At 41.8% G+C, this 241,405-nt stretch overlaps 2 protein-coding genes across 2 annotated transcripts; both read left to right on the forward strand.

Moving 5' to 3' along the window:
- The first annotated feature begins 21,565 nt into the window (after window positions 1-21,565).
- On the forward strand, window positions 21,566-39,983 carry LOC115603949 (probable phospholipid-transporting ATPase VA). The gene is made up of 4 exons (XM_030476464.1): window positions 21,566-22,157; window positions 29,407-29,410; window positions 35,386-35,393; window positions 39,887-39,983. The coding sequence occupies exons 1-4, from the start codon at window positions 21,715-21,717 to the stop codon at window positions 39,981-39,983; spliced, it is 552 nt and encodes a 183-aa protein (XP_030332324.1). The 5' UTR covers window positions 21,566-21,714.
- Window positions 39,984-40,586: 603 nt separating this feature from the next.
- Window positions 40,587-130,550, forward strand: ATP10A (ATPase phospholipid transporting 10A (putative)). The gene is made up of 21 exons (XM_030476465.1): window positions 40,587-40,636; window positions 60,560-60,764; window positions 77,245-77,330; window positions 85,131-85,237; window positions 85,343-85,474; window positions 87,871-88,004; window positions 89,661-89,913; window positions 100,299-100,516; window positions 103,366-103,560; window positions 104,957-105,518; window positions 111,279-111,382; window positions 111,554-111,680; window positions 113,833-114,017; window positions 115,315-115,636; window positions 117,624-117,700; window positions 121,507-121,632; window positions 125,490-125,690; window positions 127,772-127,852; window positions 127,943-128,047; window positions 128,382-128,569; window positions 129,242-130,550. The coding sequence occupies exons 1-21, from the start codon at window positions 40,587-40,589 to the stop codon at window positions 129,945-129,947; spliced, it is 4,164 nt and encodes a 1,387-aa protein (XP_030332325.1). The 3' UTR covers window positions 129,948-130,550.
- Window positions 130,551-241,405: the final 110,855 nt, after the last annotated feature.

Consider the following 241,405-nt stretch of genomic DNA (forward strand, 5'->3'; position numbering starts at 1 on the left):
AGAATCTATGTGGCAAGTCTCGCCAAAACAAAAGAAAAAAATTCACACATTAATTCGGAAAGGGTTTGCTGTTTCGGTACTTTTTAAGGTAAGGAAAACAGTGTGAACTGAAAGCTGGGGCTCAACACGATTGAAAACACTCCAACCATGTTGGGCAGCTCAGTAATCCCCCTCCAGGCCCCTGTGAAATGACACTGGCTATTTTACTCAGTGGCTGACACTTGAATCCTTGTGGGGATCTCAGAGACTATGCTGTTGCCTTCAATTGCATGTTTTTGTCACTCAAGTTTGCATGTGGGACACAGATGAGCCCTGTGATAATGCTCCCAAACTTTGGGACTAGCAAAGAACTCAGAATTATTTATCTAGCATTAAAAAAAAGTGACTGAAACAGTAACAAAGTATTTTCTACAGTTTGGCTTCCCACCACAGACCAACTCAACAGCAACATTTGTTTCTCATTAAGTTTCTGTGTTTTATTTTTTTTAGCTCAATGGATAACCAGGCAGAGGAGGGTGCAAGATGGAGCTATGGTCTCTGAATGAACCACTGTCTCATATATTAAATTGTTCTCCTGTACTAAGCTTTCCTGCTACCTAGACCTCTGCTGTAACAAACTGAAGCCATAGTTTTCAATCTGCGATCCTCCACAGTCGTTCCTATGAAGGTGCAATCCCCTTTAGAAATTTCCCAGATGGACTCCTGTAGAGCTGATGTGTTCATTTATTTTTCTTTGTAACCAGACCCCTCAGCAGTAAATCCACAAACAACAAGGACTGAGGTTTCCAAGCCATGAACCAGGGGCAGGTGCTTCTGTGGCAGTCAGATGAAGGGGGCAGTTGGCTCTTCCATCACCAAAGAAGGTGACAAGGCCTTTTTTTAGTGTCCGTAAAAGACAACTTCTGGGGTTGATAAGCACAGAGGATGAACAGGCTGAAGAGAAAAATATTCTCTTAGACGGTGCTTATTTTCAACACCGTTATTGCTTCACTATACTACCCATGGAAAGCCTCTTAAACCAACGGGTATTTCCACTCACCCTATTTCCAGAGGTTTTCTACATGAAATTTCCATACACTTACCGAGACATTAAAAGTTCTCTTCTGTTATTATCCAATATGGCCAACTGCATGGATCTACAGATCTTGCCTTTGGCAGTTTATTGCCAAATGCATTTGAATCTGCTTGGCCCCAGCTAGCTTGATCTAGACTTTACTTCTGATCTACTTCAGTGCCAGTTTGGTTATCAGTATCAGAAACCACTCTAAGTTATGGAGACATGCCTTAAAGAAAGGCACAAACACAGTATTATGTCACCCAGCCAATAATGAACTACCAACTTGGTAAAGCTCAGAAAGCAGAAGATCAGAGTTGAAAATTGTATTCTTTCAGGCCCTGTTCTGGCTAAAATGACACTGTATTAAAGCACTTAACATTCCCTTCCACACTGAAGGGAACCACCCTGTTCACTGCCTCCCTGTGTGGCTGCACTTCATGCTATACAAATTTGCTCTTCCTTGTTTGCTTTGGAAACTCATTGGCAGGAAGCCATCTCCAACTGTACATGGCATCTGGAGCTCAGGCTTTGATTCAGTGTGTTTGTCTCACACTACCCTGGATGAAAAGGGCAGATCAGTCAAGCAGGTATTTTTTTCTTAAGTTTCCAATACCATGACAGCAGCCTCCTTCTTTTATTCAAAACATCTCCTTAAAAGATGAACTTTCTGATTTCTGTGAGGATCCCAAAGGGGAAGACAATTAAACTCAGCTTCTTTATCAAACTCCAGAACAAACAACTTGAAGCAAAACACTCAAATTTGATGACACGCAGCAGCTGCACTTTTTTTAGGCAGTACTCTTTATTTTTCATTCAACCTCTAGTGACTGAATTAAAATGAAAGAAAAAAATTGCCAAGAATCTACATATAACATTCTTTCAGATCTTTTTCTTATCTTTTTTTTTTTTTTTTTCTTTTCCCCAGGCTGGTTTATAAAGGACATGGACTTCTGCAATATTGTTGTATCTGAGTGTTTGGTCCAGTGTATCCCCTTGCTTGTTACCGCTACTCCCTTTCCCTCCTAATTCTTCAACCACTTAGTTAATTTCAATAAAATTTGATATGAAGATCAAAACCACAGTGATACTAAGACCTTACCAGTTTTATGGGAATAGGCTACCAAGTAAAGGGAGAGATCATGGAAAACATACCCATGGAGGGGAGGCCCATAGCATTAGCTCAACCTATCAATCACAAGAAATCACTCATGAAAGAGGGACTTTATGAATAGACCACCTGAGAGAAAAAAAAACCAGATCACTGCTTCTACTTTACACTTGAGAATTAGACACCTGAGAATCCAGCCACGAGACACAAGTCCCTAGGCAAAGCTTGTTTCACTGCTAGAGCTACTCTGTTGAAAACAAGTGTTAAGAAAATTTCTCATTCCTTTCAACCGCATGACTCCTTTGACCTCACTGGATTCCAGCATCTGCATCTATTCTTCACTCTTTCAGGCTCATTTCTTTACCTGATGCCAGCTGATAATGGTTAGGCGGGTAGCAAACCAGATAAGGCTCATTTCTTTCCCCAGTGCTTATTGCTTAATGAGGGGCAAAGCAGACTAAAAATGTACAACATAACCTGCATTCACAAATTCTGCACTGGGATATCCTATGGAAATAAAAGGTGTGGCATGTTTATTAAGGGTAGGTGGAACCTTTCCCATTTAATTTCATTTTGCAGGATTTTTCCAAAACAGCAACCCTTTTTGAGGGTTCCTAAGGACCAACTGTTTTGTCCTACAAATGCATTTTAATGCCACCTTTTCCAGTGGCATTAGACACTATTGAACATGAGAGGAGAAATTGCCCCAGAATCTCTGAGGAGTGTTTCTTTAATTTCAATGCATCAGTGCTTATAACTAACCCAACTGCACCATCAGCATTTTTTCTCTGCTCATTTAACTTGTTTGCCGTACATGAGGGTGAGTTTGCTACTGCCTGAGCCCATTTTGTGACTAAACTGCTGTCCATGTTCAAGTTCATTAATAAGAGTCAGATTTGAGATTAATCCAGCTGAATGGGATCCAGTCAGGCTGGGAGGGTTAAAGCTACATTGTCTCCAGGGGAATAAAATACAGAAAGCAAAATACTAGAGAAAGTTTTCAAAATTGAGGTTAGCTCTGCAATTTGGGAATGTAAAAATGGCACCCTTGTTCTATGTATCAAATTGACTGACTCCACACAAGGTTGGACTGGGTTCTTTTTTCTGCTTGATCCCACATCAACTTGGATCACCACATGCGTGGTGAGTTACACAAAATAATTAAACATGGACTGCCAGAAGAACAAGCTGTGATACCATACACTACCTTTCTGTTTCACTTGTGATCCATTCAAACCTAAATTCTCTTGGCTTCACCTGTTGGACTACAGTGGTACCTAACTGAACAAAACCAATCTCAGTAACCTCCCTCAGTATTCTTGGGTTTGTTTTGTTTTTAATTTGTCAGTGTTGTGATATTTCTGTGTAATGATATTAATGATGTTACAAGCCTGAAGACAAGATATGAAAATACATCAGTATTCTTCATTGCTACAACACAGAAAAACAACAAACTCCTAAAAGCACTTAGTGTGGTTCCTTCTCTGAGTTTTATTCTGGTTTTGATGGAACGAGAGTCTGTAAATAACAATTCAGCAAATCAAATTAATGACAGCAAAAGGAATTACAGAGGCATCTGGGTTACACATTCATCTAACCGTATATGAGTTCCTCTTAAATGGCACTTTATGTTTTTGCAAATTGAATTAGACACAATCTCATCGTGTACATTAGCAGGAATTAAATACTGAACTAGTTCCAGAGAAGCTACATCTCCAACATGCCCCCAAACCCATTTTATTGATGAGCATGAAACAGTTTATGTAGGCTCAACAATAGTCCATGCATCTTTATTGAGGTGAGTGAATTTTACATGAGAAATAAATCACAATTATAGCAAACATGGATGCCCATCATTCTCTGACCTGGTCAGCCTGACCTCCCCAGGGGCCCATGAGATTAGTTCTGGGCTGCCACTGAGATTCATATAATGTAAAAATCAGGCAGGAAAGAGATTTTTTTTTTCCTGGCTTCAATCTTAACAGCATACAGTTATGGTCTATGAGCCAGGGAAACAGCTGCAGGACAGAAACACTACCACAGGTCCTCCCTGAAGCTGTGCCGGCTCACTGTGGGCCTTATTACAGTTTGGCACAGAGTTGCTGTAATTAGCTTGCACTGACTTGGAGAAGTTACTTTCTGTTGTGGCTTCTTTTGTTTGGTTGCTCTTGGGGTGGATTTTCCTTTTTTTCTTTTTTCGGAAACAATCCATGTAGTTTATGTTTACAACCCTTAACATCATCCACCAGCCAAGGAGCATGGAAGGGCAAGAACACACCAGCAGGCCTCCCCTCCTTCTTTCCCCTCCTGTACTTAGGTGTCAGGGTCACTATCACCATGCTCCAAAGTTTATAAAAATACAACTCAGTTTGATAAGACTGTGAATAAACTGAAGCGAGCACCTGCATCCCAGCAGTTAATGGCCACTAAGAGAAGAGAAGTGAGTTTTTCTGTTCAGAAAGCCCTCTGGATAAAACTATCAGCCCCTTATACAGAAGTCTTCATTATGGTTTATTTGTTTTGCATTGGTCTGGATTACAAACAGACAACCACTGCAAGGAAATACTAGAGCTGGGAAAATAAAGGGCATAAGGAAAAACGTGCTTCAGTCAAGATATGTTAGTCAAGGTGTTAACTGAAGTGAACTGGAACTGAAAGGTAACAAGAAGTAGCTGGCATTTAATGTAGCCATAACGATTTTGTAATTAAAGGAAAATAGCTACTATGCTGTAAATATCAAAGCACTCTGGCCTACTTATCGTTCTAAATCGCAGAGTATTTCCAAGCTGGCAAAGCTATATGGACTTTAATGATAATAAAAGAGCTTGTGTCAGCATTCACTGACTTTGGTAGAAATGTCTGACAGCAGCAAAAGTGTGTTGCAGCACAGCTTCTGTACCTTGGCCAGGAGGAGTTGCAGGAACAGTAGAAAAAAAGACAAACACTGATTTCTTTGCTCTAGCCATGCCCTGTAAGAATATGTGAGCTTGAGGGCTTCCTAAGTGCAAGGGTTTGTTCCTTGAATAGCACTTTTTCCTTCTAGTGTTTCAGGTGTGGACATAAAGTACTTGAAGGAAGGGGGAATTCTAATAATGTCCTGTCAGACCTATTTTAAAACCAATGTGGTCAATATTCTGCTGTTTATACCAATCTAAATAAATTCAAATCAACATAAGGTTATAAGTAGTTATTAGCTGTCTGACAGCGTTTCCTCCCAAACCTCATTATGGGAATCTGCTCCAAATGAGGCCATTCATGCTACACTGCCTCTTACATAGACAGCCTTGAATTTTAAATGTTTCATTCTCCTTTGTATGCCTCCACATCGCAGCCAACATCTTGCACAAAAATGGCTATATTCCTGCATTATCAAAGCAGATTCTGGGTGTATTGGTGGAATCGTTAGCTCTGCCCACTCTTGTTAGTGGGTTAGATTCATGCATACCTGTCTGCGGTGGCATTTCTCTACAAAAGTAGCTTTCTGAATGTTTTTTCCCTATTTCCGTTTGGACCACGACTGCTGTACATTTCCCTATTCTCACTTTTGTTCTCTAAATAACCACATCATTACTAATACTACTTTGAAGCCAGTGCTCCATGTGCATGCAAGAGGTGTAGAAGGGGAAAAAAAGCAGAATCTTTTTGTCTGAAGTATTCGTGGTGGTTTCTCTGGACCACTGTGTGAGTTGTGATTCTCTGTAGATGTCTGCTGGGTGCTCAGCTGGCTTCTGAGCTCTCCTGTCTTCTCCTTTTCTTTCCAGGTGACAAACCACCAGTTTGCATGCACCAGGAACTGATCTGCTGTTGTAGCCACCTGAAGCTCTGAAGCTCTGCTGCTTCACATGCTGCCTCCAGACTACATGTGGTACAAATACAGCTGAAAACTATTTCACAGGGCATAGGTACCGGGTCATGCAGAAGCTAGACGTAGCTACCTGAGGTGTCCCCACCCCACCTTGTCTCTAATGCCTGTCACCACTCCTTTGCTGAGGCTGGTTAGCAGAATAAAGCACCAAGGCTCCCCGATGTATCAAGACAAAGGTGGCAGCTGGGTGGGGGCTTCATACATGACCAGGCTTCACACTGATGATCACACGTACTGCTCAGCCATCTCTGCTTTGGGGCAGGTGACCTACAGCAAATAAACAGGGTCAAGAGTCTGGGGGAGGAAGGAGCAGCACAAATGTCACAGGTGAGTGCCATATATGAGTATGAACACCTACGTACTCTAGCGGTAGCTGTTTTTGTATTAATCTTTCAGGTTGGTGTAACATGGTACTGAAATACAAACTATCAGTATCAAAGAAAATTAAGGACCATTTATGCAACATGCTGCTATACTCACCCACAGCGAGAATTGGTCCCCATGCCAGGCAACACCTAAGGAGTCAATTAAGAAATGAGATAAAGTGGAGAACTGGGTGGAGCAGGGAGACAGGCCTGGATAGACCCTGTCAGTAGTGACAGAGCAAGGACATACACCCTTGGAGTGATCCATGGTGAAAACAAGGAACGACACTCCAGTAAATTGTCTACAAACCTCATCCACTGCGGTGTGTGTGTGGGGTTAGGTTCACAGCCTGACAAGCACAGTCACCATCTGACCTACAGAGCTGGCACAGGTTAAAAGCACACTTACTGGAAACTTTCTTGACTGGAATTATTCAACCATGACCCACAAGACACCCCTTCTTGGTGAAGGCCATGCTATATCCTGCTGTCCTTGAGACAGGCAGGTAGCTTGCAAAGCTTGTTCTCGTAAGCGAGGCAGCCTATAAATTGAGCGAGGATTTAATTTTATTTTAGTTCTGTGTGCATATAACTCACCTGGTCACTAAAATGATTTTTACAAATCATCTGTATTTCTTCTAGCTAAGGAAATGTTGGAAAAGACATGTCAGAAAAATGAGGCATTTTTATTATAAGATCTGCCACACTGGATGCTAGAAGGATAAGCAAGCTGCACTTTCACTTCTTGGTCTAATGTCATTTGCTAATTCTATTACAAACTCTATTTATATTCACTTTTAGCCTTTGACTGAAAACTGGAGCGAAACTTTAAATATCCACTATAAATTATTATTCTCTACATTATTAGTTTTCCAGATAACATGTATTTGTAGGGATTTATTTGTAGCAGCAAATTCAACTATAACTTAACAAATATGTGTAAGCAGTCTTTCTTTCTATTGTACTAAAATAAGCACACAGTATGCAAGAGCTAATTCTCAAAAACCTATCAAAAATATGTTGAATTGTCCAAACATGCGAACAATAGCGTATTAGTAGAAATGGAAACATTTTTTATTACTGAAATCTTTAAAAAGAACAGCCTGCCACAACAGACAACAGGCAATGAGGACAAATGAACTGTGTGGCTGGACAGAGTGCTCATCTTTTATTCTGGATAGTTATTTAAATGGAAAACAGACAATTTAGACTAATTTTGTCCCTGGTATAAATCTATTAGCATTAATGGTGTTGTGACTACTTGTACCAAACTCACATTTGCCCATATCTCTTAAAGACAGAACCATTTAACTGTGTTTTTAAAGCTGTTAGCTGAACTAGCTGCTTTAGAAGATGTGCATAGGTACAAGCTGTTAGGGCCTTTTTCTTCAGGGAGGGAAACAAAGTGAATTCACGGAGTTCCAGGGGAACAGGGACCATGAGAGAGAAAAGGAGGCCAGACCCTTGAGACCTTCAGGCAGAAGCAAACTGCCTCATGCTTTGGGTTGGATTGATGAGAATGAGTGAAGTGATTGTGGTAGATGGTAAAACAAGGGAGCTGGAAGGAAGAAATGGAAGAGAAAAAAAAGACTGCTTGGGGAAAGCCAAATATGTTCAGAGCTAGCGGCCATGCCTGCAGTCCTTGGGGGCCACAATACCAGTGCAGTGGAGCTGAATACCTAGGGAACAGGGAAAGGCCCTTCCGTTTTGGATCAAAGCCAAGCAGCTTTTAGACTGTGCTGGCTGAAATACAAAAATGGGTCTGCGCCTCAGTATATCCATGGAAAATTCTCTGTTAAACACAATAGGGAGAAAAAAAGTAAATTTAATACAAGCTCTTACTTCTCCAAGAAGAGGAAAAGAAAAATCAACCCAAAGCCAGACAACCAGTTTCTGAATCTGAAATTTCCTAGGGCTGCAGAATTGGTGCGCTTATGGGGCTCATACCTAATTTCCTAAAAGCATAGGAGAGTGAGAAGGGAGGACTCTCAGAAAGAGGAATGACAGTTTTGAATAAGTATCTTTCAGCTTGATGAAAGGTCTTTCAAATTGTCATATTGTAGCTGTCTGGTTTGGACATCAATGATTCAGACATTTCTAGTACTTTCTCCTAAGGTTTCAGGAGCTTTGTCCAGCCTGTCACAAAATTAAGAATTTGGGTATGTAGCAAAAATCTGTTAGTGTGGATTAATGTTTCATATTGATAATGGCAGACCTTCCGTTAACAGCCCTTCAGGAACAGCTCTGTAATGGCCCCCTCAGCCACATGGTTGTTAGTGAGCAGTATTTCCTTCCTAGCAAAAGATTACAAGGTTCTGCAGCAGTTCACTGGAGGCAAGTATAAACTCTGAAGTTTCTCTTCAATATTATGTGACCATAATTCTGACAAATTTTCACAATTAACCAAAACCATTCCAGCGAAGCCAGTGTTAAAGTCTAATTTAGATAGCAGCAATACCAGATTTCTTGCATTTGCACATTTTTCCAGTCTTCTGAGGAAATGATGCCTGCAATATGATAAGTGTGTTACCCATCATGCTGCTTACATGTTTTTCCTATGCCTTTTCCTATGTATGGCTTCTGTCATAGGTAGCATGACCAGCAATAAAAGACATTTATAGCACAGTGCATTTCCAAGGTAGCTTTTGGCTGCAGTTTTGCTTCCAGCTGTACTGTCCGCATTCGGACACCTTGCACTGTGTGGAAGCAGACAAAGTGGTTTGAGGCTATGGGACTGGTAAATGGCAGTAGACAGGTCTAAAGCGTATTGTTCTTAAGCAGCTCACTGCTCAGAATGAAAAATGACACCGGGTATTCAAGTGTGAGCCAAAATAAATCCATTTTTAAATGGTGATGTCTCTCACTAAATAAAAATTGAAAGGCCATACTCTGACAATGGAGTACAGCCACCTACTTATGGCATGTCAGGATAGCAATAAGTGAGTCACCCGCCCACCTACGCTCCAAGGACACCAGGACCTGATGTCTCTATCATGAAGTTGTCACAACACTGAATTTAGACAAACAGTTTTTCCTACTGCCCACAGTCTGCACAGTGCTCATTACTTGTTCACTTTTCCAGGTCATCAACCCCCAAAATATCTCAAGGTGAAAATGAGCGGGAGTGACATTAAACAAACACTTCTTTTTATTAGTAAGCTTGTACTAATATTTGCTTTAAAATCTGTTTGTTGATGAATGCTAATTAAACACTAACTCAAAGCTTTATTTTGGCCCTCTCTTGGGGTCTTTTGAACTCCTTAATTTTCAGGGCAATCTGCAGATCCCACCTAATGTTTTCTGTAAGGTGATTATAACCACAACTAGAGGGGGAAAAAAGAAGAGGATTTTATGTAACGGAGAGAAAGTGGAGAGGAGCATCTGGAGCGAGAGGTTATGAGAGTTCCCAACTGTGCAATCAATTTGTCGATGATGTGAAAATGAAGCACGGCAGTGACTTTTTCACGTGATGGTCAATGAGCTGCAGAGAATATTCCATCTGCAAAGAGATTCAAGAACTGGTTTGTCCAACAAGACATCAGTCAGTTCTTCCAGAGCTTGAGGAAGAGGTATCTGCCAGGGGCCAGCGCACTACCTTATTTTGTTGTGTGTTGCATGGACATGGGAATTAGGGTGAATGTTGTCTGCAGATCAAAAAAATTACTTTCTTGGTTACTGTGGAGAGAAAGCAATCTAGTCAGGTGGAGAAGAGATTATAAAGAGAAGAGACAAAAATCATGGGTTAAACGGAAATGTGAAAGGACAAAATTTCAGCCTTGGAAACTGCTTGTATAAATCAAATGGGCCAGGACCTGATCTCTGCAGGCTATTAGAACAGTACTGTTCATATTTGAAGAGCTAAGCTATCTCCTTCACAATCCCCTCCCAAATACCTGGTACATATTATGCTCCAAACCATTGGCCAGACATTGCCTGAAAGACTGGTAGGTGGCACAGATCAAAGCAGTATTGGGGACCAAAAACTGAGCTAAAAATTAAGCATTCCAGGTGATTATATGCTGGTGCTGTGCCCAAGGTTTATTTCTGCTTTGCTTTTCAGCTTGGAGGAGTCAAAGAAGACAGAGTTCTGCCCCGGGGATTGCATGTGACCCTTTCCCACAGAGAACCTTAAGGTGGGGGGGGGAACAATTTGAGTGAACTCTGTACTATTTGCACAGTTGCTCCATCTGTTTTATGAAGTCAAATTGAGTAAATCGATACTTCAATAACATATTCTCACATAAGTTCCCAGTCTTCCAGAAGAACCCGAAGGCTTCCAAACCTAACAATTCTGTGATTGTATTATTCTGTGAATCATGCACACTTGCTAAAAGGTAGGATCTCAGCCCCTGCAATCAGTGACCACTGCACCTTCGCAAGGGCTGAACCCCCTTCATGAAGCATCCTTTACTTTCAGGGTTCTTAGATATTTTCTCAGGATTCCTCAGTACACTAGCAGAACTGTAACCCCACAGGGTCATTCTGCATGTACAGCAGAACCAGAAGCTCCTCTGTCCCTTTGACAGGGTGAGACATCTTTCCCTTCCCAAATTAGCAGCCCTGTGGTGAATGAAGTCTTAGTACTGAACTTGAAGGGTAACTAGTAAGATCTGATCATTTTGGTATGAACAGCTACCATCAATGGAACTGCAACTCAGGTCTGGGTGTTTGTTCTTGCACCTTCTCCCCTCCTCGCATAGCCTGAACTTGGGGAGGGGTTAGGTGGTTTTCAGTGGGTTTAGGCAGAGAACAAAGAAGTATTGTAGAATTTGAACCAGTTTGTTCAGCAAAAGGCAGGTGATGAAAAATAATAATAATCCTTAAACCCCTAGATACTCAGATTGGGTTATTAATTGAGAATCTCAATTTTCATATAAAAACTAAAGCAGGAATTTAGTCCTGATTGCCTGAAAATAAGTCCCAACACTCCAAATACCAGGTGGAAAATAAAAAAGGCCCAAATGTACTATTTTTTCTTTTATACATTAGAAGCGCTTTGGGGAAAAAAATATTCATTTTTATGTGCCTTGCTTTAGCAGACTGATGCAAAAATGCTCATATCTAGGTAATAGGAAGATAATTTTCGAAGGGCAGGCATGAGGCAGTAGAAAGTGTGTGGAGAATGTGACAGCATAGATCAGACTACACAGAATAAATAGTGGTGAGGTGAAATACATGATCTGGATATGTTTGAGAGGAATGATACAGAGCAAAGCAAGAGGATGAGTAAGAAAGTGGGCAAAGAGAAAGCCAAGGACATGGTATGAGTTTAGGTGACATTCTTATTACCATTGACCTCTGGAGTGCAGAAAGGCAAATTTATGCTATGAGTGCTGCATGAGGTCACTTGGTATTGATAGGCTACACTGGCAAAATGGTCATACTCCAGTTGCACATTAGACTGGGAAAACTCCACTTCTGCTGATAGAGCTTGTTTCAGCCCTCTTGAGGAAGAAAAAACCCCCAACCAGTTATCCTGTGAAAGAGTACTTTTGCTGATACATCTTAATCCCTACTAGGGGTTTCTGCTGGCACAGCTATGCTGGTTGCAGATCACACTTCAGCACTCCCCTGATTGATGTGCATACCTTGCAAAGGTTTGCATACTGTTCTGGCCAGGGTCTGTGCTAGGAGAGAGGGAGGCAGAGGACCAGGCAAGGAGGGTCAGAGAGCAGAAGAGTAGAGAGGTTTTCATGTGGCAACCAAGCGGAAAGTGAGTAATAGTGGAAAGAAAATCAACATATTAAGAATAAACAGTACTCACCACAGTTTATTGGCTGGACTTCTAATTCCAGCCATATAAACTTGGAGATTTTTTTGTTTAAAAAAGAAGTCTCTGGTTTTCATTGCTGTGTTAGCTGTCTGGTGTTTTGTTGAAAGAGAATTATAAGATATATTGTTTCTTAATATGAAGATATATTAGCTTGTAAACTTGAAAGGCTGCCTGAAAGGTTGTTGAATGCATGGGTCTTTAAAAATCATGGGCTAGTGCTTCATTACTTGTAAAAATTGCTCTATTTTGATCAAAACATTGTGTTGCCATTGCAGTTCTCCTCCACCCTTTAAATTTATTATGCTGGCTGCTCTTCAGATTTCTTCTACTGTGGATGCACCACCCTTTCACTGGCATTCCTTCTGGTTTCCCACATATTATTTATTTAAAACATTAGTTATCTCAGGTCCAGTGCTTTTTTTGCAAGGCATACAGGAGCTTGAGTTACAGTGTGAAATTATTGCTGTGGCTTAGTGAATGTCATTGATTTAATAGAGGCAAGCAATGCCCTACCGAAATCTCTCAGATTACAGTATCATTACTCCACACTGTACTACATCTCTATATACCATGTAGAGATAGATCCAGTGTGTATATGCACAGACTATGTGTATAAATACGAGTGCATGTATGTGTGTTTATATTGTCTACATGTGGTGGGTGCTGTATAACATACATAGCCTATTTATGGCCACTCTCAAACATGCAGGGCTTAGTAGTGTTACCTGATGATATAAAAACACAGACAATAAAAACCTGTTTAAATTAAGGCAAGAAGGGAAGACTGGAGTAAGGAAAGAAGCATGGATTACTGACACTGCTGACAAAGCAGAAGTAGAAATTTCCGGAGCCAATAAGCCAGCACAGCACCATGGCAGTACTGTTCATGGGGAACTGGTTGGAAATTTCAGTTTTCTGGACAACAGCAGGGGAAGAAATAACTATTTTTTCCATCACTGAAAGTTACTTCCAGATCAGAAGAATGCCAGCACTCATTTTCTATTTTTCCAAATATGGGAAAATCTAGTAAATTATAAACACTGAATTAGAAATTGTCTTTCAGCTGTTTCTGTGACATACATTCCTTACTGGTACCTGGCTGTGTCTGATGCTTATATACACTCCACTGCAATACAACCTTGACTGGCTATAGCTTACTACACAATATAGGTGTCTGTAGAACAGCAAGATGTATTGCTACAGCTAAAGAATACCAATTTCACTAGTACACAAAAAAAAAACCCAAATAAACAAACAAAACCCAACAAACCAAACCAAAAGCCAACAAAACAAAACAAATAATGAGTGTCTCTGAAATTTTATAGGATTTTAAATTCTAGGGAATTCATGAGACCTCTTGAACCGACTTCAATAGGAACCAGATAAAGTCTATTTAGCATTCAGGAAACACTTGGTTAAATACTGTCATTAAAAGCAGGTCTCCACTAAAATTAATTAGCTTTAATAGGCCAAAAGTATGACTTATTTCTTATGGTCAGTGGTATATAATATAAACAGGCACAATAAGTTTGACATGTATTACAGTGTTCTCAAATTCGTGGTCTTCTAGTAGTCTGTGCTTAGAATTTTTAAGTGGGTAGCAAATGACTGTGTGGTTGGATCTTGGCATTCAGCACTGAATTTGGACATAGGTATTAAAAGCAGAAGTAGGAATTTTCTACTTTTTGTTATATTATTTTATAGATACTCTGAATTAGTCCCAAACCACTCCTTTACTTAAAGTATTTTTCAGGATGCAAGTTACTGTAATACTGAATTTGACAGTTTCTTTGCTAATAGAAACAGACACTTTAAGAAGCCTGCAAGTTGCCTGAGCAGCTGGAAGGGTCTCAGCTGCCAGGGGCCAGTGATTCGGAGTCAGGGATCCCAGACCTTAGGGCACCCCTTGCCGCTGGAGCAAGTGGCAGAGCAGACTGGGCAAACCTCCCCACAAGCAGTATCACGAGTCCCTTGACAAACCCAGCAGGTACGACAGAGAATGCTGCCTTAATTTCAGCAAAAGCTCTTCAGGCTACTAGGGTTCAAACAAAGCAGTCGAGCTCAAGGAACCAGAATTTTTTCCGATCAGTTCTACTTACAGATGAGTTCCCCAAAGGCGGGAAAGTCACCCTTTTGCTCTCATGCTGTTTAGGGTTTTTTCTTCCTTTTCCTTTCAAATCTTGTTTTTCACAGCCCATTTACACCGCTTTGTACTAAGCCTGGCTGTTCTGAGTCAGCACTAGGCAGGAGACAATCAATCACCATTGCCCTAGACCTGCAGCAGGCTGAAAGTGGAAGTTGCCTTCCCAGGAGGAAGAGCCTGCAACTGCCTCTTTTCTCTGCACACCCAGCATCTGATCTGAATGGGAGGCTTGTTTTCACTCTGCAGAGTCACAAAATCCAAAGACTAATCTGACCATAGTGACTAGCCAGCATATAAACCATGTGGTAATGGTGGTTTGCACAACTTTCTCTTCAAGCAATCCTGACTAACGACCAAATAGCACAAGAGCCCTCACTTCCCTTTGTTAGTTCTCCAGTGAAGGCATAGGTCCCCTCAGACAAATCGTTGTAAAAACTCATTCAAGCAGCTCTAATTAGCCTTTTTAGGAGAAGTTTTTTAAAAACCTAGATATAGCAGAATATAAGTGTGATGGGTCATTAAATACCTCTTACTTTGAAGAGACTCTCAATTTGGCATTCAGGAACAATATCTGGAGACAGTATTTTCTTTTTAGAGATGTGAAACTCTGTAAAAAGGGTTTGACTCCATGCATACACGAAGTCCTACAGCAGCTTCTATACATGAAGAATCATTGCCAAGTGCTTGGTGCTAAAAAATTACCAGGATTAAAAAACCTCACAGAATTGCTTTAAGAATTACAGTGTTTTCAAAAACATAAACTTATGTGTTTTTATATTCTCCTATTTATTTTCTGCTTCTGAGGTTCCCACTGTCAAGCTTTTCCAATCACGGTTTCTTGCGTTAGTGAGCTGAGATTGTTGAAAGATCCCATTATACAAGGATATGCAGTTTTAAGAACAGCAACAAATACTGCGAGACTCACCATAAAATACCAAGAGTTGGCAGCGCTGTAGAAAGGATATTAACTTTTGTGTCCTCCCAAACTGCAGTTTCTATAAATAGCGCCTGTCTGCTTTTACTCCTGCAGTTAATTACATAGATTTTCCTGCATTTCCTTTTCTGCAGTGTCCCTGTGAATCAGTATATTAGCTGATGGACTGAAGCAATGCTTGTGGATGTTCCTCAGTAAACACCTTCGACATTAAGCATTAATACAATGCAAGTGGGGAGTTTAAGTGGGTAAGGAGCTGTCTCTGCTTTCCCACTGCAGAATGGGGCAACTTTAATATTTTTATATATATATGTGTATATACACATGTATACCTAAAATTATACTTTTGGGAGGTGTGCCAGGCACAGCTGAGTATCCACAGTATCATGACATGGCTGGGGTTTCTCCTGCATGCACCTCTTATTGTTTGTGCCCCATGCAGTTTAACCTTGTCTTTCAAAGTTGAGAAGTGGTTGTTCTGTGCTCTGGACTGGTGTGGGCAAGACATTAAGGGGGAAATTTACCTCACCCAGCTTTGAATACCACTAGGGAAACACCTTCCTCTGCACTGTTACTTAGGAATCCTTCTACAGTCAGTGGAAAGTGGTAAGTGCTTTTGAGCTTTTTTTACCTACTGACCCACTTTAGGATGTTCTTGGTGCCCTAGAAGTGACAGACTCTCTCCACCAACTGTGATGGCACTTTTTCAGTTATTTGAGATCATTAAAGTTCCAGATTTGAAAGCTAAAACAGTGTGGAATACATACCTTTGATCTGTGTCTTTTGTGGAAAGAAGCCTGCTGTAGCCTCCTTCCCATTCGAGACACAGTCTCTCCGTGAATCCCAGATCAGACTGAGCAGCTGGGTCAGGTTCATGGTGTGGTGGGGCAGGAGATCCTGCAACATGCTGGCAGGATGAGAGATGCAGGTGCCCTCGGGGCACAGTAGATAGGTAAAACATTTCAGTGAAATGCATATAGAATGTGAGGTCCCTGTTACATTGCTCTCACTTCCAAAGGACAGAAGCTGTTCCTCAATAGTGTCTTACCATTGCATTGAAAAGGTCAAGCAGGGCTGCTCAGGCCCTGCAAAATATCCACTTCCCTTAATGCTGCAGCATGGAGTATCCTTCTTTGTCTTTCACAAGTGGCTTCTGCTCATCTTGGGACCCAAGTCTCCCCCTCTGGCTGTGGAGAAGCTAAAGAACTGGATGTGGAGGCTGCTTGTGGTATATATGACTATGTGTGCATGTGTGTGCCTGTGTATACCTGTGTATCTTCTGCAGAATGGAAAGAAATGAGGAATTATGCCATTCTGACTGTTGTCTCGCCTCATCCAATTCTGGCATTTTTAGCAGGCTGTTCACACTCAGAGCCTCTTGCCTTCTTTCTGCTAGTTCAAAACAACCTGTCCCCTTTACGGAGAGCCAGATGGGATATGTCTCATCTGCAAAGGGCAGAACAGATTTTGTCTGATGTGTGGTACCATGTCTTTATAGCTATTTTTATAGTTCTTAAAGCCCCAGATTCTGACTGAGGCCTCTGGCTGGTTCCGTAATATTAAGCAATTAATATTAAAATAAGTCCTTTGGAACAAAGGTGGTTCTTTATGAGTATTGAGCGTAATTTAATAGATGTTTCTGGCAATATGCAACATGACAAATCTTTATTTTAGGGTCATATAAATATTACAAAAGTGGCCTCGTAAATTAGACAACACATTAAAATTAGATTTGCTTCACCTTCTGATGACAGGAAGAAGTTAATTGTTAAAACAGAATAATGATAACTCCAAGTGTTCAAAAACCATTACAAGTCAAATCATTAGTTGTTATATTGGTACCATATTTGGGATCCTTTCTCCTTGCCTATGGTTCAGGTGGAGGCCATTTTCAAACTGTTCCATGCAACCATCAGGCCAAAGGCACTTTTTGTTCAATGTTATGATTCTCACATACCCACAAAACCCCAAACCATAGAAAACACTTCAAATATAATCAGAGCTGATAACTCTGGGAAGAGGAAAAAAGTGGATATCTCATCTTTAAGCAAGCAGCCTGCTCACATAATAAGAACTCAATAATTACTTCAAGCTGTAGGGCGTGTGCCATCTAAAAGGCCAAGTTAACAAAGTGTCTTGGGCCGGACAATTCCACAGTTCCCTCTAGCCTAAAAGCAGTGTCATACCTAACAACTCAGCTTTTAAGGGCCTAGGCTATCAAAGATGAGCTCATTAGACATATTATCAGCATAATGAATGCTTAGATCTACTACTCTTCAACTTTAGTCCTTGATCTGAAGAAAATCTGTGCAGTTGAAGGAAAGAGTCAGGCACTGGGAAATGTTCGGGTAAGAGCCTGAAATTCAAGAGCTACTGGGCTTCAGAGCCTAGATTCAGGTTAACGGCAGGAGAAATCAGAGAAGAGATACCCAGAAAAATGCAGAGCGTTTTGACCAGTGAAATGGAGGACAATGAGAAGCAGTAATGTGACAAAAAAAGAAGAGCTCTGCACAGGAAGGAGACATCAATGGATGGCAGGGATTGCATTGGAGCACAGAGTAATCCTCAGACATTCCCCAGTTTTAGTGCTTTGCTCTAATGACCCTGGAAAATAGTAAAGGGCCCATATTTTATTTCAGGTTATCCAGTAAATCTAATCCTTGGTTCTTGGCTCCTGAGGCTTTTCCAGTTAGCTCACGTTTCTTGAGGGTGATATCTCTTAGGGACCACGCGTCATTGGGACTGATTTAAAGCCAGTCTCTTTCCACCCTCTTTTCTCCAGAAGACCCCATAAAAAGGACATGCAGGTGTACTGCAGTTAGCAATAAAAGCAACATACTTGTCATTTAGCAATCCAAAAGCTAGGACCAGACTTGTGCATGTGTAATTTTACCAGTTGAAAGTTTAATTCGCTGCCTGCCTCTTATTTGCAGCCTCACATACTTGGACTGTGTGGGCAGGGAGAGCTCAGATATGAGTTCAGACACAAACATTTACGCTTTCTCAAATCTTACATGCACAGTTTTACTTAGAAAGGGAAAGACTAAATTCTTGGGAGTGTCTACATTGCTGAAATCTTTGGCTAGCAAAGCCTGGCAGACACTAGATTTTATAGGTTTTTTAAAATAAGGCCAACTCTTGTTTTTATTTATCATGGATTACATGTCCTCAGGTTTAATATAAATACCCAGGACTTTGGATTCCTCATGTGACTGAGAGGTTGTTACAGACAATGGAAAAATTTTCACTGCCTTCAGATACTTGAGCTTGCCTATATTAATAAAAAAAGCAGTTTACTAGCAACAGAGGAAGTCCCTGTCGATGATATGAGAACAAGAGTTTTTCTGCTCTTGACCAGTGGGATGTTTCATACTTTCTGCTCTTTTTTTATAGTGAAGTTTTGCAAGTCTGGCCCTTGACTCTGGCATGCTCAAATACAAAGGCTTTAAACTGTTTTGAAATTAAGGATTTAGCAAACAAACACAGGAATCTTCAGAGGCTCACACCCAACTGTTTGTTATCTTTCTGCTGCTGTACGTATTTGTAAAACTCAGCTATGTGAGCTGGGCATTACACAAGAACTTTCAGCTTCTGTTTGGTGTCTTTAAACTAAAGTTCTCTCCTCTTACCCCTTTGAGGAAAAATGTGCTTGTTAATGTGAACCCTGAGCACTCCAAAACAGAATGCAAATAAAAGAGGTTTAAAAATATAGCTCACTGACTTACAGACCATTTCTCATAGTTGTGGGTTGTAACTGATAATTTTGGGATACCTCATGTCACAGGTTCAGCCAATATCACTAAGTGTAAGTACAATTCATCCCAGGTTAGGCTCTCCAAACATGCCAATACACAGGTGTTTTCCTTGAACAAGTAACTTAAGGGTTGCATGAGCCTTTGTCTTTTCTTACCTTTCCTTGAGCACCGTGATTGAAAGTTTAGTGTTATTGCATACCAATCCTTACTTCACTGTCATTTACTGTTTGCTCAATATGCAGTGCAAAACCTGAACTACTCACCATTTCTTAAATGGCATCATTGTGGAGAACTCACCTGTTTCTCAGCGGCTCAGTAACTGGCTTGCTTCCCCTCCTAGCACAGGCTCACACTACCCCGCAGCACTGGTGTCTGCATCATCTTTCTGCTCAGACATGCCACACTCAAGGTGCCATTCATGAGTAACCTGGCACTGATAAAGATACGAATGGTTTGCTGTGAGAGGTGATGTGCTTTGACATCAGAAAAGAGCAAAGGTTACTGTTGCTTCTCCTCTAACTACTAACCATTGCATAAATAAGCTAGAGGGTCAACCAGAGAAAAGATGAAGCCTGAACAGTGCTTGAGCTCCTGGGGGCCAGGAGTGAACCAAAAGCCCTTCAAAACTGTGGGTCACAGAGGCCAGCAGGAAAGTGGCAAAAAGTCCAGCAATCTGCTTTCTGCTGCCTGCAAGGAGCCCTCAGGTGGGTGAAGCTTGGTTTCTGGGAACACTGCAGCATGATACTATGTCCTCCTTATCACATTTCAGCATTTCTGAAGCAGAGGAAATGGATTTTTGTTCATTCCAGCTTACCCTTCAAGTTAACCCCAAGTGTAAGAAAGTCAGGAACTGGTTAACGAAGGCAAAAAACAAACACACACAAAAAATTAAATTGAGAGTCTTTTTTTGTCTCCCTTTTCTGTATGGTATAACATTTTTGTACTTTTTCCCTTATCAACAAAGTAGCAGACTTAACAAAGAAAGTCAGGCCAATCCTCACTTTTTCCCTTGCACAAAGTAAAACCATATTCCAAGAGCTGGGAAACCCAGGAAACCCCTGTGAAGTCTGCAGTAGCATCGGAGCTGACAGAAGGATTGGTAAAGGGTTTGTGGCTTCACACAGTGCCAATATTAGGCCATGTGTCCGGGCCTGAAAGGGGTTCATGGTTATCTACACACATTTACAAGCAAACATACAGTAAATAGGGGAAGGCCGGATTAAGACGCAGCACTGTGTTACAACTACAGGTTGTGAGACTCAGAGGTAATGGCTTTCACTTCTTGGTTTTCAGGAATTTTGTCCTGGCAGCATCTGAACCGTGGGCTGCAGGTACTCTTCACAGAAGATGCCCCAGTCCTGTCCTGACCTCATATCAAGACTAGATATGTACACTTTATGCCTGTTTGATAAGAAGAAATGCGCTGGCACGTATCAGGGGCTTGCTATTGTACTCAATATGATCCCAGCTTGGGATATCACAGCATGAGCACCAAGGGTCACATCACAAAATACATCTCTGCTACGGTTTAGACACAGCCTGGAAGGACTTGTGGCAGCCTTTTATGCTGTCTGCGGAATCCCAGATTCAAAGGATCTGCTCTTAAATCCCAACCTAAAGGAATGCCACAAAGACTCATGTCATGCTTGGTATCAATAAACTTTGTACTATTTGTTCTTTAAACATCTGTATACATTTATTTGCTTGTGACTTTGGACTAAGTCTTCCAATCTGGATCATTCTCTCCTGTATTTCAGGTCTATCTTTCTATATTTCCTGTCTTTACCCACAACTGTGTTATCTCCAGAAAGTGAGGAGCGCACGCTCCAGAGCGAGACGTAGGCATTTGCCATCCGTGGTTGGAAAGACCTACCACAAGGGAACAGAAAATTCCACATAACCCCAAACACACGTTACAGCACACCACAGCCTGGGCGTGTGTGGGGCTGGCAGTGCCAACACCTCCCACCAGAAACCTCACCACTTTCGGTTGCCACCTTCGGGGTTGTCCCAAGCACCGACTGCGTTGGCATACCAGAGAGCTTGGGGGTCAGAAGACCTTGCACTGCACTGCCTGTGCCAAGTGCAGAGACAGCCGCACTCGTGGCACACACTTTCAGTCAGAAAGTGGAGAATTTTGACATGAGCCAGCCCAAAAAAACTCCCGCCGGCCGCTGTTCCCCGGGGTCCTTGGGTAAAGGCTGTGCAGAGCTGGATCGCTTCAGTGGAATGTTTTAGTTCCTGCACCCAAGCCTCCTCATGCTCCTCGTCCCCATGTGTAAAACCGACAGTCAAGGCAGCCTCTAACGTGTCACCCAGGGGCTGTCGGAGGGGTGGAGGCGCCGCGCCCCGTTTCCCTACCGCGGCCTCCGTCGCCCCCCGCCCCGCCATGTCGCCCGGGACGGCGGCCGCCGCAGCCCCGTCGCCCTGGGCCGGCCCGCCAGCGCGACGGGGCGAGGCCCGCGGGAGGAGGGCTCGGCTCGCCGCCGGCCCACGTCCGCTCCCCGGCCGGGGAGGAGGAGAAAGCGAGAGAGGTCCCGGCAGAGCGGTTGGGAGAGGGTTTGAGAGAGCCCTCCTCCCCCTTCTCCCACCCCGGAGGGGAAGAGGAAAGGAGAGCCGTGGCGGGCGGCAGAGGATGATGATAACTTAGGGCCGTGCCTGGTGCTGGAAGCTGCCCGCGCTGCCCGGGCGAGGCGGCTGGGAGGGCGACAGCGATGTCCCAGGGCACGGCAGGGGGAGAGGGAGCACCCCAGGTGCTGCCGGAGGGGAAGGAGAGACAGAGGAAGAGGAGGCGGAGGAAGAAGAAGGAGAGTAAGACGCGGCTGGTACGCTCCAACGTGCTGTTACCTGAGGCTGAGGTGGAAAAGTCCAGGAGCACAGTCCTGGCCTGCAACCGTCTCAAGACCACCAAATACACAGCTCTCTCCTTCCTGCCTAAGAACCTCTTTGAGCAGTTCCATCGCCTGGCCAACGTCTACTTTGTGTTCATCGCGCTCCTCAACTTCGTGCCGGCTGTCAACGCCTTCCAACCGGAGCTGGCCTTGGCCCCCGTGCTCTTCATCTTGGCGGTCACTGCCATCAAGGACCTGTGGGAGGATTACAGCCGCTACCGCTCCGACAAGGAGATCAACCACATGGAGTGCCTGGTGTACAGCAGGTGAGACGGGGCAGGTGCGTGCCGGGGTGGCAGCCGGTGGTGGAGCTCTGCTGGGCATGAGGATTTGGGTAAGCAGAAGTGGTCAGCAGGTCTGTTGTGGAGGGTTTTCGTTTCCACTCCATGTGCAAAGAAACTTAGAGTTGCCCCTGGAGCTGGTGTCTCCCATCTCTTTACTGGGAACTGCAGGAGTTCCTACAGTGCTGTACGTTGTGGTGAAAGCGAATCTGCTCTGTTTGGTGGTGTCCCACAGTAAATCACTGATTTATGAGTAAGCAATGTTTTTTTATAGGTGTACACATGTGCTCCAGGCTTCTTAGTGTTTTACACTTTAAAGGAAAGACAGTGCATGGCAAAGTGAGTGTAAGCATCACTCAAGCAGTATTTGATTTGCAAGCCTTTATGTGATCGCTTCCCAGTGTGAGCGGTCAGTTACACCAGTGAATAGTTTCAGTCATTAATTTGGTTATAGCAATATGAGACCTCACTCAAGTAATCTGCTATTAAATCTTCACTGAGTGAAAGAAGGATAAAGGCCAGAGGCTTCTGAATTTGAGCTAGGTCTGTGAGGTTTCCTGACATGTGAATTAGTGAGCTTAAGCTGTGTTTGCTTTTCTACAGAATAAGGCAGCCTTTTCTTTGAACATTCACTTTTAAGCAAACACTTTTTATTTATCATCCCAAGTATTATTATTCCCTGCGACTTCGCTATTTCCCAGTGCTCATGGATAAAGCGTTAGGTCATTTATCTCCTTCAGATTTACTTTTTTTTTCCTAAATGATCCATGCTATACATTCAGAGCACAGCCTTGGTATCCATAAATCAGACTGAAATAACTTTTGCACCAACATTTATGTCCTCAGAATCCAGCTTTACTGAATTTTTGGTTTGCTTTTCTCTCAGTGACAGATAGTCATCTCATAGTAGCTAAGGCTATGGTTTTCTGGGGACTGAGAGAAGAATGTATGTTTCGAGAGAGCAGGTTTTAGTTTTGTTTCTGAGGCTTCTAAGTTTAACAGAAACGAAACACGTGCCAAGAAGCTTACACTCTGATTCCACAGCCTGCCTGGGAGGGGTCCTCTGGGCTGTCGTAAGCTCCGAGGCAGAGCGCAACTCTCCTATTGCAAGAAAGGCATGTGGGAAGAAAACCCCAAAAGCTAAAAAGGACTCAGAATAGGCTGCATTTTCAACATCAGCAGTCTCAGCTTGTTATTTCACAAAGTCGTATCACCCAAGAAATCTCACCCTGGGATATTCCCCCCCCAGTAGATATGCATGCATGGGAACACAAGTAAAATGGCTTATTTCTGTAAACTAAACCAAAAATAACCTAGCCAAATCACACACGTAGGCATCACTAACCTAAGGCTGTAGTTAGCGCCTTGCTTGTCTGTAGTTGTCCTTAACTGTGAACACTTTTGGTGTTGAGAGAGATGGGTGGCAGGAGGGCTAATAAGGGTCTACTCTTGCAGTAAAGTATAATAGTACTGATGAGGATGGTTAATCTAGCCTTTACCGAGTGAAATCAGTTTGGAAATAAGCTCTTGTGTCTCCTAGGCTGAAAAGAAAGAAGTACCTGTTGCGGAAGCTATTCGAAATATTAATGAATACCAGTACTGGGATATCAATTCTAGAATGTTTCTTCCCCCTGCAATTTTCCGTATCTTTCTCTGCTGCCAAAAAATTAGACATGACTGTGAGAAAAGGTGTACCTTTGGTGTTAAAATCACTTGTGCTCTCTTGGGCATGCCAGCTGAGTGCATTGCCCTTTGTAATGCCTGTGCTGTTCCAGAGTAAAAGTTAGAATTGTTCCTTTTACTGCAGAGTTTAGATTACTGCTAAGTGACACACAGATTGATTTGGGAGTAGTTTGCCTTCGCATTTGCATCAGCCTAATCTCTGTGGGGCAGCAAACATGTAAGTTTAGGAACTCTGTTAGCTCTTCAGGCACAGCTTTCTGTCTGGAAGCAGAGATGAATGGTGTGTCCATACAGCCTGTTGCAGGAGCCTGGTTTCTGGTAGCAGCTCACCTATTTCCACCTTCCAGCAATCCCTAGGAAAAGCTTCCCTCCCACAATTGAAAAACAAAAACAAAACAGAAGATTAAAATAATTTGCTTATATGTTTTTAAGCTGACCCCTTTTTTTATTTTTTAGCCTTTTTTAAACTTCACCAAGCCACCTTTTTGAACATCCTCCAGCTCCAGTGAGTGAGGTGGGACTAGAAACTTGCTATTTTGGGAGATAAAAGCTAAGATTCTCACTAACTCAAGTGACAGGGAACCAAGATTGAGAGATTTGTATCAAGGTCATGAAAGTTGCTGGGTGTGAGTTCAGAAAAGCTGTTTTCTCAGAAAGGTATCATGCCAGGAGAAACACAAGGGATTGGACGTGACTTTTTGTTTCTTCATTTTGTTTCTGGAAAAATGTTGAAGTATAGATGTCACATAAGGAAGCAATAAATGACAGCTTTCCTCCCCACATCCGTTTTATCTTGATCACTTTATCAGTTTTAACACCTTTTGGCCAAGCCAGACTCTCTCTCGCCCCTGCCCCCCTGCTCTACCACTTCCTTTTGGTGTGGTGGAGGCAGACTTGATGCAAATGCTGTCCTCGATAGAGATGCTTCTGTAGGTAGGGCAGGTTAATGAACATAGCTGTAGTCGTGTGCTCCCCTATGGGCTGTCAGAGAGCAATGGCTCTTCTCTTGCTGGTCAGTGCTTCGTAGCTTTGAAAGAGGTCTTCTGCACTGTGATGGGCTCTCTTTCCTGCCAGCCTCCCATGCAGCTGCAAGAGTGCCACCTGAAACGTGGACCACAGCATTCAAACACAGACTACAGCAAATGACAGCCAATTGTAACAGTCGGCAACTTGAGACAGGGACTTTTGCTTCACAGTAGCAGAGAAAAACCCTCTATCTCATGTTATATACTGTTTAGTGATCAAGTAAAGGCTTGAGTCGTGTTCTGTGTGTTCTGTCATATATCCTCCATGTGCTGCTTTCCGGGCAGCTGAAGTACATGTTCCTGTTAGATACAAGCAGCAATTGATGCAAGATCTACAGGACAGGGAGAAAGCATAGGGATGGGCAGAGCCTACTGGTACTCATTAGGAGGAGGTTCAACAGCATGTAACTGGTGTCCACTGTGAGATCCTCCAGAACACCCCATGCAGGCAGATCATGTCAGTAGTCTGATCTGGGGGAAAATACTGTTGTCCTGCTATTCTGACTGCTTGACAGCTGGTGTGCAGACTAGGCGTTCTTCCTCCCGCTTGCGCAGTGGTGTGGACTCAGATGACCCATTCTCATACAGCTACTGCTGAATCAATGACTCAGTGGCTCATAGTTGGCAACACTTACCATACGATAGAACAGCAAAGCATGATGCAACCTAAAGTAAAAAGCTGAAGAGAAATGCAGCTTGTTTTCGCAGAAAGAAGACTGCTTTCATTTAGAAATTCTGAATGTTTTGGAGAGTCCTTCAAAAGATACTGCTTTCTAGAGTCAGATGGTGGAAAGGGAAAAGACCTGGTTCTTTGAATAATTTGAAAGAAGCTGTTGAGTTTGAATTGGCAACATATGTCACAGAATGAAGCATGCTGGAGAACTGCAGACTTCTGCTGCTCTGTGATGGGGTTTGCAGGTCTGCCTGTAAAAGTAGTCAGGGTCTTGACAGCCAAAGAGGGAAAGTTTCTTAGACAAGAGAAGTTAATAGGACCTCTCTGGAGGCCTTCAAGGATACCTCTCCCATTTGGCAATACAGAGGAAATTAGGCACTTATTTAGGAGGACAGTTTTACAGGTCACCTAGAATTTAGATTCCATGCAGGTGCTTAAGTTAGGAATGCTAGATCACGGCCAAAACTCTTTCTTAGTTTAAATGGAGGAAAGTTACAAGGGCATTAGAACCCAGCCTGCAGAAAATTGCTTTGTGTACATAACCTCTGCCAACCAGTGATGATCTTAGCCTCCTCTCTTTGTTCCTTTCCCTCATTTCCATCACCCAGGGATGGATGTGGAAGACTGGAGAGTACAAGTTCACAATCATAGCAGTGTAATCTTGTTTGGCTAGTTACATTTCTGCATTATTATCTTGGACTCGGACAATGGGAGGGTGATTTTTTTCTTTGCAGTTACTGTCCTCCAGCACTCACCAGCTTTGGGTGGAGTTGTGGATCGCACATGTAAATGTTCGCTCCAGATAATTCCAGGATGCACACATTGCTGCCATTGTTAAATATTTGATAGAACTAAATTTGCTACTGGAGCAGAAGTGTTAAAATTCTTCTAAGCAGGGGCTTTGTTTTCAGTGTGCTGTTACAAAGTATGGTATACATTTACATGGTATGTAAATAGAAGATGAAAAGTGATAACTACAATCACAACAAATAATGGCACTCATCCAGCAGGGAATTACGTTTTGTTACTGACTCAGTGCTGTGTTGGTGAAATAATCTCTGCTATCGTTTTTCTAGGAGCCTCATGATCAAAACCAAAGGGCTTTGCTTTTTAAATCTACTCTCTAACTCTTGCTGTGTCCATTGAAGATTATTGCTAAAGAGTGTAATGGTCTCTGCATACTGATCAGAGTGTTAACTACTTCTGTCAACCTGTGACTTAAAAAATCCATGACAAATTGGAATTTATGACTGGATATTTGTCTCCCCTGAGGTGTGGAAAATGTTTAATGGGGCACTCAGGCAGCTATCAAAGCAGGTTGTTTTACATTAAATGTTAATTTCTTCCTGTAAAACTCAGGAGGAGGAGAGAAGAGAGTTTGATGTGGGCAATGTGTTTCATACAATTTCCAAAATACGCTCCCTTCTTCTTCCCCTCTGTCAGCCTGCCAGTGAGAGCAATTCCAGCCTTGGAGAAAAAAGATGCAGCAGTTTCCAAATCCTCACAAAGGCACAGCAGAGCCCACTCATGGCCTCTAAAATAGCCGCATGATGACTTGCCGTGCAACCACTTCACTTCTAGGTGCCTTACTTTGCTGGCAGCACCAGTCTCTGAGGAGTTGGATTGTGATTATCTCCCACTACTCCCTGAATAGACCAGAGTAGCTTCTTGTCCCAAGACGTGCTGGCAGGATAAGACATTTCTCACCAAAAGAAATAAGCTTGTCTCATCTGTTCCAGAACACAAGTGTCAATCTAAATGTGATTCAAAAGTAAACTACCTGGGATTACTCAGTTTCCTCTGTGAGTGAGCTTAGTGCACAGAAAGCTGAAAGCAGAAAGTAGTGATCTGAATCTGTTGGTGAAGTCAGTGTTGCCTCCTTGAGTTTCAGAGAGGTGCGGCTTTGTGCATCTTACCGTGTCTTTATCCTTTGCTTCAGTTTGGGCTGGGCTGTCAGTGAAAAAACTTACTGGGAGATGTAGTAGAGGCTTTTCTGTTCGACTGATGGGGAGCAGTTCATTCTGCAGTAGAGTTTATCCTAGTATCAAGGAGTGTCTGTGTTAATCTACTGAGGTGTAGCCAGCTGCAATGCACAGGAGAACCCATCTGTCTGTCCAGCTATGTGCATGCTGTTTATTTGCTATTCAGTGTAGGGCGAATTTTGTAAGTGCCTGAGCTCGGAAAGAAAAATGTTTGCCTCTTATTACTGAGCTGTTTCACTTGTATAGGATGTCATGAGAGCAGTTGTAGGCTGTTTCACATGCCTCTGGCTAACTGCCAAAGAAGGTGCTGTTAATCTCTACTGAAAGACCTAGTGATGTCCCCAGATTAATTTCTGCAGATACATGCTGCACTCTGGAGAGACGCCAAAGCTTGTGCTAAGCAGACCACAGCCCAGAAGCATAGGTGGCCACCTTGTGCACAGATCTACTTGCTCTCATGTGTCAGTATTATCATGAGACCACAATTATTGCTAGAGGTGGCTGAAAGAATAACAGAATCTGAAAGAATTTGCTTGATTCTGTCAGAGTACATTTCCAAAGAAACTATATAAGAGGAAATTGCATGTATTGTTCAACTCTGCCGATACTGTGATTCCATATTCCACCTTCCACGTCATCTAGTCAGCAGAACTGAAAATCAGAATTGAAACCCCTGATAACCATGCTATAGATCAGGGTTTTATAGAACTGTTTATTAGCTAGCATGGCATAATTTATCTAGGGCATTGCTCCTGCTAGCAGACCAGTCCTCAAAAAATACTTACTGGAGTGATGCTCCCAAACTCTGCCTGGGAGGCCCTAATTTTACTATGGGAGTGTTGGAGGACTCCAGGGAATGAAGAAGACTTAAATGGCTTGCTGTGGTTTTCCCTCCTTCTTCTGACTATTGTTGGCTGATAAGGAAAATGAAAATAAGAGAAAAAAGGAGAGTTCCTGCCACTGGGCAGGACTTACATGGACACCTCATCTAGGCTTCCACAAGCCTTATGGATGGACATACCTTGATAGAGCAGCAGAAGTCAGAGTGCTGAATCTCCCTTTGCTGTGTAATCCAGCATGCTTCCCCTTTGCAGGATAGTTGCTCTGCCCAAGAGCAGTCAAAGACATGCCTGTCTTCTCTGCCTGCACCACTAGGTTTTTGGCCTTTTGGATATGTGGAGCTTTTGTGTATATACACAGTATGGGCAGTGCGGCTAGCAAGCCAAAAACATGGCTTCAGGGTTATGCCCAATTTGCAGGATTTTTGCTGTGCAGGCTTGGTTTTAGCAACCACATATACTGAGAGCAATTAAGTTCATGAAAAGCAGAACAAGTTGTTTCACTTCACGTAATTGAGGAGGCAAACCAGTTTCTAGAGCTTACCTTCAGCCTCAGTGTTTCCACTTTGGAGTTGGCACTAATGCAGCTGTGTTAGTGGTCAGTCATGTTTGTACCCAGAAGAGACTTGCAGCAGAAACATGATGCAAACTTTGCTGCTATCCTGCAGCAACACATTCTGCCTCACCTTGTCTCACCAGGATGTGGAAGCAAGACAGTTGAACGCACACTGGGCCAGGAGAGTGCATTTCACTGAACAGCGTAATCATAAAGTGAGGAGCAGATGCAATGCTAAAAGCCAGGACACTGAGCTGCGTAGTTCTGGGCAGCAGCTTCCTCTGATGTATATCAAGCACAAAAGTTGGTGCACACCCAAATTACAGCCACAGCGCAAACATGTGAAAGATGCTAGCTTATAGCTTTTCCTAGGTAGGTGCTTGTGCTGGTGTGGAGGGGAGAGGAGGTGCAAAGGGCATGTCAGTGACATCCTGTCCCAAGAGCTTGAGTGGCTCTAATATTGAGCTCAACTGAAGAAATGTACATATACAAATGTATTTTTGATTCTGAAAGATTTGATAAAACAACGCTCAGATTTAGTTTGAGGAAGATGGCATGCATGTTTCTGAATGAATTGGTTTGTTCTTTGCTGTGTGCCCAAAAGGTGGGAATGAGGGGAGTTCAAACTAAGATCTTACAGTGCCTGCAAGATGTGAGCTGAGAGGAACAACTTTCTCCCTTTTACTATTTCTAAGATATAGCTACACAGCCTGTCCATAGACACCTGCTAGCCACCCAGCTAACAGGGTGTTCTGTCCAGTGGACTGCTGAGGATATCTAACCCTTATGAGCTGGCAAACTACCACCTAGTTTTTTGCTCCAACAGGAGCGGTGGCTTATTCTGTTTCGAGACTGTTGCAGGTGAAGATCTCTGTCACGGTCAGACTACATCCTTAAGGCCATGTTGGTCAAAGGACAATCTTGAACTGGCAAGGCACTCATTTTAGGGGTGGGAAACATCTACCATCTCCTCTGCAATTTTATTACAATTTTATTCTTGTCTGATCACAATTTCTCTAGAGTAACAAATAGGCCAGTCTCTCCAGTGCAGTGGCCAACATTTGCATCATGCCCAGTCATTTCATAAACCCAGACTGTGCTGGAGATTTGTTATAATGGGCATGGAGGTCACTTGTTTTGTTTTTATGTTCTGGTTGCCTGGAAATACTGACCTACTTCAAGGAAGAGTTTAAATGTTTGACTGACAGCTGCACTCCAGTTCTTATGTATCTATGTTGCTATTGTAGTAACACTGATGATGTGAATGCTATTGCAGAATATTTGGTATTAATGTAGTTTTGATGGAGGTTTTAGTCTTTACCTTCTGGAGAGAAAGTCCATTGTGAAATGATAGCATTTGAAACCATAGTTTTTTTACCTTTGGATGTTATCTTATGTTTGCTAGGCTTTTTCTTGGTTGCACAGCCACATACCTATATGCTTGCCCCTTGTCCTACTACCTTTCTGCCTTCCAGTAATAACCTGAACATGCCTGGTTTGGCTATGTTTGCTGATCTTGTTCACTAACAAGTCATTGGCCAAGTTGTGATATCTCCCAAAATTTTGAGGCCAGTACATGAAGTGCTGAACAGCAGTCATCTAATCACAACTTGTGAGCGTGTTCAGGATCTCAGAATCCAGACATGGAATAAGATGCCTCAGAAGAGATGCCAGCGGACAAATTTTAGCAGGCAGATATAGCAGACAAATCCTTAAAGATACAGGAAGTTCATTAAGTGAATTAGAAACATATAACCTGTTTTGGCCAAAAGTAGATTGTAGGAAATCAAATCTAATTCACCTAAGTCTGATCTGGCAGTTGTAGTGCATTGTTTTTTTGTGGCTGCACACTTACGTTTGGGGGTTCAGATGCTTTCTATATTGTATTTTTCTTCCTTTTTAGAATTTCCATGTTCTCTTTGTCAGCTTCCCCTTACTATGCTTCCCTCTGCTGTACACCTGCAAAGCTGTGAAGCAAAAACTTGATCTTATACAGTTTACTGGAATAAAGACATATATTGGTTTTATCTGAACACTTGAGAGCTTTTTGATCTTTCTTCCTTCACTATCAGGCTCATATTTTATCAGAGATGCTTGGATAGTTGTGTCTGTCTCCTGATAGATAGGTTGATTTGCATCTTAACTCTTCTGCATATGCCATTATTTATCTTCCCTGTAAACAGTAGTGAGCCTCTGATTGTAGCTGGCTGGCAGGAGCCCCTCTCAGGTGCGAATTAGGTTGTCTCTGACCTGACAATGATATTTCCTGGGACATGAGGTGAGATTTATTTCATGCTTCTTTTAGCTAAAAGGTATATGTCCAGTCATATGACCAAGTCATCTACACTTGTGCAACAGTCAGTGGAGAGCATTGAACAGTTCGGGGTGGGTGGGAGGGAAATTCTTCCAGTTTATTTGAGACACTTGCCCCAGGTTAGTTTGAATCGGAAGGTCCTTACCTCTCTTCGGTGATCATACAGGTGAAGATGAACTAGAGGACTTGCTTATACAGCAAACTTTAGGTAAGGTGAATCCTGTTAGTAAACTCAGAGGGGATAGATTTTAATTCCTGCTAATGACCCGTCTGATTTTTGGACTGTAGGAGATTATCTTGTCCTGCTCAATATATTTAGTGATTGATTTATTTAAGAACTACACTTTGAGAATCACAGTTGCAAGTGTATTACCCTGTCAGGTGAAGGGGATAACCCAGTATCAACTGTTTCATCTCCTGCCACATTCTGCCTTCGGCATTAGCCCTTAACATATTGCTCATACTTGTGAAAAGTATTTATAACATTTATCTCAGTTCTGGGAAACAATGTAAGAGATGAGTTGTTATCAATAAATAATTTTCCTCTTTGAGTAACTGTTTACATTTGCATTTCTGTGGAGATTTTCAGGCTGCTCACGTAATCTTGGTATTTTGGGATGTTATTTGCTCTTTAACCTCAGATGCAGCTTTTGAAGAGGAGTGTTGAAACATAAGGTAGGAGGTTCCTAATTCTGCTGATTTCTATTTGTCTGGACGTACCTAAATATTAGGTCAGCTAAAATCACTTTGCAACCTGTGTCTCTTAAAATGCAGAGGGCAGTTGTGTGTTTCACATTGTCATGGCTGTTACAAGAGTGAAAGTGGGTCTCCACTGTCAGGCATCTCACAAATATCACATAGGGCTATTTGGCTTATGTTTTATGTCCAGTAGGATCTGATGTTAAAAACTGCACATGGTATTGCTGGGTGATCAGGGATCGAATCAGAGGAATCTTTGAATATCACTGATGTACCCCTTGGATGCCAGTTTTTATGCTGGAATTTTAATGCCTGTCCATATGGGAGCATAGGCACATGCAAACTTACCATATAGCCGTATAAGAGGTGCAGCACCATAAGATGTCATGCCACTGTTCGCTATCTTGAAAGTCCTAAGTTCTGTTCATCTCATTGCAGCATTTAACACTCTGCTCTTCCTGATTGTTTGGGCTTAAATGTACTGTCTCCTATTGGGTTCTTTTACGTATGTGTCTTATTTATTTTCAGTGCAGTTCCCTGTATCTGTCTGCTTTTCGTGACAGGATCATGTCTGTGTGTGGGAGCTCCTGTTTCTGTCAGATCCTGTGGGAGCTTTCCAAAATGCAAGTTCAACAGAAAAGCTCTACCACAGCTGAGCCAACCATCAGTGTAGTAGTGCTAATGTTTAATCTACTGCACCCATTTTCCAGGAGTCCAATTTAAAGTCTGACATAGCTATTGTCTTGGCCTGAACAATCCATGATATCACTTCAATTTGAGGAATACCACAGTAGAATCCTACTTTTAAGTCCTACCATGTTATATAATAAACTTGACTTATTAGCAGTGAAATAGCTTTTCTTCCTGAAGTGGGGCATCTGCCAGCTCATGCCAGAAAATGTGTGTAAGAAAGACCAGTAAGATGCATTTGCCAAAGAATAATGAAGCGTAGGATCTCCAGCCTGACAGTGTATCGCTATACATGCAGCTAACAAAGCTAGTACTGAAATGTAGTCTAGGATGAAAAGTCAACAGCCAGTGGATTTTGTGTATTTGCCAAGTGTTTGGTTGTTCAAGTTCATGTTTGTTGTTTTGTCTTTTTGTGTGTATGTGTTTGTTTTTTCTTACAGTTAATACACCAGGTAGAATTTATCAGCTATTACCTCAGTTTCACAACTGTTAAAGAACCGGTCTGATGATAGAATCATAGAATCACAGAATGGTTTGGGTTGGAAAGGACCTTAAAGCTCATCTAGTTCAAACCCCTCTGCCATGGGCAGGGACACCTTCCACTAGACCAGGTTGCTCAAAGCCTCGTCCAGCCTGGCCTTGAACACTGCCAGGGATGGGGCAGCCACAGCTTCTCTGGGCAACCTGTGCCAGCGTCTCACCACCCTCTCAGTAAAAACTTCTTACTAATACCTAATCTAATATCTGTCTTATCATTACCAATCTCACTAAAGATAAAACTCATAGGAAAACTGAAGTCCAAAACACTTATTCCATTTTAAAACAGAAATACTGGAGAAGAATATAGCACGATAAAGACAGAAATAGTGTCTTTGAAGCACATATAGTGTCTCTGCCTTTTAAAGCCTTTGTTCAACATTTTAGTGTAAGATTTCTCTAAAATTCCCCATGGTTATTCTAAATTCAGTCCTCCTTGGAATGCAGGGAGCAGAAGAGAAGGAGGGGAGAGTTCCTGAGTTTATTTTCAATGGCATTTCGTTTGGCTTGGAGGATTTTTATAAGACTACTTTGGTCTTTGCATATTAATTCAAATTCTTCCTCTGCTGCTCCTAAATTGGAAACTTTCCATTTTACATCTGGCAATCTTGTCCTTAGTTGTTTAACCTTTATGCTTTATCACTAGAAATAGCTGTTTTGTATAGTGAATCCAGCCTCTTAGGCATAATAACATTCCCTTCAGCTGTCCTATCTGGCAACTTCTAGAAAAGTCTTTGGGATTGTTTTTGTTTTGTTTTTTAACCACTATCCACATTTACAGAAAGCACGCCTGAGTTCATGGTGCTGTACTCTACAAAAAAATTTTAAGCAAGAAAAATATGTGTTCTTTACTCTTTACGACTGGAAGAAAGTTTATAAACAACCACATCTGCAGAAGTGGTTCAGACGAATACTGCATTGCCCCAGCTAATCAAGCAGTGTTCAAACTAGATGCAGACCTGATTGCTCATCATTTGGGAACAGAGTTCTTAACATTTCCACTTACATCGGAGTATACATCCAGATGCCCAACACTTCTGTGGGATGTCTCCTCATCCATGTCCAACTCTTCTCTGACCTGCTTTTGTAAGTCATTAGTTCCAGTTAGATTCCACAGCAGTTTGTTCTACAGAGGTCATATACAGTATGAAAATATTGTCTGCAAAGGAAGGGTTCCCAGTCAGTGTTCCTGTTACTGTGCTACACATCTGTACACATTTAGTGGGAGCTCTAAGGGTAGTATACAGTAGTACACAGTGAGAAACTAGGCACTGTGTAGTTAGAAAGCTTAGTCTGTTCATAGTTTTGCCTGAGTACAACTCAAATAAGAGGCAAAACCCAGAAAAAGAGATACTTCTTTCAAGTGTGACTTCCTATGCAGCTGGTTACGTGAATGCCAGTCCTTAGAACTCTCCACTCTAAGAAGTGTGGTTATACAGCGCACATTCAACATGAAGCAGTACTGTCCCAGCTGGTGTATCTAAACACCTTCAGAGTGCCATGCAGAGGTGCTTGCTGCTCCGGAAGCAATGTGTGCTGTGCTGTCTCTTGGCAGGGCTTGTGGCCAAGTTCTCGTGACTAACAGTTTTCTGTTTGTGGATGGGGCACAGCTGGTGGGAGTTTGAGACCCTGCCCTAATGTATTGTCCTTAGACTGAAAAAGCCAGTAAGAATGTTCAGTAAATGCAATGCAAATTGTATGACTACGCTTAATTTTGGGGGTTGTTTCAGTTTAACTGTGAGCAAATGGTAAACCATGATTCTCAGTACTGGTTGTTAATGCAGCAGTGTTTCCTGAGTAACTTTGGATGAAGAAGTAAATTGTAAAAAATAGAACCCTGTCAAAACACTTTTTTTTTTTTTTTTTGAGACATGTATATAATAGGTGTGATTTACCACATCAGCACAGATGAAATTACCAGAAGACTCATGATTCAGGATTGAAAAACAAATTAACAATCTGGATATAGGCTTAAGATACTTAAGTGAAGCAGATGTAAACAAGTGCTACTGCAAGTTGTTACCATTCTACTGTATTTCTGCCATCTGAATCCATTTTTACTGAGAAATGAAATGAAAAAGCTGCTTTTCAGTTCTGGGGGAGGGAGCACAACAGCCTTAGGAGTCCTCTGAAGCTTCAAAAAAGTAACCTGTCAGTGCCAAAGCAGTGCAGGCAGTTCATGTCCCAGAGTAATGTTTACCCTGCTTGAATTCAGCAGAAGAAGTCTCTCTGAGCCATGAGTTTTCCCCTGGCTTTCTAAAATAAGACCCTTTTTGCAAGTCAGACCTTCCTTTGGTTAATCTGACGCCCTCGTATGATGTACGGGATCACCTCCCATGGCCTTAAACTTCCCTGCCTTTCATACTTCATGTCTGTCTGCCTCTGTCCCTGTCATAAGGGCAATCCCTGGTGATTTGTGTAGGGAACACAAAGGCACATTTATGCCACCCCGCAAGGAGGTCTGTATTGGCAGACTGCGACGGGCTGGTGTGTTGGTCTGGGCAGAGCCCAACACAGCATTACTCAGATGAGTGTGTCCAAGCTGCTTGGCAAGGCTCATTAGCTAGTCTGTGTTGGGCACGTAACGCTTCATTATGGTCCTACTGCTTTGAGAGGAAAGCTGGCTGTAAGTTGGTTCAAATGTCTCCAGCTTGAACTTCCAATTTTATTTTGCACCCTGGAGCACTCTCTGAGCCTGGTTTACATGCAGGTTCTAATCAAGAAGAAATACTGAGGTTAAAAAGTTTACAGCTGTAGTACCATCATGTAGTACCATCAAATGTTCAATCCTTGGTCTGGGAAAGTATTTAAATAATAGACAGCAAACAGCCGGGGAATGTGTAGACATTACAAAAGCAGAGATAGATCTTTTTGCACAAGCCTCTGAAGAGTCCAGAAACTGATGGCCAAAATAACCATAGTGTTTTCACGGTACTGAAAGCAGGCGATGTAAAATAGCCAAGAAAGAGAAAATCCAGTCTTCTCACCATGACCTAGAATTATGCTTTGGCCAAACTCTGGGTCCTGGTTTTACATTTCCAGGAGAGGTACTTTACTTCCGAAGTTGTGCTTTGAACTCTCCTGGTGCAGAGAGGGCTGTTGGTTGACAAAGAGATCAGGCTGCAAGGGTGGTGCAAGCAGTCCTTTACTCAGCCTGCTAGGAGAGGGGAGGGCAGAGACAGACTTCATGCATCAGTGGCACTGGTTCTGTCTCCTGTTTCAAGTTATTAAAATAAAACTTCAGTGTTTTTTTAACAGGCATTTTCCTAAATGCTCTCTAATGCCCATAACAATTTTAGATGCTGGGAAGTAAATATTTTTCTTCTACCAGTGTGTTTTGGTTTTGTTTGTTTGGTTGGTTTTTTTTCTTCTCCACTTGGCAAACACTGGTATTTGGGGGTTTTGTGTTTTGTTTTGGTTATTCTTCTACAACATTTAGGATGAAGTAGAAATTAGCTTTGCTACCAACACCTTGCAGATATACACAAACAAAATACTTGAACTTGACAAAACAAGTTATTTTTTGCGTCAGTATTCTTATTTTCTGCTTGCATGTTTTCAGAAAAAGAATGCTTCTTACCATCTGCCATGGACAAAACATTGTGTCTGCAAGATCAACAAACTGATGGCTGCTTAGTACTGTAGTGGTCAGCTATGGGAGAGACGGAGAAAAATAGTCAAAATCTGATTATTAGAAGGGCACTTACGATAAGACCAGTGTTAATATAAGTTTAAAAAATAAGGCAAAAGACAAATGTGGTTCTGACCTCTAATGTCAGAAAAAATGAACTGTTAGTGCTTATAACTGGGCCTTGAAATGAGCCCTGGGAGTAGACTCAAGCTCTGTGATGGTTTTAATTTACATCCAGCCCTCGATTTCCTTTTTTTTTTTTTTTGATGGACAGTTTTCTATGCTTTACAAGCACATGAACTTTCACTGCAGCAAGATGGGAACATCACCTGTAAGAGAAAGTCAGCAGTCCCAAGGCAAGCTATATCCTTCTGAAGTCAGGGCTCTTAAGGGCGTTGGTGAATGATGTGCTTACTGTATCCTTCCTGTTCATCCAGAGCTCTCTAAATGTCTCATCTGTGTTAGAGTCGCTTTCCCTCCTGCCCCTTTTTTTCTTTTCTTGTTTGGTCTAGTGTCTCTTTGAATTGGTGAAAGGCCTTAAAGCATTTGGGGAGAGAGGACAGCATTGAATCTTAAACATTCATGGGGAGTCAGCACATCTCCACTAGGGTCTTCAGTGGGATCTTGAACAAGTTGAATAACCCTTTCTGTGCATAAAAGTCATAGTCTACAAAATGGGAACAGCATGTTTTATTTCACAGGGTTTTTGAGCTTTGAACTTTTAAAAAAGGTCTTTGTTGTGATGTGATTGCCCTTAAAACTGATTGGGGGTTCAATGTCTTGATTTTCTCATCTCAGGGATTTTCAAAGGAGCTATGTTATGTGGAGAAGCTTGATTGTTATTTTTTTTTCCCTTGGATTTTTGGGTTATTAGTGATCTGATTTCAAAATCTCTTTAAATGGAGTAACAAACAGGTTGTAGAAAAACTAGAGTCCCTGTTATAAAGAAATCTGTATCTACCATCTGTAAGGACCTGATTAGTCCCAATTCTACTGTGGTAGATAGATTAGAAGTACTCTACTTCTCCCACAATTCTCAAGAAAACTCTGAAATAAAAAAGATTTTAAAGGGGCATTGTCAAGCACACCAGAAAAAAGGTAGGCATTTAGTTAAGACAGAGCAAAACGTTTGGAGGTGCCATGTGAAGAAGTAACTACTTTCAGAAATTCCTCTTTACTGAAAAAATGTAACTGCATAATAACAGTTGCCAGCTGGTAGAGGTGGAAGAATTTAGAAGGAATGGAACAATGCAGAGTAAAAATGTACATACAGTAACAAATTATGGGCAGAAGGAGAGAATGTTTCAAGCTCTCCATCATGTTCCTTAGCTACAAATAATCCTGTGAAACATTTGTTCCAAAGGTCAAATAAAAAAAGACTTCAAAGCAAAAAAGGGTAATCCTGAAACTGTCTCTAGCAAGTTTATTCTGAAAGTATTTCAGAAGGTGAGAAACTTTTCTCATGAAACAGTCTCACAAGTTTGTACTGCAGGTAATGAGGAGTTCTGCAAACACCTAAACATGAGGATCACTTATGTCAACAGACTAAAAATGGGGTGTGTGTTTTTGGAAAACGTGCTTGGAGAAAGTGCTGATAGGTAAGGGAAACATTAAGCCCAATTCTGTGTTCACTTAACTTCCCTTAGACTGGACGGTTTTAAACTCAAAGGTTTAGATTGCACATTAAGAAGAAATTCTTCACTATGAGGGTGGTGAGGTACTGTAGCAGGTTGCCCAGGGGAGCTCTGGCTGCCTCATTGCTGTCAGTGTTCAAGGCCAGGCTTGGACTAGATAATCTTTGGAAGTGTCTTCCAGCCTAAACTGTTCTATGATTCTGTGATTCTATGCAGAAAAATAAAGGAATTCCACACCAATATCTGATCAGAGGGAAAGCTGGGTGACAGTAAGGCATTAGTTACCCTCTGTATCCACCAGCTAAACTTCGTTTAAAGTGCTGAAGTTGCTCGATGTTCTCTGAAACCACCTAGGGCAGCATGAGAGTTGTCTTCCTTGGCTTCAGTTACTTGGATATTAGCCATTCAGTCCTACCAAACTCTTAGACCTCCTCACTAGCCTGGGCAGAAAGACAGGCATGTCCAGACAGCTGGTGGTCCCATCCATCTTGTGCAGGGAAGAATCACCCACTAGAAGTGCCCTTGCCCTGTTTGCCACCTGCTGTGGAGACATCTAGGCAAGTAGAGCAGATGAGGTCTCTCATATTTGGACAACTGAAGTAAGGTCAAATGAAAACTTTGCCTCACCAGGAGAGTGGATGTAGATGTGCATAAAGGTGGTCTTAACATGGAAGTATTCTACCTTTATACTGATGATGAGAAAACTGAATCATACTAACAGACCTGTCACCTGCTTGTTTGACCTTTTTGTAAATATCAAACTTTGTTATGAATTTTAGCCTAAATGTTATCAAGTTTTAGGCCTAACTAGTGCTGTTCTATTGTTTTCTACAAGCCAGGGATGTGCTCTCTCAGAAGCAACTCTCCTCATTGTGCTGCATGTATCACTAAGCTGCTCATCAGCACCAAATCCCATGCTCCATTATAGGCCGAATTTTGTCAAAACTCCTGTAATTTTGTTAGCGCACCTGCTGTTTTTCTAACAATTGTCATGCTTCATTTCTCACTGGAGAGAGTTTGCTTTGCCTGTTGAGTGTGATTGAAGCTAGCAAACACAGCAGCAAACCAGAAGTTTAGACCCAGGCTGACAATAGTGCTGCGCCAGAATGGTGCCAGGGGAGCCCTCTAATGTCAAACTCATGTTGCCAGTGTATGGAGCCTTTCTGCGCTCGTACCTCTACCACCATCCTCACCCAAGAAACACAGGCTTTCAAAAGCTGTGGGCATATCTGAGTCCACTGCCAAAAGAAAAATGTTAGGCTAACCCTTTATGGTATCTTTTTAAAAAATTACGTTTCCTGAATAGTACTTAGGTTTTCTTATATAAACTGGGATACCAAAATGCTGTTTATGGTCATCCATAATTAATAAGTGGAAATCTATAAATAGTCAGTGCTAAAGTCTTTCTGGCAAAGACTTTGATGATGGTACAGGAAGCATTTCTCTGCCAGATATATAGGCATTTTCAATGCTTTTCCATTTTTCAATAGCATTTACTGGTGTCCTCCAAAAAAAGGATTAGTGTTCAAAAGTGTCACATACTTCTAGGAATCTGCCCATTGCTCCTGCTGTCTTCTGTTCCTCTATAATAATTCTGTAAACATTAGGCCATTTTCAGTACAAATGTTCTGCTTTATGTAGAAGGGAAAGAGAGGCTGCTAAAGAGCTGATAGTGAAGAAATACAGAAATGGAAAATTTACATCCAGTGTGGGTTTCTCTAGATTCTTTTGCTCATAGTGGCACATCATTTTGCCTCTTTCCAAGCTTTCAGTTTTCTCCTGGTTTGCTCTTCAGGGAAGTGGCGGCGGGGGGGGAAGAGGGAAGGGGGAGGAGGAGGAAGAAGAAGGTAAATAAGATTTGAAAAGAAGGAGCAATTTCATTTTTCAGAATGGAATATGAATGTTACTCGCTGACCCAAAAAAATGAGCCACATGTACAAGATTTAAACTTTAAAAATGAAGGACATATTTTGTACCGGGCCTACAGAAGAGCTTTAGACTACAGCAATTAAGGTATATGAGTGAATGCTGGGACTCAGCTGTGTTGGAGTCTATACCCTTCCCTAGCTCTGACAGTCTGCCTGTGCTCTTGGACATTTTCTCCTGAAATGCACCCAGCAGTAGTTTTCCACCTGCATCTACAAATGCGAAATGCCTCCTGGAGGAGATGCGGGAGGCGTTACACGTAGGTTCTGTGGAAGGTAAAAACAAGCTTATTGTCAGTAGCCTTAAAATGCTGGATCTATACTTCACTAAAAAAATGCTTGCACCTAAAAAATAAGACAGACCTCAAAACCCTCTGCTATCACTTTTGCATAGTGAAATGGTAAATTTTCTGATGTCTAGTGTTTGGGACTGAAGCCTGCTTCAAACTGCAAGGACTTCGAGACAGTCTGCTTATTTATCCAGTTCAGCTGTTTTAATCCACCTCAGCTGCGTTGTTGCCCCTTTTTGCTCAATTTTGGAACATTACAAACATAGCAAATGGACAAAATCTAATTTAGTGCACTCTACTGAAAGAAAAAATATACTCATTCTGTTGTCACACTTACTGCTGTCACCCCGTTGTTTATTTCCAGACCATGCAATATGAACAAAAGAAGTTTTTGGTGTCTCTTCAGGGTGAAAAGCTGTAAGTTTATTCTATAAATACAACCCAAGCAGGCTTGTAGGAAGGGGCTGAGGGAGGGCTGTGCATCATGCCTCAAATAGATCCTTACTCAACAGGTAAGGATGATGAGTAAAGCCTCTTTCCTCCAAAGAGTACTTGATTTTTGGGGGGGAAGGGGGGAAGGGGAAGGGAGGAGGGAAGATGCCAAACAAACAAACAGAAAATGCAAGTGTTCCAACTATTTGTAAAAGTTTTGTTTCCACAGTGTGCTTCAATCTCATTACAGCTTTTGAGGAATAACAATGATAGTCTGACATTCCTCACATAGGAAGTGATTAGGGTGTGAATTGCTGTAGAAAAGCAGTATTTTCAATAACAACATGGCAGGTGTTTTGAAAGAAAGCTGCTCTAACCTTTCAGATTGCAGAGGCATCCCAGTAATTCTAAGAATCGCAGTCTACAAATGCCCAATTTCACTATTGCTTTCCTAATTAAGAGGGGAAAAAAGGTGTGAAAAAGCTGAATTTTAAAAGCCATTATAGAAATTAGCAGCTTATATTTCTGATCTGTCACTAGAAATATGAAAGTCATTTACATGTAGTTTCAGGACCTCCATACCAGAGCATAGTGTTGCTAGCATTGATGGACACTCCCAAGTACAAAAACTTATGCTGTGATGAAAGCCTAAAAAATTTAAAGGCATTGCACCATGGAAAATAGATTACAGTCCATGATACTAAGTCAGTCGTTGTCTGATAATTAGGTTCATGGCACGGGATGCAACTTCTTTAAAAGATTTCTGCATCATACTGCTGTTCGATGCACAAAATCTCATCTTAATTTTTTAATCTGACTGCAAGTCTACCACATTCCTGTTGAAATCATCCTGAGGGTATAATGAAAATCTTGTACATAATTTTCCATCTCAACTTTGGTTAGATTTAGTTCTTAGCCAGTGAATCTTGTTCTTTCCTTGCCTGATCACCTCTCTCAGACAGCTTTGCCCTGTGTAGCTGTTAACAAATTTTGATCAGGTCACTTCTCATCCTTCTCTTAATTATATTGAATTGACCCATGGTATAGAAACGCCGTATTATTTCTGTCATTCATGTAGTACCACAAGCTCAATATTTGGTTAGCTTTTCCTTTTACATAGTTGTACATTATCTAGTCAGTTTACAATGCAAAGTTCTTCATTTCAATGTTAATCCATTCTGGACAACCCAAATTATGAACAGCATCAAAAGAATTGAGGGTCTTCTCCTACTTGGATTAAATAGCACAAGTCCCATTATTTCTGATGGATGCAAAATTAATTCCCTCATTTTGCACTGTAAAAGTGAAAGAATCAGAAGTAATATGTACAGTTAGAATAAATAAAATATATCTATTTGTCATATTTTCAGAGCATAGTTACATGTTGTTCTATTACTTTGGCACAGTATTCTGTTTTTCACTACTCGCTGAGGAGTACATTTTGCCTTTAGCTTTCATGCAAATCAGCTATTAATACAGGGAGACATTTTCAGTATCAAACATTATGCAAGATATTCTGAGCACAGTGAGAATCAAACCCATTCCCACCCATTCTAGCTTAGGAGTGTAGGAGTTCAGAGCCTTTTGCTTGGCAGAAATCTGAATGCACCAGAGCCCTGTTCCAGAGCACACGGAAATCGCCACAAAAAAACTCAATGACTTCAGTGAATTTAGGATAAAGCACACAGACTTTCCTGAAAGGAAGAAAAAGGCAAATATTTCTAATTGTAAGTAATTTTAAGCCAGACTGCTTTGTTCTCTAAAATCACTTTCAAGGAGCTGCTAGAGACCAAACACATGTATAATTTGATTAGTTTCATGTCTAGGATATTTTTTTCCTGCTTACGTTTTTTAGCTGATGGAAAAAAAAAGGTATTTTCTTACAAGCTTACCCCAGATTGATCACAGATAAATTAAAGAGCTTTGATGTGGCCAGCAAAGCATACTTACTGATTTAACAACAAATACAAGTGTTCTTGGAAAAAAACTCTCGGGCGTATACTGAAATTTCATGTTTGTTTTTCTCCCCTTTTTTGAATAATAAAAAAATGAAAGCCTTTTTTTCTTTTTCCTGATTTTTTTTTTTTTTTTTGACATGTTTCCTCAAGCTGATTGTTCTGCTTCAACTAAACACATACTCTATGGCAGAAGGGTAAACAAGTACAGCTTTGTACCTGGTCCAGAACAAGAGACCCTACGTTCAAAATTCTCATCATATTCTCATCATCTCAAAAGCCCCTGAGAACTTAACCTGCGTTATGTTACTGTTGCTTGGCTTCTGTTGCCTGTAAGACCTACTGGTACCAGGCCTATTTGCTCTTACAGTTCCCAATATTAGGAAAGATTATATACAGATTAGAAATTCTCTTATATGTCCTAAAATTCAAGGGTAAAAGATAAAATTCCCATTGGTTGGTAGCCTTTCTTCTTCAGATGGAAGAGCTGTGAATTACAGCAGTGCCTGGTGATAAGCTCCTATGTACTCTTCTAGCTGACTGTATGATGGTGTGCTTTCAAATTGCTGGTGCTCAGCGTATTGAAAATAAGGACACTTGCTTAGGCACTGGAAAGACATAGGTGTCAATGCCTTATTAACCTCAGTGGGGACAGAAACTTGCCTCCCTGCCTAGAAGCACAGGGCAGCGGAGGGTTCACCGTGGTGATAGGGTGTTCAGTGTCAGAAACTTGTGTTACTGCGTGGCTCAGGTGGAGCTGGCTTATGATGCTCTGTCCCTGCTACCTGTGGAATAGCCTCCTTCATGTGTATATCACACTCTGCCTTTAAGTGCCTGGGTTGCTTGCCCAGACTACTGCTATGAGAAGGGTGCCCTACTGTGCCTTCCTCTGGTCCTTAGAAATCCCATTCTTTTCCAGACTTAGTTTTTCATGGACAGTTTTATACTTACTTGGTCTTGTCCAAGGATTTCACTCATGGTTAAATAGCCATTCTTTTCCTCTCATGTTTGCTCTCATGGAAGCATTCAAGCCACTTTCACAGCTTTGTTTTATATGCCAAGAAAACCAAGCAGATGTAGGTGAAAAGGAATGTTTCTTTGATTTACCTCTAGATCATATTAAAAGCTCAAAATGAAACCAAAAGCTTTCTGATGGACACAGAGTGATCTTTTTTTCCTACAGTTTGATCACTGAAAACATTGAAGGTGTTTTTCATTCTGGATTAAATTCTTTAAATTCTAAAATCATTAGGGAAAACAGTTCCCCATTGTTGTAAACCAGAGAAACATCAAACTTCTGAAAATGGCAATCCATCTGCCATCAGGCATCTTTAAGATTTAGTGCTTGCTGTGGAATAGCCCTCCCTTTAATTTTTCCTTCCAAGTTAATCCCTGCTGCCCTTCTCTAGTAGTCTGACACATATTCTCTGGACTGTCTGTCCTGAGCCCAGGTGACAATGCTATATGCAGGGCCTTGTGCCCTGGAAATAGTGCTTTTCTCCCTGCCTTTGACACACAAGCCTTTTGCAGCCCTGAGCTTTGGAAAGATAAGGCCTCTCTAATACTCAATTTCTAATAAATTATCAGTTGCTTTTGAAAATGCAAACTCCTGTCTTCCAGTGATTAAGTTCCATTTAGAGATTCTTGGTTTTAGTTTGTTCCAATGTTTTTGTTGGGGAAATAACTTACCTTAAAATGTGTGCTGTGCCTGGATGCTGAGTTAACAGAGGCTGGTTCTACTGGTAACTAAAAGCCCAAGGGGTTTTTTTTTGTTCTGTTGGTGTTTCTTTTTTTTTAATCTCCTAAATCTATCTAGTAGATTTCTGTCATGGCTGTCTCCAGAACTCCTAATGAAAACCAGAATAGAACAAAGCTGTTGGGAGACAAATAAACCTAATATTAGTTTGGAAGGAGTAAATATTTATCCAGGGAGAAGGAGATGACTTATTTAAGGACTGACCTAATTTATTATTTAGGAAAACCACCTTTCAGTATCCACCCTACAGCCAAGAATTGTCCTTCTTTTTCCTAGGGAATATTATAGTTTAAGAAATGAACCACACAACCGAGAATATACAGACAAGGGCAGTCTCCCAGAATGGAACTACTCATTAAACTCATTTATCCTCCTAACAGACCATTCTGAAGGTATCACAGTGCATTAGGGCCAAAGCTGGGCTGCTGAAAGGTCATGGCTCTCAGAGACAGTAGCTATAGTGGGAGGCACTCCAGTCAGGTTTGGGTTTGTACTAGCAGTTTCACAGGATGCTTGTCTGTGGCAGACATCTTCACTCAGCAGTTCTGTTCAATACCTCATTTTTTAAGCTACGTGCCAAGTAAACCCACAGAAAAACAAAGTCTTGGAGAGTAGGAAGGGGCCAGGGAGGTTGTTTTTGTTTTCCTCATTTTGTACTTGTTGAAAGTTCAAAATACTGGATGAAGCAGGGGATCATAAACATGGTAGAGTTTCTTACTTGAGATTGATTGATTTTTTTTTTGTTTTTTTTTTCTTAATCCTGTGCAGATTAGTAACAGTGAGGAACACTTCTTATTTGCTGATGATGGCTGAAGCATCAGATAGTTTGTGGTCCTAGCTTAGTGGGCAGTGGACAGGCCACCTCAATTATTGGCAACTGTGATGCTTTTTCAGCCAAGAGGGCTTGAAAGGGCTTGGAAAGAACTGCTTTTCTCCATCAGAAACATTCTCTCTGACATAGAGCAGGGGACAGCAGTGTGGTTACACATCCTGTTCTAGCTGCAGCTGAGCCCTGCAGATGTGGACCAGGACCTTCTTCTACCCCCTCAGCTGCTCAGCTTCACTGCTTTTAAGGTCTCTTCCTAGTGCAATTCAACCAAAATGATCCAGATGAGCTCTAGCACTTCTAATAGTAAGGTTTTTGGAGTTTTTTAACTGACCTGATCTAAGAAGCAGCCACAGGAACAGTTGTGACAGGAATTGGAGAGATCAGTCACCTGTTACAGGAAAGCAGTGGTGAGCAGTCTGTGGTGAGCTGCAAAAGGTAATCATTTAACTTGGCACAGCTGTACTCAGAATAGGCAAAGCCATTGCAGTGTCTTCCTAGAGCAGTGCAGGGAAAACATGAAGTACCACTGCCTCTGCTGTGCTAGTGCTCAGGATGAGCCATCGGGCTATCCAGCTTTTTCCTTCCTCAAGTGTGAATAAAACACAAGGTTTCTACCAGCAAGTGAGGATGTTGTGCTCCTTGGGCATGCTTTCCCTCTTTCACATAACAGCTCTCAGTTTTTGTGAAGTTATCACACCTCTGCAGATGATTTGAATGCTCTGTACAACATGGTTATTTTTGTATTTCCTCATAAAGCTCTTTCCATGTTTGTGTTCTCTGAACTCTGCCCAGATTCTCATCCCTTTCATTCCACTGTTGAGGTTGCTGGCAATATTTCAAACTGCAGAACAGTCAGAGTAGAAATCCCTGCTAGAAGTGATCATCTCTGTGTTTAGCTGCAAATTGTGCTGACCTTCAACTGTTGTGTTTCAACATAGCATTGCCATCCACACCCTCCATCTAGCCTGAGTAGGACTCGTGCTTCAGTATGTTCTCGCGTCCTAATCTCTGTGTCATCTAGACCTGTGACTTGACCAGAGGATATCACAGCCCCCTTCCACCCACACTTTACAAGCCCATGCTTATGTATTATATTTAGTAGCTCACTTCTTCTCTTCTTCATACACATAATTTCTGGCTGCTTACTTACCTGAGTATCTTGCATCTTTCTGCAAGCACTGAATTAGGAATCTCTCTCTGAAATGAGGAGCTGTCTTAAAAACTGACTGAGACTGAATACAGCCTAGTGCTAATAAAACCATCAGTTTAATTTAATATGGCTATGCCTGTGTAATAAAGCAGATAGGAGATAACTTACCTCAGTAGGTTCTGTACTCTATGTGTTTGACGTGTCTAGTTTACCATGGTGCGTACCACTGCCTACAGATCACAGATCATTAGTTTTGATGGTGACTGGAACTGGAGTTAATCAAGCGCTCCTCTGATTCTCTCTTGCTACTCCATATGCTGTCGTTTATTATTAACCTATGTCAACAGCCCTTCCAGTAATTTATAAGCCATATTACACTGCTCTTTACACCTGATACTATTAAAAGTAACATTTCCAGAAAGCTTTTGTGAAACACTATATTGATGGCAGCACTTACAGTCAGACTTTTATGTGCTCTCTTTTCTTCTTGTACTTTTAAGCTTTTGGAAATGCAGTCACATTTAGAATTACGTCCTTGTAGGTGTTTTTCAGCAGCTGTTTATTGCCAGAGACGCCAGCCAAAAATCTGCAGTTGTCATCAGTGAGAATTTTGACACATAACTCTCTGAGAGGTCTGTGATTCTTTTGTTATTGTTATTCATTCTGGCACTTAATGTAGTTCTTCATGTATTATACCATCATCCTAAGAATGTGATTTCAAGTTCTGAAACTCTTAGTACCCAATTCTTTTTTAAAGTAAAAAAAAAATCAAAAACCAAACCCTGAGGATTTTGAGTATATCTGTATAGTCCTCTGATACGGTCATGACAAAATCCAGACTCATGTCTGTAATCATAGCAGAGGGATTGGAACTAGATGATCTTTAAGGTCCATTCCAACCCAAAACATTCTATGATTCTGTGATCATGTCACTTTTAAGAAACCACTGTAATAGTCCACATCTTTTCATAAACTCCAGAGTCTCTCACAGACTGCAACAGAATAATTTTTTTTTTTTAGTTAAAAATTGGCTAAATACTATTAAATTATAATCAGTACAGTGCAATCAGTAGTTTTATTTACAGAGAGTTATTCCTCCATACAAAGACATATACAGTGATCCGCTTTAGGCATAGAGTTGAATGAGGTACTTTAGCAGTTAAAATAGTCACAGTCCCCAGACAGTTATATCTTTCCTAATTTTTCCAGTAAGCTATTTTAAAAAAATATAAAAGCATATGATTCTGCTTGAAGAAGGGAGTGCATGTCTTTGGATAAAAAGGAGCTATAGGTTTTTACTGTAAAGGAATTGGAGAATTCACCTTCCTAGATTGGACACATTATTATTGGACTGTGGCTAATTTCTTAGATTTTCTCAAAGTAATTGAATAACCTTAGGGAAGCAACTTTTTGAATTTTCTGATCTATATGCAATAGTTTTTCTTAGACCAGGAATAACAGATTTAGTGATACTCAGAGATGGTATTCCATCTTCTATTGAAATATAGGCATTCCGTCTATCCTGAGGCCTTAAGACAAGTTTTCATTGAAAGCAAAATCGCAGCAACATTATTAAAATGTCTCAGCTTTTGAGATAGGGAGGTCTGACACTTGGGGAGAACATGCAAACCAACTACCACTTCTGTGGCTTTCTTAAAAGTGAGATTACATGATTTTAAAATACTTTATTTCAGTGTTTTATGATCTGGAAACTTTGATTTTCTACTACTTTGTAATTTTTTCCTTTTAGAAAACAAGGAGTTAACTTTATTTTTCCTGGATTTCCGATGACCTCATGCCAAACACAACTTGCCTTGGTTTAGGCTGATTGGTCAGTTCTAACCAGCAGTGTTTCACTAGTTTTACACTTAGCATTTGTGTAAATTTGTAGCTGGTAGATGCTGAAATTTGACTAAGGCTCTCAATTTCAGTGCCTTGCTGGACAGATTCACAGCCTGGTAAACTTATGATTGCCTGACTCCCACACCCATATTTAAAACCTTTCATTTTGAAGCTCTGATGTGCATGCTAGCTCAAATAAATAATCACTTGATGTAAACATGTTTTGAAGTTCAATCTGGGCTTTTGTGCCTTGAAATGTCTTGTAATGTTTTGCTGCGGAAATACTGTGACCAGCCTGAGCCCCAAGCACCTGAGTCCAGCTAAATACTGGAAAAGTTTTAGTGATAGCTGCCAGCAGATAGAGCTCTGCTGAGCTCAGTGTTGAAGTTTAAGCTAATTAAACTGAATGCAGAATATTCAGTTCACTGCAAGATTAAATAATTTGAGGCTTTCTGACTCGAAGATGACTATCAGTATGTGCATGTGAAAAGATAAAATATTTTCACTGAAAATTTAGATCCTGCTGGATTCGTACTTTCCTATCTGCTGCCATGCTTCTCTTACCCCTCTGCTAAGGGTTGAAGGAGACACAAAACTACTGTGTCTGGGTTTGGATTATACAGTTCTGCTCTTTAGTTTTCAGTTGCTGGATTTCTTTACATAAAATTGACTCTAATAAGAAATAGACAGAATTTATTGATAAACCATACAGTTCATCAAATCCCAATCTGTTGATGATATCATTTCACCTTTATCCTTTTGGAAGACTTTTCAGTCTCTCCATCCTCAGTTTCCAGATAGATTAAAAAAAAAAAAAAGAATTTTTTTAAATGAATTCTAAATCAAAGCATCAGAAATGGATCTATACAGTTTCTGTAATGTTTCCCAAGTGAACTGATGTGGAAGCAAAGTGTGATTGGTAACAAAATGTAATAGGATGTATTGTACATATCGTACATACAAAAATATTACAGGTTTCTTTAGTTTTATATGTCGTTAAATGAGCAGAACTCAAGATGCTTTAGCAAGGAAAATGTTTTCCCTCCCTAGGTTTCTCAGGAGAAACTGAGCAAGTCTCACTGCTCTGAGGCAGATCTTTGCAACACTGACAATAAAATACAACATTTTGTTGTAGCCTCCCTCTGAAAACTAGTATGCCCTGTATGTGAAACTGAATGTGAAGAGTCCATTGACATTCTGTTTAATGTCTCCTGTCTGCTTTGCTGAAAGTCACTTCAAGAGTGCAGCCCTCAACATATGTTTAGCATGTGAATTTATTTTGCAGCCTATGTCTCCAAGGACCATTATGGCCCACAAACCGGTAGGGTCTCAAAACTAATGTGGCAGGTCCAGAAGACAAGAGCTGCACAGTACTGCCCTGTTGTGCAGTCTTGGCAATAAACCTTAGGAGTCCCCAGCAAAAGTAGACTCACAGGAGCAACAACCTTTTATTACCAGCCAATCTTAGTTTCTCCCCATTTTCATCTTGCAGACTGAATTTTTCCAAAACCAGAACTTATGCACTGTTGCTTAAGGTGAAGGAAGTTTTCCTTAGTAGCCCTTGCTTTATGTTTTAAAATGGTCATAAGTTCTCTTTCTCGGGTTTAATCTTCTTCACAGGCTTTCCTCCATGTAAACCTCGCACTTTCCTATTCTATAGGAGAGCTCAGATTAAAGTTTATTTTTAAAACTGATGTTTCTGCCTTTCTAAGCTAGCTTCTGCCTAGAGGTTGTGACACAAATGTTTTGGTCTCAGTATATGCCAGGCTGCCGAGTGCTGCTTTTTCTGCCCACGACCAGGGTGACCTGCCACCTGCTGAGGTGTTTCAGATCTCACAAGCTCTTTTAGGGTGTTTGTTCCCGCTCCATGATTCAAATCCTTTCAATAAATAGTTTCTTTGAAATTGCTTGCTCTAAGCCCAGTTTCTGGGCGTTTCAAAAGCAGAGTTGTTTGCAGCCAGTCGCTTTCTTCTTTTGGCTGCAGTAAAGACCTTGGAATTTATTTTTTTTCTAGGGTATTGAATTTCAATGTTTTATCATTTTTCCCCCAAGGAAGATATGTATGTGAAATAGAGAAGTTTTCTTTCTGGAGTTTGGCAAGAAAGAGTGCTTTTCCACCTGAGTTTAGATGGAATATATTCAGGTACCTTGCTGAATTTGGGCCAAGATTTGTAACTTGGTTTTGGAGTTAAGTGAACAATAAGTTAAAAACATTCATTAACATTTTTTTCTAATTGTGACAATAATATTTGCAAATAACTTATTTAGTAATTACCAAGAAATACTGTGGGTGATGAGGTAACCCTTTCATGTGAAACGAATCAAAGCACAATATCCATTCCTATTACTTGGCCCACTTTTAGATTTTAAATTCTTCGATGTGAATTCAAAAAGAGTTTATATGAAACAGCGTTCACAAGTTACAGTATTTCTTTATAATAGGGCAATAGCAAACAAGAGTTTATATTTGTGAGTGTGCATGTTTTTGTTTAAATATATATGTCCAGAACTGGACACAGTACTCCAAGTGAGGCCTCACGAGGGCAAAGTAGAGGGGGAGGATAATGCTCTTGCTAATGCAGCCCAAGATACCACTGGCTGTGGCCACAAGGGCATATTGCTGGCTCGTGAACAGCTTGGTGTCCACCAGGACCCCCAGGTTTCTCTCCACAGAGCTACTTTCCAGCAGGTCAGCCCCCAGCCTGTAGCAGTGCATGAGGTTATTCCTCCCCAGGTGCAGGACCCTGCACTTCCCTTTGTTGGACTTCATTAGGTTCCTCTGCCCACCTCTCCAGCCTATCTAGATCTTTCTGAATGACAGCACAGCACTGTGGGGTATCAGCCACTCCTCCCAGTTTCAGACTTGCTGAGGAGGGACTCTATCCTTTCATCTAGGTCACTGATGAATAAGTTAAACAATACTGGACCCAGTATTGACCCTTGGGGGACACTGCTAGTTACAGGTCTCCAACTAGACTCTGTGCCACCCATCACAACCCTCTGAGCTCTGTCATTCAGTCAGTTTTCAATTCACCTCACCATCCACTCATCCAGCCTGCATTTCCTGAGCTTTCCTATGAGGATGTCATGGGAGACAGTGTCGAAAGCCTTGCTGAAGTCAAAGTAGACAGCATCCACTGCTCTTCCCTCATCTATCCTGCCAGTTGTCTCATTGTAGAAGGCTATTGGGTTGGTTAAGCATGATTTCCCTTTGGTGAATCCCTGTGACTACCCCTGATCACAGTCAGCGTTAGCTGATCAGGGTGTCACCAGAGACCCTCATAGCATTGGCTGACTATATCTCGTAATTCCATTGAGCTGACTATAATGCATAGTCATTTTGATTGTAAATCAGTGGGAAAGAAAGGGAGTGCATTTATCTCTGAAAACAAAAGTATTACTCTAGCTTAGTATTTCATATTCAACTACACTCATTGACTGGCTCCACTAAGTTTGGAATATTAATGAGATGAAGATCAACATCTTTAATTCAGGGAAAGCAACAGGTAGTATATAAGCAAGGGCTCTCAGAATAGTCAAATTGACACTGAAAGCATTAAAAGAATTCTTATCCTGATTTTTTTATATGTAGGTACCAACAGTAGTGAAGTTGTTGAATCTGAACTACTCAAATGTTACTAACGACATCCTACATTTCCTTTAAATAGTAGAATTTTGCATTTTGTGGTTCTCACTTCTTCAATATGGATCTCTATTTGCTTTCACCACAAATTTTGAATATAAAATTTTCATCTGTAGACATTCTTGTTCTGACTCAAGCCTTCAAAGATTCATATCACTGCATATGATTTGCATGGAGTTTGGTCTTCTAATTCTTCTCTGATGGAGGTGAGGAATATTTTTATATTCCGTGAATGCCTACAAAAACAGGCTTATATAAGGCTGAATTCGAACTGCATCAGGACCTACAGCATAGCAAATTGAGGCTTATGCACATCTTGGTTTCAGTCTAATGCAGGATCCAACCCAGTGCGTGTATTCAGTCGTCATGAATATTCGGAAGTGCTCCCAGGTCCCAGTTTACATGTGGCCTTATCAATCATCATTAAGAAAGCATTCTTAGGAAATACCTTGTTACTATTTTATACCAGAATTTTAGAGGTTTTCATATTTTTATATTTAGACTGGTTAGAGAACGCTATGGTAAACATCTCTTGGTACTAAGGTATAACCTGAGGCTGTTTGCTCTTCCTCCTGTTAGTATTCTTGTCTTGTTGGGGCAAGCAGTGATCCAGACACCTAAAGACAGATTAAATAACCTGTAAGAGCAGCTAAATATAGAGAAATTGGCTACATACAGCCTAAGATAAGTTCCTATGTTTAAAACTTCAGTTGTGCTTTTCATATCAGCCACTGATTCTCCCAAACTGAGTATCAGTGAACAACTCCATCAGGGCTGTGAATGTAATTAGCAGTAAATACATTTCCTGATAAAAATTCTTTCAACTGTTACGTATTTAGCTAAAAAAAACTGGAATGATTTTTCAAATAAGAGCCGTTGCACTTAGGAAGCACCTTCCTTTAGTAGTTCTTTACAAATGGCTTTTGTGTGTACATAGTGAATATACTGATGCATTTTTATGGCCTGGGTCAGGTAGTCCTGAAATTAAATGCAGCAGGTGTGTAAAATCAGAGGAATGAGAAGGAAAAAAAATCCATTAAAATGTCTGAATCTGTTAAAGAATGGGATTTTCCCCATTTCCTCATGCCAAATTTACCTTTTAAGATGTACCATTAAGATATGAAAAACCCCCTTGGAATGGTCACCTGATTGTACCGGCTTAAATGCAGTGGGACAGCACTGAATGGAGGAATTTTAGTCCACTGGATATATGCATCTAATTCACACCTGAGTTTTAGGCACTCAGGCAGTTTTCATAAGTGCCCTCATGCCATTGATTATTGGTTTAGAGGACAAGGATCCTGGAAGGCTTTTATGTAGAGCTAATGTCTTACCAAAATTTAGCACCTAAGATCTCCCTTGGAAGAGTTCCTTTTTCTTTATCTGTTTAGGAAGCAGGTACAGATACAGGTGATTCGTGTCATTATGTATCTATTATTTGAGTGGGTTCCCTTCAGGCAAGGGATTGTTTCTCCTTCTCCTTCCATGCTTGCAGACCACCAAGCTCAGCTGAATCTTTTTGCAGTGGCTTTGAGCAGCACTGTAATGTAAATACTTGATCCTTATATCTCTGATGGCTCTGGAAGTCAGGATGAGAACCTTACCTGGCTGTGGGCTCTCTGCTGAGATAGCCATCTCCTTTGCATTGTGTGTTTGTTTTTTGCTCTAGGTACCAGTAAGCAGTGTTGTCAAGCGCAAGGGCTGTGTTCGGTGATGCTCAGAGGAAGACATCTAAAGATGAGCATTTCTTGTATTACTTTGTTCAGAAGATAAGTTCTCATATCTCAAGCTATCAAAAGCTTTGTGGCTTTAGTGTGGAGGTGACTGACTCATGGGTTTTAATGTTTATAGGACTGGATGCAAATTACATCCAGGCTGTTCCTCCACTTCCTCCACCTCCTTGTTTGATACCCATTTAGGAAGCCTCAATACTAACCATTACCTATTCATCCTGCTAAGTAAAAGCAATTGATACTCTTCTCTCCCAATATATCGGTTTACTGGAAGAGTGATTGGATTTTGCTAGTATTTTTGGCAGTAAACGTAAGAGAATCATACTACTTTAAAAAAAAAACATTAATACGAAACATCTCTCTAAACAGTCTTAGAGTTTTAAAATCAAGTTCTGGAACACAGCTTTTTCTTTCTTCAGTTTGTGTGAAGTTTCATTACTTGTTCTGCTTTTATGTTTCATGTTGTTATTAAAAGTTCCTTGGCTGAAAAATCATTTATTCCGGGTATCAAATGTTTCATTTTAGTGAACAATAGTGAGGTTTCTTTCAACATGAGGTATAATGGAGATAACGTTGCCAAGAGAAGTTAAATTATTACTTCCACATTATAAATCTGGATCACGGAGGTTTCCTGGGTACTATTTTTTCATAGCAAGTTTGACTTGCAACAGAAAAATTAGCAGTTTTCAGGAAGAATGAATCTAATAAAAGGCACCTTTATGACTCGTCATTGCTATACACACACATTTGCTTCTAGCAACTGTAACATACATTTGCACTCGCTAATCTTCCAAAAAAGAAACACAGAATATTCTAAGTCCATGAAAACAAGAAAACTTTTAAGTGCCCTTAAAATAATGTGAATATTACAGGATCTATTCAGAAACTTCAGTCATGGAGAGATTTTGTTCTCTTCAATGTTTCTCAAGAGCACGCTCTGTTAATCTGTTTTGTCTGATTAATATCAGATTCAGAGCCTCTTCATGATTTATTTTCATAGAAACAGATGTTATCATTTGTGGTGAAATGGAGACATATTCTGGGTATTATGTAACCTCCCTTGGCATTGACTTACGTTACATGTTTTTCCTTCATTTTGCCACTACATTGTAATTGTACCCAAATGGTTCTCAACGCGTTTCCGTAGATACTTAGCATGTTCAGACTTTGTGTAGTATATGCCTTGGTCTCATAGATAGCTCTTGTTTTTAAACTCTGAGATCAGCTACACCTGTAGTTTTCAAATCATAATTAGTACTGGTACAGCAGTTTTGTGCCCATATTTCAGTGCTACCCACCAGCTCTGCTTTTGTAGCCTGTGGTGAGTTAGGCAAAATCTCTGCTTGCTACGAAAGTGTTGATAGAGTGCTGTGGGCTCAGTCAGTGTGAACCCCCTTCACATTTTTTTTGGAGGGGGTTTGTTGGAGTGTTGGGAAGAGAGGTGAAGGATTGGAGGTGAGGCTTCAGCCCAGGCAAGAGAAATAACAGACAATTTGGGGAAACTCTATGACCATGAAGGACCTGTTGAGAAACAGCTAGATGCTGGAGCCTCCCTAAAGGTAGTCTGGCCTGATGTGACACTCCTATGCTTGTGTTATGGTTTGAGGTTCTCCTTCAGGAGTTGCTGCTCTGCTTGGGCCCTGCCAATTAACCTCAAGGTCTTTTAGTTAGCTTGGTCCTAAACAAGAGACTTGTCACAGTGCTTGTAGCCAAGTGATTTGAACGTTTTAAGTCACTGGGAGCAGGTACATTCTTTTGTGCTACCCCACTCTATTTCTGCCTCTTGAGATGGAAAAGAAGGACCTTGCTGACACCAAGAAGAGCTCTGCCTTGTACATACACAACAACTCTTTGACCTGTCTTTTGTGGAGGGCTTTTCCTCTTCTACAGACTTAATTGCTTGCTGTGTTTCTTGTAAAGCCTACTGGTTCAATGACCAACCTCAGCTGGCAGGGAGGGCAAAGGAATCTGATTTCTTTTGAAGTGAAGACGATTGTTACTTCAAAAGCAGGTCAGCGGATGGGCCTGGACTGGGAAACAACATTTCGTTTGGATGTCTTGAGAGGCTTAAAAACCTCTGGGTCACAGCCACAACCTTTGTAGGAAGTGGTATGCTGTGTAAGACAGACTGAACAGACTGAACACCCCAAAAGGTACAAGAGAACATCCTCTTTTGCCAAATGTATTTTACAAGCCCTGCTGAGATTAATATGGGAGCCTTTGTAGAGACTAAGCTAGGGCAGTGTTACATAGAAGCATGGGTGCCCCAGCCACTCACTGGAACTGGAGGAGCAAATCTGTGTCAGCCATTCCCACTCATTAGTATATTTTTTGGCAGTGGAGAGGTACAGGAAGTGAGAAATGATTACCTAGTAGTCCCATCTTCTTGATTTAACATATAAAATAACTACTATGCAGGCCATCCACAAGTGGAACAGATTATAGCTGCATGATAGTTGCTTGTGATATTTTGCCCAGACTTTAAAAAAAAAAAAAAGAGAGAAGAGGAAAGATTCCTCTAAATGATATGTGTAGGTTTTTTATCTCACTTTAAGAAATTTGGAATAATTCCTTATTATACCAAAACAGTTCAAAGGTATTCAAAAGAAAGAAACAATTATTTTTGTAATGTTTAAGCAGAGACTGTTTGAAATCTTCTGCTTTTTGTAGACATAAACCGGTGTCTACATGGCCAGAAGAGCAAAATTATGGGCGTGATCTTTATCACCTCATCCTGCAAAGTAGAACAGAAGAAGGAAAAGCGTGGTTAATAAGAAAAGAAAATGTAATTTCTGAGTTTCTGTATTTCTAAATTTAAAACTAATATTTAAGGAAATGAAGTCATCAATATTTTTCATTTTGCTTAGGTTTTGCTGTTAACCAAAGCCAACCTCAAATTTGGCACAAACCTGCAGGCTGTTCTGCTTCAGAACAGAGCACAGGCCAAATATATGCTGTAGGTAGACTAATACAAATTTTTAATAGCAATTAAAGTAGTTTTCTGTATATTCATACCCTTGAAAGGATGCTGCAGACTTTCCCTTGTAAGTTTGAAGATGGATATGCTGAGATAATTGCATTTCATTGTTGCAAAAGAACATTAACCTCTAGAGGGGTTTGACTCCTGCCAGGGCCACATTTGCTGTTGGCTAACAACAGTGTTGATGTCAATGCAGCTGCTCCATCTGACTTTTTCGCCATCCATCTTTAGATTTCAGTCAATGTCTACCTGTAAAGATTTGCTCAGAAAAGTAAAAGCACTGGCAAGTTCTGCTTCTGATTGTGGCAGAGAGGAGCACGAAGATTTACTTGACTGTGGGTTTAAACCACAGCTGACAGATACATTCTTTGCATGCAAATTTGTTGATAAAAACTAGGTTGTATGCAGAAGGATAGACATTTTTAATATGTGAGCCCAACACAACACGTTACAGTATCCGGGCTTAGCTGTCTGAAACTAGTACTTCATGGTGGTGATTTCACTTAGAGTAACAACAGTATCTATTCCCTTCACAGAATAGCAGTAGTTCATGACAGCATACTGATTTGGAAGACTTCCATCTAACTTTGAAGTGTAAGAAGGTTTTGAAATATAAGAATTAGTATCTCTGACTTCTTTGTGTTTTTCATCATGGTTTGCAGCTTTAGTTTCTTGCAGCATAAGCCTGAAGTTTATTATAGGTACTAAAATCTATCTTCAGGCTTGTGGTAAGTGAGGGCAGCTAGAACTGTGGGGTGTTAGCTTCTGGGCTAAATATCCATGTCAGGGTATTCTGTGACTGTGGGAAGGGGCTGGACCCACTAACTGAGACGGCATCTCCCACTTCCTGTGTTCCTGACAGAATTCTTTGAGCCTTCAACAAAATTGTCCAGGAGGTCAGATGATCTTTAGTTAAACTTGACAAAAGCTTTTGTTGATGAGTCCATTGCAAGCAGTGTCTGAAGCACTGTGCAGAAACTGCAGGGGACTGTCATCAACGACACAGTAGCAATGGAGTCAGGACAAAGCAAGAATAAATGGCAAGATCTAAGAGAAATCTGTGTTTGAAATATGAATTTCTCAGCTGGGTAATTATGAAAGGAAAGACAGCATAATTTGCAGATGATTTTAGGACATTAAGGGCCAGAGACAGGAGGGCTTTTCAGAAGCACCTACAAGGTAAATGGACAGACAGGACCATGCCAGGAAAGATCTTGCTGACTGTTGGATAAGTATCATAGGATGGTTTGCATTGGAAGGGACCTTTGAAAGTCATCTAGTCCAAGCCCCTGGCAGTGAGCAGGGACATCTTCAACAAGATCAGGTTGCCCAAAGCCCCATGCAACCTGGCCTTGAACACTTCCAGGGATGGGGCATCTACCACCTCTCTGGGCAACCTGCGCCAGTGTCTCACCACTGTCACAGTGAAGAACTTCCTTATATCTGATCTAAATCTACCCTCTTTCAGTTTAAAGCCATTCCCCCTTGTCCTGTTGCTACAGGCCCTTGTAAAACATCTCTCTCTTTTTTATAAGCCTCCTCTAGGTACTGAAAAGTTGCAGTAAGGTCTCCCTGCAGCCTTCTCTTCTTCACGCTGAACAAATTAATTTATCCCAGCACAACCATTTCTCCTTGTGTTGCTCGATATCTGCCCTTCCTGCCATAGTGTATATAGTTGTGGCAGTTGCTGTGCATGTGAGAGATGAGGAAATGCTAAAATAGCAATGCTTCCCAAACAATAGAAGTTAAATGAAAAATTGTAGTGCTTATAGCATAGTATGGGACTACTTGGTATTTTTAGCCTGATCCTACTTCTGTAACGCTACTCATTGTACACGCATTTGAACATCACCCAGTTCACAGTTAAACTAAAAAGGATGAAGAGCAATGGCCATACGTGAAGGGATGTGGAGTTACAGATTGCATGGCTAGCGAACCCTCCAGATCTGTGGTGCGGTGATTGTACTACGCTATGGTACACTGGGTTTCAAAGCAATTCATACTCGTTAGCAGGAAGAGTTAAATGTTGATTTCAGCCTGGGTGTGAAGGGAATGAGTAATTTCAGTATGTATATTACCTGCCTTTGTTAGACTATCATGTTTTACACTTGGCTCTTTTTAATTCTTTTCAGGCTTTATCAAAATAGAAATCACAGCCATAATTTACATTCCTTCCTTTATTAACTGGATGTTAGGAAAAGACAATGAAGAAATTCTGGGAAGTAAAACCTGATTTGATACATCCTTGTCATGCTACCTGACACATTATTGTTCAGGATATAAGCAAAATACATGAATAAAAGACAATTAAGTTACTAACTCCTGTAACACCAGTGAAGGTATGACAAGGATGAGTTAGGCATGGCATGACTAACAGTAACTCCAAAGTAATAACACTGGCAGGAGTTGCATGTTTTCACTTACTTACAAATCTATTCACATTACTACTGAAAGTGATGTATTTTAAAACAATATACATTAAAGAACATAAAAAAGCCACCACCACTCCTCACTCCCTGTCAGAATCTCATTCTGCCAGTTAAAGTGCTGTCACAAGAGACCATCTCTGGTGACAGTGACAGTGACAGTGACAGTGCTGACAGCCATCTTGGTGCTCGCATGGCAAATGGCCTTCTGACAGCTTAGAAAAAATGTCAGAGTAGCAGCTTCCCATTTTCAGGAGGTGTTTTACCAAGTTAATATTGTTGCTGTTTTGAAATTAATTTCTTTCCAAAACGCAGAAGAAGTAAGTCATTTACACAAATGCCAAGAAAGCACGAGTCTGTGCGTCATGAATTAATTAAGCAATCACCTGCTCCTTTTTCTTCTTGCTCTCAAGAAAATGTTAAAAAATAGCAAACTAGCACGACCTTTAAAACTAGAGAGGTTCAGTAGTCATATCTAAATGAACATATACATCACTTTCAGGTGGGTTAGTCTTTGAATTGACAAAGAAATTAGACTCCAAAATAAAAGGTTCAGCGTAACTAAGCAGAAATCAGCTATGTAACACACAGTGCTGTGGCTAGAATGGAAGTACTGCAGTAATATTTAGAAGTGGCAGTGTCCTTTCCCAGTAGAGCAGCTGGGACCATGTTTTTCCACATGACATGTCATTGTAATTTTAGGTTTAGTGATGAATAGTGGAAATTCCTTTCAGTTAGGGATTTTTGGCTTCTTCATCCAAATATGACATGCAGCACTATACAAACCTTGTCCCTGTTGAAAAAAGGAAACAAGGGGAAGCTGTGAGGGTGCATCAGAGGATGGTACATGATGGAGGAAGTTCAGGAGCTGTGCAATGCAGCTGACCTGCACCCAAGCCTGAATTCAGTTCCCCTCTTGCCCTGAAAGAGACTCCTTTTCATCCAGTATGGACAGCAGCCCCCCTTCCCTTCATGGGGTCGAACAGATGGCTCAGAGCACAGAGTGAGGGAAAAGAGTGTGCAAAGCTGCTTAACCTGCTTAGCCAGGTCTAACATTAACATGTTTTCCCCTAGTCAAACCACATCTTATGAGAAGGACCCCATTCTGTGCATTTGTTTTTTTTTAATATGTCCTGTAAATGTCTTTTTTTTTCTTTTCCTAGAAATGAGAAGAAATATATAAGCAGATATTGGAAAGAAGTGAAAGTTGGAGACTTTGTGCAGCTTCGCTGTAATGAAATTATACCTGCTGACATATTGCTGCTCTCCTCAAGTGATCCTGATGGGCTGTGCCACATAGAAACAGCTAACCTGGATGGTGAAACTAACTTAAAACAAAGGCAGGTGGTGAGGAGGTTCTTAGAGCTGGTAAGTCGCCATTCTTAACTCTCACTTAAGATAAGAATTTGTTTCAGATAAGTAAACTGTTCACCAGTCCACTCCACACCAGCTAAATCTGCTTGTTCTAGTAATGCTAATGAATTATTGTTATGGTTGTCATTGAAATACTAGCACTTGCCAACAGCTGACCTCATCATAGTATCAGAAGTTTTACCATAATTTTTCCCTGAATTTGAATAGGAATTATCTGGGGCAATTGTGTGCGGTTGGAAAATGTTGGGGGTTTTTAATGGCTTCTATTGTAGCTTGATTTTTGAAAACACATTTTAAGTCCCCAGTGAGATGATATTTAAATATAAACAACTACTTTTCCTGCCTGCAAACCAGATCAGTTTCAATTAGGAATTTTGCCTGAAACTCTGTGTTGCAGAATACCCCTCCAGCACTTGGAGCATTAAAGGTTGTAAGATTTAAAGGGACAGCATGCATGCATTCTGGAGGTGTCTGTGCTGAAAAACTGTTGTACTGCTCTCTCACGGTGCTTATCTCTCCGCAACAGCACTATTTTGAAACAAAACAAAATCCAGATCAGTTACTTTCAGCAGAATTAGAGGAAATTACCTGAAGTTTTACTTGCTTTAATAATCTTACTGAAATAGTATTTCTTTGTATGCCCTCCTCTCCCTTACCTCTTGCTAGCTAACCTCAGTTTCCTGTATTTTGTTAGGAAAAAAATTAAACTCTTTTCTAGATTTCAGCTAAATCTTTTTTTCCTAGTAGCTCTCCTTATTTGATAGATTTTGTAAACAATGGAGCTGCTGCCCTTACCATGGCCATCAAACGTAACTACAGAAGCCTATAGTTGTACTGAGGTAATCACCTTAATGAAGTTGCAATCCTTTGAACAGGATAAAAATCAATGTGCCTTCCAAATAATTCTTTGTGGCAGATAAAGCCTTTATCTGAACAGCTTGTGAAAACATGAGATAAAGACTTGTTTAATAATCAGTGATTTCCACATAGAATTTAGACATGACACAGTAGCTACTGCCACGGCAAGAAGCCTAATCAGCTACAGGCCAAATGTTTCAAAAACTCTGATTGTTTCAAAGAAGCTGATTGAATTGCTTCTCAATCATTCCATCTTGTTCCCACTGAATTTTTTCCCAGTGGGTAGAACTCCAGGGTGGTACTCAGATGATGTATCCCACTTCTCTGCCAGCATAGACTTCCTACATGACCTCAGGCAAATTATGTAGGACAAAAACTATAGATTGCATATACACTACTGAATACAGGGATGCTTTCATGTTTGTGGTTACAGTTATAAGCTAAGGGCACGTCCCAGATCTGTCTCAAAGGAAGACCTGGGAATGTACCAGTTCCTCTGCTCATCCGCAGCAAATGGTTGGATATCTGTGATCCGAGACCATCTGACACACAGCAGGAGGTGTTCGTAAACACGGTGAAAGGAATTGATGTGACTAAGTACAGATCATCACAAGTCTGGCTTTCAAGAACCTTGCTGCCCTGAGGAGTCCCTTGTATTACATCAGGATCCCCAGTTTCCTGGCGGCAGAGTCATGATTCAGCACTAGGAGTGTGATTCTTGGAAGCTGGCGGGCTGAGAGGGGACCTGCTGACCCTAAAGCTGTGAAGCCTAGATGCATGCCCAAGCAATCACTTGTGGAGTCACTCTTCTGTCTTCAACCAGTAAACTCATGTATGCATTAATACAGCAGGAAAACAGGCAGCTAAAGACTTCAAGTCTGGATTTTCTACAGTTTGGCAACACCTGTAACCTTTAGACTGTTGTGTGGAAGTGAGTGGCAGTGCCATTTCCACCTCGAAAAGTTAAAGGTTATTGGAGACTGCACTGGACCTGGTTAGGCAAGAAGGCTGAGGAAACAGTGCCTACCTAGGGAAGCAAAGCTAGGTTCATGTGCCAAGCAGCTTAGCACATCAGAGTATATGTGGCATGACTTGCTCAGTATACCCGGCTTTACTGAAGAAGTCAGATATCATACAGATGCTTAGAGTCAGCTTTGTAGATACCTACTGCACTTCGTGTTTTCAGTTCATCCTTCTTCCAAATCTTAGTTCTCTGTATTATGATTATAGAACTTTTCTATCTCAGAAGTGTGCTCCAAGATATGTGGATAAATAATTTTTAGAAACAAATTTTATATCACAAGATGCCTAGCTGCAGTGGCAGTGAGGTCCATAATAAATTGTCAGGGATTAAACAGGGGCCAATGACAGAAAGCTCATTCATTCCAATGAAAATAGGACTGGGCCCCAAGAACTGAAGTATTGAAAGAGAGCTTGTAAGAAAACCACATGTGACTACCTCCCTTCTCTTAAAATAGCTGAGAAGCAGGAAATACCCAAGCCTGGGTTTCTGCATCAACTAAGTTGTAGGGAAAGTGCATGCTTGCAAGTACCAAGTCCTCAGTTCTCAGCAGCTGCAGCATCACAGACCCTCTTTGTAACAGCATCCTGCAAGTTATCCAGCAGAATACTTGCCATCCTCGCTTAAGTCCTGGCCAACACCTGTCTGACCACACTGTTAATTCATGCAGCAGCATTAGCTTCCTCATTCCATGCTAGTAGGGATAGGATCTTACTTGTTCTTGAAGGTGTTGCGCTGCTGAGACACACTCAGCAGTGGGATAGAGGGAGCTGCTTTGGAAATGCTGGATGAACAGTAGGCCCACAGCCAAATACCATGGAATAAGCAAGGTGATGCCCATTTTTTTGAGTGAAGTTCAGTTCCTATCTGGGTATCTCTTAAGCGGCAACAACTAGTGAGAGCTTATTGTTAGATTTCATAAAATACTTTGGAAGACCAAAATTCTCTTGCACCAAATGCTGACCATCCTTTTACCAAATCTCGGGAAAGTTCATTCACAAATCTTATAGGACCTGCATCCCACTTGTTCATGCACTGGACAAGAGCACCTTTCTGTTCTTATATTACCATTACACTCAGCAGAAAACTCTCAGTTATGGTCGTAGCCGTTTGGTTCTGTGTCATTCTGCAGCCCTGTTGTTCAAGCAGGAAAACAAACAAATAGATTATGTAGACCTAACTGTCTTTTTCCCACACTGCTAAACTCTCCCCCCATCTCCCTTACAGGATGACGTGACTGGTCATGTGGCTTATCATAGGAAAAGAAACACAGATTTTTTTGGAAGCTTCTTTTTAAAATATCAGCTGTCAACAGCTGTCTTTGAATAATGTCTCTGTAGCAGTGTCACAAGTATTAAAAGAAGCTGTGTTACAAAGCTTGGCCTTTCTGTGTTTCTTATATGAACTAACTGATAACTTTTGAGCACGTGCCTGTGAAGCAGGTCAGTGAAGGATAGCTATTCATATACCCCTCACTCTGCTGGGCATGGGAAAGGAGCAGGGATCGAGCTAGGAACAATTGTTTTGTGCCACTTTTATGCTTTTTTTATTTTGTCCCTGCCCTGTGCCTATCTATGCAATTTACAGCCCCACAGGTCTATGCTGAGCTGCTTGCTCTAGAGAGCCTGGCTGCCCATTTGGAGTCACTGAAGCGGGGTGCGCTGGTTAGTCCTCTTGCAACCGCAGCGCTCTCTCCAAAAGCGCTCTCCAGAGGCCAGCAAGCCCAGTTCTGTTACGTTGGGTACAGCTGTCCTCTAGAAGGGCAGCTGTTCTGCCAGCATGTTCTGAAAGATCTTTGTGTGTCCCTCTTCAGCATTAACAGCATGTAAAATCTATAGTCTCAGAGAGTAAAATGTCTTACAGTTTACCCCTTCCAAAACTTCATTCAGAAAAGTACTATTCTGATCTCTTTTTAGCTTGCCTCTTGAAGCAGCAATAAGCAATTATAGAAGCTGTTTTGTATCCTTGTCTCCAGTGCTTTGCAGGCATCGTTTTACTCTTAAACATATGCTCAGAAGATCCAAGATTAGCATTTGTGGGCTTGGGTTGGACCTCTCCACTTGTGAATTCCAATAAACTCTTTTCCTTTATAGTGCAAGTGACCAGAAATTTTGTTTATTTTAGTGCTGCTTTGATTTGTCTGAGTGATTTATAGTAGACTGAGAACATACTGCTTTTTAGCTTTGTGTGTTTGTTAATGAATATGATCTGTCTAACACAAGCCTGTACTTTCTATATGTGATTCTACACCCTATCAATACATAAGCTGTGAGAAGGGTCACTGTTATATTTGTCTGTGGCTTGTATGTCTGAAGATACTAGTTTGAATGTATACCTTGTTGTTGTACACTCAAAATCATCAAGAAAAAAGAAAATCACTCAGTAAATAGGTAGAAAAAATGAGACACGGGAGTCTTCAAAGGCCTTGACATCTTTTCCTACGAGACTTTAAATACTGTGGTCTTGTTATCCAGCTACTACAGTGACAGGGGGTGATAGAAATGTTTAAAGCAGTCAGAAAAGTAATTCTGCATGCTCTGTCTTTAAAGCCAAAAGCATAGTGGATTGTCTTCACACTGAAGCATGAATCAGATCCATGTGTGCAGCATGACACTCTGGACAGTACAGCTAGGAGAAAGCACTGTGCTAAATCCCACTGTGAGTGATCTAACAGTGTTAGTAGTGACCACTAAGCATCTCTTGGAAAAAACGAGCGTTTCTTAGTATTCCATCAGTTTCCTTCTAATTTCTAACACATCCTCACTGCTGCCGAGTCACAGCAGCCATTTCTGGTATGCTGGATCTAACAGGAGACACAGTAGGCAGGAGGAATCAATGTGTTTTCTGTGCTACGCTGTAGGCTGCTGTGCCACCACACCCTTCACAGTTGCTTATGGAATGTTTTCCATCCATCTGAGACGTTGTGTCAACCGCTTTTCAGAGAGTGGATAAGCAGATACAGCTTGGGCTGCCAGAGCTCAAAACTCCCTTTCAGGTTTCGTAAACTTGATTTAGGATATTTTGATAGTATGAATCTAGACTCATGAAAAACATTTACATTTCCTTGCTCCACTGTTTTTACTCAGTATGCCTTTTAACAAAATCCACAAAGACTCACTGTGGATTCTGGAGCAGCTTATGGTTTATTAACCACTGGCCATGTCCTGGATGTTTATGTGGAAAGCCTCAGTTCAGCTGAAAGCTAAGCTAAACGCAGCAGCTGCCATCCCCTGTGAGAAGGTGCATGTATCCCTCTGAGAGCTAGTGGGCTTAAGGGATGCATTTTTTTATTTTTCCTCTCATTTTCTCCTAAGAGCAGACTTTTGTTCAAAACGAGCTTGTAACAGTATGATTACGCAGATTTAGATAAGCCTTGCAAATGACTTTGTGGCTGCTTATTTACTTTGTCTAAGAAGCACATCTGAATTTGGTGTCTGCCTGTTTGGGAGGGTTCATTTGCATGCAGACTAGTACCAAAATAACTCATCAGTCTGATTTCCTCTACAGTCAGTATGTGAACCCTTCTGGAATATGTATAAACTTAGAGCATGCAAGCACATTTGCTCATCTGTCCCTGCCTGGAAGCCAGGCTGCATTGGCAGATCCAGCTTTCATTCCAGCCCACTGTTCATTCCACTTCCACTGTTCTTGCACAGTGCTGACAGCATACTGGGTACAGCTGGACTTAGAGGAACAGTCCCACAGCTCCCTGTTCCAAGCATTAAGCCATTTACACCATCTTTTTCTTTCCCTGTGCATCGTGGGCAGAAACTAGTCCAGAAGAGAAGACTGCTTTCTAGAAGGGCTGCACTGTAAGCTTGACTGCCGGTGACTGCAGGCAGCTCTATATATGAGGTACTTTATGAAGGACAACTCAGTCCGAATTGCATGAGAACAACTCACAGCAGGGCAGCCTCGATATCTCAATGTAGATGTTTCTTTTGCATTCAGTTTTTCTCCCTCAAAAAATAATAATATTTAAAAAAAAAAGGAAAGAAAGCGATTTTCAATTTTTGATTTAGCCTAAACTCAGCTAAGATTTCTTATGCAGCCATCTGCATTGGTTAAACTAGCCCAGTTTGAGACAACTGCTGAAGTTAAACCAGCACAACCCTCAGGCAAACTAGTTTTCAACTCACCTGCTGATACGAGCTTCTTATCTCGAAGAGTCTGATTGAGTCTTCTAAAGCAACACAAAAATGGGCATAGCTGTACTCTCCCTGGGGCTCCTTATCTCACTAATATAGCCCTCAGGCTATCACCCATCTGAAATGAGTGGGAATAGTACACTATTATAGAATCATAGAATAGTTAGGGTTGGAAAGGACCTTAAGATTATAAACAAGTAGATGTGAACTCATCAGCATACTCACTGTTGTTTAGACTGTAAGTGCTTTAACAGGGTAGAATCAGGCCACAAGAACAGTGAATGTCTCTGTAGCGTCTTTCGGGGGTCATCCCTTGTGTCTTTCTTTTTTGAAGTATTTTGAGAAAGTTCACAAGGCTAGGAAAAATGGCTCGAAAATTCCAGATACGCACATGTTAAAACAGCAGATTAGTGCTCCATCCCACACATGTTGCCAAAATTAGATTTCCCCAAGGGAAAAGAGAGTTAAAAAAAATAACCAAACAAGCAAAAGAAAACACAGTTTTTTCCTTATGCACTCCCGCAATATTAAATTAAAGCTATCTTTTTTATTTTTACAGTTTAGCTGAAGATCTTAGGGAAACAAGTCTTGTAAGAAGATGTGTTTGTCAGTGCAAAATGCAAGCATGTCACACCCTGTGAAGACCTTTGAGTTCACACACTGAATGTTCAATACATTTCTTTGATGAGGTTTGAGTCACTATGAAGAGCTCTACACCTATATTGTATCTTTTTTTGGATAGTACAGTGTTCAGAAATGACTTGTGTGGAAACTGTGGACGTGTCTAGTTAAAGAGGAAGCAACAACTGTCTCTCTAACAGAGAATCAAATGCCTGGTGCAGAATGGTCTGGTGCAGAGCAGGGCCCAAGCCACTGTTGTGGCAAACTCTTGTGCGAGCTAAAACTCCTTAAAGGAAGGCTCAGAACAATTTTTCACTCTACTGTTTTACCATGGCATTTAGTTAGCAGTCTCACATCAGGATGTATGGGGAAAAAAAACCTCAAGAATGATGGTTCACTTCCTCCTTGGTCAACTTTGAGCAAGGTTGCCGTCTCTTTCTAGTTTCCATTGTGCAGGTGTTCAGACCACAAGTTTGACTGTTGAGAAAGCTTCATTAGAGGGACAAAAAATTTGAACATCTGTAAGAGAAAATTTTGGATATCTTAATCCAAGCAATGGGGCGGTGGGGAACGACAAACAAAAAGTCCATTTCTGAAAAGTGCTGAATACTTGACTTTTACCATTGGCATTGGCTGTTTGGTTTTGTGTTTTAATATAGGTTAAAGGGGCTAAATTGATGAATCTAAGTTTGAATGTCTAGGTCGTGAAGGACCTCCCATGCCTAGGGTAATCCTTCCAGCACCAGTGGAACAGTGGTAGATCCATGTAAGAAAACGTATTATGCCAGTGCTTGTGCTGCATCTGCCCTCTAGAGAGGCAGGACATTTCATTCTTTATATTGATAGTTGAGCATCTCTCCGTTCTGCTGTTTCTATGAAAAAGCGTTAGAAAACAAGAGAGCATTCCAGGTCCATAGAGAAAATAAAATGCTATACTGCTTTCTAGTGACAGAAAAGTAAACATTTACATTTAAAACAGGAAGAGAATTTCCAATTTTTTTTTTTTTTTTTTACTTTTCTCATCTCCTAGCCTAATTCAGTTTTACTGAACAAAAGTTTATTTCTGGAACTGTTTATTCCTTAGGCATACATCGGCCTGCCTGTCATCTGGGAACAGGAAATATCTGGAATATCTGTTTTTAGAAATTAGATTTTGTAATATAACATTGAGAACTCTTGATTTTAGGGCCAGGATTTTTGAGCTGGAAATACATCATGCTGCACTTGTCTCTCATACCACAACCCCAGTTGGCAGTATCAGTGGTTTGGAAAGGATGGAAAGGCCTTCTTTTCCAGAGCAGGAGGGTACACAGTATTAAGCCATGTGTAACCCCAGCTGTGATGGTTTGGTCTCACTTTCTTCTGGAAGCACTGAGGTAGAGAAGGGGTCTGCTGTTCTGCCAATAAAGGCAGAGCAGCAAAATGAGGAACTCCTGTATTTGTCTCAACATCAGGGATGTGAACCCTCATCCCACTTCTGTTTTCTCCACCTGCTACCCTCCAAGTCTTCTACACATTTTAGTACTAATAAGGACATGAAGGACAGTAGAAATTTGCATTAAAACATTCTTACATGGGAAGTGGCTGGCCTTATCTATGTCTCAAAATTGTTATTTCAGTAAACGCATGAAAATTTCCATTAATGCGGTTATATTCAGGTTCATACGTCTGATGGTCAGACACTTTACATATGTGTATGTGCCTGTGAGAGAGAAAGCTATGATTGTCCTGTAGGTACGAGACTGGAGAAGAAACTGTTCTCCACACGGAGCCATAGTGCTTGTACTTCCATTTGGGTTTGAATTAAAAACATCAGTAGTACATGGAGATTTATAGACAGTAGTTCTAATACACTAATTCAGCTTTCTTAATGATACAGCAATGGACTGGTTTACATCAAAGCAGGGAACACAGCCTTTTGGCTTCTAAGAGAAAGAGAATTAGATGTTTAACATACAGCATGGTTAGAAAGTGCGTATAAGTTGTCATAAGCATTTACTAGCCCCTCCCTAACTTTTCCAAGCCTGTTTTCTTATTATATTTTTGGCCTGACTTGATTAAATACCAGATTCAAGCCATACCTCAGATGGCTGAGGATATGTATATACCTGTACAGCAATGTGGCCTGTATGGCTGAGATCACAGGGATCTGACTTACAGGCAGATCCTGCTGCAGTGTAACAGGAAGGAATAAACAAAAAAGCAACAAACAAAGAAACAAAAGGCAATGGAGTATCTCCTGGTGCTGCCCTGGAAGCTGTGTTGGTGATCTTTGATTCAGGTAGGTAACTGATAATGGCATGGAAGAGACCTCAATCCCTACACAGCAATACGTGTTCATCCTCCTCTGCTCATTTCCCAGCTCTGCTGCCCAGTTTTAGAGCTGGCAATGCCATTTTGAATTTCTTTTCACAAGATCTATACAATCAGCTGATGTCTGGAAAAAATCACCCTGGAATTCCTTGAGTTTTTGAAAAGGTGTTTTTCACTTTGCTACTGGAGTCTTTAGCATGTTGATTGAAATTTAACTTGTTCAGTTACTCAGTAAATTAGGTAGTAGATAAGAATAGACAGACTGGAAAGTGAAGCTCTTAGCCAAAGTGTTCAGCAGCCATCCCAAAATCCCCCATGTGCCATGCATGGCAACCACAACCATGCCACCCTTAGACTGACTCTTAATCTTCACATCTGCCTTTCCACCCTCTCCACAGGGCTACGAGGGGAAATACAGAAACATCTGGGGTTAAGCATAGAAAGTGCACTCTGAGAGCTGTGTTTGCCTCAGGAGCATTATTAAGGCAGGCAGGTGATGGTGAATGTTGATACAAGATACAATTCCAAGCAAAGATGGCATGCCAGTGTCCAGCTTGGGGAATTTTTACTTGGTCATATAGCCTTCTCACACTGGCAATGCTTATGGAAAGGCTGACAGATCTATGGTATTGCTTATACGAATGCTTCCCTGTAATATCTGGGATAAAAAGTGTCTTTTCATTAGGACTGCTTCTTTCCTACTGTGGCAGGGGCTGGAGTTTCTTGGGTGGTTGCTGTATGTAACAGGTTTCCCTCACATCCTAGAAACATTTCTTAAGCATAATGCCTTGCAAGGTAAAGCTGCTTTTATCCAGATTCTCTGTCTTCGGGTTGAGATGTGCTCACCAAGCTTTGGTGTGTTTAACTGCGTCCTGACATTACAGCTGCTACTGTTAGGTTTTACCATTCATAAGGAAACCCCTTCATTACCAGCCACTCTCTCTTCTGTCAGGACTCTTATGTTCTGGTTTTCATTTGTGGAATGATGCAAGAGTGGTGCTTGGCATTTCCCTCTTCTGGTTGAAATGTCTTAGTCCTTCCCATTCCCATTTCTTCTGGCAGAACTTCATCCCACAGGAAGGCAGACTGGCCAGCAGCCCAGGCTAGAGCAGGAGTAGGCCAAGGTATATTCAGAAGCTGACCTGAGCTATTGTGCTACTGAATCAAAATGACTGTGCAATGTTTTTGCCACTAATCAAGTGAAGTTTTCTTCCAGCAGTTATGAAATGAAGCAGAAATATTGCTGGAAATCTCTCCAGAAAAGGGAAAGTACTGGAAAGCGGAGACAGTTCCATCCCACCAAGTGTATGTGAACACGAAGTGAAGAGCCTGGAGAGGAGCAGTGCGGGTTGCACACAGAGTTTTGCAAGCCCTTGAGAGACTTGGGTTTGCAGTGTAGTTGAAGCCTTGAGCTGATGCTGAGGTTGGTTATTACAGACTATGAACCCACTCATTTGTTTCAGTGGCTGGCTTTTGAAACAGGCAGATACTACTTTCTTAATTGTCAAGGTCTGGGTCCATATTTCGACCTTGACATATTCTGTTCCCTTGCCATTCTTCAATGCTGCTATAGTCCATGAATAAATTCATTCACACCACTGTAATTTTCAGTGCATTGCTAAGGATGGCCATAATTCCTAGGGGGTACAATAGAACTTGCATGTGTATATTTTCAGCTTTGTTGACTTTTTTTGGGTTTTTGTACTTTTGTTATTGACTAACAGCAGTTTCTTCAGCTGGTTGTCATAGAATTACTGAGGTCTTCCTAGGCCTTGCAAGCAACACATTTTTCCTGCAGTCTGGATATTGCGTTCTTCCCTCATATTATTTTCTACGAAGGGGAAAACTTTTACGTAGGTCAGCCAGAGGAGGATCAGCCCCCTAACATGTATTTGGCTTGCTCAGCTCTTCCAGTGTTTCTGAATGCTGAATATCTCTGTTCCATTTAAACAAACAGTACTGGAAAAAAAATCCAATTACAGTAGTAGTCGTCAGTGTAGAAAACAAAGCTATTAAATTCTGATGCACGGCTGAATCTCTTTAGTTCCTAAATAGCATAGATCAAACTGTTTCTTCCTTTTTTGTGAATTAGTGGCACAGAGAAATTCTGGCAAAGAGACTAATGCATTTTAGGCATTCAAACATTTCCCTCTTAGTATATGAACAGTCTGCATGCTTTGGATACATAAAATCAGTATGTAATTCCAATTGCACATTAATAAAAGGTCATATTAATTTTATATGGTAAATGCAGAGTACTGCTACATAAAGCAATGACAGGATGGACTGATGCATTAGGAGGATGCATTCTTAGTGCACTTAAATGCTTTTATACTCGAGAGCTATTCTTCTAGCTGAGGCAGATTTTGCCTATTAAATATTTCCTTCAAGTTGTCCCCATGATTCCATTTCTCCCTTTTTGTTTCCTCCAGCCATACATGCCAAAACAAATCCCAGAACCCTCATCCAGCAATTGTACTGCAGGGAGAACTCTGGATAAGATCCCCAGTATAGCCAGTAAACACAGTGTGATAAGTGGGTAACTGTCATTGCCACCCAAGGGCATCGTGGAGTACTCATGCTGTCCTATTGGAAGGAAGGACTGAACTCAGGTTTCTGCAGCACTAAAGTAGGGCACATGAGTAAAGGAAAACATTTTAATAACTGCATTATTTATGTCACTAGCAGGCCATTAAATCTCCCATACAAAATGCATTTAATGAAGGGAAATATGTTGTTTGAACACTATGTAATTGTCAGACTAACTCATCTGGCAGAGCAGCATGCTTTGCTTCTTGAGCTATGACAGTTTCATGAAGTTGCCAGCAGAGTCAGAAAGGTTGGCATTTCACTATAGACATTCAGAATGATCTTACAGCTGAAGCTCCAAAGTTGTATTGGAGAGAGCTAAATTCAGTCTCCCGTTTTTTTTTTGTGACAGCTCCTTCATCCGTCTACCTGTTGGTTTCACACTCTGCAGGCGCATTGTAACCCTTTTTTTCCCCTCAACACTTTGCGTCAGCTTACATCCTAAAGGTATAAGTTTTTCAGAGGGTGATAAAAAAATCTTTCCATTATGCTTTTTTCTCCTGTGTACATTTGTGCTTCCCCCAGAAACACAGCCCATTTATTGCAGTCCTAAGTTATTGTTTTAAATGAAACTCTTCATCACGTTTAATACATGGAGCATTGTTAAAGCCTAGTCACAAAACCCTTTACATCTGCAATTTAACTTTAATTTGAAGGAATCAATATTTAGCAGGGTTTTGCAATCTGACTGGATCTGCTTACATAAGGAAAACAAGCCTTTCCATTGCTGTATTTAGAGTAACAATGAATTTCCCTAAGTTTTAAGAAATTGGAATAAATAGAATTTATGGATAGGATGCTAAACATTTTCCTAGCAAGAAGACTCCTGAAGAAATGAAGTATGTTCTGTGGCATCCCTGAGTACACAAAATGCCTAATTTAAGTATTACTGTGTGCCCTTTTGGCAAGTTTCAATCTTTCAGAAATACCTATGAGTTCCTAAAAAGTCAGCAGTTTTTTTCAGAGGAAGGCAGTGAACTAAGGCTATTTTGGCAAAATCAAAATGTGAAGTCAGGTATTTGAGGAAAGTCAGTTTCTTACTGAATGAAATCCCATCCTTTTTTTCCTCTTCTTTTTTTCCTTTTTTTTTTTTTGATATGACGTGATATGACAGAAGAAGAGTGAAGCAAGAAGTGGTCTTCACTCCTCTGATGTATTTTGTGCATCATTTCATGCATGCAGGAAGACCTGTTTTTAAAATTATATCGGTAAGAAAGAATTCTTACCACTAGAGTGAAGAGGGTAATATTTAGTCACTGAAGGCTTCTGAATGCTGGCTACGAGCAACCCCCATGTGGGGGCATACCTGAATGTTTCTATGCATGTATTTCTTTATATTGATATTTCTGAAATTCTCAAACCGTATGGGAAGAAATGGCTCAAACCTCTGTTTCACATCTTTCAAGACCTTGTTATGACTTACTCACAGAAAATTGTGTGCTGTGGTGATCCTGGTGTCTTGCTGGGCCATGCAGCACTGGGCAAAGCATGCCACCAGTTTTACTTTCTCATTCCCTGTGTGCAGGCCTGTTCTCTAAGTAGGAAGTAAGACACTGAAAATCAGGCACATCAGGTAACTGCTGCACAAAGGTTTTTTTCATCTTTTTTTCTGTGTTTTCACAGTGATGAAGAAATTCACTGTGAGAGAAGAATTAAAGATAGTGGTGGAGAATTTTTTATTTTCATGGACTTTTATCCAGAAAACAGCACAAATCATGATTTGTGCCCTGTAACACTTTTGGCTTTAACTTCTGTCTAGCTGCAGCTTCTCTTATCTGTTAATACATGAGAACATCATCACGGTTTATGTTTCATTTGCTGCTAAAGTGTGGGCATCAGCATAAAAAGGAACAAAACTTTAATCATTGTGAAATGTTATGTTACCTTTGTGCTTCTTTGTAACCACTGAAAGCAGTTGCACCAGGGTGTTTAACTTACTTGTTCATTCATTTACCAAAAGGCATTTTCACAGCAAAACAGTCATCAGCTGTAACATACAGTGTATATCTACCCTTCCATTTCATAGGGAAGAGATGGAGCTATTTGATTTATTAATAAAACAAAGAGCTTTTGCCATAAATCAGAATTCAGCAGATAGGCTTTGTTTCCTTACGTAAACTACTATTTTAATTGGATTTTCTCTCCTCCCAGTTATTATCTGGTTAAAGATCTTAATCACGTATTTCAAGTTAATTGTAACAGAACACAAATACACAGGCAGTTAGATTTAATGATAAAGGACTTTTAGTTCCAAAACTGAGTCATAAATGAAAAGAATCCAAAAAAGGAGGGAGAAAGACTATGTTGCATGATAGCGATGGGAAAGTCAGGTAGGTTCAGTCCTCTCTGATCTTGACAAGATCTTTCTTTTCTGTGAAGACTTTAGTTCTAGATTCTCAGTAGTTTTTTTCTTCTTATTTGTAAAGTTGCTGGCTTTACTGGCAGGCTTTCTTAGCAGAAAGGGAATTCAGTCTGCAAACTTCCAATTACTCTGGAAGTTAATATGTCTGTACAGCACTGAAACCATGCTCTCTCTGCTGAGTTCAGCAGCCGCAGAAAGCCCGTATTTGATTACGTTGGGTTTTATTATTAGGTGTCTCCAGGATTCCCTCAGGGGTATTCATCAAAGATGTTCAGATTTCTTCCTTTTCTTTTTTAAGACCACTGAATGAAAATTTGTACTAAATAAACTGTTTTATATATAGTATAATAGAAAGACAAGAAATGTTTCCCTTTCCAGTCTTTTCCCTTCAATTTACAAATGCAATTTAAGCTACAGTGGTGACTGTTCTGTAACACAAGCCTTAGGCAGACAGACAGTATCTTATTGAAACACCTTGAACAATGTAGATTATTTTTCCTGTACTCTTTTTTCCTTTTTTCCTGCCAAGGAACATACCAGGGCAAGGAAGGAAAACATGATGTTCTGGGGCAGCAGATCAGGTGTTACATAGGCAGCACAGGCTCTCCCAGCACAAGAAGATTTGGAGTGACTTGGGAGAACTTCACCTTCTCCAACAAGCTCCAAGCCAGCTGCCAGGTAGCACTGGATGCTAGTGTAGTGTCTCTGTAACGTGAGCCTCCGACTGCTGGAGGCAAGGATGCAGGCAGAGTGTGTACAGTTTAGGAGCTGTAGTAGCAGATTTCACATGTCAAGGCCTGAAAGCTTCATGATGTCTGTTCTAGTCAGTGATTCTTTCCTTGTCACTGCTGATGTCTGTGCTTGTCTGAAGTGAGCAGCTGAAGAATGAGGGTCAAAGAGAGTAAACGTGTGGCTTTACAGTATCTGCCCCATTCTACAGCATAATGATGTTTTAGGGCCCTCTGTATAACTAGGTACTTCCGAGCATTCTCAGCATCAAATTTCAGACACATGGAGAATTTTTAGGTTGACCATGAGAAATATCTAATGACCTTAATTACCAACAGTATTTGGTGCTGTGAAGACCATGTGAATTTCTTGCTAAGTCTCAGGTATTTGACTGCCAACTTTGACATAATTTAGGATCCTGATTCTCAGCATAGCAATCTTCTTTGTCAGAGATGTCCTTTGTTTTCACTCTTCCCCCTCCCTGCCTTGTTTACAAGCTGAATTCTGCATGTAAATGTGATTCTTTCCTCCAGTGGGCTGTAGCAGTCTGTAAGTGACAGCCTATCTTCACAGTTCTCTTTATCATCTCTTGTTTCTTGAAAATACAGGAAAGATTTCCAAAAGTGTCAGGCATGGGTTGTTTGAATTGTCTCCTGTATACTGTAAGTCTATCTATCTTCCGGGTGTAACTGGTAGAAAAATGACAGAGGGCACTGATGATGATGCTGACATATCCTCTAGTTTGTTTTATTTAGAAACTAGTTGCTTTCAGATCTTCTGAATAGAGTCAATATCAAAAAAAGACACACCTGTTTCAGAGGAGCTGGCAATAAGATTGTGTCTGTCCTTTGGTTACTGATTCTCCATTAGCTGTTCCCATAGTGTGTTCTAAAAAGTAGTGGTTGGGGTCTACAACTGCTCAGCAAAACCATTATAAAATGTAACATTTGCAGTGTTATCATTGTGGAAAGCTTATATTATGGTAATTCATAATTGGTTCTTTCAAGTGGTGTGCAAAGCAATTTTCTAAAGGTGGTCCTCACTGGTGGAGGCAAACAGTCTTCTCAGCAGCACCAGGACTGACTATCTCTGATTTCATCGTGTAGTTTGTTTGGTCTGGCAAAGAAGGGAGAACCTTGATTTTTATTTGACAAAATCAAGTAATTATGCTGTGTGAGGATGTTTTTCCTCAGACACAACAACGTTCTAACTACAGGTAAACTTAAATAGTCAGCAGAAATACCAAATTCAGACTAATGAGCTAGAGAATCAAAAGGTTTTTAAGTGTTAATTAGGAAAAAGTTATTCTGCTATATGTGTGTAATTTGCTGTAGTAAATTAATTCATCTTTGTTAGCATAAAGCAATTAAGAAGACTTCTAATATTTCAAAAGCTCACATTAGCTTTTTTATAATTGGCAGTATATTGACTTACATTGTCCTAGATTTCCAGTAGCTTCACTGAACATGGAGTATGTCAATACTATTGAATAGTTTGAGCCTTTCAAAATAAATTTCATTTTTCCACTCCAGACCAAAACTATGTGACTTCTGGGCTTGGCATCTTGAATCTAACACTTTTAGAAACTCACATTCTTCCACATGCAAATCAAAAAAGTCATACTTGTAAGGGAGATTTTGGAAGACATCTAAGGAATTTTGGCACCCAGGTCCCTTTGATTTTCAGTGCCAGTGATCAGTGTCATTCATTTGATTGCCTTTGGAAAAAAAAAAAAAAAGGACTTTAATATATTATGAAAGCTAGAAAATAAAGTGATTTTGGCTATAATTTGCAAGTCTTTGCCCTAAGTAATTAACACTTCTATTATTCCAGGACTCAGAATTTGACCCCTTGAAGTTCACCAGTGTCATTGAATGCGAGAAGCCAAACAATGACTTAAGTAGGTTTCGAGGTTACATGTGAGTATTTCATATAATATCATTCAGTATACACTCCTTTTCTCTAATATAGAATAAAATAAATGCTGGTTTGTTTTGGGCTGTGTTCTGCAAGTTGCGTCATCATCACATCTAAATAGGGCTGCATATTTAAGGCTTTTTTAGAGGATCCTCACTTGAGAATAGAGCCTCACGTTTGCATTCCTTAGGATGGATTTAGTTGTCAGCTTTGATGAGTTTACACTCCAGAAATTAATGCATGAAGCAGTGTAGTTACAGACATGCTTCCCCTTTTCTTCCCTCCATGGATCAAAAAAAGCCCATCTGGAAATGGGAGGAAATAGAAAACCGGTCTAAGAGAGCCAGCAAACAAACACAATCTTTTGCACAATGCTTTTATGAAGATGGGTCTGTTTGTTTGATGTTTCTTTTAATATGTGTCATTGAGGAAAATCAGAAAGTAAAACTGGTATTTCTGCAGCTATGGCAGAATTCCTTTCCTCTCATACAGACAAAGCAAAACAGTTGGCTCTCAAAGTGGGTTGCTTGTAGAATCACCTATGGCCACTCGACTTAATTCTAAACAAACAGAACTGCATTAACAGGGTGCTCATCTCTGTCCAATCAATCAGTCCTGCTCAGAAGCAAATGTTTTAGTATGTGCAAAGCACTTTGCTTCTAGCATAGCCAGGACTGCAGTGTGTATGAATGCTGATAGTGGTGACTTAGGAGATGCACTTTTGCATGGCAGTTTTCTAAAGTGTGTAACTATGGAGAGTGAAAGCCTAGGGTATTTAACTTTTGTCTAAATTTTAATTGAGTTAAACAGACACTAATTCTGTTTAGAATACAGTGATTTATCACCTATATTGATTAGGAGTGATAAGCAGTGTTGAATTGCGTAAATGGTACAAGGTAAATTGCTGGACATTGGGGAGTTTTTTATAGTGATGCTATTTACCACCTCAGTTACTACTCTCAGATGTCACAGATTGTGTAGGATGTACTGTCAACTGGGTAAATCAGGACAGGTTTTTTGAAACTACATCAAGTTGTAGTGTGGGAAAATGTGTTCCTTTATTTAGCAGCACAAAGCCCTACAGTTCATGTAAAGATAAAAGTTTAGTATTAGACATTACTGCATGAGGGTGTGTAACTGTCTACATTAATAGAGAGCCTACCCTACTGCAGAAATGACATTTCCAGATATGGAAATGGAAAGTTTGGCAGCTTTTCTAGCAAACTTCATGTGTGTGAATCTTAGTTTCCAAAATATTGAGCAGAGGTTGAATACTGTAGAAGATATGCATAAATTTGTCTTTTATTATATATTTACTTATGTACTGGAGGGAAGGGATGCCATCTGGAATGACCTTGACAGGCTCAACAGGTGGGACAGTACTAACCTCATGAAGTTCAACATGGCCAAGTGCAAGGTGCTGCTCCTGGGTCAGCGCATTCCCAAGCACAACAGGCTAGGTGGAGAATGGATTGAGAGCAGCCCTGAGGAGAAGGACTTGGGGGTGTTGGCTGACAAGAAGCTCAGCATGAGCCAGCAGTGTGCGCTTGCAGCCCAGAAAGCCAACCATATCCTGGGATGCATAAGAAGCAGCGTGACCAGAAGGTTGAGGGAGGGGAATTCTGCCCCTCTACTCTGCTGCTCTCAAGAGACCCCACCTGCAGTACTGTGTTCAGCTCTGGGGCCACCAACACAAGAGGGACATGGACCTGTTGGAGCGGGTCCAGAAGAGGGCCACAAAAATGGTCAGAGGGCTGGAGCACCTCTCCTATGATGACAGGCTGGGAGAGTTGGGCTTTTTCAGCCTGGAAAAGACAAGGCTCAGGGGAGGCCTTGTAGCAGCGTTCCAATACCTAAAGGGGGCCTACAAGAAAGCTGGAGAGGAACTTTTTAGAAGGGCATGTAGTCACAGGATGAGGGGGAGTGGCTTTAAACTGAAAGAGGGGAGATTTAGATTCAATATTCACTGTGAGAGTGGTGAGACACTGGCACAGGCTGCACAGAGAAGCTGTGGTTGCCCCATCCCTGGCAGTGTTCAAGACCAGGTCGAATGGGGCTTTGAGCAACCTGGTCTAGGGGAAGGTTGGAACTAGATGATCTTTAAGGTCCCTTCCAACTCAAACCATTCTGTGATGCTATGATTCTGATAGTCCATGTAGGAAACTACTGTAGCTTATAAGTTGCAGAACCATTTGAATTATGTAGCAGAAAATGTGGTAACATCTTTTCGAAAACTGTTGTTCAATATTGATTCTATTTAGCCTTTGTTATATTTTAATGTTTCACAAATTATAAGAATGTATTTTGACACAGCAAAAAGCCAAGACATCGTTTTTGAATCTGGCAGAAAGCATCAGGTGATTTCCAGGTCTCATCAGTTATGCTGCAAGAGATCTACAACGAAAGGATCACAGGGCATTTGAAGTAGAATGCGGACCAACCCCTCAACAAAAAACCTCTCAGTTTCCTAATTTATCATGGGAGAAGGCTTTTTCTTCCCCTCTTTTTAGATTTCCTTGATTAGTATCATGAAATCATGGGTCTATTTCAAATCATACATTAGTAAGATGAATAGTAATTAGCACATCTGAATTGAAACATGTCATTACTGCGTCAAACTCAGATCTTAACTCTTGTTCAAAAATCTTACCAGTACTCACTGCTTGAAAGAAAGGTTCAGATAGCTCCCAGCCAATAACAGCTCAACTGAAATGTTCCTGAGATACTTTAATAGGATGCTATGAAATAATAAACTTTCAAGAAATTCATATGTAAAAGGTATGCTGAGACACTAATTTTGAAGTTTGCTTGAAGTTCTGACCACATTTTAGGTTTCCAGATTTGATTAAAACTTTTTTTTTTTTCATTTGCAATATTTTTATGATTTTTTTATTATCATGTCTCCTTTTACCCTGGCCTGCCTGTGCTACATTGGTTACCTACTTCAGACTAACTTTGGAGAACAGAATTTTTACGTGTTTACCACACCACACACACACAAATATTTCTATTCCCTGAAAATTTGTCAGCACAGCCATTAGAACCAAAGGAGCTCTTTATATTTCAAAATGCACTGAGATGAGCCTGGCCCTAACCTATGTCTGCAAGAGTGTAGAATGCACATTACTACATATGAATGACTTCTTCAGTTATATTGGCACAATCTGTATTGAACACACTCTGGGTGTGCAGAGGGACAGGCAAACTACCAGTTCTATTCAGGTGCTTGCTTTAATACCATTTTGCAATTTCTGCAACCTCAGATATCCTCTTTTTTATTTCCCCTCTAAGAAGTCTTCTGTGTAAAAAGAATAGAATAAAAGCTAACATGCCCCCTGCCTATATGGGTCTAGCCAAATTATGTACAGTATGCATGGCATACTTTCAAAAATCCCATGCCAGGTTCCAAAAATAACAAAATCAGTTTTAAAAACCTGTTTCTTGCTTTTTGTGTGTATATGGGCAACGGAAAAGGAGGAGGAGGAGTTGACATTCTGGATTTTCAGCTTTTCTCTGAAAGTAAAGATTTTCTTATTAGACAAGAACACAAAACCTTATCTGATCATACCAAAATAAGTATAGTGAGGAACTGTTATAATAATAATACGAATACATGTGTGTATTTAGATTTCAAAGCTTGTCATAAGATAGCAAACCCAAATTAGTATAAAATCATGTTACAACTCTTTAAGGGAAAAAATGCATAAATCTATACAGTGATGTCTCTTTAATGTGTTATAGTGATACCACCTCTGCTGAGGAAAAAAAAAAAGGCAACACAAAAAAACCCCCAAAAAATAAAAAAACCAAACCCCCAACTAGATTAAGCTTCATCAGAATAGAGAGTCAGAAAGATTCTGACTGATGAAGTGCACTGTCGCTATGTTTAAGATTGTTGAATATTTTCTGTGGGAGTGTCAAGCCTTGGAAAGTAATGCTAGCTCTACCATTTGCTTTGTAAGACACTTGAGAAACCAGAGACTGAAAGAAAATGCTCTCTTTTGAATACAGTTTTGATATGTTACTTGGTTATTTAATGCTGGTAAACACGTAACAAGTAAAAATACAAAAGAAGGTAGAAGTGAGCTACCATTGGACTTATTTCTGCGTTGCTGTATTAAATTAGGAGGCTTATTTCTACACAAACACTTTCAGAGAGCTGTAGTGAAGTAGTATCTAACTGCATCTGGTCTGCCCATTTCTCCCGATTCATGGTGCAGTGTATTTTAGATGTTTAGATACTGCATATTTGCAGTGTCATCCATGTGAGAAATGTCATCCGTGTGAGAAATCGCAGAGAAAAAGCATTGCACAGTGCATTTGCTCACGGACTAGCCTTCATGTTCAGGCATCTGAGTCACTTCAGCTGGCCGCTTTTTAAATCCTGACAGTGAAAACTTTCCTTCTTTGCCTCCAAAGTTATATTGACCTGAATCCCGAAAGGGGAAAACCAGGCTGTTCAGCCTCTGCAATAAGCTCAAGGTTTTTAACTCTGCAAGGCTACTGTTGGGATCTTAGTAATCTCTGAACCGGGCATAAAGTTATAGCCTGGGCAGGTTTGTTATAAAAAAGAGCAGTTTTATCTAACTCATAATGACTAGTCGTCATTATTTTTTAATCCAGATCTTTATGTCTGTAATTTTTTCTTTTGTCATCAGTGTCCAGTTGCCTTATATGTATGTTCTGTTAGTGAGTCACTGGGAGTGAGTATAGACAAGAAGGAAACAGTGATTTTCCTCCAGTACCCTTGACAGCTTCTATCTCCCAGATCTTGCTTCCATCCATGTTTTCTAAAGGTCTGGTGAGCAACAGATGAGTTGACCGACTTCATTTGGATATGGAATAGTAAAATCCCGTACTAAACATAAGTAAGGATGAGTTGTGGTGAGAAGGCTCAGCCTGTGGGTGAAGGCAGTAGATTGGGGTCTTAACTTCAGGTGCTGCACCATTGCTTTTGAGCAGTTGTATAAGCTAAGATTATAGGCATGCTTAAATTACTGTGCACATACTTGTCCTGGTTTCACCTGGGACAGAGTTATTTTTCTTCCTAGTAGCTGGTACAGTGCTGTGTTTTGGCTTTAATCTGAGAATAATGTTGATAACACACCAATGTTCCAGATATTGCTCAGTAGCACTTACTCTGATCAAGGACTTTTCAATCTCTCGTGCTCTGCCAGTGAGGAGGGGCACAAGAAGCCAGGAGGAAGCAGAGACAGGACACCTGACCCAAACTAGTCAAAGGGATATTCCATACCACAGCTCATCATGACCACTATATAAACTGAGGGAGTCACCTGGAAGGGACCAATCGCAGCTCAGGTTGGGCTGGGCGTTGGTCAGTGGGTGGTGAGAAATTACTGTAGACATACTTACATGACTATACACATAGATATAGTGTATAAGCTAAGATTACTAGAAAAAATATATAATTGTATAGAACAAATACACAAGTAATTGTATATAAAGATTGCCGTGTGCAATATACCTGTCACAGTCCAGTGTTACTGTGAAGTGTAAAAAATTGATGAAGGCTATAAAATCATAAGCCAGAGCAATTGCTTCTTAAGTAGGTTTATCTTTAAAAAGTCCCATTTGTTAACAGGAATCATAATTATCAATTAGAGACTTTATTGGAAATTCACACTGACATCCTCATGATTTATGAGAAAGGCTAATGTAGAATTCAGCCTTAAAAAGCATAGGAATGGCAGAATCTTGGTAGTAGTGTAATTTCTACAATATGGAATCATTAAGAAATTATTTCCCATAGTTTAAACCCAGCCAAATGTGGGTAATTCTCCAGCTGGCAATCAGTGCTTACACCTGTTGACACACTGCAAAGAGGGCTGTTAGGCAGCCCCCAGTATTTGAAGCTCCTTTGGAAAAAGGTGAGGCAGTGGGTTGCAAAGGTTTGGTGTAGAGAACAGGAGCAAAACCTCTGCTCTTGTATCTGAGGCTAGCAGGGAGGGATGGGCTGAGCAGGAGAAGTTCTCTCCTGGTGAAAAAAAGCCTTCATTTTTGTATAAGAATGTCAAGCTTGATGTTATCTACTTCCTTCCTTCTCCATTTATTTCTGGTCTCTAGTCAGATGTTATCACTGCTGCAGCTACTTCAGCTGTCAAACCCACCGCTTTTTCTTCATCCTTGTAGTGAAAAGCTGAGCATACCTGTTGAAACACCAGTGCTTTTAATCATATTTTTGAAAAGGGAGTGGGTATAATACATTATCATGAGCTATAAAGGACTGTTTATATGTGCCTGTATATATACAGTATATATGAATGTGTATATGTATTATTCATAGGTCTATTCTACTCACTAAGAGCATTGACTAGAGGCTACATAGCATAACCAGCATAACAGCATAATCTGCAAGTAGTCCTACTAGACTAGTACAAAGAATTCATCAATGTGAACCTTTTCTTCTTGTAGATATCATGATATTTGATGTAGTTCTTCAGGCCTGAGATCTTAGAAGCATGTGCTAAAGGTAAAATTTTGGTGCTCATGTAGAAAAAGAAAAGATTCTACCAACCAGAGAAAAACATGAAGATGCATTCCAGGTGTGAAGGCTTAAAAAATAGAAAGCAAATAGAAAGAATTCCACCTTATAAAAGACACAATTTTAAGCCAGTTAGCACATTTTGAGAGACACAGGATTTTAAGTGCTCGAATCCAGGTAGCCACAGAATTCAACGCTGTAACAGCACACTGTTAATTTCAGTATAGCACATGTGCTTTTCCAGGATTTCTCTTAAAATCTCAGCTTCACTATTTTTATTGCAGTCCATTTTTTAGACTTTGGAGGTGTGATGGTTTTGATCCTCTGAAAATGAAGGCAGAACATTTAAACATTTCAGACTTTGCTTTAGTCTTCTCTGAAGCACTGAGATGCTGCAGTTGATTAAATTTTACTCATTTAGAAGAAGTCTGAAATTATTATTTGGTTTGAGTTTTTTACCTAATAAAATATTCTAATGCTATTTTTAATTGTTGTTGTTACTGTTTAGCATTTCCTTGGTGACTGTTATTTTCTGTATTTCTCTGTCAGCTGCATTTGAGTCAGTCCATACACAGCAGACAGTACACTGTAATGGAAAGATCACTTTGTTCTATTTTTCTGCTGTGTTTTGGAACTGGTCAACAGGAATCATCAGGGCGCAGGTCATTTCATCTTTCTTACAGAGTCAGAGAGACACTTCTGAAAGGATTTTCTCTTGTTCTCGTTGATGAACGCATGGAGGTTTTTTTCCTTTCTCTTTGACTGAACTGGCACATATTATCCCTGGCATATGTTCCTTGGTATCACTGCTTCTGAAGCAGAGCCCTTTCCTGGTTTCACCATATTTCTTTCTAGGGTTTCTTTGATAAGAACATGCGAATAGTGGGTTAATCATGTACACTACTCAGCTGCTCTTAGGTGGACTGTGCTTGCACAGTCTATTTACACACGCACAGAAAGTCCAATGCATTTTCAAAGCATTAGATAGACTGCCCACATGCTGTAGATTTGGTGTGCATATTCCTAGTGAGCATTTGTCCAGTACATTTGTATATCCAGCAGCAACTGGTACTGCTCCAGCTGGACTACTGCATGTCTGGGATCCTTCGATGGATTATTCTCAGTTTTCAAAATCTGCCAGAGAATCTTCCCAGGAGGAAGATCTAAGGAAATATTTCACCGTCAGGTTGACAAAACGTTGATGATGTTTCCTGGGCTTGTTATATTACAGAGTAGTATGATTTAACAAGCTTAATGTTTTGACATGCTGTGCTTTGTTCTGTTTTTAAATTTTCTGTAGTGTACATAGGAGTGGAAAAAAGGATGGACTATTCAAAGAAAATCTTTTGTTACGTGGATGTACCATTAGAAATACAGAAGAGGTTGCAGGAATAGTAATCTATGCAGGTAAAAGCTGTTTTTCTGTCTGACGAGACGTACCACCTTTTTATAGTTTCCTTAAAATAATAACAAAAATCCATATGACATCATCTGATGTAATTGCTTCTGCAGGGCATGAGACCAAAGCTTTGTTAAACAATAATGGACCCCGTTACAAACGCAGTAAGCTTGAAAGACAGATGAATGCCGATGTCCTTTGGTGTGTCCTCATACTTTTCATCATGTGTCTGTTTTCTGCCATTGGTAAGTGCTCTTTAAAGGTAGAAACTTAGGTATCAGGCTCTCTTGGGATTCATGTACTTTGCTTCATCAAAACATATGTATCTGCAAAAATATGAAATTCATAAAGCTGCCTCCATATTGTCTTAATTTTTGTTGTGTTTTCTTCTCTGAAATCAGAATGTCTTGATATATAATCTCATCTAAGTAGCTTCTTAGTGTCAATCAAAATACATGCTATTAGTACCAGAGACCTGAAAGCTTAGATTCTACAGTACTCGATAGCATCCAAAAGAAGCCACTTTCTATGTAGTCCCCTAAAAATTACAGGTGGAAGAGTATAACATGCCATTAATCAGCCAACAAAGTAATTTATGAGCAGAGAATAAACATAATTAGTACAGTGCGATTCCACAGTACTATTTAGTAAATCAAGGGCACAGTGCACAACATTGAAATACTGTACCTAAACTGCAGCTGAAACATAGAAGAACTAAATAAAAGTCTAAACCTGCATAAATCCAAGTAGAAGACTGTCTAGACTTCATAGAGTGTTTAAGGAAAACTGAGGTTCAGGTTAATATTCTTCAAGCCTTTTTTCTATTCATTCATGAGAAAGAATTTTTACCTTTGGCACCTAAAATTATTCTTTATATATGGCATATGAATTCCATATCCTTAATGTTTGTGTGTTCTGAAATGTTCGTGTGTGAGTCATATGGCATAAACACCAGAATGTTTCCTAACAACCATGGTGTAGTTTAATAACAATATTATGGCATTTTAATACATTTCTGTGTGCCTTTTTCCAGGTATTGTTAAATGCTGCTTAAAGATGAGTATTTCCAGCTGTGAATCAGCCAGCCTATTTGTTTCCACTGAGTTCATGACAGTCTTTTGTAGTGTCTCAGTATTGGGGGAGCCCAGTCCTCAGGGCTGAAGTGCCATGGTAGGTTAATGGCAGGGAGTCACTGCCTGCAGCTGTCCCTTCTGCACTCGAGGTGTTGCCCCCAGAGCAGTGGCAGCAGGGTGCATGCTGCAGTGGCTTTGGTTTAGCTGAAACTCCTGAGATGCATGAATGTGAATGGGATACAGTGGCACTCAGTAGGTGACGCAAACACCTTCCCTTCTGTCACTTCTGCTACAAGGCTAGAAACCTCCGGCAGAGGGCCAGAGCAAACTGCTGGAGGTGCTAACAACCAAAAACAGCTGGAAAGAAATGTGCTCTTTGAAACCAGAGGTGCTTAGTGCTTCAAGATGTGCAAAGCTATGTCCTGTAAGAGTCAGGCACTTCATGTACCTTCTGTCAAGAAAGTGCAAGTGGAGGTGTGACGCTTAACTAATTCATTTGAAAAATTGAGTCAGGATATTTATACAGCAGGTCTCAGTGTAGGTCCTTGTCAGTGTGGGGTTTCCAGTAGTTGCTCGCAAGAATAAAAATATGAACATCAATAAAGGCACCAGTATGGCCATATTGGTAGTACAGGGGCAAAATAAGTTGCTTACAAGGCTTATGTATTGTTTTTATTTTTCAAGAGTTCAGTGCTGGGTTTATGTATCAAGATGTAAAAGACCTTGTCAGGTGTGACTTACAAAAGATTAAAGTAGACCTTCATCCTTTTTGTCAATTTTTAACATGCAGTGAAGATAGTTTGAATGCTTCTTATCGTGTGGGGATTTTTCTATGTTTTTAACTTTAAAAACATCAGGCATACCATTTTAGGTCTTTTAGGACTGCAAATCCTAGCACTGTACTTAAAAAGGCAACTTTCTGTCTCTTTAACAAGAATGTCATTTTCCCAGAATAATGGTAATAAGAATAACCTTATCTTTATTTGGTTATCGGCACAATCAATAAAAAACAAAGTTTTGAGCAAGGCTTAGAATTTCTTCTGTTTTTAGTTCCTCAGCTTCCATGCTGTTGAGTCTGCTGATACTGCTATTTCATTAGTTCTGTAAACATGGTAAGATTCACACAGTAAGATAAAAGTCTGTCCTGACTTTACCCATCTGAAACTAGTTTAGTGATAATTGGCTGGTGTTATACCTAGTGCAGGCAATTGAATTCTTTCATTTTAACAAATAGAATATCACTGAAATGAATCACCTTCTGAAGAAGTTTAGTTTTCTCCACTGATTAGAGCAAGAGTCTAAGCTACTAATTTAGACTAGCCAACTTACTTTATTTGGATAAACTTACATGAAATGGCTCTTGCATTCTGTCCGTAAGGCCAGGCAAACCTCTTTCTTAAACTCAGAATCCCAAGGCAGAAAAAAACTATGAGTTTGGGGCCTTTTTCAAAAGTCATGCAGAGTAGTTGAAAACAAATACCATTTACCCACATACTCTAAGAACAAATTCATACCATAAGCATTTTTATCTGGAGCTAATTTTCCTTTTTTTTTCAACTCTTCTGCAGGTCATGGCTTATGGGTATGGCAATATGGTGAAAAGAAGAAACCAATTTTTGATGTTCCAGGGCCTGATGGCAAATACCTGTCTCCTGTTTTAGCTTCAGTATATTTATTTCTGACAGTGATCATAGTTTTCCAGGTAATCAAGTTGTACGTGCTGTCACCTCTGTTCATAGTTTGCTGTAATAAAGCTATAAATGTGCATTATGTGTAGTAACTTTTCTACCACTCAGGCGTGTAATCTAAGGCACTAAGCTAATCAAGCACTAAAAATAAGTACATTTAGCCACTTTAAAATTATATTTTAACTATAGGGAATGTGATAATAAATAACCAGAAAGCTAAATTAAATAACAGTAGTAGTCTGCCCAGGGGTAAAATGATAACTTCTCTGAAGAATAAACAAACTGATGCTCAGTGAGCTGTCAGAGCTCTCTTGGCATTTGAGAAGATAATTGTCTGAGAACCTTCCCCAAAAGATTGAGGTATTTTGTTTTATTTTAAACAAGTAGGAGGAGATAGAATGCCATGGGCCCTGTTTGGAGAATACAGGCATTATGCTTCATACCCACCCACTGTGGAACAGCAACTCAAAGACTGTGGGTGCCACTTTGTGTACTGTGTGCTGGTATGAACATAGGTTGTATACATTTTTAACCACTTTCCAAAGATACGGCTCTTAACTCTGTAGCTCAGCTAGACAGCAAATCCTGTTAGAAGTTTTTAGGTTCTGGATAGAAATGTATTGAATTGTGAAGGCTGCAGTAAGCTAAGAGAAGTGACAGAGACTCATGTCACTGGGACATGTGGACATATGCCCAGTGGGACACTAGAGGAGGTTGCATTACTCAGGGGAGCAACTCCTTTATGAAAAGGAATGAAAAAGGATGTTAAATTACTTCTTACTCTAAGGTCCAATAATATTATGATACTGGTTAAAAAAAATCACCACAGAATTCTTTAAACACCAACCTTTAACTGTAGGTTTTGTTTAAATAACCACATTTCTCGCTTACGCTTACACACATGCTATAATTTATCCCTCATATCTAATTCAGCAAGCTAAATAATGTATGCAGTCAGGAATTTCTGTCCTGAAGAACATCTGCAGAGAAAAACTCAGGTACAAATGAGGTATTTCATGGAGTTTTGGCAGAGAAAAACTCAGGTACAAATGAGGTATTTCATGGAGTTTTGACAACCCTCAAGAAGCAGTTGAAAATCTTTTCTGGTGAAACTTCTTCTCACATCTCATTCTTCAGCAATTGCAGAATGTGTTCTTCAGTCAAATAATTTGCCATGCAAAAGCCAAGGCCAAAAAACATTGTTCCTGTGGAGAGATTAACACTTCTCATTTTGTTTCTTGTATTCCTGCAAGGTTAATTTGTAAACAGTCTATTACTTATGCAGAATAAATTTATCCAATTCTTTCACATTTATAGAATTCTGACTGTAGTATCTGTTTTGGGTTGGGTTTTTTTTTTTCTTTTTCCTTTCCCAGCTCGTTTCAAGCTAGCCTTATTACCGCTAAAAAGGATTTGCTTCTGTCCAAGTTTTGATAATTACCCTTCTAGACATAATAATGCATTTCGGCTCTGCAATTCCCTATAGGTTTTCCTCATCTAACACAGTAAATAAACTCTTCTCAAACATGATAATAACTTTACAATAGATGCTTAATGTACCTAGCCTCTTTATGTTCTAGTCTAGTACCAAGTTAACTAGATTTTACTAATTCATTGTATCCTTGCTTCTTTTTTTTCCTCCTAATTCTCTTTCCTTTTGTGTATTCTAGGTTATGATTCCAATTTCTTTGTATGTATCCATTGAAATAGTTAAAATCTGCCAAGTATACTTCATTCATCAAGATAAAGATTTATATGATGAAGAAACAGACTCTCAGCTGCAGTGCCGAGCTTTAAATATCACAGAAGACTTAGGTCAGGTGCAGTTTATCTTTTCAGACAAGACCGGGACACTTACTGAAAACAAGATGGTTTTCCGAAGATGCACTGTTTCTGGAACAGAGTATTCCCATGATGATAACGGTGAGCTCATGATCTTGCTTTCTATCTAATAGTTAAACTTTCGGTAATCTGACGTAGATAAAAAATTCAGTGTAATCTTGAATCAAAAGAGAAACAAAAGAAATTGCATGTATCCACTCAGCAAACTAGCTGTTTTCAGATTAGTGTAATTTGGTGGCTGTGTTCAGCTAGCAATGACAATCATCAAGAGTTCTGTAACTTCTACAGTATGTTGTCAAGGCAGTTAAAGCTTCTGTCTTTAGCTCCTGGTCTACTGAAGTACTTGTGCACATGGCTAATTTTGCAATTTGCATGGTACTGCTGGTACCACAGTCGTTTGGGGTGTTTGAAGTATACTATGTAAAATACCAGTTTTAAGCATATGGTCATATTAGTGTATTCTTGAATACCTGGAATGAGAATATCCTTTTGTTCTGAGAGGTAAATGTAAACTAATCTGTTTGTTTTCATATTAACAAGAAACATAATCTGATGTAATAGCATGTTTTATGTTACCTTGTCAGATTCTTTTCAGTGTCAGATTCTTTGTCAGTTTCTTTTCAGACACCTTAACATAGGTGTCTATGTTAAGGTACCTTCACTGCTGTATGAACACTGCAGTTGAGAGAATGTCCTCAAGTATCAAGTTCTTGAAACACTAAAAAGTTACTTTTTGTCACAAGGGAATGCGAGGCTTTTCATCCCTGTGTCATCTCATCACCCTTTTAAATTTGTGAAGTTATTTCCTGTTTTGCGATTTGTTTATAATTTGTGTGATTTTCCTCTAACATTTTGTTGTTACCATTTTTGACATAACAGATCTTAACTCTTAAAATCATACTCTGCATGCAGGAAAATATTGATAGATACATCATTGCATTCCTATTTACAAAAAATAAGTTTCCTAATCTACATAAAGCATAAAGATCACTGATTAAAAAGTTTTCTCAAAGACCGTTGCAGAAGTTCAGCTTACAAATAAGATACAGAATAAGAGAAATAATCAAAGAAGACCAGAAAACCTAAAACATGTTTTAGAGAGTTCTTAAGATTGTGGATAGGAAAAAGATGTTTTGAAGTTTTGGATAATGCAAATATTGTTCTTTTCTCCTGCTTTAAAGTAGTACTGAGACCTTACATTTAAGGCACTCTTTTTCAGGAAACTAGATGTTTGGGTTAGTGTTATTATTACAGAGTTACAGAAGGAACTTAAACAGGAACAAACTTTTATTTCCTACCTCTGTTCTGTAGGTAAGAAAGAGAGAAGAATTAGAATTAATGGTATGTTTCTGGACTCTTAATTCTGCTTGTGACACTCTGATTATTTATTCTTTTTGTCCTTTTTCCTTGCCACTGATCATTTGCTTGTTTATACTAATTTCAGAGTGTACTCTGTTCCTTGCAGGAATGATGATGGTACTGCCAACTAAAACAGTGCAGAAAGGGTATTTTTATGAGCTCAGTATCATTAGCTAATATGTAGGCTGAACTCAGGCTCCTGAATTTGAGTATTGAGTTTCAGATCTTTTTTTCTTCAACAGAAATCTAAGTTTGTGTGTGCTTTCTTCTTATGAATTCAGATTACAATATAAATGTTAATGAAAGAAGAGTGAATTTTATTAGAAACCAAAGTGTCAAATAAATACGTAAAATAAACAGATTATTTTTTTGGTCATTCTTCTCTTGTATGGCTGTGTTTGGGCTTTCTTGTAACTTCAGTCAGTGTAAAATTTCTGACAAATACAGTTTTTAAATTGATACAGAATATATACACAATATTTTATACACAGTATTTTATTGTTTATTGTCCTCTATAGAAAATACGTATTTCTCTGTCATTCTATATATAAATGACGATAATTTCTATTGATTTTATTCCCTATAATCAGGATTAATAACGCAGTAAAAACTATTCTTCATTCAAGTCTTTTGTTAGCTCTATTCTCCAGTCTGGTTTTCTAACCATCTCTTATCTTTTCTGCTGATGAAACTTTCTTGTTTAGGTGTGATAAAATGTCTGTCACAGCTCTTTCTAGTTTTAGGGAGTGCATGAACAACATTTCATGGCTGTGTGCTTACTTGGAAATGATTTGTCAGCTACTTTTCTATATCTTTTACTTCAGTATCTGAATTTCCCTCAGGTTTTGGGGCATATGTCATAACTGATGCCATCCTGGTCTCAGGTTTTGCTGAAGATTGCATATATTAAAAAATTCTAAAATCTTTCATTTGGCAAGTGATCTGAGGCTTCCATGTATGCAAGAAAACCGAGTAAAATGCATCTGTCTTTTCTTTTATAAGATCATCTTTTCTAAGATAATCTTTCTTCACTTATCTGAGCAATTTTTTCTGGCATAGTGGTTTGTTACTTGGAATCAAACTCTGAGTAGCACTTTAGATGAAGAAATGAGTTTAAAATTGTTGTACATGGGTCAAGATTCAAAAGCTAAAGATAACAGGTCATTTTCTACTGTAAAACCAGATAGCTCAGGGTGGAAACATCCTTGTTCTGAGCAATTTGGCCTAAGTTTGTTACTCTACTGTCGCTGGGTAGCAGTGCCTGTTGTTCCAGTTGCTTGACCCTTCTCATTATAAGATCCTGTTTTCAGTTATGGATAATTTTAAACCCTTTAAATATTTGGTTCATGTTTTCCATGCCAGATGTTTGCCTCAGGCATGAATTCTGGGGGAGAAATTTCAGTCAGAACATCTCCATTCACCCGTATCCAAGAACAAGGCTAAGATGTAACACGCTTTTTTTCCCATGCTAAGAAGTTCTGGCAGATTTTCCTCTGAAGTCATCTAGAGGCCCTATATTCTGGGGCTCAGCCATGCACACATACAGAGGGGGAAAGTTACGCCTACAATGGCAGATTGAGGTCTGAAATTTCCTCACTTTGGAACTTTAATTTTCTGTTGAACCATTGTTTTCTGCATAGTGTAGGACTGCTGCGTATCTGTTAATTAATCAACAGATTGTGCATAGCCTTCACAAATTTTCCCTATGCTGCATTACAAGCTTTTCTCCCTAAAATTTGTTCACATGTATGAGCAGGTAACCTGTTCTTTTCAATTCTGCAGGCATTGTTATACTGCATTTGTCACCATCATATCTGAGTTCCGTCCACTAGTGCATTAAGCAATGCGTGTGACTTTTTGCTTATGTGTAGTTTGATCTTTCCCCTTCTTTCTCTGGCTGTGCAGAGCACAATTTGTTTCGGATTGGGAGCTACTCGAAAGGCATACATGATGCTGTGTTAGGTTTGGCATATTTGAGGCAGCATGTCTTTTCCTTGAGTGGTGGGAGTGTTCTTATTTTCTGTGGAAATTTGTTCCATAAAGCCATGTGAATTCCCCATGTGAAAGGTGAGCTTTATGATTATGAGGTAGAGTTCTGTTTTGCATCAGACATGGACATGTTAATCATGGTTTTCATCACAGAGGTTTATGTGGACCTTATGCAGGGTTGAAACAATTAAATGCTTGTAAAACAAAAACTGAAACCCTGAACAAGACTTAGTACTTTTTCTTTTACTTTTTTTTTTTTTTTCCTTTTTTTTTTTTTCAGGTGATATAGAGAACAGGGGGCAGTTTTCGTGAATTTGCTGGAGGAAACATTTTCCTCCAGAATTCTCTGTTAGTTCTCAGTTTCTTATGAGGCTAATGGCACTATGCCCAGGAGTATTACATTGTTTTAGTCTAGACAAGAGGTGACAAAAACATGAGTAATAGAGGCCAATAAATTGCACCAGCATGGGACAGAAGCATTTGGCCAACTGGAGGTAGTACAAAATATTACTCATGGGTACTGCTATGTGATTGCTTAGCACCAAAGAGGAATCCAGGAATAATTGTGAAGGCCGTGAGGAAAAGTGTAAGTGTACTGAGCAACAGTTCCATGATACAGTCTATCAAATATTCATCATTGTTGAGGTCACCTATAATATTTTGGTGATGGATTATACACTAGGTGAGATCAAACTATGGGAATTCACACTGCCTTTTTACATTCTGTGGAGACTATGTTGATAGGAGTATTGTGTACAGTTCTGGTGTCCTCAACATAAAAAGGACATAGAGCTGTTGGAGCAAGTCCAGAGGAGGCCCATGAGGATGATAACAGGGCTGGAGCACCTCCCGTATGAAGACAGGCCGAGAAAGTTGGGGCTGTTCAGCCTGGAGAAGAGAAGGCTGCGTGGAGACCTCATAGCAGCCTTCCAATATCTGAAGGGGGTCTACAAGGATGCTGGGGAGGGACTCTTCATTAGGGACTGTAGTGGTAGGACAAGGGGTAATGGGTTCAAACTTAAACAGGGGAAGTTTAGATTAGATATAAGGAAGAAGTTCTTTACAGTGGGGGTGGTGAGGCACTGGAATGGGTTGCCCAAGGAAGTTGTGAATGCTCCATCCCTGGCAGTGTTCAAGGCCAGGTTGGACAGAGCCTTGGGCGACATAGTTTAGTGCGAGGTGTCCCTGCCCATGGCAGGGGGGTTGGAACTAGATGATCTTAAGGTCCTTTCCAACCCTAACTATTCTATGATTCTGTGATAGGGATGCGATTCTTATTAAGTGATGGTAGATATTTGTATGGAATATAGTTATCTTGTGACTTTACAGTTACTGGAGAAAATGAAGCATTTGTGGGATGTAATTCATCAGAACTGTTTTAGACATCTACATTTGTTGTCAAATATGTGCCTATTTCTCTGTAGTTTAGAATTCTAACTACAGGTGAAAAGATTCCCACCTCACATCTGCATGGACAGCGTTCTTAAATCTGTTTTTTTGTCTTCTTAAAAGGTTCTTCTTGATTTGCAAAGTGTTAATTCAGGAGCAGGGTATATCATGGGCCACTCCAAGTGGAAGTGGCTTATCCCATTCATAAATGTCCTGGACAATTATGAGATACCCATTGGCACTATACAGTGGTTAAATCCTAGAAGTATTCTTCCAATCAGTATTTTCTCCTAGCCCAAAAGAATGTAAGCATCCGAAAAAAAAAAAAAATCATTTCCCTATATGCATGTCAGACCCAGGACAATGTACAATTAAGTTGCGTTACCACAGCTCTTCGCTGGCTAGTAGCCAGCTTCTAACAGTTCTTGGAACTGGCCATGTCCTAAGCTTGTCTGCTGAAACAAGAAATAGTAGGTGCCCAAAAGCTGACTGTGCTACTGAAAGTCATTGTATGATGTACAGATAACCAAATGCTCTTGGCCTGACATCTGTCCTAGTTGTTTTCCAAATGCTGAATTAATTGCACTCTTGCCTATGGGGTGTGATATCTGTTTTTCTAGTTTTAGCCACCCATTTTATGGAACTCTTGACAAAACACTAGCTGAATCTCCAGGAATGCAACCACACAAATCTGAAAAATCTGAATTTTGGATTCTTTGCATTCCTTCCCCTTCCTTCCAGTGACTGAAAAAAATTCCAGACAACATAAGAATAAGAGAAATTTATGGAGGTGAAGGCAGATGATGAAAACCTCAGTGATTTTCTCTTCGCTAGCAAAGTTTCTTAATCATTTGATCTGAGAAAGAAGGAGTTTCTTTCTGCTTTCTATTGTTTCTTGCAGAAGATTGGCTAGCAACTACTTGTCATAGGAAAGTGCATTATAGTAAAAAAATCTACTTCTTAGTTTGAGGAGCTGTTTTGTAGTGGAACTTTCATTCTTCTTTTGTATGTATTCAAGAGAATATAGACTGCACATTCCAGCCATGTTGGAGAATTGGATTTAATTAAAAAATAAATAAATAAAACCTTTTCCATAAATGCGGCTGTTGATTCCATAAGGTCTTCTCATCTACCACCTTTACAATTTGGCAATCTTCAGAAACCAGGATAGTCCACTTAGACCTTCCCCAGAAAGATTAAAACATTTAGCAGAACTGGGTGCTTCAGCCACTCTTTAGCTTGTTTGTGGTTTCTCTTTACATTTGTTACTGCTTTTTGGAAAAAATTTAATTGGTAAGTTTAGGGAAAGAACCGGTGCCAGAAGAGGTAGGACTCAGTGCATTGGGATAGACCCATTTTAAGTCCTATAAAAGACGAACTCATGTTTAGAGACAGGTAATACTTTTTCTAAACATACACCTACACTTACAGTTGCTCTGGAAAATCTCCAGAACAGTAGGAAAGTGAGTGAAGAGTTCTTAATGAAGGACTTAAAGTTATTTATTGTAAGCCCCTGAGGATGCCAAGACGGGAGAGAAAGGAAAACCTTGGGGTTTTTCTAATCTCAAGACTTGTCCTTATGGGGAAGTTCTTGCAAAGTAGATGAAGTTAAAATTATGTTAGCACACTTGTACAAATTTATAGCATGCTAGCTGCTCGACTGATTCTTTCTGTAGATGCTAGAGTGCACCTCAAAGTGAAACAAGCTTGCACTCATAAAATAATAAGGAAATAAGGTGATGTGAGTAAGTACTGCACATCTAGATTTACTTCATGACAGTTCAGTAACAGCCTTATTCAGTGGTTTGGGGCAAAATGGAATTATTCCATGGTGAAATCAGGGCCCTACACACTGGTTGCTGAATTATTCTGCTTTAGGGCGTCTGCAGCTTTATTATGCTTGAAGGGAAGTTTATTAGAGTTTTATGATTCCACTTTTCTAGTTGGTGGAACATCTGGCTGGGTGGCAACAGTGTCTCCATCAGCCTGCAAAATGGATGCCTCATCATAGAACATGGAAGGTAAAACAAAAGCAAAAACAAAATAATGAAAATAAAAGGGCTTTTAAAATAAAAGAATGTGTATTCAAATACTTAGCAGCTACTACAGCATTTTTATTTATAGCTTACTGTTGCCTTCTGAAACATAGAAGTGAGTTCATGGAATAAGTATTAATTATTGTTTCTTCTTTGCGCTGTAAATACAAAATGAAATACAGAATAGTGAAATTTGACTTTCATGAATTGCATTGCTGTGTTTCTCAAAGTTGTTTGTGTCTTTGCCCTTAATAAAAAACTGTCTATCAGACAAAAGATCAAAGCCATCAATTATCAGTCCTGAAACTGAAAAGCATCCCACAACAATGACTTTCAGGTTATAATGTTCACAGGAAAAGGTTCTGAATCCGAGAGGGCTGAGTGGGTGGAGAGAACAGCGTGTTCCCAAAGAAGCACGCTTTGCACAGCTGAAGCATTATGAACCTTAGCCATAACATAATGATTGAACCGGTTTTCATTATTTCTTCATACTTCTTAATTCTTGCTGCATAATGTGAAAGGTGCTAAGGCCTGTTTTTTATTGTCAAGCTTACCTTGGTATAAACTGAAATAACACCATTTGTATCAAAAGACTTTCATTTGACTTGGTTAAATGAGATTCTAGTCTCTTATCTGCTTTCCCTATTTCTCCTTTTTCTTAGTGGCAGGAACAATTAAATGAATGTGCTACAATGAAAACCTGTAAAGAGAGCAAGAGAGAGCTAACATTACATAGGCTAGAAGAGAATTGGAATAATGCTAGTAAATAAGCTAAGTGTTGCATTAAGAAACAGTTTTTGCTATGTTGAATAAACAAAATATTTTTAAAAGTAATGTAAGGAAGAAGAAAGAGCAATGAAGAATACAGAGTTATGGGATGCAAGCATAATTGTGTTGTGCATTAGATGTATTCTCTGCTTAACCATAGAGTTTTTATACATGGAATAAAATGATAATCAGTTCAGGGTCTTTGGATTCAAGATGTATTTCAAGATGTATTTCAAGATGTATTTTCAGAGCAGAAGCTTAGATTAGGTATGATTATTAAGGAAAATGTGTCTTTTTTAAAAAAACTGTGCTTGGAAGGGGGTTGGACCAACTGGGTACCGCATTTTGCAAAGCCAGAAAGAATAACTGGACCCTGTCCTTTCCATGTCAAGGAGAGGTGTACCTTGCGAGAGGTACAGCGTTCTGTCAGTCTGCCATTCAAATGTCAGACTCACACAGCATCCACTGTGAGGAAGATTATCCCTATGGCAAATCCAAGCTTTTTTTTATGGTTTTCCTAGGAGAGGCTGAGCAGCTACATGTCGCACTGGGATGCTGTGGGGGGAACGGTGAGCATCTTGATCAAGGACCTGAATCGGTGCTTTTAACATGCTGCAGATCACTTTGGGCCCTCAGTGTAGACTCCTTCTGATATGGACACACCTATTATGACTTGAATTAAATTCACAGTATAGGGATCTGTACTTCCGCTGGGAAGATGCACAGCAACTTACAGTGGGAATTAGTGGGCAAGAGTGATGGGGCAGGTTAGAACTGCTCTGTCCCAAAGCATGTGCAACAAGTTGCAGGAAGGAGCCTGTGCAGGTGAAGTGAACTTTCTTTCCTTGCAACTCATTACCATGCAACATAAGGGCCAAGGAGACCAGTGACCTCCCTAATTTATGAGCTCTCCTCTATGTTCTGTCATATGAATAAAAGACAAGGTAGGCACTGAAAGGAGAAGGCAGCAGTGCTTTGCTCTTCTATTTGCAGCTCTGTGGCTCAAGGAGCAGCTGCTCTCACAGTGCTGAACGTGCCATTGCTCAACCTCTTTCCCACCACAAAGCATGAGTCACATCAAATAATGCTAATGAAGGAAACTCCTCAGTCATCTGCAGTTAGTCTACATTAGCCTCAGGGCTGAGGCTGCAGGGCTGGTTTTGAGCTATGGGGCAGAAGTGATCTGCAGTGTGCCCTGCATTTTCTTCTCTGTGTTTCCACATGCACTATGTCCCTTTCTACCTCCATGGCCTGAATCTTCTTCCAGCAGGAGCCAGAGTGCAGCGCAGGATGTTGCATACCTGGGCATGCAGTTAGAGCAACAACCAGGTGTGCATTCACAGCAGGACTAGGAAGCTCTCCCAGGTCCCACACTTCAGACAGAGCCTATACATGTTCCAAATGGAGTTGAAAAAACCTCTGATGTGTGATACTGTACTGATAGAGCTATCACCATGTACTGTGTGTGGTCTGATTTCAACTGCTCCAACTGCTTTATGACAGCTAAAACATGTTTGAAAATTGCAGCGGATGGCAAGGATGGGTTTTTCTTTGATCATAAAGCTAGCTACGTTAGAAGTGATCCCATGCCAAACTCACTATATGTAATGCAAGATTTTTTTTCAGGAAGTATTTCGGAAGATTTTTTTGTTGGTGTTTATTAAATGCCTGAATAATTAACTCACATAATTAACTTACAATGATTTGTCATTTGACGTTAGGAAAATCTTAATTTGTTATGCTAGAGAACCAAAACAAGGCTGAGCCACAAGTATGTTACTTGTGCTGTGTATGTGGATAGTGTGGATTATTTTGAGGGTATAGTGAAAAGCAATGAATACCTAATGAAGAAATAAATAGATACCTGTTAGAATGGCATGTGTCTGCCTAATGCACAACCCAGATTATTAAATGCCCATGGTCTTTAGGAATGGGAAAAATGTGTTCTACATCAGTTAGACCTAAGCAGAGCCTGTCATTAGAGGGGCTGGTTTCCACGGCAGTTTCACACCTCTTCTTTCTGTTTCCTTTTTGATGTCTATATATCAAACTGCCAAGATTGTTTTCTAACATTAATTGTTGTAATTGAATTCTTGACTGGGGAACCATTCATTTCAAATATATCATTTGGAAAACACTTTCATTCTGTGTAAACTAGGTATTGCTCACTGCAGCAAATAGCGATAGAAAAAGTGTTGCAGCAGCTGAGAGTACCCTGGTTTTCATACTGCATGCTGCATTGTCCTGCCTATCATGCGGTCCAGAGAGGAGGGCACAGACTCCAGGGTGGTTTTAGCATTAGGCTAGGAGTCAAGAATCAGGGTTCGTGTCGTCACTCTGCAGCAGATGGCCCTGACCTCGAGCGAGGCTTTTACGCTGTCTGCCTCATCTCTGTATGTAGAATAAGGTCAATTGTGCTCTGGAGGTGTGTTGTTCTGAGGACATTTCAGATGTCAGTTAACTGATATTGGGTAGATGCGACATTTTTGCTGGTAAATACTTTCTGTGAATCTACATATTATGTTGGAAAAGACATGAAAATTTTCTCAATTGTTTCCTTCTTAGACTGCAAGTGAAGACCAAATTATTTGGTTGATTTCATCAGGCAGAGCTGTGGAATAGTCCTCAGGAATGCAGTGAGTTATTGCAGAGTATAACTGCCTTTCAGAGAGGGTGCGATGATGAGGGAGACAAGTGTATTGCTTTACATTTCTAATTATGTTATCTGCATCCTCTGTTAGATACTACCATTCAATTAAAACTAGACTTTGTTATCTCTTGATAATGAAATCATTCATTATTACTGTGAAAGCACAGTATAATATTAAAAACAGATCACTTGAACAAAGTCACCATGCACTGCTCCCTCTTTCTCAGCCATGTTTAACATATACAACATTTCTCTTTCTGTATTTTTACTGATAGCCAAACGCTTAGCGATGTACCAAGAACCTGACTCTGAGGAAGATGAGGCAGCCCCAAAAGGAGGAACTCTATCCCAGCGTGATAGTATCTGCAGCCATCAGAGCATTAAAGTAATACACAGAAGCCAGAGCACCAAAACCCACCGGCGCACAGGTAGCAGAGCTGAAGCAAAAAGAGCAAGCATACTCTCAAAGCACACTGCGTTCAGTAGCCCAATGGTAAGTCATGAGAACCAAAAGCACAGTGTCCTGTATCTTTTGATAGAACAATGTCCTGAAAAGGGAAAGGTAAAGACATCTGTAGCACATTGTGTACTTCTTACAGACTTCATCTTGGCATTTTTTATTCTGTAGTCACAGCTGTTTCTACAAAAACAGTCAAGTGTTGACATAGATCTTACCTAAATACCTCTTCTGTGGGAACGAGCTAAAGATAAAGATGATCTGAAACCTTTGTTTGAGTTATACCGTGATTTTGAAAAGAAAATGTGTGCCTTCCCTTTATCTACAGAAGCTGAGAGCAGCATAAGAGGTTAAGGATTCTAATTGACCTGCACATGCCTTTTCTCTTTTGTCAGAGGATTTTAAAACTAACAAGTGCTGGGCTGGACACTGTGTATTCCAATTCTTAGACACTGTTGACCATAGCATAATTTTTAGTGTGATTCAAGGTTATCAGTGGATTGCACGTGTTGTACTGTAAAAGGTAAAAACCTTTACATTTCAAAATGTTGATGAATTTATGTCCTTACAAGTTTGCGTTGTTAAATTTCTTTTATACTATTGTTATTCTGTGGAAGTTTTAAATGAGCTGAGTGATCGTAAGACTAGAGGAGCCGCGTCGTTTCTGTCTAGGAATTTTGCATTGTTCCACTGCTGACACAAATTCACCCTTAAAACAAATTAGAAATACAGACACAGAATGATGCTGTTTGCAGTGGTGGAACTCCTTCAGTTCAGTCAAGAGTAAGCTCTTTTGGCACAATTCCAAGCTTTAATTTTTACACACAGGGTTCTGTGGTTGCTCAGATTCATCAGCTCCTGAGCATCAGCGGGTAAAATTCTGTTGAAGAAAGAGCCATACATTAGTTTTTCTTTTAATCTTTTTTATCCTTGCATCCTTCTATCTTAAGAAATACTGGAGTTTGCTCTGACAAGAAATAGATTGAATAAGTGGAAAGTACTCATGAAATAGAGTGGAAAGTGCTCTGTGTTTCAGTGTAAAAAAACACATGAATTACCTTCAAATGTGTGGATGGTGGTGGTTCTTTAACAAACAAACAAACAAATGAATCCAAGATGGTTTCATTTTATTATGGTGATGTAAGGCCAAGCTTTGAATGTCATTGCTGTCTTATTTTTTCACCCTTTTGGTCTCTGTAGTGTACTACCCTTCAATAATAGATAAAAAATGTCTTGAATTAGACAGGAGAGAGGGAGGTATATTAGTATGTAGCTCTTCTCCTATCTACTACCCCCAAAGTAGATGAATATTGCTGCTATAATTATCTGTAGTGAAAAAGTTGGTAACACAGTTACTCACATTTCCATTTCTATCAGTAGGCTCGTGATTAACTGCTTATTGTCTAGAATGGATGTCTTACAGTCCTCTCCAGCTCCACTCTGTGGTGTAAGGCCACCATAACACTCTTGATATTGATACTGCTTTGGATGCCTTGATTGCTTGTTGCTGCTTTGGAAATTTGTAAAATCATAGAATCATAGAATAGTAAGGGTTGGAAAGGACCTTAAGATCATCTAGTTCCAACCCCCTGCCATGGGCAGGGACACCTCGCACTAAACCACGTCGCCCAAGGCTCTGTCCAACCTGGCCTTGAACACCGCCAGGGATGGAGCGTCCACAACTTCCTTGGGCAACTCATTCCAGGGGTTCACCACCCTCACTGTAAAGAACTTCTTCCTTATATCCAACCTAAACTTCCCCTGTTTAAGTTTGAAGCCATTACCCCTTGTCCTACCACTACAGTCCCTAATGAAGAGTCCCTCCCCAGCATCCTTATAGACCCCCTTCAAATACTGGAAGGCTGCTATGAGGTCTCCACGCAGCCTTCTCTTCTCCAGGCTGAACAGCCCCAACTCTCTCAGCCTGTCTTCATACGGGAGGTGCTCCAGCCCTGTTATCATCCTCATGGGCCTCCTCTGGACTTGCTCCAACAGCTCTATGTCCTTTTTATGTTGAGGACACCAGAACTGTACGCAGTACTCCAAGTGAGGTCTCACAAGAGCAGAGTAGAGGGGCAGGATCACCTCCTTCAACCTGCTGGTCATGCTCCTTTTGATGCAGCCCAGGATACAGTTGGCTTTCTGGGCTGCAAGCACACACTGCTGGCTCATGTTAAGCTTCTCGTCAACCAACACCCCCAATCCTTCTCCACAGGGCTGCTCTGAATCTCTTCTCCACCCAACCTGTAGCAGTGTCTGGGATTGCCCCAACACAGGTGTAGGACCTTACACTTGGCTTGGTTAAACTTCATAAGGTTGGCATCAGCCCACCTCTCAAGCATGTCAAGGTCCCTCTGGATGACATCCCCTCCCTCCAGCGTATCAACCGAACCACACGGCTTGGTGTCGTCAGCAAACTTGCTGAGGGCACATCAGTCCCACTGTCCATGTTGCCGACAAAGATGTTGAACAGGACCGGTCCCAACACCGATCCCTGAGGGACACCACTTGTTACTGGTCTCCAACTGGACATCGAGCCATTTACCACAACTCTTTGCACGTGGCCATCGAGCCAGCTCTTTATCCACTGAGTGGTCCATCTATCAAATTGATGTCTCTCCAATTTAGAGACAAGGATGTCATGCGGGACAGTGTCAAACACTTTGCACAAGTCCAGGTAGATGACGTCAACTGCTCTGCCGCTGTCCATCAGTTCCGTGGCTCCATCATAGAAGGCCACCAAATTGGTCAGGCAGGATTTCCCCTTAGTGAAGCCATGTCACCAACCACCTGTTGTTTTCCATGTGCCTTAGCATGCTTTCCAGGAGAAACTGCTCCAAGAATTTGCAGAATCACAGATATTAATCACTGTTATTTATTACTAGGAGAAGGACATTACACCTGACCCGAGATTGTTAGAAAAAGTGAATGAATGTGCAAAGCATCTGGAGGTCATGAGAAGCCATGAACAGCCATTATCTCATCTGAGTCCAGAACTGTGTGACATTTTTGACTTCTTCATCGCTTTGACTATATGTAATACAGTCGTGGTTACTGCACCAAATCAGCCCCGACAGAAGGTGGGTTTAAAAAAGCAACAGAAGAAAGTTTAAGCTTCTTTTGCATTGATACTAATTTATCTTGTAAATTGGGGAAATTAAAACCTCTTGTTCTAGTGAGAAACAACTATGACTAGTAGTGGGACAACTCCTAGAACCACGATGTGATTGAGTTGGTTTAGTTAAACATTCATTAAATGGAATATTTCACTTACCTTCAAGGTAAGATATGCTTTTATTCCCAATTTCAAGATACTTCTGAAACTTTCCCAGTTTATTGTGCTGTAACTTATTAATTTAGTCAATGTAAGTATGTGTGTAAATGTGTGTAAGCTAATGTCTAAATGTGAAAGACTTCCCAGAAAAGAACATAAGCTGTCTGAATATTTTGTGTGCATGGACTGAATTAAGAAAAGGATAAGACATTTTGAAAAATATTAGAAAGAGAATATACTTGAAAAACATTGCTTAAAACTTTCAAATTATGTAAAAGATTCATCTTAAGCTCATTATGAGAAATAATGATCATTACGGCTTAAATCAGCCTAAACCAGTGCCATTGATGAATGAGAGTTTCAAAAATGCAATCCCAAAATTATCTGTAAGACAAAAATATAATGAAATATAGTATTAAAGATAGCCAGCAGCTGGAATTTCCATTCTGGAGAAAATCCTGTGATTTGTTTCTGTTGCAGATTGGAATAAAAAGTGAACTAGTCTGCAAAATGACATGGTTTTGTGCCAGGGACAACATTTGGAGATTGCTCAGTTCTGCTGTTTCAGGAATGCTACACTGTGCAATAATTTAATATATATTACTATGAATATGCTATTACTATTAATAACATTGTATCTGTAGAAATAATTTATATAAACTGACATGAGTGGTAAAACTGAAGCAAAATGCTTTGATGCTGAAAGAGAAGACGGTGGAAATTATTTATTTCAACATCAACATGTTCCTATTGAGAATGCTGGCATTGACATATTCCCATAAAACTTTTCTGATACCACACTTCTCAATTGCATTAACTTTTTTTTACTACTTTCACTGAGTATGCACAAATGCCAATGTTTCCTACTAATGGCAGCTTTTAGTATGCGCTACTGATGGTAGTGCAACATTGATTGTTTATCCATTAGTCATATCTGAAGAGATGAAAGGAGAAAAAACAGTTTTTAATACAAACATAACATGCTTTCACACACAGGTACAATTCTGAAGTTCTAGTAAGTTTTTTTTGCTGTTGAGTCGGTTTTGTCTGTTTACTTTCCTTTCTCAAAATACAAATACCATTACATTTTGCTCTCAAAGAAATTCTCTTTAGTTGGAGCTGCTTAGACTGAGTATCAGTGTCAGAATTATTGTACAGATTTTCTATGGGTTTTGTTCACTGGTTTATTTTCACTTCTAAAGGTTAGAGATCGATTTGAACTAAAATCTCCAGTAAAAACTATAGAAGACTTCATACGAAGATTCACTCCAAGTCGCTTGACCTCTGGATCTACCAGCAGCAGTTCATCTAGTCTAGCTACAAGCAAATCAATGCACAGATTCGGCTTAAGTCTGCTTTCATCTACATCTACGGATAGCACTTTATTAAAACTGGAAGAGAAGCTGGCATACTCTGCGCAGATGAATAACAATGGCTACAGCTCCCAGCAAGGCAGGACAGCTGTGGGCGGTGGACCTGAGGAAGGAGAACTCCGATATGAAGCAGAGAGTCCAGATGAAGCTGCTCTCGTCTATGCAGCAAGGGCATATAACTGTTCTCTGGTTGGAAGGCTGTCCGACCAGGTATCAGTGGAGCTACCTCACCTGGGAACATTAAGCTTTGAAGTATTACATACATTGGGCTTTGATTCCGTCAGAAAGAGGATGTCAGTAGTGGTCAGACATCCTCTCACAGATGAAATAAATGTTTACACTAAAGGAGCAGATTCAGTTGTTATGGATCTTCTTCTACCCTGCTCTTCAGGTACACCTCTTTCTTACCTTTGCGGGAGTGGGGAGGTGGGGGGAGGCGATTCTGCTTAAGTGCTGAAAACCTCATTGTATCTTAATGCCTGCTTCAGCAAGTAGGCCTCCCTGCTTTTTTGGTGAAGATGGGGAATAGTAGAGTGACAGCTGTTTCTCTTCTTTTATAATACTTTGCTGTTATTTATTGTGAGGGTGGTGAGACACTGGAACAAGTTGCCTGGAGGAGTTGTGGCTGCCCTATCCCTGGCAGTGTTCAAGGCCAGGTTGAATGGGGCTTTGAACAACCTGGTCTAGTGCAAGGTGTCCCAGCCCATGGCAGAGGGATTGGAACTGGATGAGCTTTAAGGTCCCTTCCAATCCAAACCATTCTGTGATTCTGTGATTATAGCAAGTCTTCTGTAACAAATTACTGGTTCTGTACCATACAAGAACGAGTGAAATTAATTTCTGTTCAAGATCTTATAACTAACAACCTTTATTTTGAAGGAACTTCTTGAAACTCTGCCAAAGCAATTTACGTTTCTTAAGGAGAAACTGCTGGCCAGTGCTTGACTATTTGAATGTTTTGTATGAAATCCAAACACTTCATGTTGCAGCTTCCCTCTTGTGTTTCATTTGTGAATCTTTACATCCGTTTGCTGCAATATGTTTGCATAAACCAACACATTTATGCTGGTTTGACTATGACGCTAAAGGGCACTGAATCAATCAGCCACCAAAACAGGAAGGTTGCGGCAAAAGAAGGAGAGGTGCTATTCAGATGAGAAATCTTGTCTTCAAATACATAGTTAGCTATGTATCTAGTCGTACATAGACTAGCAGGGAACAGATATGTAGCTGTGAACATGTAGCTGTGAACATGGAACTTCCCTAAAGCATGGCATCTTCTCCAGCACCCAGCTGTCACATGAAACAGAAACAACTTTAAGTAGCTGCTAATTGTAATCAAGTGGATTCAAGAAGAACCTTGTAAGCTTTCAGAAGTTAGAGGATACACACGGGTTTTAGTTTGCATGAGTCATTTTGCATCTAATTTACTATATTTTCAACACTGAATTTAATCCAGTGTTTAAAGGTTACCCCGGTATGAATGGACAGAGCCCAAAAGTACTAGAGGTTCTTCCCCATCTTTCACTAATGCATTGACTTTGTGGTTACTTTGACATTAGTTGGAGTAAACAATTGTGAAAGGCTTATACTGTGCAATTTTAGTTTAATGAAATACAGAAAAATGTTGGCACTAGGTTTCTGTTTACAGCCATATAAATCAAAGCTGAGCCAAAAAAAAAAAAAAAAATTAAGAACAACTTGTTCTTATGAATACAACAAAGTATTCATGAATAATTTTCTAGTGAAGATCTGATATCACAGAAGGTACATAGAGCATCTGTGGAAACTTGTTTCCCTCCAACGTACTAACAGAGAATTTGTAGTACTGAGAATTTCTAATAATGTACCTAGAAAATAATGTTTGGAAATGAGTTGTCAGAATGACAACCAAGCATTAATAAGGAAAGATTAATTTATGCCAAGTCTTAAATATTTTGTCACCATGTAACACACTACTTTGGAAGCTGCTGTGTCTGTTCACAGTAGACTCAATGGATCAAGGAATTTTCAGGCAAATGTCGGGCAGATCTAGAACCCACCTAGGTAAAAACAACAAGGCCAATACTACCAAAGGTGGTGCATGTCAGAGAAGAGGAAGCAGAGGTCCTGAAGATGGGTGTTGGCAGTGGCAGATTCTGTATCATCTGGGCAAGTACAGCGATTCCACCATCTTTACAGGCAGCTGAATTGAAGGTGGCTTCGAAATTGTGCCCTTTTTAAAATTTTTTTAGCACAAATTGAACTCTGAGTTTGAATATATTTTGCGTTTGCAAGCAATGTAAAGTGCAGCCACTAGAACATCATAAGCAGTTTCCTTTGTTTTCTAGCCCTCTAAGCCACTGCTAGCTTCAGTAATTCTGTATGTTTCAGCAGATCTGTCTGGAAAACGTGTGACATTTCTCTTGAGCAGCTTCACTCCTGGAGCTGAACTCAAACTCACAGTCTGTGCCTGCAGTATCGTAATGTCAGGGGATATGTTGTTAATTCCCAAGGGAATGGCATCTTTTTCCCATGGCAGAGAGATATTTCCCAGTTAGAGGAAGCCTCGGGAGATTCATGCTATAGGTATTATCTATATTGTGGGAGCTGTCAGTGGTTTTATCCTGTTCTCTGGTGATGGCAGAACGTTGAGTGTGAGAGGAGATGTAATGCTAGGAGAATTCAGGCATTTATCATTTCAAGGAATTGACCAATAAGTGAATAGACATGGCAGCTAATCACAGTGCTTGTTTTTTGCTGTCTTCGTGCCTCAGGGTCATGTAAATTGTATACCAGTGAGGCATGCATCTCGAGTCTTTGTAGAACTTGTGCCCTTACACTGAAGGACCAAGGCAACACTGTGTCTATAATCTCCCAGCTCGAACATCACATGGCATAACTGAGTCCTATCAGACACAAAGGTCCCTGTTTGGGAGGAAGAGTATTTTGAAATATGACATGAGGAACAGGCCAAAATCAGAAGCAAAAGTCTTACAGAAAATCAGAATTCGCCATAAGCTTCAAAACTTTAAAAGTTTCTGAATTGACTCCATTTGCTCTGCCTGTATATCTAGTTGAGACTGTGAAACCTGATGCTTTCTGAGTGCATACAGATATTTCCAAAAGCCTTGAAATGATCCCCAAGAGTGTATTGTTTTTACTTTATCTCAATCACGATGTTCATAAATAAGAAAATTACAGTTTGAGTCAATACCCAACTCACACAGGAACTGGGAACATAAGTCATTGAGAAAATAATGACTTGTCTGGCTTTCTGCAGCTTGTGATTATGGAAGGAAATGAAGCAAGCAGAACACCACTAGCTCCCTGTCATTCTTCTAGAGACTTACTTGCTGTTTGTCACTGACATGGTACATGTGGTCTCACTTCTCAGCATAGAGACTTGCATCCCAGCTAAAAAGAATCTCCACAACTGGGTTTTTTCTGCAAGAAATTCCTTCCCCCCTTCTAACTTCTGAGGAGACAGTGAATCTCAGGGTAGGACTGATGAGGAACATAAAGAGCTAGAAGGGGGGTTAGCTGTCATTGGTATGCTGGTGGAGGAGGGAGATGCAGTCTTCCATGCTGGAATTGAGAATTCACACAGAAAATGGTGTGCACATCTCTACTTGTATAGAATTACCGTCTTTGTTCCTTGAAGGTGGTATTAGCATTTGACATTATGATCACTGCATCAGAGCCCATGGTATTCAGACAGATCTTCAGTGATTAACACCACTTAACCTTAAAAGGGTAGAAACAACTTTTGATGTGTTTAAGCACCTATTCAAGTTTGCACCATTTGAAATCAGTGAGTGACTGAAATAGCCACTCCCCTAAGACAATTTAATGTGGCTTATGCAAAAAATATGGCATTTCTCTCTAGAATAGTAATGTATCACAATAAATTAGAAAGAATGCCTGCCTACTTTATTCTTCTGAAGTTAGAAGAGCTGACTCACTAATACAAAAAGCCTCCAAGAAGGTTTGCTGTATTACTTCTCCCAGAAAAAAAGAAAAAATCTTATGTTACACAGCCAAGTCACATGTGCCAAAAAGATTATAATTCACAAGTAGAAAAGAAGCTAAATGAGGCTGAGTTAGGCTGCCAGTTCAGTATAGCATATTTCCGCTTTCTGTTGCAGCTGAATCTGACTGTAAGCTGTTTTAATGGCTTCTGAAGGAACCTGGTAGTGTTTGTGTCAGAGCCACAAACTATAGTGTAAGAAAGGGCTTTCCAATTGCAAATAGTATTTGTGGGAATATTCTTCCAGAATAATACATCTGTATTGTCCCTTTGAGAAAATCAATAGTGATAGCATAGTTAGCTTTATAGAGATAACATAGGTAGCTTTAATAGATAAATGGACAGGCGCACCAGAATATTCCTACCAGTATTCACCTCATGACCTTAACCAGAAATGGAACTGAAATGAAGGTATACGTGAAATACCACAATCTTCTTGGAGTCCCTTAGGAACAGCTGGGTATGTACACTCCCAGCTTTACAGACCTAGAGATTAGGACAGTCTTTAAACATGAGAAAATAGCTATACCGTTTGTAAAATGTGCTGATACATGGTTGAGGTAACAGAAATAATCAGAATATTGGGATTCCAAGCTCCCAGCTTCTTGCTTCCTACATCAATACTTGTATGTGTTTGTGCTGGAGCCTCTGGACATCCGGTTAGACACTGTGCTGCTGTATAAATGTGAAAGTGCTGAGTGCTATGTAAGTTTGTAGTCAGATAGATGTGTATATGTATATACATATACATGGTGTCACATAGCAAGATCAAATTGGGTATGAATGCACACTGGGAAAACAGCACCAAAATCTATGAACAGTAGGATATTCATGTCATCTAATTTAGATACCCATATTAAGTGCATAATATAAGGGTATGGTGCCTTTAGGTTCTCAGTACGGTCAGTTGGGAGAAGTGAGCACATCCAGTGGTGAACTGAGGTCATATGTAGTAGGTCTCTTCAGTTGCTCAAACTTCTAGTGATGAGTGGCATTTATCTGACTCTGTGACTGTTTTTTGTGCAAGTACCAGTGACATAAATATTGCATTAAGGAACAGCTCCACTTACAACATTATAACCCTGAAATGATTCTGCACCCCGAAAACCATGCAGACTCTAGGGGAAAAAAAAAAAAAAAAAACAAAACATCAGGGTATAGGAAAATGTGCTGTAAGTTACAGACCATTCTCACGCAATGGTTCCAATCTAAAAACTTACCAGCTTGTACTAACCCTGCAGTTCATATTATTTAAGATTACGTAAACCTGTCTTGATGGTAGATGGTATAAAAGATGCAAACCACCTGTTTTTAACTTCTGAAGACATCATATTAGGTAACGAGATGGAACAAATTGTGTTACTGTGATATTCATTACTCTTTTTGATCATTGTGTGAGCACATTGAACCAGTCCCAGCTATGCAGAGAAAAGGATCAGCTGCTCAGTCCTGATTTTGATTTCTTACACATGGCTTCAAGTGAAGAATAAAGCTAAGTGGAAGTTGTGCTGCTTCATTCAAGGTAGAAGCTAGCTGTGAGGTCTGCATAAGTGTAAAAGCTCTTCTAAATGAAATCACACTCATACCTAGAACTTCTTGCATTGGCTGAGGCTGATAGGTACTATCAGTACAGCAGTAACAGAATTACCTTTATACACCTAGATATACAAAATGAAGCACTGTTTCTGCTTCTTTAGAGATAGTAACCTTGGTGGAAAACTAAATGCTATTTTTAAGTGTCATTTTTCTGCACATGATGAGATGTAAGGAAGCATTTGCTAGTAGTGTATTTGAAATTACACTTCTCTTCCTGACATTATGGTTTGCTATGAAGATTATAATGATTTCTTAACGTATTCAGGCCAAACAAATACTTAAGGAGTAAGATAATAAAGGTCTTTCTAGCATATATTCACAATGACTTTTGAAGAGAGAAGACAGAAAAGATATAACAAAAAGAAAAGATGTTTTTTTCTAAATGGAATGTTTTGCTTGAGTTTCCCAGGAGACATCAGCAGCTCCTTAAAAGTATCAGTCATAAAGTGCTGTTACAGTGAGTACTGTAGACAAGTTTTTATTCTCTGAGTCCATTCAACTGCTGTTATTTTTCAATCACTGATTTCTTTTTTTATTCTTATGTAGATGACCCTCGGGGCAAACATCAAAAAAAAATCCAAAGCAAAACCCAGAATTACCTTAATCTGTATGCTGTAGATGGGCTGCGGACCCTCTGTATTGCAAAAAGAGTAAGTAAATGAAGACTCTTAGTTTGCTCTTAAGGAGAGTCTTGACAAAGATTACTGAAGGCATTTATTAATTTATTGTTCTTGATTCATAACGTCTTTTTCATTTTATTCAGTAAAGTATGAATGCGTCTGCATCACATTGACTGTGCCCTCACATACTCTTTTTAATAGGTTCTTAGCAAGGAAGAGTATGCCTGTTGGTTAAAAAGTCATTTAGAAGCAGAATCCTCTATTGAAAATCGTGAAGAACGTCTGTTTCAGTCAGCACTGCGGATAGAAAAGAATCTGCATCTGCTAGGTAATGAAATGAGAGCTGGACATGAAATTAAAATGTGTTAAAAAAATCTGAAAGCTTGGCTATGAAATCCATTCTTTCCCTTAAATGGTTTCTGACAGTACAGAAATTGGCTTCTTTTGGGCTTTGTCATGGCTGTCATGTGGAGCACCACAAAGGAAGGGATATAATTAACATAACAGACACCCTGTTTTCCTTGCTCCTGACATCATTTTGTCACTAGTGAAATGAGTGGAGTAATACCAGGGATGAATTAGACTCAATATCAGAAATGGGAACTGCTGCTCGAAACAGGAGGAGGACTTGGCCCAAACTGACTACAGAATTTTGTTATCTTGTGACACTTCAGCATGTCGGAGACTTACACGACTTCAGGGGCACCAGAGACATTCATAAAGTAGTGCTCATAAACTGCATTTGTGAGAACTCTCACACATTAGGTTCAGCACATGCGCTCAGGGCCTATGTATTATGTGGAAGGGGATTGCAATACTTCCTAGTGATGCAGTTGAAATCAGTGTATATAAAATGTATTCCAAGAACTAAGTCATACTCTTGCTCTGCTGTGTTGAGATGTTCAATGCGCTGAGATTCTAAAATGGATATATATTCACTATTACTCCAAGCATCCAACTGCTGTCTCTGGCAAAGAAACTGGGACAGCCATAACACTGTTGGAGATAACAGTCTTCACTAATTGCCAACATGCCTGTCTCCGGGAGATGAGATCCACCTCACCCAGCTTCTGATGTATCTACTACAGATCTCTAAGGCTCCTCACATAACCAGGGGAGAGACAAAAAAAGAAAGTGGAGTTCAATTGGTCTGTCTTAGATTCCTACCTTAGGATTAAATGAATCATGCCCTTGAAGTGTCTGTTTCTCTCCTCTGACTTGAAGGGCAGCATGAGGTGACTAATTTGGACCACAGCGATCAGGAAGATCCCACCATGGTTGTGCCTGTTGGCTCTGGCTGCACTCTGGGGGATGAGGGAGGAGGAAGTGAAATTGAACTGCCAGACAAATAAGTAAGCTCTAGCCAGAAATAAACTACCCATTCAGTCATTCCCCAAGAACCTTATACTGTATCTTGCAATGATTAGTTATGATTAGGTTGTGGGAATGAAAGAGTGAGTCTGGAAAAGGAATGTCTTCTCCTTTGTTTGGATAATAATAGCTTTCCTAACATTGCCCTAAGAATGTGTTTCTGCCTACATGACTGGTGGTCAGACTTCAGGTGGACTTCTACCACTAAAGTGTTTTTTTCAAGGAATAACCATAGGAATAATAAATAGCTGAGAAAAATTTATTTTGCTTTTCCTGTTGTCCCAGGTAACTTGCATGTCTGTCACCTCCTCATTCCCTAATAGTGAGGACTTACATTTTCTCGCATCCAAACCTCTCAGAAACTCAGTGGAGCACTGATGATGCTGAACTTGGTCCTGAGCAGCTTTTGCTACAGTATTTGAAAATCTCGTTTCTGTCAATTGATTTATGAAAGCATAGGAAAGATACTTACAAACACGTATAAAGATACATTGAAAGCACGAAAAAGCCACATTTTACTTTCACATCATGGCCAACAGATTTATGATTTATTCTCTGCTATATCTCATTTGGCAACCAGTATCTTTCTGCAAGAGCAAAAAGCAGCAACAAGGCTGTCTGCAGCCTAATGTTCTGTTGCCAAGCTGCAGTCCTGCCATCATTTGCCTTCTAAAGGGAGAAATCTGTAGTGACCGAGCCTTTTCTGGTTGAGGAAAGGCAGTTAAGACCCTTAAGAACTGAAATCTCCTAGAAGCAACAGTATCTTCTCTAGCAACATTCAGAAGAAATGGTGAAGGTACAGAGCAGAGAGAGAATAAGCAAAGATACAACAGCTTTGTGAACCTCTGAGACTAGAAGTGGTGTCAGATTGCTTCTGAATTTTTGAATTCTGGATTTGGTGTTGACTGTTGGTGCAGACGTTTACCCCAGCTACTTTCCACTTCTCTTTCTCAATACCCCAAAAAACTGCCCGAATCTTGCAACCATTGGTAGTTCAGCTGTTTCCAATAAAAGTGATTGCTGGGGCTTTGAAAAATCCAAACTTAAAATTCAGATGAACCCTAAGTGTTCATTTAATGTGGAGTATTTTGCTTTTTCTATGTGCTTAGGTGCAACTGGCATTGAAGACCGTTTACAGGATGGTGTTCCAGAAACCATTGCAAACTTGCGCAAAGCTGGGTTGCAGATTTGGGTTCTTACTGGAGACAAGCAAGAAACAGCTGTTAATATTGCATATGCCTGCAAGCTACTAGATCACGATGAAGAAATCATCACTTTGAATGCTGAATCACCAGTAAGCAGATCCAATACACAAGTTTACTTGTGAACTAGCTTTGCTGTATTTTCAACTTGTACAATTAAAAGTTTGATGGCTTTTTTTTCCTTTCCTCTTTTTTTTTCCCTTCTTTTCCTGCTTCATCTATAATTTTCAGGTAGGACATGTCTTTGAATACTTTTCAGTGAATCATGCTTCTAAGTCAGAGTGTCATGTATCATAAACTTACTGAAGACATGTAACTGTGTGTAGTGGGCTCCATCACGATGGAAAATATGCCATAGCAGCATGAATGCTTTTCTTCGGTATGCATTCTCAAAATATCCCTAGTTTTGCTTATTGGCACTAATGGGTCTCCAAAAGCAACCTGTTGAGAATTTGTGCTTTATTTTACACTCCTGAAATGTAGTCTTTAGATAACTCGGTCATTCATGTTTTCTCAGGTGGCTTTTTCTCTGGAGATAGAAGCAATATTTAAATTTCGATGCTAACACTGAGAGTCAGCAAGCCATATCTACAGTAACGCCTTGCTTTCTGACAGACCTTTTCTAATTCTTCTGAATTCCTGATCTTTCCTGTGCTCAACTTTGCAAGCAGGCAGTCACAAAGAGTTTACTGATATGGTCTAACATACAAGGAACCAGACTGATAGTGCTGTCGTCCCTTAATGGGGTGATAAAATTGGACTTCAGATCAGCAGAGGAGAGGTAGGCCAGCAGTATCCAGCTCCACATTCTTTTGAAAAGGAAGAAAAGATAACAGCATTTTCTGTTCTTGAATGTATCAACTGAACTGGTAAATTGATTTTTCATGATGTTTATTTTTTGTCACACTTTGCTGTAAGACCAATAGCATTTCATTTCAAATGTTCATATATTCTCAATAACATCTTCTAGTTGAGTATGGCTAGGTGAGAGAATTCAGCTTAAATAACCCTTAATTGGCCTTTAACAATGCATGACTATTTGATCTGAGTCGTAGGCGTATGCATGGTGTTCATCACCATACTTAACTTGGTACTGATACTGATTATATCATTTCCTAGCACTGTTATTCTGAGAAGGAGCTAAAAGAATTTAGTTTAGCATACAATACTGCATGCTAAAAAGGAATTAGGTTTTAAGTCTTTCAAGTCCTCATTGCTGCAAGAATTGCGTGTTTAGAGCAAATAGAAAATTATTAGAAATTAAACCTTTAACAGTGCAGCGACTATAACACATTTCCCATATTTCTTATGCCTAAATATACAGCAAACAAAAACATTTGAATACACGTTCTTTTCTCTCAAGCATATTTATTTTGAATTTTTTTTCAGGAGACATGTGCTGTCTTGCTGGAACAGTGTCTGCAATGCGTAGAGTCTAAATTTTCAAACAACACTATAGACGAAGCTACTGGAAACATGACTGTTGGGTTCACCCCTCTCTATGCACCCTCTTCCTCTGTGCTTTCCAGCTTGGGCCTAGTGATCGATGGAAGGACTCTAGCTTATGCCCTGGAACCTACACTAGAAGATAAATTTCTCGCACTAGCAAAGCGATGCCGTTCAGTACTGTGTTGTCGCTCTACCCCACTCCAAAAGAGCATGGTAGTGAAGCTAGTCAGAGACAAACTCAAAGCAATGACCTTGGCAATAGGTAAATATCTCAGTTTAAACTTTACTGCCTTGATGTATACTGTGCCTTGAGAACTTTGATTTTTCAACTTGCAGTAGGACCCTTTCAGCTGCCTCACAACTCAGATAGCCTTCCAGTTTTGTCTGAAAACGTGTCCAACAACTCTTTAACATATTTATTGAAAACCAAGATAGAACTCTGGAGTAGTATTTGGGATTTCTTCCTACAGAAGTTAGGTAATCAGGACCCAGGTATGCTATGAGATTTTGGCATGTCCAAGCCCAGCTGTGAAGAATTGGGTTAGTTGGTGCCATGCACAACCCCATTTTGCAGTTGCTGCATTGCACAAAACAAAATTGTGCTCAGTGTTGTTTCATCTAATCATATTTAAACTCAAAGTTCTGTGTTTTTAATCACAAGTCAGCCATACAGCTCAGGATGAGTTAGCCTTGTCAGCATAAAGAATGGATTTACAACTGATGCCATTCCAGCACTTACACTTCTTGCCAGCTAATAGCTCAATTGGTGGAGGGGAGATTTTGTCAGTCACCATGTCTTAAATCTGGCAGCATCTTCCATGTTTCTGTGATTTTTGCTCAAGAAAAGTCAACCAGCTCTTCTTGCCCTATCTCAAATTTAGGCTTGTGCTGCATTAGAAGATATGATTGCAGCATATATTGTCACAAACGCACTAGCTTTCATCTACCTGTCTTGGTTAATCATAGCAGGAACACGTGGGTTGGACCCCATGAGAAGCCTTACGTACATATAATAATTGCCAGACTCCTGTGACATCCACATCACCAAATATATACTGATGATAATACTACTCATGCTCACTATATTATATGTAGCTCAAGTATGCCCCCCTCATACTGAATTTATATTTTTGGCTGACTAGCTGTGCACATAATTGCATATGTTGTCAGAAATGTCTGAGCGTCAATCTTTCTGAGCCTTTTCAGGGCCAGGTTGGACAGAGCCTTGAGCAATATAGTCTAGGGTGAGGCATCCCTGCCCATGGCAGGAGGGTTGGAACTAGGTTATTTCCAGCCCTAACCATTCTGTGATTCTATGATCTTGAGCCTGTGAATTGAACTCCTGTTCTGGTTTAAAAGCCTAGCTGTATACATCCTTCCTTTTAACCAACAAGAGCTAACTCAGGGTTATGTCACACAGTCACGAAGACATCAGCTTTGTCAGGTGAGCAAATACCACTCTTATATGTGCCAACAGCAGAGAAACTGGAGTGAGATGTGAATGTATACCTCAGCCACTGAAGTTTAAAACCAAGTGTCTTCTCATCAGCTAATACAGTTTCATTTTCGACTAGCACACTGGCTGAAAATTTACGAGGTTAAGAAGTAGATATATGTCCCATTCTGTTGGGTTTTTTATGGCACATGTCACTTGTGGTACCATGATTGGAAGCAGAGCCAGGGATGGTGACTGTGCAACCACTGCAGTTAAATCTACCTGTGATAGGTGTATTAAAGATCTCCGACTGGTCAACCCAAGTCAATAATTCATCTGCTTTTTAGCTTTATTGTATTTTTACTGTGTAGACATTATTTGCTTTAGGCCTCCTTGCACATTTCATTCGTAGTCACACCTGATTGCAGGCAGAGAGTTAATCAGGAAGCAGAAGTATTGGGAAGCTCATTCTTAGCCTTCCAGTGTTTTAATTTTTCTACAGTTCAGGCTTGATATTTGAATTGTAGGTCTTACTAAAAACAGAGGGATTTGCTCTATTTTTTACTTTTCCACGATTAAAAAACAAAAAAGTTTACAAAGATCAGAATGTCTTGGCAGCTTTGCCAAACTTTCAACCTTATATTCCAAAGATGGATCTTTTCCTACCCCACATCTCCCTTACTATACCCACCCAACACTTAGTACTTCAGATACTCAGTCAACACTCAGTAACAACTGGTATTCCTTTGCTTGACTGCTGCTAGCTGATCCTGGTCTACTAGTGACAACAAAACTGTTATCTTGTCATGTTTAGGTGATGGTGCTAATGATGTCAGCATGATACAAGTGGCAGATGTTGGTGTGGGGATCTCTGGTCAAGAAGGCATGCAGGTAATGTTGCTCGTTTACTAAAATGCACTCCCATGAAAGGGAGAAACAGGCACTCCCCATATGTCAGCTTGACCAAGCTGCCTTTGGGTAGCTAGCACAAATAAAGGAGAAGCAGCAAGTTGTGCTCAGGAGTGCCAGTTGCACGTTGTAAGGATGCTTGCAGCTTCAGTTGAGCTTGTGTAGGTTCTCAGATCTGTTGTAAGTTTAAACATGCTACCTTCTCAAAAAATTCAACTTACCATATCCCTTTAAGCAATATGTTTTAAGAAATCATTTATGAACTACTGGCTTAGAGGAGGAAAAAAACTTGGCTGGGCATTATTCAGGAAATAAAGGTTCACTTTATTCTGGCTTTTATTTTCCTCTCTCCTGTATTGCTTTGGTATACTTCTCCTGTGGAGTAGCTGCACAAGGCCATCAAGCTGATACAGCTTGTTTGCATGGTGTGGTGGTGACCCTTAGCCCAGTCACCCACAAAACTCCCTCAGCCTATTCAGACAGCAGAACAGTGAAGAAAGAGAAGATTGCAGCCCTTTGCAGAACCACTGCTCCCAACACACTGTTCCAAGCCTTGGTTTTCTCCCCATTTCCTGCCACAGGGAACAGCAAGATAGAGGGACTTGCCCTGTAGTCTTTTGAATGTGTTCAGCCTGTGATTAATGTATTTACCACTGTATAAGAAGCACTTCACTCATCCCCAGAAGAAAGAATGCGTATATGTAGGATGTATTACCTACTGCGTTACCCATTTCCTGTGTCTCCTCTACTGCTAGTGCAGTTCACTTGCAGTGTTAGCACCAGACATGGCAGTAAGACACAGAGAATGAAGAAGATATCTCATTTCCACAACCTGCCTTGTATTTGGGCTGGTTGCAGGCTGATTACATGAGAAAATAAAGTAGCTGAGTATATGTCAAAGAGTTCTTGAGAGAAGGTGGGAAGTGTTTCCATCCTCAGGACCTGAGCAGATGAGCATGCTCCTTAACTTAGTTACCGGTGGGTGGTTCTCTGACCCACATTGCATTTTTTGCAACACTGGCTGGATGTTTTGCTCAAAAGGGAAGAAGGGCCTCCTTCACACAGTGCACAAGTTGGCTGTAGAATTTTATTTCATGGGATTTCATGAATGCTGTAATTTATTTGGGTCAATACACAAATTCATGAAACAGAAACTTAACTGAGCTATGAACTTGGATGTCAACTTTGTGCATTTCTGACATGCACATCACCAGAAGCTAGGACAGTACTCTGGAGAAAAGTCAGTAGCTTTTATTTATTCATATACTCTTCCAAAGGCATCCTCTCTTGGCCATTGTTGGAGAATGGATAGTAGGGAAGATGGGCTTCAGCCTGACCCAGCAGAGCTATTACACTTGTTCTTCTTCTTGTAATCACCCAATGGGTTCAAAGTAATCTCCAGGGCAAATGGATGTCCAACAGTGCTCTTCAGACAGACAGATTTCAGGCTGCAATCCATTAAAAATGCTTCTCTAAACATGTTAGCAGCTGTAAATTAGACTGGAAAGAAGTTACCACAAAAATATTCAGATACTCATTGTGAGGATGACATCCCAGCCACAGACCTTATGAGTCTGACTTTAATGGTGGAAGAGTCCAGAAGAAAAGGAAATCTTGGATTAAGCTGATACCAAGTGTATTTGTTGTTACATAGCCTTTACCAGGCTCCAAGCACTTTGCTTAACTTCTGCAGTATCATTCCGCAGGCAGTCCAGGCACTGAGAGCCCAGAGGAGATCGGTTTTGTGGGGTCCCCTCCAAGCCTGTCAATTCAAAAAAAAGCCTGCCCCAAAATCCTTGGGTCTTGTCATCTCTCATGAACTTACCAGCTCCTATCATCTACGTATTAATTCAGATCACTTTTTTTCCCTAATGCAGATATATAGTGCTTGTAGCATTTTTTTTACTTCTCTTGCCATTATGCCACTTTCAGTTATATGCTTACAATAATCAATCAGCCTTCAAATGCCCCTGGCTTTTGCGGTGTATTTAAATCTGAAAGTTATTTGCTCATTAACCCATTAAACTACCTTTTTTTTTCTAAATGAAGTTTAAACAGAGTGGAAGATGTTTATAGATCATTTCCCTTACTGCAAAGTCCTAAGGAACCATGCAGGCCTCCTTAGTATAAACAACTGTCAGAATCTTACACATGCAGGTACTCAGAAGGCGTTGAGCATTTAAATGTCTGAAACAGCAATACTCCCTGATTTATTTTCTTTCCACAATCTATAGAAGCATGTGGAGCATGAATCACTTTTTCCTGTGAAAAAGCTGGAAGAAAAAATAAAAATGTGAAAATCAACGGGGTATTTTGAGAGGAAATAAACATGCAAATGTAATTGGATAACACTATCTTCCTCACTGTGTTCCTCACTGTAATAAAAATGGAATAAAAAAGAAAAAAACCCTGACACTTTTCACAGTATGTTGTGAAGTACTATGTTAGAAGCACAAATGAAAAGAAGCTAACAGTTTTGTTTTGGCATGGGAATAGGCTGAGATGGGGTGGAGGACAAGGAAGCAGACATAGCACAGCTCTCTTCTCCTCAAACTACAAGATAGCTGTATGTCTGCAAGACAAATCAGACCGTTCTGTGCAGAGAGGTTATAATAAGTGTATCTCAGTACCTGAGAAATCCCGGGATGTGTCTGCATATTAAAAAATGTCTCAGCGCTTAGATACATCTACTGCTTAAATTACAATGCATTATTACACCTTCTCTTGCATACTGTTTTAGAGTTTGTTTTCATAGTGTATGCAAGCACTTACATGGGAAAGCTGAGCCCTTTTGATGATTTACCAAGAAAGAGAATTAAGAAAAATTAAAAGGAAAGATGTCTCTCATTTGAAAATACAACCAAGATATACCCTGCAGAGTGTGAGGAAGTCATTGACCCTTTGGAGCTTTTTCACATTTCCTCATGGTTTTGCTGAACTGTGAGAAGAAAGGTGATACCAAAACATACAATGAAATGTAAAATAATGTTCAAATGAAACCTTAGTGTGATCCTAGGGATAAGCAAAATCGTGAAACAGTTGTGATAATACCATAATTTACAAGAACATCTCATCTAGATGTACAGTTCCCTGAATTTTAGTCAGAAGTAGAGAGAAACTGGATGATTCATTTTGTCAATGTGATTTGGCAGTCTGCACAGTCCCAGAGGAGTCTCATCCAGTGTGATTTTTCATAGACAGTTTTAGAAAACATGTGATTTGAGGGATTAAAATCCCTCAAAATACTGACATCTCAGGAAAGCTGAGTAAATTTTATAAGCCAAGGTTGCAAATGTAATTAAAACTAATTGTTTTGTCTTTTAAAGTCCAGTAATTACGTTGCAACCACTTAATCGTGCTTTTCTTATTTTATTCTCTGGAAATTCATTTTGCCCTGTAAGTACCTTGTAGTTTTTACAGAGAAAGATGTTACAGCCACCAAGACATTCACACACAGGCCCTCAGCCTTCATGCTCATGCAGCTGCATTTGCCACCCACTCTCCCACCTCTCCTTTTTTGCTGCTGCTTGTCACCATCTGGAACATAGATTGTAATCTCCTTTGGACGAGGACCGAGTTGCATTGCGTGTTCTGCCAGGCTGATGGATTTGCTCACGGGTATTCCAAATCAATGCAGCAATAGCTGCATTTCAGATGCACTATAATGGATTTCATTCTTCATCAGTACAATTTCCATTGATTGTATGAGTTAAGAAGATTACTAGATTCACTGTTGGTGTTGAAAGCAATGCTTTACAACAATGATTCCAACTTTCCTTTCATTAAAGGCGGTGATGGCAAGTGACTTTGCAATCCCAAGGTTCCGGCATTTGGAGAAGCTCTTGCTTGTTCATGGCCACTGGTGTTATTCCCGACTCGCCAACATGGTGCTGTATTTCTTCTACAAAAATGCAGTAAGTGTTTGACTTGGCAGCTTTATGCCACCACATGTTTCCAGGGTTTATTTTGTGCTAAGTGAGCATTAGGTCAGCTTTCAAATGGTTTGTAAATAAGCTGCAAAGAAATTTGGAGAGTTGAAAGACAGCTGGCTGCCATTTGCAGAAGTACAGGACTCACTCCATAACAGCTACAGTGTGCTGCTGAATGTGCAAATTAGGTAACAGAAATAACAAACGCTGCTTAAGAAAAGTTTCTTTATAGAGCAGTTTTGCAGAATTCAGCTGGCTAGACACAGGAGTCTTTAATGCCAAAGCCATCGAGCATTGCTCCAAAGTAGCAGCGCAGTGTGTTTTTTCTTCCTGACCCTGTCTTCTTGTTGCTTGTGAATCACTGTACATATTCCTAAGTGACTTGAGATCAGTTGAGTCCTCTTTGTGTCTCAGATACAGATTGGGAAGGGTTTTTCTTGATGTATCTCACTCCTAACTAACCAAAAGAGTTCATTAGAAAGGAAGCACACTATGGTAAAGAACAGACTACAGGTCTGCGTTTCCTCCCTGGTGTATGAAACAGGAGTTAGTCCAGTACTGGGCACTGAGCCAATAGTAGCTTGACTCCTTGGCCCTAACAAAGGCCCTTTGCATTGATCTTGGAGTACAAAGATGATTGATTGAAAACTGCCTAACAAGACAAGTGAGAATTCCATAAGCTGGGTAGGAATCACTGGCAGGCACACAGGTATGCTCACTTGCAACACCTACAAGTCACCTTGGAAGCAGTGGATATGAAGAAGCAAAAAACAGGTAAGCCAAAGCTCTCAGACTTCTGTTTTCTTCAGAGGGCAATGTGTGAACTGTGAGTGGGAGACTGGATTTTGTCCTCAATATCAGAAAAAAAGTAGCTCTCAATTTTGTAAAAGTTGCTTTTCAAATTTAATCTAATTCCCTTTTTTTTTTTTTTAATCAGTGGCAACTTTTTAATGCAAATTCCTCTTGGTCTGACTAATTCCCATTTGATCTCAGCCTGAAGTTTCATATTTTATCAGGAGAAGACCATCACTTGCTCAAAATTTTGAACATCATAGGAATACCTAAGGAAGCTAAAGAATTAATAAAGTGTCTTTATGTTAACACAAGCATGTTAAAATACCTTCTGTAGCCTGATAAGAAACGGCATGCAAGCACCCTTCCAGACACAAAAGAAAGAAGGGACTTGGACGTCTGAACTGCTGCCTGAATCTGAAATAGCAAGCATATTTAAATAATGCTGCACTGAGTGGAGAGCCACCTGTTGAAGCACAGCAGTAAAATCTGTGCTGGTGTTCAAATGTCTGAGTTTTAAGGCATTAAGGCTTGAATGATGCTGAACATCTGTACTCCCACCCCTGGTGCCATGTCTTTCCAAGATACCCCTTGGCTTGACAGTATTGAATCTGAACTTCCAAGAAGTGTATACAGAGCCATCTTACATTAAAATAATAATAACAAAAAGAAGTAATACACATTACTTTTAGATATTCCAGCAATCAGCAGCCAAAGATTATGTTTATACATCTACATTTTTGTTCAGCTCTTGTAAAATCTTCCATTTCCTTTGGTACAACTCCCCTTGATTACGAGTATTATTTCTCATGCCATTTTGAGTAAGACATTTTCAGAAGCTGCTGCCTCAAGGCAGCAGAATATAACTGAAGAAATCTCTTTGTGTTGGCTCTGCTTCGGCAGCCTTGAGAGCTTTCTGAGCAATTCTTGTTGCTACTGACTGCAAAACGGTAGTGGGATATCCAGCATACAGACATGAATATGTCTGACATAGTGCCTGCCCTTAAGGAAAGAATATTCCAAAAATGAAAGATGTGAGCACCTGATCCTTTTGAAAGGAGACTATTCTGGATGATTCTTCGCAGAGAGTGAAGATAGCTACACTGCAAATGTTCTGCAAGTATTCTGTTTCCTCAGATGTTTGGGGTTTTTTTCCCCATTTGCTTATATTATGAAATATTTCATTCTCCAGTAGAACCTATTTAACTCAAAGTTTAAACTCCAAATTGCTGCAAAAGCCATTTGGAAACTGATGACTTATCCAAGAAGATGTTTGGCTTGGTGAAGATAAAAAAATACACATAAAATATAAACTAAAACATAGCATGACTGGAAATGTCTGAGCTTAATGAAAAGGGGTTTCATGTAAACAAAATTCTACCTGCAGAAGAATGCACTGCTTCTTCCCCTTTATATGTTATCTCTGCAAGACAGCACTGGACGTCTTTTGATACATACTTCATTCACTGAGAAATTCTGTCTGGGGCCACATTCATAAAACAGTCTCATCTGGGGAAAAAAAGGAAACCTTTTTTATTTAAAATCTAATTCAGTTTTTATGTAAATTTGTTTGACTTTTTCAGGAGGGAAATGCACAGAAGCAAAAAGGAACGTTATATTTGAAATTAAATTAAACACTTGTTTAATCCAAAATAAAATTTCAGAGGTGAAGGAAAATCTGATTTAAGCTTGGTTACTGAAATGTCATTTATTTGTACGGCTTTCTTTGACAACACTGCTGAGACCCATACAAGAGGGGTAGGAAAATTTTCAGCTGACTATTTTTGTCAAACTACCCATTTTTGTCAGAGCCCAACTGTTCCCAATACAGGTTAATTTTAGCAAGGCTCTAGAAAGGAAAATTTATTAGGTCCAGGATTAGCTGGATTTTGTTTATTTCAAAGGAGTGAGAGAAAAGTATCTAATATTTATTGCAATTTTATTTTGAGAAGAGACTCAGGAACTTTTGCTGGATTTTGGGTGTGGAAAGGAAATAAATTTCAAAGTCTGTTCAATTTTGCAATTAAAATTTCCATCTCTCAGCCAACTGTACCGAAGAGGGTGAGGTCTGGTAACACTCTCTGCTGTAGCCAGAGGAAGTTAAAACTGGGTAGAACCTCGAGGGACAGTTGCCAGGGTTTTTCTTGTTGCCTTCTTCTTAGTGTTAATCACTTTACAAAGAACAATAAAAATTGCAGTTTTAGGAGGACCAAGCCTGGGAATTTATTTCCTTCCCTAGGAAGATGCCTATCTTTCTCTCTGCCTCAGATCCACCCTCACCAGGGGAGATCAGCACCTCTCCGGAGTCCTAAAAACCTCCGGTTTCTCCATGCTGCAGAGACTGTAGAAGTGTGTGGTTTGTCCTTTTTTGGGTGATTCCAACCCAACTGTGTGAACAATCCCACTGCAGCTGTGTATGCAGCTGATTTCTTTATACAGCAAAAGAGTAAAGGAGATAGAGGAATCTTTACAGCACTGCTAATTTACCTAATTTCAGAGCACAGAGACAGAATGGTTATGACAACTTTGCTAGACCTTACAGTTTCAGTTCCCTTGCTGCTGCTAGTCTCATGTTGATCTTGCAAAAAGGCTCTGTGGTTACCTATTGCAGACCAGCAGAGCCTCCCAAAACATCTCAAGCCAGCAGAGGATAGTGTTACGAAGATGCTTACTCTTACAATAGTAATGTAAGTGCTGTGAGATCAGTACTCATATACCTAGAGGTCAGTGATGGTTGGGAGAGCTTTTCATGGTTAGTTAAATTGCACCTCTGAGTTTCACTTGAACTGAAAGTTAATTTTGTGTGAAGTCATCCTTGACACCTGAGATCTGAGGTTCCAGCAGCACAAAGACTTGCAGGTGTGCCAAATGTTTGCAGCTTAGCTAAGTGACCCCGGCATCAGGAACAGTGAGCTAAAGACTAGGTATCCTTAGAAGGATTGCTCATGTGTTTAGTCCTTGCGGAATTGGAATCAGGCTGGTTTCAGAACACAATTGAATGATGATTCTGCTTATCTTGCATATTTACAGCATTGTTTATTCTGTTTCAGATGTTTGTGGCCCTTCTCTTCTGGTACCAGTTCTACTGCGGGTTCTCTGGCTCATCAATGGTTGATCAGTGGTATCTCATCTTCTTTAATTTACTCTTCTCTTCTCTTCCACAACTGATTACTGGTGTGCTGGATAAGGATGTGCCAGCTGAAGTATTAATTGCTGTGCCTCAGCTTTATAAAAGCGGCCAGAATATGGAGGTAAAAACTTCTTGCTTTTTATAATCTTTTTTCTAAATGTCTTTAGTTTCAACTGAAAACCAACCCTGTTCCCAAAGGGTAGATGACTGATAGCAACAGCCTGAGAAGTCACTATTATTATTTGGTGATATTTCTCATCTGAGTTGAAGTATCTAAATGCCAGAAGTGCATTTAAAAGAAAAAGAACACAAACAAAAAAACCGAGCTGTATTTTGAAATAACGGGAGAGAAGCCTGGATGTTTCCACAAATAGCCAGAGAAGTAAAACAGATTATACCTTGTAGATTAGGGTAGACTTTCACAGAATAACCTCAGAGTACTTACTCAAAACTTTAGGCCTCAGCCCTTTAAAAAGTCAGAAAGCTTTAGGAGTAAGCACAGAGGTCAATAGATTCTGAGGGAGATAGTCACCAGCAGATGACAGATTCAGCTGAGATGACTGTTGAAAACACCTTGTTCCCATCTGCTTGAATTGTACAATGAAAACAGAAGGAATTGCAGGAGGGATTTGAGCCAAACCATTTCTGGTAATTACAGCTACAGTGTACTGTGAGAAAATCTTTCTGCTTGGCAAAACTATCTGTAGTGAGACATTGCTTCCAAGGTAAAAGCCTTTCTTAAAAGTATCTGACATTGTGCCCTCCGAGAGGAGACAGTGAGTGGGTTTTGCTTCTAACTGTATTTGCTGCTAACCTGCGTTTGGTACCCCACACATCTAGTGACATTGCTGGACACTGTCCTAGAAAGATGAAAGGAGAATTTTAGTGTAACTTATTTTTAGTGCTTTAGACCAAATTATCTCTTTTTCACCCAGCTGTTGTTTTCCATTTTCTACATTTCTTATGTTCCAGTGTATGGCACTTTAAAGATCTGTAACAGTAATACTTTCCTTTCTTGCACATTTTTAAGGTGATAGAAATCTTGTAACGGCTTAAGCTTTTTGGGAAGTTGGGTCAGCCTGTCTTCAGCTGGCAATCTGAGGACAGAAGTCTCCCGGGTTCACACTACAATTATTTCTCATAGACAAGCCCAGGGACCCAAGTTTGTTTGAAATCCAGTAAGCATATTCCCTAAATAGCTACCTAAAAAGGCATTTTAAAAACTGTCTGAAAATCCTGCTTTAGGCAGGATGCCTTTCAAAAAGATATCACTGATTCCAGCCTATAGAATTATAGAGTAATTTAGGTAGCTCTGGAGGCCATCTGATCTAGACCCCTGGCCAAAGCAGCTTCAAAGCTAGATGAGGTTTTGAATGTCTCCAACAATGGAGATTCCAATGTCCTTCTGAACAACCTGTTCCAAGGCTTAACCACATGATATTTCAGTAGGCTAAAGAACATCATAATTCTTTCTAAGCATCTTTCAATTCCTATTTTTAGGCTGCAGTGATATTTTCCATAGAGAAAAGGAGCCCTGATGAACCCAGTGATTGAAGATGTAGCCTATATCCCAAAATTAAATAAATATTTTGCTATTTACTAGTTTTCCTTATATCTAGGTCTTTTATATGAGCAGCCATACCCCTGTAATTGTACATTTCTTTAAATTAAAATGTTAGTTTAATATTTTTCCTTAGCAAGCAATTTTGTGCACACACACATATATATGTATGTTTTATATATGTATTTATAACATAGCATACGTTGCTGCATTAATTACTGCTAAAGATCGTTGTTGTGGATATTCTTTTCTAAGTATGTGTGCATTTTCTGTTTTCTCTCTCTTGAGAATAAATACCCTGTGCTTTTACATACGTGATGTAAAACCCATTTACTCCTGTGCGTACACCTCACAGAGCTCCTCCTGAAATCAGCAGTCTTAACTGTAGTGCATAAAGTTGGGCACCTTCATAAATGTTTGCTGGCCTGAGGGTCAGATTCAATTTACACCTTCTGCCAGAGAAAAAATAAAGTGCTTTGCAGGTAGGCTCTTCATAGTTCATCCACAAGGGTATCTAACTGATTGGCAAAGTTTGAACGAGCCCTTAGAAGTGCCCATTGGAATATCCCTTTCAAATACCTATCCCAGCAACCAGCATTTTCGTTAGGCTCTGATTTTCTTGTACTTTTTTTATGCCACAGGAGTACCAACCACACATGTTTTGGATGAACATGATTGATGCTATGTATCAAAGCCTGGTTTGCTTCTTCATCCCCTATTTTGTAAGTGTTCGGTTTAAGCCATTCTGTTTTGAGCATTTTGAGGAGAACTGGCAACATAACTTGGGCTATATTCTGTCTCCTTCTTTACAGACTTACTATGATTCGGAGGTGGATATCTTCTCCTGGGGAACTCCCATCACTACAATAGCTCTTTTCACCATCATATTGCATTTGGCTATTGAAACCAAAACTTGGGTAAGGTACCCACAGCCTACATAGAAAATCACCGGCATATATGTCATTTGTTTCTTAGTGCTGTTCTTCAAAACCGGAAGATGGTAATTTTGTTCCCTCAGCACATTCTATTTTTAGCAAGCATTTTAAGGAAACATGAAAAAGGTTTTAAACTGTGATGTGCAAACAGCTTTGTAGCATTGTATCTATAATTAGATTTTTTGAAAATAAAAGGCTCTAAATTCTTTGCTGTTCATGGATTTTGCTCCAGACATTAAGAAGTTCAAATTCAGAATCAGAGCAAATTTCTCAGAGTATAAAGAATGATTATTCATCTGTTGTTTTTTTGTTCTAGACTTTTCTGCACTGGTCATCTTGCATCTTCAGTATCCTTCTATTTTTCTTTGTGGCTCTGGTTTACAATGCTTCCTGCCCAGTATGCCATCCTCCATCCAATCCCTACTGGACTATGGAAAGGCTGATGGGAGACCCTATGTTCTATTTCACTTGTATTATATCACCAGTCATTGCATTACTGCCCAGGTATTGTATCTTCTTTCATGTCTTTTTCATATATGAAAGTACTTTATATGTACGATGAGGAGGGCAAGAAACATTCCTTTTTCCAGTCCCCCTCTTTCTTTCTCCTTACCAGCCAAGTCAATTGTTTTTTCAGCGGCTGATTATATGAAGTCAGGTTGTCTAACCTGTCTGACCACAGGAAGGGACCACAGCTCCTGCCCATAGACCGCAGGAGTGGTGGATAATTGTAGACTGTTGGTCGAACTTCCTGGCCATGCAGAGATTTACTATCCTCTATCCTCCTATCCTGTGATGCTTCTGGATTCACCCCATTCTCCCATAACATGCACGTTACAGAAATTCTGATAGCGTGTTGTGGACTTAGTTGTATTGGATGTAGGAGGCGTGCTCTGCAGACTGATCCCCATTGATTCCTCATCAGGAAAGATGAAAGACTGTATAATCACAAGGTGGATCACTGGCTAAATGTGCAGATTTATTATGCTGCTTGTTATTAATCAAAATATTAGCACAGCATTCAGAGCTTTTCATCTGCAAGCTTTCTTGTGTAAAACATAAGAAAGGCACATTAAAAACTCCCTTATTTTTCTGTGTTGTGCTTTTGTCTTGGATATTTTCGCCTAGGTACTTCCTTCTCTCAGTTCTTTTCACATGCATATTCTCCTCTTGCAGATTTCTGTACAGAACCCTTCAGGGAACACTCTTCCCAACCCAGCTTCAGCTTGGACGACAGTTGAGTAAACTGTCCCCAGAGATTCGCACCCAGCTTCTGACCAAGTTGAATGTAAATGAAACAATATGTCAGACACAGCCCTTCGCAGTCGGCTTCTCACCAAGCCGTGGCTCAAACACTAGTGATTGTTATAAGGCTTACAACCAAAGCACACCTTTGCCAGCATCTCTTCAAATAAGTGAGTCACTCTTCCAGGAGTACCCAAAGGCAGAACATATAACAGATCAGACTGTGGCTGCCTCTCCCCAGGGTTCTGTGTTGTATAGGGAAAACAAATTCCCCTCATCAGCGGGTAATCCAGAAAGGTCCGTGGGATTTCATGAAGTTAGACACAGCACTTCAGAGGTGGAGTCATTGCCTGTGGGAGCAACATTCCCATGGAACTCAGCAGTCGACCAAGCAGACTTCAGTTTGTTGAAGTGGATCACACCAACTCCGCTGTTCAGTCGCATTGGGACTGTTTTACAGGTGTCATCGAGCAGTTTACAAAATGAAACACAGGACAGTATGTGTGTGCTTGGCTCTTCTTTGCATGTGGACTTCAAAGGCTTAAAAGAACAGAGCTCAGATAACTTGCAGGACAAAACGAAAGGGTCCCCATCTGATCATTGTAAAAGTGACAATTCTGAGACCACCTTTTTATGACATGGGCCTTAAATATATTTATATATTTTCTATTTGCACACACTTATAGTGAGATTACTCTATTTGTTTCCAAAGATGAAACAGAAAATCAAAGGTACAGAATGATTATTTAAGAATGTTTAAATGCAGTATATTGAAATAAGAGCTTTAAATATAAAAAGAAACACTTGAAAGTTCCATTTATATTGTTTTATTTTTTTCATCTCATTTTGTAAGGAAATGCTGTCTCTTTATTTTTCAAATGCTTCTCTTTTATTCTGACACATACTGTAAAAGCAAAGGACCTATCTACCATATACAAAAGGATTAGATTCAGCAGTAATTACTGATATCATTATAGGCCATTCAGTAGTCAAGGAGGAAAAAACATGATAATAAATAGGCACTGTATTCCATCCATCATCTGCTTGGCAAGGTGTTTTGTCACTGGATCAAACTATTAGGCAAGACTATCAAATCTTTATACATGTCTCTGTTAACAATATCTTACCACCACATTAATAATACTGGTATTTTGTAAGTGACACCGTATCTTGATGTTGCAGCCATAGCATTTTATGCGTCATGATAAAACAATAAATAAATGACCATCCATATTGCAAAGTGAATTCCCAGTCTGGCATTAATAGAAATTCAACCCTTCACTTCAGAGTAGCTAGTATTTGGCCAGTCATGGCATTAACATCTGAAGAAAAGCTGCTGCTTGTTTGTGAGGAACGATTTGGTGGCAAAGAGCTGGTGCATTGTGTCCACTGTAGAGTGTGAGCAGGGAGGGTCTGTGATCTTCTGTGCTGGAGCACTACCACAAGTAGGCTGGTTTTGCTGAAGTCAATCCTTACTAGTGGTGTACAGAGGACAGGCAGGGTAGAGTTTTGTAGGCACATTCGCTGCTGTTTCAGCCAGGTTAAATCAAGTCCTTGATGATCAGGAAGGGGCTTGACCAGCTGTGAGGGTGCAGTGCTATGCAGAGGTACTTGAGCCTGGTCTAAGACAGCCTAGCTCCAGTCCCAAACGTAGGGAGCTGCATTGCTGTCTGAGGTTATGCCTGAGCCAACTTCATGTGGTTGTAAATCACAAACTGCCGCTGCTACATGGGTGTGCAGCTGCACTGTGCAAGCCTGATGGATCTCAGGGGGATTTAGCCTTGGAAAGCTGCTTAGTTCTTTCCTACCTCGTCACTATGACCATGCGTGAATTAGCTGCTGCACTTCCTTACTCATTTCCTCATTGCAGGTTTTCAGATGACCTTTTTCTTGCCATCAGTCCTGTAAGGTCAGAACTTGTTTGTGCAACCTGCTCCCACATGGATTGCTTCAGCCCATTAAGCCACAATGCCAGCCCACTTGCTAATCCTCTCAGGATCTTTTTTCCCAAAGATTTATACACTGGCCTCCCTCCCAGAGGCAGAATTGATAATGTGAAACTGTAAAATGCCAATGAAGGGAAGAGATGAAAGCAATCTAAATAAGAGCTGTCAGCCTGTATTTACACTCATGAAACATGACACATCCACATGTAGCTAAACTGCATTGTGGGATTAGAATTGGCTAGGGACAGGGCAAAGACCCTAAGGGACTTATTCTTCCAGTCTCCAGTGAACAGTTTTAAGTGTGTGATTGATTTAAAAAAAATGTACCTGAAGCACAGCTTCTTCCTTTAGCCTCTAGTTAAAGGATAGGAAGGGTTTATGTGTGTATATTTTAATGGAGGAAAGCACACCTGTTGACTCATTTGTTACTGGCTGAAAACATCTTGACATTTCTCTGCTTTATATTTAAGACAGAAATGAGGCGCTAATAATGAGCACTCGGTTTCCATGAAGGTAGGTGGGCATCTGCTGTGTCCGTGCCAATATGAGCTGGGAGCTGCTGGGGTGTGTGTCCTGCCACACACTCTAAAGCAGGGCAGAGCCCCAAGCCCTCAGAGAACCTGTTTCTCTCCACTTGCTGGAAAGACAGCCTGCAGCACTCAGCTCAGCATCTTTGCAAGTGTCTCTGGCTGGGTTGGACAGCTCTGAGGTTAGACATCTCTGCTCGCTCTACCAGGCTTCTCACTCTCGGTAGTAGCTCTGCTGGGATGACTTTGCAGGTGATTTTTGCAAGATTAGCTGGCTGTATTTAAAGCAAACTGTGCAGAGATTGCCACTGTAAATAACCCACCTGTGTGGAACTCCACTGTCTTTTAATGTCAAGGGGGAAATCGAGTGACACTTTGAAACGTGTAAATGTTGCCATCTGGTTAGAGACGTTCCTCTGCTTGTAGAACAGGATCTCACAGAAGGACACAGTGTCAGATACCAGGTAGGCAGAGTTCATAGGTTTGTGAGACATTAAATTCAGCCTGTGTCGTGGGGTCGCAGCAGGAGCTTGCCATGTGTATCACACGTGACTGCCCTCTCTGTTGCTGCAGCAGCCCCAGCAGGCAGGTGAGGATCTCTCAGTGTCAAGTCCTCCTCATCTTTCCACAGCACATTTGGTGTCCCACAGGCCTTCATGGGTCTTGCCTGGTGCTGGCAGCAAAAAGGGCTAGAACATCACTGAGCTTCAGCTCAGAGCTGTACAGTCTCGTCAAAAAGAACCTCAATTCCTCACTAGCCATGCCTTTGTGATACAAGATTCAGGTGGTTGTGCTGTCAGTGTTCCAAAGACTGTTTGTGTAGGTAAGGGATAAAAGGGTTCCTCTGAGACTGAGAGGTGCTTATACACTGCCAGAGAGTTGTATTAAGTTGCCACTGTGAGTGTAAGAGTAGTACATCTATGTTATGTATTTAGGGAAACTATAGCTCTAGATCCTCAGCTGCTATAAACATCATAGCCCCTCCAGTGTCTGCAGTGTCTGCTGACTTACCCAGCTGGGAGTCAGCCCTCAATAACTGCTGTGTTTTGTTGCAAAAACAAAAATACTTCGAGATATATTAAAGTGTAAATGCTCCCTCTGTACTACAAGATAAAGTATCTCTATTACGACAGCGATCCTGCAAACATGCATGAGTTTAATCTCAAATAAACCAAATAATCCTGCTGACCTTAATGGAGCAGTGGCCTCAGCAGGATTGCTTGTGTCTTTACAGATACATGGGAAGCTGTGCCACACTGAAGCTTCCATGTGCCAAAACTAGACAGTGAGATACCTGGGGGCACAGCAGCATGTCAGCAAGCAAGGTGTCTCCATTTTCTTTTGGGAGATACATTGTAAAATAATATAAATAAAATGTAATTTAAACCACAGTTTGGAGGAAAAAAAACCTAAAATATTTCACATTTGGAAAGAAAGTATTAAGCAAACTAATTCTGTTCATTTCAAATCAGTTCTGTCTTCAGCTGCCAGAAGAAAAACACATCAAAGCAAGTTTCTTGCTGGGCTTTAGGGCTTGGCAACATTTTGAGGCTGCTATTAATATTTGAAACATTTTAACTAAACAAATACTAATGGCTTTTTGAAGCTGTATACATTGATTTTCATAAAATAGAAATAAACCTTTACAGTTATTCCTGTCGGTGCAGTTGAGCAGTTGTCATACCAGACAAAACAAAGCTTTGAGTTCATGAGGCCAATCCTCAAAAAGCAAGCGTTTATTAACAGATTCCACGAGGCAATTAAAACAATACTCAGGTTTGGTCTGTTACCAACAGCAGCCCCCTGTACGCTGTTTAAAGTATTTGCTCTGCACTCTGCAAGCGTCGCTCCATGTTGCTGGCTGGAGTAGTCCGGCTGAAATTAATGACTGAGAAGAGAGTTGTGAATTAAGCATCACAGCGTTCGGTATTTCTTACTCTTATTTACGTTAAATAACTTCTCAGTGATTTATCCATTTTATACATTTCTCTGGGATGTATAAAGTCTTTGAGAAACAGCCAGAACTCTTCTATCAGGTTAGCACTCTCTTCTCAGAAATTATGTCTCCTACATATTCCAGTGCACTGGAACTGGGCATATAACTGTCAAAGGAACAGAAAAACACTCTGCTATTTTATTCCAAGATTTTCCAGCCATACATCACTGCTCTGTGCACCCAGACATTTGTGCACCCAGACTGTTTGCCACCCTCCTGCATTGGCAGTGGAACCATGGCCCTACTGCCTGATAGCCTTTAAATAATCTATGCTTTTCATAAACTGGAAAGCTGATACAGTTTCAAGGTCAGGTTGGACGAAGCTTTGAGCAACCTGGTCTAGTGAAAGGTGTCCCTGCCCATGGCAGGGGGGTTGGAACTGGATGGTCTTTAAGGTCCCTTTCAACCCGAAACACTCTATGATTCTATGCCAGTTCTGACTGTGGCCAAATCCAGTGGCACCTTATATTGATTTAAGTGCTTCTTTGATGGGGAGAGCTCATCCTTTAGCTAGTAAAATTTAATCAGTCCATGTCAAATTATTCAACCAGAGACTGCTCTTGCTTCCATTATACGACTTTCTCAACTACCTTGCCTTGAGCCTTGACTTGTCATTTATTTGCACCCAGTACTGCCTAGGGCACAGCTTATGTATCTTCAGTTTAAAAAAAACCCAGCAAAATACTTTTGCCCTGACTTGAAAGGTTCATAATAGGGAAAGATTTACAAATGTGTTTAGTTCTGGACACCCAGACGGAGATGAGTGTTTTCCAGCTGTCTGGGCTGTGAAACCCTCTAGAGCATCACACATCCAGAGGCATCTCTGATGCTTTATGTGCTTCAAATTTTCCTGGGGTTTCTTGGGGGGCTGGCCACTCCCAAATCTCAAAATCTAGAACTAGAGGCCACTGTTGAAAATGATAACTGTGCCATGAGGACCATGTTTTATTTTCACGGGAAAAGAGCAGTTAAAACAAAGGACTAACTTTTAATGAAGGTTTTTCTATATAGCTACATGAGGAATCATCTCTATTTTGAGCAGCAGCTTCCATGTGGTTTTAAGCATGACTGTTTGCTCTGTGCAATAACATCTTCCTTGATACGTGAAGTGCAGCACTATGTAAATCCTTCCAAAAGGAGGTTTAGCATATCCTAGCCAGGGCAGGCAAAGACAGCCAGGTCCTGCAGCCGGCTTTGCTGCTGGAAGGACTTTAGCTGGGTGGGCTCTCAAAGTCCTGGTCCATCAGCTTGTCTTGCATAAGGCCCGCCTGCATGAGGTAGCCTCATGAGAGGTATAACTGAACAAAAACCTTGTTAAAACTGGCTTGAAGACTTCAATGTTTATCATGGTCATTGGTGCTGCTGCAGTGTGCATAGTGCATGCATGGAAAGAGTCTCTTATTGAACACAAAATGCTTGAAAAAACATTTTGAGAGACTGGAAAAGGTGTCAATGAAGAGCTGGCACGAGGTGAATAGAAGCTGCTCAAACCGGGTGGAGTGCCTGGTTCCTCTGCAGGGAGATGTCCCAGGACTTTAACTCCTCTTTATTACCTGGACACTTGCCCCAAGCTGGGGCAGGGTGCAGTTTCCAGAGGAATTGTTGACTCAGAGCTGGAGCAAGGGGCCTCACTCTGGCCCCACAGCCCTTTGTGTGCTAAAACCTGACACTTCAGGTTTTAGCTGTAGCTAAATGTTAGTAGTTACATTACATTACATTACATTACATTACATTACATTACAGCTGTAGCTGTAGCTAATGTTGTAGTTCATGGCCCAAACTTCCCAGTGATATATTGCTTGTGCTTGTTCTTTGTGTTTTCCAAAAGCTGTAGGTTTTAAAGTCTCCAGTTTATTCCTATTTTATGCGCATGAAGGCACTAAACTGTCCCTGTCGCCAGGATTGCTTTGCTTTCCGCCCTTCCCCACTTTCTTCCCCAGAACGTGGAGGCCACAAAGAACCACTTGGACCTTCAGAAATCCAAACCATGCCAGAGATGCTATTCACCATTTGTATGCACTCATCTGGAAATGTCTGGAAACATCTGGAAACAAGATGAGTGTGGCCTTCAGGGCCCTTCTGTTAATGAAAACAGGCGAAATGCCTCTGGTTTAAGTAGCATCTTGGTGGATATGTCCTTTGTATCCTCAACTGCCCACTGAAGGGGCCTCAGCAACAGTCCTATTCTTTATGTGCAAATGCTCCAAAACTTGGGACCAAAAAGGGCGACATTGAGCCTTTAATTGTAAAAACCTGAACATAAAAAGCTCTTTCTTTTTTTTCTTTTTTTTTTTTAAATCAAATTGCAGGAGAAAATGTGGGGGTTATATTTACTAAAAACCCAAATTTATGACAATCTCTTTCAATCAGCCGTGTGTACTGTTAGAGCTGCAGGAACCAATTTTATCCCAAGTGGGCTGGGTGTTTGCAGTTTGTAAGATCCCTGTCATTTTCCAGACACAATTAACTTTGTCTCTGGTTTGTTTTGCTAAGCCCCCAAGAATTCAATAAAAACATTATAGCTGAAGGAGATTCAATCTGCAGCTCCACAGAAGATGATGGAAATAGAAAGTTTGGGTTGGTGTCATCTGGAAACTGAAGGCAAACAATGACACTGTGGGAGGCATTGCAGGCAAAGGCTCCTCTCCCTTGGGTGCCTATGGAAAAGATTGAGATGAACAAAGGGAACAAGAGCTACAGTTCACCTGCAGATGTCTGAATTTTGCAGGTTAAAAGTGAATTAATTCATCTATATCCAATGTCCTGGTGGCGTGTGCAACCATTAAACCCAGGCAGCAGCTTTTCCTGCCCATCAAGTGTTGCTTTAAGCTGCAGCCTAAGGCAAGGAAGTCAGGCTCTTATTTGCTGCTAAAGAGAGAAGACAGCTTTTCTAGAGCAATACCCGGTGTGCTTTTATTGCACTCAGTTGGCTCCAGTTGTAGCCCACCAGCAACCACCCCCTTGCCAGATGGCTCCTACTCACCCAGGGCTGAAGTCAAGCGGTGTCTCCAGCCATGAGGCTTTAGGGACACATCAAATACCACGAGGTTTCAGTGAACACATCTGCCCTCACCGGCTCCCACAAAAGAAGGGTGATGGCAGGGGGTGTCCCAGCCCTCTTCAGCCTCTGGAAAATCTGCACCTTCCCCATTGCACGGGGCACCTCCAGCCCCTGCACATCCCCCTCCAGCCCACCCAGGGGCGGCAGTGCAAGCCGAGGAAATACATTGCCATACCCATGGACCCTTCTCTGCCCTGCAGCTCCCTATTCTCCTCTCAGTCTGACATAACCATCCACCGGCATCTTGCTCTAGCCAATTTTAGTCCTTTATAAAAATAAAATAGGAACTGTCGCATTTTTGTAGCCAGGAGGGCGGCTGACAAGGCACAGCCCTGGGGCACAAGTCGTCCTAAGGCTGTGTGCACCAGGAGGTGCTTTACCACATAAAGAACATTAAAGGCATAGGTGCACAACCAGTGTTTTCCATCCCCTCACCCTTGTCTCATTCATCGCTGCTTTCTGAGTGGGGGGTTTCTCCCGTGCCAGGAACAGATGTTCAGCTCATCGTCCTCATCCATCCTCAAGGACAGGTCTGCAGTTGGCACCTTCAGCACAGCCCAGAAGCCACAGCCACTGGTCAAGCAAGTCCAGGGGCAGCTCTGCTCTTGGGAGCCATCGGAGCCCATTGGCTGGGTTTTGAAGAGGAGAAAACTTCTATTGTTCAAAGCGAGCAGAAGGAAGCATGCACGCTTTTTCAGGTTTAAATAATAGGCTCTCGAGCACTTCTTACAGGTAATTTAGTGTTGTCTGAAGAGAGGAGCAATTTACATTTTCTGTTGTTTGTTGGGAGCAGGAAAAAAAGCAAGGAGAAATGTAAGTGGCTATATTAGCATAGTGTGGACTTCTTTTCGTCAAATCAACTGCTTGAAGTCAAAAAAAAAACCCTCGTGTCCTTCTATTGCTGGCACCGGCCTTCATTTTCAGCCACTTGTTCCCTACAAACAGAAAGTGCTTCTGCACAGGGGGAGAAAAAAACATGTTATTTAGAAGAAAAACTGTATCACTTATTTGAAAGCAACGTGGAGATTTTAAACCTGTAACAAGGTGCCTTGAGACAAAGGCTCAGATTCAAGGGTCTCCAAGTAGGAAAACTGCATTTTACTCCTCACAGTAAAGAAGAAAGTGTGAACTAAAGTCTGGAATATTTTCAATTATATTTGCTTCAGATTTATGTGAGGCCTATCCTTAAGGAACCCATCTGAGACAGGTTTATGAAGACATTTTAAAAGGTCAGGGTATTTTTAAACCACCATTAATCTGGAAAAACGCCCCTCCTGTATTGAAAACTCTTTCTCACACCTCCCAGAAAAGCACACTCATTTCTCACTAAACCTGTACCCAATTACTACCTTTCCCCCCTTCATTTTCAAGGGGGTGGGTTTCTGGGAAAGCTGTCCCCAGCTTGAAGGTATGAGGGTCCCCAGGGTCCCCTCAGGGCTGGGTGGTGCCTGCGCTCAGCAGGTGCTCCTGTGTGTCAGGCTGTGACAAACCTCCAAAACAAACCATCACACAAAGGCGAACTTGTCTGCTCCCTCCCTCTCCTGATTAACAGTTTCCTGTGCAGGGCTGGTCTTTTCTAGAGCTTTTCACAGGCAGTGGAGGGTAAGCAGCTGGGCTTTAGACCCAATAAAGAAACAACACACAAGCCAGCAGAGAAAGAGTAATAGTGGAGGGAATCGATGTTGTTTCTAGCATTAAAAAAATGAAAAGACGCCACAATGCTGCTTAGGTTTAGTGAGGTGTTTTCTTTCTTTTCATCTCCCTGATAACACATGTGGCTCCATAAACTTTGGCGTTCAGCATCCCTCTCTCTAGCCCTTTGCATCCAAAGTGGAGACATGTTTATACACCGCCTGGGGAATGAGCCATCTCCCTGCCCTAACTTACCTCAGTGACATATATTCAAAGGTCATAAACTGGATAAACCACATCAGTTACATATAGGAGCCAGGGAAGGCTGATTGGAAAGGCAGCATCCTTGCCCATGCACCAGCACAGCTGGAAAGAGTAAATGAAGTCTACTTCAGTGACCGGGCAGCTGGATGCAGAAGGATGCAGCAGGATGCGACAGGATGCTGTGGGATGCCACAGGATATAGCAAGATCTTGCAGGGCACAAGATGTGCTTGTACTGCAGGTGCTGCCATGGGCTTGCTGGGCTGCTGTCAGGGACAGGAGGTCACTAGTGCAGAAGCAGCTGACAGCTTCCCTGTGCAGATGCTGATGCACATATAAAAGTCCGGTGTACATGCAGGGGAGCTTGGTATGCCTGTGTTTGAGAGCTCAATGGGCAGATATCAGGTTTATTCCCTCGTAGGAAAACCCAAGTGATGTGCAGGCAGACCTCTGAGATGAATGTGATAATGTCCAAGGCCTATTTCACACCTTACTCAAAAGGGCAGAGCAACTTTACATCTCATTTTGGCACCAAGCATGGCTGTATCTTGTATTCGCAGGCCGGAGCAAATTTCCTCAAGGCTCACGTGAGAATTATAGACTAAATTGATCATCTATCAGACAACCAGGATGGAGACTCCCTGTTTGTTTCAGCCAGTGTCACGAGAGGAAAACCAAGTGACAACTCCCATTCAAACCATGAAATGAAACCCAGCAGGCTCTGCCTGTGACAGTAAATGTTCTCTCCACAGTCTTATCCTTACCTCGACCCATGAGCTTCCCATTATATTTTCTCTCCCCTGTCTAGCTGAGGAGGAGAGTGACAGAGTGGCTTTGGTGGGCCAGAGTATCCAGCCAGGGTCAACCCACCACACATTTATTCATCTACTCACTAAAAGATCATCAAGTTTTTAAAGCATTTATTTCCCAAAAAAATATCAACAACAATAACATCCAGTACTTTCCCATAAATTGACTGCTGTCAGCAGTATTGATTTAGGAAGGTGCTAGATGATTTCTTTGCGTTTCTTTACTTATTATTCTTTTCTATCTGAGGTACTTCTGAAGTTACCGGCCATAAAAATCCTGGAATGCAGATCAAGAACCCAAAACACAGATGTGCATAACTGCAGGGCATCCTACACTGATTATTGATTTTAAGCCTGGCCTCTCCCTTCTTTTTCTCTTTTTTTTTTTTTGTTTTGGGTCTGCTTTCAGACCCATTTATCGAAGGAAAACCTCTCACTGAGGAGTGGGTCCTTCCTCATGCTCCCAAAAAATTAGGGCCCTGTCTTACTCTCTCCTCTCACAGTAGGAAGTTGTAGTCCAAGTGTTGCTCCACAGGGAAATTTCTGTCCCTCTGGATCTCCAGGGAAGTACTTACTGAAATCTGGAATCTTGTTTGCACTCCCTCCCCAGGGCTGCTGTTACTGTTATGCAGCTCACATCCTCCAGGGCACCATCACTATTTGGGGACGCCCTGGCAGCATGAGGAAGGCCAATGAAGGCATCGCCTGATGCCGAGTTCATTAAAGAGGTACATTCCTGTGTAACCTGCTCTAGGTGGCCCTGCCTTGGCAGAGGGTTGGACCAGATGATCTCCAGAGGTCCCTTCCAACCCCAATGATTCTGTGATCTGTGATTTTCAGCATATAGTCACTTGTGGCAGGACGATCATTCCAGTGACAACCAATAAGGGATTTAAGCAGCTCAAGCTGAAGCAGTGTTGCTCCTGATGTCTGGGTTTGTCCTATTTCCTTCAGTCACCGCCAGAGGAGTGTCCTTTGTGCCAAGAAGAATTTTTTAATTAGCCTACACTCTAACTCAAAGCTCTGAAAACGCTGCCTCAGGTGTTTTGGTCACAACTACGTCACACGGCCCGGAAAATCTGTGGGAAACACTGCTTTCTGCTTTGTTTTTTATAGTATGCTGGTGACACAGTGCAGCCAGGAATTCCCCTTGCCTCACCTGCGAGGATGAGGTGCTGGGATGGGCTGAGAAGTGCTCCTGTCCCACAGGGCGCTGGTGGTGGCTCCGGGGTTGTGGGAGGGAGGCAAAGTCTCCTGTCTTTGCCCCCTGCAAAGCCATCGCGGGCCATAAGAGCTGAGGAACTGGACAGCCTTGGAGAAACCTCACCAAAATATCTCCTTGCTAGGCAAAGGGCAGGATCTATGCCTGCCTGCCTGAGCAGCTACGGGGTGAGGGGGGTGGGACTCCCACATCCAGACTGAGAAGTCTCTTTCCTCCCTTTCTCCTGAAGTGCATCAAAAAGCATCTACACCACGCAAGCACTACACTGTATTTTTTTCCAGGCGAGTAGCAGCCTGAGATCAGGGCTTTTGGAAGCCTGGAAGGTCAGGGTGTGCACCAGGTTGTGCAGTGCAAAAGCAGAGCTTTCGTTAGGAAGCTTGGGAGGATATTTGCTTTGCACCCAAGGGAGGGTTCTATGGTGGCCAGCAACATCCAAGGGCCTGGACCTCTGTCTCACCCAGATTAGTCCTACCCTGGAGGCTTGGGTCACGCCTTGGCAAAGAGCCTGCTGCTAAGGAGACCAGTGATGGTGTGGGAAATTTTCCATATAATAATTGTCCAGAAATTCCATACAACTTTTTCCCTCTTCACTTTCCTTCATCCCCACACCTTCCCAGTTTCGCCCTGGAAAAACACTTCCACCAACAGGGCTTTAATGTATTTCTTTTCCGCAATCATAGAATAATAGAATCACAGGATGGTTTGGGATGGAAGGGACTTTCAAGGTCATCTAGTCCAACCCCCTGCAGTGAGCAGGCACATCTTCAACTAAATCAGGTTGCTCAGAGCCCTGCCTGGCCTGACCTTGAATGTTTCCAGGGATGGGGCATCTACCACTGCTCTGGACAGCCTGTTCTAGTGTTTCACCACCCTCACTGTAAAAGATTTCTCCCCTGTATCTAGTCTGAATCTACCTTCTTTTAGTTTAACACCATCACCCCTTGCCCTATCACAACAGACCCTGCTAAAAAGTCTGTCCCCATCTTTCTTAAGCCCCCTTTAGGTGCTGGAAGGTTGCTAGAAGGTTTCTCTGGAATATTCTCTTCTCCAGGATGAATAACCCGAACTCCCTGAGCCTTTCTTTAATATATTTTCTCTTTGCATCCAGACTTAATTCGTCTTCAACTTGCTATAAAGATTACTGGAAGGATTAGGTGCATCTAGAGGCAGCAATCAGATACATCCTTGGTATCAATACAGACCGTGACAAATTTCAAGCTCTGCCTTTGGAAAAAGCCTAGTGGAAAGCACACTGAGAAAAAGAGGAAAATTAACCCTGTTTGTTGCTTACAGTATTTCTGAAGCTTTCTGAGGGATTTGGCTTCCCTGCAGCATCCCCCCAGCTGCCTGCTCCAGCGAGAGAAGGGACCCCACTGCCCCCCGTCAGGGGTGCCTTGGCACTGGGAATCACTCAGGGTCCCACTGGAGCCATTCTGGTAATCACCGTCTTTTTGCTGGTGAAAGGTGGGAAAATGAAGATGCCCTTCTGGAGAGCAAGGGGATTTTAAAGCCTGAGACATCACCCTGGCAATGTTTCACTTGCTGTGTCTGAATGCAGGCTGAGGGTGCGCCCCAGGGCCCTGAGCCATTTTAGTTCAGCCCATGGGAGAAGAGCAGGATGAGGCCAGAAGCCATAGGCCAGGCAGAAAACTGTTGCTGAACCCAGAAAGGAAGCTGTGCTTTCTGTAGGCCAGCACCTTAGCCCCCCCCCCCCAAAATGAGCCTCTGCTTCTGGCAGAAATTGCCCTGGATTTCTTTTCATGAAGTGCTACGGAAAGGGCTTATTAAGCCATGGCTTTAAACTGAAAGAGGGTAGATTTTCGCAGGTATTAGGAGAAAGTTCTTTGCTGTGAGTGTGGTGAGACACTGGCATAGGTTGCCCAGAGAAGCTGTTGATACCCCATCCTTGGTGGAGTTCAAGGCCAGGTTGGATGGGGCTTGGAGCAACCTGAGAGGTTGCTAATGGAAGGTCTCCCTGCCTGCGGCAGGGGGTTGGAACTGGATGAGCTTTAAGGCCTCTTCCAACACAAACCATTCTGTGATGATTCTATGATTTATTCTTCAGGTAGGTTAGGAATAGAAACAGTCCTGTGCCTAATTTTGAGTTAAAAAAAGCAGATTTTTTCCAAGTTCTGCAACTTTCTGGTTGAAGTTTTGGACTGAGCCTATCACTCAGGTATGAGGAGTCCCAGCTCTACCTGTACTGTTGGTGTCAGTAGTACCAGACAGCAGTTTCCTTGTAAGGTCGTTGCCATATCCCGAAATGGCTGGAGTGCTTGCTAAGTTCCAAAAAGCACAACCCCTTTGTTATTTATGTTAACTGGCAGCACAAATTCCCCTTCCACATGCAGAGCAGGCGGAACTCAGCTTCTCACCCCTGCTTGTCCAAAGTACATGCCCAAATTGCCATCTCTAGATCAACAGCAATACAGTGTCTCTTGCTTTCACACCTCAACCCGCCTCAAAAAGCTGCTAAGGAGAGGACAGTAGAAAACCTCTGCATTTCCTTGTTCTTTTTTTTTTCTCCCCTTTTGCACTAAATTGTACACAAACAAGAAAACAGATTAAATAAGATGCCTTTCAGGGCATACATTTTATAATACTATAGAAAGTATAAGCTTTTAAAACAGTTCTCTCTCCACTAAAATTAAAACAAACTGCTCTGAGTAGCATTTGCTAGGCTCAGCGGGGGTGGGGAGTTGCTGATTTCCAAGCTACTCCTCTATAGCTTGTTAGCAGGCGTTGCGAAACATATGTACTTCCCTTAAGAACGCAGTTAGGAAGTTATTATCCATCCTTCAAATGATTTGACAACATGTGCACTTGCATCACTGTGGCAGGGAAATTCTGCAACCGCTTGTGTGCAGGTGTATAGAAAACCAATAAATCGGAGTCCTTCAGGGAATTGTCCCTTCTCTCAGCACCTGGCCCTTGGCCCAGGGTACAGATGGGGAGGTTGGTCCAGAAGCTGCACTTTAGTGGTACATACAGTTATTTATCAGTGGGGACTGTTTTCGTCCCTGCAGGGGCAATAACATAAAAAGCCACATCGAGACCGAGACAAGATAAGACACTGCAGAGGGCCTGGAGTCTTAGGGGGGCAGATGGGACATTAGCAGTTGGAAATGGCATGGACTTCTTCCAATATCCACATGCTCTTGCTAGATTTTTGCAAACCATGCACATCTGTCAGGAGAACTCTTCCCCTTTGTCTCCCCCAATAAAACAAAGTATCTTAAAAGTTTACAGTGTTAAAGCACTGCTAAACACTTCCTTTCATTTTTTTCTTTCTGAAAAGTTGTTATGGTGGTGCCACAAATCCAAATGCAAGTATCCCAAGGAGAGAGGAAAATCATTAATAAATGTTCATTAATAACATCTTGACTTTATAATCCTGTCTTGAGACTTAGCAGGACCTGAAGCAAATGCTAAGCCTGACTTCCACTGCCTTATATCCCTGGGCCAGTAAACACCAAAGAAAAGCTGAAGGACTTTCAGAGGTAGCCCAATACCCTCAGCACTAGCATTTCTCTAACCTTTCCCTTAGTTAGAGAGCAAACAAAGCCCAATGCGAAATCTTAGACAGAGTAATTTTCATTACAGCCATCTTCCAGAAGAGACCCCATGTGATTTCAAAGAGCAATATTGATCTAGATATGTTTTGATAACAAAAGTATGCATTATGTTTGCCCAAGTAAAGCACTTTCAAAAGCTGGTTGCTTTAAATTGCATTTTGACTTCATGGAGAGACCCGTGGTTTCCACATTTAACTACTGTATTTTCACCTAGGGGGCATTTTGTTCTATAGCAATGCTCTAACACTGTTAGTAACATTTAACTCAGCATGAAACATAATCATAACAGCTATCTATTTATTTGATGGAGCTGGTAAACTGGAAGAAACATGTACACAATAGAAAGGAGAAGAAAGGGGCTGAGCCCAGAGAAGTACAGGTGGTACCGGCTGCAGTCTGAAATCACAGATTTTGCTGGTGAAAGGTAAAAAGCAGAACACTGGATTTCATTAACAAACTCTTTCAGGGATAAAAATATGACTAGGAGATTTTTTATTTTTTTTTTTTGAGCTTTGACGTTGTAAGTCCTGCAAAGATGGAGAGATAATTGCCTTTAGCAATGAGCAGCAGAAAGCTTTTGTGTAAAAGCCCAGCAGGAATTCCTTTTGGTACCTATTCGGTTTGTACACGTAATTCAGAGGCTTTTTACATGCTTGAACTAGAGACATTTGCTCTTGCAGATTAAAAATAATATTAAAACTGAACCTGAATATCCTGTGATGTTCTGTGGACCAGACAGACCTCCCTAGCACACCCTATTTGCCGACCAAACTCTTGTTAGATTTTAATTGACTGCAGCTTTCTTTATGCCATAGTCTTTAAGGCAGACAAGAAGAGACACAAGAAAGCTGACTGTTGTCAAGGGGCAAGTGCAGGTGGTCAGCACATTGGTTCTTAGTTCTGGGAGTCTCCTGAAGGACTGCAAATGTCCAGCCTCCAGCACTTTGGTGGCTGGACCTGCTGGCTGGACCTCCTGGCTGAGCAACCAAGAGCAGACCCAAGGCACTCACTCAATAGGACCATGGTTTCCTATTGCAAATGCACCCATCTCAGCCCCATGCAGAGCTTGTCATCCTTTGTAGCAAGGTCTACATGATGAGTATTACTCCCCACAGCAAGATCAGAAGTTTTCCTGGAGAAGGTTTCCTTGTTAGGGATATGAGATGGTCACAGGCTTCGCCCTGAGGCTGGAGGACATCCGTTGGGCTGGCTGGAGGTGCTTTCAGGCTCTGCCCCAGTGTGCTATCAAGAGTCCTTGAAGGGCTCTCAAGGAAGATGCTGCAGCTGCAGGAGACCACCACACCAGCTGCTTGGCTCCCACTTGCTCGTGGATGTGCAAACTGCCCCATGCGACTATTTCCAACAGAGGTGTCTTTGTCTGTTGTTAGGTATTACAGATACTGGAAAGAGGTAGGCACTTCTCCCTTCATTATAGAGGAAATCTCCACCAGTCTTGTAGAATAAAGTGGGGCCCAACGGCCAAGAGCAATTTGGCTGTGATTGGGAACTGCAGAGGTCAGCATGTCTATCCCAGAGTGTCTGAACTCTTGTGTATATTACAAGCCTGTGATAGGCTTGGGAAAAAGACAGTCACAAATGTCTAATTTTTTGAGGTAGCCCCATGTGCCCCAGTGTAATGGCTGCCATACCTTACCCTGGTCCCACTTGGCTGTAGTTAATACCAACAAGAGCACACCTCTCCATTCAGAAGCCACATTGTGGGCTTTGACCCCACAGCTTACCCTCTTGGTAAGTGCTTCATTGCCTCGTAAAACACAATAGTAAGAGTGTTACTCCTTCAGCAAATGTGCTGTGGCGCTCCACTTGCTGTCACCACACAGGGGTCAGGGCATGCGCTTGGCTGCAACTGCCTCGGAGCAAGGACCACCACCTGCAGCCTTGGGCATCTTGGTGGCTTTCTTGCATTCATTGTACAGAACTGGTCTGAGAGCAAAGGGTGGATTTTCAGGTTTGTTCATTTTCCTTATTGTTTCTACCTTACATTTTTCTTCGTTTTGGTTGCCAGATAGCGCTAAGAGGGGAACAAATGATGAAAGGAGAACTGAACTACCCCCTCCTTCTCCATGGGGCTACTTTCAAAATGTAATCAGCTTTGCAACTACTCTCCCAAGAGTATGTGCATAAGAGGCTCTAATGAAAGGGAGAGCCTGGTGCCGCTGCTCTTTCTGTAGTAACAGGTAGCAGGCAGTGGAGTTCATGCAACCATGAGCTGTGGTAGCAGCTCTTTATTCGTGGCTTTCCTTGGCCCCAGCCCAGGCAACGCAAGAACATGATGGTCATTCAGGGGGTCTGACAGCTTTGCTGTTAGAGCCTTCACAGGTTTTCCCCAGTGCCTGGCATGTGAAAGCTTCACGAGCGCAGCTAGTGGTTACACAGAAGGTGGGATGTACTTTTTCCTGTGACCGACACAGTTAAGTTGGAGCAGCAATATAGCAGTGATGCTGCTGTACATCCCTCCATGCAAGAGCAGCTTAGGGGGGGTTTAACCCTCAAAAACACCCTCCAGCATGAGGACTTTTTTCTGTTGTCACCTGCAGGAGCTGTCCTGCTTTACCCATGCAGAGTTCAGTAGCAAAATACATAGGTACAATTATGGTCTCTGTGCTCATTAGGGCAGGAGGGAAGTTTGGAGACAGAAGCAGCCCCGGTACAGGCATGAGAGAGCAGCTGCCCCAGACAAGCAGGCAACTGGCAGCTCCCTTTGGGGGTGATTGCTCCCACAGCTCAGTTACATGGCCTGTGGCTACAGACGTATGGACTTGAGCTGTGACAACAACCTCCAGGGACATGTTTTTTAAGCTTCCTTGAACTCATTCTTGTTTTCAGCCTGCCACAGCCTTTGCCAAGAGATGATACCTTGCCACTCTTGTTGATACTGCTGCTGTCACCAGACTCAGGCTGCCCATCCATCCATACCACCAATGAGCTGCTGTTTGCTGGCTATAATACAGATTTTCAAAGTACTGAAGAGGGTTATTACTATATAGAAGAGGGTTATTACTATATAATGCACTCAGCCTAATCATAAGAACATGGTAGAGTTGAAAAGGGGTTGACAGAGCTTCCCCAGGGGAAAGTCACCTACTTGGGCCCGGCCTTACAAGCAAGGAGTGATATTTATTCACTCTATTACAAGCCAAGAATAAGCTGTATGGAGCAGATCCAAGATGACCTGCTTCACTACTGAAGAAAATGCATCAAATCAAACTGATGCTTGTGCCTCTGCTCCCAACCATTAGCAGGAATTAGTATTTCTCATTTCTCCTGGCATTTTATCTTCATACACTGGCACTGGCTGGTGAGCTGGTCCTGCTAGCTGGGCTGGAGGTTACATCCTCTGGCTTGCTTTGCACTGGGGGAGTCAACTCTCCTTTCCGAAGATCAAAAGCCTTCCTTTTCCCAAAAGAAATTCAAGGCCACTAAACCTTAGTGTATTTTAAGATGGAAATAATGTTTCCCATAGGGATGGGAAAGCTAGTCACAAGGTATACATCCCTTTTTCCTTCTGGGGTATTTATAGACCTATAGAATCATAGAATCATAGAATCGTAAGGGTTGGAAAGGACCTTAAGATCATCTAGTTCCAACCCCCCTGCCATGGGCAGGGACACCTCGCACTAAACCATGTGGCTCAAGGCTCTGTCCAACCTGGCCTTGAACACCGCCAGGGATGGAGCATCCACAACCTCCCTGGGCAACCCATTCCAGTGCTTCACCACCCTCACTGTAAAGAACTTCTTCCTTATATCTAATCTAAACTTCCTCTGTTTAAGTTTGAACCCATTACCCCTTGTCCTACCACTACAGTCCCTAAGGAAGAGTCCCTCCCCAGCATCCTTGTAGACCCCCTTCAGATACTGGAAGGCTGCTATGAGGTCACCACGCAGCCTTCTCTTCTCCAGGCTGAACAGCCCCAACTTTCTCAGCCTGTCTTCATATGGGAGGTGCTCCAGCCCTCTTATCATCCTCGTGGCCCTCCTCTGGACTCGTTCCAACAGCTCCATGTCCTTTTTATGTTGAGGACACCAGAACTGTACGCAGTACTCCAAGTGGGGTCTCACAAGAGCAGAGTAGAGGGGCAGGATCACCTCCTTCGACCTGCTGGTCACGCTTCTTTTGATGCAGCCCAGGATGCGGTTGGCTTTCTGGGCTGCAAGTGCACACTGCCGGCTCATGTTAAGCTTCTCGTCAACCAACACCCCCAAGTCCTTTTCTGCAGGGCTGCTCTGAATCTCTTCTCTGCCCAGCCTGTAGCAGTGCCTGGGGTTGCCCCGACCCAGGTGTAGGACCTTGCACTTGGCTTGGTTAAACTTCATAAGGTTGGCATCGGCCCACCTCACAAGCGTGTCAAGGTCCCTCTGGATGGCATCCCTTCCCTCCAGCGTATCAACCGAACCACACAGCTTGGTGTCATCGGCAAACTTGCTGAGGGCGCACTCAATCCCACTGTCCATGTCGCCGACAAAGATGTTGAACAGGACCGGTCCCAACACCGATCCCTGAGGGACACCACTCATTACAGGTTTCCAACTGGACATCGAGCCATTTACCACAACTCTTTGCGTGCGGCCATCGAGCCAGTTTTTTATCCACCGAGTGGTCCATCTATCAAATTGATGTCTCTCCAATTTAGAGACAAGGATGTCATGTGGGACAGTGTCGAATGCTTTGCACAAGTCCAGGTAGATGACATCAACTGCTCTGCCGCTGTCCATCAGTTCCGTGGCTCCATCATAGAAGGCCACCAAATTGGTCAGGCAGGATGTACAACATACTTTTTAGGCACAGGTAACCAAAAAGCTACACTGCGTAACTCACCTTCGTGGACATGTGTGTGACAACACGGATAGACTGGGCACACAATTTCCCTCTGAGCATTTCTAATTTGCAGAAGGCTTGAGTCCATGTAAGAGTGCCCAAGCTAAGGATCCCACCATTGCTTTACGTGGGTGAAGCAGAGCCCTTGATACACCATTTAATTTCAAGTCCAGGAATAAACATTAGATTTTGTCCCCTTTACACAAGTATATTTCTGTTTTTCTGTGTGTGTGGAAATAGATATGTATAGATATATATATATGTAGATTCACAAGGTTATCTTTTTTTTTTATAGTAATTTTTTTTACTTAGGACATATTTAAATGTATCAAGGGATGCCTGACTATACCAACCTCCAGAGAAATACATATCTATTCACACATAAACACATATACTCACACGTCGGCTATGTGTGATACTATAGGAAGCTTAGTTTCAAACTTCCTCTGGTTGTTTCATAAGTGCCTCAGCAGAATTGCATAAACAAGCACAATACGAGGATATAAAGGGTGGGGGAGTAATTTTTTACAACATATGGTAGTACAAGCAGCTGATAACAGCAAAAAGTAAGTGATTGCCTCAGAAACTGGAAATCTCTATAGCTGAATGGTGCATTTTCTCCCTTTTGACCTCAAGAGCATTCAGGAGTAAAAGGTGATTGTCCTGCTTTGCTGTCTCATTCAAATCTGGTGCTGCAGCTGAATTTGAGCACCAAACATGCCCTCAAGGATGCAATTACTCTCATTTTTGCTCTTGTTGCAGAGATTCATGGAGTACCAAATATTTTTTAAAAGGATGCCAAAATTAAATTCCCAGGGGAAGGCATTTTTCAAAGATTTCTCATCATTGACAATAATTTTGTCTAGTAATATTCAGGGGAAAAAAAAAATTAGAAGCCCCTCAGGTGGTACCTGAGTGCCATGAATGCTCAAATTAAGGAAGCTCGAAACTGAAGGGTACATTTTCAAGAGTAATCATGTTAAGATAGGATTGCTGATGGATGTGGCTGATTGATAGCCTTGCAAATATTGAGTACAATCCCCTCTTCTTTTATTTTTTATGCATTGCTTGGCACAGCTATCACTTTCAATTTTCTGAACAGAATTCAGGGCAAAGGGGTCTCTGTGATGTTGCCGTGGTGTAATAAGGCCAACGTAGCTTCAACAGATCAAGCTGCCTCTCAGTAAAACACCTCCCACAGCACGTCTTGCTATCTTGCACCTAATGCCCTATGTGTTCTGCCCTGGGTGCTCTACCTGCAAACAGTATATCCCCACTTGCCCCCCCCCAAATCTGTCTTGTTCAAATATTTTGTTTTATAGTGCATCAAAGTTCCATTTACAAAAAGCCTGTGAGTTCCTGGATCGTATTGATCCAGCTATTGACTGGATCTTATTCGTAAGCGTCATTTTAAGATACAACTAAACATAACTTCATACTTTCCCATGCGCTTAAGAAAATAATCATTCCTCGCAGTTCTGAAGTGTGATAACACAGATTGTAACAATGCAAACTGAACTCATTTCGTTAGGAAGATGAGCCATATCCATCTCTCTTTTTTCAGCACTCTGACTTTAGTACAGAAAAGAGGTACTTGTCTCTCTCCTTCCTCCACTTCAGCCACCAAATATTCCACAGACCTGCAACTAGATCAAAGGCAGCCAGACAATTCAAAGATTTATAGTATTGCTTAGTAAGGGCAAGTGCGAAAGTCAAATGATTACTTCCCAAGAGAGACTGATTGCTCTGAACTGCAGCTAATACAATTCACTGACAGAGAGTTATGGAGATGTTAGTTCACACCAGGGCAAAGGAAAAGTGCCATGTAGACTGGTGTTCCTACCAAACCTCTTCAGCACACTGCTGGCAAGTTACTGTTCAGAAATACGCTCTTTCAGGCATCCATGGACCCCAGTGAAGTCCCTCTAAAGTTTCTAGGAAACTGCATTTTCCAGTGTATTTTGTTCAAAGGCACTATGTTTTCATAATCTGAGTGGCAGAGGTCAAGCAGAGAACTCTGTTTGGCATCACATAGTCATTTTACAGCACACACACACACCCCTGAAGCCCTTATGCAGTTTCACTGCTCACACCTTCATCTAATCACCACGAATGCAAACTCAGTTTCCATGAAGCCGACTTATCTCCATGGTATTTCTCTTCATTGTGAAGAGAAACACAACTCTCCCTCCCCATTCCAGGGAGGTTGGAACTAGGTGATCTTAAGGTCTTTTCCAACCCTAACTATTCTATGATTCATTACACCAGGACTGGAGCCAACCTGAGTGCATCTACCATCAGCAAGTAGTCAGCTTCAATCTTTCCTCAAACTGCTGGTGGACACGCTGCCCACACACAGGCCTGCACCCAGAGGTGGCCTGGGGCTGTGCTCCAAAGAGGAGGCACATGCCTCATTCCCCATTGTCCATCAGCTATCCCTGGGGCTCAGCACCCCCGTAGCCACTTCTGAGACTGCTTCTCGTTTCTTGGCCAGTCACAATTGAAGGATGCATGGTCCCAGTGGTTGCACAAGGGCTCAGCTTGGCCATTCTCTTCAGTTAGCAAAACAGGAAACTCCTACCTTTTTCTAGTTCAGTTTTATGATTTTTTTTTTTTTTTTAATTTCTTTTTTTCAACAGGCCAACTGGGGAGGGAAATAACAGGGAAGGATTGAACATTTGTTTTCATTTAATGAGTTTTGCACTTGCCCTGAGAGGCCGCTCAGGAGAAAAATCCTTGCAAGGTTTAATTTATACAGCAGTGATGAAGGAAGTTATGGGAGGTGGGGGGAGGGTGAATAATTCTGTTGTAGCCTTTCTTCTACTTACAGAAATAAAATGTATTGAGGCCGTGGGAATGGCCGTTGTCTTCTGGGAGCTTTAATTCTCTGCAGTACCACTCAATTCTGTGAAGACTAATAGCTGAAGGAGTCCTCCACAGATCACCTCATTACACTCCAAAGACCATCAAGGGAATAGGAACCTCCGGAGGAGTGTGAGCTGTCAGTTCTGGGGAGGTGTAGGGAGTTTCACTTCCCCACCATGCGGGTTTTCTATTTTCTTACAAGAAAAAAGCTGGATTTGCAGAGACCTCCTTGCAGTTTTCTTCCACAAGAACTGCAGGTGCTCCTTTCAGTGCAAACCCACTTTGGTCGGTGTACATGTCTTCTCATTTATTCGGGCCTAACTCCGCTTCCTGCTGTGTATCAAATCCTGCCTCCTCATGCTCACAGCAGTGATTTTTACACCCAGCAATGAGAAAAAAAAAGGAGACTTATCACTGAATATGTTTGCTTTAGCCCCTTCTCCCCAGATAACAGCTATGCGAACCAGATATTTATTCCCTGTTGCTGCTATACAATCTTTATCCTACTTTGCATTTTGCCTGAGAGGGTGACTCACAATGATGGCATCTCCTACCCATTCCCAAATTCCCCCACAAATCATACCCCTGAAGCAGAAGCAAATTTCCACCTTGGCAAACCAGATAATTTAGTGTCCTTAGGTGATGGTTTGCATCCACACAGAGCCGGCACAAGAACAAAGGGGCCCCTTAAGCCTTCAGAAGGGACTTGAGAAGGACTTGAACTGTTGGAGAAAAAGCTGTTGGAGATAAGTGCTGGGACATTTTCTTACATCCAAGACATCAAGCTTGAATCCCATCTCACAAGTCCTTTTGCCAAAGGAGAGGAATTAGCCCTGAGGAGTTCAGTTAAGGAAAACCTTATATTCAATCTAGACCTGACTGAGCAGGATTAGGCCTTAAGTGAAGACTTTTCAATTAACAAATCATTTACGAACCAGGTGATGCTGATAAAGGGAGGATGAAAGGCTTTTCTTGTGGTCTTCCAAGGTTAGATAAGTTGTTTTACAGACAGGAACAGAGTCCCAGCGAGGTAAAGCCCTTTATCTGTGACATTAACTCTGAAAGACAGCAGCATGTCACAGGGACATTCACACATGAGGGATAACCTTGCAGAAGGAAAGACAGTAAATGGACAAAATAAAAGAATGTTCAAAGCACCAGCGAAAATTAAAGATCAGTTCGTAAGCACCAGGTTGTATACCATTATTTCTGTTAAACACTCAGTAGTGACTTCTCAATGTGAGCTCAGCCAAAGACATACATTGCAAAACCCAGGCCACATTACTAATTTTTCAGAGGGTACTCTTCATGACAGGTTAAGCTGTAATTCTGATGTGACTTATTCCATCACTAAAGTTGATGACATTTATAGCTGTGCTTTGAAACACTGATATACCCAAGGATTTTGCAACATGAGCTGTGGCATGCCAAATTAGTCATTGAGCTCCTCACAAAGCAAATCTGCAATGTGGTAGATGAGGACATGGCAGATCAGGGCTGTGTGGCATTAACACAAGACCTGCCCCCCAAATGAGCCACCCGAAGTTTCACATTCTGTTAGCAGGTGTATTCAGAGCCCTGTCCTGGGTTCAGCTATAGCAGTTATTTTTCTCCTGCTTAGTAGCTGGTGCAGTGCTGTGTTTTTTAACTTTCAGCCTGGGAACAACGCTGATAACACCGATGTTTTTAGTTGTTGCTAAGTAATGTTTATTCCATACCACAGCACGTCATGCCCAGTATATAAACCCGGGGGGAGTTACCCGGAAGGCCCAGATCACTGCTCGGGTCGGGCTGGGTATCGGTCGGCGGGTGGTGAGCAATTGTATCCTCTCCCCTTGTTATTTCACTAATCGTTATTATCATTGGTGGTAGCAGTAGTGGTTTTGTGTTATACCTTAGTTGCGGGACTGCTCTTATCTCAACCCGTGGGAGTTGCATTCTTCCCATTCTCCTCCCCATCCCTCCGGGAGCAGGGGGGAGGAAGAAGGCGGGGGGGGGGGGAGTGAGCGAGCGGCTGTGTGGTTCTGAGTTACCGGCTGGGCTCAAACCACGACAGTTCTTTTTGGCGCCCAACGTGGGGCTCGAAAGGTTGAGATAACGACAGATCTGACCAGAGTGTGTTTAATCATATTTGTGATAAGCATTCATTGTTACTACTCGTCACAATGGTGATTATTTGGCTCTCAGACGTGTTGCGCTTGATCTCAGAGTTTCAGCATGTTGTACCTTACTTACAGCCACTATTTGCTGTTTTAGTGTTTATCGGCTGGGGGGCCTGGGCTAAGGTTCTTGTTTCACTGTACTTCATGGTAATGACTTGTAATACAATAGACTCATTGATCATGAAACTGGTCTGGTTTGTGCTTCCAGCGTGGCCATCACCACTATACATTGGGAGGTATATAATGAAATATTTTAGCAATTGCATATCTTTTTTTTTCTCCTCGGGGGGTAAACTTACGAAGGAAGCATTCTCTTTCACCCCCCGTTCCCCCACCAGCCTATTTGCAACAGCAGTTGAGAGTTCTGAAGGTTTTAGATGGCCTTTGAGTACCCTTGAAACCTGCCTGCTGATTGTGCTGGGGATCAGCATGTTGGCAAACATACGGAGTGTGTTTTACCCACGGCCATCCCGTCGTAGGAACATCCTATTTCGTTTAATGTCAAAAATTCAGCAGTATCAGGTTCGAATCTGGTCTAGGGTTAGACGACGATATGGGAGGACCACCAGGAGATTTTCCCTGAGGCTGGACAGTTATGAGTGGCAGGGTGTGTGGGATAGTATGGGCAAGTACCTAGGCCAGTGGGCCCCTCCAGTGCTTTGGAACTTCACCACTGAACAAGTGCAACATCCGGAAAAACTAGTAAAACACTTAAACGAGGTGTGCTGTCGTCCTGGTTATACCAGAGAGGGACAAATTTTGGCAACGTGCTGGGGCTTGGCCTATGCCTACAGAGCCCTGCTCAACACTATCCAGCACCTTCAAAGGGAAAAAAATGTCTCTGGATCTGATGGCAAAGCAACAGACAACGCAGCTATGCCAACTGCAAGCACAGCAGCTACTCAGACCCTGACCACAACAGTCAACACAGCTACTCCAAGTACAGCAGCTACATCAACCCCAGTGACAAGCACAACAGCTACTCAAACCCTGACCACAACAGACAACGCAACTACTCCGACTTCAAATACAGCAGTTACACCAACCCCAGTGACAAGCACAACAGCTACTCAAACCCCGACAGCAACAGACAATGTGGCTACTCCAAGCACTGCAGCTACACCAACCCCAGTGACAAGCACAGTAGCTACTCAAACCCCGACAGCAACAGATAATGCAGCTGTTGGTGTTACTCAACTCCCAAGCACAACAGCTGCACCAACCCCAGCAATAGACATTGCAACCACTCCAATCCTAGTGGCAGACACTGCAGCCACTCCAACCACAGTGACAAACACTGCAGCTAAACCAAATGGCCAGTTTGTGACAATGTCTGTTGCCCCTGTAAGCAAAAGCAGACGAAAGGCACAAAGAGCAACCCGCGAAGCGAAGAAAGATGAAGACCCAGTGCCATTACTATATGCAACAGCACCTGAACAAGAGTTACTACTACGTGGGTCAGAGGAAGAGGAAGAAGAAGAAGAGGTCACTTCTCGACCCCGGACCTCAACCGAACTACGGAATATGCGAAAAGATTTCACCCGTCTTCCAGGGGAGCACATTGTCACCTGGTTGCTCCGGTGCTGGGACAATGGGGCCGACGGTCATGAACTAGAAGGTAGGGAAGCCAAGCAGCTGGGATCACTTGCTAAGGAAGGAGGAATTGACAAAGCGATTGCAAGAGAGAAGCGAGCCCTCAGTCTTTGGAGGCGGCTCCTGGCAGCTGTGAAGGAAAGGTTTCCCTACAAAGATGATATTACGAATCGCTCAGCCAACTGGACCACGATAGAGAAAGGCATCCAGTCCCTGAGGGAATCAGCCATTATAGAGATGATCTATCGTAGGCCGGATTCCAGGAACACATCCGTAGACCCAGATGAAGTCGAATGTACACGACCCATGTGGCGGAAACTTACACGGAGTGCGCCATCATCATATGCCCACACATTGGCATCAATGACCTGGAATGACGGAGTATCACCAACAGTGGATTTCCTGATTCGTCAACTCCGAGAGTTCGAAGACAATCTCACCCCTTCCATCATTTCAGCTGTGGAAAAACTGTCCCAGGAGTTCAAACAATTGAGAGACGATTTATCCGATCTATCCAGCTCTCCACGCGTACCAACCCATGTCTCAGCTATTAACAGAAGGCGCCCTACTGCTCGAGAAAGAAAATATAGGAGGTACACGCCACGGGCCACCCTATGGTTTTACCTGCGGGATCATGGAGAAGACATGAGAAAGTGGGATGGAAAACCTACTTCAGCTCTGGAGCAACGGGTGCGTGAACTGAAGAGGAGAACAATGGTCAAGGATGATCCTCCCAGGAAAGCTGCTGCTCCAGTCTCTGGCGAGCAGTTTCCCAGATGGAGCGAAAGAGCTGATTTTACTCCAGCTCCTGTGATAAGGAATACTAATCCCTTTCTACAAGACAGAAGTGGAGAATTTTGTGATCACTATTAGAGGGGCCTTGCCTCCAGCCAGGTGGAGGAGAGGGATAATCGGGTTTACTGGACTGTGTGGATCAGATGGCCTGGCACATCAGTCCCACAGAAGTATAAGGCTCTAGTAGATACCGGTGCACAGTGTACTCTGATGCCATCAAGGTATCAAGGGGTGAAACCCATTTCTATTTCTGGAGTGACAGGAGGATCCCAAGCGTTAACTATGCTGGAAGCTGAAATCAGCCTGACTGGGAGGAAGTGGCAAAAGCACCCCATTGTAACTGGTCCAGGGGCTCCATGCATCCTTGGCATAGACTATCTCAGGAGAGGGTATTTCAAAGACCCAAAAGGGTATAGATGGGCTTTTGGTATCGCTGCCTTGGAGACAGAGGAAATTAAGCAGCTGTCCGCCTTACCCGGTCTCTCAGAGGATCCTTCTGTTGTGGGGTTGCTGAAGGTCGAAGAACAACAAGTGCCAATTGCGACCACAACAGTGCACCAGCGGCAATATCGCACCAACCGAGACTCCTTGATTCCCATCCATAAGCTGATCCGCAGACTGGAGAGCCAAGGAGTGATCAGCAGGACCCGCTCACCCTTTAATAGCCCCATATGGCCAGTGCAAAAGTCTAATGGAGAGTGGAGATTAACAGTAGACTATCGTGGCCTGAACGAAGTCACACCACCATTGAGTGCTGCCGTACCGGACATGTTAGAACTTCAGTATGAACTGGAGTCAAAGGCAGCCAAGTGGTATGCCACAATTGACATTGCCAATGCATTTTTCTCAATCCCTTTGGCAGCAGAATGCAGGCCACAGTTTGCTTTCACTTGGAGGGGCGTCCAGTACACTTGGAACCGACTGCCCCAGGGGTGGAAACACAGCCCTACCATCTGCCAGGGATTGATCCAGACTGCACTGGAACAGGGGCAAGCTCCAGAACACCTGCAATACATTGATGACATCATCGTGTGGGGTGATACAGCGGAAGAAGTTTTTGAGAAAGGGAGGAAGATAATCCAAATCCTGCTGAAGGCCGGTTTTGCCATAAAACGGAATAAGGTCAAGGGACCTGCACAGGAGATTCAATTTTTGGGAATAAAATGGTAAGATGGACGCCGCCAGATCCCCACAGACGTGATCAACAAGATAACAGCAATGTCTCCACCAACTAACAAGAAAGAAACACAAGCTTTCTTAGGTGTTGTGGGGTTCTGGAGAATGCACATCCCAAATTACAGTCTGATTGTAAGCCCTCTCTACCACGTGACCCGGAAGAAGAATGATTTCAAATGGGGCCCTGAGCAACAACAAGCCTTTGAACAAATTAAACGAGAAATAGTTCATGCAGTAGCCCTTGGACCAGTCCGGGCCGGGCCAGATGTGAAAAATGTGCTCTATACCGCAGCTGGGGAGAATGGTCCTACCTGGAGCCTCTGGCAGAAAGCTCCAGGGGAGACTCGAGGTCGACCCCTTGGCTTTTGGAGTCGGGGATATAAAGGATCCGAGGCCAGCTACACTCCCACTGAAAAAGAGATACTGGCAGCCTATGAAGGGGTTCGAGCTGCCTCAGAAGTGATTGGAACTGAAGCGCAGCTCCTCCTGGCACCCTGGTTGCCTGTGCTGGGCTGGATGTTCAAAGGCAGGGTCTCCTCTACACATCATGCAACTGATGCTACATGGAGTAAGTGGGCCGCACTAATTACACAACGAGCTCGAATAGGAAATCCCAGTCGTCCAGGAATTCTAGAAGTCATCATGGACTGGCCAGAGGGCAAAGATTTTGGGATGTCACCAGAAGAGGAGGTGACGCGTGCTGAAGAGGCCCCACCATATAATGAACTGTCAGAGAGTGAAAAGCAATATGCCTTGTTTACTGATGGGTCCTGCCGTATTGTGGGAAAGCATCGGAGATGGAAGGCAGCTGTGTGGAGTCCCCTGCGACAAGTTGCAGAACCTGCTGAGGGAGAGGGTGAATCGAGTCAATTTGCAGAGGTGAAAGCCATCCAGCTGGCCTTGGACATTGCTGAACGAGAAAAATGGCCAGTACTTTATCTCTATACTGACTCATGGATGGTGGCAAATGCCCTGTGGGGGTGGTTGCAGCAATGGAAGCAGAGCAACTGGCAACGCAGAAGTAAACCCATCTGGGCTGCTGCATTGTGGCAAGATATCGCTGCTCGGGTGCAGAACCTGGTGGTGAAGGTACGCCACGTAGATGCTCATGTACCCAAGAGTCGGGCCACTGAGGAACACCAGAATAACCAGCAAGTGGATAAAGCTGCTAAGATTAAAGTGGCTCAGATGGACTTGGATTGGCAACATAAGGGTGAATTATTTTTAGCCCGGTGGGCCCATGACACCTCAGGCCATCAAGGCAGAGATGCAACATACAGATGGGCTCGTGATCGAGGGGTGGACTTAACGATGGACACTATTGCCCAGGTTATTCACGAATGTGAAACATGTGCTGCAATTAAGCAAGCCAAGCGGTTAAAGCCTCTCTGGTATGGAGGACGATGGCTGAAGTACAAATATGGGGAGGCCTGGCAGATTGACTATATCACACTCCCACCAACCCGCCAGGGCAAGCGCTATGTGCTTACCATGGTGGAAGCAACCACCGGCTGGCTGGAAACATACGCTGTGTCCCATGCCACTGCCCGGAACACTATCCTGGGCCTTGAGAAACAAGTCTTGTGGCGACACGGCACCCCAGAGAGAATTGAGTCAGACAATGGGACTCATTTCCGGAACAACCTCATAGACACTTGGGCCAAAGAGCATGGCATTGAGTGGGTATACCACATCCCCTACCATGCACCAGCCTCTGGGAAAATCGAACGGTACAATGGGCTGTTAAAAACTACACTGAGAGCAATGGGTGGTGGGACTTTCAAACACTGGGATACACATTTACCAAAAGCCACCTGGTTGGTCAACAGTAGGGGATCTGCCAACAGGGCTGGCCCAGCCCAATCAGAACTTTTACGTACTGTAGAGGGGGATAAAGTTCCTGTGGTGCACATAAAGAATTTGTTGGGGAAGACAGTCTGGGTTATTCCTGCTTCAGGTAAAGGCAAACCCACTCGTGGGGTTGCTTTTGCTCAGGGACCTGGATATACTTGGTGGGTAATGCGGGAAGATGGGGAAGTCCGATGTGTACCTCAAGGGGATTTGATTTTGGGGGAAAACAGCCAATGAACTCAATTGTACGCTGTTGCCTGCTCTATAACACTTTTATAGCCCACCAGCTAGATATCTTCAGGTCACCAGCCATTGACCCTGACTTCCCTCCGATCATCACCTCAACAAAGAATGAATTTTGAGGAAACCAGACGAGCTCAGCAGTGACCAGATGAGTTTGGCGGTATCATCAGCAGGCAACAACCCAACACTATGTACCGTCCCTCCTGCCCTGAAAGACTATTACAAGAGATGGAGCCTGACATCATGGACTGGATGAGTTCAGCAATTTTACAGGGATTGGTCCATGGACTAGGGAACGATATCTTTCTCTGTGTGTGGGTGTGGGTGTATATATATGTGTATATATGGGACAGGGGTGATGGTGTGCTGAGAGATGTGGGATCTGAGCATGACGTGAATGGTATGGAATAAGGGGTGGATACTGTCCTGGGTTCAGCTATAGCAGTCATTTTTCTCCTGCTTAGTAGCTGGTGCAGTGCTGTGTTTTTTAACTTTCAGCCTGGGAACAACGCTGATAACACCGATGTTTTTAGTTGTTGCTAAGTAATGTTTATTCCAACCAAGGACTTTCTCAGTCTCATGCTTTGCCAGGGAGGAGGGGAAGCCGGGAGGAAGCAGAGACAGGACACCTGACCCAAACTAGCCAAAGGGGTATTCCATACCACAGCACGTCATGCCCAGTATATAAACCGGGGGGAGTTACCCAGAAGGCCCAGATCACTGCTCGGGTCGGGCTGGGTATCGGTCGGCGGGTGGTGAGCAATTGTATCCTCTCCCCTTGTTATTTCACTAATCGTTATTATCATTGGTGGTAGCAGTAGTGGTTTTGTGTTATACCTTAGTTGCGGGACTGCTCTTATCTCAACCCGTGGGAGTTACATTCTTCCCATTCTCCTCCCCATCCCTCCGGGAGCGGGGGGGGAGGAAGAAGGCGGGGGAGGGGGGGAGTGAGCGAGCGGCTGTGTGGTTCTGAGTTACCGGCTGGGCTCAAACCACGACAAGCCCCCATGCTCATTAGCAGTGCCCCATGTGTTAAAGGAGGAAAAACATTGTCTACCATTCAAAAGGACATCTAACTGCAACACAGCAGAGATGTGGCCAGTGTAAGACATCAGCAATTATACTATTGTAGATTTGAGTCATAAAAGGAGACCTCAAGCAATTCCCACCCATGTAGATGATGCTCTGTACCACCCCAGGCAGATGTGAACACCCAAAGAAAGAAAAATGAAAGGCCAAGGACTGAGCAGACTGTGGTTTCTCTAAGACTTCACATGATCTCACGAGAGTAGCAGAGACCTTTACGTTCCTGTCAGGTCATGGTTAGAGAACCCTCTTTCCAGCAGCCAGTCTGAGTGCACAGGCTGGCTGGCCCTGTCCTGCTCCCAAAGGGAAGACAGACTGAAATATGGCGAGGGTGACCCCAGATGTGCTGGCCTGATGCAAGAGAGTAGTCCCAGGTGTGTTTAATTCAGGTGTAACATCAGTGTCCTACCCTGTTAGCAGATTGTCAATATCAGTGGCATGCCAGTATTCAGTCCAGGTGACTTGGGAATTTATCCTGAGGAGGCCTTTAGAAAAATAAACAACAGGCAATGCTGCAAACTCTTGCATACTTTCACTGTACCTTTAGTAGGATATTTAAAAACATAAGGACTGATGGTTTATTTGCCCCAAACCTGGTTTTGCACTTCTTAACCGGCAGCTAGAAACCTGCATCTCTGATGAGCCTGGCATGCAGGTGAATGGTAACGCTGCCTGGTAAAGTCATGGATAAAGTCTTTTATCGGACCTGTAATTAGCCCTCAAGTGAAAAAGAAGCTTTTCCAGTGCTGCTCCCATATAAATTACAAAGCTATATTTTATTCACGATTCAAGAAAACACAGAGGATTACCTTGGTAAACTCATCTGGCTTTATCAGCAGTAAATTTGTTGTTCAAACCACTTAGGACTAGTTACTGTAAATTCCTGTTTAATTATAATCCAGATGTTCTCAAGGCCCTCTTACCATCCAGCATGCCTTGACAAGCACTGCACAGAGGAAATGCAGCTCTGCAGTTTTCAGGATTAAGATGCACTTTACAGAACACACCAGGAGAGCTGCTCCACATAGAGGGCTGGTGGGGCCAGATCCTAGGTGATCCACAGGGGTCATTTTAATCAAGGCAAGCTGTAATCCTGAGCTAAGGGGTAATTGCCAGAGGGGCCAGATAGGCAGCTGCCAAGCCCCTCGCTGGGGTTTTCCCATGTGAGCTGCCATTGCCTGCTGAATCACTGCTCCAGCACAGCACCTGCTGAGACGTGGGGAGATCCATGGTTCATTGCAATGCAAGCGGTATCCCTGACCCCTCTGGAGATGTTGGCATAGCTTTGTTTTGTTCACACTCATACTGCCCTGCTTACTTCCTCTTTTACTGTTTCTGGAATAGTCTATTTATTTTGTTGCTGAGAAAGTGCCTCAAAAGCACATTTCAGCTCAGTCTAAATGCTATTTTGGCACCTGAAAGCTAAAATCCCTTCAACAAAAAGGTGTAGCTTAGACACTCATGAATGATCTGGAAAGAAACCAGTAAAAATAACAAAGATTTCTAAATACATACTTTATACAAAGCATATCATGAAGTCATTGAACTCATTGCCACAGGATGCTGCAGGAGTCAAAAATATGAAGAAGTGGATATTTCATGCACTGAAACAACTTACTTTATGTCACACCTTGTTTTTTGTCCTTCCCCTCAAACTTTTTGTTTTCTATATAGAAGCCAACCATTTGGGGAAAGATTTTCATTCATTTAGAAAATGTCCTCTTAGACTAATTATTGCCAAGTCTTACAAGGTTTGCTTCATTTTGAATGCTGCTCAAATCTCTGTGAAAGTCTGTGAAAATATACAAAACCATGGAAGTATGTCTTAGATAGAATCAGAGTTTTAGATTCTTAACAATACTCAGAATTACTCAAGGGTCTCTGCTAATAGAAACTTATAGTTGCTGCTTGATAGAAACTACTACCAAGCCCTCTGAGGTTAAGGACAAAGTTCGTCTTCCCACTTGGCAATGGTGAAGTATTCGCATTTTCTTATTTCCCTTTTGCTCAGTCCAATGAAGCTGCTCAGTGTACACTGTAAGTAAAAGAAGAAATTGTGAATTTAGGCATTAATCACTCCCTATTTAAAAGTAGCTCCTGAGGAGTTCCAACAATGATTTGAAAATACCACATCCTTTCAATAGAAATTTAACATACGTTTTTTCTTTTAAAATACTGCCATTGTTGGTCAAATCGGAATATTACTTGAGCTTTAGCACCTGAACTTACTATTATGTTTGTATTTTCAAGACATTAGAATATTGCCAACTACAGCATCTATCTAAGCACATCTCCCAAGTGTGTGGTAATTTCTGTAATTCAGACATTTAGTCATAACACAATATGGGATTCAAGAGAAAAAATACTCAGTGTAGACATAAGCATCACACTGACAAGGTGGGCAATGCTGGGGGACACGGACAAATCTGCAGAAGAACAAGTGTCCTGTAATTCATATGAACAGGACAGATATTAAAAGGTCAAATGTTATAGTCACAAAGGAGTTCCTAAAAACGTATCCTTTGCTTCTGCAATTACGTTTGCAGGAGATCTTTCAACTTTGATCAGACACTGGATTGATTATGACAGTTCCAATTAATTTTAGCAAATTGTTCTGCTATTATATTTTAGACCAGAGGAAGATTCTGCCATCCAGTGGTGAAAAATTGCTCTTTTACCTTAAGGCCACAGTTTGTACTAAAACCATGCTACAACTTTAATCAAATGGGCCTTTTGGGTGACTGTAAGAACTTCTCTTTCTTTTGTTCCTTGACCAACAAAGACAACAATTTTACAGGGGAGTACATATACACTGGTAAAACTCATAGGGATGCAACACGTACACACACTGTGCCTGTTGCTGGTACTTGCATTTATTCTCTCGTTAGAGCATTTAGTATTGTTACCCTGCACAGTTTAGGACACTTGTGTGCCATGTTTATCATGCACCAGCAGTACATGTTCAGATAAGTACTGAGTTGCCATGGTCCTGCCACCAGCCTGTGCCATAGGCCCTGGGACAGAGGGGAGATCATGCATGGAAATGTCTTCTCCCCAGGCAGGGGAGAATGGGGCAGCATGCTGAACCTGGCTCAGCTCTGCCCAATGCCACTGGCTACCTGACACATTCATCATCTTCTTACAGCAGTGGGCAATGTCAGCAGTCAGTCTTGGACCATTTATAAGAAAGCCATTTAACAACATGCAAATGCATATCACAGTTTCCCCGTAATTTACCACTGCATCCCCATTTAGCAATGTCCACAACCAAAGGCACAGTTGGACGTTGGCAGCTTTGAGCCCTGGAGGGAGTAGATGGCTGGTGACTCCCCTCCTCTCAGCCTGTTCACACCCTCCACCCCTTTCTGTGTAACCTCTCAGAGCTGTATGGCACCATACCAGGAACAGATCCCTGTGGTACCCTGTGCTGAAAGGGCATGGTGGCTTTATGATCTACAGTATTTAAGGAAATAGCCATTTTTAGAGAGTAGTGAGCAGCACTTTTGTAGGTGAACACTGACCACCCATGAGCCACATGGAGTGGGTGCCCAGCAGTGTGGTAAAACATCCCTGCCGAGTCCTAGTGTGAAACACATGACAAAACACTGCATCCCACCACAGAGGAGGTATAAAATGTGTCATTCTGTGGAGCAGACCATGGCTGGGTAGGTCACATTTTTCATGTGAGAGATGTGGCAGCTTTCTTGCTGAGCAGCCGTCTCCTGAAGTAGGCCAAGCAGGAGAAGGGGGCAAGGAAAGCTGAAAGAATCAATGCAGGAGATGACAAGAGCATTAATCAGAGCTGCCACAGTGCCCAGTGCCAGAAGACCCATATCCCAGCTTGATCCTGCCAACAGAAGCAACCTGGGAGAAGGGTGCCATCCCACTCAGCTGGATGCATGTGCTCAAGGAACACAGCACAGCCCTTCCTGTGGGCTGCTGTGTTCCACACTTTCCTTGGCAGCAAACACAATTAATTACTCCTCCAATTAATCCCCACAGGTCTGCCCCCCTGAAAGGAGCTGCCAGAGCAGCTGGAGTCTTATTAAGCTCTGGAGCCGAAGGGGATTGCTGCATTTTCTTAGGACATGGTGTGGTGGATGAGGGACACGCAGGAGACTGGCGAGACGTGTTATGACAGCGCTGGTAGCAGGCAAGGAACTTGAATTTCTGCCTGGCACCAGTACTGCCATGGTCCTAAATGCACTTACTGGGCCTGGAAATGCAGTTTGGTTTACCAGATCTGGTGCAGTACATTCACTCATTTTGGATATCCCCAAGAGCTAGGTGAGCTAGCCCTGAGCCTAATGCTCTTGAGCAAAGGATTGACCTCCGCCTCCACTGCATCAGGCAGTCCTCCCTGGAGGGGACAACCCATCAAGAGAATGAGACGTAGGAGGTAGATACAGTCTTTCCAAAGCAGAGCTGAGAGGCAGCCTCCATCAGGACTGTGTCTATGGACTTGTTAAGCCTCCATGTTAAGACCCTGTCCTCCACTTTCCAAGAGCCATCTGAGGTTTTCTTTTCACATGCAAGCTCCCGAAATATTGATCGGGGGAGTGCTGAATTTGATCACCTGTCAGTAGGAGAGTTGTAGGTGGGTGGACTGAAGACTGCTCGGCTCTCTCGGACAATACCTGTCAAATAAATTATTTTTCAAGCCAAAGCCATACATTAATGTTGGCTTTTACATGTGTGTGTGTAAAAGAAAATTATTCCTTGGACTGAATTTGGCTTTAGAGGTGCCCTGACAAAAACCTGATGGCACTTGCCTTAAAAAAATGAGATTGTGAAACTTCAGCATGGCACGGGTTTTCCCCTTCTAATGGGGGGTTGGACCTGGATGAGCTTTAGTGTCCCTTCCAACCCAAACCATTCCATGATTCTATGAAAAGGGTATGGAAGTCCAGCAACCTGTGCTTGCAGGGCTTGGGGTGAGCTCAGCACTGCTGGACATGTGGGTGGAAGCCCGGGGCAATTGCCTACCTTCAGCATCTGAGAAGGATTAAAGAAGTGACCATGGGATTTGGTAGATGTACTGTGGGTTTCTGGTGTTCCTCACAGCCCATCATTACTTGAAACAGTAAAATTTGTACTCTGGTTGGACTTGGTGATCTTGAAACTCTTTTCCAACCTAAATGATTCTGTGATTCTGTATTGCATCCAAATGTTTGGCTTGGGTTTATTTTGTATTCAGAGTTCAGCTGAAATATTCACTGCAGGGAGAAAAAAGTATTATGAGCAAAAATGTAAGTAGTCAAAGAGAAAACACAAGTGACCCGTCTTTCCCATCTAGTATCCAGGCAGATAAACAATAAATGTATGAAGAAATTAATTTTTGTATAAATGATATAAACACCAGGAGAAAACAGCAGCCAGGAGCAGATTCCTAAAGGGAAAGAGGCAATGTCCATAAGGATCGAACTCTGTAGAATGAGAGTGAGTTACAGCCACGGTGTCTGGGGAGCAGTACCCTACAAGGGCAGGCAGCATGTATAAGGATCAGGGAAATCCCTATAGAAACAACAGCCTGGAGCAGAGAACATGGTAAGTTTTCTGCACTTGTAATTCATCTCTTGGAAGCTTTTATTTGAAGGATTATTAACAACTCTCAGACCACAAAGATTAAACCACAATTCTTCCTGTTTACTAATCTTTAAATCATCCATTTCAGAGGTGATCAGTTGAGGAGCCATCCCAGGTACAGGTACATCCTGCACACAAATCAACTTCACAAGCAAAGCCACCAGGGCCACCTGGTCAGACCGCTGGCCACAGCACACCAAGGTGACAACCAGCCTCACCCACACCTCACAGCACAGCTAGTTGAACTCAGTTCATGGTTAGTAACTTGAATACACGTGCAAAGAACAGCGGTGCTTGCACGTGTCTGGCACTGTAATTTACCTCCTTGTATTCCTTCTGTGTCTCACCAGTGTCATTCCATTGCCAGTTTGCATGTGTTGGCACTATAGAGTTGCTTCCTTGCATTGCTGTCGTGTGCTGGTACTTCAGTGTTTGTGAGTGCTTTTGCCTTTGCCCATGGTTTGCCTGTGTTGTCTCTATAATGACAGCTTCTTCCTTGCATGGCTTGCGTGCACTGCTGTACAGCTTGCATGGTTCCTTCTATTGCACTGGTTGGAGCTTCAGTGTTCAAGATGCTTAAAATCCCCAAGGTGTTTGTATGGGAGTCCTGCATGTGTTCACAGGACTAGAAAACTAATCATCCCACTCTACTGGGCACTGGTGAGGCTGTACCTCGAATCCTGTGTTCAGTTCTGGGCCCCTCACTACAGGAGAGACATCGAGGTGCTGGAGCAGGGCCAGAGAACGGCAACAAAGATGGTGCAGGGCCTGGAGTACAAGTGTGATGAGGAACGGCTGAGGCACCAGGGGTGTTTAGTCTGGAGAAGAGAAGGCTCAGGGGGGACCTTATCGCTCTCTACAACTGCCTGAAAGGACGATGGAGCCAGGAGGTGGCTGGTCTCTACTCTCAAGGAACAAGGGACAGGACAAGAGGAAACAGCCTCAAGCTGCACCAGGGGAAGTTTAGGCTGGATATTAGGAACAATTTCTTCCTTGAAAGGGCAGTCAGGCACTGGAACAGGCTGCCCAGGCCAGGGGTGGAATCACCATCCCTGGGAATGTTCACAAACTGTGTAGATGAGGCCCTTAGTGACATGGTTTAGTGGAGGCCTTGGCAATGCTGAGGAACAGTTGGACTGGATGATCTTGAAGGTCTTTTCCAAACTAGATGATTCTATGATTCTATGATATCTGTGACTCTACTATGCTTACTTGGGAGACAGTTTCATTTACAGAAGGATAGGCAAGCACAGGCTCTCTTCACAGCAGCAAATCTTCCTGCAGCAGATACACTTTAAAAGAGAACTGCAACTCCCAAAGACATTTTTTTGCTGTGGGATTCATATTTTCCACAAGGTGCTGTTCTTACTGAGCCTTATTCCTGCAACTTTATGCTCACAAGACAGGTTCTTTTGACTAAAGTTATACACGTGCTTAATCAAGTACAGAATAAGACAGCGTTTATTCACTATTTTTATAAAGCAATTATGACTCACTTGCATGTGATTTGTTCAGTAAGAATTATGAGCCTTTTACCTCTCTTCTGATAATGTGAGAGCTTTGCTTTTTGATTTATAGTCATTTTCTTGGGAGGACTGGTTCCATGGGAAAATGATTGAATACTTGTCTTTTTCCATACCCAGTATTTTTGAGGGCTGCCCTCTCCTCGGGGAGTGATGACCCCACTAACCAGAGTAGTTCAACTCCTGTCAGGACCAGCATCATATCTGCCTTAATGCTGGGCACAGCCTGAGAAAAGCACAGCAAAAGACACCCATGGCTGGGTTTGGACCTACTTCATGCAGCTTTCCTTATCAAGCAAAGGGCAATGCATCTCACAGAAAAAATTGCAGAACCAGAGTTTCTGCTGGCAGATGCCATCAATGTCAGGAGAATTACACCCCCAGGGAATGTAAACCTTCAAAAGTGGCAGATACTTTAAAGACTATTTTAAGAAGGTTTCAAAGGGAAACATTACTCAGAACACTTGATACTCCCTGTTTCCAAGAAGTTGGGAAAACCTGAATTTCAGAAATAGGTTATTTCCTCTTTTAGGAAAAATCAGCTGGCAAAGATACTGAATACCAGGGAGGGAAGGGAGACAAATATTGGTATTATTTTGTCTGAATAGCATTTGTGTCCCAAGGAATTGCTTTATTTCTGGACTGCTAGCAGTGGAGATAGATCAAATGGAATTTTTAAAGGGACCAAGCAGGAAATGCAAAACAATGGCCTGCTTAACACTCCAACAAAAGCTTAAACCCTCATCCTGCTAGCTTTGGTGACATTGCTGATTTATCAAGGGTGAGATGCTGGAGATCAAAGGGTCCTCACTCATTCTAAAAACTGCCTTACCAGGAGCAAGGAGGAGGCTGAGCTGTCACTATGGCTGCTCTACTAGTAGTACAAATGAAGTCACAGATATTTCTAGTGAAGTAATAGTCTGCTCATCCCTAATAAGGATAAGAAAACCTAGTATAAAAACGTGACATTCTGTAAAGCTGCTGTAGAGCTAAATGAAATTTACTTGTCACCCATTAACATTATAAATTGATACCTGCAATCGTAAGAAAAAGTATAAACAAAGTCTAAAAACAAAAGCAGGAGGAAGCCTGTTCCTTCAGAAGGGTGAAGTATGCTCAGAGACAATGCAGCTTAATCTGTTAATAACTGGGGGCTGCCTTTTCCCCACACACCAGTAACTAAAATCTAGCAAGGATATGGAGGATATGGAGAAAGTAAAAAAGCTGAAGCGGTAGCGTGAAGAATGACTCTTGATCAGCCACTAAAGAGAAAACTCTGTGCTGCTCAAAGTTTCTGCTGGTTTCCACAAAGTGCTGACAGGACTGTGCTTTCTGCTCCTCTTCACTCCAAGCTGATCAGCACTGGGCTGTCTTCCCTAATTCACTTTTCTAGTGTAACTGTCTGGAAACATGGGATGTTTATAACACAGAATGCCAAGTGCTTGCACCTTACTGAATTTTTCTTTTCAAGATATGTGTTAATAAATGGGCACAAACAAATGCTGCCACCACTTTCTCTTTAGAAAGGATGAGTTACAGTTTACACAGAAATCCACCACTGCAACAGGCATGCTCTGAAACACAACATTTATTCTCATGGCTGTAACACGTAATCTCGTGCTAAGTCATTAGCGAGAGGCCTCAACTGCAAAATTCAAATTTGATCTAAATATCCACAAAATCTAAAGCTGTATGTAAATCCATAAAGAAACCAGTTGGTGCCTTCTGTTGCTTTCAAGTTGATTACAGAGACAAATAACGTGGAGTCCTTTCAAGTTCTTCCACCTAAATTTGGCATAAAAGCTCCAAAATACAGTGAAACAACCAGTTAATTCTTCCCTCCAAAACCAAAGGCAGATATTACTTGCTTGTGAGACCAGGACATGAAGATGTCTAGAAAAAAAATGTGCCGCACAAACCTGAATAACTCATATGGGTTACAGATAACTCCAGTGACCACACAGGAAAAGCCCTCCCTTGCATGTGCCTCTGCATGTCATAGAATCATAGAAACATTTAGGTTGGAAGAGACCTTTAAGATTATTGAGTCCAGCTGTAAATCTAGGACTGCCTTTGCGTTATTATTTACCCATGCCCAATTTTCACTGATTGAATGACTGTGCAGGCAAAAATAGACCTTGGTGAAGAGAAGCAGATCTGCTAAACAACATCAGTATTCTCAAGGGTGGATGGGACCACAAAACATGCTTTACATTCTTTTGGACTATTTGAACCAAAAGGAGAAAGAAAACTTTCTCTGCAAGCTAAACAATAAAAAAACCCAACTACAAAGCAACAAGAATGATTCAAGGTCTGTGAAATCTAGTTCTTCCATGAAACATGAGGGAGCTCCTTCTAGTTAGTCTGCAGGATAGGAGGAGGAAATTGTTTATGGGTATGAGCTGATCGGTTGTGAGAAGAGTCTGGATGTAAGTAGGCTCTTTCCAGAGCAGCCAGATGTGTACTACAGTTATGACAATCTCATGATAGAAGTGGGCAAAATAGTGTAACAGTGAAAGTAATTACCCATTGGAAAAGAAAAACACTAACGTCTTTAAATCTTGAATTGTTTCAGTGAGACCAGCTATCTTTTCAAAATGATTGGGTTTAGTTAAGGCAGATAAGATTTTTAAGTAAAAGTCTATGGATTATGTTATACAAGAGGTCATATTATGCATTCTCAATGTCCTTTCTAGATTTAAAATCAATAAATTTCTATTAGGAGTGCTGGCTTTCACAGGCTGCTGACTTTATAATAAACTCTCTGCTAGGTCTCATATTCTTCTTGTTTGGTCTCAGGGGACAACATTGTTCCTATATTAATTTTGAAAGAAAACTCTCAGCTGACTAGAAATTGAAGGAATAAACTATGCTTTTGGCTTAAAAAAAATCCCACCACACACACGAAAGAGTAATTCAGCTTCCTCTGTTGAGACTCTTGGCTCAGCCGAAAAGACACTGAACAAAAAAATGGCTAATTCTTGTAGCAGAGACTGAGTCACCATAGAGAGTCAAATTATTCATTTCCATAAGGCAAGATACATGATCAAGGAAGTTCGGTGGGAACAGCTAAGCAGGCACCCAGGGTATATCCAGACTACCCTGGTGCAGGTACACTACATGCGCTGTCCTGGGACCCCCACTCCTCTACCCCTCATCCTGATTTTCATACAATTGCAGCAATTGTAGCCCTTGACCACAAACTCAAGGTCATCAGTGACATTACCAACCAGCATCTCTTAGTGTACAGACAAGAGGAGGAAAGCCAAGCCAGACACCAGAATCCTGAGCTGGCTGCCTCCCAGTCTCAGGACAGTTACTGGGATGGACTGGCTGGTCCCAGCAGGGACAGACCTCCAAGGAAGAGGGTTGCCAAAGCCACAGTTCTGCAGGTCTGCACCCCTTTGGCCAAGACAGAGCTGCAGGAGATCTGAAATGCTAGAGTATGACCAGGTTTGTGACCAGGCTGCATCCACATAAGGTATGTCTTTTGTGGTGAACAATGAACACCATCCACCTTTTCCTTCAGAGACTTTGCAGCAGATGAAACAAACAAACAAAAAAAAAAATACTAGTTTGTAAAACCATCTATACTGGTAAAACAGTAATGCCAAACACTGCAGCAAAGTCTACTTTAACCTTCTCTTCTCAAATGTTCTTAATTTATTAGGTCTTTCCTTTTTCGTCTTCATGAGAAATATCCCCATCTGTTTGGTGGCGATAATTCTCGCTTTCAGAGTTTCACTCCAAGGTGAAGCAAAAAGCTAACTATTATTCTGTTCATTGAACACTAGAAAAATGGCAAACCTTGTAACAAACTCCAGGATTGAGATGGGACAAAATCGGTTTCCCTCTACATGAAAGATCAATTGGAAAAATAATCTCCTTAAAAGACCATGTCTGACGCTTGCTTTTTTCATTTTCTGGAGTTCTCCTCAGAGACTTACTAGTGTTTGCTTGAAGTACAAGGACAGTGTCATTTGCCACAGACTAGCAACACCTTTTACTCTGTGGAGCAATTCAGTCTGTGTAAATGGATACATCTCCCGCTTTCTTTTCTTATATTTTCCTGCTGTCAACATGTTTGCTTACTGCAGGGTTGCACTTGACCCTCTGTCTTCATGAGGCTTGCTTGACTGATTGCCTAGGAATTTATATACATATTAAAAAAGCCATTTCACTTTATATGGGTTAGCTGGAAAAGTCCAGATGGGAATTGAACTCCTTAGCCATCACCTTCTGACACCTTCTTTTCTTTATCCTCTCCCAATCCTGTTGCCCACTACACTTATCAAAAAGGACCACCCGTTTCACCAAGCACTGTACAAATATATAGACAGTCCTTACACCCACTATTCCCACTGGCTCATAAGGCTAAGCAGATGCACAGGGAGGTGAAAAGGCTTCTCCAGTGGCTGGAAAATTCATGAAGTGATCTGTCTCCCTCGCCATACTGCTTCCTTTTCCTCCATAGACATGGCGAACCTTGGAGAGCTTCAGTCTCCTAGTTTGGTGCCTCAAGACCTGATCACAATGGGAGATTGATTGTTTCTTGTGATTTGGGGAAGATTTATTTAGGATTTCTGGGGAGTGTCTCCCAGCTGTTCAGGATTAGAGATGTTTTGCTACTCCAACTATCTGGAACCATCTATGTATTTGTTGGAAGCGTTTAATGGAAATTTGGACCCGGTGTTTCAGGAGAAGGCTGCTCCTAATAGACACGGACTGAGAAACTGTGTTGTAGCAATTGCCTTGTTATCCATCATGTTGGGTTTCCATTACCTATAATGTGTAGAGGTAAATATAAGGAAGATGCAGGCATTTTATAAGTAATGATGGCACTTCTCCTGAAGCCAGACAGGTGCAGATAATTCTTCTGAGAAGAAGAAGAAACTGAGAGGTGATCAGTATGAATACTGATAGACAAGGGCAGGAGCACATGTGTTACATCTCACAGCAGTATATATTTAAGCACTAAATTCAATTTGGGGCCAAGTTCGGAATTTTTTTTGTTTACATAGATGACTCTCTTTTCCAAAATCTAAGAAAGAGCAACCACTTGAAATTGAACTTACATATTTGGTTTCTTGAAGCTTTCCTGAAAAGGAAAAAAAAAATATTTACTGGTGTAAAGGATCATTCTTATTTATATATTTCTCCTGATGAAAGCAATGTTAGCTGTTGCATACTTGCAGTCCAAAAGTTACTTTTTTTCTAATTCAGTCAGCAATCATCTTATTTTCCTTTAATTTCTTTACATAGATTTTCTCAAAGTAGCATCTGTTTTGCCTCTTAAAAATTAACTGTGTAAGCACAACAAAATCAGAGAGATGTCAAAGCTGTGGAATTTTCCCTTGCAACCACACAAAGCCAAGTTTTGGATGACTCTGTTGCAAGACGATGAATCATCTCAAATTATGGAATTTGGGTTCAGGTTCACTAAGGTAGCTATTACAAAGCTCAGCAAATCTATATCCACCTTATATCTGTTGTTGTTGTGCTTGGGTTTTGGAGGAGGAGGAGTGTGTGAGGACTTCTAATATCATTATCCAAACTTCCAAAGCTTTCCTTAAATGAGCCAGAATTTTTGTCCTAAACCTTTGACAACTCTGATCAACAAAGCCAAACAGAGCAGACCCAAAATTTTAGGAAAAAAATGTTCTCAAAAACAAGCGTTTTTAGTCAGCAGAAGAGCTCTTAGATGCAGTTCCCTGGGTAATCCTGGCAGATGAACTTAATTAAGAGACAAAAACAATTAAATAGCAATGTGTGACAAAAATTAGCTAAACTAAAATTCTCTGTAAAATCTCCTTATTAGGAAACAAGCAAATTATCATTCTGCTGTTTTCCGCAGAAGGAATAATTGACTCTTTCTGTCTGTGCTCATGGGGCAGTATCAGTCTCTGTTCACAGTGGTTCAGCTGGCAGCCCACGGATCACGGGATATTTCCACGTGCCCCCTGCGTTCCTCTGGAGAGCCTGACAATGTTCGGAGGAAAATGATGCTTTGGCAGCTAACACATCCTCCTGCACATGCAGCGCCAGGCATGGAGCTGACCAGGAACTATTGCTCCAGCTAGTGGGAGAAAAGGGGTGCAGGACACCCATGTGCATGCTCATGGTTCAGCACAGAGAGAAATGTTAGCTGCTTTTGTTGATCCTGAGCATGCGAAAAGGGTGTCTCAAAAGCAGCTCCAGCCACCACATCCTTCAGCTTTTGACCAGCTCATGACTCACTGGCTGACAGGCAGATGTGTAGCAAGAAACAAAACCCCACTTTAGTCCTGTCCATTTTTCTCCAGTATGACTGCCCCAGAGAAACAAAAAAATGTGCTGTTATGGTCTCTTCTGTTCTGGTTCTGGTCTGGTCCACATCATGCAATAGCTCCTGGTTTTCATTTTGTAAAAGATACTACCTTTCAAAGATAAATCAGATGGAAGAGTCCTCCAGAAAACTTCTGTTACAAGTGTTTTGGAGGATTGCTAGGCTTAGAGGAGTCCTGACCCCCATCCTCCTCAGAGGACTGGTGGCCAAGAAACCATGCTGGGAAGCATCCCTGTGGGAAGCCCCTCAGTTATGAGTGGCTGGAGATCAGATAAAATGTCCGACATGTTCCGGTCCTCCTCCCAAGGCATCCAGAGTTAGACAATCTTGGGAAATAATTGATGTCCATGAAGGTCTGACCCAAAATGGTCATTTATTACTGTCCATAAAGCAGTAAGTAGTCAATGGTCAGTGAAAGCAGCTTACTTTTAGATGGCCAAAGAAATTGAAAAATTCAGATGGACTTCTGTGGATATGGGGTAGTCTTACAATCTTTGAGGTTATTGTTCTGGGTTTACCAAGATAGAAATTAGTTTTAAAAATCAGAGAATTTTAAAGTTTCAGCGATTGACAGTGAGAAGTATCCTTGAATAAATAAACTATTGGATTTCAAATATCGTTGTTGTTGTTGTCATCATTTTCCAATCTGGCAGGGAATCCAACACATAGTGTCTAATACACTGAAGTCAGAAAGAAAAATTCCAGAATCTGCAAGAATATGAAAACTTCAGGGTATTAATGTTTAAAAGAAGATAAGGAATATCCTGACTCTCCCCACTTTCCACCACCTCCACCACCCCCCCCAAAAAAAAAAAAAAAAAAGAGAGAATTTACGGCAAGTGCCAAGCAATATTTTTGGCTCCAAATCTTCCACGTAGCATATATGATAGGATTAACTTTAATTGCTTCCAGCCTATATCTAAAGATGAAGAACAGGATACCAGCTGGTTGGAATAGAGTTACCTCACCAGTCATTATCTATTAAAAAAACTGCCTGGCTCACACCCCAATTGCACATAAATTTGGTACTTCTTGAGGTCAACATTTTTACCTCACCAGCTGGCTTCGCATTTCATAAACCTCTGTCATCCCCAGAAGCTCTGCCCAGGTTATTTCTTCTTCTCATTTGGCCCTGTATTCTGTGGGATCTGTTTTGCTCTTGCATTGTGCCTCAGTGAGTACTTGACAGTACAGATACAGTTAGGTCTGCAGTTTTCAAACTGAGGACCATAGTGGATTCATGCCAGACTGCTAAGCATCTCTCAGGACTGAGCCTTTTGTTAGAGCTCTGCCACTGAATTACGTCTTCCTCCAAAAAGCAGACTATTTGTTTCAGCTGAGATGTTTTTGTCATTAAATACTGCTCAGATTTAGCAGATAGCAGAACTACACCTTTGCCTGTGCGTAGGGTGCAAACCAAAGAGAAAAGTAATCCTAGTGAATGAGTTCACTTAGCCTGAAACCACTGTCTGCACTAAAAAATATTTAAAAGGAGAAAAAACTGTGGAATGTAAATCGGTAACATTTTCTACTCTCAAAAATGTTTCATATGACCTTATCAAAGGTCCTCTTTTCTCTTGGATGAACACCAATCTCACATATGCCATAGAATATTTGTCCCTCTTAGAGTAATTCCTTTCTCAGAGAAATTTATCTTTTAATATTGCACTACAGATTCCTTTTCCGTAATAGAACTGCTGTTTTTTCTGAAAGTAGCAATAGATTGCCACCCATCCCCCAGGCTTTTATTTCTTCCCTTTTCTCCAAAAGTGTTTTAGAGCATAGCTTCTTCTATCTTTAAAAGAAAGAAAGAAAAAAGAGAAAAAGTAAGAAATATGGGAAGTGACTGGAGGATTAGAAAATTATGTCAGGTGTTCAAAGCTCTGACATGATATTAGATTAAAAAATCACAGTCAGGTAAATGAACCTTGTGACCCTAAGTCCCTCAGACACCTCTGGGAAGGGCATCCCACCCCATGCTTTCCTGTATCTTCTAGTTTGGAGAAAAGATGGTGTTTGTCAGCACAGCGTTTTTCTGGCTCAGCCTGTGTGATAGTCCCTTTTCCATACAGACTGAGTCAACTTATTGCTCAGGACAGACCCCTCCACATTCCAGCTTGTGGGATTGGTGTGCAGTCCCTGGAGATACTGCAGGCACCCTGGCGCAGTGGATGAGCAGAGTAGAACCTTTCTAGGTGTGAGGGATGATCTCTTTTCTCAGCAGATGGCACAACAGCAATGGATACTGCCTTCTGCTCTTTGCAGCTCTGAAAGATAGAAATTGCCTCACATCAGAGTGATGGTTTGATAGACCTCTGCATCACTCAGATTGGCATCTCATAACAGAGTGAACAACCAGCTTCCAGTTGCAGCTGAAGCCCTCATGCAGAGAGGCTGATGGGGAAAGAAACACTTTAGGACTGTGGGGATCCTCAGGGATCTCCAGGAGCAGAGGGTATCACATATTTGCACAGCACGATGCATGCTGTGATTGCCTCTTTACCCTACCTGCAAAGCAGCTCTTCAGGAGAAAGCAAATTCACACGCCACAGTGGGGTCACAGTCTGGCTCCAGAATTCCTGCAAGAGAGAACAAATTCAGTGGATCTGTATCATGAGCTTTGCCCAGGTAGCTATTACCCAAATGCCATACCAATGCAAAAACAAGTGACTACTGCTTACTGGAACCTGGTTAGCCTCTGGTACCTGGGTAAATGTTGTAGTGATGCAAGCTACCATTTGAGGCCCTGTGTAGGGGAGTTTGGCAAAGGTATTATGGAAGTAATATTTTAATGGTTAATCAGCATTGCAGACATACTTGAAACTCTATTGAGATTCAAGAAAATGGGATTCACAGCTTGTGATGGCACATGCAGGCCTCTCTCATGCTCTCTTGCAGGTCCCAGTAAATGAGCTCTCCACAAGAATGCTCCTCCTGCATTCTACAGGGCTCACTTGGCATTGGTGTCACACAGAATGTGATTGAAATATGCCGCCTTCTCCCAAACTTACGGTGTTTGCTGTATTCTTCCTGTTCAACTTGCGGATGGGACTGTGCTTAACTGCTGCCTAACTAGGTGTCAGATGGACACCACGAAAACATGGAGGTAGAAGCAAAGTAGGACTAGAAGGCAAATACAAATGTTTCTCACAGGCTGCAGATATTCATCAGGCACAGGAGATATTATGATATCCTGCTCAGCTCCCTGACAGTAGAAGGAGGAAACGTCAGTGGAATGATGGGGAGATGTAGAAAGCGAGCATTGTAGAACCACTCCTGAAGGACTTCACCAGTGAATATATTTTAGGTCATGATAAAACACTGACCAGACTGCAAATTGGATGTATGAAAAAGCTGAAGCAAAGCTTATGTATTCAAAGGCTAAGAGAAGCTCTTGTAATCTGAATGTTTTCTAGGGCAAAAGGGGAGGGAGCTGTGCAGATATCTCTGCCCAATTTAGTATTCCTAACTGCCTCAAGGAAAAAAAAAAAGAAAAGAAAAGAAGGTAAAAAACAGCTATAGAGCATGATTCACTTAATCCTGAAGTAGATGTTAAGAGATGTCGGATGAGTCACAGCCTAAAATTGTCTATTTCACTCCATTAATTATAAAAGAGAGACCAGGGTGATTAGTTCAGATGAAGACACCTACAATTATGAATATGTTAGATGAGCTGAATCTCCTCAAAAAAGTTCTTAGTAAGGGTGCAGGTATGGACATGGGCTTTGGTACACAGGATTCAGCAGTACAGATACCCTCTGGAGGCTTTACCCTAATATCCATCCAGTAAAAGCCATTCAGTTGGTTCAGCCATGAAAAGCAGAATTTGTTCTTGTCCATATCATCTCTTCATTTAAACACTGAGTCTTAAATCTACTTTATCAGTTATTCAAAGAGATCTTACCTCTGAGAGAAAACGTGATTTCTGAGTAAAAAATACACCTGACATTAGTCATGTAGGTTTAAGGATCACAGACTCCACATAAAGGCTTTGTGGGGTCTACTATTTGAATATCTAAGTCTGTACGTGGATACACAAACTGGATTTCTACAGTGAACTGAGCTAATGCAGAAGTATGAGTTACATGTCTTTCTATTACACAGATGTTTGAAATTTGGCCTATTGTTACTAACACAACAGAATCTGTGAGAATAGGAATGATCCAACCAATATTCCCTAGTGAAATGAGCTTAGTGGAAGACCATAAACTGGAATAGCTACAGCCTGGCGGAGGATCAGAGGGAAGACAGGACATGGGGGCAAGCCCTAGGTCCATCACTGCAGAGGAAAAGTTGGCTCTGAGTCTATACCAGGACCTCCTCTGATGTAAGCTGCCCTTTCAGACCTCTGCAGATAGGGTTTGTTGGGAGAAACTGCTTCCCTAGTGTTTCCTGCAGTCAAGCTCTGGAAGAAGGAAGGAGTGGCAAGAGAATAGGCACCCCACCAGTGGGACCAAAGCACTATAAGCAAAATTTTCAATTTAATTTTATTATTTAATTACAAGTCATTATTTGTACAGCTAGGTTTCCCTTATCCACAGGTAGCTCATCTGTCTTGTGGAGAAGCAACACCAATGGGCAGAAATAGCCATCCTGCTCTCCTCAACATTCCCTCCCATGTCCAGCAACACCTACTCTTATGCAGTACCTGTGCAAAAATACTTTCATGAACTTACATGGGCCTGCAACAGTGAAAAAGTTTCTTGGAACTGAGTGCAGAAACTCCCCAACCAGCACTAAGGCAATCAGCTCAGGGCCAATAGTACCATTCTGAAAGTAAACTGGTACTTCCTGACCCATCACACTACATGGTCAAGAGTTGACTGCATAGACAGAAAACTGTCTTTAGTCACTGACGTGATGCAAGTCTATGGCAGGTTTATTTGTATTCTCCAAAGAAGTGCTTTGTGCAAAGGCGATCCAGCCCTTGGGTCCTTGCAAAATTAAAGTTGCAGATCTGCTTTCAGGACTTTGTGCCTCATTATGCCCAATTGTTCAGATGGGAAGAGCTGGAGCCAACAAAGAGGTGATTAAAAGCCTGTAAGTTCTTTACAAAGAAATAATTCTCACATTTCAAGCTAATTAGAGATAATCGTGTAAGCTTCTCCCCCACCCCCAGTTTAACAGACTGGTGACATTTGCATGTCTGGCTCATGGTAGTCTTATGGGGCTTGACATCTGTGCATGGCAAAAGCATTTGGCTTCAGAGCTACATTCCCAGGGAGTGCTATCAGTGTGGAACAAATTCTGTTCATGTAATAAATGTGCTTATAGTCTTGGGGACCCTATAATATTTGAAAAACAGGGACAACAGGGCTACTCTTCGAAGCATCAGAAGAGCAGTCAAAATGGGACTTAGCACAAGTGGCCCCTACGACTGTGAACTACACACTGGTTAATATGAAACACTGTGCAGATGCTCTTCTGCATAGGTGAACTAAAGACATTAGGCCGATAAACCACAGGCTGGAGATACAGAGATGGCCAACACGCCTTGCAGCATGAGGAGGTAGGCAGCGTGGCTCCCTGAAGGAAGGCAGAGGCTTGACTGAAGATATTAATCACGTTTCTTGGCACTGTGCTCCAAGCGTCAGGCTTATCCCCCACAGGCATGCTGCTCCTTCCGGACCATGCCCTTCAGCAGGGGAATGTGTGTCCCAGGTGTGTTAGCTGGCTCGGTTCAGTATATGACCCTTCACCCTAGTAAGATTTCAACTGCTTTATGATCTGGAGCATGACACTGCTTTTGTTTGAGGGTGGCCTTAACTGAGGATTTTGTCTTGTTCAGTGAAAATGTAGCTCAGAAGTAGTATCCAATAGCAAAAGAATATCTTCCTTTGGTCTTTCATGTTTCCTCTGTGGCTTATTTTTAAGAAGTAGATGCAACAGAGAGAGAGATCAGGAAGTGTTTAATAACCTCCTGGTTATTTAATCTGTAAATACCAAGCTTTGAGGGGACTTTGATGTGAAAGTACATCAAAAGACAGGGTTAGAAATCAAAATTATCTCGACAAACAGGAGATGGAGGCTAAAAAAAAAGAACACAAAACTCGGTGAGATAAATGCAAGTTAGTTCAGGTATACAAAAATAATCAACTAGAGACCTGCTGGGTGGGGGAAAACTCAGTAGGAGTTGTGCAGGGAAGGATGTACGGGTTGTGGTGCATCCATCATAGGCTGAACATGAGGCAGAACTGTTATATGGAGATAATGCTGAAGTGTATGAACAGGATTATAAAGCATCCAAAATAACTTGTTCAAAGCCCAGCTGTAGTTCAATGTCTGAGCATGTACAGTGTGTTTCAGAAAAGATGGAAACTGTCTGGGGACAATCCCCAGCAGAGAAAGGTGTATTAACTGGGAAATTTAGCTTGAAGGGAACTTCTGGAGGACGTCTAGTCCAAACTGCTGCTCCAAACAAGGTTAACCTCAAAATGTCGCTCAAGGTCTTGGGTTTTGTCCAGACCAGTTTTGAAAATTTCCCATTCTACGGTCTCTCTGGGATATGAGAAAGACTCAAGAAATTGGATTTTATCTCTGAAGGACTCAAGTTCAGCGGGATTCATTTGTGATTTGTAGAAATTGGATTAACTCTTAGGAGAACCTTGGTTCTTCAGTGAAGGTGGGCGAGCATCCCCATAATCTTCAGATGTTGCCATTTCCTGCATCCCATGGAAAATGACTGGGATGGAAGTCTTACATTCCATCTCCATCTTATGAGTGGTTAAGGGTTAAGTTGGTCTTGTAGCCAGTTCATGCCATTAGAAAGGTCTGAAGCAGCCTGGTACTGACTTCCTCAAGAATTTAGTTCTAAAGTTATATTTGCTAGGATCTATAAATGAAAAAAGTTCATGAATACCTGTATTTTTACTTACAAAGTTATCTAAGCATCTTTAAAAGACAGGATAACCAGAAGTCATAAGAATCACTTATGAGGGCAGAAGGATTATTTTAGAATACGTTTTCACATTTACCCTGATCATATGTCTTCATTACAGGTTCAGCCTGAATGACCACAGCTAGCCTTGCTACAGTGTGGGCTTTTCCACTGCAAATACTATGCCTTCAGTTTACTCATGAATGTAGCCTTTTGTATTTGGGTCCTTTCTTCATGGACCTTGCCTGGCCAATGTTAACAGAGCTCACCTGCCCAGGATGGATGGTGGACTGACTCCAAAAGACAATCAACATTTGACTGGGCTTTAAATGCCTCCTCAACTATTTGTAAAGCAGAGGGTATCCACTTAAATTTGGAAGAGTCAAAGTCAGTAGGAGACTGAAGAAACACTTTTTTGATAGTTGGTACACGTTAATGCCCTGCAAGCACACATAAACACACCCACATCTCATTTTGTTTTGAAGTGATGAATTCACCACCATATAGCAATTATCCAATTCAGAAATGAGTCATATTAACTACCAGAAGAGTGAAATCTGTCCATGCAGTAACTTTCGGAATCATAAATCTCTTTGAATAATATCCTATTGGAGTATTTGTTCCTGCCTCTTAGGGGAAAATGGAGGGGCTGGTTTAGTTCGGCAGCATAGAAGTTAGCCACACAAGGACAGGCAAGAGACAGGCAATCCAGACAGAACCCAAATCCAGTGAGATCTGAAAACCTGATAATGCAAATTTCAGCTCAGTGCAGGAATCCAGTGAAACCTTCAAAGTCATTGTTATTCATTAAGCAGATTGAAGGAGTGAAATGAAACTCAGCAAATTGTCCGCCTCTGCAGAGTACAATATGTTCATTTTGCAGGGAAACCAGTGTATGGATGGGAGGTGAAGGGTAAGCCACACTTACCTCGGGGGGAGGAGTGAGGGGTCAAATCTTTTTAAAAGGACCATGTCCCTCTCTCAATGCACTTGCACTTGTACCTCACTGGCATATCTGCCTCCAGCAGTATGCACTGGTGATAAAGTCCATCTGTCCATCCTCACCTGCTGTGTGCACTGATGCCAGGGCACCAACGGTTCACAAGTGGCAGTCCCACCAAGATCCCTTAGGAGCCAGACTCTTGACTGATCCTTTATTAAGATTAACCTCCGGTTCAACCTTGCTCCTGTGGCATTTTGCAGGAGCTAATTCAAATTTTCTGTGTGGCCAGCTTGATTGAAATACAAAGGTAAATGTGAGTAGGGAATCCTCGTCCTTCAGCCATTGTGCATGTTACCTTTTTCCTGCCATTTGGGGGATTCATTTGTTGTAATTACCCAGACAGAGCACTTTATTATTTGCTGTGTGACAGTCTCCATCAGACACTAGAAGAATTTTTTTGTGTTGACCCACAGAAAGAGACGATGTTCAGAGAAGGACTGTGTTACTAGATAGAACCCACATGGCAGGAAAAAAGCCAAGGGACCATTTTCTCTGGCATTATGGGGCGCTGGGGTAGCTCACTCAGGTAGTCAGAGCTCAGCACCCTCTGCCCCCACTTACTCCTTTTGTTTATCTCATGCTATGTTACCATAAGCTTCAAAACCACCCTCCCTTCAGCGAAACTCAGTGATCCTGGCTGGGTTTCAGCCTTGCCTACCTGTCTGCCATGCTGCTTCTCTGCTGACCTGGAGGGTGAGACCTGTTGCATCATTTGCCGAGGTGAGTATCTCCGGAGAGGACACCTTCAACATCAATAGGGACCATAGTGACAGCACAAGGGGTAACGGGTTCAAACTTAAACTTAAAAAAGGGGAAGTTCAGGTTAGATACAAGGAAGAAATACTTTACTGTAAGGGTGGAGAGACACTGGAATGGGTTGCCCAAGGAAGTTGTGAATCCCAAGGAAGCTTCATCCCTGGCAGTGTTCAAGGCCAGGTTGGATGGAGCCTTGGATGACATGGTTTAGTGCTAGATGTCCCTGCTCATGGCAGGGGGGTTGGAACTAGATGACCTTAAGGTCCTTTCCAACCCTAACTATTCTATGATTCTGTGATCTAAGCTTAGAAATGCCCACTTCAGTCCCCACCCCTACTCGTGGCACCAGCTCCACCTGGGCAACAAGGAGGGGAACAGGTACTTGTTAGATTCATCAGATGAAGGTTAGATGTCTGCCTCGACATGAGAGGAATGACTGTGTCTTTACCAACTACAAAGGGAGGCTGGAAAAAGTAGCTGAAATGAACATGCTAAATGAAATGTAGACACTGATGTTGAGTGGGATGACTCTCACCCAAGGTAATTGGAGGCTAGCGGAGTTAGGGGTAAGTAGTTTAAAGCAGAACACTTTCCATCATCTATTTTCTTTCTTTTCTGAAGTAGAAATGGTAAGAAAACCAGTTTTTCAAGGTCCCAGAGGCTGAAGATTGTAGCATGCTGCTTCAGAGCTTGCTTGATTGGTATTTAATTTCAGTCAATCTTCTTCTTCTAAAGAAATGTCTCACCTATAACATATCTCTGAACTTTGGGGTTTATTTTCCATAGAAAGTTATCTTTTAACAGGGATAACACTTTGTACAACTAAAGTTTCTTTCTACCAGTGAGTGCACAGCACTCTGCAGCTGTTAGCTACACCTTTCACCATATTACAGTCCTCTCTTGTTGCTAGAAGTACACTGATACATAGAGATTTCTCTCCAGGGCAAGTCTTTCCTTGATTTATGCAATGCTTAGCAAGATGGGGCACCGAGCAATGATTAAGGTCAGTCTGTCATATCCTCATATGTGGTGCTTTTGTAACAAAGTAATAGCTGAGCCAAGGAGCTCTGCGTGCTCGTTACACCACACACGGTCCCTAGTTTGTTAATTGTGTTTGAACAATGAAAAGTCATTCTGGAATTAAATCTGGCATGGAAGTCCTCGAGAAAATGTGCCTTTGCTTGGGACACTTGGGAAGCATGGTTGTGGGTGTAGATTTGCCTGCATCTTATTGCATTGATGGTTGCATGGCCCCTGGGCACTTTGGGGTGGATTCAGACCACCTACAACGGTACCTCGGGAAGATTTAGGCACCCGTGAAGGAATTCACAGAAATAGTGAGTGCTTTAAAAAGCCTACAGCTGCTTAACTGTGACCTGTACCTCTGGCCATGGAGAGGGGGCAGGCTGCAAACAGGGGCAGCCCCACTGCAGCACAAGGCATCAAGGCAGCCTGGGCTGGTAAGACCCCAAAGACATGTCCTGTTCCCACAGACCTGTGCACCCAGAGGCATGGGCAAGCAGCCCCAAAGCAACCCATTACCAAGAAGATTTCTAACCAGCATCATTTACTCAACTAAGGTTCATTCAAAATCGTTTAAAAAGTTAAATTACCTATCTTTTGGATGGGAAGACAGTGAGACAAAGACCTAAGCCACCCAGCAGAGCCCCCTTGCTGCTGTGTTTGCTCCATACATAGTCCTGGGGCTTTGCTGTCTCTGATACAAGTGCAGAGTTCAATTGCCATAGCAACAGCATCAGGCAGGTGCAAAATGCTGCATTTTCTCCACTAGAGGTAAAGGAAAATCTTTCTGCTCCAGGGAAAGGGACTGTCAGTCGTAATGAAGATTTTCCTCTCTTTTCTTACCGGGAAACATAGCAAGGAAAACTTTGTATTGATTTTTTGTGAGGCAGTTGGGGCTCCAGGATTAATTATTGTCCGCAGTTTATTTTGCTACACAATAGGTATCCATATGCATACAGGCAATGCACATTTGGGATATATATAACACCTTCTACAAAGCAGCCAAGAGAATTTCTCTCTGCAGCAGACGGGGGTGATGAGAAGGAGGTGAAGTTGCATAGAAAATGATGCTGCTCTTCCCAGCAGCTCCAAGAGTGTTCTGTTCAGAGCACACGTCAGTTCTGGCAAGGCAGAGATATTAGAGGTGGCCCAAGGAGCTTCCTCCCTCCCTTTCAAGGCTGCAGGGGGCTGTAGGGGCTAGTACTTGGGCCAAACATGTAGGGCATGCCTCCCTGTTCAAGACAGACTTTTCCCCCTGCTGTGCCACAGGAGTAGCTTTTTCCAGCAGGCATGGGGTTGGGATCTTCCCAGAGCTCGGGGTTGGGATCTTCCCAGAGCTCAGGGCTGGGCCAGCAGGAGGTGTCACGTCATCCACTGAGACATCCTCCACTGCCTTACCTTTAAATCTTGCATACCTTGGGAAAGCTGTAGGAGAGAGTTGTCTGACAGCACAGCCCAAAGGCACGTGTTTTCATTACACTATACGCCTGAAACATCGGGAGGCTCTTCACATTCTCCACAGCTTAGGGGGACTGTGAAGAGGAAGAGGGGAAGGTGTTTGCCCACATGTGTCCGCATAGCCATCAGCCAGTGTACTTTGTAACTACTTTGTTAAACCTAATTATTGGGGGCTGTCCCTCCTTGTTTTGAAGTGGCCCCTATTCCACCCAAATGCTCTATTTCACTATCGAAGTACCAGAAGTAAATAACTCTGGGACAGAGGTCAAAGAAGCATTAATTACAATGAAGGGACGAATCTCAGAGTGTTCCAAGTTTCTAAATCATGGGTACTGATTTTTGTGTCCTTCTCTTTGAGTTTTGTCGCAGTTTTTTTCCTGTGGTTGTTTCTGGCAGTTTAAAACAAATTATTCCCAGTCCCCATCAACTTTGTAACCACAATTACATTACCAGAGGGCAGCCTGGCGTGCAGAAATCATTCCTTTCAAAGTGGCAGCCTTGGCGGCCGAGAGCTTACCTCCATCCGAAACACCTCCTAACCTACAGCTGACAGATATGGCCACCTGGTGGTATTTATATGGGAAATGAAGGGCACACTTTTACAGTCAGCAATGCCAGCAGAAAAGAAGTATGGTGTACAAATAGCTATCAGTGGTCCAACCCACTGTGCTGCAGAAGAGTATTAAGCAAAACAGCCATCTATAATTGTTTCTCAACCTTTTCCACCTATTTTTTTCTATACGTATGTATTTCAAACTTAATTTCAATTTGTAGAATGAGGTCCAGGAACAAGCTGGCATCAGTTTTTCAGGCACTTTTTGTATTGTAACATTATTACTTGAATAAGAAAATGTACAGGTAAACCATGAGACAGGTGAGCAATGTAGGTGTGTCTTCTGGCGATGAGTGGCTCTGTGATGCTGCATAATAAATCCTGATTATTAAACATGTATTTCCATGTTACACAGTGTTTCCTTCAGTTTCTTAGCAAGTCAAATCCGGGGTAACCATTTTGTTTATTTAGCAGTGTTATTAACAGTATCAAGTATGTTACAGATCAAAAGTGGCCAAATCCAAGACTATTCTGTTGACAGAGATAACTTTGATCTGTCAAGGGAGTTCATAAAAGAGCAACAGAAGAGCAACAAGGCCACCCTCTTCAGAGGCGCTGAAGGCTGCAGTTAACTATATTCTGAATCATAAAAAGCACAAATTCAAAGTAACACATGCTAACAGCCCTCTCCAATACAACCTGCTAGCTAGAAACAATACATCTAAAAATACATCTGCTGACGAGGTCAGTAGGTTTATCCCTGGTGAGTCGGAAGGGCAGGAACTAAATAATAATGCAGAATCAGAAAAAATAAAGGCTATAGCAGTGGGAAAATAGCAAGCTCTTTGTTCATAGCTTCAGCTTTCCTGACCAGCTCCAGTATATGAAGTCTTTCCTGCTGCTGAACCTTCAAGTTCAAATGATCACCGCCCACAGTGCAGCATAATTATTATAATAAAAATGTGTTGAAAACTAATGTAAACAGCTACTAAATAAAAAACATTTTGCAGTAGAAGATTTCCCACCCCTCATCCCTGAGTAAAGACATAGATTTGGTGTCATGGCTGACTGACTAATTTACTCACCACTAAATAACAGTGCCCACTAGACTCCCTGGGTGTAGGTGAAGATGAGATGGTCAAACTGTACTCAAGAATCCTCTTTTCTGCAGTTAAGGGTTTCCTGAGATCTCAGTTCTGCCTGGCACATCACAAGATATTTCTCTGCTCCCACAGAAGCCTTGAGAGAAGAAGAAGCAACTCACAAGCTTCTAGTCCTGTGAGCACGCTCTTCAAGCCATCACCACAACCCAGCTGCCAGAAACTTCCAGAAATAGCAGGAAGTGGCAAAGGTCTAGGGCAGGCAAAGGTTTTTCCAATGAGTGAAGAAAAGGCAAAGGTTAAAATCTGCAATTGCTTTGAGGATGCCCTTGACTTCAGCTAGAGCAGGATCAGGTGCTCTCTCATGGGAAAGGCAGAGCCATCCTAGCAGGGAAAATTGGAGCCTATCACATAGGATAAAATACAGCAACTGTAAAGGAATCCTTCAGGGAAATTCTGGGGGGAACTCACCCCTGTATTTCCATTATTGCTGCTGTTCTTTCATGAGACAGAGGTAGCTGTGAAACTCCAAGTCTGCCTCTATAGGGACAATGATGGCAGGTTAAGGCACAGTTATTTTACAGACACTGTGCTTGTTCTGGTTTTTAAGCTCCCTGAATCTCTTTGGATATCAAAGCTGACAAAGTTAATAAAATCCAGGCAGCTAAGAGGCAGCTGTGACATTGCTATTTGTGGGGCACCAAATCAAGAGGTCAAGCATGCTGACTTCAGCCATGTTACACTTGGGATAACTGGGACCCATGGGACTTTTTCTCAGTTCACAACTGCACAACAACACGGTGTTGAGAAGCTCAGGGTGTCTTAGCCCTGGTACACTCTGCAGCTGAGCACACTCCTGCCACCGCTTTCTGTCCAGCACCTCTACTTTGAGGCACAGCAGCATGCAGGCACTGCTTCATGCCTGCCTCTCTGGGCTCATCCAGGGCTGCACTGAGCTGTGCCGTACCCCAGCAAAGGGCTGGCGCTCCAGCAGCACTGACCAGGTCCCAGGTACATCTTTGTCTGCCTCCACCACACCTCGTGGCCACCTTTTCCTATAAGACAGCCTTCATGGGACCAGCTGAGCAGTTCATGGTTATCCCTCCAGGGATCTTGCACTTGCAGCCCATACATCCCATAGCACACAACTATCAGAGTAGAGCTTTTGGTCTTTTTTTCTGAAGTAATTTACTTTAGACCATACAAGAAATGCACAGAAGAAGAAATCATCTATATGCTGTGCCATCCTCTCTTTGCCTCACCACCCTAAATTGTTTTTTGAAATTGAGGGAAATTCATCTCAGGAAAGGAGCGTCTGTTCACCCTCCGGACATCAGGAGCACGGCTGACCTTTGGAGGATAGAGGCTCTCTGATTTTGCTGTTTGTGTCTTTCGAATGGGCCCATGAGACAGTTATATTCTCTTTTTTTCTACCATGAGGTAACCCTATGTCTGCTTTTGTCAGGTGATCAAGGTCCCTCACAGCAGAAGCCAATTCTTAGGGAATAAAATGTCTTTTCCAAATAATCACATACGACATCAACAAAATAAAGCTTATTTAAAGCATAGGCTAGCAGATTGTTATTTACCCTTGGAATTGCTTTCACAGACAGAAAATAAATTTTATTTGAAGCAGTCATTATTGTAGATGAGGGGTACAAGGCTGTATTTGTTGGGAAAAAACCCACTATTGGAGTTATAAGCACTAAATACAAGGCAGAGGAAACTTCCTGATAAAACAAAAATTAAATAAGCAGCTTTAAAACATTTTTTAAGTATGCCTTATTGTAATCTGAAGACTTTGACATGCCAAGTGTATGTGGAATTCCAGTTTAAGCCTAAGTTTTATCAGCTGTTTAAAAGAAACTGCAAAGTTCTCCTCTCAAAGACAGACCACCCTTTGTAGAGCAAAAAGCAGCCATGTACCAGGTTCTGCAAATTCCTCATCCTCTGCTTATCGTTAGGCACAAAAACACCAGTCAAGTGTATAGCATTAATCATATAGGTAAGTATTTGCAGAACAGAGCCATCATTTGATCCCACTGCATTGCTGAAGATAGGCAGTATTAGAGCCAGGAGACAAATCACAAAGTCAGGACATCCTCTTTCAACTATACCTGCTCAATAAAAAAGTCTGCATGGAAATGAATGGAGTATTGCCTAATTAGGCAGACTGGACCAGACCTGACATCCACTGAGTATTTTGGGGGACACTGGGTCTGGGTAGGAGTCATGGTTACATTTTTCTGACATTGGCTGCTGCTGGAGGGAGAATACCAGATGAGATGTACTGTGCTCCAGCAAGTGCTGAGTTCTTAATTTAGGCACTTTATGGAAATTGTTGAAAAACATTCTAATTGGAAGCAACTTCTGCTTCTCCAGCATATAATTTTCCCCATTTTTTAGCGCTGAGGCATTTGCATGAAAACAAGCTCTTTGTTTTTAAAATTCCACTGCTCTTGTTTTTTATTCCCCACTGGAATTCATAATCCTGTGTTTGCACAAAGCACTATAATTGTTTGCTGTGGAAGTGTTTCTATCAAAAGGAAATGATTATTAATAATCAAGAACGAACAGTTGCATAATAGAGATTAGCAAAATAAGCACCATTCTAATAATAATGCTAATCTCCACGAAACCAATCTCTTCAAATGGTTTGAAACATAGACATATCCTGGTGATAAAAATCATCTTTAAACATGAAGAGCAGTAAGAACCATAGGAGCAAATACAGGTGGAGGTTGGCTGCATCAACGGGAGACGTGCATTTTGCAGCCGGCAGTAAGTTCAAAATTCCACCATAAGCTGAATGTGTCCCAGACTAATATTTATAAGACTCCACGGGCAATTAATGACTTCATATAGGCAATTCTTGTGGCCCAAAATACACTTAATAATGAGCTAATACAAAAGGTGAGTTTCTCCATGTCATCTATTTCTAAAATTCTTGAAAGAAGGAGAGGCTTGGCTGGTAGTTTACATTATTTTTGGTATGCTTACTGCAGACATGGAAGGCTTCATTTTCTGGTTCCTGAGACTCAGAGGTCTGGCACAGGGGATTCTGTTTCTAAATATCCTAGGCGGTCAGTGGAGACAGTCCTCCAAAGGGCTTTTGACCAGATCACGATCTTGAGACAGTTTTTGAAGTCCACAAGAGTCTGCTGGTACATTACTAATTCCCTGCAGACCTCCAGGGCTAAAGCACCTTCTTCCTTATGAAAGAACTTCCTAATTTTCCTTTGTAAAACACATTTCTTCTTTTCCAGCTCACTGTGATTCCAACTTTTAACCCAGAGTCATGCTTCTTCAACATCATTGGAGCAATCCTTGTTTTGGAGCAATGCCACAGGGACCTGGACACTTAGCCAGGGCTCCTGGTCACTGGGTTAACCTGTGCCAGACCTCAAACAGAGTACCCTGCTGCCTGCCAAGTCACTCCAAGTCAGGTTTAACTCAAGTCACGATTTAAGAACAAAATGTTTATTTTAAAACACTGAAATTCAATCACAAAACAATCTTCTAAAAAGGTAAAATAAATTGCTTTAACAGGGGCATATTTAACAGTAACAATCCTCCTTCATAGCAACTAACATCTACTTTTTTTGTTTCTAGGTTAAACAACATCTCCCAAATAATCAAGTTCTTTTTTCTTTTGAGATGGTTTCTCCCTCCTCTTGCATCTTTCCCTCAGTCCTCCCACCTGCCCTCTCCCTGGGAGGCAGTGAACACAGGGTGGCACAGGGCGGCACAGGGCAGTGCTCAGATCATTCCTCCACACCAGCCCCAGCTGGGATGTTCGAAGCTTGCTTTCTTCTCCCCTGCAAAACCTCCCTCCCTGTTGCCTGTGTCTGGGAATTTGACATCACTTGGTGCTCCATGTCCAGTAAGAAGATGAAAAAGCCACTTTTCTCCTTTCCTTTTGTTCTGCTTAGGTGGTTCTACAAACTTTTCAGGAGCCAAAGTTATATGTTGTGTTCCTGGCTTCAGGCTGCTGGTCTGTATCAGCTTCCTGAGGAAACATGGATAAATCTTATGCGTGATATTGTTATAAGTATTCATATTCAGTCTTCTTGCTATATTCATAACTAGCTTTATTACATGTGTATCACATAAGTTTAAACATGTTACTTCAGAGACCACAACTGGGAATGGTTCCTTTATCATCTGCAGCTCCCTAAGGCACAGCCTCTGTTAGCAGAGCCTTTGGGAGGACACTAGGAAAGCAAACTGTTGGCATCTGCTCCACTATTGCAGTGGGAATGGGGTACAGAGTAACAAGGGCATGTCACTTCCTCACTGAAGTGGGCTGTGGTGCTTCAGCCTCTCTCCTTGCCACCCCACAGCTTCCATGAAGAGAGCAGCCTGGAGCTGTGGCTACCGGGCACAGACTTTTCTTCACGTCTGGTTATCAGCTGCATTATATGACTAAGCAAAACAGCTGTACAGTTAAAGATTGTCCCACTCTGTCTACCTAACAGTTCAGTTCAGTTAAGTGACTAATAAAAGACAGAACTGGAGATATGATCCAAAACCAGCCGTATCCTTAGCGGCCATGTTTCAAATGAAGTTAGGGCTTCTGTTTTAAAAGAAGGGCAAACTCTACTGCTTCAGAAGAATATGCATCCTGATAATTGCTTTGATTTAGGATTTACTTCAACACATGTCTATCTAAGATTTGTGCGTATCATCCTTCAATAAAATTATAGAATTTACATTTAATGATATTTTTGCATAATTGGAAAAACAATGAAGAAACAAAAAAGTGAGGAGTCTTTGTAATAGCAGTCATCTTCACAAAATTGTAGATTAACAGAATCCTAGAATCCTAGAATGGTTTGGGTTGGAAGGGACCTTCAAAGGTCATCTAGTCCAACACTCCCCCCCCCTCCAGTGAGTCTTCCTGTCTGGCTTTTGGCAGACCAAGAGACATCTGAGTTTTAAGGTGTGGCACAGAGGTATGTCCAATCCAAACATTATTTTAACGCATAAACATGAAAATATAGTTCCTAGTATGGACTTATGCATGCATGACAAAGATGAAACTGAAATATTTATATAATCACCTTTTATTACAGGGTTTGACAAAGCCTGCAATCTGCTCTTTTATTAAGTGAAAGGACTGTGTCTTGTCTGCTCATAATGGCATCTTTGGCAGGGCTGGAGGTGCTTCATTCTCTGTTTTGACAGATAGAGATTCAAGGTCCAGGTACCACTTCTTCAGGTGCAGCCTTTGTCACTAAGTGAATTGTTCAGTGGTAATATCACACAGGAGGGCTTGAAAATACCCTTCACCTTGCTCTCTTCATCAAGAAGCTATCTCTCTGACAGAAACACACATTACCAGACAGTGAAAAGGAAGTGGAATTTCTATCTCTTCCCTTGGCCAAATAAACTGCAGTGATGTAATTAACTAAATTAAAAGCCAACTGATGTGGGTTAACTTAAACTTGTTCAGTAAATAGACATATAGCTGTAGTTACTCTTTGCCAGTGATCTTTGTTATTTATACATGAGTAACGGCCCTCAAACCCTATATAGGCACACAGAAATCTTTCTAGAGCTCGCATAAGATGAGAAATAGTCAGTTCAAATCAAAGAAATGAGACATTAGTATGCAAGCAAAGGGATAGTATCTTGGAGGTGTACACGTTTGGATTTTCAAAAGGCTTTGAACAAGCTCCTCGCCGAAGATTGCTAAGTATCTGAGTTGTCAGGATATGTGTGGGAATACACTCTTCTGAATTAGTAACTGGTGAGAAGATGCAACACAAAGGACACAGATATGGTCCAAGTTCACAGTGAAGTGAATTTCTCAGCAGGATCCAGTGAGGATTTGAGAGACCTGCATTAAATAGCATACCCGTGTGTGACCTGGAAAGGAGAAGTGGGGGTAACTGAAGCAACAAAGGTCGCAGGGGGTGCAGAGTGATTCAGAGCAGCCAGACCCAATTGTGAGGAAAAGCTGAAGCCAAGCTGATGGCACAGAGCTGCAGAGGGATTACACAACATGAAGATAATGGCAGGCAAATTTCAGTGTCAGTAACTGCAAAGTAATGCGCATGGGGAAAAAGCCTAGCCTTACACTGTGTCTGACAGAGTCTAAAGAAGGTATACTCAATCAGGAAAGAAATCTTGAAACCATGTGTTACTTCTTTGGAAGTAACTCAGCAGTGGTTAAAAAGGCGTTTGGGGAATTACTAGCAAAAGAATAGAGAAAAAAAAAACCCAACCCAGAAAATACTATTATGCCGTTATATAAATCCCCAGAGCATATATTCTTTGAATATTGAGTACCACTCTGGTCATGCCATCTTGAAAAGAATATAATTTAATTAACTGGAAGCAGCTCCAGTGAGACAGTGGGATGGTATGACTTCCATGACTAGTTCACTTTGGAGATGGTATGATTGAAGGGGTATACAACACAGGGCTCCACAATGATGTATGGTTGCTAAAGTGAATAGAGAAAGTCTGTTGCCTGCTTGCTATTTATCTGGGACAAGTGACATGGTCTGGTAGTAGGTTTAAAACAAAGAACAGGAGGAACTTTTTCACCCAGCACATAATTGTATCACCAAACTACGTGATACAGGATAATGTGAAGTGCAGAAATAGCATTCATTTCAAAAAGGGATTAGATCAGTTCATGAAGTGCCACTGAAGGCTATTAAACGTGATGATCTGTCTGCAGCTACTTACTAAGGAAAATCCGTCAACCACAGAGAGTGAAGCTGGAAAAGCGTGCCAGGTAATACCACATACATCCTCTGTATCTGCCCTTGGCATCGGCTGCTGGCCACTGGTAAGCACATGCAGAGGGCACTGAATCTAACCTATTAGGGCAACTCTCACCCTAATGCATTTACAACGACTACAGTTTCCATACTGGAAATTTGTGGTCCAGTTCACGGCTCATTGGATTTAGAGATTCAGTTTCATATGCTCAGCTCTATGAAATTCAGTGACTACCAGCCTATCAGATCATTATGAATAAGTTCCTTTGGAGTCAATTAATTATTTTCTCCTGAAATAAAGCCACAGTAACCTCACAGGGATACTGCACCCCAGATTTTTGTGAAAAAAGACAGAAAGGACAAGGCAAACCCAGGTTTGGCTCTCTTCAGCCCATGCAGCCCTTTTGCACTACTCCAGCTGCCTTTGCACCCACAGACTTCTGTGCTGTCCCCCAAAACCCACAACACAGGCACCAGTTTCACTCTTGGGGGCTTCAGCATGGCCTCTGCTTTCCCAGACACTGCAAGAGGGGTGAAGAGGGGGGAACCCACACAAGCACAGCCACATAAGTACCCCATACAGCTCAAGGAAAACCCAGGGACAAACAGTATATAATGGGAACAGAAGCACCTTGCTCTACCAGAGGGGACCAGCACCGAGCTGGGTTGATACACCTTGGATCTGCCCCACTGACAAAATGATCCTCATGTTTCTGAGTTGAAAGCTGGGGAAATCTGAGTGGACAAAATGAAAGACTGTGTGATGAGAAGGGGATGCTGAGAAACAAAGAGCAGGTCCACATAAAGTGAGGAATTTTCCGTGAAGGCTTAAGGCAATCCTGTGGAATGCTTTGCTTGTAGGAAGTGCAGAGTGAAAGACCATGAAACTTCAGAAAAGCATCAGGGAGTTCTGGGGCCAGAGAAGCAGCAACTATTCTCACCAGAATTTTCTCTGCAAACACTTCCACATCTCTGATCACCAAATGAAGATTTCTACTTTGCTGCTTCAGCTTGTCTGGGACTCCTTGTTCCAGGCAATGCACTTACATTATTTTTAGCATGCACAGTAAAATTCCATTTTGTTTCTGAAATATCCTGGTTCTCCCAGCCTTCACTACTGCGCTTTTGCTGAGGCCACACCATTTTGCAGGATTATAACCTCTGCAGATACTACAATGGGTGAAACTGCAGAGTCCAAAGGAAATCATGAAAACCTCAGTTGAAAAAAGAAATTGCAGTTAACATAGAAGTTCTCAGCAGAAGCACGTGGGCATTTAGGCTTTAGAGGCTGTAGAAACCAGGCTTACCACTACATCTGGCAGTACATCATCATGACATTGGGAGTAACTGAGTTACTGTAAATCACACCTTCTACTTAGGTGACAGTTCACGTATCACCTGATACATAGGAAGTTTTTTGTAGAAATCGCAGGACTATGTGGTTAATAAACCCCAGGAACAAGCCACAGATATTTATTTTTACTAGTTTTAAAAGCCTGAAAAATCACAGAACCTTGTGCATGTTAAATTAATGAAGCATTGAAGTATCAGAACAGTTACCAGGGCAATATATTTGTCTGCAATTATAAGAAATTAAAAACACAGACATTCAGCATATATTGAGGAAGAAAAACACAGAAGAAGATAAAGGAAAGTGCTGACAGTGCAAACTTCTGTCAGTAGAATAGCGGAAGAAAAATATAAAATCCACTAGAAACTTGTACTTCTGTGGACAAAAAATACTCCCCCAAGGGTACTACTTTTGAGATACCAACTAGATATGCACCATCCATGGTCAGCTTAATGAAGGTGAGAGTATGTGAATAGCTAATCAGACCTATAATTTCTATAGCTTTATACTCTTATATGGCTTTTTCTCACTGGTTGAATTTTATTAAAATTAAAATTGTACTTTGTAAGTCTGAGATTTTGTTCCAATATTTTTTCTTCTTTTTATGCCCACAGTTTTTACACTTGAAGCAGTTTTTGTAGCTGAGTGAATGCAAAACTTACCTTCAAAAGATGTACAAATATTGATGATTAATTGTAGTTACATTAGTAACCTTCTAAGGGATGGGGTCCCAGGTTATTTTCTCTCCTTTGGAAAACCAGCCCAATTCTCATCTCCTAAACCCCTGGGAAGGTCTCTCTGGGGTAGCAGGTCTCCTAGGAAGGGTCTCCTCTCCACACCTTCTGCTTTGTCTAACAAAGGTTCATCAGGAAGAGAGATGACAGGAAAGGGTTTGACCTTGTGTCCTAGCAGCTAGATGCTTATCTTGGACATGAAAGTAATAGCCTGCTCCAGAATTATCTAGATAGACAGACAGACAGAGAGATCCCTGCTCCAGAACTCTATGTACTTTTAGTATAGTCATTGCTTAAAAGCTTAAAATGCATAAAATTCATTAAAATAAAGGGAGCAGAAATCCCTTGCCTTACACTGAATCCCTTGCCCTAGGCTGCGGAGCCAGACTAGGTTTATGGTCTGTGAGGCAGGCAGGACTCCCAGCCTTACATCGCTCAAATAAAGACACAGTGGAGCACAGGTTCACCAGCCAGCATTGCCTTAGCTGAGCCAAGCATCCGACTGCGTGACTTTTGCCTGCAGTGCTGAACAACCTCATGTCCCGCCCAGGCACTGCTCTCAGCCAAGCAGCGATGTTTGCCAGCAGCTCTGGCTCCTCCGGAGCAAAACCCTCCTGCAGGACCAGGTCCGCAGCACAGCCCTTTGCAGTGGTGGTCTGGGTGCAGAGCACATAGGATCCCATCCTGTTCAGGAATCTTGATAAATCCTAAAAGGCACCATCTTTAGCTGCCTAAATAGCCAGATTAATCTGATCAACGATCAAGGATGGCTTGCTGTCTGTACAAATAACATAAAAGAGTGACATCTATTGATGTATTAAGCAGTGTTGAGTGTTCCTCATCTAACATCTGAAATACAGGAAATATATAATGCCCAAATGATGGGCACAGGTTCACCCATCCAATTCCAGCTACCTTTGGCCTTGTCCTGGAAAGGGATACAGAAAAGGCCAGCTTTCTTATGCCAAGCGTGAGTGCTGTTGGAAGAGGAAAATTTTCCGGTGAGTCACTGAGGTTTTGTGAAAACTAAGAAAGGAGAAAAGTGTAACAGTAAAGCCCTACAAGAATAAGTTTAATGATCTTGTTTCTCAGGCTATTCATAGACCGTGTCATTAAAACCCAGCTTGAGGCTGTGTTCCTCCAAACCTTTCCTGGAGGCTCTGCTCTGCTTTCTGCTTCCTGAGTGAGGAGAATATATCTTGGTCAGGGATAGTACTGGCACAGTGACACCTACCAGCTGTCCAAAACTGGCATGGGCAGCTGGGCAAGCCCTCGAGCTGTTCAGCTTCAGCTGGGGGTCTGGCACAGATTGAGATGCAGTGTAACCAGCACTGGTTTAGAAGAGAAAAAGTTCTTCTGAATTGATTCCCTGTTGGTTTTAATCATAAGCAGCATTTGCCTTTGGTTTTGCTTTCTCTTCCCTATCCCTTTTAAGGCCCATCCTGCTCTTACTGTCATCATGGCCCCTACTGAGGTCCAGAGTAGTTTACAGCAAAACCTAACCTGGTTTTACTCATCACTGGCAATACAGTTGTTAAAATTTCGAACACCCAATCAGAAAGACACACAAGGCTAGGAGCTTTTGAAGTTGTTGGCAGAATGCTGTGCTGACAAGATGTGGTGGGTTCACCTTGGCTGGCTACCAGACACCCACCTAGATGCTCTCTCATTCCCCCTCCAAGCAAAACAGGGGGAGAAAGAAAAAGAAGGAAAAGCTCATGGGCTGAGATAAAGATAGTTTAATAAGAAAAGCAAAAGCTGTGCGCAGAAGCAGAACAGAAAGAAAAATGTATTCGCTGTTTCTCCTTAGATGGCAGGTGTCCAGACACTCGCTAGGAAGCAGGGCCTCGGTTCATGTAGCAATACCTTGGGAAGACAAATGTCATAACCACAATGTCTCTTCATTCTCTCCCTTTCCCTCAGCTTTTATTGCTGAGACAATGTCGTATGATACATCTCTTTGGCCAGCTGTCTCTCCCAGCCTCTTGCCCACTCCCAGCCTACTGGCCTTTTTTGGGTTACAGGGTTGGAGAGGCAGCCTTGGTGCTGTGCAGTCACTGCTCAGCAGCAGCCAACACTCTGGTGTCTTATCAGTACTGTTTTAGCCACAAATGCAAAGCCCAGCACCATAGAGGCTACTGTGAAGAAAGCTAACTTCATCCCAGCCAGACCCAGTAAATAAGAGCTGAAAGAATCTAATTGGCTATATTACAAAAGAAAAGGAAAAAAAAAAAATGACAAACAAACCAACCACAACATACCCTCAAATAACCCTACCTGTTCTATAAACAAGGCTACTACAGACATTCATACTCCTACAACTAATCCAACTTCATAAGGTGCCTCCTCTTCTACCACCAATTAATTCATTTGTAATTTAGGCAATAAAGAAGAACAAGCTCCATAGCTGAGATTTATATATCCTCTGTCATGGACACAGGTAAGTTGAAAAAGATCTTTTACTAGTCTGTGGATAATGGTTCTTCTTGGCTCACGAAGTACACTCAAAAATATAGGTGGATTGTTTTCCTGTTATTTCTTTATGCAACAATTACAAGCTGACTACACTTTCATTTGGGGAAGGATGTCCAGTTGGAGAAATGATACGGAAAGTCTTAAACTCTAAAAACTGTCACCAATTCGTTTTTCACTCTGGAAGCATGAGTACCTGCAAAGCTCAATGGGGTGTAAAGGCAATCAGATGCTGTGCATTGTCTGTAGCCAGCTTGCCAGACAAGACCTCAGGAGCACTACCTCTTCTCTGATGTGATTTTGCACTGGGAAGCTGCAGATATGACAACCTAGTACTTTTCCTTGGAAAGGGGGGAAAAATCTCTCAGATGTAGTAAGCACTGAGGACTTTGGTCGTAGTATAAACTTAGCAAAGACGGGCACCATTTTCTAAATAGCAAAGCGTAGCTGAAACCAGGTGGAGTACCAACAAGGAATAAAGGCTGAACAGCGCCTGAAAACCATGATGAGCAAGGCATGGTTTCACCTCACTTAGCACAGTCATGCTGGAAACACAGAATGCCCAGGTCCCACTGTAGCTACCAGAGAGACACTTCTGAAAGCTTTTTTACAAGAGCAACTAGTGATCGGACAAGCGGTAGCGGCTTAAAACTAAAAGAGGGAAGATTCAGATTAGATACAAGGAAAAAGTTCTTCCCTGTGAGGGTGGTGAGGCACTGGCACAGGTTGCCCAGAGAAGCTGTGGCTGCCCCATCCCTGGCAGTGTTCAAGGCCAGGTTGGATGGGGCTTGGAGCAACCTGGTCTTGTGGAAGGTGTCCCTGCTCATGGCAGGGGGGTTGGAACTGGATGATCTTTAAGGTCCCTTCCAACCCAAACTATTCTGTGACTCTATGAAGCCATTCAGACCTTACCTTGGCTGATTTCCCTTTTGGGTTTGCCTATCACTTTCCATCGATGGCAGAAACGGTCTAGCAGGGCGGTGGTGCTGCCCATGGAGTCTGTTTCACTCCAGCACCTAATTTTAAAGTGTGCCAAGTCAGAGTCAGTTGTCTGCGTCATTTTTTTCTTATGCTTAATTTCATCTTGATGACTAACAAATGAAAGCATAAGAGTCTTAAATTATAGCTACTGCCCTTGGCTAATACTGGGCTCTGCAATGAACAAAGAAATTACAGAGAACCGTAGAATCATTTAGGTTGGAAAAGACCTTTAAGATTATTGAGTCCAACCATTATTAAGCACTGAAGATTTTCTAATTTAAAAAACAGAAGTAAAATCCTGTAAATATAAAAAATCGTAAAATAAAAATAAATTAAAAATAAAAATTGTACAAAATCACACACCCCCAAAAACAAAAAAGAGTTCATGCTTAAGAATATTCTTTTTACACACACACTGAGGAAATGCAGCAGCTCAAACTGAGGGCACTGCATTGAGGGCAGGCTATATTGCAATGATATTCACACACTGGAAGCTAATCCTTAAAAGTCTTCTTAATCATTTATCTTTTGTGGCCCTCTCAAAGCTGAATAAATGCCTGGTAATAGCTGACAAAGTCCTGGATACTGGAACAAAGAATTTGGTCCTATTAAGTCATATTCTGGAAAGCTATTTATGTCTAATTCTTTTTTTATTAACATGGACCCATTAAGAAACATAATAATAATTTACAAACTAAAGAAGTGGTACATATGTCTGGGTGCAAAATTTGTTAGTGAGAGGCTCTTGCTTGATGTGACAGAGGTTGGTATAATTCCTAATTTTTCACATAAAACCTTGCTTCTCAATAGGATATTGTTGAAGATGTTGATCAATCTTTTCTATGATACATTTAAAGGCTGCTGGTGAGCACTCCGAGACATAAATCACGGAAGGTGGCATTTTTAACTAGTAAATAAAAAGTAAATGAAAATATCATCAGATAGATTTAGAGGGTGTTTAGCAACAAGGACCTATGAGTGATTTATTTTTTTTACTGGTAAGAGCTCTAAATGGGAAACAACAAATACTGGAAGTCCGTATTGTGACCCTGCATTTCTAAGGCAACAATCTTAGTTCAATTCAAGTCACCAAAACTTGAATTATGACTACCTCCAACTGAGAAAAATAACAGAATCTGGCCCACAGCATGAACATCCATTCTGCTGTATTGTAACATAATCTGGAGGACAAAACGCAAAGTGGTTTGGAGGGACGGGATCAGATGGACCCATTCAGAGAGCTTAAAAGGCCGTCCTAAGCAAAGGGGAAATCTTACACTTATGTGAACAAAAGAAAACAAAGCAAATGAAAACAAAGCTGGGATGTGCTGGCTGGAAAGCACCAAGCTAGCTCAAGTGGTAAACAGAAATAATAAAAAGCTGCAATTTGCCAGTATTGGCAAGTAATGCCCATATTAACTTTGGATGTGCGGGGTGGCCACAGCCAGTGTGGTTACGGTCAGTATGCCTTCAAAACTTGGGAAAACAGTCATTTTTACTCTTTAAAGAGATGCAGGGCAGTTTTCTCTGCTTTGGACCATGCACAACTGAATTTCTAATTTCCTAAAGTTCACTGAGTTCTGCTGGAGTGTATCCAAGCTACGGCAGTCATTTCATGACCACCTTTGCCATATGGGCTATTTAAGAAGTTTAGAAACTAATTTGAAATATTAAGCTTTTCTATCTTAAAGCTTGTTCTCAGGTCTGGTACTTCCTATGTTAAGGAAGATGTTCCTCACTTGCAGGAATATCAGAAAGCAGTTCTGGAAGAAGAGTTACCTAAAAGAACTTAGCCTTTTGCTTCAATAGTCCCATAAGCATTAGACTAAGCCTGGGTTTTCTGCCAGAAGACTTCTCCTGTGGCAGTGGGGTTGGAACTAAATGATCTTTAAGGTCCCTTCCAACCCAAACCATTCTGTGATTCTATGATACATATGTGTATCCTGATACATATATTACACTCCAGAGCCTACAGTGAAAAATAAAGCTTGTCCTTGTCTTTGCAAGATGGATTGCAGGCAAATTTCACGTTATTGTAGTTTTGAAAGGGTCAAATCCCTGCTTTTTCTACTGCCATGCATTGAATTAACCAACTTTTGTGGATCAAAATCAAATTCTTCACATAGAATGGTGCAGAACTGTGTGAGCGTGGATTCCCCTGGATGGAAAAAAACAAAACAAAACAAAACTTAATAAATACCACATTTTTAGTAAGTCAGTCCAGATTTTTACTGCACAGTCCTTTAATAGTGCCAAGGAAGGATATAAAGCCATTAAGTCAGAGAAGCTGTATCTTCAGTTCCATTTCCTTCATTCGGTTTAAATGGTGCTGCCAGCATCTCCCCTTTTGAAAATAAACACAGATAGGCTTTTCAATTAGCACTGAGTTTCTAGCTGGGGGAAAGGATGGTGAGAAGATTTAATTGAGTTTGCTTCATTAGAATGTTGTTTGCATGATTTCTGAGATTACGCAGCTGTTGTTATCTGCAGGTGTTAAATGCTGGGCAAGACTTTTGTGTCACTGCTATGAAAATTTTAAAAAGCAAATTTTTAGTAGCAACTCTGTGCACTTTTAAGTACTTTAGGTAAGCCTCCACTTCTGATTACTTTGGTCTACTTGCGGGTTTACATGTTTGTAAACTGAGTATCACACAACCAAAATACTTCTTGTACTGTGACACAGTGGTCACAGCAGGAAAGCAACGGACATTAATTCTCTCAATCTGCCCCTGCACAATGCATGACCTTTCTCTGCCTCTCCACATCCTTTGTAAAAAAGACTTTTAAACTATCACCTCGAGAGACTGTGACCAGGTTTGACTTCTCAGCATCCACGAGGCACGGCATAGTCCAGTGGAAAGCTCAGCAGGGGCCATCTATTCATAGCAACATTACAGGTTTGCTATTAGCCTGTGCACTGAAGGATACAAGCCTAATGCAATCAGACGGTCTGCCTGCATGTCTGTTTTTTCTTAGCAACTTCTGAGCCCATTGGACAATTTCCACCGGACTGAGGCAGTAGTAGTCTCAGCTCTACTTTGTAGATATTTCATTGAGACAGGCAGTAAAGAAAAGAAATCCTATTAATGGAGGTTTGGCAGGCACAGTTCATCATTTGGTAGCTTTGCCTTGATTTTCTCAGTCTCTTTCGCATCTATAGCTTAAAAAAAAAATAAAATGTGCATATTCTTGTAGAAAGTTGCTTCATGAACCATTGTTCACTTTTCCAAGCATCTCAAAGGCCACTTCTTCCCCCCTTACTTCCTTTTAGCTCTGCTTAGAGCCACCCTCTAGAAGATGCTGCCTTGCCTACCCTGCAGGGCTAACCTCTGGGCTTTCCCCTCTGCCTGGTGTTCATCAGACCCCCTGTAACTCCAGGTCAGATGCTGATGACTGCTGACATCTGAAACACACCATCACTCCTGTCTTCTGCTCTTTGCTGAACACCCCTGAGCTGGAGTCCTTGCCTCTCCCAGGATGGTCCTCCCTAAGGCTGGCCAGAAAACACACACTTTTCTCAATCAAAATGCAAAGAAACTAAAAGGGTTTATGGATATTTCCATGGAAATGTTCAACTTACAGACAAAACACGAGATTTTCTCTGAAAGTTTGGCTGTGACTATTGCTGTTTCATGACAGCACTGATCCAACAGCCTCTTGCTTCTGCTGTGGTGTGAGCAGCCAGCTATGATTCATCCCACAAGACAACCCGTGAAGAAATCCTTGTACCCTGGCTGTGTGATCATTTCCTAGAACCTGCCTTTTGACAACAAAAACGTGCATTTTGCTGTGAGGAAGTAGCATTTTTCATGAAATAATATAATCTAGCAAAGCATAAGCTTTCCATCAATAACAGCTTAAACACTTCTTTTACATCAATTTCCTAGTCCCAAAACCTTTCCCTTGGGTCATTTTGAGGTAAAGGCATGAGAATGCACAGGAGCCCCAGGCATGCGCTGGCAGACTGTTTCTAGCCTAACACCGTAACAGAGCCTGCAGCACTTCAGAACAGTTAAATCCACTTGGTTTAATTGAGTAGGTATCCAGAAACAGCTTTTCAAGATGAAGCAGTTTCACTGTGTTTTGATTAAACTGTGGGTGAGATTCCTCCACCTATGTGCCTAAATGTGAGTCAGGGTGGGGTTAGTGCCACTGCCAGCCAGGGCCACTTGAGATGCCTTTAGCTGGCACTCCAGAAGTACCCGTGTCTCCTACTGGTCCCATGCCATATCTGCCAGTGAAGATATCTCAGATACCTGTACTGAGGGGACTGAAAGAAGCCCTTGAACTCCACTGAGCAGAAGAGGGCTTGGATACCTGCTTCACAAATGGGTGTCCACAGGTACACATCTAACTACAAATCACTAAACTTTGGAGCTGAAGCCCATACTATGCTTTCATTCTGATGCTGTTTAGACCTGATCCAATGACATTGCTAATACCCATGTTTACAATGCTCTACTTTGGGTGATGCTGGGGCCACGGTTCCCTATAACAAATCAGTTTGGCCTCTTTGGGGAACTAAGCTCTTCATAGTGCTGCTAGAGGAGCACACACTGCACCAGCATCATGAGCAGATGCTGATCTTCGCCTCTCACTCCGGGTCAGCACTAAGTCTAATTTACACCGGACACTGAAAAATTCCTCTCCCAAAGAAGGTGCACTCCAGAGTCTGATCTATTCACTGCAGTGTATTTTAGTCAGAGCAAAACCCAAGGAACGGAATATGTCTTCTCTAACTCTGCTAGACAAACATTTTGCTTGATGAGGGGCAATTTATAATGGCTCTCAGCTGAGTTGAGAGCCGGCAAGTGTGGCAATCTGATTTCAGTCAGGAAAAGACTCGAGGTGATGAGGGAGTATCTCATCATTCCAGAGCCTTAGGAAAATACCCAACCACCTTCTGAGAAGAAGAGCTTTGAAGTGGCTCACCCAGGCTGCTGACACGTACCCTGACTCGGGCTCTTTGCCCCCACACATGGTCCCACTGCCAGTGGTCCCACTATCCAGAGAGGCACATGCAGGAGGAGAGTCACTCTGGATCCTGAGCCCACCTGAGATGTCACCCTGCTTCTCCTTCCACCACCTTCCAGGGATCCAGCACTAGCCTCCTGCGCCTCTTAGGCTCCTTCTCCTTTGGAAGCATCTCATGGGCATCTCCTCCCTGGCCCCAAAATTATCTGCCTCAAATATTTTCTGTAACAAACTCTTCCCCCTCCTGACAAAGCTAATGCAAACACTGTGCGAGTTAGAGGGAAGATCAGAGCTCGTAGCAGAAACCCAGGCCCATGGATGAACAGGGGCTTTGCAGGATTTGTGTACCCAACAACTCTTTTGCTTAAACCAATTGTTTTTATATTGAACAATGGAAAAAACAGCAATGGGTTCAGCCCACCCATGTTTCGCACATAGTGTCTTCCACTCAGAGTCACCCTCATTGGTGTTTCATAATGTCAGAAATCAAGTTTACTGTCAGGATGTGCCAAGTAGATGAAGCACGATTTGGAGGGGAGACTGAAGTGGCTCTGTAAGGAGAGTTCTCAGGCTAAGAGGAAATCACCGGTGAGGTTCCTTAAGGAAATCAGGTTTGGGGCAATCTCAGGGAATATCTTAGCAATGGCCTTCAGTCTGAATACAGACACTTGCTTTCAGACATCAGCAACAGCTCAAACTTTCCCATCATGAGCTCCCTGAAGGAGTGAAAAAATGGAGTAAAACTAATGTACACTGTGCTGGTGAGCCTCATCAAGCACAGCACCCTGCTTCTGCTCCCCTCGCTTCACAAGGAGGAACACAAAACACCCAGATCCCATGCAGGGCTGCCAGGAGGGCCAGTTATGGGGAACCAGCACAACAAGCAGAGACCCAGAGAGCCCAGGTTGTTTACCCTGTGGAGGACAGGCAGAGGAGGATGCGATTGCTTTCCTAGAAACGCCTGCTGGAGGGCAGAGGAGTTCCTTGCCCCAAAAGACAACAATGCTGGCACAAAGCTAAATGCCTATGAATAATTCAATCTGGAAACTCGATCTGACCAAGATGGGGGATTCAGCGTCAGATTTCCCATAGGACAACTGGGGAAACAGTCTAAACTTCTCAGCCGGAGCCTGCTGTGGTTATGAAAGCACAAGCATGTCAGTGGGATGAGCCGACAAGTGAGGTTAGGATGGCAGGAAAAGCCAGGATTTTTGAATGGAAAAGATGAACATCCTATCAGGTGGAGAAGCCCTTCTTCTAGGCATTTTGTAATGTCAGGAGTGGAGTGCTCTGGGGGGCTGAGATAAGCAGGGTAGTGTATAACTTTGCCCTTTCCTGGTCTGCGCTGCATGTCCCTACCAGCATCAGCATGTTATGGGCTAACGATATCCCAGCAGTAAGATGATTACTTTTCTCTTCGTGCATGCTTTCTCATCTGTTTTAAAATGCAAAATCACCAAGAATAAAATTTGCAACTATACAATTGTGGACATTGCTGATGTCCCACTTTGGACGTGCCCGTTATCCTATTTACATCCCCATCATTAGGCCAGCAAGATCCCCAGCTACCTATTATCTCCTGTGTGAAGTGCAGCATTTCTGCTCGCCTGTCACTCTGGTGTCTGAGCTTCTTTATTGTAGTATCTGCATATCTCTGCAGTGATACTTCAGTTGCGTGCCGGGCAGAGCTCTGCCATACCATATGGAAAATAAAGCCCTCCTATAGCCTTTCTCCAGACGGAAGAGTATCCCTGAAAATCTCTAAAAGAGAATAAGGATGTAACTTGCTTCTCATAGAAATTGCCTAGTTTCAAATTGCTCATGGCTAATTTATGTACTGAGAGAAAAAATGTTCAGCTCCTCTGATATTTAATATGAATTTTGTATCTATATAACATCATAAGGACCTATATATTGAATAAATAAAGCGTGGGCAGGGCTAGTCATGATTTAATCTCACAAAATTATGTCATGATTAAATCACTGAATTCTTAGTCATGATTGAATCCTGCTAAACCCTGCAGTGCAGGAACATTAATGAGACCAGCTAAAGCTATCCCCCCACCTTGGAGGTGCCAATCCACTCGTCACCCACCCTAAAGCTGTGTGCCAGGTACGGCGGTGCAGGCTGGGGGGGCTGCTGCAGGCACAGCTCCCGCAGTGACACTCTTCTACAGGTTTTTCAGCAAATTTCTGTCCCCTGCCACCTTTATAAAAATAAACCGCTCTCACTCTTATTCCTAAGTGGAAACGCTGTTCTGAGGCGGAGTATTTCATTTTTAAGTAATAGCCTGCGGTGGCTTTTTCCAAGGGCCCTTTACTGCCTGGGAGTGGTTTTATTTGATGGGTGAACAGTGACATCTGCTGGGAAAATCTCTGGGAGGAGGACTGGGCTCCGGGGTGCACAGCACCCCTGCACCGCTGCATCCCTGCATACCTCACTCCTCTCCCCTCCCCTGCCAGCAGGGCCAGACAGGGAGCTTCACTGCCCGCAGGGCTCATTAGGTGCACTCCATTCATTCCAGATAGGCACAATTAAGCCTATACAATAATTACCTGTCTGACTGTATCAACGAGCAATTGATAAAAATCAGCAGGTTCGTAGCTAGCTTTTTATTGCTTTTTCAAGTGCTAACGGTTGTGGGGAGGGGGGGAGGGTCGGGGGAGAGCATGGGGTGGTGACACGCATTCACCGGGCAATTGGAGATTGTACCTGTGTCTCACTGAGCATTTCAGTCCTTCATCTCTCTCCCACCCAGCACGCCTCTGATGTCCCTCCCCACTGTTTTACTCCTTATATTATATTTACGATAGAGCTTATCTGAAAGTGAAATCCCCTGGCAGAATTTCTGGCAGTAACAGGCAGCAAGGGCTGTGTTACTCCAGGCACCAGGGTGCTTCTTCAGCCAGAAGGCAGCACAGGTCTGATCCCACATAAATGGCACAATATTACACTCTCTTTAAAATATCACCCCACCCGCCCAGAAAAAAAAAAAAAAACCAAAAAAAAACCACCACCAGCTTTACATTAGGAAAAACGCAATCTGCTACTTCAAGTGAAGCACTGGCCCTGCGATGTGGCAAGCTATGCACTACTTTGACTTCTTTGAGCCATGAGCCGTACACCTCTCCAGAATATTGTGAAGTTAAAAATGCATAAATGTGGGATCCAGACACTGTATAGGACCTTTATTATGGTCAGTAGGCTTCTGACTGTATGGCAGTGGTTGGGTGATTTTGCAAAAGCTCTGTCTCCCAGTTTCCCCTTTTATTTAAGCACATCCTGCTGCAGGGAAACTGGGCTGCTCACCAAACTGGACTGCTTCTTCTGCTATAGAAATACGTGATGCAAGAAGTACTCACCTTCAGCTAGAGGAAGAGGATAATGCAGTGCAACCAAACTTTCTCCACTGCAGGAACAGATGTGGTACCAGCAGCCAAGCCCAAATTTACCCTCAGCTCAAACTGTCTTTTTCCCAACACAGAGGTCCCATCAGGCAGCCCTTAGTCACAGGGGTCCCTGCATTTCCTGTTCTCCCACCCCAAAGCTCAGCTCCCCAGTAAGAAGCCCAGCAGGGATTTCTGATCCAGAGCTCCCACACCTGAGCATCTCCTCCCTGAGAGTCCTGCTAACATCACCCTGTTAAAATATTTCCAGGAATCATGCTTCTTCCCTTCTTCTGCATGTGCCTGCTGCCCAAGGAAACCTGGTCCAAAATAAATACGCTGTTCAAAGAGAAGAGAAGGCCTTACCAAGTGCATAACTCAGCAAGTAATTTATATACTTCCCTCTGCAAAATTAAATAATGCCTTACAAAATTCAGGGTGTGAAGCTGGAGCCATTTGCTGGGCCGTAAATCACAGCAGCAGAAGAGGAAGCGATGGCAGATTGTGTGCGTGTGCCACCTGGGTGATTGCTTACCCTGTGGCTCCCTCCCACATCTGAGCATGCTTATGCTTGGAACCCCCAACTCAAGATAGATGGTATCCCCTGGCCACTGAGGACAGAAGCAAGTGGCAGATGCTCCCTGATACCAAGGAGGAAGAAGGAGGCAATCCCCCATGGGTTCCCTGGCAGAGGACTGGGACAGTGTGCTGTTGCCAGCCTCAGAGAAATACTTTTCCCAGCACACGTTTCATCTAGATACATATATAGGTAATGCATCCACGATGCTTTATCCCTGTGCTGCAGTTCACCTCCTTCCCATGCTGGTTGGGTTCATTGTGTAAAGTGTTGCTCATGAGGCTCTGGTCTTGTGCAGGATACAGGCAAAGCATGAATTTTAAATGTGAGTTTTCAGGGGAAGGGAGCTCAGAATGGCTCTGCCCATTTAGCCCCTGAGCCTTGTGACTTGAAGATATGATCACATAAGACAACCTACTTTCTTGCTTTGTTTATCAAAACCCAAGCTAAGACCTGAAGATGTCTCAAGAAAGCTGGAAACATTCTCGGAGAAGCTACTGAGAGAGGTCTGCAACAAGGCAAACACCACAAGGTGGGGTGAAATGTTCAAAGCTAGGAAGACGCATAGAGGAAGCCAGTGAGGGACTTGTGGAGAGGCAGAGAAATGAAGGGGAAAGGAAGATCTTGGAGACACTGGGGAATAGAGAGACTGTGAAGGAAAGAAATACTGAAATAGGGGCCAGTCTAAGAGCCCATTTTTTATTTTCTTACCTTCTTTTACCTGAAATTACACATAACTTTTACCTGGGAAATAAAATAAAAAAAAATAAAAAAAATTAAAAAAAAACCCACCAAAAAAAAAAAACCCCAAACAAAAAACACATCTGGCTTTCTGTTTGTGATTTGGAGAAGGAAATCAAAGATTTCAAAAGAAATCAAAGTAAACCTTGCAAAAGATTCTTTGGAAAAAAAACTTCGTTTTCATATTACTCCTCTGTGACTCTTCCCACATAGCTGAGCACATCCATATGAATCACCAGTTTACTCAGAATAGTAAACACCCAGCTCACAGCACTGAGAGGGAAAGCTAGGACAGAGCCACAGCCTTGCTTGTTTCAGACCACAGAGCTGGAGCTGCCATAGAGGGTGTCAGGAAGTCTTGTCACACTCGTGCACTGCTACAGAGGAAAATCTGACCCACAAGGAAAAGACAACTGAACAAAGCAGTTAAGAAAGCAGCAGTAAATACATGTTTTTGCACAGGCAGAACTAACTTCTCTTGCTGCGAAGCAATCACCATGCATCTGCTAGGCAAAAGATGGAGTTTAAAGCAAGCAGAACGATTGCTAAACAGCCCTGCACCAAGAAGGAGGCTGAGTAACTGAGCCCCAAAGAAGTGTATATGTATGCATGTGTTTGGGTGTGCGTTCAAATTTAGCATACTGGCAATCGCACTTCTGCAAAGCAGTCAATATCTTGAAGTTAGCACCAAAAGAGTGAGGTTCAAAAAAACAGCCTCAGGAGTCTTTCTGCTCTTTGTGCCATTATCATACATACCTTATTTGCATTTTTAAGCTTTTTCCACTAGCTAGGCAGAGTCAACTCTTTTTTACACTGACACAAGAGATATTCCAATGTTTCCTTTGATTCTAGCAGCTTTATAAAGACCAAGCACTGTAAACTGATGACCAGAGAGTAAGAAATGGCAAGCTTTACTCCTTCTTAGAGCAGGAGTAACTTCTTCAAAGGACCAGAGAGAAACAGAGAGATAAATAGCCTCCTCTGATCATGGACAAGAAGAAAATCAAAGCAACATCATGAGGAAAGTCAAGTGGAAGGGTAAAATGCTGCACTTCTGAAACATGGTGTGAAATAGGGACTAAATGTTTCTTCATTCCTCTATCATAATTAGCAGCTCCTGGAGAGAAAGCTCTGGCCAGGCCCTCCAGGCTATGTTGTAAAAAGAGCAACCTCTAAGGATTTATGTGAGGCGGCTGTACTATCTGCAGAATCCCAATTACATCTAGCTTTCAAGATAGCTTGGTCATGTTCTATTTTATGATCTGCTTCAGAATGTTTGAAGTCCAGAAACTAGGAATAGAAGTATATATATGCTGGGATTGTAACAGGCTCACTCTCTACTCTGAATTTCAGACCTACTCTACTGCTGATAAGGACTCAGGAGACTGCCTGGTTGAAGTGAAAGCTCAAAGATTTTTTTAAATTCATGAGTGCTATCTGTACTCACACCAAGTGTCCTTATCCATAGTTCACCATACTAAGATACCTCATCCCTTGAGCATTGTCCCTAATAGTAGCTTGATGTGAGTCCTGCCCATGACACCTTCATTGCTCCCAAGGGGTTGTATTCTCCCAGATAGTCATGATAAATACTGCAAAACAAGCCTCAAAAGTACTGAGAGAAAAGCCTCCCAACACACCCAGCTAGCACAGACACAACACAGTCATGGTGCTTCTGCGATCTTCACAGCCACAAGCACCTCAGCATTGCCTCTGGGTGTATTACACTCAGCACTACAGCCTTCTGAAACACAGGGATTTTATCCTTCCCACAAGGACAGGTTAAATAACGAGCTGCAGTCTTAGAGTGACTTACTCCCACTGCAACAACTACTGTTAGAAATGTTAACGCTGTCTGAGTGGACTGCATAAAGTCAAATGAGGTAAGTAATGGCAAGGCATGGAGTCAAGCCTGGCTTTTGCTCTAACAAGTTCATTTTCTGCTCCTCCTCCTCTCTTCTGCAGCCTCCTTTCATAAGGGAATGACCCAGCCGGGCCGGCTTTCTTCTCTTCTTCAAAGTGAAGTTCTGTTGTTGACGTCCAAGTTGCTTTTTTTCCCTTAAACAACAGGGCCAATGAGAGCAGAACACACTAAAGGAGTGGCAAACACTTTCCGTTTTCTTCTTGACCTAACTTCAGAAGAAACAGCAAGCACAAGGAGCTGCGTTGGTATCAGCACCTAAGACCTGATGACCTTCTTGGGAATGCAAGGAAAGGCAAGGCAAGGCAAGGCAAGGCAAGGCAAGGCAAGGCAAGGGAAAGACCTCATTCTGTTTGAATTTGATAGGAAGAGGAAAGTCTCATTGCTCTCTCTGCCACTATCAAACACCCACATCATGTCTTCAAACTCTCCCCAATAAACAGGCAGTGTAGTTTCTTTCTTAAGATGAAATAACAGATACTCAGGCATTTGCTTTGATTCTAGCAACTTCTAGGAAGACCAAACATTTTTTTTTAAACAAAAAGTAGAGAGACTCCTGTATTCCTTAGGCCAGGAGGATGGCATGGTTTCACCAAAGGACCAGAAAGAAGCACAAGCATCAAGCAGCCCCCTTTGATCATGTTCCTGTATCTTGTTTCTGCTGCCTCCAAGCAGTTCAACTGATGGATTCAAATTCAAGTGCTCATGAGCAGATGGTACTTAGGTGGAGATACGTTCCTGTTGCAACAACCTATATGCTTTTCAACAGCTTTTATGATATGTGATGCAGAGTGACACTGAGTTGCATGGGGAAAAAAGACTACCAAGCTAAAGGCAAGAACATATGTATAAGTGTGAGTTGTGGCTATCTGTATGTAATGAAACAACATGGAGGTGTTATCCTTCCCCTTCCTCCACTCCCACTCAGTTGTCCAAGCTCCAAGCACAGCCATATATGATATGTCTGATGTTCTGATGTCTTTCCAACTATGGACATATTTCCAGAGTCATACCTACGTGTGATTAATACATACCCCTACTGCAGCTGGGACAGAAGTGAAAAACAACTGGCAGATACCCATACAAAATAAGAATATTTTTTTAAAGTGCTTTCACATTCAAGTAATGAAATATAAACTCGCAATAACTGGACATATACATGGTAAGAGCTTACCTTTTGTTAGGAGTGAGTGATCACTTCTACATCACAATAGAAAAAAATCAAAATGCAGGAAGACTACATTTTGAGTTCACTATCAACATGATACAGTAGAAAAATTCAGTCTATTAATTATATCATGCTTCTGGTGGATGAGGCAACTATTTCATCTTAAGTAAAGCAATTCCTGTGTCTTTGACTATAGCTATTTCTGGGATAAATCCTTTTTAAAACTGTTAACCATTCACTGAGATAGAAAGATGGTTTGTATTTCAGTAACAATCTCTCATCCAAAAAAAAAAAAAAAAAAAAAAAGGAGGAATTGCATTATATTTGATCAGTGCAATGCCATAAAATAAATGCAGAATAAGACAATAAAATAAAAAAATTAAAAAAAAAAAAGAACAACTTGGAACAAATTAGTTTTCCTTCAAAAAATCCCATGAAGTTGAAAGTGAGTATGAGATGGTACACTTGTGTAACATCATCTATCGATCCAAGACTGGAAAGTAAGTCCTACAGATCTTACCTTATGTGATGGGAATAAAGGTCAACTTTGAGCAGCATATAACACGTCACCTCTCTTTCCCTTTTTCACCCTGGAGTCCAGTAACAGGAATAAGCTTGGTTTGGATATATAGCTCACCGCTAGCTCCATGACTTCTTATTAGTTTTGCGAGTAGTGCAACTAGTATGTCTCTTTTAATGAGTGGATGGATGGTTTTACTGTGTATTTCAAGAAATACTACTTTTATGAATCACAAAATAAGACCTTGGTTCTTTAAAAATAAAAAAAAAAAAATCTTTTACAAATATATTGGCATTACAATACTTAGAGCCTGGTATTTCCTTGAAGATGTATTTTAAACACCAGACTCCATGTCAATCAACTAATGACACAAGCTTCAGTTATCCCTGCCTGGTTTAAGCACTAAAACTTCTTCGCTAACATATTCAACATGTTTTTAAAAACACGTTTTTATCCTTATTTAGGTAATCCTGAAGAAAAAGCATATCACTAATGCAACAAATAGTACTAGGAAATTCAGCGGTGTCATCACTCATAATTGGTTCTGGAGTCACGCTCTCATGAGTTCCAGTTCTTCAAATGAGGGAATGAAGCTAACAATGACATGGTCCATGGATTTAGATCCAGTAAAAACATGAGGCTGAGGAGCGTGACTAATAAACGTACAAATTGCTAGCTCCTTCTACACTAAGCTGATGTGTTAGCACAGGTATAGTACAAAGAATACATACAGGATCACAACGGCAAGGAAAAATTATAATAATATTAGAGTGACAACAATATCTCAGGAAGTAGTGAAGCTTTTTCAGGCCTGAATTCCTGTTTCCACTTTAAGGTGTAGTCATGCAGCATGCCACCAACTGGAATGTGCTGATGGGTACATGTACAAAGCAAGAATTGTGTTTGCCATCAGTTAAAAGAAGATGAACAAAGATATCTCACTTAAGATTCACAGTGGAAAGTTAACCTCTCTCTTGACTTCCTGTAACAGTGCATCACTTATTTAAGCTTAAGGATAACTATTTCATATTAAGCTTTGCAAGATCCTAGAGTAGTTCTTATTCAAGATGCATGTAATACATTCTAAAAATTGTTCGGTTTTAATTAAAAGGAGAAATTCCACCAGGACTGTAAAACTAGTCATTCTCAAAAAACCATATCCCTGAAGTTTTGGTTCATAAATATGACTCTGTTATACTCCCAAACTTTGTTTTCTCATCACTTAAAGTAAAAGAAAGAGGTTTTTTTAATTGTCAAATTATTTGAAAACATCTATGTTCTTTTAGGGAGAAGGGATTTCCAAATATTTCTTGCACACTGAATTGAGCTAATCAGAATGCTCTTATAGTGGCATTCAAGAAGGACAGACACAGTGTGAGCTCTCACAAATGCCGTTTTGGACATCTCACAGGAAGAGACAATACTCAGATACTCAACACTCATCAGTCTAGGGGAGGAAACAGAAATACCTTCCTGATGTTGTCCCTGTTTACCGACATTCACAGCCCCTTGACTCCCAAGGAGCCACTGAAAGGCAGGTCAGGGCAGCTGTCAGTCTTCGAGGAAGCTCCAGCATACTTGCGAAAAATCCTGGGAATAGACAGCACATGCCATACCCCTGAGCAGCAGCCCTGAACGGCCTGGGGACATAGAAGTTGCAGGGCTGGGACTTCTTGATTGCTAGTTTAAACCCGGACCCAGAGGGTATTACCTGTGCCCTCAAACAACTCATTTCTCCAGTTCATCCCTGGCCTCTGATGATCCTTCACACTGGATGGATGTTTGTTCCCAGCTTCAGGCATCAGCAGGCTCCAGGAGGAGCTCCCAGAGGGCAATTTGGAAGTGGTCACACCAGCTTTGCATCTATCCGCCTACTGCCCACCTCCAGCATGACTGCAGCTTGTTCTTGACCTTCATGCACTCATGCAGGCTTTGATGCCACAGCCTGGGCATGAACCTTGCATCCTCAATTCCTGCCGTTGCTGCAGTAGGTTAGAGCAGAGCCTTCAGATTGTTTTGGAGGTTGGAAGCTCAAAAAATCATACTATATCACCACCACCACCACCACCACCATCATCATCATCGTCATCATCACAATAGCAATACTAAGAATAGCAGTAACAGTTGCAGAGCCAGAGGGCAGCTCATGACGCCTGGCTGTGCAACTGGGCTGCCTCTGGCCTGCCATAGAGGCAGCCAGCCCAAAGCCATCTGAACAGGACTGCCTTGCACAGCCCAACCTGCTATGGGAGCATTCTCCCTTGAAGCAGCCAGGGCACATTTAGTCCCTTAGCAGTCACCTATTAGTTTGTCTACACTAGTAAAATAGGACAGGCCAGGGGCTGGGCTCTGACACTGAGGACAAATAGCCAAGCCCAGGTCTCCCCTGCATGGCAAACTCCTCTCTTCCCAAAAGCAGGGTGGTCGTATCCAGACTGCCTGGCACGAAGGGTCCTTGGCATATTCCAGTTGGTAGTCAGTACTGGCCAAAACCATCCTGGCAGCTGGGCTAACCTAGCCAAGCCATGTGGGAAAACACAGAGCAGGCTCAAACCTATGCCCCGACCCTTACAAGCACAGATGTAGCTCAGTTGCCCAGGTGAGAGGCACCTCCTGCAGTGCCCCCTTGCCCCATCTGTGCCAGGGAGCCTCAGACCTGCTGTCCCACTTTACAAGAGTATTAAACTCAAAAGCCGTCAAAAAGGCAGAGCTGCCTCAGGACCACTGAGAAATGGGTGAGAAACCAGGCAGATTTCCACTGGAGCTGGGCTTTCCAACAGCTCAATGGTCCAGCTATTGCAAGCACATGGCATTGCTAAAATATAGATCCAAAACAGCCAGGCATTGCCTATATGTCTTCACAGAGGTGGAGTGCATGGAGTGCGCCAGAGGGGAATGAAATAGGAAAGGAAATAACCTGACAGCTTTGTAGGAAGAAAAATAGATTGACTTTAAAGGTCCAGCAAGGCAAGGGAAGCAGTGAAGAGAGTTCTCCAGGCACCTTGAATCCACAACAATAAATTGTTAGAACAAATTGCTGCGACACTGCTCTTGATGTAAAACCTGGCAGCCTGTTGCCATATCAACACAGTGCAAGAGGCTTGGAGGGAACAGCTTGAGCCATCAGCGTGGAAGAAAGGCTGAATGTGCTGCTTGTGAAAAGTACCAGGAATGACACCTCCAGAAGCTGAAAGGCTTTACATCTCCTTTCCAGTACTTGGCATCAGCAACAGTGCAACACGTGTCACCCAATCCACCTCACAGTGGTCGACAAAGAGACCCCCGCACCGGAGCCCATATACTTTGATAAGCTTTAAACCTAACGGCAGTGAGGTTAACAAATGTCGGAGAAAAAGTTCTGAGAGAAAAGGTGATCCCTGCGGGTCTTTGAAGCTGCTCATCCCAACACGTCAGAATAACAGAGCCAAACCCAAATTACCCAAGAGCCATTACCTTCATCCCAGCCTCTCAAAGGGCAAACAGCTCTTTCTTACACACCTTACCCTAGAAAATGTTACTCATATTGCCCTGAAGAAATACCCCAAAAGCCAAGGAAGGAATTAGGTCTCCGTACCTACAGAGGTCTTACTAATTTTTTTACACAGCAGGATTTTCTGATGTCTTAGATACAAGCCAGTGAGAACTGACTTCTTGCAATGCAGTTTACAATCTCCACTGTAATCATGTACTTGGAATGAAAAAGAAGTAAATAAGTGTTTTTAAAGAAAAACAGAAAACCTTTTAATGTAAATCATCTGACAGCCATGATGTAGGAGGGATCTTAGTCCATCTGCCCTACTACTATCAACCATGAGCATTCAGGTTTTTCCCATATTCCTCCTCCATGGCAGAACTGCCAGAAACTGGGACATCAGCAACTGTTATATCCTGTAAAAAATATTCGTAGCATGAGTCATTTCACCTCTAGTGTGAAGCCATCAAATCAATTAGTATTGCTTTGTTTTTTTCCCCTTAGCCACAGTCAGAAAGCCTTGCAAGGGGTCTGCTTCCAAGCCTTGCTATGGCTGGGAGAGCCCTGCCTGTGGATACTGAACTATTATCAACCCTGTGATGTGTCCATGAAACGCTTTGAGTTCAAATAACCAGTTTTTATCAGAAGTATGCTTCACTGGAAAATGCCTGGCCAGCTGAAGGGATGCACGTGGACCTTTGCCATCCATTAGCCAGTTACTCTAAGCTCCTCATTTAGTATTTCCATCTTAAAAGCCCAGATGTGCTATTGATTCCTCTTCAATCTTATGTATGACATCATTCAACAATACATGGAGAAATTATTTTTCAAATAACATGCTGTATCCCATTATAATCCCATTACAACTGACACTGAATTATTGTTCTGCAAACAGATAAGCACAGGAAGGGGCAGGGGCTCCAATAGTCCCAGCATTGCATGACTTTTAAAATCTTAAAGTCTGAGTCACATTACCCCATGGCTTACCAGAGGAGCAAAACTGGAACATCCATGAGATGTCTGATTGACCTGATACACTCTGTAAGTATTTAACATCGGTTTAACACAGCACTTCAGCTAGAGACTGCGAAAAACTGTTATTTAAATAGTGATTAAAGGTGTTGTCTGGTCTCAAGAATTGACTCCAGAAGTAATCACCAAAGCCTACCTCTTCTGCTGAAAGTTGGCATGTTTTTACTGCCAGACCCACCCAGCTCCTGACTAAGGTGGAGCAGAGCATTTGCAATTTCTCACATGGCCTCAGGGGGCAACTGGGTGCTGGGACAAGTTCTGTGCTGTGGGAAGGTGGTTTTACAATGTAGAAAATAGAGCTGCTCCAGCAAAAGATGGTTACTTAATTGTAGCACTTTAATAGAGCCACTTTGTCTTAATAAACAAAGTATGTGCATGTAATTGCACCATTGAGAATATCAACTACCTATGCCGTGCAAAAAAATTGCTCTTAATTGCTTAACTAAAATACAGTGCAGCTCACATGTATACGGTTTGTCTGCACTCCAGTGCGCGGACCTGCTCCCTGAAAACTCAGATAAATATGCATAGAAGACAGAACCAAATTTCCCCAGGTCTTTCACAGAGCAAAAATGCCAAACAAGCTGTATGTTCATGAGCTGATATATGTACATAAATATACTGGCATCCCTCCAATGCTAAGTGAAGTATCTAAGGCTTTCTATCAAATTTGGTGAGCTTCACCTTGAGTGAATTACTCACTCCTCCATCAGTAACATCTCTCAGAGACTGCAAGAAAGCATTGCTTACCTGTATAAAGCAGAACATCTTTAAGCTATGACAAAACCTATCATTATGTTTATCCATTACTGATGTTTCCATTTACCAACACAGGGAGGATGAGGCACTGATGTTCAGTGAGTTACCAGGGCTTACACGGACCTATGGTTTCTAACCAGTGATGTGGGCTTCAGAGGTGAGGAATGAGCATATTTTACCTGAGCTATAGCCCAGTGCCCAAGCTAGCAGATCCACCAGCCCAGTGCAGGCTCCACAGTGACTTGTTAGGCCTGGGAACACAGATGCGAAAACTGGGATTCACTGCTGTAGTGGAGCGTGTGGACCTATATAGGTCTATGTGTCAGAAAACCTTACATCTAATTGGGTTAATTTGCTTTAAAAAATCATAAAATAATAATTTATTTACCTCACTAAAAAAACCACAGGTATTTCAAGAAGTTACTATCTGAAGTCATATATTCAGCAGACAGATTTTTTTTCTTCATAACTCAAATTTTTCTTTTCTTTCTTTTGACACCACAGCAATGGACAATGTGTGTTATGCTATTCTGGGTCTACACATGGCCAAAAGGCACATGTATTTTGACCAGCCACCTGCCACCTACAAGCATGGAAAATAGTTCATTTCTCTCCTGTACTATTTCTGGATTTCCTTCCCTACCCAACCAGCAAACGACAGACTGATTGACAAACAGGTTATTCATTGGGAACTCTGATTAAAAAATACTTCACCAAGCTCTGTGTAGTCTAAAACTTCAAAGAGACCTTGGGGTTGCAATGTTAAATTTTCAGGCTATCTGTCAGCCAGGGCCTGATCCTTATCCCCAAAAGTATTTGAACCCCTCACTCTGGTCAGTATTCCCAGCCAAGACATTTCTGATGGAGTTATGCATATAAACCAGGTCAGCCTTTTCCCATGAAAAAACAGGGGAAAAATTACTTTTCTCAATCCTATTTAGCAAACAGATGACTGGACTTTCTTCTGTTTAGTTTTGAGTCTCTGTCTTATTGACATACCACTTAACACAAAGAATGGAACCTTTATGGGAAGAAAGGTTCAAAACTGGTTTGCACAGATCAAAGGTTCGCAGTGCAAGTCAAAGGCATAGTCAGACTCACCTCCCTTCACTCATCTCCCTGTCTCCCTTCCTTCCCCACCTTGCAGTGTGACCAGGGGAGAATTTATCTTACAATCAGTACACATAAGGATTTTGAATTAAGCAAATTAAGCAGAACACAGATTTTAAACCAGAGGGTGCCCTGACTGCTCATGGGTACAAGGGGGTACTTGGGTAAGTCCGTTCTTGCCCTTTCCCAGCTCTTCGCTTGCACAAGAACTGATGTGGCAGACGTGTTGTGTGAAGATCTAGAGACTGGAGTGACTTGGTTTGCAGGAACATCTATTCTGAGAATCCCTCAGGGCTTGGATAGGAGTGGGAGCCCAATTAGCTCAGCAGCCTCCCCATGCCTGTACCTAGTCTCAAAATAGCTCCAGGCAATCCTAGGATCTTACAGGCAGGTACAGACAAACCTAGACCCGTTCCACCCACCATGGTGCTGGGACGGGAAGGACAGGAGCATGGTGTGGGTGCGAGCTGGCTTGGAGATGCCAGATCACTGCATTAACCCAGAGTTGAACCCAAGATCTGCTCCAAAAATACTTGGCTTCGCACTGTGCTAACACAGGTTTACAGCTTCCAGAGCTAAGCCCACAAATCCATGTGGGCAGGACACTTTGTAGACTGACAGACTCAGGTCTCTGACAGTTTGGGAATCTCTTTGCCACACTCCAGGTGGCTAGAAACTGAGACAAGGTTTTTAGCAACACCTAAATTGTGAAGGTAGCCCCAGAAAATTACCTGCTGAGTAAAAGCAAGGCAGCATTAGCAGTATTTTACAGGGGTTTATGTAACGAACAGAGATCTTAACGCAAGTCCAAGAGGGCAGCCATTTTCATCCTTTGACTGATCAACTGTGGAACTGCTGAGCATTTTCTATAACATTATCTGAGCAGTGGCTGGGATCCACCAAGATTAATACAGCTTGTTTCTTGGCTTTTCTGAACCACAGCTAAACGAAATAAATTGAAATAGATTTGGAATAGAGTTGGCTAAGTTCCCAAAACAAGCCTGTTGTGACTGGGCAGAAGAGTAGCATGCATCAGTGTGAAAGGCTACAGGCTTTTGCTGCCAAGGGTTTTATTATATCACTCCTGATTTACGGGGTCAGACTTGGTAAGTGTCTGACTCTGCAGCTCCATCTCTTGGCAAACATCAGGTAACAAACACGCTGCAAAGGCTCTTCGTACTTCATGCAGAGATGCACGATATACTATTTCAGTGCAACACACTCCTCATTTCCTTAGCAATATCGGAGGGACATAACTCTCACCTAAAATAGAAGAGGGGATTCTCTCGTTTACTTCCTTCAGTGTCTGTTATATTATCAACTGTTGCTCTGGAAACAGAGTCCCCAAGTCAGAAACTGCCAATTCAAAGAGGAGAAACTGGGGTTTGTAGGGTTTTTTCCAAATGTTTTAAAAATACATAATTACTTTTGTAATCTGTTGCTATTTTTTCAATCATGAGAATTGTTTAAGCAATTCCTGGATAAGCATTTTTATTTAAAAAAAAAAAGTTTGTAAACTTTTCTGATCAGCCAATTTGCCCCTGTGGTGGCTGACGCAATCATGAAATACACAGCTACACTGTTCTCCTTGTTTGTAGGTCAATATGTCTAATGAAAAACAAAAGCCCAAAGTTATCAATCTATTATTATTATCATTTGCTGCACCATGGCCTTCTGCAGCCTGTATGACTGATGAGCTGATCAGCACCAGTGCTTCTGAGTGAACCTTAGTGATATATCCTAGTTGATGAAGTGGTTTTTCCATACGAACAGACTAGTTAAGCCAAAGATTTTCAGACCCACTAATAAATCATGGTAATGCCTTGATCTGACCTGGATTTAAAGTATTTTAAAAATGGACGATTCTAAAAAGTACAAGAGAAGTTATTTTCTAACAAGTACAGATAAACTCAAGCTCTGGGAATGGAGAGGAATAAAATGCAGATACAAAACAGTCACGGACAGTCAAATGACTTAAGATTTTTTGCTAAGAAAGTTTAAAAATCAATAAAGAAACAGAAGAGTAAAAATGGTGGAAAGCAAAAACTCCAAGCAAACCAAGAGAAGAGCTTGGATGAGATATCAGCAAAGCAAGATGCCATCACAGATGAATGCAGCATTTTCAAACAGAAGATGGTGCCTTCTGAGAGGAAGAATATGAACTGCGTTTTCAGGCTTCTAAATTTAACTGCCAAGAGTCAGAAAAACACTTGGGTGTCACTGTAGGCATTTTGTTGGAGATGTCTTGCAGTGCTAAAAAAAGGAACAGTTAGGAAAGAAAAAGAATGGAACAGAGAAGCAATACTGAAAATACTTTTTGTTACCCAAACAGTGCATTGTGATCAGTTCTGGATACCTTGAGAAGGACAAAATAGAAATGAAACAAGTTCAGAAATGACAATGAAAATAATTAGAGGCATGAAAAGCTTCTAGATGAATAGTAAAATCAAACCTGTTCACTTCAGAGAAGGGAAAAGATAAAGGTGTTCAAAATAATGAATAGCACCAAAGAACGTGAATCCTGTTCATCATTTCCCATAATACATGAACAGGAGGGCATCTGCTGAAAATGAAAGGCAAAAAGGTGAAAAGCAATCCTTTCCCACAGCATACACCTGCCTAGTGCAGTTCCTTCCCACTGGAGGCAACTGAGGCCAGGAGCTTCATGAATTAAAAGGGAATGGAAATGTGCATGGAGAAAAGAGAATACGTTAAGCACTAAAAATAAAGTTGTGACTTGGTTTTAATGGAGCTTCTCTTCCAGTGTAGGCTGCAGGACATAAAGCAGTCTTCGAGGCTGGGCAAGAGCAAACTTTTCCCCTTCAGAGGAGGTTCCTTTTAACTACCTTGCTCCAGAATTTCTCAGATCTTTCACTGTCAGACCTGACACTTTCCACTGTCCCAGAGAGGATGCTGAGGCAGATGCAGGAGTGGCTAGTTATGGAGCAGCAGGTCCTGTTCTACTGCACCAGCAAATCAGAAAAAGCTGGGAGAATCTACATGTGGCCACAGGGAGACAAAAAGAAACTGAGTTTGCAAGAGTGCAAAAGTGAAAATCATCCCTACAGTTCAGCTCAGTTCCCCAACAGCCAAACTTTCAGAGAGCGATGGTCCTACTTGGAAACTAGCAGGGGGCAACAGAAAGAAGCTCTGAGTGCAGTGGTTTTCAAGAAAGACTATTAAACTGACACAAGCCTCTGAGAGAAGATTTCACTGTCTGTGCAAGGCAGAAGAGTCGTGAGTAATCCGGGAAGCACCAAGGGCAGCAGGAGATAGCAACTGTCTGAGTGAAAAGTGGAGATGGCGTCTTTGCTCCTATAGAGAGGAACAAAGATACCCTATATTCCCCTAACCAGTCTCACTTTCATTCCTGTATAATCACACATGGTAACTCCTACTCACTCGATTTATTGCTTTTATTGACAGCTTTCCTGTGTTGTTGTTGTAATTGAAACACACAGTAGGAACAGATACATTCATTTATTTTTTTCTTAGTGGAATGACCAAAAAGTAAAGTTTTTTGGCTTTTTTTTTTTTTTTTGAAGGTATGAAATACAAAAATATGACCAGTTTTGGCATATGCACAATATCCCACTTTTTTCAGCATATCCTATTAAAATTTTCAGTAAGGCCAACTGTGGTGCTCTCAGGGATTTTACGAAAAGGCACGGATGATTTGCCACTTTTGGAGATGCCAAGCAGGAGTCCCTCTCTCTCTGCTCTCTACTGAGGCACTCAAGGTGGGCCAAACACCTAACCTAGGAACAAAGGTTTGTAACTGAAAAGAGATGGTATAAAACACACGCATTTCAGTATTTCAGAAATATTCCACCTTCTTCCTTGTTTCAGCATGGAAGGGATGTTCTCTCTCTTCCAAAGCAGCAAAGGTTCTAAGACTGCTATGACTTGAATTTAAAATGTAACAGGTAGGTATTACTTTGTGTGTGCAGATGGCAGTTTCTGCCATTAGTTCTGCCCCACAGCTCTTATTTTTCTGTTATTTTAACTCAGCTCCTCTTCTCTCACCTGATCTAAGGCGGCATCCTCCCCAGCTAGTGCAGTTAAACAGTCACTCTGTTTGCAGAGTTAAGCGTGACATAGGTTTTTACACCACTAATGTTTTCTCAAGCAGCATTTTCCAAAAGCCCACGTGAAAAGATTCACCTGGTGCCTCTATCAATTCATTATGTGTTTCTTTTTGCTTAGTAACTTGAAATTCTATTACATATGAAATTCATTTGCAAGTAGTTTTCCTTTCCCTTAAAGATATGTAAATCGTTACTTGCTACAAGTTCGTTCTTCTATAAAGGCCAAGCTACTGTTCTAAGGGCAATGTACTCTCTCTGAGATTTTCCTAATTTCTGCACATAGGTTCTTCCTCTGAGCACAGCCAAAGGGGAGAGCCAGGCAGAGCAGCAGGGAAAAACAGCCAAGTACAGCCTGGGAAGAATTTCACACGCCCCTTTCCTTCAGTCCCTCAATACATACTGACAGAAACAAATATGGCTGAGAACACCATCAACCTGATCTGCTCTTGGATTTTCATTTGTTGGATAGAGGAGCTGTCTGGGTATACAGATAATCATCAGAAAGTTGATGAGGTTTTGCAATAAGCAATATAAGCTTTAAATCAGTGCTTAGAATAGTTAACATTTAAATACATACAGAGATATTTTGCTGTCCAGCACTGGGCAGGGAATATTAACCAGGTGAAATACTCACAGACCCTTCATAGTCCGGTTCTGTGCCTGCATAACACTTCTCAAGATAATCAGAGATGGGTACAAGGATTTCAGTGAAAAAATCTGCAAAGTCAAAAGTCTTTAAGCAGCTCAGAGCATGTAAAACTTTTTGAACAGATGATGAAAGCCAATGAAACAGAAAGGACATCCTTGTCTATGGGATCATCTCCAGATCAAGCTTCCCTGCTGACACCAGTAGGATACAGTGTAAATATGAAACGAAAAAAATGGAAAAAGATGAGTCTGGTATCTTCAGCCTCTGCTATGGCTGGAATTGCAAAGGTACTCTCATATAACTTGGTTCTGCAACCCCACTCCCTGTAACCAGATGAAGTACTTTCCTGGGTCTTTCGAAGTTCAGCTGAGACAGGCAGCTTGGGTTAAAAACTTAATCCAGGGACGACCAAAACAATTGTGGCAGAGTGTGAGCATACATGTGAAACATGAAAGAAAAAGCAAAGGTACGATGCCTTCCATCACTGCTCATCCTTAGGTGTGCCCTGCAGGCACCCCACCCAGAGACTTGGAGTTGGCCTTGGATATACAGGTAACACAGGGTGGGGAAAAGCTTTCTTCCCTACCCATGCCTTTACAAGTAGCAACTCCTCCAGCTGGACAACTTTGCATCCGTGTCAATAAATGCAGCTTAGCAGTTAGGGGACTGTATCTTTACGAACTAAGACTTCAGTGAAACTCCTCTCATCTGAAGGAAATTAATCTGCTTTACCAAGCGAACTTGACTTTCTAAAATAGAAAAATAGACTAGCTAAGCCAGAATGTAAATTTGCAAAGTGATTTGGAGAAACTAAAAAGCAGTTTTGAAAACCAGAGGGAAAATGAGAAGAGGGAAAATTATAATGTACCAACTAGAGTGGAATGTGAGTTGTCCAAGCTAACACAGGATTCTTTTTATTTTGTTTGCCAGAAGAGTCTGCAAAAATACTGAAGTTTAGTGTCAGCACCTCAGACTGGCACAAAGAATTACAATATTAATAACAAGCCACCATATGTCAAATAGGCAAGAGGAAAGCAAGGTGGTTTAGGTTTTATTCACCATCTTAACAGTTCGTATCCATTAAAATTCATAGAAATTTCAATGGGATAACTCCGTTGCATTTTTTTAAGTCAACAATCAGTAGAGTCCTGTGGCAGTGCCTTAGGCTCATGAAAAAGCCTGATGGGAGTAAAACATATGCTTACATTTTGTCAGTGTCAGTTGCCATCACTTCCACTTCTGAGTCAAAACTGGCATGTGTGCACACATGCACGCATGGATATATATCCTTACATCTTTCCCATAATGATTTACTTCCACAAAAAAAGGGTAGGTTTGTATTTTTTTACCAGTGCAGAATACTAGTAAATACTGAATTGGTTCACCCCTGAGTCTTGGTAAGGTCCATTAAGTTCCAGTGGAAGAGAGAGAAGTGCAATAAAGTGACAGTTAGCAAGAGAACCACGTGGAGCCCATTCACAGATTTTAAAACAGGCTTTTGGGATCTCAAGGTTATGTATGTATTTTGACAACAAAGAATTCAGCTCTGAAAAAGAAAGTCCACACTCTTTAAAGAAAATCTTACAGCTCCATTCCTAAAAAACTGTTTAAAATTATTAAATAAATACAAATAAAAAACAAGAGGAAGACTCGAGCTTCCCAGCGCCTGCAGCCAGGCCAGCTGCGGGCTCAGACCTGGAAGGATGTGCTGCTGGTTAAAAAACTGGAGGGAAATAAGGTGAGTCTGGCATCATCCATCTGGCTCCTCAGCCCCTTGCCTCCTCCTTCACCTCTCTGCATCCTTCAGACACATTGCAGCAAGCCAGCCCCCAGCAAAAGTTCAAAGCCTTATCACTTCCCTGCACCGACCAGAAACTGCAGCCCTGGGACTTTGAGGGAGCAGCAGCACCCAGGGGAAATGGAGGGAAGGGGGTAAAGCTGCTGTGCCACTGTATAGTGCTTGGCGCCCAGTTGCAGGGAGTGAGACAGCAAAGTCAGCTGCGGTTAAGCCCAATCCCCGCTAGCGAGGGGGAGAGCAGCAAAGAGGAAGCGGCGGGGATTTCCCCTCAGCAACAGTGATATTTGAAAGAATAAAGATACAAATTGGTTTTGGATTGTATGGACACTTAGCAGGAGTGTGGAGGAGATCAGAAAAGGCTGTAAGTGCTTTGGGAGTATCCTAAACTGCGTGTAAACTGAGTAAATCTCGGGTCAGCTGTGAGATGGAAGCTGCAGTGATTTATTTCAGCTAAAAAGGGATTTTATAAGCTTATAGGCTTTCTGGGACCTTTGCTTACTGGAATGACCATCACTGCAGCGGTGTCTAAGGCACCTGCTGTCTTCACCTCCTGCTTCTCTCCACAGAGGGTATGAGACAGGCACTTTCGTTTTCAATGCTCACGATTATTTTCCCTGGGAAACTCAGCACAACGGGACTTAAATCCTCTTTTGGGAGCCTCTCATCCCAAAAGAAATAGAAAAAAAAAAGCAAAATACACCAACTGAAGCAATCAGAAAGGCCTCTACCATTTCTACCTCTATTTTCTGGGGGTCCGAGGCACCATGGGCTCAAATGTGCATGCTCATGTGGTGGCACAGCCCAGTCCCAAAGTCAGGATCCAGCTGGTGACCATCAGCAAAGAAGGGAAACAGAAATGACAGGCTTAAAATAAGGAATGTAGAGCAGGGGCCCCGAAACACCCACATATTGCCTATTACACTGCAGAGACGTCCAGTAGACACCACCAGCAGGAACTCTGCCCAGATGTGTTAAGCAATTCCCTGCTGATATGGATTGCATCAGCTCTCCGGATACAGCTAAGTCATGCCAGTGATTTTTGCTGTCCTTGAAACTCTTTAAAATACACAGTAGAAGTTTTGGTTGGGTTTTTTTTAACCATTGTTAAAAATCAGATTGCCCCATATGTTTTACATTTTCAGTTCATTTGCTGGGATGGAGAATACCTTTGGGCAAAGTCTTTGTTTCCTCAAATTTAACTCAGTTGTACTACCCATACAGATGCACAGTTTTCAGAGATAAGTCCAGAAGTACAGACTACAGTTTCTTTGCCATGTAGATGGTGTCTTTCCTTGCTGTGGCACAGCCTTTTCAGTTTCAGTGTGCTTTGTCCTCTGTTCATGCACCAGTTCCCTGTTCCTTTGCCCTCTTCAGACAACCTCCAAATTAGGGTTAGGCAGCTGGAAGACAGCTCTGACCACCCCTGCTCACACACATTGCTTCACATAATTTCCCTTGTAGAAAAATCTCTCCTGGTCGAGGGCAGCTTCCCTCCAGCCATGCAAAGGGATTTTGTGAAGGGCCAGAGCATCCTTTCCTCCTCCCCACAAAATCCTAGCCAGATCACATCACATGCATCAAAAAAAGAGAGCAGGGTCGAAATGGCACCCGCCTCACTCTGCCTTTCTGCCCGAGAGGAGACAGCCCTGTGCAAGCAGGGTGGCAGGTCTGGGAGAATGAAGGAGGCAGGTGCTGGTGGCCGGGTCACGCAGGCATGCCAAGGACTTTGGTCATATCCAGCTGCCACCCTCTGCGTTAACTCCTGCTCCCTCAGAGAGGGCAGGAAAAGCAAACCCTGGAGAGAAGCTGGCAGTAACGGGGCTGTCTAAAAGGACAACTTGAAGGAATGGGGTGATCTCCCATCTCAGCTCTGCTGCTCACTACCCCTCAGACCCCCACATCATGCCCAGTCCTGCCCAATAATCCTGTTTTACACATCTTGCTCATTCATGAGAAGCCTTACCGATGTCCACAGCCCCTCCAGCCTCAGAAAGGTCTCCTCCAAGTGACCGACAGTGCTGTCACATGCCAGATTTGCTCCTTTTAGCCCACAGCTCTGGGATGCTTCAGGCTGATGAAGAGAAACATGCCATCCAAGCACCATGTAAGACACCTAATTCAGACATGGAGTAGATGAGGATCAGCATAGTCTGCAGGGTTTGGGGGAGGCAGGGAGCAGGAATGGGAAAAGGCAAAGAAGATCAGGAGGGCAAAATGCGGAACACACAGGTTTGGAAGGTGGTACTATCATGAGGAAAACAACTTGCAGGGGGAGTAGAAAAGGAAAACTGGGACTGACTGAGCAGTGAAAGCATGAAAGAGCAAAGCAGGGACTAGTGTTCAGCAAGGCAGTAGGAAGAGCAATGTACAAATAAAAAATGGTACAAGCATAGAAGCCTGGGGAAAACCAGGAATGTGGAGAAAGACAAGCACATAGCATCAGGAAAGAGTGAGAGGTGCAAAGCAGCGTGCAAAGAAAAAGTAGAATGATTAAAGCAAAGGCTTCTGTGCTGAGAAGTATTGAGGCTCTCCTTTTTTTGTCTTTTCTGTCCACAGATGTCTACGAAAGTTTCTGACTAAGCATCCCAGCTCTCTCAAAAGCCTCAGCCACGCTGTACAAGGCAGCTGGCAGCTGCTCTCTACCACCTTCTTCATAGCATACCTGGCACCAGTGCTGCAGGGAAAAACTTATGTCGCAGCTGTTGGTATGTCCGCAGGTATCAATGGTATGATACATCCATATGTTTTCTTTGCTTTTTAGAAACCCAGGTTCCCGATGTTGATTCCATCTGCCGTGGCACATACCATCATCTAACCTCCACACAGAGAATACGTATTAGGAGATACAACTTGCCAAGGACTCTGCTCAGGTGATTGAGTTTACTTTTTTTTAAAAGAAGAGATTTAAAATGAAATATTTGGAGCAGTACAAAAACCCCAAATGTGTTTCTCTTAAATTCAAACACATGGAAGAAAAACATTTTAATTTTATTTTTCTGGAGGAAAAAGCAAAAACATCACACTTCCAGAGTGACACAATCACACTTCCCAGAGGGGTTTCCAGCTGAAAGGCAAACCCATCAATGAAGAATTTAATTTTCTTGCAATGGCATTTTCCCTCAATAAATGAACAAACTTACTTCATTTTTTCACCTCAAACTTTCTATTGTAATCTGTAAAGCACAGTAATGCTACCTATTCATCTCTTTCAGATGTTATGAAAATAAAGCCATGTGAAGCATGCAGTTGCTACAGTAATTAGCATCATAGGAAAAGGCCAATGAGCCAACAAAGGACATTGTCTCCAGAACAGGGTTTAAATCATGCATGAACTGTATGTTAACCTTAAGACCCACATAAAATGAGGAGGAGGAAAAAAACATACTGATTCTTGCAAAAATCCTGCAAGAATAAATATGCTGTGTGCTGATATAATTAAAGGCTCCATGGCTCACACAGGCACTTTCCTTCTGACATTTCCTGGGAGATTTTTAGGCAACTTGGCAACCAGAAGAATGTTTTTATTAGTTAATGGGTTTTGTGTCAAACTCTATTTGATTTGCCTTGTATGCACAATTTAGTCTCATGCCTGGATACTTGAGGAAATTATGAATTTGTAAGTTCTTTTTCCATTAGACCAGATGCCTTGTAAGTATATCTAAATCATGCCATACATATATTTAAAAATACTTAGGCTAAAACTCCTCAATTTTTGTTCTAACCTTTGTCCACAATGTATTTTGTTGCTCTAGAAAACTTTCTTTTTATCAGCTTTTTGCTCCACACTATCATCACTAAAAAATAAATGTTTCCTAATCACAAGACATGATGGGGCTTGCTATGCCTTGAAACAGCAATATGCTTGGGTGCTTAAGAGCATTTGGCTTTGTGCTTTGCATCTAACCAACAACGCACCCAGGTAGGCTGCTATTGGACAGGGACTTAATCCCTGTCATGTTTAATCACTACATTAAAAGATTTAAAGACTAATGCCAAAGGCCATTCAGTTTGGCCACCATAGACTTAAATGGTGGAACTTCTGTTCTGCATAACACCAATAAGAAAGTTATTAAGTCAATAATAAATGCACTGAAAAATCCCATCTCTGCTCTGTGCATAACTCTTTGCAGCAAGGATGACCCATCTGTTCCTGAGTGCAGAAGACATGAGGGGGCCATTTTGCATTTCCTCAGGAATGTGACCCCCAACATAAAGTCTCCTACTTGAACACTACATTGCTTCGGGATGTGATTGCTAGCAGCAGCAGCCAGGGCTGTTTCTAGCTGACCAGTTGGCTATGGAGTTAAAAGCCTCTCTTGGAGGTATGGACTTCGCTACAATTCCTCAAGTGCTGTTACTCCATGCTTAACTCAGATCTCAGGCAGGTGCATATCCAGGTTTTTCCCTTGGGGTCACACATCTCCCATGTTGCATAAATTCCATTGGCTTCCAAATTCACTTCTCCAGTCCAAATTCAGTACTAGGCATTTTCAGCCTAGTAATTCATCATCCAGAGGACTCTGATGCTACACGTGAACTATGGGGCAAGTAATGTCTTCTTTGCTGTGTCCTAAAATCTCAGTCCCTCAATGTCCAGATGAGGGCACTGATGGAGACCACCATGGATTCTTTCTTGAGCTTCTTACAGGTTTTCTTCCAATGGAAACCAGGGTAGGCACTGGGGGAGGAGTGACACGTGCTTTCTTTCTCCATAGCGTGCTGTCAGGGTACAGGTACCACAGCTCAGAGGCATCCTCAGGGTTACCCAGAGAGGTGCCTCATGTCTCAGAGGATATACCATTCAAAGTCCCTTTCCCTGGCAAAGATCAAGGTTAATCAACTTCAGAAGATGCTTTGAGGATAATTACTTGTTTAACCAGATAATTTCCTGAATGTTATTGAGAGAGCTTGAAGGGGTGTTTTTAGTTGTTTAGTTTTTACTTGCTCACATGTTGTGCTAGTTAACTTTGTTGCTTAGTTTATATCTGTGTTAAGTCTATCTGGAGGTTATATATAGATGCATCAAATAAAAGAACAAAGTAATAAAATTAATCATCATATTGATTTTAACCATATTCGTACAATATAAATGGAAGTTGAAATTCCATCCGAGACAGACACTTGAGATGACTCCATTGAGTAAGGAGAAAATACAACATTAGAAGACCATCACAAGGAACTCTATTGAAGATACCAGATCTTTTTAATTGTTTTCATTAATTCATATAAAAAATCTCAGGGTTTGGAACTCAGACCAAAAGACAGTTGAAAGAAAATTTGGGTCTACAGCAGGATTTCCCCACATTACAATCCCTCTTCTTCCAAAGAACAGTAAGAAGGACTGAACCTGCAAAACCTGCCTCGTATGACCTTTCCTGTGAACAACAAGGGCTGTCCAAAGCCTCTCTCACATTTGTTTCCCAAGTGGGTAAGAAATTAGTATTGTGATAGCAGTGCATACAGTACCTTTATAATTGCTTTATCTACAGATAAAATTCCATTTTTCACAGACAACCCTACAGTAATCATCACTCTTTCCAGCTACCAGAACCTGACACAAACTTCCAGGGAGCAACTCTGTTTCAATAATCAGTTTCTGCCAGCAGCTGTGGAGCAAAGACATCCCTCCCTGATGCTTTCCCAGCAGCCCTTTTATCTATCTTCCTTGACTGAAAATATTTTCACAGCCACAAAGCTAACAATATCACATATCTTTTCAAACATCAAGTCTTCCTCATATGGTAAAAAAGAAATTGTAAAACAGCAGACCACACAGTGATAACCACTGATGTAGAATCTACATCATACGAAAGTCTTATCAGTAAGGTCATTCTTCATGAATGCTTATTTAGATTTACAATGCCTCTATATAAACAATTAGCAATCTATTCCATTTATCCTCATTTTATGTTGACAATATGTAGAGTCATTCAAACCATGTAACTTTTCTTTCAATTAAAAAAAAGCTACTGTTGTTTTCTGACCAATTACTCAAGAGGGTAGTAAAAATTGTCTTTCTTATAGGTGTATGATATCCCAATATGGGTATTTTTTAATAGCCCAAAGCAACCTTTTTAAATATTAGCCTTTGTCATACATTTGCCTTGTCTTTTCATGCATCATTGTACACATACACACACATACACAGAGATAAATATAAAGAGCAAGCTAAGTAAAACAAAATACTTTCTAGCCCAACCGCTGCTAGCAACAGACACTTGAAAATGAGACAAATCATGATCTCTGTATACAAGAGAATTACTTGCTCAAGTAGGTCAGGGAAGACTTGGCCTAGGATGTCGTTTAACATAAATGTAGTGTAAAAGACTTTGCAGTTTGAATATTCCATCATTTACATGACTTGCACATAGTCTGCGGCATAAATAGCATGGCAAGTGGGCTTCTCCTGCACAAAGTATATTTAATTAATTTTTTTTATTTGAGAGAGTGGAAACTGAAATATGAGCACAAAGTAATCATCAATGGGTGTCACTCTGTGAGGTGGCCTCTCCAGTTCTCCTTCATGTGTGCCCGTGGAAGGAAGATAGAGGTTGCATGCCCTCTGTGTCTGCAATGGGACAGCACGAGAGGTGTTTTCTTCTTGTGAGGAAAGTTCAACATGAAGTATAGAGCTGCTGTATTGCTTACCTAAATATTTGCATATTACCACAGAAGGACCGAGGATCAGAACTTCGCTTGTGTTAAACATCAGAGCTCAAGTCTAGTCCTGAGTGTTTTGACATTAATTTTTATATTATTTTCCAGTATTTTCATCAGTTCATGATTTTACAGATTTGGCACCACTTTATGAGGGGGGAGAAGATTTAGGCATGATAGCTAGTGTTTTGTCTAGTTATGCCTTAATTAATAATTAAGCATCTGACACACTGTATGAAAGTACTATTTCCAGCATTACAAGCATTATAGCATTAGAAATCACTCTACAACTCTAATTCCAGTTCATAAATGATTACAAGCACTTACTATGCTTTAGAACTCTTAGCTGAGAATCCCACATGCTTGTAACTAAGTTTTTGAGAAGCCTGGAGTCTTGGCAGAGATATCAAACCTCAGTATTCACTCTCAGGGCAAAGATTTTCTTGTGTAAATCTTGCTTTCATGTTCAGTAGGAGTGTTTTTACGGAGAAGGGAAAAAAAAAAGGCATGGGGGCTACTTGCTACATTTAGGAGCTCATTTGTTTAATTGAAGAGTGGAGAGCATAACAGTATCTGTAAGCATGGAAATAACCAAATTATAAGATGACAACCGAAGGATGTTCCTTCTGGAGCATAACATGCCAGTCTTAGAAACATCGGTATGGATACTTCAATAAAAGATAAACTCCCGTCCTACACAATGCATATTACCCCATTTCCCCTCATTCTGAGGTACAGACTCTTCAGCAATCTCCAACTGTTTACTCCAAGCTGGAGAGGGTAATTTGTGCCTTGAAGGAAAACTTCCCACTCCAACATGAAAGTTCACATTGGTGATTTAGTCTCAAAGATGCAGTTCATATGACTTTGGCTCCAGCTGCACACCAATTTAAAATTTACTATACCTTTTCACCTGCTTTATGGTCATTACAGGTAAGAAGTCCTAAATAACAGACAAGCATCCAATCTTACTCATTCAGTAAGAGCAAGAAACTGAAAACCGGCAGACTAAGCTCTGACGTCCAAGGAAGTCCACTGTCTGCTCTTACAGAATCTACATTTTACAAGGATCAGCCCGTTGAAGTTATGATTTATGAGTGCTCATCCAACTTTGAAATGCCTTTATGTCTGTAATGACATCAATTTTGACCAATTTAGAAGTGTGAGATTGTATTAATTTTCAATATCCTCTCTAGAATGGTGAGGACACCAGGTGAGGAACTTCTTGTCAGATGTCACTTGTGAGAAAGCATACAGGCACTCACCCACTGCTTCCTTTTGCAAAAGTGGTATCAGTTCAACCTTTCAGGATTACAGAATAATCCCTGGGCACAGAATCACATCTGTTCTGTGGAGTTTTTTACTATTTCTTTCTGTAATTGCAAGGCTGTCAGGGAACTCGTAGGCTTACAAAGGAAAACCTGACAAGAAGTCACAATTAACGTTTATTGTATCTGAATTTTATTCTCATGTGCATTAAGAGCTCTATATTTCTTCTTCAATGTCTCTAAACAGTGTGAAGTGTCTGCAATAAGATCACTGTAGGTTGGTAAAGAAACTAGTTCAAAGGAGCTTGTCCAGTCTTTAGTAACATCATAATTTGCTCACGTGCTTGGCTTTTTCTATGTAAGTATGGTAAAATCAGTATTTCACAGTTCACACAGATTAAACACCAGCCTAGAAAATCAGCACCAAAAGCAATACACTGTTGCATACCTGAGCAGACTTTCTGAGAGACTGGACAGTGAAGATCCTGTTTTAAAAGATACTTATTTTTAGTTCAAATGAGTTCTGCATCCAGACAGCCCCAGTCATCATGTTTGAAAGAGAAAAGCAATGGGAACAAGGAGCTCTGAAGCACCTTGGTAAAACTCCAAGGTCTATTTCCATCCCAAGGGCCAAACCTTTTAGTACTTATTCAGGCAAAACTCCCACATATTTTTCCTCTGTCATGTAGGATTTCACTTTCTCAGTGAAAATATCTGTATTTCTTCAACATGCCATACAAAAAGTATTATTTTCTAGCAAAACTGTGAAAGCAAAAGCAAAAATGCAAAGAATACCCCTTACTGTCGATCTATGTTTGGGCAGTGGTGGATTGACATGTATGGGACAGAATTTCAAAGCTTTTCCAGACAAAACATTTATTGAATGCATTTGCTGAGTACATAATGGCCTGAATGATCTCTTTGGCACACGGGTATTACCAGTCCAGCGTATATTTCATTTCTGGGGTCAAGAGGTATGACATGGCCACATGCCAATGTTGCATGGGGCTGAGACAGGGATTATATAGTAGCTTCCATAGAAAGGCAATGTAGGCACATGGGTCAGATGCAGCCTGCAACAAACTCTAGCAGGAATCCATGCATAAAACTACATCCTCCAGCAGAGATCTGTAAGATAGTCCCAAGATTCTCCCAAGATTATGCAGTATTTCCCAAGATTACTGCATCTTCTGTGGTCAGCACTGGGGATAGCGGTTTCTCAGGAGACAAATGAGATATAGTACTTTTAAGCTCTGGGTTCAAACACAATTCACCCCCACTTTGGTAATAAATTAACATTTTCATCCCCTTCTCCCCAGCTACAATCAGTGATAAATGCCTCCCATGTCCTTGTCCTTCTGCCCCCTCCCCTGGCAATCCTTGGAAGTAAGGCAGGGAGCAAGACTCAAAACACAGGAATTAAATTTCTACCTAATACTAAAACTAGGCAATTCAATGGGACAAGCCATGTGAGGCAGGTTAAACTCTCCTTCTTCTCCCCCATCCCCTCTTACTTCTGTGTTTTCCTGCAAGGGGCAGCCAGCCAAGCATCTGGTGTTTATACATTGATGAAAAAAATGTTGTGACTTGTACATTCTACCTTTTGGGTAAGGACATACTGCGGAGTAGGTCCCAATAGCTACAGCAGGTTGAACCTGGTATAGCTGTCTCTGCAGCAGCAAGAGCTACAGTAAAACAAGTATCGCTGCTGAGGAAAGGAGGCAACACTTCTAACATCTTCTAGCACCTGAGCCAAGAGAGGTTGGAGCTGTGGCTGATGCTTTTTCTTCTCAAGCTAAATAAGGTTTCATCTTCCAGCAGAAACCCTTCGGGAGTGCCCTCCTTCTCAAATTAAAACCTCCCCAGACAAAAGTGTTATTAATGCAGCTGTATAAAAACACTGGGTATGGAAAGCTGCATATTGCATGCTAATTATATGAGCCTTCAACTTTTCAATTATCTCATGATGACCTTTTAAAAATCATTTATTGACTGGAAAATATATGGATAGCTGTTTGGACCTGATTTCACCAAAGTGCTGCTGCAGTGCTAATAGCCAAAGCATACTTTGTATTCAAGGAATGAGCTGTTCAAATAGGAGAGTAATTATGGCATTAAAACGCCAAAGGAAAAAAAAAGAAAAAGAGGTAAATTAAGTTTGTTGCTCTGTCATGTAACCCAAGGGTAAAGCTAGCTTCTGGCATGAGACAAGTTTGTCTTGGAAAAAGAGAGTGTCTCCTCTCAAAAGCAATTGGGCATTGTGCAGTCCCTTGTTTTAGAAAAACATGTGCTGTGTTTGCGCTGGGATTGCTTGTCAGATTTTTTTTTTAGCCATGGCAGGTTGATAAATGCAGATGCCTGCACCCTTCCAAGCATTATTAAGCATGTCACATTAATTGCACGAAGTCATTTTCCTCTGCTCAGCAAGTCAGACTTCTATATATATCTTGGAAAAATAATGTAGGCATGTGGTCAGAAAAACAGCTGTCAGTCAGGCTTCTCTTTTACAACCAAAACAACAGTTAACCCAAACCTGCATTGCTATGTGATGTAAGGCAGTTTCAGCCACGCTGCATGCTGCAGAACATACCAAGATGTCCCCATGAAATCTCTGTGTAAACAAAAGCATTTTTCCTAAGCATCTTTCACAACTACAGCAACTGCTCGAGACTTCTTTCTGAAACCAGACACCATGTCAGGAACCAGGGCCAGGCTGTGAATGTAGAAAAGTGTGCAACACAGCACAGCAGAGAGCAGAAAGGCAGAAAAAAATTGGTTGAAAATCCCTGCAACGCTGGCATCCTCACGGCATAGAACCAGCAAGAATGCAGAACAGCCAAAACAAAAGAACATGTCTAGTTCATCTGTGGAGTTGACCAAAGGAAATATTGTGGAGACCTGTAGCAAAGCACAAACCCCTCACCCCACGGGGAAGAACAGAAATGTCTATGTTCTGCTCCTTCAAGAAGACTGGAGGAGGAAATGCAAGGCTGACGGAAAGATGACACACTAGACTTGGAGATGAAGGGGTGTGCATGAGCTGCTTCTTCTTTGACCCTGTTTCCTTCCAGAGGCCATTACGTCTGGCAAAGCATTCAGGGAAACAAGACTTTCCTCTGATGAGCTTATCTCAGCAAAATGCAGCAGGAAATCTCCCTCAGCTTGCAGGGAGGAACCAAAACAATCTCACTCGATCAAGATCAGCCTTCAGGCCAGAAATGGGAACCGCTTCAAGAAAACATGAATTCCACATCACACCTTAACCACAGACAAGTTCATCTCTTCATTAGGAGAAAGGGGAGAACAAGCATGCTTTTCAGGACACAGAAGCATGCATGGCCCTTCAGAAATGCCCACAGAAAAGTTCAATCCTTAGGTTAAAATGAAGAACCAGATGTAAAGTAGCTCAGATTCTGGAATGAAATATTGAAAGCCACTCTTGATTGTATGTTCATGGATCATGCATCACCTTTTCTTTCTTCAAGTGGGGGGATTTAAGTTAGTTGGAAGCATACCTGACAAAAGGCAATGTTGAGTTTAGTCAAGGAATGAAATAAACTTTCCTGAGTACTGCTTACATTTTGCTTCTGTATTTTTCAAACTAATGTTTCTGTCTTGTGAATAATAAGTGCAGTAATTTGGCAGAATTTAAACAGTCTCTTTGCTATTCCTACACACCAAACCAATAACAAAAGCTAAGAAGGGTTTCAGACACTAAAAATTAACACTGGCAAAACCCCACACCTATATAAAAACATATGTGAGGTCGGGGGAATCATATCTGAGCCATTTCCAGGGGACTTTGAAAAGTGAAATGCATGTGTCATTATTTCCACTTGCCTCACTTATATCTGACTCCATTAAGAATTTTTCCACAGCTTTCAGTACAAGGAGGACCATGTTTACCATACGTGGCAAAGGGTAGAGTGGCCAGAAGGTACTGGACAGGTTTTAAGATTTGGGGGGCACAATACTAATCACTTTAAACTACTTATCTCCTCACCATCATGACAGTGAGTAGAAAAAAGGTTAGAAGCAAGGCCTGCTTCAGTTGTGACCTGCCTTCTACATCCAGGGCTGGAGCTCAAAGCATCTCACTTGCCTGCCAAGGCCTGGCTGCGCAGTCTCCACCACGCTGTTTTTGCTTCACTGCCTGCTTAAACTAAGGATTACACTGTCTTAAGCCAAATGATTTGCAGTGCGCTATAGACAGCCCTTAAGGAGCTCAAGTCTCTTCATTTGCATGGAAAATGAGATCTGAGTCGAGAATGTTGCTCCCACCTCCAAATATCTCCTAGGACAAGAGAAGAACAGATGAGAGACTAGACCACCACAGTCCATCATCATCACCCAGTCACTACAGGCATTTTGTATCTCCCAGTTGCCCAGACTAAGCACTAACTCAGAACTTTGGTATTTCATTATATTGATGATGATCTTTTCTCCTCACTTATCTTTTTATCTGCAAAGGGAGGCATAAAGGCTTCAGCTATCAGCAAGTTGAAGCATTTGGCTTGGCTCCCAAAGGCTCATAACACTTTAGTGTACTCTTTCTGTCTAAAAGGATTAACTAAGGTAGATTGTTCACTAAAAAGATGCTACTATCTAAGGGGTTACCTTTACAGAGCTTCAGAATCTAATTTTCGCTGACATAATTATTGAAATCAACATAAAAAAATGAATTATCAGGTCATTTGTATTGGGGTTTTAACATGAAATGAGAACAGGACACACGTAGTGTTCTGTGTGTGTGTTTACAAAGACACCTCCAGAGGAAACTATTTTCTACAAAGCTCTGAAGTGAGACATCAAAATCTACTGAAATTAATATGCAGCAGACTTGGTTCATGATGGCACTTCTCCAGCATCACAAGTAAATGGTGAACGAGGCTTGGGATTCTATTTTTAATATCCTTTTCCTCCCGCTGGAAACTGCTGCCTTATATTCCATATAATTTGCATATGAGCCATTTGAAAGAGAAAGGCGATAGTTTCCAAAAGTTCAGATGCTAAGATTAGATTTTCTGCGGGGCTTCTACTGAGTGACCAGGTTAATAGCTCTAATGCTTAATTTTTTACTTTTTACTGAGCATTACTCCATTCACGCAATTGAAGCATCTCACTGGAGCCTGCTCTGTGGAGGGGATCGCTGCGTAATACAGTCTAACCACTTGTTCTCCTCAGCTGCAGTCCACACCCAGGCCCTTGAGCAGCAGCAGGGATTAACGAGGAAGCAGGGAGGGAGTGGTGGCTTTTCCACTGGGAATTCCAATCAGATTTCTCCAAATTCGGCGTCTGCCCAGCTGCACAGATCCAGTTGCTTTCCAGCAGCTGGCTATACCAGTGTAAAGTAGCTGAAAGCACTCAAGGCAGCAAAAGCATTTCTATAATATCCAAGCATTTCTGAATACGTAACATACTTAAATGAGGCAGGAAAGTACAATTATCCCCTTTGTAACATAAACAATTTCGGCACACCAGTGGCCACAATTTATCTATGGTTAGTCAAGCTACTTCAGAGCAAGAAAAAGTTATAGCACATGCTATAAAACCTAAAAGGAATTTAGTACTTCCCCCAAAATAACAATTTATCCCTAGCAGAATCAAAGTGAAATCCATCATGCAGCTTGGTCACCCGTGTAACACTGCTATGGTGCAATTTGCTCTGGATATATTACTTAACGTATCATTCTTCTCATGTCCACAGCCAACATGATTTGTCCCACACCTCCCAAAACAGAAGGAAGGCTGAGTCTTTTCATACCTGTGTCTTATTCACAGAAGTCTCCTTCCCATACATTTGCATTCAGCCAGTGCAATAAACCCCAGCATCCACATCAGCTTGATCCACCCTGCACATTTCCTCCACCTGCTATCATCTGCCTCTTCCTAACAATTGCATTGGTTTCTTCAAATGAAATCCTGTAACATGTCTAAGCAATATTACCTCAGAGCAGTGATGGGCCATGAGCTGCCCATTGCTAACCAGGAACAATACCCCAGGATTGCAATCAGTAGTTCCATGGAAAACAAAAATGCACTTGATGCTCTGCAGGGGACAAAAACCCCAACCCCAAATCAAGTGTCAGCTACTATTTGGTAAGAAAAAGGGGTAAAAAAAAGACAATCATCATACAAATCCACAATATTCCTATCTTGGACACTTTGAGCAGCCCTGGCCCTCCCTGCTGTAAGGGTGCCAGAAGATGACCAAATGTCCCAATAAAAGTTATGGAGACAACTTCCACGCAATGATTGACTGGGATGTATTCCAGGAAGGGCTTTAGAAGCGCCAACTAAGCATGCAGGGGTAAAATTGTGAAGGTCAAAGCTAGGCCAGAGCTGAAATTGGTGAGGGATGTGAAGGACAATAAGAGCATGTGTAGTTACATCAGCAGCAAAAGGACTAAGGAAATCATGGCATTGCCGCTTAATGGGGCAGAGCACCTAGTGGCACAGGACGTGGAAAAGACCATGTCAGTGCCATTGCTACCAGCAAGGTGTGGTCTTGGGACTCCCAGATCCCTATGGGTAGCAGCAAAGCTTGCAGGAGAAAGGTGCTGCTCACAGAAGAGGAGGATGATGTTATGGGCTACTTAAATAAAGAGGACATATGTAAACTCCTGGGATTGGATTGGAAGCAATCAAGCACACTGAGAGATGGCCAACATCACTGTGAGGCCACCTTCATCCCTGAACAATCATGGTGCTCATGGGAGCTCCCCAAGTGCTGGAGGCAAGGAGGATCTGGAGTATGGAGATCAAGGAGGATATGGCTCATCAGCTTCACCTGAAACTCTGGGAGGTGATTTCCAGAACCAGTAAGAGCAAGAAGATGACTGGGAACAGCCAGCATGGCTTTACCAAAAGCAAAATTATGCCTGACCAGCCTGAGCACCTCTGTGATGAGAAGACTGGCTCTGCAGGCAAGAGGAGAGCAGATGTTGCTTGCTTGGACTTTACCCATGACATGCTTCCCCACAGCATCCTTACAGGCTAGGAGGAAATAACGACTGAACATGTGGGCTCTGCAACAGATCAAGGGAAAGGCAGGGAGAGAGTGCATCTTCCGGATCCAGTTTTCTCAATATTTCTATTTCTGAGGTAACAGGAAAGCTCATGGCACAATAAACTTTGTCCTGAATCTGAAATTTTAATACACCAAAGTTGGCAGGTTTTGCTACTGTGTGGGAGAGAGCCTCCAGATGCAGAAGTCTGTGTTCATTCCAGTGATTATTTTTAGATGAATACCAATGTCCATCTTAGCACAGCAATATATCCTGCTTTCAGACCATGCTGTGAAGTAGTCTTGCACTTCAGTCTTACTATTTCAGTTGTATCTCTGCCCACCATTTTCCTTGTGAGTACCAGGACTCTCTGCACCGATTTGTAACAGTGTAGTTTAAGACCACCGGACTTACCAGCTATTGCCCTGTAACATACACGTTAGGTATGCCTTCTTAAAGATCTTAAACACATTTCCTGGCCCAGAACAAATACTTGGCTTCAGTATCGCGCTTTTGAGAATTTATGTTTATGATTTTAACAGTTTATTCTAATATTTAGGAACTTCCCATGTTTCTATTTTTTTTTTTTTTTTAAGTATACTATTTGCAAGGGTAGAATCATCTCTATTAATTCCCTTTGTTAAGGGATAATGTAAAAAAGATTCAGATCTGTTTTCCTTTTATTTTCTACTTACTCTCTCCTCTTCTTCTATGCTTGCAGCTGCACATGTTCAATGCCTTAAAAAAGTCAACATCCCAAAAAGTAAAATTTTGCATGCGTTGCCCAATTTTGAAATTACTTGATCAACCTGCTTTCAACATTGACCTGCCAAAGCACAAATTTTACTTG

The sequence above is a fragment of the Strigops habroptila genome, chromosome 2 (genome assembly GCF_004027225.2).
Source record: "Strigops habroptila isolate Jane chromosome 2, bStrHab1.2.pri, whole genome shotgun sequence".
Taxonomy (NCBI): Eukaryota; Metazoa; Chordata; class Aves; order Psittaciformes; family Psittacidae; genus Strigops; species Strigops habroptila.

Bases quoted from the DNA above. Each gene is read 5' to 3' on its own strand.
- ATP10A (XM_030476465.1), top strand. From the start codon at position 40,587: ATGCCTCCTGGAGGAGATGCGGGAGGCGTTACACGTAGGTTCTGTGGA. The intron at 88,005-89,660 runs GTAATCAAGTTG...TGTGTATTCTAG, and splicing joins CAGTGATCATAGTTTTCCAG to GTTATGATTCCAATTTCTTT. The intron at 121,633-125,489 runs GTAAGTGTTTGA...ATTCTGTTTCAG, and splicing joins ATTTCTTCTACAAAAATGCA to ATGTTTGTGGCCCTTCTCTT.
- LOC115603949 (XM_030476464.1), top strand. From the start codon at position 21,715: ATGTCCCAGGGCACGGCAGGGGGAGAGGGAGCACCCCAGGTGCTGCCG.